Genomic DNA, 288358 nt, shown 5'->3' on the forward strand with positions numbered 1-288358 from the left:
AAATTTTCAGAATGTCAATGAGTTGATAGAAGGAGAAAATGCCTCTTATCTTGATTTCCTACCACTTTCAACCATACTCAAAGTGCAATGTAATGGCACCTCTCAATTCTCTGAATCTTACCTACTCAACAGTTGTATTTCTTTTTATTTGATACTCTACCAAGTATAATTGGTTGCTTAACATATGGTTTTAATAGGATGAATAACATTTCTTAGGCTTAAGTATATCAATAACAAAGAAATAAGTGCTCCAAAATTAAATGAATACACTAATTGTATTTCACCAGTAATGTCCTTGAAAAATATCTTCATAGCATGCATAGAAAAAAAAACCCTAATATAAATCATGAGAGGTTAAAGCCATTAAACCGCATTGTGTGACGAATTTTAAGAGAAGACAGTTTGAATTGATGAGAAATATAGTAATAGATTTTTAAAAACTCCAAAAAATACCATTTTCTATTTTTATTTTACAGAGAATAAGATAGTTCAAAGTGAGGAGGACAGGTCACAGATCAGGGGCTCTTAATGCTTTAGGTGTCATGGATCCCCTTGACATTATAGTTACAGATATAGATTTTTCATATTGGCATTTTTAATGCATGAAATAAAATACTTAATAATATAAAAGGTAATCAATATTTGAAAATAATTTTCTAGATATATTTTAAACATTTATAAACAACAGGTTAGCATCTCTGTTTAGAACTGTACTCAAATACTGAAATATTGATTTCATTTATTTAGAAATTTCTTTAAATTATACAGATAACAACACACCAATGTCTACAGGCATTTGATAACTTCTAATTAATCATTTAAAGAGAGGTATTTTATTACAAATATGCCAAACAGCTGCATTATGGTTTGTCAAAGCTAACAAGTGCTGCAGGAACCATATTAAATACTATTGGGAAATAGTGAACAAAATAAAGAAAATATAATAGAACTTAGTTAATTTTAACATATGATTTTATAATTAAATATAATATTACATAATCTTACATAAGATTTAGTACTCTTGTTTCTATTTAACAACACTGATTTAGCAGTTGGAGAGTCTGACATAGAGAAAAAGAGAGGTGGGGGAGAAAGTGAGACAGAATAGAGGGAGGAGCATGGGATATGTATGTTTGTACACTTTTATTTGGGAAATGAGTCAATTTCTACCACTAATACATAATGATTTGTGGTCACAGATCTCAGTGCCCCAGGTAATTTCATATGACTAAGAGTTATAGCACTATTAATTACCAATCAACACTGGTAGGAATTTCTTCATGAGACATTTGCCTTCATTAATGAAATGATAAATAAATAAAAAATCAATAAAATTAAACTTTAAAAAATCATTGATGATATTTAGAAAATAATGATGAATCCCTCAATAAGTTATAACAAGTTTATTTGATCAAAATAATGATACTGCATTTGTGACCCTTATATTTGACTTGTCATTAATAGTTCCTTTTTTGCCAATTACAGGAGAAAAAAACTGTAAAAAAAAAGAATTGCTTGAGTAAACAAGAGTAAAGAGTTTCATTTTGTTTTAGATGCATAGTTTTATTTCTCGGTGAATTTTTATCCTTTATTAGTTCAAAAATAAACCTGGAGAGCTGTTATATAGAAAGATCATGAATGTAGAGATAGATGGGACCATAGAGGTTATCAAACCATCCATGCTCATTTTACAGAGAAAGAAAAATGAGACCCCCAAACATTAAGATCAGGAAAGTAGTTAGTGTCATAGGTGAGATTTGAATATGGCTTCTGACATTAGAATCAAAGCTTTTCCACTGAACCATGGTGTCTCATAAATAAGCCTATCTAAAAGTTAACTACCATTCTCAGAGGGGACTGCAAACTCATGCCCTTGGATTATTGATGCAAGAGATTTCAATACACAGATGTGCTAAATGTTTTTCTCTTTTTAAATCTTTGTTTTTTTTTTACCTTCAACCCCCACCCCAGATAGATTTTCTGATGGGTTTCCTGAAAAGGAATATTTTCTTTAAAAAATCACACTCATAAGTAGAATTTATTTAAGAAAAAAAATGACATGTATTTCTAAACTTGAGTCTGATTAAGTACTACCATAGATTATTCGTGTTGAAATATGAATTAAAATATGACAACCTCCAATTTTACATGTGTGCAAACATCATATCTCCTGCTCCTGAAGCTAAAGGTGCCTCCTTTTCCATGCTTTAAGTTTTCTTTAAAAATGTTTCTTCCAATCCATAATTAGCATCATTAATAATCATATGTACTTACCTTTTCTATATACACATTTATGAATTTTATCTTTTCCCAAATAAAATTACCTAAAGAAATATGTCTACTTATTATTACTTTAGAAAAAAATGTCCTTTATTTCAACAGAGTTTACTGTAGCTGTACTGTTGAAAACAAGATTATTTGGCCAAGATGGAGAAGGTATAGAGATACATTTGATTTCTACCAAATTACTCACTAAAAAGCAATGATATAATGCCTCAAAATGAATTTTGGAACATCAGAACCCACATAAAAACAAGGTGAAATAACCTTTTCAGCCTCAAATAACTTAGAAGGCAGGCAGGAGAGATCTAGAGCATCAGGCTATAAGGGGAGCTCAAAACTCCAGGGTAGACCTCACCAAGCCAACAGACCTTGGGCACAATTTAAGCAGCAGCAAGTCTTCCAGTGCTCTCAGCAACAGACCATAAGACCAGTTGTTCTGATGAAGATTACAAGGGTCGTTTTGTTGGCTCTGGGAACAAAACTCATTGCATTGTCCATATGCAGAGCTAGGGCATGGTTCTGGGGTGCAGTGCCAGGGAAAGGAGGAGGACCAGTAAGGATTAGCACTTATAGCCACAGGGAAAAGGAGGGAAATCCAGGAGAAATCATTTAGAAATTATTGGACTACCCAAAAGCCATGATCAAAAAAGAGTGTAAACATGATCTTTCAAGAAATCATGAAAGAAAACTGTCCTGATTGTCTATAATCAGAGGACAAAAGAGAAATTGAAAGAACAAGCCAGTCACTTCCTGAGAGATTCCAAAAGGATAACCCCCAGCAATATAATTGCCAAATTACAAAACTCTCGATTCAAAGAGAAAAATGTCATAAGTAACCCTCCTCCCCAAAATTCAAATATCATGAAGTGAGTCAGGATAACAGTAGATTTAATGACTTGTATATTAAAGGATCAGAGGGCATGGAATATGATATTCCAGAGGCCAAAGGAGCTAGGACTTTAATCAAGAATCACTTACCCAGCAAAATTGATCATAAAACTTCAGGGGAAAAATGGGTATTAAGTGAAATAGAGGACTTTCAAACATTCCTGATGGAAAGACCGGAGCTAATGGAAAATTTGACTCTCAAATACACGACTGAAGAGAATCATAAAAAAGGTAAACAAGAAAGAAAATTAAAACATTCAATAAATTTAATTTTATACATCTCTAAATGGCAATGTGATTCCTGTAATTTCAAATAACTTTTTCATAATTAGGAAAGTTAGAGTATACATGGATAAAGAGTGAGGGTGTGAGTTGAATATGATGGGATAACATAAAAAATAAGATAAAATGAGGGCGTGAGGAAAAGGAATGCATTGGTAGGAGGAGGAATAGAGAAATAGAATGTGTTAAATTATTGCACCTAAAATAGGTAAGAAAGAGCTTTTATAGTGGAGGGAAAGATGAGGGAAGTGGGGAGGAGAGCATTTGAACCTTATTCTCATCAGAATTGACTCAATGAGGGAAGAAAATATACAATCTATTTGGTATAGAATGCTATCTGATCTAACAGAAAAATAGGAGGGTAAGGGAATAAAAGGAGGGGTTGGGCTGATAGAAAAGAGGGCAAATTGGGGGAGGTGGAGGCCAGAAACTAAGCTAATTATCTAATTACTCCTAATTAGAAAGGAAAGTAGTAAATAGTAATCATAATGGTGTAAACATTTTTACAAGTATCTCTAATAAAGACCTCATTTCTCAAGTACATAGAGAAATGTGTTGAATTTTGTGAAGAACTTATTACTACAACAGAAAGACTGGCAAACAAGTGCAAGCAACGGAAGCTTGAAGATCTGTAAACCAGGAAGATTCCAAAGGAGAATGTGGCCAGGAGGAAGGCAGTTTGAATAAGCTGGCACAAACTGTTTTACCATGGACTCTGAGGAAGGAGCTATCAGAGAGGTTTACTCTTCCTTTCAGCCTATTGACTTCTCCTTGCAATATTCGTGGCATAGCTCTGAAGATCCTTTCAAGTTACTAACAATATCCCTTAAAGACTATTCAACCTTACTTACTTATATTGAACTTATTCATAGATTAGGGAAACCATCAATTCCCTCTTTCCTATCCCAATTCCCTTACCCTTCCTTCATTTAAAATAAATCACTGTTTTCAGTATTATAGAGATTAGTCTGTTAAGAGCTGCAGTCAATTTACCAAATCTGAATCACTGTTGAAACCAACAGAAGAAAGCAGGAAGTGTGTAGGGTGAGGAGAAGTGAGAACTCAGTCTCTTCTTTAACCTTATTTCTTAGAGTCATTGTTCAAGCTTTTCCCTTTCCCTTAAATACCTTAGTAACTGAGCCTCAAACACACTATATAAGAATACAAGTCATTCTCCAATTTATAGTCAAAGGATATGAACAAGTTGTTCTCAGATAAAGTAATTAAAACTCTCAATAATGATTTTAAAATGCTCTAAATTACTATTATTTAAAGTTCTGAATAATAATATATGTATAACCCAGTGGACTTGCTTGTCAGATTCAGGAATGGGGAGGGAAGAGAGGAGGGAGAGAACATAAATCATGTAACCATGGAAAATATTTAAAATAAATACAATTTAAAAAAAATTTAAAAAATGTTACTGAGCTCACACACACACACACACACACACACACACACACACACACACACACATATATATATATATATATATATATATATATATATATATATATATATATATATATATATATATATATATATATATATATATACTATGATTTAGAGAAATGTGAACTAAAACAACCCTGAGGTACCAGCACACACCTATCAGATTGGCTATTATGACAGAAAATCTAAATTACTAATCTTCTTGAAAGGAAAATGGGCAAGCTGGGACACAAATACATTGTTGAGGGAGTTGTAAACTGATTCAGTCATTTAGGAGAGCAATTTAGGACTATGCCCAAAGGACTATAAAACGCCAAATACCCTTTGACCCAGCAATACCATTACTAGGCTTGTATCCCAAAGAGATAAAAAACCATGAAGGGGAAGGACTTATATGTACAAAAATATTTAAATCAAGTTTTTTTAGGTGGATAAAGATTCGGAAAGTGAGAAGATATTTATCAATTAGTAAAAGCTATGTAAGTTATAGTATACGATTGTAACCGAATATTACTGTGCTTTAAGAAATGATAAGCAGGAGGAGGTCAGAAAAACCTGGATAGTCTTATATGAACTGAAGCAGAGTGAAATAAGTAGAACATTGTACTATGACAGGAATACTTTATAATGGACAACTGTGAATAACAGCTTTTAACAGCAATACAATGATCCAAAAATATCCAAAAGGACTCATGATAAAAAAAAGTCTTATACTTTAAGAGAAACGAACTGAATCTGAATCCAGACCAAAGAAAACTTTTTTTTTTCACTTTTTAATTTTTTTTCTATTTGAGTTTCCACAAAAGAATTAATTTGGAAAAATATTTTACATGATTGTACATGTAAAATCTATAGGAGATTACTTAACATCTTAAGGGGGGTAATGGTTTGGTAGGGAGGGAAGGTGGAAGAGAATTCTAGAGTCAATATTCTTTGAAAAATGTTGGAAATTCTTTTTACATGCAATTGGGGAAAATTAAGTTAAATTTCTTTTAAAAATTCAAAAAATTATTTAAATTATCACATTTTTCACTATTATTTTGCTTTAGAAGTCACTAGCAAATTAAAGATTCATCAAATTACACATTTTTCCATGTATTCTCTGCAAGCTCTTTCCTCCTAGACACCCACAAATGCACACAGACACACATAAACACACAGAGAGAATTTGTTATCATCTATTATTTTTCATAAACAAAAAATTCCATTTGGTGAATCTTTTAAAGGATAAGTATTTTGCCTGAAAAAAGAAAAAGAAAACCTAAATTATTACTTGCTATTTTTTACCATCAAGAATGAGCATCACTGAGGAAAATATATAGAATTTTATATCCTACAAATGGACACGTTTTGAAGAAATTTCACTTCCTAAAGATCCTATTACTTTTTAATTTACTTAGAGTTTGGATTTTGTATTGTGTTCATTCAGATATGGCCATCACAATCTCAAAAAACTTACCTTGAAGAAAAAATGTGTAGAGACAAGCTTTCTCTCTCCTTCCTCACCTCCACTAACAACCTTTTTTTTTTGCCATCTATGATGAAAATAAAACCCTTTAGACTACAATCCCTATAAAAATTAAATAGAAGTCACTTTGAATTCTACTCTCACCTTCAAAAATCTTTTATGGCATGCATTCATTGGTAGATAGTACAATAAGTACATGAAATAGATAATGTTAAATCTTTTGCTTTTAATTTTAGTAGAATTTGTAGAGATTTATCTTACAGTTTAAGAAAATATCGGGCATTTGACAATTCATTATTAACATACTCTGCAGTACAACTATTAATTAGCTACTAAACAGAAAATGTGCAATTTAAATGATTTTTTAATCCAAGAAAACTACCTTATAAAATATTCCAGTTTAGACTCCAGACTGTTTATTGTTGCTTATTGTTATAGATAATTACATCTGCTAGATGTACAATGTTTAATAAGGTAAATAATTATACAAACCAACAACTTAAAATTATAAATTTTAAACCTGGAATCAACCTTAGAAAGACATTTGCTCAGTTTGTTCATATAATAGGTAAGGAAACAAAGTCCCAGAAAAATTAAATAACCTGTCCAGTATTATACAGATGATCAATGGTATAGCCCAGGCTCTTTCCAGCACTTTTTCCACTGAACTTTATTTAGCTTAGTAGTTAAGTGGTTAACTGAAAAAAAGGTAGGCCTGTTTCTGTGCTTCCTCTTTCTCTTATTATCCTATTTGGGTTTTTTTTTCTCAAAATTTAACCAAATATATTGAAATGGTGAAAATAAATTCCCTCAGAAATTTATTTTTTGTTGAATTAGTATAACAATTCTGTTCTAAGTCTCTGTATATGAAGAGACTTTTGGCCCCTCCCCAACTTCACAAAATAAATGGAATCATTGCTGATTTCCTATACACATAAGAATCAAATTTCTTCAGGTACACTTTATGCTTCTTTTGTGCCCACAGTGACATCTGGATACTCATCAGGAGAGTAAAAATTCCAACTGGAAGAAAAGAAATACAACAAAATTTTCACTTAGTTTGTGTGGGTCCTTGAACTCATAACTTTACAAAATAAAAATGATCATTCATAAATCTTAAAGCACATCTCAAATATTGTAAAACATTTCATTTTATCATCTTTCTTAAATAGGCCAGTTTTAAGTGAAAGAATAAAACTAGAAGAAGCTGACATAGGGTAACTGAGCAGGAAAAAAGTCTCTTCTTTCTGGATATATGATGGAAAACTTCTGAATGATAAATTCAGAGAATTTGTTCTTTCAAATTGGATTTTAAGTAAAGACAAAAGGTAGATACACTCTGGGTCACATATTTGGGTAAATTTAGTTAAACTCTCATTTTTATAGAAATTATTTGAAATTTAAAAAATAAAATGGCCTAACTGATAATCTAGAAAGTATGACATAATATGTTTAATAGAATGAAGAATTCCAAACAGTAATTTACTTTTCAATAAATAGTCATATTATTTGTCTAAGGAAAATGGTCATTCAAAAACTCATTTTATGACATCACACACACACACACAAACACACACATACTCACACACCAGCCAAAATAACTGAGCCTCACATTAGAAGCACAATAAACATTAGCATTATTTACTTTGTTTTAGACTCATTAGAAGTAACTTGTTATATATGTTTAGACCACATTCCCACCAAGTGAAACATATGAGTATCACTTCCAAAAAGATACATTCTCTTCCCTAACAGATTGAAAACTGTTTTTAAAACTTGGCAATATGAGTGAGGATATTAATATAAAAATGAAAATGAAAATATAATGACCTTTTCTCTTTTAGTTCACACCAAAGATTATTGTTATAACAGTTACTATTCTAGTTAATACTGACTTATTCTCAAAAATTACTTTTTTGTAATGGTATATTTCCCTTTTTCAGTTGTCAAAGAATATAGTTATCATCTTACCTGGAAGGGTTTGTGTCATAACTGTGAAACTAATCCATGACCCAATCTGTTAAATTAAAAAAGTTATGGACAATATAAAATTGCCTATTGATATTATATTAAATAATATTTTATAAAACAAACAGATGACAATGAAAACCCTTAAAAGATCATTTTAATTGTATAATTAACAAGAAAGCTCAGAAGCCATGGGTGATAGGTTGAATTAAAATAATAATTAAAAATGTTCCTCAAAGACTAAAAGTTTAGTTTGGAAGCAAATTGATTAAATGGTGGCAATCATTTTTAAAAAGTTGTACACCTAAGAAATATGATTAAAATCTTCCCTATAGTACATTACATAAAGTTGTATAAATTATTCATAATTTATAGACAGTTTTTATGTATGAATTAATTTATATACATTTTATTCAGTTTAAGACTATTTAAAGCCAAAGCACTTACAAATAATTTATTACCTGATGAAGACATCAAATCAACCAAACTTGAAAAATATGCCTAACATTTTGCAAAGCAATATATCTTTCTGCATACTGTCATAAATCTATCTCTATATGTATCTAACTAGACACATATATAAATATACATGTAATACACAAATCCAGTTAAAAATGAGAAAGGGATTAGATAACTTACCTCATAGGTATAGTTAGGACAGGAAACCAACATAAACAACCATGTGAAAGGGTTGTAAGTTGGACTTGGGAAACAAGCATTATTTCCTTTGAGAGAGAGAGAAAGAAAATCAGCAGTATTAGTCCCCCCCCCCAATTCTATATATATAAAGCTACTATTATATAGGGCATAAAAATGGATAATGATGACACAAGACTAAAAATTAAAGTTTCTGACACCAATGGATTTATATTCTTTATTGAAATATCTAATTTGGCCATGATATTTTTATTTCTGAATGTCTCCTGAAATTTTTATTTTGTCTCTATATCATACAAGTGACCATCTTATAATTTCTTCTTTCCTTAAGCTTCTTACTTTGGGAAATGGAAGGTTCTACTCTTGTTATGGTAGGGAAGTAATGCAGTGTTTTGGAAAGCTATATTTGTAGGAAACAAGCTTTGATATCCCTTACCAAAATAGTCTTCATGTTGAGACAACTTGTTACATGAGAATCAGACTAGATAATATGGGGGGGGGGGCACTATCACAAAGGTGGCCAAGAAATTGATTCATTGTTTCTGAGCAGAGTAGGTCATGAAGACTGCCTAATTACAGAGAAAACTGTGGGATTAGAAACAGAAGAAAAACATTTACTTGGTCACGTGGTTCAATGGGAATATGATTAGGGAACTAGACTCTAAATGACTACTCTAGTGCAAATATTAATAATATGGAAATAAGTCTTGATCAGTGATACATTTAAAGCCCAGTGGAATTGCTTGTTGGCTATGGGATGGGGAAAGAAAGGGAAATAAAATAAATCATGTGACCATGGAAAAATATTCTGAATAAATGAATTAAATTTTTAAAAAGACTATCTAATTATACATTGGCAGGAGGAGTAAGCCATTATTGATAAGATCATAGATCTCTAGAGAAGTAAAATAAGCTTCATTTATATCCAGTCATTTGTCAAATTAACAAAAATGGATGCAGGTTCATCAGTAAGAATGTCAATAGCAATTATTCTTAGAATCTATCCATTTGATTTCTTTAAGATAAATTTTTAAAGAAAAATGAAGCATTTTGCTGAAGTTTTCTCACTGATATTTAAATGGAGTGGGGGATTTTTTCTTTATAACTAGCATTTTAAAATGTTTCACAAATCAAATATTTAAACTGTAGAATACGTCTCAAGATGTATTTTGGTTACCTTTCCTTGAGAGAAGAATACATTGAAATGATATAGAACAAGTATCTGGAGAGATTTTCTCCTTGCCTATGGGTTAATGTATTTCACTATTTAATAAATCCTTTAGTATAAGGAAATTCTCTTCATTATACATAAATGTAGATTCTTCTGGATTTATTTTATGTTATTTTTTTGTTTTTTTATTCTTTCAATAGACAGTTGATAATCATCTTATTTTGAATTTATCTGAAGGGCCTTCATCACACTTGAATACCATTTTATATAAACTAAAGTAACTAAAAAGAACTTAGTTTTCTTCACTTAATGTAACAAATATTTTTTCTTCCTGGATGTTTTTTTCCTATTTGTTTACATTTTTAAGTTGTACAGATGCCAGATATTTTTAAAATCTGGATGATTACAACATCTTAATATTTTACGAAATGAAATCAACTACAACAAAATAGGAACACTGGAAAATTTCATATATAAACATTCAAAATAAATTATAAAACCTAACTTAGTTTTATGCACCTATTTTACAATAATTACTGATATATTTAACTCCCACATATAACCCCACAGTATTTTTTCATCACAATAATAGCAATACTTTAAAGCAGAAAAAAATGTTATCTATAGCTTTCAAAATACTTAGCAATGTGTCACTCAAGTATTATTAATGATTTCTTCTCTTTTGAAATTTTATCATAACTAGTTTAAACAGTTATCTCTATATAATGATTTCAAGTTAAACTCATTACTATGACATTCATAAATGAAAATATGAATTGCAAAATTACTAATTTTTTGCTTAGTTGAATGATTTAATCACATAAACAGTCGAATTTTTAATTTAGTTAGAGCTCTAAGGTTACCATTAAGTATCAGTATATTAATACCTAAATTATATTCATTATTTAAATAGGAAAGTAAAAAACAAGTTACAACAAATGTCTTTCATTGATTCATTCCCTGCCTAGTATATACATGATCTAATTATTATTTAAGCGCCCTGTTTGCTGAAGGCCATGAAGGTTGCAATAAATAAATAAGTTAATCAAAATATAGTTAGTATCAAAATTATAGATCATTGTAGGGAAATGTTCTTATAAATTTTTCTTGCTGAAAAAAAAGTTCATCTCATTTCAAGATGCAGGAGTTTCCATGAAATACATGAATAAAATGATGAAAGTCTTTTCACAAAGCAAGAAAAATGAATAATCTATGGGGTTATGCTTTGAGATATTTATAATTATTCATCAAGCTTTCTAGGATCTGGATATGACAATATATTTAGGCTATCCAGAGACTTTGGATAGTGCTAAACAAGAAACTGGACATGCATGGATAAGTTGTGATCTACATCATTGCAATTATACAGATGTCAATAAGGTTATCGATCCATTGGCATTGCCAGTGGTTCTGTCAGTGCCATATAATAATATTCAGTCTAAATGTTGACTACGTGTTTTAGTTTGTTATTTCAGTTAGGAAATGATTGATTATGACAGGTCAAAGTATTGATTAACTTCACAGAGTGTGTGCATAAGGGGTAATATATGAACCCCAATCTTGTAACTGAAGAGTCAGTGCTCTTTCTACTGTCTCTCCTTCGGCTTGGGTGATAGATTCATCCAGTGATTCATTAAATGTTTAATGATCAAAGGGGAAATTAATAGTCATTAGTCCCACTACATGTCTCTCACATGGCATATAACTCCTGTATTAGAAGGGAATTTTATTGATGTCACAAAAAGTAAAATTGAGATTTTACCATCAAGTTTGTCACTGATCTAAAATGGATTGCTTATGGTAAATATTTATGTTCAGAGCTTGCTAGTGTACTTATTGTAAAGCTAAGCCATTTAAACTACTTATTCACTAGTACTTGAATAGTCAAGTAAGTGGATCCTTTTGGATTGTCTTTCTAAGAATTTACTAATGAGTTATAGTCCCTTTGTAACATAAGAATTAGTAGACGTTAGACATAGAAATAAAAGAATAGAAGTGGAAGGAAAGTGGCATACTAGAGTTTTCCTGTATAATACTTAGTATGAAGGTGAGGACAATGCATTTTCAGGTAAGAAAGGAGCATAGGCAATATCTTAAGTCATATAAATTCAATAATCAGCGCATTTCACTTCACTATGAAAAAGGGAAAAAATAAAACAAACCTGTGTGATTTGGATGAGCTAATACTACATTGATAAAATGGTTCCCAGCTTCACAAATCTGAAAACATTTTTTAAAATATTGTTATTATTGCTTTGTTATTTTGACAAAAACAATTTCTTATATTTATATAAGAGTTTATATTTATAAACATACACTTAAAAGACTAAGTATATTTTTATACTAAATATAATAGGAAAAAATAATTTCTAACAATTGGGAAAATTTACAAATATAAAACAAAGTGAACATCCTCCTCAAATAACAAATATTGAGCAAATTTTGACAGTTATTGATCATCACTCATAATTTATTTGTAACAACTTGGAGTATTTTGATGTGAATATTGGCTATGTTACATTTCATGATATAGTCACCATTCTTCATGAAAGTCATAGACTAAATTGTTTGGAATAATAAAAAAAATTGTTTATTATTCATACCAAGCATGTATTGACAATTTTCAAAGGATTAGAATAAAATCAAATACACAATAGAAAACCAGAAAGTTTTTATATGAAGGGACTCCCAGTTCTTGTAAAGTTTCAGATGAGAAGTATAAGGTATTAGAGATTTCTAATTGAATAAGTTCCAGATAACATAGATATTATATATTTATGATTTATACATTTTATTTAATTTTTCATAATGTCAGAATGATGTGTAGATTCTACAGTAGTCTAAAGTGCAACCATTGCTTTTGGTCATCTGGTATACCTGTAACAGGATTTACTTTCCCTTCATTACCTAAAAAAAAGTAAATACTAAAGTTTTCTTTCTGAGCTATATTTCTTTGTAAAAACAGATGATAGCATAATTAATATTCTCTCTAACTTTAAAATAATATTTTATTGGATGGTATGGTTCAACTAAAAGATTTCAATGATATGAACATATAAATCCATTCTAGATGCCAACAAATATTTTTCTTCCATTATGTCATCCTCACTATCTGAGTGTATTTATCATTCTTATCTGCAAATGGCAATTGTGGTATAAAAAAGACAATTAGTAGATACTTTTGTAATTGTTTTTACATCTAATTTTCCAGTTTTATATTGTTAAACTTTTAAGTTTCCTCATATTCTTTTGTAACCGGATATTGCATGAATCTATCTAATATAACACCGCAACCCAAAATTCCCTGATTATGTTTTCTTATACAAAACAAACAAAATAGGCATGGGCAGATAGGAAGGACATGGTAAAAACATACTTATACATGCCTATTTTCTGTATATTTGTGGAAAGTATATCTCAAAATTATGGTAGATAAATTATTATTTATCTTATGCCATTGCATTTCTTTCCTTTGAAATAAATGAGTTCTCTGGTTGACTGTTGAAAATAAATATATCAGCAAGAGCTATGGCATCAGTGGATTAGGAACCAAAAAATACCTTAATCTTGGGGCCACATTCCTCATCCTATCATTTGGAGGTTTCTACAAGATTTTATATCTATTAATCTTAAATAAATAAACCAATAAAGAAATTACATTCTAGTAAAAAAGTTGTATAGTTCCTTGATTATATTATTATTAAAATATTATTTAACTCTATACTACCTAATTTGGTGATTGCATCAAATTAATTATCAAATAAATCTATACTCATATTTATCAAATATATCTCTTTAGGCTGGGCTTCTTTGCTCACCTGCAACTGCCTACTAGATCTTTTGAATTAAACTTCCCACAAATAACAAAACACATTTCTAAGATGAACTCATTTCCCTGTTCCCAAAACCATTCATTTTTTCTTCTTGTTATTGCCCAAAGTGCCTAATCAAAAGGCTATTCTTAAATACAAGATAAATGTTTTCTTTAAATGGCATTTTGGTATTTGTAATAGGTTCCAGAAAGGTACAAGTCTTGTTAATAAAATACAATAGCTAATATTTATATAGCTCCTATTATGTACCACTTATATGCTAAGCTGTTTTAAAATATTGTTTCTTTTGATCTTCACAACAACCCTTAGAGTTTGATACTTTTATTATTTCCATGTAATAAATGAGGAAAGTGAGGCAAACAAGGGTTAAGTGACCTGCCCAAGGGCACAGAGCTACTAAGACTCTGAGAAATATTTTAAACTCAGTACTTTCCAACTCCAGGTTCTAATCTCTATCCATTATGTCACCTAACATTTTAAAAAGGCTTAAAAAGCCACATGAGAAAGGCCAAGCATATGAAAAACTCAAACTTCCCAGATTTTGAGAAACAATTGAATACAAAAATCATAAACTTATTCTATTAGTATTTAGGTTTGTGTATAGTGGAGCAATGGCACACATACCCCTACCTGTTGATTTCCTGGACTTAATTCCCTCAATATGGATTAAATGCTTAGATATAGGTATGGTTCAGTGAATTGATATTAATAAACAGACACTTATTAAGTGCTTTCTATATGCCAGGCACTGTGCTAAATGGAATGGAATTCCTTCTAACTAGAGCTTCTTTCTCTGTCACTCCCTCTTTATATATATATATATATATATATATATATATATATATATATTTTACATATATGTTCATAATGCAATATTCAAACCTGCCTATTCTAAAATACCCAGATATTCATGATGTGTGTATTCACATACATGTATACACATCAATGCACACATATATTATATGTATGTATAAAGACTATATCTAGCTACTCAAAAAAGCATAGCCTATGGGCAATGAGTTGTGCCCATAATGAATAAAAGGAGCTTGGGTTACATTGTATTTGAGAAATTATTCTGTACTTCCAATGATCCAAAGATTCTCTGTGACATGAAAGACCACTTTTTTTAACTTAGGTAGTATGGCAAGAGCATAATAAGTCTTTGACCAGAAACAGTTGAATTCAAATCATGCCGAAGCCACTGACTAGCTTTGTGACCCCTAACCACTGCCTGCCTCAGTTTCCTCATCTGAAAAAGTGGAGAAAATGATAGCAACTAATTTGCAGGAATGTGAGGATTCATTGAATTAAGTAAAGCTCTTTTTAAACTCAAAATCTCTATATAAATGCTGACTGAGGAACAGTATTTTTTAGTGTTGGCACATGGTTCTGCTCATGGCACTCAATGATTTCCAAAGAATAAAAATTGTAAGATGATCTAATGGAATGTAGAAAGCATTATAGTGACTGTAATTAATCTGTCTACATATTGTAAGTGATGACTTCCATGGCAGAAGTGGCTTAAACGTCACCCTTGATGTGTATGATCAGAAAAGGAAGCAGATCAGGCATGTTTCAGGATGAAAGAGTAACAAATTAATGGCCTGAATGTCACACTGCTATTCATAAAATATTGAAAAGGCCTTAGAGAAATCCCCCAGAGCATTGCATGAATCAACTATAAAATATTTATGGCAGAACAAGAAGGATCACACAAGATGAGAATACATGGAAGACTTGTGATCACTACTAGCAGAGGAATTGTCTACATCAATATCCTCAATCTGTTGAAGAATTAAAGTCTATCTGTTTAATCAGCCAGATTTAAGCATAGAAGTACTGTCAGGGCTTAGTCCAGGAAAATTTAGGGATCCTTCATTGTGTAAAAGTCATATTAGTGTAAAAATTAAAATTAAATCTCAATAATGAAATATTATATTTTAGGAGATTTATTAATGAACATTAGAAAATAGAGGAATAAAAGGGATACAAAAACAAAAACAAACAAAAAAACACAGGCCCATGGCTGTTCAAAATCCCTGCGCTTACCACCACTATGCTTGCAACATCAAGCCAAAGAGAGGCCAGTACCCTCCAAGACACTGCCTAATATCCCCTGTCTACAGGAAGTACTCAATGACAGGAAGTCTTTGGGCTCCTGGGAAGTGTAGTTCTTTTTTAGGATAACAGATTTTCAATTATACATTAGACAGAGGTTCTTTATCCATAATTCTAATTTTTAAATACCTTCATTTTAAAAGCATTCATGAAGGCAGGAACCCGCCCCCCCCTTTTGTGATAGACTTTAAGTGGCCATCTAGTTTCTAGTTTCTTTTACAAATCTCATCAAGTCTTTCTGAGGTTATATTTGCTTGTTTGAATTCTTGTGTACTTTTAATTATTGAATTGTTATAACCTGTAAGAGCACTGTGGCTCATTTGAGCAGTGTGATTTTCAGTCCCTAAAGTATTAGTGCTTTCGTTTGAATAGAACACAGTATAATAGCTCATAGATGTTTAATTTTTCTATTTTGCTTTCAAGAAGATCTAGATGATTAGCCTTATTGTGAGGTCATTATAAACTAAAGTTCTACAAAATAGTTTATCTACTGGATTAGAGACCCTGAATGATTAATCATGAGTGCTTAATCTTTTCCAGAAGCCCACACAGACATTGAAACTCTTGTTATCTTTTTTCTTTTTCTTTTTTGAACTGAGACTGTTTGTTCTAATAAGGGATGAGTTTAGAACTATTATTATAATTCCAAAGGCATTAAATGTATCCCAGGGGAAACTATAACTTATTTTTGTTGTTTCAGGAGCCCAACATATTTTTATCTGTTACATCTCATTGGATACCTGGAAATGCTTTGTCTGACCCCTAGCAGCTTTCCCTGTGTATTACAGGGATCCCTCAAGATATTTTGTGTATCTGATTTTTATTCATGATCCCAGAGGGGATTTTCTAGTTTAACATAATTTTCTTAATGAAGGATGAGGGGGTGACTTCCTGCTGACCCCAGATTCCTAAATCTAATGTTCTAAGGGAACATTTCTTGTTTTATGCCTACTTACCTTTAAGATCAAACATAAAATCCTTTATTTGCAATATAAAGCTCTTTATAACTTGTCCTCCTTCTATTTTTCCAATATTCTTACATTCCATTGCCTTTTGTATATTCTAAACATACTGCCCTATTTTCTATCCTCATATAATACATTTCATCTCCCAACTCTGGGTGTTTCTTTACTTTTGGGAAATGAGCTTCCTCACTTCTACCTCTTAGAAAGACTAGTTTCCTTCACGTCTCAGTTAAATATAATTTTATACATTAAAATCTTTCCAAACATCTCTAAGGTCTAATGCCTACCACCTTAAATGATATATCTTGAATATAGGCTTATAATTATTTAACATACTTACCTATGTATATGCTATTTCTCCCAAGAAAATATAAGTTTCTTGAGAGAAAGCAATATTTTATTTTGCTTTTTTGTTACCATGACCTAGTATAGTTCCTGGAAGATAGGCATGACAATTTTATTTTTGGTGGGGGAGGATATGTGTTTACAGACTAAGCTCACTAAAATCAAGGACGAGAAACAGAATCTGATATGATGAACAACATTTGCATTTTGTTCATGGGCAGGGTTTCCTCATGTTCTCTGCCTCATCATATGGGACACCACAGTTGTCATTTGACTTGCCATTTATTGCATACTTGGCTTGAGTGATCACTCTTGATGTTGTTTTTCCCTAAGGTAGACTCTTACTATTTGTGAACTTATTTATTTATTCTGTATATAAAGAGAGACTTAATCTCCTCCACTTATATCAGTGATTTTAGTTTCATGAAAGAATTTTTTTAAAAAGCACTTTGGGAGATTTATGGAGGGGAAAAAAATCACTTTATGCCCAGAAGATTTTTTTATCTATATTTATATCAACATCTATGTTAAGGAAATGTATATTGAAGAAAACTGCCTTGGGGATAGCTAGCATTCTAACTTTGCCATTGTAGCCTAGGGAGATTCTGGTTGTTTGGTTTTCTATAAATTACCCATGGGGCTAGGGCCATTAACAAAGGATTCTTGGCAAAGCAAATGATTAGATTCTATTAAAGGGAATGATATTGCTTCCACTCCTTTGAGAGTCATAATGATCTTTTTGCTGTAAGGAATGGAGGCAGAGCCAAATTTGTGCTCAGTGTAAGAGGATCAAAAGAATCCTTTTCCTGTTAATGACCTCTTTTCCCCCATTCAGACTTTTGAGAGTCAAGAGACAAGGATCTCTGAGCTACTGTGCTTGGATAAATTGTGAAAAATTCCATGGAAATGTGAAAATCCTTTGAAATCTCAGATTTTCTGAAGTACACCATCTACTTTGACTCATATTTGTCACCATTGTGGTGAGGCAGGAGGAAGAATTCCTTTAACTTTTGAAGGAGAGGATGAAAGGGAATCTCCTTCACTCAACAGAACATCTGAGAGGAAGAAATTGGGCATGTAGAATGATATAATTATGACTATTAATGCATGGAAATAGGAGAACTTACAGTGTTCCTTTTTCACTAACCTTTATATACATTAAAAACCTTTGTGATTGGGAGAGAAGGAAGGGAATAAACATTTATATTCAGGAACTATGCAAGAGCTTTAAATACAACCTGCATGCATATATGGATATATAATTTGACCCTTTTAACCTTGGGAGACAGGTACTATTATTATTACCATTTTATAGAAGAGAAAACTGAATTAAAATGAGTTTAAGTGACTGAGCAGGGTCACACAGCAAGAAAGTATTTAATTACATTTACATGTCTAAATTACCCTGAAAGGAAAGATGGCCAGAGCCAAGATATAATAGTAAAAGATTTCATATTTTTAATGTCTTATCCCATATTTTGGGAGTCAGAAAAACAGAGGTCTAAATAATTTCTGAGTGGAATGCCAAAGTCATGCCACTCTCTGGCAGGATAAGTTTATGTTTGGGCTCATGCACAAAGATTTAAGTAGTTATCTGCCTGTTCATGTGTATCAAAGGAATGAAAGAAACCTCTTACAATATCTTGAATTCAGAACACCACCTTGAACTCATATATTGCTCTCAGAATCCATTTAAATCTATTGATTAGATTTTTAACAGCAAGAGCAAAGCACAAGTTTTACTCCTGGAAAATAACCTACATATTTATATTTCATGGATCTGCTAATGTACATTGTAAAGGTGACAAGATTTTGACAAGGTGAGAGGAAAAAATATAATATCCTAAAAGGAGAACATAATTTGAGCAAATATTCATAATGACAAAGAAGAAGGTATATTTGTGGTGTGATGAGTATTGTCATCTGATCTGTCAAGAGCAAATGGTACCTCATGGGATGTAGTAGTCAATGAGATTAGAAATAACAGATTGAATTAGATTTTGGAAATTCTTAAATGTCAGGCAAAGGCTTTGAATTTTATTTAAAAAGGCAAAACTGAGTTATTGTTGGCTTTGTAACATAGAATGTGACATGCTTAGCGTATCAGAGTAATAATCTGGCATTAGAATATGTGAATTATTATGAATTATGTATTATATGATGTAATATAGAATAGAAATTATATATGTTTGCCTCTTTGGTCAGTATTCTTAGGTCAGTTGAGAGGCTTTAACCTCCTGTCCTGGGGTAATGAGTGGCAAAAGTCAGAAAGAGATATATTCAAGATAGCAGAGTGAGGGCAGCAGCCCAGGTCTGAGTGCCTGTAGGGAGTTAGAAAGCATAAGGAGAGGGCATCATTTTTCATTTGTTGGCATGGAAAGACACTGGCACTAGAGGCAGCCATGGAGGCCAGTAAAGAGATCAGTGGACCTGGAGACAGATGTACCAGAGTCCAGATATAACCTCAGACACTTGGTATCTGTGTGATCTTTAACAAGTTCTCTGAGTCAGTTTGCTCATCAGTCAGATGAGGAGTAGCACCTAACTTCCTGAGTTGTCATGAGGATGACATGAGATAATATACATATATAACTTTGCAAGGCTGCAAATACATTCATATTAAATATTGTTTTTATACAAAAATACTTTTAATGTTTTACACTCAGATGTGCTAGGATGTCTTTAGAAAAAATAAGGGAATCAGTAAAATAAATTTATTTGAGGGGATGATAAATTCCAGTTTGGGTACTGAGATTAGGTTAAAATTTTTGCAGGGACATCTAGGTAAAATGCTTCTTAATCTTTGGAATTATGGGACTGAAACGTGGGGGAGAGATAATGACAAGATATAAGTCAGAGTTATCAGCAAGACAAAATAAAAGAAATAATAAAGTTAAATGAGAGACAGATAGAGAGAATAGTGTTGAAAATAGCATTAGGGAATAGAAAAATATATATCAGGTAAGGAAGTTAGGTTAATGAGGAAACAGCAGAATGAGAAAACAACATGGCAAGAAAGAAAGATGGGGTTTAAAGGAGAGGAGGGATCAACCATGATGTATAATGCAGAGATAATTGGTGTGTAGAATCAAGAATATATATTCAGTTCAACAGTAATAGGAGAGTCGAAACATAATGGACTAAGTAGCAAATGACTTCTAAGGAAATGGAAGTCACTGGTATGAGGACTGGTAAAATGAAGGAGAGAGAAAACATTCGAATTCGAGGGTGTAAGAAGACTGAGGGAAGATTATTTTAGACTGAGTGAGACCTCAGTATAATTACTGTTGGAAGAAGAAGGATTTAATGGCCAAAGAGAGGTTGAAAAGATTGCAGAGAAATGAATACTTAGTGAAGCTGTTTCCTACCAAGTATTCATAGTGAAAAAAAAAAGAGGAAAGCAGGTGAAAGAAATCAAAACAGGAAACAATCCAAATTATTGCTTGTTATTTTACTTGGCTCCAAGATGTTTATATATATCTGCATATATATATATATATATATGTCGGTCTGTATATACATAGTCAAATTATTTTTTCAATTCTGTTTTGTTTAGGCTAAATCGATTAATATTGCATTTGTATACACAAACACTCTAAAACACATGCATGTATACACATAACTAATAGCAATAGAAAAGTGGCCAAAAACATGTAGAATGCTTGGGTGTGTTTGAGTGACAAAACATCTGGGCCAGGGACACATAGGGCTAATCTGGAAGCTTAACTCAATAACCAGTGGATCAAAAAAAGGAAGTTGTTGGTAGTCGACTCAGAATTATTACATCTGTAATCAAGCCAGTTAAACGAAAGGAGACAAGGGAAGATTAGGGCTGAGTTGGAGCAGAGCTTGAAACATCTGGTAAGAAATTGTTTTCTGAGGTCTCAGGGCTCACTTGTTTTGAACCATGCTTGGTGTGGTTAACCAAGGGTTGACTATACTTTCATGGAAGCAGGAGATTCCTAGTTCAATTTTTTTTCCCCGGGGAAAATTTTTTTTGGTGCTTCTAACCTTCTGTAAGCCAGTCTTAAAGGAGCAACAGTAACAAAAGCAAAAAGTTAAATAAAAAATCTTTACTTCTTTTTGGATTATAATAATGAATAATGACATTCATTTGTTACCAAATTGTATAGTATCAGTGACTGAGAGTTAAGGTTATAGCAGGAGGTTTTTATAGTCATCAAAATTAATTATTAAACATGTTCCTTATTCCTATCATATGACAAAATGGCACCCATTTATTCCTTTAATTATTGCATTTTTATTAATTATTAATTATTGCATAATTATTTAATTATTGCTATTTAAAAATCTGATTTGGGAAATATTTCCTCTCCAAAACTTTTCTTTAACCACAACAACAAAATAGTCTTATAATAAAAATTAAGCCGATCAAATAATTAAAAAAAGAGAGAAAGGATTATGGTTAAGTTAGGGAGGTTAGAATAAAAGTTAAAGCAACTTGCAATGTAATTTATTGTGCCTTTCACAATCTTGCTCTAATTTGTATGAGATATTTTGAAATAGAATTAAATATTCATGGAGAAGTTTGGGGCCATTAAAGAAATTCTATAATTTTCCATAAAAATCAAATTAGGAATTATTCTGACATTTTGCTATTTTTCATTCCTATAATTTTTTATTACATAAAGTTCCTGTTAATTGCTTATATGCTTTGTGTTTTAGTTTTCTTCAAATAAAACAAATTCTTCAAAATTACCAGAACTTAAATAAGTAATATTGAAAAGACATTTGATACATACCAAAAAATTGAGGACAGAAACTGTGATTTGCCTGTTTCCATATGCTAGAAAATGGGAAAAATAGGAAATGTTCATATTTATGTGAACATTAATCAGAGAGGTGGCAGGAGACAGTGGCTAGAAAGTCAGATCTGAGTTCAAATGCCATCTCTGACATGTATTGATTATGTGACCCTAAATAAACTGATTAAATTCCAAGTGTCCCTAGGTTCCTTTCTAAGACTACAAATTGCATATTAATTGTTGCCCAATTGACAGAAGGAATTATACCATTGGTGGGTTTTGATAGCAATGAAAGCATAGATCCAAGAGTTGCCACCACTTTTATCATCATCCCTCTAAAAAAGGAATCTGTGGGTAGCTAGACACTCTATTAGAAGATCAGTACGAATACACAGAAATGTCTCATTTATCTGGCTATCTGATCACCATCACCAACAGGAAGACTGATGGTTTTACCAATGTAGGGATTTTCCAGGATGTCAGCTTCTCCTTGATTGTAACTTGTCTATAATGTGTAGACTTGCAATTGCCTGTTCAAGGTCACATAATATGTCAGAAATGAGAAATCAATACAGTTCTTCCTTCCTGAAATAATAGCATTATGTCACTAGTGTCTTTGTGGTACAAAAAGCTTTTATTTTATTTTATGACTATTTACTGAAGACTAAATTTAAACAATCTTATTTATTTATTTTAAACCCTTACCTTCCATCTTGGAATCAATACTGTGTATTGGCTCCAAGGCAGAAGAGTGGCAAGGGCTAAGCAATGGGGGTCAAGTGACTTCAGTGTCACACAACTGGGAAGTGTCTGAGACCAGATAAACAGTATTATTTAAAAGAATGATGGAGTCTATTTTATTTAAATGCATCTCAAGATCTTTACAAGCATCTGTTTTGTTACAAAGTATTTTCCCATATGCAAGTTTTCATCTATGAATGCACATTTTCTTAAATTTCTTTGTCCTGAAATTCACCATAGATGGTAGGCTCAGGGGAAATACCTCGCCTTTCCTAGATGGGAACTTATCCTTTGAGGTGTGAAGGTTTCCATTTTTAAAATCATATTGTTTTTTTCTTCTATATCAATGAGTGGAGAGAAGAAAAAAGACGTAAAAATAATCAGTATATTACATATATTATATATGTATGTATACCCAAATGCATATATATATATATATATATAATATTCACTCTAGATAATTTTATATGACTCTTTAGGCTTATCTGCATAGGCATATGTATAGGCATGCATATAAGCATATATGCATATGGATATACATACATATCTGTACACGATTATATATTGCATACAAATATACAATGTTTATTAATGTGTGCAACTATTCTCCTGGTGAAAATTCCCTTCACTGATGTAGATTGGCAACTCATATATAACTTTCAAGGGAGAGATTTGTACATTTTCCCCAGATATTTTGTGAGCTTTTCTATGCTTATATAATCATGCATAAGAGAGTGCAGTTGAAACCTGGACTTTCTTTCGCCATGGCTGTCACTGTAAATATCTATATCACAATCTGTCTGTCTGTCTGTCAATCTGTCCATCTATGCATGTGTATAGACATGCATAGACACATACACCATAGAGAAAGAAAGAAGGGAGAAGGAAGGAGTAGTATGGCCTAACTGGGTGAATATTGGGATTAGAATCAGGAAGACTGAGACAATGGTACTAGAGCATAAGCACAGATCTCTGGCTCTCTGATGCTGGGGCAACTCTTTAAGACTGTTGTTTATAGATAGGATGTAATCAGGATCAGTAAAAGGATTTCCCACCTCGGGAGTTCACATTCTGATTAATTCCAAATCCTTTACATATTGACATATTTGTATGCATGGATGTACACATGGTTCTGCCTCTATCACTGTGTCCAAAGATCTTTATTTATATCTATAGCTATCAATCCTTTGAGGATTGCACATGGCGGTGGGCTCCTAGGGTAATTAGTATGATATGCCATTGATAGAAGGCAGTGTGGTATTCAGGTATTTTTCTCTTCATATACTGTGACTTTTGGATATTTTGTCACATTCTATCTCCTTTCTAGTAGTTATAAGAGGAGGAAGAAGAGGGGAAAGAAGGGAATTTTTCACTATTTTTCCTCCTTCACTCTTATTTAATCCCCCATTGTTAGCTGCTCTGGTAAAAACTTTCATTGGTGAAACATGTGGATTGAAATGATTTTTTTGGATTAATCATGAATTTTGTTCACCATTATTACACATAACTGAAAATTAGCTCTACAAGAAATCCCTGATTTTAACTGAATACATACATGGTGGTGTGTACCGAGGGTGATTAATGTAGTATGCAATCCAAGAGGTGAATCCCCAGTAAAAGGCACATCCCTATAATGAAAACACAAATAAATTGGAAATATAATTAAATACAACATTTGAAATTATACTATCATATTATTACTTTCAGACATATAATTGCAAACTTTTCCTGGAGACATGGAGACACAGCTACATTCTTTTGAAAAGTACTATATGTTTACTTGATTGCAAATAGTGATCAGGATTTTAGCTCCCAGGCTTCCAATAAGATACCACAGTGCCATCTATCATGAGACTTTAGAATATTCAGAGAAAAGTCTACCTACTATCTATTGTTATTCCTATTTGTATTAAATCATATTTATAAAGGACATTCAAAAGATGCTTTTTTTTCGCTTATCTGCCCATGTAACTTTATAAATATTGTTTCTCTTTTTTGTTCAGTTTTGTTTTGTTGTGTATTCAGAGATAGAACTTGTCAGTATCTTTCTTTCTTGGAGCCTGTGAACATTGTATAGCTGTCCAAATATATAATGCAAACCTAGAATGATATCTCGTCTAAGTAATGATATATGTTACTCTGCTAGAGATGTGTTAGTAATAAATCTTTTTAGGTTTGTGAATATATCAGTAAAGAGTATCTAGTTTCTAAGGAAAAAAGACAGTTTCTTCCTATTAAATTCTGCAGATATCCTAAAATGCACAGTGTTATTTTTTCTTTTAATAAACAAAAGAAAACAAAAATAAAATTGTGAAGAGTGTTTGTTCCCACCTTTATCAAATTTTTCAGAGGTGTGTGTTCTCCAGAAAGCTTATGAACAAATAATGTTTCTAGAAGATAACGGGCATAGTGTAAACAATGGCAGAAACAGGCCAAGCTGGAAAGAAAATGAGAAAAAAAAATTAAGATGTATGAAGATCTTACTTTCATGCTTCTTTTATATTCTGATTTACTTTGCATATAACACATCTTTTCAGTCCATTACAGTCTCCTGTCATTTGAAAAGCCTTAGTTCTCAGGAACCATAACTTGAAGTATAGTGGCAGTCTTGTTTAACAAGTTATTCTTTCTAAAATTTCCTAGATGAGAAAAACATAATAAATTTTATAGCAGTCATTGCATCTGTTACACTGCAACCTAGTTGATATACCCAGGCATAAATTAGTTAGGACACAGCTGTCTCAGTGCTAGCTATCAATATGAGAACTGCAAATGTGTGTATATCAAAAGGCCTCAAGTTTTGAATAGACAACCTCGATGCCTAAAAAATCTTGAGAACACATTCAGGATGCATTTGACATTTGATAATGTTCAGAATAGCTTCTGAAATGGTTTGTTTGGCCTTTAGCAAGGGCCACTGATGGAGGGAGGAAGAGGAGTTTGCCTTTCATTTCCTATGAAGTCAGTTACCTTTGTTTTGTTCTTTACCTTATTAATTCATTGTGACAGCAGCCAGGATTTTCAGTGGTTCTGTTACACTGGACTAGAGTGACAGTCTCAGTATTTATTAGATTGATTTTCTTGAGGATGGTGGAAATATAATGAGTACTTCTGATTTGCCTCCTAATGAAGAAGAGACTGCCTTTCTCACTGAGGAGGCATTTACTTTGGGGGACGGAATTGAAAAGGTATCTAACCTGTAAAGTTTCTAATACTTTCATCAATATTCTGGCATCAAAGAATAAATACTTAATTCAGTAAGAAAATTATGTAGTAACTTTATTGTATTTAAAAGATGAATCATTTGTCTTCCACTGGGAATTTATTTTATTAAAGGATGCTATTGATTTCTTGTGTAATATTGCTGCTGATTTTATGTAAATATCATCAAGGGAGCAAAATGTTTTCAAGATCATTGGATTTCAGTGTACATCTTCCTATTTGTATGACCCTGAACACAACTTCTCTGCAGTTCAACATTCTTATCTTTAAAATGAGGGACCCACACTAAATGATCTGGAATTCTCTTTTCTCTGCTTATCTTATTTACCCGCTCTTCTCTTCTTCCCATTTCCATTCAAATATATTGGTGTTCTGAATTGTTCTCCAAGTACTTTTTTATCTGTCCTGTAGTTCTTTCCTGTCCTTGTAAGGAGGTATTTATTTTAGTCATTTGATTGATATTGGATGGAATTTTCCTTTCACCAAATTCTAACTGGTCTTTAACTCTGAACTAGGTTCCAGATCATGAAAACACCAACTCTTTGTTTTGTTTCCTGGATCACAGATAGCCTAACAGTAAGCTAGGTAGATGGGTATTTCAAGAATGATTGACTACCTTTAGTGCTATAGTTCCTGCTCCTCTTTTTTTTCTTCTTAGAGGAGATGCCCATATCTAAGAAGACAAATAATTGAGAAAAAAGAAACAAAAAACAAAAATTCAGAAAGCCTATTATTTCTATGAGGGAAAGGGAGGAGAAGAATGAGGATAGAGGACATTTCAGGAAATGTAGATGGGAATAACCAGTATAGATGTAGCAACTATTATTCCCTCAGGTCAAAAATATAAGAATGGAAGTAATATCAGATAAAATTTGAAAGGCACATAGGAATTTAATGGAAGAATGTTAAGACCCAAGCTAAGGAGATTGTATTTTTAATTTTATAGGTAATATGGTGCCCCTGAATATTTCAAGCAGAAACAGGTGGTATGATTGGATATTTGAAAAGATTATTCTAGACACAGTATGATGAGTGGCTCCCTGTAAAGTCCTACTTTATGGAACACAGGTGTCTCAGGGTTCTCAAAGTCTATGCTATTGGAATACCTGTAACATAGTACTTTCTACCACCTTGGAAATCCTGTGAATATGGATTCAGCAATAACATGTCTGCTTTCAAAAGACAAGTCTAACTAACTATAAAGAGAATCATAAGAAGAATGACAAGTGGTACAGTGAAAAGTAAGTTTACAGAAAGCTTGAAGAGCAACATATTTAAGTATTTATATTTTAAGAGAATATTTAAGGATAAAACTAGAAGGATTACAAAAACATGAAAATGGAAATGATCTTTAAAGTGTATTGTAATAAGTTTTTCTTTCCTAACATTCTGAAAGCAGTCACCACTTTTGCTATCTATTTTCAAATCCCTGATGTATGCAGGAGTAAGTTTCTAGAAATGTCACTTAAGAAACTAACATGAGAAAATAATTTGAACTAAATACATTTTAAAAGAGCGTATCTTCATAGCTGCAGTCTTTGTGGTGGCAAAAAAATTGGAAAATGGGGGGATGCCCTTCAGTTGGGGAATGGTTGAACAAATTGTGGTATATGTTGGTGATGGAATGTTATTGTGCCCAAAGAAATAATAAACTGCAGGAGTTCCATAGGAACTGGAACAACCTCCAAGTAATGATGCAAAGTGAGAGGAGCAGAACCAGAACTCTGTACACAGAGACTGATATACTGGCATAATCAAATGTAATGGACTTCTCTACTAGCAGTAATGCAATGATCCAGAACAGATTGAAAGGTCAATGAGAATCCATATTCAGAGGAAAAATTGTGGGAGTAGAAACACAGAAGAAAAACAACTGTTTGTTTACATGGGTCGATGGGGATATGATTGAGGATGTAGACTCATGTTTTGATTAAGGACACATGTAATACCCAGTGGAATTGTGTGTCAGCTATAAGGGGGGGGAAGGAGTGGGAAAGAATATGATTCTTATAACCAAGGGAAAATGTTCTAAATAGACTAATTAAAGTTTTCCCAAAAAAAGAACATATCTATATAAGGGGTAGAAGAAAAGCAATACACTAGTCATTTGTTGAAAATTTATTTGGCCATGTCAACTCAAAAAATAGAGGAAATATAAAATGTTTCTCAGTTTCTTGTGTTCCCATAGGGATTGTACCATAATGGTAGAAAAGGGTACCAATAATTATATAGTGTCTAGATAAATTTATACACATTAACTTAAATATTGATAATCTAAGCCTGAGATTCTTGACTAATGACTGAAAAAGTATCATACTGCAGAAGGTTATGAATTATATCAATCTAGACATGCTTATTAGAAATCAAAGAGAGATTGATTCTAAATGACAGGATGATACAAATGTAATCGGAGAGGAAAATAAAAAGAAGTGAATAAGTTGGTTTTATAATTAGCACAAACACCATTTCGTTGAACAGAAGATGAATTTGTACTCATCAACATAACTTTTAAAAGATAATTATGAAATAATTAGTACTTACATTCCCATGCACCATTAGTTGTCACAAGGGATAAGGATATATTGAATTTCAAAAAAAACATTAAGGAAAAATCATAGGAGAATAAGGTTAAATTGTTTACATTACTATATGGGATGATAATACATGCAATTCCCAAGAAATTTATCATTATTGTGGTGTTTAGAAGGAGTCTACATTGATGAAAAGCATAGTTATGATTGTAAAAGGGAATTCTTAAACCTTTTGTTATAATTTAACTGGGGACCTGGAGGTCCTTTTACCACAGAGATGTGTAGGGGTTAACAACCCACGGTGATAGGAAATAGAAACCATAGAGACAGGAAGGGGGAACTATAGAGACAGGAAGTGAGGTAGGAGGAGGTTATGAAAGGGGCTGAGGGTGGGTTGATTGGCCTGTCAGTTGCTGACAATTATGGGGGTCAGTGGTGGGGGTTGGTGACTAGTTGGTGGTTGAGAGATATGTGTGTGTGTGTGTGTGTGTGTGTGTGTGTGTGTGTGTGTGTGTGTGTGTGTGTATAGTATGCCTGATGAGCTGAGCTGAAGGGTGATCAGCTGGACTTTTTCTAACAGCAGTTATTAGCGGCAGTTATAGGCAGTTATAGATAGATTATAGGCATTTTAAAGTAGTAAATGAAATTAAATGTTAAAAGTTGCTAGAAGTTTTCTATTCTATGGCTTAAAGTGATAATATTAATTTAGAACTCTATTATATTCTCATTAAAACTTAAATTATTAAAAGCTACTCTCTTATTTTGTCAAAATCCCCATTTTAACCATTACATGAGTTAATTATGTTGTTTTATTGTTCAGTCATTTTCAGTTGTGTACAACTTTCCATGAAAACATTAGAAGTTTTCTTGGCAAAGATTTGCCCATTTTTCTCTAGCTTATTTTATAGATGAGTAAACTGAAGCAAACAGGGTTAAATGACTTTCACAGAGGTACAAAACTAGTAAGTCTGAGATCAGTTCTGAAGTCTTCCTTACTATATCACTCTATTCTTTGTGCCACCTAACTCCCCAGGTTATACTGGGATGATCACCCAATAAGAAAAGAAAAATGCAAAACAGGGATTTACTGGGAGAAGAGGGAAAGAGAAGGAAGAATGAGGGAAATTATCTGATAGGGAAAGTGCATACAAGGAAGAATTTTTACATTTGAGAGAAAAATGAGGTTTATTTCTGGAACTTGACTCTGATCTGAATTGGTTTAAAGGGAGAGGAATATATACATATACACAAAATAAGTGAGGAACAGAAATCCATCTTACCCAACTGGGAAGTTAAAGGCGAGGGAGTAAAAGGAGAAAGAAAAGGTAATAAGAAGGAGAGCAGATTATGGGAGGCAAACATGTTTGGGAGCAAAACATGCTTTTGAGAAGGGACAGGGTTTTCTCCTGGGCCTTGATTTCCCTCCTCTGATTCTGTCTCTTTTCTTCATTTTTTATTCCTCCCCCTGACCAGACTCTGTCTCTGTCTCTCTCCTTCTCTCTGTCTCTCTCTGTCTCTCCCTCTCTGTCTCTTTCTCTTAGTATCTTTATCTCTGTCTCTCTGTTTCTGCCTCTATCTCTCTCTGTCTCTATGTGTCTCCATTAAGAATAATAATTCACCTCTTCAGTGCTTTCCTCCTCTCCCCCAATTATCTTCCTCTGAGCTAACATGTATTATGGACACAGACAGGAATTGATTCATATCAATATGGCAAGAGGGTATCTCATTTTTTCCCAAACATTAGTATTCACATCAAGAAGTCCTAGATTCCGATCTTTATCCAACACTGTATACCTATGTGACTGACAAATTATATAAACTCTTTGAGTCTTATTAATTTCTTTATAAAATGAAGGGATATTATTGATGACCACAAAATTTCCTTCATCTTTAAATGTGTGATTTTCTTTGATCATCAGGAATTTTTATCAACTTTATCTGCTTCGTTTCCATATTTTTTATAATTCATGAGCTAGCTTCTTTCCCTCTGCCTACAAATCATTTGCATTACTTCATACTTCAATGTTTAACTTAAACTAAAAAATAAACAAAACAAAACAAAAAACACTTGTTCGCCCACAGAAAACCAAATACTGATAATCTCTCAAGCTAACATTTCCCTCTGCTTTCTTTCATTGTCTTTTTTTTACTGGGGTTGTGTCCTTCAGAGCTTCCATTTCCGTCTTCTTTAATCATATAATATTGTTTTTGCCCCCAGCACCAAAATCTATTAAGTCTATAACCTGAAAGTTGTCAATTACTTGCTAATCTGCAAATTAAATGTCCTTTTCTAACTACACACTTTATTTGAACACTTTCCAGTATTTGACATTGCAACACAGCTTTTTTTTTTTCTTGAAATTCTCTGCTTTATTGATTTGACACAATTTCCTCTTAGTTCTTTTTTACTGTATAAAGGTTCCTTTGGAGATTCTCTTTATTTAGGCAACCCTTAAGATCTGCTCTTTGGCCTTTTTTCATTATAAATTACCTTCTTTGGAAACCTCACTTAATCAAGCTGTCACTTCTATTCAAATAACTTCAAAATCAATATTTTGAATTAGGAACTATATGCTGAGATTCAAATCATGTATTTCCAAAACTCTGCTAGTCAAATACACATGATTATTCTGCTTGTGTCACAAACTCATGTTCAAAACTGCATTCATCATCTTTGCCATCATATGATTCTCCTAATTGCTCAATTTCTCTTTCTGGCATACTGTATGCTTAAAATCTCAAAATAAATGACACCTTCCTCCATTTCCAACAAATCATTGCACACACACACATACATTCTTTTATTTTTATTTTTATTTTTTAATTTTTACACACATACATTCTTAAGTGTAAAATTGTATTTTGTCATGTAATACACCCATTCCTAGTGAAATTTATTCATCATAAAGGGAAGATAAAACTTTAAAATGATGCAAAAAAGCAAAGTATAGATTTCTTCTAATGAACAAGATGCTTTGGAAAAAGGAAATGATTTAGAAATAATAATATAGGTGCCCTAGTTATATATAATATTCTCCATAATAAACTTTCTTTTTGTGCCTAGATGTAGCTAGTGGTTCTCCATCATTGTGGTTAGAATATTGGACCTGGAGTCAAGAAGATGTGAGTTTAGATACAGCCTACGACACTTCTGACATAGGTGGTACCGAATACATGACACAAATATTATTTGCCTCTGTTTCCTCATCTGTAAAAAATGAATAATAATAGCACCTGACTCCCAAAGTTGTTGTGAAGATCAGATGAAATTGTAATTGTAAAATGATTAAAGAGTGGACCCTTAACAAATGCTTTCTTTCCTTTCTTCCTTTTCCCCATTTAGTTCAATTGTTTTCGAAATACTAAATGCTATTTCTGTGCAAGGGACTATGCTAATATTAGTGGTCTCTGAACTCAGAGAGCTTATATTTTTGGAAAGGATAATACATGGACAAAAACAAGTAAATGCATGTAATTTTAGGTGGGTGAATACACTAGCATTTGGAGAGATCTAAAATGGTCTTAGAGTTGAAAAAGGAACTGAATAGTCAGTCGTACATTTATATAATTGTTGATATCATGATATTGCTCACAACCAACCTTTCTTTCCTAATCTCATGTTATCACTTTAGAGAAGTCTCTTATAACTGTCTTCTCTTGAATTAAATGCAATTTTCTAAATGTCTTAGTAAAGGGTTCAGCTAAGTTTAATATATTTGTTAAGATCTCTCTAGAAAGGCACTAAAGTAGATACAGAATAAAATGAAAAAACAACAAAGTCTCTGACCATGAGAAGTTTAGTTGTTTTTCTTAATCCTTCATTCTTATTACATGCTGCTACCATATGATTATTGTTCGAGTGAAGCTCATCTGATATCAATTAAAAAAAAACTTGTATGTGTCTCCAATACTTATGAAGTTACCATTATTAAATTGAGATTGAAGAACCTCCATCATCTGATATCAATTTATATTTCTAGATTATATGAATCTAGTACCCAAAGGCTTCCCACTTACCTCAAGGATAAAACAAATTTAATCTACTACATAAGTCTCTCCATAATACAAAATATATTTTCATGCTTATTTTACATTATTTTAAACACTTTGCCAATTAGTTGCTAATAATTCTTGACTTATTGTAATTGTAATTTTATGTTTCATAAAGTAGAGGAAAGAACAGAAAAATCATTTTCTGTACCTTATACTTACATACAGGGAAGAAAAAGGTGAAAAGATGAAAGACAAGTGAGCATTCCCACTTAAAATTAGTGGAAGAGAAAAAGTGGAATTATTTGGCACAATCTGTTATGCATCACAGGGTTTTGGAAAGGAAAATTTTCACAGAAAAGAGAGTTTCCCTTGAGATTAAAATTTTACAAGTCATCATAGGATGGATGGGAAGGTTTAAAAAATGCAATTATGTCAAAAGCAAGAAAAGCAGTTCAAATAAAGAAGGGGAAAATGCCTAAAAAGACTGATGTATATGCCTGTGAAACTCATTTATGTGATATATGTATATACATATATATATATATATATATATATATATATATATAAGCCTAAATAATATATGACTGCTACAAGTGTGTAGAGGATGTTGATTAAAATGATAAGAGAGAAGGTAAACTTCCCAATTATTATTTTTTAAATTTGATTTTCTGAGAAGAATATGTTGACTTGAATCAACATAACCTTAATGGTTAAAAAGTAAGACAAAACTTAAGTAGGAATACACTGAAATACACTTTGTTTTTCTATCTACCATCCTCTAGGTCAAGATGAATTGTAATCCAGGTTACTAATGAACTATAAAATACGATTGCTGGCCTATTCAGTGGTCACTGAACAGTTGTAGAGAATGGGAAGACTGGAACTTGGCCAATATCCCATCTTCCAAAAGAACTGAGAGAAGAGCAAATATAAACTGTAAAATTAGAGTTTAATTTTGATTCCTAGAAAAATCTAGACTATATTATTAAATTAACGGTTAACAAACATATAAAAAGTGAAACAAAGGTCAAGAGGTGTTTTCCTCAAAAGTAGGACATTCTCTAGTAGCCATATTTCTTCTTCTGATGTACTATTAAACTAGCAGATCAGGAAATAATGTTCATATAATTTTTCTCAATTTCAGCAAAACATTTGATGGAGCCTTTCATAGTATTTTTGTGGATAGGGTGGAGAGATGTGAATTGACTGGTAGTATAGTTAGGAGGATTCACTCTTTGAATGACCAAAATAGCAGTCATTAATGGTTTTATAACAAGTGGGAAGGAATTCAGCAGTGCTTTTTTGATTTTGACATAAAGCTTTTTTCCTCCTTTTTTCCTCAATTACAATAAGAACAGTTTTGAACATTCTTTTTTAAAAATTCAATTTCAAATTCTGCTCTTCCACTTCAAAGCATTCTTTGAGAAGGGAAATGTTATGAAATAGATTACACATGTGCAGTTGTATAATGTATATTTCCATATTAGACAAGCAGTGGAAGAAAAGGCAAAAAAGATAATTCTAAAGTATGTTTTGATCTGCATTCAGAATCTATCATTTCTTTCACTCAAAGTGGATAGCGTCATTTCTCATATATATAGAGAGAACTGAGTCAAATTTATAAGTAGAGACATTCTGAAACTGACAAATGGTCAAAGCATGTGTATATGCAGTTATCAAGAGGAGAAATCAAATATATTTATATTTCTATAGAATGATTTAGTCTCTATTGATTATAGATATGCAAATTAAAATGGCTCTGAGGTACCACTTCATATCTATCAGGTTGGATATTATGACAGAAAAGGAAAATTACAAATATTTAAGTGGAACTGAAAGAACTGCAAATTGTAAATTGGCCCAGCCATTCAGAAGGACAATTTGGAACTATGCCCAAAGGGTAAAACTAAGTAAAATACAAACTATATCATAATATCTGCAATCCTGCAGAGAGAGCATCTTCTTGGAGAGAACACAGAATGCAAAATGTAAGAAAATGATTCCTGAAAATTGTGTCAACATGTAGAATGGGAAATTTTTTTTTTCAAAATGAGCATATCCTTTGAGCCAGCAATACCATCACTATGCCTGTATCTCATAGAGATTTAAGAAAAAGGGAGGAGAAAATATTTATATCAGCTCTTTCTGTGATGGCAAAGAATCTGAAATCAAGGGAATGACCATCAATTAGAAAATGGTGAACAGATTTTGACATAAGATTGTGACATAGAGTGTTGAGTAGATTGGTTGCAGAAAGACCTGAGAATATTTTATTAAATGATAGCGAGTGAAGTGAGAACCAAGAAATCATTGTACATAGCAATAGCAATATTGTAATAATGATCAACTGTGAATGACGTGGGTGTTCTAATCAAGACAATTATCCAAGACAATTGCAGAGGAATTATGGTGAAAAAAATGTTATCCACCTCTAGATGAGAACTGATGAACTCTGAGTACAAATCAAAATATGAATTTTCCATTTAAACTTTTTTTATTACATTTGGGAAATGTGTTTTGCCTGATTTCACATGTTTAAAGGAAAAATTTTCCTTCTCGGTGTGGGAGAAGAATAGAGAGAGGGAAAGAATTTTGAATTAATTTTTTATTGTTAAAAATAAATAATAAATACTATTAAATATTCCATGTTTAATCTCTATGTGCATCATTGCACCTCACCTTGAAGTAAACAAACAATAATCGTCTGCTTTGCTTCCTTCTCCCATTCTTTATGCATAGAATTCTCAATTACATGTCTTCTCATCAGGATATGTATGCCATGAATCACATAGAAAAATGGATGATTTAAAGACTGAACAGGGTAAATGGTCACTACTAGAAAAGCAGCTCTAAGAATATATTTTTCAGTTAATCAGTACTACAGTGCCTTATTCCCAGGTTGAAAAGGTTTTACTCCTTAGTTTATTGACCATATTGAAATTTCCCTTCATGCTGACAAATTTTCCTAATCGCATTTTTCTACATGCACTTCTTTCTGTAAAACTTGACTTACTTAAACTAAGTATAATAAATATTACCTGTTTTATTTTTGCAATGGACTTTTGCCTCCAGAGACCTAAAGATAGGTAACACTGTATTTAAATAAACAACCATCTATCAGTCTAGCTAGCTAGTAGTGGATCAGCACTCTTAATTTTAGGCTTTCCTTGATAAATCACAGCCATTTTAAGATTTTCATTTTAAGAAGAGTATTACATCTATATCAGATAATATAAAGAATGAATTCCCTTTAAAAATGGCTTTAGTTAAGTTATAATTGTTCACGTCAGTCTGTGGATAGATCATGATTTTTTCTTTAAAATTGGAAAGATATATGCAATGTGTTTCACATCATGTAGAAAGAATATTTTAATAAATGCCTGATTCACTGTTCTTCACATTTGGGCATTGAATCAATTCCTATCATTCCCAGCCTCCCTGGTATATCACTTACTGTACCACTGGGTGGCGCAATCTTCTGGTACTCTCCTTTGCATCATAAATATATGTCAGCCGCATGTAAAAGAGAAGGTAGATTAGCAGAGGTCCTGCATATTCAGCCAGAAAAACCTGGAAATTAAAAAAAAAAAAGGATTGTATTTTTTTGTGTTATATTTTTTTAAAGCTCACCTTACATATTGTGTGTGTTTATGTATGTATGTGTAAAAAAATGTGAAATGATACTAAAGAGAGAAATTAATGAGTCAGAAAATATATTGGGATTTTACTCAGAGGAATTTAATTCAAGTCCCGGTTCTAATTTTAATCCTGGACAGACCTAGCCCGAGTCATTTATTCTTACCGGGGACTCGATCTCTTTTATAAAATTAAAGAATTAGAGTAATAAATGGTGTCAAACTCAAAAATGAACCCAAAGTTCAGCTACAAATTAACATCATCAGTGTTGTATTATATTTTTATATTTTTAAAACATTTTCTGAATACATTTTAATCTGTTTGACCTCAGGATATGTTAGGTTACTTCTAGTTTTAATCAATGATCCCATGATTCTATTTCACCTAAACTATATTAATGTTCTATAGAAGTGGGGGTTGGAAACTCTTTGAACCAGTTGCCTATAATTCTCACTATTGTTACAGCAACAAAGTTGTTTGTTTGATTTTTTACTAATTAACTGATTTCCAAAAGTCAGCCTAAAGCAACTGGTATTTACTATGAGATTTTGAAAATACTACACACTTAATAGGTGTCCTTTTTAATTGAATTGAAAGAGTTCAGGGATCTGCTGAGGATAAAATATATAATTCGATTCAAGAACATTTATTGAGAATGCACTATTTACAAAGCACTATGCTATCTTCTCAAGATTCAAAATCTGCTTTCATAATCCTTAGATTTACATAAATTCCTTGCAAAGGTAAAATTTGAGGTGGGAACTTGATGGACTGGAAATTTCACCAACACATAAACTTTTATTAAAATAGATAAAACTTCTTAATGTTTCTTATTATTGGATTATTTTTTCTCCCTTGAAAGTGAAAAACATGTTCTCTATTTCCTATTGATCACTTCTTTTAAATGAGGCTCAAAAAGAAGAGTATTAATTATTCATAGATCACCTAAATATTATTTTATGTTTTCACTGTATTGCATGCAATTAATCTAAATATTATGCAAAGAATATCAGAATTAAAGGAAATTCCTGAAGCTGTATATTTCAACCAATACATTAACAAGTAATCTTTATATATCTATATCTATATTTATATCTATATCTATATATCTATATCTATAATCTTTATATAGTTGAAAAGTGTCCAGCCATCAGTTTCCTGAAGACCATTTCCCTTTTGGAAAGCTCCAATCAATGGAATGTCTTTCCTTATTTTGACTTTTCATCTTCTCTCCACTTTACCCATTTATACCCTTTGGAGAAAAAGAAAATAAATCTCATACGTCTTCCTTTTGTGTAACTTTTACATTTTTTTTTCAATTATGAGCAGAAAAAAATTTTTGTCAATTGTTATCTGATGTTTTGCCAATCAGATTCACTTCCATCTGTCTGTGAATGTGAAATTTCATTCCCCTGATTATTTTGATATTGTATTTTATATATTCTATAATTCTGTCATACTCTATAACTAGTTTGTACTTATATTGCCTTCTCACCCCAACACTAGCTGGCTCATCTTCTCTGATGTGACACTGGGTCAAATACTTCAGTTTCTCCCACATTTCTTTATGCTGACCTCTGCTGAATCATCATGGCATGCAGTACATTTATGCTAAAGGTGGAGGTTATGTCAATGGCATGATTCGCTATTGAAGGGACCAAGACACAGGGATCAAGATATAACACCAAGACACTGAACAATTTACTTGAATTGGATATCCGCTTTATTACTGACGCCACCTCTGTATAGCTAGCCATATAAGGAGGCTACTCACAAGGCTGGTGGCCTTCAGTTGCCAACCAGAGTCTGGCTTTATGGGGAGAGGACCTATTTCTTTTGGGCTTGGAGATTTTGTTTTACTTTTTGGCATCTCTGCTAACAAATTTTTGCCACATGTTTCTCCATGGAGGGAGTCCAATGAATGAAATACATATTTCCATATCCCTAATGTCATGAAAGAAGACAAATGCCAAAAATACAATAAAAAATTAAGGAAATAAAGTGAAGAATATCATGGTTGGATTTGAAATCAGACTCCAGTAGTTAGTTCCTTCTTTGGCTCTGGATAGTATTTTTCATCATGAGTCCCTTTAGAATATTTGGGACCTTAATTTACTGATAATAATTTAATCCTTCACATTTGATCATCATACAACATTTCCAATTCTGTATACAGTATTCTCTTGGTGGAGTGATGTTGTTTGACCAAAGATTATGCATAGTTTTATAGCCCATTGGGTGTGGTTCCATATTCCTCTCCAGAATGTTGTTAAAAGTTCACAGCTCTGCCAACCAGCATTATAAAAATGTCAAAAATTTCCCATATTCTCTCCAATATTAACTATTTTCCTTTTGGCCTTATTAACCAATCTGATAGATATAAGGTAGCATCTCTGAGTTAATTTGTATTTCTCTACTTTCTCTAATCAATAGTGATTTGGAACATTTTTCAAGTAACTACAAATCGTTTTAATTTCTTAATATCCTATCTTCTGGCCATTTATCAATTGGGAAATGATTTGTATTTTTATAAAATTGAGTAAATTCTATATATATTTGAGAAATGAGAACTTTGTCAGAAATACTGGCTATAATTTTTCCAATTTGTTGTTTTGCTTCTAATTTTGGTTGTCCATTTTGATTTTACCTTGGTATATGGAGTGAGGTGTTGGGCTATGGCTAGTTTCTGACATACTATTTTTGAGTTTTCCCAGCACTTCTCTTGAAATAGTAAATGCTTACCATTAAGGCCTGGATCTTTTTCCTTCAATTGGGAGCTGTTTATTAATTCTTTTAAATTTGTCTATAATAGTCCTTAGATGTTTTATTTGAGTCTCTTTTCAGGAGGCGATTGATAGATTTATCAATTTTTATTTTACCCTTGTTCAAGAATATCAGGGAAGTTTCCCTTATAATTTCTTAAAATAGGATCTGCAAGTCTTTTTTTAATCATAGCTTTCATGCATTTTGATGATTCTTAAATTGTCTCTCCTGGATATATTTTCCAGGACAATTTTTCCCCCAGTGAAGTATTTCAGAATTTCCCCTATTTTTTCATTCTTTTAATTTTGTCTCATTGTTTCTTGATTTATGGTCACCCCTTATGTCTAAATTATTACTTCATTTTTGCCTTATTTTGGCATATGGTGTTTGATGTTGGTCTGTACTGAATTTCTGCTGAACTGCTTTCCATTAGTTTTGTTTTCCATATAGTGAGTTCTTGTCCACAAACCTAGGATCTTTGTGTTTATCAAGTGCTAGATCATTATGGTAATTACTCAATGTATACTGTATATCCAATTTATGCTCCTGATAAACACTATTTCTTAACTAGTACCAGCTTGTTTGGATGATTACAATTTGGTAATAGTTTTAAATATTTTAATTTTCAATGTGGTAGGGCTAGGTCATGTTCACATTTTCATTTATTGCCTCATCATTGATCTTCTATGTGTAAACCTTAAAATTTATTAGACTTATAAATGTTGGAAATTTCACTATTGGGAAATTTCAAAGTTGAAAAATTTCCTATTGAGAGTGGGAACTCTATTGGAATGTGAACCCCATTGGCATGGGAGGTTCCTCCTCCTCCCTTCTTAAGATTACTTTAGGACAGAAACCTTTTGCTGAACAATGGAAACGGCTTTGACCTATGCTTAAGCATAGAACAGGAATTTCTTTGAGTCATGATTGATTTTAGAATTGATACAATAGAGATACTTGGAATGACAGAACCAGGTCTTGGAAATTACAATCTCCACCCTATTCAGTCCTAACAGGATTTAGGAAGGGCTGCAGCATAGATCAAAATTTAATTATTCCAATCTCTACCCTACTCAGGGTAACAGGATTTAGGAAGGGCTGTAGCAAAGGATCAAGATTTAATTATTTGAGAATATGACCTTCAACAGACATGTGCAAAGCCACAGACCTCTGGGCGGTCCTGGGTTAAGGTAGAGCCACCATTGGCACAGGGAAGACATGGACAGTGATTGGTAGATGTGAGAACTGAGAGGAGGGAACTTGGATGGTTTCCTTAAAGATAGAGGGGTCTGAGGACTGAAGGGGGTTGGTTGGAGAGTTTTGGCTCTGAGTGGTTGGAGAGGTGCTCTGAGAAGCTTGCTCTGAAGGAAGCTGGAGGTGGAGGCCCCCGAGACTGTTTCTCCAGTTTGGTCATGTGAGTAATAGGGACTGATCTCCTTTCTTTACCCCAGCTATCTAAGGGCTTGGGCCTTTTGGCCCAGCCTAAACAGAAGGGGTATTTAAGCCCTATTCCCTTCTCTCCCCTTTCTCTCTCCCTCTCTCTCTCTATCTCTAATACCTTTCTTCCTCCTGTTCGTAATTAAACTCCATAAAAGGTTGACTGCTGACTTGAGTTTTCATTTAGGAATTACATAGCTGAATTCCTTGGCGACCTTAAATTAATATATATCAGTCTTTTAAAGTGATTTCCTTGTCACATATGAAAAGCTTCTAGCTTATATCTATTACAGATGTTTATTTGTTTGGGTTTTTTTTTCATTTTAAATATAATGATTTTATTGAGAGATAAAATGGGAAGCACTGCCTCAAGTTATTGACCTAAGACAAAATGCACCAATTACTCATGATTCTTAATAAATACTACTTCAATTTTTTAAATTCCATTTATTCCTGTTCTCATATTTTAATAAAAATAAGTTTCACATTTTGTCAAAAGCCTCTTCTGCATCTATTGATTAATCATATTTTTGCTCTTTTGATATTTATATAGTTAATTATGCTGATAGTTTTCCAAATATTGAATCAAATTTGCATTCCTGGCAAAAATGCTACTCTTCATGATGTAGATATTCTTTATGATATATTGTTTGCTGTATAGATATTCATTAAGGAAATGGATCTATACTTTTCTTTCTCTGTTTTTGCTCCTGTTGATTTAGGTACCAGTACCATATTTGTGTCCCAAATGGATTATATAGTAGTATAATAAATTCTTTTCTTCAGTGAATTTTTGTAAATCTTTTTTCTCCATTTTTCTCCTTTACCAAGATCTTGACTTTTTTATGATTCTCTTGTATCTATCACATCAATCTCTTCTTATTTTTTCTTCTACACCTTTCATTTGATTTTTAAAGCCCTTTAAGTCTTCCAGTAATTCATTTTGGTTCTGATACCAATTCATATGTTTTCTTTGATATTTTGAATGTAGATATTTTGACACGATTGTCCCCTTATAGGTTTATATATTGATCTTCCATGTCACCATAATGACATTCTATGGTGAGATTTTTTTATTTGCTTATTTGTTTTATCTCATGTCTCTTTTTTTAACTTTTGTCTTGTGTTAAAGTTCAACTCAGTTTTGGGGTTGGAGGGAGCACTTTTCCAAACTTTAGATTTTTCATTTGTCTATTTTCAGGGCTAATTCTGAGGGCCTATAAGTTTCAGTTTTCAGGATATGATCTAAAAAACATTGTAAGCACTGCTCTTACCACTAATCTATGATTTATGAGTGACCACAAATACACTTTTCCACCCTGGAACTGTTACCAGGGTCTTTGCTAAACTGATGCCACAGGCTTTAGTGTGTTAACACTCCCCCTTGCAGGTGAGGCACAAGAGAGAGGAACTGGGGAAAGTTTCCTACTGTAGGGACATGAAAGAAAAAAAAAACTGTTCAAAATTAGTTCAGTGGGATGAGAAATGAAGAGATGGCTGAAGAGATATCTTCTCTGTTTTCCCCCATAATTCGAGATTGAGGATTTTATAGCTCTACTCTGTAAGCAGAGGGTTAGAGAGTACTGATGAGGTATTAGGACCAAGGCTGATTGGATCTTCCAAGGTGATTGGAATGATGAGTTCATGGTCGACATGGGGGAGAAGTCAAAGATGTCCAAAATGAGTATGACAAGGTGGAATTCAAGTGAGGAGCCCTCACCAAACTTGTTGCAAACACATGCAACACTTTCTTTTATATCTCTCTAGTGAATTATTGCTTTATAGTTTTATGCTTCTGTTTAAAACATATATTATGCTCAAAGTTCTATGGGAACAGAGACAATACCTTACGAAAATGGAATCTGCTAAGCGTTTGATGCACACCCAGCAGAGGATTAATGAATATTTATTGAATAGATAGATAAATGAAATAATCATTAAATTGTCCAGACATATTGTGAAGATATCAATAACCCTATAAAATATCAGAGGTTTCAATGTATACCTCTTTTCTAATCAACTGATTTCTCTCGCCTCAATGAATTAAGTGTGGCATATAGTGAATTTAGACTATAATCACCTAGTATTGTCAGGGGGCTATTTCATGTTTTGGAACCCATGTCATCATGGCTCTTATTACTGAGAGAGTGGGAGAAACAATCAGTGAAATTCTAGTTGGCCTTATTAGTAGAAGCATCTAATGAATTGTCGTCAGAACATTGGCCAACTTTAAAAGATGAAGCAGCCCCTTTTCTCTTATCAGTAGGTTTCACTGCATCTAGAGGGTAATAACAGAGGGATAAGCAGCTCTGCAGGCCATAAAAAGCATAAATATCCTTATGCCATGGCAGCATGTCAGCCACACTCAATCTATTCCTGCTTGATAACATTGGAATGTTGGAACCATTTGACTTCATGAGCTGTAAGGAGGGAAACCAATCATCACCCTGTGCAAAGTTTTGTGTATGCCCTGGGGCACGAAAACTGAAGCATGTATAATTCCAAGTGGTTTGTTGTTTGATCTGGTTGTTTGATTCCAAATAGAATAGAGTATATAGTACCAGTCCTTATTCACCTGACTTTGTGATTGGATCAAATCCTCTGCTTTGGTGGAACCTGTTTATTTTTTTCCTAGGATTCAATTTTATTTTTATAGTTCAATGACCATTTTTTATTTTATATTGTTTGAATTATACTTTTAAAGTTAAATTAATTTTGCTTTAAGGAAGAGGAGGTTGGTAGAGAATTTTTTGGAGAAAAACAAACCAAAGTAAATGACAATTGTTTTGTCTTATAACAAGGAATAAAATTGAGGATGCAAGACTTTCATCTCTCTAACCCCATAAAAACAAGTAACTCCTTCTAAAGGCTTTTAGTTTTGCTGATATTTTTTTTAATGGATGATCAGTGATAAAAGTTAAAATTCTAGGTTATTTAAATTTGCCTGATGGAATAAAATTTCTGCCTTTCAAGAAAAATAAAAACTATTTAAAATGCTATTGATGTGTTCAGAATAATGCTTGGCACATAATATAGTTTAATAAATATTTTTGATCCTTTCTTCCCTCTTTCATTCATTTTTTCCTTCCTTCCTTCCTTCCTTCCTTCCTTCCTTCCTTCCTTCCTTCCTTCCTTCCTTCCTTCCTTCCTTCCTTCCTTCCCTCCCTCCTTTTACTTTTGAAGAAATCTTTTTACCTTAGTAGCAAAAAAATTAACACTGGTTGGTAGAGCAAAGAAAAGAACAGCTGAAAAGTTATGATTCTTTGTTATTCATTAGCCCATGGGTAGTAAGGAAGAGATTCGATTGCTCTCCTAAGTCTGGTGAGAAAGGTTTAAAATGTTAATATACCTGGTATACAAATCATTAACAAGTAGAGGATGTATATGTTTATACAGACATAAACATATAGATATATTCATGCATCTATAACATATATATTTAATAAATAAATATATATGCAAACGTGTGTATGTGAATAAATATATATAGTCAAGTAGGAGCTTATAGGCCTAGTGTGTAGATAGAGTGCTCAGCCTGAAGCCAAGACTGTGCCTCTTCCCAAGTTCAAATCCGGCCTCAGACACATATCAGCTGTGTGACTCTGGGTAAGTCACTTAAATCTATCTGCCTTAGTTTCTTTATCTGTAAAATATGCTGGAAAAAGAATGGTAAACCATTCCAGGATATTTTGCTCCTCAATACAAAATAGGGTAAGGAAGAGTGAGACTCAACAGGAAAATGCCTGAGGAACAACACACACATATGGGTATACACTGATATGAAAATGCTTATTTATACAGGTGCATTTATATATATAAATATGCACATGCATATGGGTGTTTTTGTATGTGAACTCAAGTTTTGTGACAGGTATACCTTTGGAGATACAGGATGAAGGGACTTTGTTTCTACCCCACCACATGCACATGTACACGTTGAAGCAGGCAAATATATCTCCCTTTTTTATGGCTGTGATTACTTTTTAATTCAGTTGCCAACCCTTCACTCTAGATGTTTTTAAGAGCTTAATCCCTCAAGTACACCCATTTATAAGATGTATCGCTGAAGTTCACAGGATCATTTCACCTTCCCTGTCTTCCAGGAGGCTACAAGATAGAAACTCAATATTCTTGGAGGCTAAACTATGCCTGGCACCTGGGATGGGCTTCCTCATCCTGTTTCTGGCTTTCATCCTTTTCTAAGGGCTTTGTGGGAACTTCAACAGGATTGGACCTCACTGTCCCTTCATGAGCATCTGAGCATCAGGCCTTTAGCTACCCAAGGAGTTGTCTTATCAGAGGAATGGCTAACCAAAGAGTTATTTAGAAAGAGAGAAACCTCAGGCAGACACTACTAAAGGAAAAAGGCTACTTGGCATTGTTCTTCCCTTCAGAAAAAAAGTAAAATATAAAATAACGAATAATTGGCTTCTCACAAAGAAGTAAGTTACCTAAAAATGCCTTAATGAGAATTTGGTACATAATCCTCGCAGTTGATTGCAATCATTCTATTTTGTTATTTGTGACTGATTAGTGTTCATTCTCTTATCTCTACCTTTCTCTTTGTTCTGTTTATCCCAGTCTCTCTATCTGTCAGTGTCTGTCTGTCTGTCTCTCTCATAAAAAGAATTTTATTGTTCCACTCTCATTTTTTTCAATCTTTGTATCTTTTTTGCTTCTTCTATACTCCCATCCCTAAAACCATTTTAAAAAGAATGATTCTTTGGGAATTGGAAGCAGGGGTAAAATTGAAGAAAGGCAAGATATAATAGGAGATAGGCAATCCTAGAACTCTAGGCTGAAGTCAAACTTCAAAGGCTAGTAAAGAAAATGGCCACAATATGGTCTCAGTATGAAAGTGGCCAAAGAGCTTATGTGAAAGTCAAATATTAGTAGAAAATGTGAATGCCGAATCCCTTCCTGAATATCCTGATTTTGAAGCCCAGGTATTTCCCCTAGATAATATAACCTTCTCACAGCTTCAGAACTAGTTACGCTAAAAATCAGAATGGTGAGGGCCAATAGTTCAAGAAGGGAAAGAATAGGCAGAATAAAGTGTCTTGATCAAAATGTATTATTCATAATAGTACTATAAAATGTCATCAAGAAATTTATTGAGTTTTTTCTTATTAAATAAATGTAATATTCAATTATATTTCACACAAAAAGAGGGGAAACATCCTAAAATGTCAGCAGAACTTTTAGGAACAGCTTCTTGACATCACATGTTTTATAACAAAAATATTCATAATTCAGAATGAAAAGTAAATGACCCATACAATGAATAGCCATCTATAGCAAATTGGAGGAGGAAGTAGAGAATAAAATTTCAACAGTGCACCATTTTTAATAATAAATTTTCTATCTGGAGGCAAAAAAAGAGAAGCAGGCAAGAAAAATTTCATGAGTATAGTAAAGAATGAATGAAAAGCATAAACAGGGGGCTAGCACAGAAATCTCTTTAAGAAAAGTATTAGAACATGGAACTGTCACATCTGATAAAATGAAACCCTACAAACTTCATGAAGAATATGAGTCCTTTAAAGTTATAGATCCTGGGAGAGTTGAATTTTTAAAATATTTAAGGGCTTCTTATTTTTAAGATGTTTTCCATATTTTTAAAATCTAATTCATTTCCATGATCAGTTTTTATTTATTTAACTCCTTCAAAGGTACTCATCTATAATGTATTAATAGATCACTTAAGTATGAATATAAATATAATGCCTCCACCTTGTAAGCAACATTAAAGTACTTCTCTGATGAAGAAACAATTGAAACCTTCAAATTGGTGAATGAACAAAGTTAAAAGTGGCAGGTGGAAGAACATTAGACTCTTAGAAAATAAAAATGGAAACATGAGCAAAATAATTATAAATTAATTAGGCTTCATGTGCTAATGCATAGCTTCAATGTTCCTTGAAAAGCATCTTTGATTCCCTTATGATGAAGGAAATTGTGTATTTTCTTCTCATGTTTTGCCTAATTGGTCCTGGCTACTGGAAATAAGACCTTCCATTTTTCAATCTGATGTTTGCAATACATTTCCTAAAGGTATGTTTCTGACCCTTTACAAAAAAAGACCAGGATGCTGGTTACATTTAAAATCAGGGTGTCCTCTTCCAAGAACAAAACACTCCATCTCTCAGCTCTGGGTATTTTGTCTGGTTCTCCATCATAGCTGAAATGATCTCCCTCTTCAATATTGGCTAGAGACTTCCCTACCTTTCAGTAAATATAAACTAAGATCTTTTCTTTTACAGGCAGCTTTTTTCAACTTAATTCTAATGTATTCCCTCTGTTCATTATTTCCCATTTATCCTAGATATAGTTTGTTTTGTATATGTTTTCTTTTCATTTGATCTCCTCAATTAGATTCTAACCTGCTTAAAGGAAGGAACTGACTCTCTTTTGTCTTTTTTTTACAGTTTTGCACAGTGTATGCATTTAATAAGTGGATAAATGTTTATTGAGTAATCATGTTAACTGAAATGACCAAAAATCATTTTAATTTTATCTAGTCAATATTTTTTCTTTTGAAACTTCTTCAAAATCACATATGCTAAATATTTCTTCCCCTAGGTAGAGTTTTAAAAGAGGACTCTCTCTAGTTTCCTTAATTGTATTTGCAATGTGACCTTTTACATTTAAGTCTTATATTCATTTGGAACTTATTATGAAATTTGGTGAGAGATTGGTCTAAATCTATTTTACTAATGTACTGTCTACAATTTCACCCTTTCATAGTTGATGCTGTCTACTTCATAGTCTTTTATGACAGTGTGTTAACACATTTCTCTGTTCCTCTATAGTCTTCTCTTATTTAACTTCCGCCTCCAGTTCCTTAAGATTTTCCTATCACCCAAAGTTTCTGTCTTTGCCCCTTTTATATAGCTTCTCAATGTGCCCCCCCAACCCCATGCGGATCTCATTTACTTCTATGGCTTCAATTAGTACCTTTATTTAAATGATTCCAAAATTCCAGATCTTATACTTGGTCTTTCCAAAGAGCGAGTATGCTAGATTTCTTACTTTCCTGATCAATTGCCACCTGGGCTATTTGATTACACCTCCCTCACATTCAAAATGCAATCTTGTTTGAAAAATCTTCCCTTCCCTCTAATTTTTCTATTTCTATTGACAGTGCTTGCATGCTACCCTCACAAACTCATATTCATCATTGATTCTTCCTTTTTCCCTCACATCTCAGAGTCAGCTGAAAAGTCATTTTGATTCAGTATCCGCAATATACTTAAGTCAGTCATCTATCTCCCCTTCCTACTTCCATGCCAGGCTCTCCTCTTTTTCTGGCCTGAGTATTGGTATAGATGCCTAATTGTTAGCTGAAATCTATCACTTGTTTCCTCCAGGTTGTGTAAGCATGCATCTCAATAGACTGTTGCATTCCTACCATCGCCCTATTAACAAGCCTTAAATTGCTCTTTATCACTTAATATTTATAGTTAGAAAAAATTAGGCTTGAGTCTTAACTCCTCCACAGATCTGTGAATGCCAAACCTCTCTTCTTCCCACACAGGAAATTATCTCTATTTACCCTGGTAATCATTTTATATTAAGCTGAAGATTGCAGAAATAATTTACAAATGGACACTTTAAAATAATAGCGATATTTATTCTTCATATTTTGATTTGTGAAACACATTTGCAGACCAATCAGCTAACTCTCCACTTTCTATCAGCAACTCTGCTTTGTTAGGACTCCAAATGAGTTAAGTCACGCAGGTTAAGCTGATCTCTTGAAACCTCATCTTCCTCCTGATAACTCATCTTTGGATACTTAACACTTACTCAACTCCCTTAGCTTCCCCTCCTCTCGAGGAGAGTGGACCACCAAAATCCTCCCAAAGCTTTCCTTCATAATGGGGGACGGGATCTGAAATTTCTAGGCATCTCTCCACTTTGCAGCAGCAAATCTGCTTGGTTTGGTCTCTACAGATCATCATGCCGCCACACTCAGTATTTCCTAATGCCTACTTTCTGCCTACCTGCTTTCTCACTCTCTAGTTTATGCTGTCATCCCTTCTTAGATTGAAAGCTCCTTGAGATCAGGGATTGTCTTTCTTTTTTCTCTTAATGGTAGCCCCAAGTGCTCAGAACAGTATCTAACACATAAAAGTTGCTGAACAAATGTTTATGCAATGGAAATTCATTGAACTTGGAAACTCATTCTGAGGTAGGCCAGTGTTAAAACACTATTCCCTTGGCAAAATTAATAAATATCACTTACTGATAAAGTGGAGAAGTGCCAGAGGGGGAACACAATGAAGCTAAATAGAATAGGAGATTAGTCATTGGAAACAAGGGTCCTAGAAAGAAGTTGTTCTGTTTAGATAGAAATTTCCTGAAGGGATAGTTGTACCATAATCCCATAGAATTGTTCAAATTAATTTTAAAATAATAAATAATAAATTCAGTAATGCATAATAAATAAATTAATTAAATTAACTGTTAGATAAATTCCTCTTCTTGGTCAATAGACCAGAGGCAAGGGATATGGCCACTCAAGACTAAGCTGGTCTTTACAAGATGTTGGTGAAGGTAAACTTCAATAGAAGACATGATTGGAAATATTGATGGGGAAGACCTAGTACCAGCACTGTTTTAAAGCAATGGGAATCCTAAGTACCAAAATCCCAAAATGTTACAGAGATAAAGAGGTCAGGGAGGTGAGTTCATTTGGATGTAATAGGATATACATTCTTATCTAGAATCGAATCACAAGTAATATTTTAAGTCAAAGAGAATGTACAGATCTCAAGGCAGTGGTTGGAAGGACTGGTCTCTCACCACAAGGAGGAAGTAGTGTTACAAAGATGCAAGTCTTATCTAGTTTTATTAACTGGTACACAAATTTATTAATGTGTTTATCCTTCAACGTGAACTCTGGAAAACAAGAATTATTGTTGGGGTTTATTTTCCCAGGCTCCTTTTCTTCTTTGGAGCACCAGTAGTAACATGAAAGTTTCCTATACAGACTATTCCCAGAACAATGTGAAAGACAAGAAGTAGGGATTGGTTAGGGAATCAAGATTCATTCCAGCAACATTGGGCTAAGGGAAAAGGGAAAGAAAAGAGGAAAGAAATATTATGGAGTAGAAAGAAGAAAAGGGAGGTCTTGTGACAATAGGTATAAGTGCCTATTTAAAAAAAATGAATAAGGGATTAATATGTATAAATACTTCACATGTAGTATCTCATTTGCTTATAATAACTGTGAGAAAATAATATATAGAAATAATTATCCTCATTTTATAGATGAAATGAAGTAACTGAACTTTATAGAAAGGAAAGTATTGGTCCATGTTCACAAAACTAATCTGTGAACAGAGGCATAACTTATACCAAGTCTCTCCTGACTGTAAGTCTAGCACTGTCTGCTTTATCACATTGAAACTTTATCAGTGATATTTTAGCTTCTTCCTATATTTCTAGTAAGGTTAAAGGAGTAGTAATCATAAGAAAGGGAATATAATTATGCATCAAGTGAATACCTACAAATGAACATAGCTACTATGTGCCAGGAATTATGTCCAATACTTTTACAAGTATCTCATTTTTTCCTCATAAAAACTCTGGAAGGGAATTACTATTATTACAATTTTACAGTTGAAGGAAATGAGGCTAAACAATTTGCATAGGTCCAGATCACTAATAAGTGCCTATGTTTAGATTCATATCCAGGTCTTCCTGATGCTTCACCCACTCTTCTATCCACTGTGCAATTAAGATACTTCCAAAAGCCTTGATTAAGGCCATGTGTCCATGGGTTAAGAATGCCTTTACTTCATTTTGGCCTTGCGTCTTTACCAGTTTTAAAATGTCTATCTCATAATTCATCAATTGCTCTTAATTCCCATTACCTTCCTTTCATAGCACAAAGACCTTTGCTATCCATCAGGACCCCTGTTTCCTAATAATAAAGATTACAAGTTAGAATATTACAAAGCCAGAAATAGAGTTCATTCCAAAACAGCTACCAATTAAATTGAATTTACAGTGTAAGAAATGAAAAAAAAAACCTTAATTTGGAAAACTTAGGATATCTCAAAGTGAATCTTTCTCAATTTGGCATCAGCATGATTTTTCTTGATTTTTCTTCAGCATATGGAGTTTTTTGGATAGAATGACAAAGTGTGAATCTTAAGTTTCCTTTGATATTCAGAAATGTTGACTTTCAGAATGATAAAGACCTAGAGATCTCAAATCAAATTCTCATTTTATAAATGAAAAAACTGAGGCCAAGTTACACAGAATACTGGGGACAGTTACACCTTTCCTTTTTTATCATATGTTTCTTTCAGGCTGACATGTAGATACAATTTTTATAAATTTTTCAGACCTCTTGCAATCCATGTCTACCTGTTCCTTCCAAGCCTCCCTTCACAGCAAGAGGGCAGGCAATATCACAGAGACACATATAGCTTATACTAGGGAAAAAATCATGAAGGAAATAGAATATTTCAGTCTTCATCAGTTCCTTCTATGGCAGTAAATAGTGTTTGTCATGAAGTTGTCTTGTATCTTTCCATTGTTGGTAATTGTTAATTCACTCATAGATGATGATCCCATATTATTGCAATTACTGTTCACAAAGTTCTCCTGATTTTGCTCATTGAAATTTGCATACGTTTATATGAGTCTTTCCAGGTTTTGTGTGTGTTTGTGATTTTGCTGTCCATCATTTCTTATGGCACAATAGTATTCCAGGACAATCATATATCATAATCTGTTCATCTATTCCCCAAGTGATGGACATACCTTCAGTTTCCAATTCCTTGCCATCACAAAAAACTGCTATAAATATTTTTGTACTAGTAGATTCCTTATAATCTTTGATCTCGTTGAGATACAGATCAAGCAGTGATATGGCTGGGTAAAAGAATATTTGCGGTTTTATACCCCCTTGAGCATGGTTGCAGATTGCTTTTCAGAATGGTTGTTTCATGCCCTTCAACATTTATAATTTGCCTTTTTGTCATATTAGTCAGTCTAATAGGTGTCAGGAATTACCCCAGAGTCTTTTTAATTTGAATTTCTCCAATTAAGTGATTTGCAGCATTTGTTAATATGATTAAAGATAATGTTATTTTTTTCCTTTTGAGAATTGTCTGATAATATTCTCTGATCATTTTTTTTCAATTGGAACATATTTTGTATTATAATAAATTTGACAGTTCTGTATATGTTTGAAAAATGAAACCTTTGTGAGAGTGAGTTGCTATAGATTTTTCCCCAGTTTGTTTTTTTTTCCTTTTTAATCTTTTTTGCATTAGTTTGGTTTGTGCAAAATCTTTTTTTTTTATTTTAATGTAGTCAAAGTTATTTATTTTACATCTTGTAATATTCTCTATGTCTTATTTGGTCATGCCTTCTTTATTTAGAGGTTTGACAGGTAAACAATTTTGTGCTCCTCAAATTTATTATGGTATCCCTCTATAAAATCATATATAATTTTAACTTTATCTTGGCATACGTCAAATTATACATTTTCTAAAGAAGAACCACTTAGAAATTATCTAGTCCCACTGTAGTTTATAGTTAGGAGACTAATGGCCATGGATATTAAATGATTTGATAAAATTCATAAAGGTTAGTGGCAGAATAGAATGACACATACATGCCATGATTCCCAATGCAAAGTTCTTCCTAACAGATGACACCTAACATTAAAAAAAACAAAAAAAACTTTTTTTCTCATTGTATGAGTTGAGGTTTGATGACTTAAAATCAGTTAGATAAGGTTTAAATTCTGTCTTAGTAATGTCTTTTATTTGATCTTGAAGGGCAAATCACATTTTTTTAAAAAATTCAGTTTTCTTTTCTATTAAATCATAACGATAGTATGTTTAGCTCTTACCTTAAAAGGGGTATTATAAAGATTAAATGAAATAATCTCAGTAAAATGCTTTGCAATTTTAAAGCTCTTTATGATGGAATTGTATTATATTAGAAAGGACCTGATGTTAGATTTAGACAACTGTATAAATTCTACTTACTGCACTTGTGTGACAGTAAATTGAGCTGATCACTCTTGATCTCAGTTTGTTCTTTTATAAAATGGACTAAATGTCTTCTAAGATCCCTTTTGTTTCTAAATCAATGATCACTATTCCTATAAAAATGACTATGTAAGAGGACTTGGTAGATTGTCTTGTAATATTTTTAAAAATCTTATTTATTTTTTAAATGGAATTCTCTAATTTGGTAAATTGATGAAATTCCCCAGTTGTTCAGTAACATTTTTATTCTATAAACGCATTTTACAAAGTTTCTCACTATATCTTTGTGGAAAATAGAGGAGTATGTGGCTTGATTGAATGTATAATAAAGTAAATTCTTTGCTTGTTGAATTACTGATCCAGAGATCACTGATTATTGGATTTCTGACAATTTAGAGGAAAGATTTCAGCATTATCTTTCAGGAGACTTCCTATATTTCTTTTCTTCTTCTTCTTCTCCTCCTCTCCACCCCAGCCCCTTTCTGCTATATTTGACCAAATCCACTTATTTGATTCATTGTAAGCACTGCCATTTCACTGTCTATCCCCATATACCTTGAGCTATCTTCTCCCAATCCTTTGCATATTATCTTCTCCATTAAACTGTGAGCATGTATGTGTGCATCTATGTGTGATTCCGTCTGTGTGTTCATCTATGTGACTTTGTAGAGGAGAGAAGTTCACTTTTTGTTTTGTATATCCCACAGTTCAGCACAAATTAGTCCCTTAATAAACACATGCTATTTGTGTTGTTGTTGTTGACTTGAATATCCACCATATTTTTAATTAAGGGCTTTTTACATTCTATCTGCATTTGGTATTAAGGGACATTAGAGAAAAACAAGATTAATTCCTTAAGGATTTTATCACCTTAAAGAAATAACAAATGTATGGGGGGGAAGTATAATAATTGTGGAACATGGAAAATATAAATATTTAGTCTTCCTGTTTGGGAAAAAAATGGGGTAATCAAGGCTAGGTTACAAGGAGGATATAATATTGAAAGTTTGGGCAGTATTTCAGTAGATAGAGAGAAGTTAGAGACAATAAGTTTAGAGGAATAACTAAAATCATCAAAGACAGAAATATGAGCTATAAATTTTTAAAAGGCTAAATTAATTGACCAAATCTAACAAGATATAATGTATTAGAAATAAATGTCAATCATTGAATTTACATTTCTTTTTTTTTTCTTTTCAACTGACTAGCATAAAGAAATCAGGACTAAATGGTAGTTTGCATGATAGAGATTTAGGGACTGTATTAACTGAAATTTCAATACAGTTCAGTAATATAATATGGCTGATAATAAAGCTAATGAATACAATTATAAATTGAGTTAATAGAAAAATGATGTTGCTATTAAGGGAGGTAAGAGTCCCATTATACACTTAGCAGACTATGTCTGAAGCCTTATTTTCACTTTGCGGTACTGTATTTTATTACTGAAAATAGATAGCATAAATATGCCACTTTTACTTTTCTAGTCACTTTACAAATATCTCAGTTGATCCTCACAGAAACTCTGGGAGTGAGAAGCTATTATTATCCCAGTTTTAGAGATAAGGAAACAGAATTAAAGTTTAGGTAACATGTCCAGGTTCACAAAGGCAATAAATTTCTCAGGTCAAATTTCAACTCAAGTTTTCCTGGCTTTAATTCCAGCACTTATTGTGAGATTTATCTGCTTTTTAAGACTGTCAAATTGGAGTTCAATAATAGCTGGAAAAGAAGGACAACACAGGTCCTCAAAAACATGTGATGTTGCCTTATTTAGAGAAGAAATGAAGAAAGGGTCTCATAAATATCTTATATTTGAAGTTTTTTTTAATATGAAAAAATGAACCAGTTTATTGTATTTTCAGTAAATAATTGTGAACAAGTCATAGTTGGGAAAGTAGAGGCATATATATAGCTAGTATGAAGAAAATCTTATTAATATTCCCCATGCAAATGGAAGTGTTTAATAAATCTATAATATAAATATAAACATTATATATAATATATAAAGATTTATTTTTATATTTATTAATATTATTATTAATTATTAATATAATATGGTGACAAAATAAATATATATTTTCTATTTATTAATAAGCATTATTATATAATATATAAATAAACAGAGAAAATGTTTAATGAAGGACCAATGAGTTCTTAAAGATCTCATTGAGCTTTAAGAATCTCAATCCTGGCAACCTCAAATTTAATTTAAAAATTAATTTCATGGTAACTCCAAAGCTGACAAGTATTCTTTCCTCATTCCTCTCTAGGCTTTCCTTTTCTTTGCCACAGCCCTTCACCCTGGATCCTGCATTCCTGCTTATCACACATTGAAAATAACTTTGCCCCAAAGCGTTTTTCTTCTGGTTATATGGCTCCTCTCCAAACCTGCATATAAGATGGGGCCCAGGCCATCCCAGACTCATTCAACTCTAAGAGAGTCAGGATTTCTTTTGCATTTCCTGTTTGTCAGGTAGCTGCCCACCTCTTTCCTACCACCTTTTATTTCTTGTCTTCTCCCATTAAAATGTAAAATCCTTGAGTTTATATTGGCTTTTCCAGCCCTATAGGATCTAATTTGTAAATCAGGTCATTTTTATGACTTCTATGTGTCCATTTCATTTTGTTTAAGTTATGGAATAGTGAAACCAGTAGAGACATTAGGAATCTAGTGGAAAGCATTGATTATACAGATGGGGACACTGAGGCCAAGAGAAAAGAAATGATTTAGCTGTGGTCGTATTGTAAGATGATGGTTATAAAATACCAACTAGAACTCATCTCTTTACTCATTACCCAGTATATTTACATTATGATAATATCACATTTTATAATATTATATGTTTAAAGAAAAAAACTAAAATTAATTATATAAAGAGCAATTGTGTCCTTGTTTTGAAATATGTTTTGAACTTTGCTAATAATTTTGAAGATGTTACAAACTGAAAAATCAAATTGTAGATAAATCTTTTGAGATACCCTACAATAATTGTCATTTCTAGGCAAATTATTTTTCTCCCCCAGGTAAACTAAGTTTTTCATTTAGATAAAAGTTCTTAATAAGTCAATGAAAATATTTTAAAACAGTCAGCATTCTTTTTGTCACCTGGATACTTTCCCTTCAAAATAGCGATTTCCTTATGAGATAGTAAAAGAATTCTTCCTTAGCACTTTTTCTCTTCAGCCTTTGACTGGAGAAATGGCTGATGTTTTCAATAAATTCATAAAGAATACCTGCCTGCACGGAATTTGCAGAACCAGCATGCCCTACACACTCAAAAAAGGGTTCACATAGTCTTTGAATGCTCCAAGCTCATATTTTTTGCTTCCATGACTCTATCTTCCCATCTCATCCTCTACCATCCCCTTTTCTCTGTGCCTTCATTTTTCTGAAACCTGAGACCTTTACAATGAGTTCTGTCTTTTCATTATGTAGCCAAAATACTTAAGCTTCAGCTCCAATATTTTACTTTACTCTAGGGCATTTTAATCTAGGAAGCATTAATTTTAGGAGCTAATAGTGGTGGTTCCACTGCCCTTGATGGGAAAAAAAAAAAGTTTTATATAATGACTTTTTCTATCTTTCAATTTTCTTCTGTTTGGAGTAATCTTTCCATTTTTATCCTTGAATGCCCTTGATTGGATATCTTGCCAAATGTTCAATAATCTGCTTTTACCCTGCCCTGTTTCTCTGTACTATACAGAAGGATAGTACTCTTATTCAGCTACTATCTTTCTTAGTACAAGTTTACAGAGAAGATTACATTTTGCAGTGTATTGCCTTTGGCATCCATCTTTCTCTGTCTGGCAAATAAATCAGTTTCTTGGCTGAAGAGATTAGCAATTAATTTACATTAGTTAAGCTTCCGAAAGTCAAAATGATTATTCTCAATGGAAATATGTTAATGACAAAAACAATAAGGAAATACTGAGGATATTTTAAAATATCCATAAAGGTTTTCCTTACTAGGATAACATATAGTAATGTGGCTACTTGGAATAATAGTTCTTAAAATAAATATATGTAAAATAAATGGAAGACCAAGAATTAATAGTTAATGTTAACCTACAAAAATAATATATGTGTCACTCATAAAATAAAAACTGTAGAAATATAAATTTTATTTTAACTAGTGGTGGAATTTCATTTCTGTAAGAAGGCCTAAGTGTAGAATTACTATCAAGATAATTTACCACTTGCTCTGTCCTTGGAGTCTTAAAGGGAAGAGACACTAAGAGGTTAATGAACTTGCCCAGCATCATTCAACCAATATGATCCAAAGGCAAGAATTAAACCTGCCTATTGAAATTATATTTATGAAAAGAAGAAATAAAATGTTTTTATTTATTACAAAACTATATTAATGCATGATTCTATAAGTTCTAAAAGTTATTTTAGCAATAATGATAATGTAATAAATTATACATTCTCAAAAAAAGCAAAATTATACATTCTCTAAAAAGGGCAAAATCAGAAGAGGATTAATAATAAATTAGTAATAAAAAATAAAATAAATATTTTATTTTTAATTTTTTAGATTTTAATTTTTTAAATTTAAAATAAAATAAATAATAAATTAATGATAAATGATAAATATTAATAAATAAAATGAAAATAGAAAAATAGGAACATTTATTTTAATTGATGAGCAAATTTTCTAAGTTAGAGGAAGAAACTATTCCTTATACTTATATAGGTGTTTCAATCAGATTTATTACCTCCCCAATAGTATAACTACTCAAATAGATACAGCAAACTATGTACTGAACTGCCACAATCCTTTCTTTTTCAATTATTCTGCTCTCCATCTCTTTTTTAACTTCATATTTCACCTATTATTCAAAGTGTCTTCCTGCACATCATCAATCCCAATTAAAACTATGAGGAAAGTGCTATCAGAGCTCCCCAAGACTTGTCTCTGTCTCTCTCTCTGTTCAACCCAGCATATTCTTCCTTCCTTCCTTCCTTGCTTCCTTCCTTCCTTCTTTTCTTCCTTCCTTCCTTTTTCATTCTTTCCAAAATAACTATCAAACATTAAGAAATATTATTCATCCTACAATATATCTATATTATTGATTAACTGACTCAGTAATTCTTCATCACTTTGTAATATATACTTCAGTCCCTTCTAGAGGTACAAAGAACTGAACAGAATACAAGAATTTATGTTAAGATATACTATGTTAAATAATTCAAATTTGTACTTACTGTTGTCCAACTGACTTGTTGTCCTAGATCTGTGAAATATAATGTAACAATGGAAGAAGTTGCAATGCTTTGAATGTTAACATAATCTTTCAGAAAGGGCCCACCTGAAATTTAAAAAAAAAGGAAATGAATCAATTCAACATAAATGTGTAAGAGAAGTAGCCTGATGCAGTGGATCAGTGAAGTCATCTTCAGAGTCCAGCAAGTCAGATTTCAAGTTTCTCTGGCAAATAGTGTGTGAATTTGTGTGAAAAAAATGTCATTCAGTTCTTAGCTTGGCAACTACACTAGGTCTACAAGGGGCAGCCCGCAGAGTGATGGGCAGGGGTTGGTGGCAGTATGAGGGCTGGTTGGCCTCACAGTGGTATGTTCTAGGTCAATGGCTTCCAAGATTCCCATTGGATTCGTTGGTGTGGGCAACGTGGGAAATCCAATGGCCAAAAGCTCATGAAATGTGGATACCCTTTCATTACTTATGATGTATTTCCAGAAGTATGCAAAGATCTCCAACATCGGGGACAGATAATGGCTTCTGCAGCAGATGGAGCAGAGAAAGCAGACAGAGTTATTACTATGCTGCCTACCAGCTTTAATGCAATAGATGTTTACACAGGATCTATTGGCATTCTCAGGAAAGTGAAGAAGGGCTCTTTATTTAAAGAGTCTAGTACAATTGACCCTTCAATGTCAAAGGAGCTGGCAAAGGAAGTTGAAAAGATGGAGCCACTTTTCCTGGATGCCCCTGTTTCTGGTGGGTGTGGGAACCTGGCATTCATGGTAGGAGGATCAGAGCAAGAGTTTGCTGCTTCCCTAGAGATACTAGGATGCATGGGCTCCAACGTAGTGTATTGTGGAGCTGCGGGTACTGGAAAGGCAGCAAAGATATGCAAAAACATGCTCCTGGGCATCATCATGATCCAGACTGCTGAAGCAATGAATCTCATAATCAGGTTGAGTCTCCACCCAAAATCGTTGGCCAAAATTCTCACCATGAGCTCAGGTCGTTGTTGGTCAAGTGATGTTTACAATCCTCTTCCAAGGGTAATGAATGGAGGACCTTTGGCCGACAATTACCAGGGTGCATTTGGAACAATGCTTATGGACAAGGATCTGGGCTTGGCATAAGCCTCGGTTACCAGGACTTCTCCTCTGTCTTCCAGTTTCTCCAGGAGGGTAAAAACTTTTGAGCTGGCTATTCCAGCAGGGCACTGGTAGAAACCAAACACTTTCTGGAAACCTCTTTGAAGCTTACTTCACCAGTAAGTGGGCCTAATCCAAGGATCATCTTTCATAAATCTGTCTGCTTTTGATTGCTAAGTCGTGACGATCTAGGTCTAGGAATTTTTTCACCCATTTTTAAAAAACTGCTTCTTCTTTCTAGTTTACTTAGTGACCAGATTATAATCAAAACCTTTCATAATTTCCAGCCACAATCAGAGGAGCACCGAAGCAATAGCTAACTAAGCTTTAAAAATGTTTTTTAATAATTTTGTCACCACAAAGTATTAACTTTGGGCAAATGCACCAGAATCTTTGCTTACTCCAACTCTTTGACTAGTCACTTTGATCTACAAATAAGTTAGCTCTCCATTAATTTTTGTCAGAATGAGAACTTTCTTGGTGTGGAGGAGGAAGAAGTAGATAAGGGAGGTGAAATAAATCTTACTTTATGTGATGTCTTCCCTTCTGAGATTATCATTAATTTACTCGGTATGTGCTTTTTCAGTACCTAGTTATTTTTATAGTCTCCTTGATTTACTCTAACTTCTTGACAATAAGATAGTATTTTTACTTGTTTAATTTGTACTTTGTTTTTGTAATCCCAACATTTGACAAAATGCTTACTACTTAGTAAGCAAATAATTCTTGTGGACTGACTGACTTGATGAATCTCTTCTAGTCACTAAATAAATCATCTGAAGATAGCTGCCTCAAACTCTTTTAAATTTTGGAGAATTTCTAATATAAATTCAATTTAATAAACATTTATAATATACTTTATGCTAAGCACCTCTTACTCAAGGAAAATTTAGTCTAGGAGTAAGAAAATGCAATTACATAAATGATCATAAAATATAAATCAGATTATAAATGTAACAAAGGTAAGTCATTTGTCAATTTGAATTGCTGAGAAAAGACTCCAAACTGGGGATCCCCGTAGTTAAATCACAGGTCCCGAGCTTTAATGTCTGTCCTCATGAGTAGTATATCATGTAATTTTCATTAGTTAACAATTATTAATAGGCATCTATTTTAAAAGATCTTGTTTTACTTTTTTAAGTTGTTTTACTTGTTTTACATATTTAACATGTTGATTCAACCTCTGGAGTTAGTAAAACTTATTGTAGAGTTAGAAATGACTTAGAAATCAATGTTAGACATCACTCATTACCAAATGGGGAATACAGAAAGATCTTTGGTGTTACATGTTATTGCTCTGTATCTGATTCATACTAGATTTAAGAAATAGGACAAAATTTATTCTTTATTTATGAAAATGACAATAAGTAGAAATTTTAGAAATGCAAATAGATGCTTTTCAGAACTCAAAGGAAGATAATGTTCAGTTGATAATTATAGCTCTGTGAAAGGATTGGAAAAAGAAAAAGAAAAACCTGAAAAGAGTGGTGGCTAGTGTTTGAAGATAGTAATTTCACCAATTCATTTAGAATAGCAAGGAAAATTCAAATGGGCAGAATAATCGGTAGGTATTTTTAATACTTGCTTTTCAGGTGCTTTAGGGGAAAACATTTTAGAGTTTTTAGTACAAAGCCTCTTTTTAATTCATCATTATTCAGAATAATTTGAAGATCAGAGAACTTAAAGAGACCTCAGACAAATTTAGTTAAACTCCCTCTTTTATAGATGAGGAAGAGATGGTTCAGAGAAAAGAAGTTGATTTATTTAATCTCGTTTGCCAAAGAATGGTTATAGAGATGTAAAACTCTTGGAAACATTTTGAGTATAATATAATAGCAGGTGGAACAAGCTCATAAGGATAAGATGAATACTCGCTCCCATTAGGTTATACTGAAAATGACCATTGCCATGGCAGCTCTCCTGAGAGCTCTCTTGCCATTGAGAATATATATGGCAATGAAAAATATAATGAAGATGTGGTTTCTTGTGCTTGTATATTTCTGATGAGTTATCAACATAAAGGATTCTTCTCTGGTTCTATGGCTAAGTGTATATATAAGTTGAATAGCGTTATTTTAATAGTATGAAGAACCAGTATATTGAAAAATATTGTCCCAAATTAGCTTATGTTCTCCTAATTAACTTCACTCTCAACTTCTTTATTAAATAGAATATCCATTATAATTATTAGACCATTTTGAATTGTAATAGGAATAAATTAAGGTTAGAGATACATTATGTTCTATAAACAAAATATTTTCTAATCAGCAGGAATTGTTATTTTATTATTATTCATACTAATAGAGCTTTAGAGAGCCTGTTATTTTTAATTATAAATTCTAGTTTTAAAGGACAGCTTGATATTCTGAGATATTTAATCTTAAGTAATAAAATATAGTTACTAAACAAATGTTACTAATATATGTTATTTATTACCAGTTTTCTCACTTGGCCACCTCTGTTTTTGGAAGTGGAAAAATCAGAAGAGATTAGTAGTGACCAAGGAAGGAAGAATAACCAAATTAATATGTCATTGAATATTGTTGAAAATCAGTAAACAATACTTACCACGTTCAAACTGAAGGCCAACACGAGAAGGGTACCACTGGGGACCTATTTAATATCAAAGAAATATATTCAGTTTTTTTTACAACCATAAGTAATCAAATTAGAATTAGTTGTACTCTATGATTCCAGATATATCTGGAAATTATTCTAAAATAGGACAACCCCGATTATATTTATATTTCCTGTAATAGTGGAATATAAAAAAATCACTATTTTCTCAAACATGAATGAAATGCTATAATTATTTAATAAATGCTACCTGTTGTTATTACTTTTGGTGAGAATTTCTCTGTTGTAATTTCTTGCACATCTTTAACAAAATTAAAATATTCTTACTGATATTGTATATTGTTATTTATTTTATTAGATATATATTTATATAGTTTCCCCCTACTGATACAATGAGCCATCCATTGTAAGAAAGTTTTTTAAAGGAAAATAAATTTTACTGAAACCAACTCACTAACCATATATGCCTACACATATTCCAAACCTATCAACTCCCACATTAGCAGTGTGAAGAAAATTTGTACTTTCAGACAGTTATTTTTTGAACATTCCAGAACTTGTTGCTTCTTAGTATTGTAGGCTTCCAGTATTGCTCCTTGAAAGACTTAGCAAGATTGATTAAACTTCCAACTCTGTGGATAAATTTTAATTAAATATAAACTATTATATAGTCAATAGAATATTACGTAAAACCAGGAAATATCAAATTTGGGTTCTGTCTCAGACTTACAATTCTATGACAAGTCACAAAATGTAACTTTAGTTTCTTTTTCTGTATAATGGGAAGGAAAATTGTATTTACTTCACAGGATTTTTATAAGATTAAATTATGTGCCAATTTAAACCATTTATAAATTTTATGTAACTTGATAAATTTTATATTACTATTAATGCTATAATAATTTAATAGTAATTGTTATTATTATTTATTTATCATCTGAATGATCCAATCAACTACAACACTAATAGATATATTAGTTAGTAAATGACATTTATAGTGTTTCTGATTATGCATTTCAATGCATAATAGAATAGCTAAAATTTCTATCATAAAAGTAATGTTTTTCTACTTTTAACTTTTCTACTTTTAAATGAACAAAAAATGACATTTTCATTATTTTAGACCATTTAATATGATTTAAAAAAACAAGCATTAAATATTTATTGGGTGTTAAACACTGTCCTTGGCACAGGGGGAAAAGAAAACTTGTAGAGAAAGATGTTGCCATCATAAAACATCAATTATAGTCTTTTGACTATTTTCAGACAAATTTATTTCATATGAACTAACACATTTTTAAGGACAGCTAGGCAGCAGAGTGGACAGGGTGATGAGCCTAGAACCAAAGACTCATCTTCTTGAGGTCAAATCTGCCCTCAAACACTTAGTAAAGGTGTGACCCTGAGCAAGTCACTTAAACCTGTTTGCCTCAGTTTTCTCATCTATAAAATGAGTTGGAAAAAGCAAAATAATAAGAAGCAAATCACTTTAGTATCTTTGTGAAGAAAATCCCCAATGGCATCACCAAGAGTTCAGATGTGACTGAAAAAAAATGAATAACAATGGTATGGGTCCTTCTCTCAAATGTATTAATGCTTGCATTGAAACCATTTCAATGGAAGGCAGAATGGTTCAGGGGGAAAAGCAGTAGATTTAGAGTGCTGGGTTCAAATTCTATATCTTATGTTTAATACCTGTGTGACCTTAAACAACTTAGTTATGTTACTTAATTTCCTCATATATGAAATGAAGTTGTTAAATTAGATGACATTTGTCATTCCTTTCTTATCTTAATTTATATCAGGGTCCTATTTACTAACTGTGTACCTTTTGTATATTTACTCATTTTTTCTGGGTCTTAGTTTCCTAATCTATAAAATGTGGAGGCTAACTATTCTAAATTGACATTAAAATAGTCCCTTCCAGCTCTAAGTTCATGAATGTATTAAATATAGATAAATGATACTGTTAAGAATGCCATTAATGCTACATAAACAATTTTTGAGTGAAACAGGCAAATTTCATTAAGTTTACAAATAAATCATCCAGTAATATAATTACCTAGATTAATATTTAAGATCTATATAATACTTTATAATTTATCAAATTTTTCACAGTCATGATGATATCTGATCTCAAATATCACCCAATTATGTGAGGTAGCTATATCGAGCAGACCTTAATGTCTCCATTTTGCACATGAGAAAATTGAGTGATTCATAAAAATAAAAAAGGACAAGTAAAGGAAGTGGTGGAGTTAAAACTAGAACTCTAGTCTTGATTTCTTCTGAAACATTGTATTGGGGGTAAAGGGGGGATTTGGATTTACAGTATGGGACCCCTAATATCCTAATTTTGTTTCTTAGAATAATATTTTTGTTATTTTGGGAAAATCAGTTAGTTTCTCTTGGCCTCAAGTTCTCTTTTTGTAAAACAGAGGGGTTGAGCTAGATAATAGCTAAGTTTCTTTTCCTCAATTAATATTTGATCCATGATTCTAAAAATACCTTTGTTATAGTACAAAAATATAATTATATGTCTCTGCTTCTAAATATATTTAAGTAAAAATTAGGAACAGCAAATTGAAGAGATAAATGTAAAGATTATAAAATTGTATTTTGAACATTTTTGTCTAAAAATAATTTTTTTCCTTTATTCTATATACTGATGTAATGGTATATATTGTGCAAAGTTATGTCAAGCTGCCATGTGCCCAGTTAAAAATACAAATATGATCATTTAGGAAGTATATCTAGTACATGACCAGGAACTTATAAGAAGCACTTAATAAAGTCTGAAGTTGAAAGTGATATTCTTTGAAATAAAGGCCAGTAGTCATCACCTCATAATAAAAAGAGGCAATGTGTCTTTTGTGGGGTGTATGGGGTGCTCAGGGAGGATAGTATCTCTGGTATGGAGGGCTTGTTGTGCCCTCCTAGGGCAGCTCTCCAGCCTCTGACCCCCACCTGACACCCAGCTCTCACTTGTGGCTCCCAGTAGCTGCTAGCATGCGGCAGGACCCTGGGCAACGGCTTCCACAGGCCGGCTAAACTTTGTGAGGGTAGCCATCAGGTCGTAGACCACTGGTGAACCAGGGCTTTGCTCACCCAGCATGTGAAGACTGCTTCGGTGGAACAGATAGAAGAAACCAATAAGAAGGTTCAACGGCTGAGAGGGCGACGCAGCAAAGCACTGTGGAGTGCTTGGGGCGTGTTGGAGCACAAAAGACAACACGGCCATCCAGTGCAGCTGAGGAAGTCTCTAGGTGTAACGACTTTTCGTGCCACTGGACCCAGGCTTCCAACACCGAGAGAGTGGGATTGTCTCTGTGCATCGACTCTTCCACTAAAATCTCCTTCATGCACAAGTGTCTTTGTGCACACTCATCTACATCACAGATGAAAGAGCACAAAGACAAATGTCATCCTTGGTTACTGAGAGACTACTACTAAAACTAAACTAAAACTATTTTCTCACTAGGCAATAACATTTTGGTCATTATGTGAGTAAATACTATATTTAAACAAGAAGGAAATTTTTTTGTTTGTTTTGACACAATTCCATTTTATTAGTGCATATTATGTTAATGCATATGTATGTATTTTACTCACATACATATATACTTTTACCACTTAAAATGGTATTTTACATGACAGACTCCTCAGAAAAAGGAGATAAGAACCCTTATTTAGGAATTTTAAGAAAATTAGATCAAGCCTTAAGCAAGAAGACTGAGCACTTACAGGAAAATCCTTCTTGACAATTATATACCTAAAATGTTAATTACTCCAAGTCCCTCCAGGGCACTTCATTTACTTCCTACTCAGTCAACAAGGCCTTAAACCACTGAAATGATGTAGCCCCTTTCATGGGGAGAAGAATTTATTCATTACCTGTAGCAATTCTTTGGAGTAAATTTTGTCTTCTTGTGTGACAGAGGCTAGCACTAAAGAAAAAGTGCCAGGCTGAAGAGTGTGTGGAACTGATCTCCTCATGGGGGAGGGGTCCCAGGAGATTGGAATCTGAAGGAGCAGAAGATTCTGGCTGGAAAAGCAGTTGGATTACCCACTTTTTTTTTTTCCTACTGGTAATTGGAAATCCTTCCATCCAACATTTCCCAATTGGAAAAAGACTAATTAAAGAGACACCTGAGAAAGGCATTTTGAATCTCTGTCAGACTTTACTTCAGTTCTTGTTGCCCTGGATCTGAACTGTGGCCAAGGGGCCAAACCCAGGGTCAGTCAACCTGACTTTCTATCAGGGGGCTTAGGCTGCCAAAGCCTGAGTTCCTCCTAAACTTGAGGAGGGAGGGGAAAGAGACAGAGACCCCCTTTTCCCACTTTCCTTTCCCATTATTTCCCTGCCAGTAATTCCTTTGTATTACCCTGATTTAATTGACAAATTAAAGTAGTTATCTTTTCCCCAAGCTGTGAATCAAGTGTGAGTGAATAGATCAAGGGGAGAAACATCTTCCTAGGAAGAAATCCTTTGTTCTACAGTAGTGGAGAGGGGACAAGAGGGACAAGAGCAAATCTGGGAGAGCAGTCATAGTTAAGAAGGGAAGGCAAAATGAGAAAAATCTTCAAACCCCCTCTCCTCTCTCTGAGCCAACCCTAAACATCAGCTGTCTCCCCTGAACCCTGCTTTGAAAAGAGAGGTCTCCACTTTTTCTCTCTGTATACTGAAAGATCTACCCTGGATTACAACTACACCATTTCTCGATTACACTTGGCAAATAAAGAAATTCCAACAATTACTTCAGTGAACAGTGCAGAAGGCAATTGTAGTTCCTTAGAGCTAAAAGAATATGAATTACATAGGAATTTTATAAGAATTTGGGGAGAGGATAGAAAATTATTCTGGATGCTGAATACTTTGAAATGAGACAGCTGCTTGGGGGTTCTTTTTAAAATTTCATATTGTCCATGAGCATGCAAATATCTGTTCTTACTCCAGAATAAAAGCCATGCATCATATTTTTTTGTAAGATTCTCATCTTGGGAACCTGAGATGTCCATAATCTAATGATAGCATTATTCATTATTTGTATAACATCTTACTATCATTATCAGCAAAGGCAGCAGTCTAATTTTATTACAATTGAAAAAAATGATAGTATAATCAGAGACACTTCCTGTTGTTTTAATCTGAGCAATGTGATTGAACAAAATCCAAAAAGACTTTTAGAAGATTACAACCCATTTCAATTCTTTCTCCAGATTTTTACTTATATTCATCTTTATCAGAGAAAATATATTGAAAATAAATATCAAATGAAGTGAATTATTTTTAGATCCCTTATGTATATATGAATATGTGTATATAGAGAGGTAAAATAGATAAATGTATACATTATGCAGAGGTAAAGGAAGGGCCTATATACCATTACCAAGGAATCAAGAATTAGAATGTAAAAATTTTTAAGGAATTATTTTAATTTACCTTATTCATGTTGAATTTTATTATAATCTTAAAGAACTTACATTTTGATGTCAAAATAGGAAGCTTAGTATGATGGATAGAAATTAGTTTTCAAAAATAGTCAAACCTGAGTTCATATTCATTTTCTAATATTAGATAATGACTATATACCCATTGGCAATTGTTTTAACACATTTATTCCTCTGGAAACTCTTTTAACTACAAAGAGCCTGTTCATTGGAATTGCCTACATTAAATAAGCCTTATCTATGGTCCCCAAATGGATGTATTGTGTATATATGCATGTGTGTAAAGATATACACACTATGTGCATACATGTACACATACAAACATATATACATATATTGTTCATATGATTAAGCTATAGGTAATTTCAAAAAACAGAATATGTGGCTCTATTTAATTTGATATTTAAAATATTAAAGTCTTCTTTACCTTTTGCCATGATGAATTCAATAAACATTATTGAACAGAACTAAAATAGGAATTTATAAAACATTTTGATAAGACCCTTAAAAATGTCTTTTATCATTTTCAACTTGATAAACATTAACAAACATGAATATGTGCACTTTCAAAGCACAGAAAAAAAGAGGACCATATGTGAAATTGTGAATCTGCATTATAGAGTGACTTTAAAACATATATATTTCAAATTTATCATTTTATGTCCAATACTGCTTTGCTTGTCTGGGTCTCACTCTGGATTTCCTTTTCCTCTCCTATTTGTGTTTTTAAAAGGTTAATCATTTTTCTTTCATTTTTGATATGATTATCATTAACTCTACTTTACTTCCAAACCTTCCAATTCAAAAAGAAACTGATAAACTCATTTTCTATCTTCCATCTGTTCTCACGTCTCGTGAAGCAGGCTTACATATAGGTTGTACATTTGTACATCTATATCATATAATGCATATATTTCTTATTGTATAAATCGAGATTTTGAACCTTTGTGATAAAGGATGAAAAAGTTTGCAATTTGCAAAACTGTTGCAAAAACTGAGAAATGCAAACCTTTGGAATGATTGTCAATAGCATGTGACCAAGGGTCATATGTGACCCTGAGCCTGGAGATCTGGGAAGATTCTGTGCCTAACAGTTTGTCTTCTCAGTGTCTGATCTCCTTGAATGACCTAGTCTGCTCTGGAAGACTTTGAAGAGGAGTTTGCCTGTGACCAACAGAGGAAGGAGGTTTTTTTTTTTGTTTGTTTGTTTTCTGGATCTGGATGCTGGCAGCATCAGTCTGGACTTACTTGGACATCTAACAACAAAAGATCCTGGCTCTATTGGATTTGGACTCTTCCTGTGAGATTGGGATATTTGGAAGGTTAAGGTTTTAGTTTAGTAACATAGTTTATATAGCTTAGTTATACTCTTTTAAATTAAGTTTAATTTTAAACCCTTATTCCTTCCTTTCCTACCCTTCCCAAACAATAAAGCAGAATTTATTTATATGTTTTTCCTCTTGTTTTTCACTTACCCCAAATCCTACCTTAACAGGAAATGGAGATTTTGTGGCTTTGACTTCATTCCCCAGAAGTCCTTAGTATTTCCCAAAATTCCCTATAATCTCTCCTGCGTCTCCACATTGGCAAGATCACGTTATTGGTTTTAAATGGATGTACGCTCCTCCCATGCTCTCTTTGACCTGCAACTGGGCTGAATTCAGGCAGTTCATTTGCTTTAGTTATTATTAATAAAATTTTGTAAAATATAATATTTAGTCATTGTATATTAATTTTAATAATTACACCATCAATCCTGTGTTGAAACAAGAAACATATTGCTTACACTAGAGAAAAAATCAAGTAGGAAAAAAAGTGAAGAATAGTATGTTTCTTTCTGCATTTGGACTCCACTCTGTTTATGGCAGTGGATATTGGTTTTTTGATTCTTTCTCAGTTTCATTTTCTTACTACTCTCTTCTTCATTGATTTGGTATGATTTTCAAATAAGACAAAGAAAACAATTTTATTAATGTTTTTGAAACTTAAAACACTATAAACGATGCTATCTGCTATCATTTCATCTCTCTTCTCAGTCTCTGTCTCTGTCTATTATGTGTATGTATGATTTTTAACTGTAAAGCATCACAAACAACTACCGATGATAATAAAATATGAATATTTTGGTGTGCTACATTTAAAAATATTTGAAGAACTAGAGAAGAAAGTAATTTTATAGTTAGCACAATCTCTCAATTGAGCATTTTAATTAACTGTTCATCATGCCTGGAATTTTTTCCCTCACCTCCTGACTCTACTGGCCTCATGAAAATCCAAGATAAAGTCATAACATCTAAAGGAAGCTGTTGTCAATCCTACTTCATCCTAAAGTTTTACCTTTGAGATTATCTCCAACTTTTTATGTGTATATTCTATTTGTACCTATCTATATGGATGTTGTCTCACTTCTTATTTAGATGGTGAAGTACTTGAGTGCAGGAATAGTCTTTTGCCTTTGTTTACCCAAAATGTAAAAATATTCCTGGAACTGAATGAGAACTTAATAAATACCAATTTGACTGACAGTCTAAAAGGAATTAATGCATTTTAAAATGGTACATTTAAATATGTATTTGTTAACAGTATTAGTGTTTTGTTATTATAACTAGTTTATAGTTTTTTTACAATAAATATTTATTAAAATACATAGCTCATTACTCTCCAGAACTTCTTAGTATAATGAGACCTTACAGACTCCAGAAATCCTTAGTATAATGAGACTTTACAGACATTAAGAGAATTAGCAAAGAAAGTCAACTGTGCTTCCAACTGAATGTAGCTTTTATATTTAGCTTTTCATTTCAGAGGCCATGGTGTTGCTAAAAAAAAAACAAAAAAACAAGGCTATAGTACAATTGTAAAATTAATGTCTTCTTTCTTTTTCCCTCTCTTTCCTGTCTCTTTCTCTTTCTTTTTTCCTTCCTCTCTGTGTACACAAATATACTATATATGACTATCATATATATGTGTTTGTATATATAAAACAATATCAAGTAAAAATCTGAAATCCCATCATTACATTTCTATTCCATTTCACCAATCAATTCTCTCCTAAGTCCCAGAGAGAAACGTGAAAAACTTATCTTTTTAGACAATGAACAATCTAAGAAGGAGATAACAAATTTGATGGCTATTGTTTAGAACAATTAGTAGACTGTCTTTCAATGAACAGTTAAATAAAATTATTATGAGGAAAAATTTTGCCTTGAATGTATTTTTTCTCTCCATGAGTTGTTAATAATAAATAGGTCTAATAATTATGAGCAATGCCTGCTGTGATTTGAATGGAATGATTTGAATAGGCAAATTACTATAATCAATCATCAGCATCATGTATTTTTTTTAATCTTTGAACTGTATCCTATTCTAAAGTAAATATTCAGAGTATGTAAATGTGGCAACAAACTTCCATTATGTATGTAATTCTTTTTAAAAGATATTTTATTTTACCAATTGACATATGAAAAGAGTACCACATGGGTTAAATTTTTAAACTAATATCAAAGAATTTTTCACCTAATACCTTGACAAAAATTATAATTAGTTGCTTAGCAATTGCTGATTATGCAGCAGATGCAGCCATGTAGGTGAAGTCAGTATATTTTCTGAAAGCAACACAGATTTTCTGAAACGAAGCTTGTCAATGTCTTTAGCAAAAGTTGAGCACTAAACAAAATTAGGCGATTCTGACGTGACATGAAAGTATTCAGAGTTAACAAATGCTATTTTCCTTGGTTTGAACTGGACATCTGAAAATCTCAAGGACAATTAAAGGTCATCAGGAAGATACCTAGTTCCTGTCAACATGAAAATCTAAATTTCTGTAGAAGTACAGAAAATACTATCAGTTCATTGGTTGCTCAATGTTTTTAGAAGGTGACTGAGAATCACTGGATGGGAAAGGCTATTTATACTGGAAAGTTAAGTTCCCTATCTCCCAAAACTTCCTGCTAAACCATGGTAATTTGCATGGGATTGAATTTATTTTAAAGTATACTTTCAATCATTCTGAAGTAAGTGAGGATAAAGCACCATCATCCAAGTAGTCAAAAGGAAATAACTATATTTGCTTCAGCCTTTGATGTGATGCTTGCTGAGTAATACAGAGTGGCCATATAATTCCCAAAGGACATTTTTTAAAGAGTGAAGGTCATGAAAACATACCTGAGATAAGTAGAACTTGAGATTGGTGTGATGGGGGAAAAGCACTGGACAGGAATACAGGAAACTCTGTCTACTATCAATGTTATCCTTATTCAACCTTAAACTCTTTCTTTAGCCTTAACTTTTCCTATATAGAATGTTGAGGGAGGAGCTAGATCATATGATCTCTATTATTCTTTCCAGCTCAGACAATTCTATTAGGTTTTTCAATCATTTATTTACAAACTATGAAGGAAAAGAGTAGGGCACACATATTGACTAAATTAAAAATCAGTTTGTCTCTAGTGACATGACAATACAAATGAGTCGTTATATTTTCTGTTACTTCATTTCACAACTTCACTTTTGATCTGGGCCAACTACAGAAACTTGCAAACCTATTACCATCAAAGAATTTGCATTAGTTTTGAGAAGATAAATTTAAATTTTGATCAAGTTTGCCTTAACTTGTTTTCTTTTTTTCTGATGTGTGCATGCACCCATTTGCCATATCCTTTTCCTTCATGGCCACATTTAAAAGGAAACAAGTGTTCTCACAAAGTGCTAACCAGGGACACAGTTTTTTCTGAGCCTAAAAGCATACAACCATTCTACACTAATTCCCTAAATGTCCTACCTGTGCAAAGACCCTAGGATACTGGAGCCATGAAGACACAGATGCAGACGATATCCCTATAGAAATACACAGAACATAGAATCAAAGATAAACTAAAAAAAAATAAATATTTATCTAGGAAGCCTATGTAATCTCAGTCTTCTGATTCTCTACAACAAAGGTTTTAATTTGCTCCTTTCCTTTCTCCCCTTGCAATTTATGTTTCTGTATCTACAATATTATGAGTTAATATTTAATTAATTAATTAATTGTTAATTTTATAATGTTTAATTCTGTTTATATTTATACATTTGTTTATATTAATTATATATTTGTATATTGAATATATTTATATTTATAATTTATTAATATATTATTTATAATTAATTAATATATCAATAACAGTTATATTTTCTTTCTCTGGTTAGATATTCTGGGAAAATGTTGCTCCAACATGAATAGTAGCACTGGTTCATGATCCTTGCACAAAGAGCCACCACCACCCTGTTCTTTTGCCTTCCTATCCTGGCTCTGATGCCTTCCCTGATTTGCTGACACTAGGTGATTGATTCTTTAGAGTTAGACTCTATCTCTGTTACCTTAGGAAACATTGGTATGGTAACTATAAATGTCTTATTGTTTATCATTTGCTCTAAATTAATTTAAATTCCATTCAATTTAGAAACCACTAGCCAAAAATGATGAGGATTCTGTTAGGAGTGACTAAGGAAGAACTTTATTCCCAGAAATCTTGTAGAGGGTGGGATCTTTCTGTACAAACAATTATATCAGAGAATTTCAGAAATCTTTACTACCTGAAGTTTAAGGTCAACATTTAAAAACCTTTATCTTCTGTCTTAGAATTGATACTATCCATTCAAAGGCAGAAAAGCAGTAAGGGCTAGGGAATTGGGGTTGAGTGTGTTCCCCACAGCCATACATATAGGAAGTGCCGGGACCTCCCACCTCTATGCCCAGCTCTCTATCCACTAAGCTTCCCTGATAGGGTCATCTTTTTTTCTGCAAATATTTAAAAGCTTTTAATCTTTCCTTAAAGTCATCTATCTAGAAAATTTGTTTTCTTGGAAGATAATTCTTATAATATAGATTAATTTTTGTTGGGTCACTTTACCAAATGTTATTTTTATATTAAACTGAAATCTCATAACTTCTACCCATTAGTATGATTCCCGCCACTTGGGATCACAAAATTAAGGGTAATACGTCTTCAACATTAATGGCCTTTAAAATTTTAGTTTCCTTATGGACTTACACATTTTTAACCTGATTTAATCCCTTGGTGCTGCTAGATAATCCTTCTACTTATTCATTATTGCTAACAATCTCATTATCCACATCTTCTATACCAAATCTATCATTCCTTCTTCTTTTTAGTCATATTAATCACTATTACATGAGATGACTTAGCATCTTACTTCCGGAAAAAAACTTTTCTGACACCTGGTTTGAGTGTCTTTGTCTTCCTTCTTCCATTTATCACTAATATTACATTCTCTCTTCTCCTTCCCTCTTGTCACATAAAAATAGTTATCTTTATTCTTTCCAAAGTCTAGACATTATTCTTGTGCCCCTGACTCAATCCTTCTACTATATTCAGATCTGTATTCCAGCCCATATTCCCCATCTATCATCCATTTCATCTTTTATCCTCTGGCTCTACCAAGAAATATAGTATCGATTTTAGAATTCTAAAAGCAAAACCAACTAACAAAACCTATAAAATATTTCCTTTCAACTTTATTAGCCCATTATTCAGTTGTTGACTATGCCAGTTCTCTCCTCTCATTCACTGAGAAATTTCTTGAGAACAGTGGAAGTTCTTCATTAACCATCTCCTCTTCTAGTCTTTATAATAGATCTTCCATCTTATTAGTGTATCAAAACTTCTCTTTTTCAGAATTGACCAAATATCTTTCTAATTTCTCAATCCAATGATATCTTTTCCTTCTGCATATACTTTCCATTATGCTGACTACTCTCCATTATTTCATTCCTTGTCTTGAGAAACCATGAACTCTCTTAGTTCTCCTACTTTATTCCTTTGACTATTACTTATCCTCTACCTGAGTTCCTCCTGCAGATGGTCCTTAAAATTTTTATTGGCTCTTTTTTCTTCTTTCTATACTCCATCAGTGTTTTCAGTTGTGTTATATCAGTGGCTCCTCAATATATACTACTACTGTAGACATTACTTTATAGTTCCAGGACTGAATCTCTCTCTATGGAATTTATTTCAATTCCATATTGAAATATCTAGAACTGAAAAACAAACTGACCAACTTACCTTTTCCACTAAGTCTAATCTTTTTTCATGATTTTACCATTCATATCAATAATACTACTTCAAACTTTTCCACTCTCTCATATTCCATATACTATGAAGTATTTGGTCTATAGATTGAATTCCTTCTCACTTTATCTGTATCTATCCCTTCCTCATTTTTCATATTATCATTACTCTGGGATAAGCCTCATCACTACCCACAGTACTGTCACAATAACCTCCTAACAGATTTTCCCATCTCCTCTTTTTCACTGCAATTCATCTGCCATCACCATTTTTACATAGAATTTTGTTCATGTGAGTCTTCTATTCTAAAATATGTCATAACTCCCTTTTGCCTATTAGATAAGGTCAACTAACTCTGCCTAGCATTCAGAGCCCTGTACAATGTCATCACTCCATTGACACAATCTAACCACATGTTTCTCCTCTTCACACGTGCTTTACTCCAGTGATATTGGGCTACTACTTTCCATCCCATCACCATCATAATATATATATATATATATATGTATATATATATATATATATATTCTTCTACCTCTGTAACACTGCTCAGGCTCTTTCCTACTATGAGATTGCTTTGCTTCTTTCAACCTAACATCATTTTAAGCTCAATGCAAATATAATTTTCCTTCTAAGACTTGCTTCATCCTTTCTTCTCCATCCACATATATGTTAATGGAGATCAGAAACAATTTTACTTTCATATATTATAGCATTTTCTTTTGCAACTTCATATATTTCTATCCTATAATATTTTAGATATTCAAATATAGCACCATAATGTAATGGCTAAGGAAATAATCTGAGGTAAAAAATTTCTTCCACATTTTAATGTGACTCCATTTAAGTCAATACTATTTCATTGCCCCCAAACAAAACTGTTTATAAATATAGAATACTGACATTTAATGGAGGAACTTTCCTTATTATTATAACAACAAAGTTATATATTCAATCAAAACTATATTATACATTATATTTTTCCATATTTCTTCCATTCTATTTTCACTTGTATAGAAACATTCCATTTTATCAATTTTACTCTTAAAATATAGCTCTTAGAATAGGACTTTTTACCACATCAATTTTGACCATTGTAGAAAACAGAGGAACTATTAACAAAAAGTTTTCTGAACATTAAGGTTCTATCAATGAAAGTTCTGGACAACTGTTGTTGGGAGCTATATTTACTTGTGGATTGCTATTCAATTCCATATCAACTCAAATTTCTAGTTCTTTTTGCTAAAAGGATGTCTTTAATATAGTCCTCCCAATATTGTACTTGAATTTTGAACATATAACTTAAACTCTGTTCATTTTGTTCACTTAAAAGATGAGGAATTTGACTATTAATTAAGGTTCCTGAGAAGCAGCATACGGTGTACTAGAAAGAATGCTCAAAAGTAAACTCAAAGAAATCTGTTCCATCATGTATTTACCAAGTTTGTGGCCCAGGACAAGCTTCTTAATTACTTCAACCCTCAATTTTTTCATCTGTAAAATAAGGGACTGAACTCAATGTACTCTAAGGTTGCCCCTAGTTCTAAATATTTGATTATCTAATCCCTTTTAGCTTTCAGTGCTTTGATTTTATGATTTTCTAAATCTCAATTTAGAACTTTATATTCATGTTTAACATATTTAATTTGTTTGTCAGGCTAGAAAGTTAGTCTGAACAAGTTTACCATTAGACCTTGTTATGAATACATTTGATTTCAAGTCTAAGAAATCTCAAATTTATCCTAAAATTATGTGTAATTATAGACTTTTATACACAGACATAGAATATCATGAAGAAATTAGCATTTTAAACTATGAAAAACCTGAGAGACATGTGTTCCAATGGAAAAATACAAACTATTTGACAAAATAATCAGAGAAGGAATCTTATCCAAATTATTTTCATGATACAAATATGATATTGATATCTAAGCCAGGAAGACCAAAAAACAGAAAGAAAATTATTGATCAATCTCCTTAATGATAATAGATGCCAAAATCTTAAATAAAATATGAGTACAGAGACTATAGTAATATATCACAAGGATTATTCAAGATGACCAGTTATTTATACCAGAAATGAAAGGCTGATTTAATATTAAGAAAACCATCCGCATAATTGATCATATCAATGACCAAACTAACAGAAATAACATGATTATCTCAATACATGCTGTAAAAACCTTTGACAAAATACAATTCCTATTGAAAACACTAGAAAGCATAGGAATAAAGTGGTCTTTCCTCAAATTAATAAGTAATACTTATTTAAAATCATCAGCAAGTATCAACTGAAATGGGAATATGTTAGAAGCCTTCCCAGTGAAATCAGGAATGAAGCAAGGAAGCATTATCACTATTTTAAATATTATACCAGAAATGCTAACTGTAGCAATTAGAGAAGAAAAAAATTAAATGAATTAATGTAGGCAATGAGGAAACTAAAGTATCACTCTTTGCAGATGATATGATGGTATACTTAGAGAATCCTAGAAAAATCAAGTAAAAATGTTAGTGGAAATAACAACTTTGGCAAAGTCACAGGATACAAAATAAATTCACATAAATCATCAGCATGTCTATATATTTCCAACAAAATTCAGCAGCAAGAGTTAGAAAAAGAAACTCCATTTAAAATCACTGGACAATAGAAGATACTTTGGAATTGATTTACAAAGACAAATGCAGGAATTATATGGAAATTCCAAAATGCTTTTCATAACAATAAAGTTAGATCTAAACAATTGGAAAAAGCATTAATTACTCATGCTTAAAGGGCTGAGCTAATATAATAAAAATGGCAATCTTATGTAAATTAATTTACTTATCGAGTGTCTTACTAATAACACTACCAAAAAATCCTTTTATAGGACTAGAAAAAATAATAATTAAATTTATCTGAAAAGATGAAAGAACTAATTAAAAAAACAATATCAATGATAGAATGATAGTGGCCCAGTGGTACCAAATCTTAAACTGTACAATAAATTGTTAATCATCCAAACAATATGGTACTGGCTTAGAAATAGAAATTGATCCATTGATAAATGGAATAGTTTAGGGCTAAATGTCCTTAGCAGTCTAGTGTTTGCAAAACCCAAAGACAGTAGCTTTGGGGATAAGACTCACTATTTCACAAAAACTGCTGAAAAAATTGGAAAAATTTAGGCTTATTTTATAGCCCTTTGTACATAGTTGTAAATTTCTCTGCACTATGGTAGGATCACTTCATGACTCCACCCATAATGCATTACTGCCTCAAATTTCCTGTATCCCCTCCAAAATTTCTCACTTTCCTTTACTGTCATATTGAACAATCTGAAAGGTGTGAGGAGGTACTTCAGAGTTGTTTCAATGTGCATTTCTCTAATCAAGAGTGATTTAGAACATTTTTTTCATAAGGTAATTGATAGCTTTGATTTATTCATTTGAAAACAGCTTCTTTTGATAATTTTTGTACTGGAGAATGGTTTATATTCTTAAAAAATTGACTTCATTCTCTTTATATTTGAGAAATAAAACCTTTATGAAACAAATTTCTTATAAATTGTTTTCCCCACTTTGCTATTTCCCTTCTAATCATTTTTGCATTGGTTTTGTTTGTGTAAAATATTTTTACTTTAATATAATCAATATCATACATCTTACATTTTATAATGTTCTCTATCTTTTTTGTGGTCATAATATTTTTCCTTTCTCCAAAGATCTGACAGATAAACTATTCCATGTTCCCTTAATTTACTTATGTTGTTAAGCTTCATGTCTAAGTCATATACCCATTTTGAACTTATCTTGGTATATATGGTGTGAAATATTGGTCTTTAAGTAATTTTTGCCATATTGTTTTCCAGTTGTCCCAGTAATATTTTTTTTATCAGATAGTGAGTTCTTATCCCCAAAACTGGGAAATCACTAAAATATCTTTAACATTTCTCTTTGTAGTGTCAAAAAATTGAAAGTGAGGGGTTATCCACAAACTGGGGAATAGTTGAACAAGTTATTATATGGTTGTAATGATATACTATTGTGCCATATGAAATGTTACACAGAGAGTAGAACAAACAGAAAAATAAAACACAGAAAATCCCTTAAAGACTTACATGAACTGATGCAAAGTGAATTGAGCTGAAATGGAATCTCATTCCAGATCAAAGTATGCCATCTTTCACTTTATGTCTTTCATGATTTTTATAAAAAAGAAAAATAAATAATACAAAACAAAACAATGCACTAGACAAGTATGGTAGGGAAATAGGTTAAAAGTAACTTCTTCAGAAGTCTGAAATACAGGAAAAATGATAACATCAATAGGATTTTAATTTTTTTCTATCTCAATAGACATAAAAATATTTATTTGTCAGTAACCAATTACTCAACTCAAATGAAGGTTTACTCTTATGGGCTACAATGCAACTTGATTGAATTCTACAATATTTCATAACTAGATGTTAATTGCATTCCATTTGTCTTATATTAATATAATTCATATTTTATCTCATTACTTTGCTTTCATTGCTTTCATTCAAAATAGATACTTCATCTCCTGACTGAGCATTTTCACTGGCTATCTACCATAGCTGGATCTTTCTGCGTCTCTGGCTTCCTTTAAGTCCAAGTTAAATTCCCTCCTTTGGAAAAAAGCCTTTCCTAGTCCTCCCTAATCTTGTGCCTTCTTTCTTACATAATTCCCATTCTATATATTTATCTATATGTATAAAAACACACATGTGCAAACACATAGATACTCTAACTCCTGATGTGTATAAATGGTATGTATACATATATATTTATACTGATATACATGCATTCATATATATATATATATATATATATATATATATATATATATATATACACACACACACATATATATACATACAGTTTGGGGCCCATAGTAGAAGCTTGAAAAAGGATGGCTGACTGACATTTCATTAGCTATCCTAGGTGATTTAATTGCTGTTCACAAAAGTAATAAAATATCTCATTTTTTAAGAAATTATAATGTATGCTGAAGGTTCCTTAGAATATTTACCTATGACTACTTGTTTCTGGGTCAATATGTTTTTTTTTTCATCGTTTTGCTTTGTTTCAGATAGTTAAGAAATGAAAATTTCAAATTCTGAAAATCCCTCACTACAGGAAGCAATGCATTCTACAGTTAATTTTCCTTAAAAAAAATGCCCCCTCTACTATTTCACCCCTCTGAGTCTTTAGCACAGCTGTGTGAAACTACCAATTTTCACTTTGAGAATCTATGAGAAAGTGACAAGTTGAGTAGGAGAAAATGCTTACGCCCCTTTCTTACACTTTACCTGTTCATTACTTAACTTTAAAAGAATACCTTCTCCTATTTCCTGCACATACAGACCTTGATATTTTCTTAATGCTTTAAATTGATAAATAAAAAGTTCTATATCAACAATTCTTCCCAGTGGTGAACATCGATAGCTAAAACTATCATTTAGATATTTGAGAAATCATTAGTATCACTAAACAGGGTCTTGTGGCCTTTATGGAAGACAAAGAACTTTTATAAACACAGAAGTGTAGAATGTGGAGGAGCTAAGTCTCAATCAGGGCTATGATATAGAGGAAATGAAAATTTTTCCATTTTTCAAGGAGGAAAATAATGTTGTGGAAGCTCTGGATCTTTCTTGATTGCCATTCTTTGTATTTATTGGATTGCAAGCTGGTAATGTTTGTTGACTGATGTTTACCCATCTTAATACCTACTTCAATAAAAGGTCTTGTATATATGTGTTAAGGAGGTTATCTTACCTTTTTAGGAGGGAAGAACTCAGACTCAATTATGTTGAACCAACTACTTTTCAGTATTTTTTTAAAAATATATTTTATTAAATGGGAAATTAGGTAGGAAAATTAGTCAAGTTATAAGATTTTGCACAAGGGCAGATTTCAAGAAAAACATCTTTTCTGTGTCTTTAGGAATATTGACATAGATTCTAGTGACTTGAATTGTAAACCACATTTGATGACAGTTCTGTAGCAAACAGCCATTGTTCTGTGGGATATAGCTACATGAGGGATTCTGTGAGAGCCATACGTCTCTTCCACTTCTCTCTCCTACTTAAAAACAATTTTGTTGAAATTATATAATCCAGTTCAGTTTTATTGGCCCATTCCAAACTTTATTTGGACTGTGATTAAAAAAATGATATTTATGTGAGTTATCTCATTCAGGTTCTTATGTCCCATAGGACTTTGACCCTTCATATTCTATCGGTTGGCTCATTCAAACCCATTATAGTGTTTCCTGTGTGTCATCTCTCTAGAGGAATGATAAATTGTGGGTTTAGAGGAAGCATGTTGGATGGACACCTATAAATCTATGGATAGAAGGAAGAAAGGACATTTTCTATTTTTGTCTCATTTTAAGCTAATTGGGTTACAATAAGTGAAGGACTGCTAAAGAACTAAGGTCTAGATTAGTCTGAATATACTTATTATAAGAGTAAGGCTATGACTTCCGGTCAAGATAGCAGCTTAGAGAAAGCTAAAGTTCAGAGCTCCAGAAACCCTTCCTTACTGATCTCAAACTGAATGCTCTTAGGGCACCGGAATTCAAAACAAACAACAGAATAGACCCTGGGAACACTCCACCTGGACCTGGATCAAAAGGTACGGCCCCCCAAAAGTCAGAACCCGAGATCACTCGGATCTAAGGGGTAGGCAGAAGGAAGGTCACAGGACCCATCCCCCCCCAACCCAGAGTGTTGAATCCAAGGCAGAAGCAGAAACCTCAGGGCAGGCAAAAGGGCCTCGGGAGCCGGCTATTCTGAAGGCCTCACCCTGAAAACAACCTGAGCCAGTCACGGGGGCACCCAGACAGCAGGGAAACAGAGAGAGAAAGGGGGAGCCTATAGCCCCCTGACCAGATCCTTCCATCTGAGTCTCACTGAAGGTCCCTGCCTCAGGGCATACTCAGTCAGAGGTTAATCCTATCACCAGCCCTTGGAGCTCCCAGAAGCCACAGCCCCTCCCCCTCAGAGTGCAGGCTTCTCTGGCCATCAAAAGCATTGAACTACTCTTGAGAGTGTCAAGCCAGGCGCAGAGCATAGAAGTACTTAGCAACAGAGAAGCATCGGGAGGGAACTGAGGAGGGTAGTAACACCAAAACACCAAAACACCAGCAATTCCGGGCTTCCTGGGGAAGACAGACAATTTTCCTGGGGCTAAAGCCACTGAACACCAAACAGATAACAGAAGAGACAGCCCTCCTCACTCAGATAGAGATGGCAAACAGCACAGAAGCAAAAAAAGCCTCAAAACAACAGGAAAAACAAGAAGGGGGCAACTTTGGACACATTTTATGGAGCAAAAATACAAAATACAGAGGAGATAGAAGAGGAAACACAAGAAAATGAGCCGAAACCTTACAAAGGAAATGAAAACTCTCCACAAACTATTGAAGAATTTGAATCGATAATGATCAAAAAGATGGAAGCCTTCTGGCAGGAAAAGTGGGAATTAATGCAAAAGAATTTCACGCAACTACAAAACCTGTTTGACCAAACTGAAAAGGAAAACCAGGCTTTAAAGGTCAGAATTAGGCAACTGGAAGACAACGAGCAGGTAAAAGAGCAAGAATCAATAAAGCAAAGCCAAAAGATCAAGAAATTAAAAGAAAACATAAAATATCTCACTGACAAGATGACAGACATGGAAAATAGAGAAAGAAGAGATAATTTAAGAATGGACTACAAGAAAATCCAGAAATAAACAGCAAACTCAACATCGTAATACAAGATATAATCAAAGAAAATTGCCCAGAGATTCTACAACAAGGGGGCAATACAGCCACTGAATGAACTCACAGAACACCCTCTACACTAAATCCCCAAAAGACAACTCCCAGGAATGTAATTGCTAAATTCCAAAGGTTTCAAGCAAAAGAAAAAATCCTACAAGAAGCCAAAAAAAGACAATTTAGATATAAAGGAATGCCAATCAGGGTCATGCAAGACCTTGCAAGTTTCACTCTGAATGATCGTAAGGCATGGAACATGATCTTCAGAAAGGCAAGAGAGCTGGGTCTTCAACCAAGAATCAGCTATCCAGCAAAACTGACTCTATACTTCCAAGGGAAATTATGGGCATTCAACAAAATAGAAGATTTCCAACTTTTTGCAAAGAAAAGACCAGAGCTCTGTGGAAAATTCGATATCGAAAAACAAAGAGCATGGAATACCTGAAAAGGTAAATATAATGGAAAGGGGAAAGGAGAAAATTGTTATCTTTTCATTTATTCAAAATCTCTTCTATATGGTCTACATTTATGTCAATCTATATATATTAATATATGGAAAATGTAATGTGTAAATAGGGGGGAAAGACAAATCAAATAGAATAATCTTTCTCACACAAAGATTCACACAGGAAAGGGAAGGGAAGAAAACTCTTATAAGAAGGAGAGGAAGAGAGTTTTTACTTAAACCTTACACTCAGGGAAATCAACTCTGAGAGGGAAAAACATCCAGATCCATTGGGATCTTGAATTCTATCTTACCCAACAAGGGTAGGGAGAAGGGAAAACCAAAGGGGGAAGGGGGAGAAGGGGGAGGGAAAACAAAAGGGGAGGGAAGAAGATGGGGGAGGGGGAAGGAACAAAAATGTAGGAGCTAGAAAGGGAAACATATCAAAGGAGGGGACAAGGGGGACTGATTTAAAGTAAATCACTGGATTAAAAGGTTAGAGCTAAAGAAGAAAGATTAGAATTAGGGAAGGATATCAAAACGCCAGAGATTTCGAAAGTCACAATCATAACTTTGAACGTGAATGGGATGAACCAAAACCCTACCATATGTTGTCTTCAGGAAACACACATGTGGCAGGTAGACACCCAAAAGGTCATATAGATGTAAAATATAGATGCAAAAATCTTAAATAGGACACTAGCAAAAAGACTCCAGCAAGTGATCAGAAGGGTCATCCACCATGATCAAGTACAATTTATACCAGGGATGCAGGGCTGGTTCAATATTAGGAAAACCATCCACATAATCGACCATATCAACTAGCAAACCAACAAAAATCACATGATTATCTCAATAGTCGAAGAAAAAGCCTTTGATAAAATACAACATCCATTCCTATTAAAAACACTAGAAAGCATAGGAATAGGAGGGTCGTTCCTAAAAATAATAAACAGTATATATCTAAAACCATAAGCCAATATCATCTGTAATGGAGATAAACTAAATGCATTCCCAATAAGATCAGGAGTGAAACAAGGATGCCCATTATCACCTCTACTATTTAACATTGTACTAGAAACACTAGCAGTAGCAATTAGAGAAGAAAAAGAAATTGAAGGCATCAGAATAGTCAAGGAGGAGATGCAATTATTGCTCTTTGCAGATGACATGATGGTCTACTTAAAGAATCCTAGAGATTCAACCAAAAAGCTAATCGAAATAATCAACAACTTTTGCAAAGTTGCAGGATACAAAATAAACCCTCATAAGTCATCAGCATTTCTATACATCTCCAACACAGCTCAGCAGCAAAAACTAGAAAGAGAAATCCCATTCAAAAACACCTTAGACAAAATAAAATACTTAGGAATCTATCTCCCGAGACAAACACAGGAACTATATGAACAAAACTACAAAACACTCTCCACACAACTAAAACTAGACTTGAGCAGTTGGAAAAACATTAACTGCTCATGGGTAGGATGAGCCAATATTGTAAAAATGACCATCCTACCCAACCTTATCTATCTATTTAGTGCCATACCCAAAGAACTTCCAAAAAATTTCTTTACTGATTTAGAAAAAATCATAACATAGTTCATTTGGAATAACAAAGGATCAAGGATATCCAGGGAAATAATGAAAAAAAAAATACAAAGGAAGGGGGTCTTGCAGTCCCAGATCTCAAACTATATTACAAAGCAGCGTTCATCAAAACAATTTGGTACTGGCTAAGAGACAGAAATGAGAATCAGTGGAATAGACTTGGGGCAAGTGAAGTAAGCAAGACAATATATGATAAACCCAAAGATCCCAGCTTTTGCGTCAAAAATCCACTATTCGATAAAAACTGCTGGGAAAACTGGAAGACAGTGTGAGAGAGATTAGGATTAGATCAACACCTCACACCCTACACCAAGATAAATTCAAAATGGTGACTTACATGAACATAAAGAAGGAAAGTATAAGTAAATTGGGTAAACACAGAATAGTATACATGTCAGACCTTTGGGAAGGGAAAGACTTTAAAACCAAGCAAGACATAGAAAGAGTCACAAAATGTAAAATAAATAATTTCGACTACATCAAATTAAAAAGCTTTTGTACAAACAAAACCAATATAACTAAAATCAGAAGGAAAACAACAAATTGGGAAGCAATCTTCATAGAAACCTCTGACAAAGGTTTAATTACCCAAATTTATAAAGAGCGAAATCAATTGTACAAAAAAATCAAGCCATTCTCCAATTGAAAAATGGACAAGGGACATGAACAGGCAGTTCTCAGCCAAAGAAATCAAAACTATTAATAAGCACATGAAAAAGTGCTCTATATCTCTTATAATCAGAGAGATGCAAATCAAAACAACTGTGAGGTATCACCTCACACCTAGCAGACTGGCTAACAAGACAGCTATGAAAAGTAATGAATGCTGGAGGGGATGTGGCAAAGTAGGGACATTAATTCATTGCTGGTGGAGTTGTGAACTGATCCAACTATTCTGGAGGGCAATTTGGAACTATGCCCAAAGGGCGATAAAAGACTGTCTGCCCTTTGATCCAGCCATAGCACTGCTGGGTTTGTACCTGTGACATTTAAAATGGTTGAGGTCTTAAACTGTAATGATTAAAATAGTGGAAGATAGAAATTGTGATAGATATAAGAGAGGGTGAGTAAATTTGACCACAGAAATATGTTTCACTACAGTGTCTTGGGTTTTAAAATCAAATATAAGGTGGTCGCCAGGGAAATAGTCCCAATTTTCAAATACCCAAGTCAACTGGGTTTTATAGAGATTTTAATTAACAATACAATGAGTAATTAAAGAAAGAGAGAGAGAGAGAGTAAGAAAGGAATAAGTATGAAGGGCCTCAAGCCAATATGGCCTAGACCTGAGCCTTAAGAGAGAAATCAGTCAGTTTTTTAACACTCACCACAAGGTCTGACTAAACAAGGATTTTAGTGACACCAGGCCAGTGTCCTTCCTCAAAGAGTCTTCCAGCCAGAGATTGCTTTAAAGGGCCTCTCTCAAGAGCCTCCAGAGCTCCTACCCCAGAGGGACAGAGTTCCTCAGAGAAGCTCCTCAAGGACCTCTCCTCCAGAATGAGAATCAGAAATCGAGATCCTCAGAATGAGTCTTCTCAAAATGAGCTCCCTCAGAATCAGCCCCAGCTCTTCTCTGAGCTCTTATTTTTAAGGGCAAAAATCTCCTATGTCACCTCCCCTAAGTCCTTACATCTACCAATCACTGTAGATGTTTCTAAAGGACCACCCATTTTGAATTCACAGCTGAGTAGTTTTAATCTCTTTAGTAAGTCAGAAAAAAAAATGCTGCTGTGTTGACAAATTTCATTAAGAAAAAACCTCTGAATAATTTATCACCCTTTTAGGTTTAATTAGTTTACAAGTTGCCCCACCTTTATAGGTACTTAGTATCCCATTGTATCATTTCTAAAACAGTCATGACTCAAAGAACTTCCTGTCCCTTCCATAAGCATGAATCAAAGTACTTCCATTGTTCTTAAGGAGCTCTCTGTCCTAAAGCAGCCCCAAGTAGGGTGGAGTAGGAATATTCCCAAGGCAAGGAGCCCCCACACTCAAGTAGAGTTCTCACCATCTGCTAGGGAATTTTTTTAAGTAGAAGATTCCCCAATGGGGGAAACCCCTAACATTCATAAGTCTGAGAAAATTTGAGGTTTACATACCCCAAAGAGATAATAAGGAAAAAGACTTGTACAAGAATATTCATAGCTGCCCTCTTTGTGGTGGCCAGAAATTGGAAAATGAGGGGATGCCCTTTAATTTGGGAATGGCTGAACAAATTGTGGTATATGTTGATGATGGAATACTATTGTGCTAAAAGGAATAATTAAGTGGAGGAATTCCACGGAGACTGGAACAACCTCCAGGAAGTGATGCAGAGCGAAAGGAGCAGAACCAGGAAAACATCGTACACAGAGACTGATACACTGTGGTATAATCAAAGGTAATGGACTCCTCCACTAGGGACAATGCAATGTCTCTGAACAATCTGCAGGGATCTAAAAAACACTATCCACAAGCAGAGGATAAACTATGGGAGTAAAAACACTGATGAAAAGCAACTGCTTGACTACAGGGGCTGAGAGGAAATCACTGAGGAGAGACTGTAAATGAACACTCTAGTGCAAATACCAACAACATGGAAATGGGTTCGAACCAAGAACACATGTGAAACCCAGTGGAATTGTGCACTGGCTATGGGAGAAGTGGTGGGAGGGGGAAGGGGGTTGGAAAAGATAATGTTCATTGTTTCCAATGAATAATGTTTGTAAAAACAAGAGTAAGGCTATGAGCACTGTCTGGTCTTGGACTGCTGGTCAGAACTATCTGGAAAAAAAATGAGAATTTCAAATCAGGAGGTTTATCACATTTTATTGAATTGTTACAGGCAGGATACATAGGAGATAGGAGTATATGAATGTAGAAAGAAAATTCTAAAAAGGATGGATGATATCATGATATCTATTTTTTAAACTTAGAAGTATTTCATCCTGTTTTCAGAACTGAAAATCCATAAGTAATTTGTTGAATTCTGTGTGTATTAAGAAGAGGCCAAGAATAGAATTTGACATTACTTACTTGTGGTCCACTGTTCCATCAGATCAATGTGTTTATGTCTTTTTTTCAATGTTTTTCTTAGGTTAAAAAAATCAACAGGACCATAAAATGTGCTTTTTATTAAAAAAATAATTGTTCCTGACATATTTCTTTTTTAGGGGCTTTCCCCAAATATAGTAACATAGTAAAAAAATCAATAAAGAATATTCTTTTTATTTTTTTCTTTGAGAGAATTCACATTTCCACCCCTCAAATTAGCTCACTTGACTTTCAGCAACAAAATTGTTTTTAGTTCCTTCACCATGATATTGAAAATGTTTAGTTTAGAGAAAAGAATACTTGCAGAAGTGACATGATCATCATTTTAAATATTTGAAGAGCTGTCATATTCAAGTAAGTCTAAGCTCATCTTGCTGAGTCCTGGAGAGCAAAACCTTAGAGCAACCAGTTGTGTTACAGGGGAAAAGGCTTGGTTCAATATAAGGAAGAATTGAAATAAAAGGAGTGGGTTGTTTATGTAGTGTGAAGTTAAAAGATAATATATTTAGACTTGGAAGGGAATTTAAGATCTATTAATCTTAAAGTTCTCATTCTATATATAATATAGCACAGGCCCAGATAAGTTGTGACCCGTTCAGAGTCAAACAATTAATAAATAAAGTTGTTAATGGAGTTTTTCAAGCAGAGTTAAATGACCGGCCACGGATCAGGAATAGTCATGGGCTTTCTCAAATGAACAAGAGATTTTATTATATAGTTTCAAAGTTTCCTTCCAATTCTAGAATTCTATGAGTATATTATTCCACAGTTTTGTAAATCATATTCAAAAGAGTTCACTAACTAATTTAATATGACCTTATTTATCAAGTGAAAAAAAGTGTTTGCTCTTTTGGCGTAAAGGTGACTTTTAAATCCAGCACAAAGATAAGGAAAAAAAATACAAAAAATGCAGTCCAGGGTATGAAATTTCCTTTCCCTAATTAAGCATTTAATAGAATCATGAGTTTGGCTTTTTTTACTGTTTACACAGAATGTCAACATGATACACTGCTGAGGTTCTGCATATCCTTTGAGGAGCTAAATCCCAGGTTGCTGAGAGAGCCAGTTCTGCTACAAGCATTATCTTAATACATTTGCTTCTTTTTATTATTATTATATTGGTCATCATAAATGATATCTGTGATCCTACTGATGAAATGAAATTGTATCAGAAGGAGCAGCTGCCAAAAAGGGAAATAATTTGCATTTCCATTAATGTTTTAGAGACAATCTTGACTTTCTTAGCAGAGCTTTAAGTGTTCCTGAGTTTCTCTGATTCCTTAATTTTATGTGCATTTATTTTCCAGAGTGAAATATCCAGTCCTTCTCCATTTCCCTTTGAGGTTTAAATGTCACACACTGTCACATATTCAAATTCAAATCAGAAGTGAGACTTTTTTTCGCTATTAATAGTCTACCTCTGGTAGAATTTGGTACATTTTTAATGGTGGTGATTATTTAAACTTGAATGAATTGCTTAGCCATTCTGTCCTTTGGTTTGGTGGATTATAAACCAGATTGACTTGGTAAGACAAGCTTTGTAAAATATTAGCATGGCTTAGGGTTGCATTCCACCCTAAATAAAAATATGTCAAAATAGTCTGACATTGCAAAGCGATGTGCAGGTTATACTACAAAGCAGTCACGGAAAAGAAAAACTAAAATTAAAAAAAAAAAGCCCTGCAGCAATAGCTCCAATTATATGTTCCTTCAGAACTGATCATAACAATGGAATTCACATCTATGCCTCTTGATTGGTAAAATGTCTGTCCATTTCCAGTTTTCCTTCTGAACAATAAGATATACAGAAAAAATGTTTAACACGTGGTCCTCAACATCTGTACATGAACATAGACTAAAGTGCCTATAAATTCCTTGACAAACATTTTGAATATCTTACTACCAATGCACTCCGGGCTGTTTTATAAAACACAACCAAATAAATCCCAGGACTATACCATGTATCCAGTAAGCACTGAATAATTAGCAACAAATGGACAATGACTGACTGGGCACAACCAAGGAAGAACTTTTGTTTTCCTAATTTTCAATATACTCCAATTTTCACTTGGGACTTTTTGCAGCATATTTTCTGGAAATGTCACTGTAACAAGCACCTTTAAATGAAATATGGCCAAAATGACTAGGAGATACACATTCATATTGTGCTATATATTATTAGATAAATTCCACAGTGGGGAACCAAAAGAGGAATAATGAAACAGAGAGCCTGAACACTATAATCTCAACCTTTTATGATTAATGGTAACATTCTGTGCAAGATAATAGGCTAGACGTAAAATATTGTTCACTGAAAGAATTACATTACTTCCTCAAAATGTGCTCGGTTCCTGGGGTTATGCTACCAATTGGTTCACTTAAAGGACTCTTTCATTTGTTTGTTTGGTTTGACTTGGATTTTTCTCTCCTTCTTCCTCGGGGTAGATATTCCTTACCAGTTTCATGAGAAGTTGAAGGTAATATAGACTGCTTTTTTGAAATTTATCATTCTGTAGATGACAAGGTTAACTATCAGAATTTAATAGTTGATGTACTGTTAAGGAGAAGTCTGTTTATCCAAATTTTCTTTTCTTTGAGAGTCAAGAGAACCTCATTTATCTTTGATAGAGAGTGGAATTTGGGCTATGATTTCATAAACATAAGGAATTCCTGGGCAAGGAAATTTCTGCTAATATAGGTTAGCACATTCTCTGCAACTTAGTGTCTTAAAGCATTACTTATGAGTCTGGGACCTTAAGTCATTTTGCAAAGGAGTCCCTAATCAATAGGTATCAGAGGCAGAACTTGAACCCAGATCTTCTTGGCTTCAAGACTAGCTCCCCATTCATGATCCCAAAGTCCTTCTCATTAGAGATCCACAGAAGTTGATATTGAAAATTAAAGGGACTTCTGAAAAATAAAATAATAGGATTTTAAGTTTTGAAAGACCTCTTTGTGTATCTAATCCAAAATATAACTGAATATGAATCCTTTCTAAAATTCTTTAAAAGAGATCACTCACACATTAAGATATTTAATGATAAAGAATGCATTACACATAGAGAGAAACCTATTGCATTTTGGAGTAGATATCTTCATTATGGAATTTTACCTTACATCATATCTGAATTATTTTCTGCAACTTCTACCCCTCTCTTCCAGTTCTTCCTTCTAGGAAAAAAGCAAAATTTTCACTTTGAAGATGGAGGATAATCTTTACTTCATAACCCTCCAACTCTAAAATAAATATTCTTCAGTTTTTGTTTGTAATATTTATTTCACTGGGTGAATTCACTTTCTAGTTTAATGTAGTTGCAAGTAGAATTGTAATACAAACCATTGATGAGTTTTTAGTTTTAATTGAAGGGGAAAGAGATTGTAGATAGAAGGTCATTATCATGACAAATTAAATAAGCCATTGTTGTAAACTTCATCATTTTGTAGAGTATCATATATAATGATTATATATAATAATTATATTTTAGGGTATTACAAAATTAAAATATTTGACCTTCAAAATTTGTGAAAGAAAATTTAGAGAATGAGGCACAAGGAGTTGTGAAGTACAATGCTTAGGAATTTAATTTAGATCATAATGGTAATGATGAAAACTCTAGGGACCTTGCATTATGAATTATAAGTGGGAAGCAATTAAATGAAGACACTGAGTGGGGATAAAGAGCTCTCCCCCTCCTTTTCAGGTGATTTTTTAGAAAAGAGTATGATTGATTTCTTTTTAATGCAAGTTGAGAATATTTTCACTCTTCAAGTTCAAACACAGGGAGACTCTCACTAATTGACTGACATGTCTGGTCTGTGAAGCCCAGTTCTGGGGCACACATGCTATAATTCTACCTCAGAGTCCCCAGCATGTGCATTTGTGGAAAACTCTGATGTTGTAGGCATTCACTGACAGATTCTATTAACTTTCCTCCACTCTGAAATTGCAATATACAAAGGGAGAAATTCAATGCTTTCCTCCCTGCTAGTGAAAGCATCTTATTGGACTTTGCTATTTAAAGTTCCCAGAAGAGGAGTTGGCCTCTCATTTCCACAAGTTTCACAAAGCTTGGGGATACTTGTTTTGAAAGAACAAATAACCTGTCAACAAGCCTTGTATCATATAGCTCACTCCTATCATGAACAGATTCTAGCAAGATCATATCCCCTTTCCCAAGGGAGTTGACTATGTGGCATGGGATATTCTTAAGCTTAAAGATTTGTCTTTTTCAATGAAATGCTCTCTAGCTAACCTGACTCCACCCTCCAAGATGTCCTGCCATGACAGCAACTCTTTTGGTTAAAATATCAAGGCAGCCAACAGCCCTAGATAGGAGCATCCCTCAAGGGAACCTGCAGAGCACTAACTCTACCTTACCCCATGCTATAAATCCTGCAGCTCTGCTATCTCAGCCTTGAGTTGTTTTTCTTGGGCATTATAGAGTTTAGCCTCACGGTAAAGATTTAGATGTATGAAACCTGCCACAATAAATTATAAAACTCTTACTTGGCCCCAAGGGCTATTGGTCTCTTCCTACCATTGGCCTCTAAAGAGTTAGTAGGCAATAATCTACTCCATCACTACAGGGACAAGTAGTTTAACAGATTAAAACCATAACTGCCTTTTTTTAAGTCTATGTCCATTGATGGGGGAGGGAGGAAAAGAAGTCATAAATATAAAGATTTTGGTTTTTTTCTTCTGCTTCAGTCAGTTTTACTTATCCACAGTATCAGAAAACAAATGATCCTCAAGGTGCATGTCAATTATTAGCCATTCACTCCCTTTGAATACTACCTTTTCTTCAGTCTATTTAAGAAGAATCTTAGGCATTAGCATTTTTTCTTCTTGCTTGTACTCTTCCTTAATATTTATGGAGGTTGGTATTTTGTTTCTTCTACAACTTTATAGTCAGGCATGGGGCCTGATGGAATTTTGGAAATCACTAAATATCTATTTTAATTATAATGTTTAATGACTATTACATATGAAGATTTTTTAATAATTCACTATTTGTTTAAACTATTCTACTTGAGCATTAGGACTTCTGCATCTCCATTTAAAACAAAAGTAGTGTAATAAATTGTACAATCCCCATAATGAGCTTTCAATCTAACCTGCCTGAAACATCTACAGAAGATGAATTAACTGCCAAGAAGTATGACATTGGTTCTGACTGTAATAGGAGATCAGATGAGAGAGAATTTATTGGGAAATATTGCTTGGCAGAATTGTTATGGGTTTATTTCATTTGGTTGCATTTGGATTTTTTTGTATTATGTGAGATTTTATTAGGTGGGAAAGAAGCTTTTTTTTTCAGCAAAAGTACAACAGAAGTAAAAAATCATGTCATTTATGCAAGAAAGTCTGATAGTAGAGGTACAAACATTGTTAATTAGTGGAAAATAAATTTAAATAAATTGTAGCTACAGTTTCTGGTAGGTATATATATATATATATATATATATATTGATGAGGTATAATAATGTGGAAATAGTAATTAAGAAAGATAACCTTAGTAGTAGCATGCATCAAGAATTAATAAAGGAAAAGTCGGAAAATAAGGATGAGAAAAAGGGAAATGATTACTACAATGTAAGTCAAAAGTGATGATGTTTGGACTATGTAGCAATGGGAATACAGAAAAAATGCAAAAAGTTTTGAGAGACATGTAAAAGGTAAGATGCCAAGGTGCCATTACAGATTGGATATAGAGGTTCACTTTTTTCCCATTGTGTCACATCTTTCAATACTACCAGGTCTTGAAAGACTCTTTAATCACCAATGACTTCATATTCTGTACCATTTAGCTGCTTCTCTCTATCTGAATACAAAGCTTATAGGTTACAACAAGCTACTAAATAACATTAATTTTGGGGGGAAAATGAATCCTATAATGATTTTTTTCTTTCACCACAAAGGGACAGTTTAGACTTGGATAGTGCAGATTTGGGGGCAAGTGGATAGCTAACTATGCAATTCCCAAGCTATTCCATCCATGTCAGAAAACTCCAAGAAGCTCTTTACTTTCTTAAGTAGATGAGGGTGTGGAGCCCTAAAGGAGGGAAATCTGGTTATAAATTTATGAAATCAGAGAATGACCCACCCCCTCCAAACTACTACAGATTGTTCAAATGAGTGGGAATCCCCATGTTAGAATATTTTCTACATTCTGTGGCTCCATCCTTCCCACCCAACTGCATATGACCCTCCTCCCCAATTCTAGTTCATCTTAAATCATCTCATATTTCACTGGCCTGGCCTTTCCCCAATATTCAGTAAAGTTCCTTATAGCTGGAAGGAAGATTTGAACCCATCGAATCCAAACCCTTCATTTTAGCAGTGAGAAATTGAGCCTCAGAGGACCAGGCTTTGCCCGAGTTCACACAGACAGCCCTTCTCCTTATTTCAGTTCACATGGATCAGTCCAAGTCCTCTGCTTCTTCTCCAACCATTGCCCTTATAAAAGAGCCCCTAAAGGAGCTCCTCTCCTCAAAGACCTGCTAGATATTTATCTCCCTACCCACAGTTCTGGAATGTCTGCTTATTACTTAGGAGCCTCAATCTCCCCATCCTCTGGCGAGCAGCAGCTATCACAGGAGGAGCAAGAGGAAGGGAGGCAGTTCAGAAGGGAGCTGGCAAGCCTTTGGTGTTGCATGCCTGGGCTTTGTCATTCTGTGCAGGCTGAGAATAAACCATGGATAGAGTTTGGATGAGGAAATTTGGAAGAGCAACTTGAGGGAGTGGATAATGAAGGGTTTCCACAAGGATTTGGGGATTTAGGTGGAATAAAAGGTAGAGAGAGCAGATGCTGGGAAAGGAGGATCCTGGCAAGCCTCTGCTGTTCGCTTTGGGAAGAGGGACTGTGTAACGGAGTCTGCATTTTATTGTCCCTCTTACCTACCTGCCATGCTGATATGGGATGGGGAACAGGGCTTGAATTTTTTAAAAAAATCAAACCTGATTTTTTATACTTGTTTGTCAAATTTCTGCCAAGCATGAAAGTATTGACATTCAGCCTCTGGACAAAAGCTGGAGACAGAGTGGCCTGGCAACAAAATAATTAAAAATAAACTGAAAGAAATCAGCATCATGAGTGAGTCAGTGAGAAATAACAATACATACCACCTCTGCCTCCAATTTGGGACGTATCGGGTGAGCTGAGAGAGGCCGTTGCTTCTACAAAGCTAAGTCTGAATGGAATTTTATAACTTCATTTGGACCAAGAGTGGGGCATGAGTGCAAAGCCTCCTTTCAGATGCAGTGGGAACACCTAGAGAGGACATGCTGGCTCTGGAATACTCCTGTCACTTCCATCTGGGTCATTTCATCTGGGAGGATGCTTGAGAGCCATTTTCAGGGACCATGTTATCTATAATATAGACAATAGCTAATCTTTCCCCTGTTGGAAATAATGAATTCATAAATTCAGTGATTCTGGATGCAGGGCTCTTCAAATTCTCTAAAAAGTTTCCTCTAGGATCTTCTCTTAGAGGAAGTTAGAATAAAAGATAAACCATTTATTATTATTATTATTATTATTATTATTATTATTATTATTATATATTATTATCTGAGGCAGAAATACTTGTGTTTGAACCCTAACTCTGAACCTTACTCTCTGTTCTTTCCTGAGCAAGTTATTTAACTTTATTCAATGTTAATTTTGTCATGTGTGAAATATAATAATAATAATAAAATAGTCCATAAGGTTGTTATAAAGAGCAGTGAGATCACATATGCAAATCATGTGAAATACTTTAAAACTTTATATAAATGGAAACTAATAAATTAATAACTACAACTGATAAGAAAGAATGGAAGTAAAGTATATATTCTTGACTAGCTAAAAAGAAGCCTTATGATTTGGATATTCATACAAGCATCTTTGATAGAATCCTACTCAGTATTGGTGTATTTTTAAGATGAAAATGAGTGGTTTGATACTTTTGAGTACTGTTTATTTTTCACTCTCTAGTCTTCTTCATGCTGATGTACTTTTGGAATCCAGCCTTTATCTCCAAGGGGGCACCCTAAGCGACTCTGGGCTTCTAACTAAAAAGTATTTGCCATGTCTAACCTAAACTCATACCTACCATACTACTCACCAGCCACATTCAGGTTATGCTTCTTTGCATGAACCCTCATCTTCTTTTAATACTCTAGCTCTGAAAACATGAATCAAACCAAGACCTCCAAAAAACTTCACCACCACCCTTTTATAAGATAGTTAAATATAGACAGATAGATGAAAAATAGACAGAACAGAATATTCATCAATTACATATATGTACCAGGAACTCTCTTAACTCCTTGGAAGAAAAGAAAAACCAAAATAATACCAAATAAAACATGCAAGACAGTTCCTATGCTAAAAGACCAGATTGTCTAATGGGAAGACAAAATCTGAAGGAAAACGAGAAAGACACAAAGAATTTACCATCTACTAAAATAAGGTTAAGTGAATTAGAAGCTTGGCAAGATTAAGTGAAAATTTTACTTATGGTTCTCAGGGGTAGAGTCCAAGTTTCTGATGTTGTGATGTACAGTGAAGAAACACTGGTTTAAAGATGGTGGCTTTGTGCCTTTTCTTTATTTTTGTAAAATAAACTTAATGAGGAGGACTCTTTGCTCATATTTGTCTCTCCAGCAGTGGAATATGGTAATAATGTCATTCTTTTCCATTTTATAACTGATTCACTTCAACTGCTACGAAATTTTCTGAATTCAGGCAAAAAATGAACTTGAATCACTCTGTCATATGTTGACATGTCTTTAATGTGTAGTAAACTTTATTTGTTAATAACCAATTTTAACATGGTAAATTCTCCTGGAGACCATATTACATAGTGGATAGAGTTCGTCCCAGAGTTCAGAAGATATGACTTCAAATCCATTTCAACACATATGACCAAATCCCTTAACACTATTATAAAGAAATTGCTATCCAGGTCAAAAAAAAGGGGGGGGGACCTTTAAGTGTAGGTTCAATGTCTGTTCTTTGAATTCTGAAATAAACTATTAGAACATGATAAATATTCAAGGTACACAATTATGCCATGAGGTTCTTTCTCATTCTTCATGTACCATTTATTCTCAAATATAATTGATTCTTCTTTCTAAAAATTATTAAAACTATAATATCAATCTTAACTAAAATATGAGGATATCTACATTCTAAGTTTAAGAAAACATTTTTAAAAGTTTTGAAGAAAAAATATTTACAGTAAGATACAATTGCATAATATTCAATGTTGCAACTATACCTAATTAATAACAATCTAAATTAGTTGAATTTTTGTTTTACTTTTGGTTCCTTATACATATATTATCAAAATAGAAAGGCTGCTCTGATCCTAGTCTGAACAAAATAAAAAAAAAAAAAACTAGTATCCCACATTGGAGTTTTAGTGGATCTCTTAGAGACCTTCTACATTTGTCTTTAAATCATCAGACCTAGGTGCAACAGATTTTCTTTATTGAGAGCTACAGAACCTTTAATTTCTGTATGTTTTTTGGCTTTCACTAGTGGCCTGGCCTTTGAGATGCTCTCCTTTCTGTCTTCATTGTTTTGCCTGATTAAAACTTTCAGGATCATAAGATTTATATAACCAGAACAGTGTCTTTGACAATAACTTTTTTTAGTAAGGACAGAAAAAATTAATCTTCTACTATAAGATTCTAATGTATCCAAACTATTTTCTATTCATTAGACCAGTTAAAATTTTATCAGATATTTTCAGGTTTTTGTTTTCCTTTAAATTTAACTGAACTCTCAAAGGGGGGAAGCCATTTGCCCTTTCAGAAGGAAAAGCAGTGTCCTTAAAAGACATTACAACTTTTCTTGATCTCAGAAGTTAAATTAAATTTTGGATTGTATTTCCAAAAGTTTTCTTTAAATCTCTATAATTCCACAATCCTCTGTTTTTAAAGAAACTGTTAAAATAGTTTTAAATATTCATGCAATAGTCTTCCCAGGTAAAAATACTATTTTATTATTTCTACGAACCTTTTGATTATTCTTTAATTGAATCCATACATGACTGTGGATCTTAGAATTTATTTCTTAGTGAATAGACTGAACAAACAGTTACTTGATCATATCCTGAGATTTTTTTATTCCCTCAGATGAAAAATATAATTAAAATTCTAAAAATCCCAGTAGCTTAAAACTCTAGAAAGCAAAACTACCAAACTAAATAAATTTGTAAATAAAGGAAAATTTAAAGTAGTTGTGAGACTTAACAGAAAAACATTGTTAGCCTAGAATAAATAATACCAACTTTTAGATTTGAGAACCTTTTGAGACTCCAGGGAAATATCAAGCAATTTAATAGTTGTGATACCTGGTTTCATTTCATTCTTTTATTCTTTCAGTATTCACCTGTCAGATTGGAAAATGATGCTTCTTTCTTTGATGAAATCTCACGAGATAGAAAGAAAGAAGGCAGCATATGGAAATGGAGAGATGCCAGTAATGTCAGTTCTGTACAAAGATTCCCTCACCAGGGCTCTTCAGGAAGCCAGACAGAATCCAGGCATAGGAGAAAGACTAATGATAAGAGTGTTCAAAGAAGTGTATGGAGACAAGCAAGACAAAGTGTCCGCATGGGGCACAAAGATATAATAATGGGAAGATTCCATTTCAAATGTCTTAAATGAAGGAAAAATGAAGAAAAATAAGAAAGAAAAATGTTATTTTTTAAAATGTTCTATTAAATAAGAAACTTTAGGATTTTAATGAATGTGTTCTAGGCAGTTGGAAGAGTAGGGTAAAGAAATCTCTCCTGTAATCCAAATGTTAGTAAAAAAAATCCACTTAAGAGAATATTGTTAAAAAAAAAAACTGTCAGTTGTGTGTGTGTGTGTGTGCATATACACCCTTGTGTTGAGTTCCCCACCCCTTCAATACTTTTTGTTTACACATAAAAGTATCTGAATTGAGAGCAATGTGTTGGTAAAACAGTAAAATTGTTGTTATGCATAGGAGAAAAAAAGATATGGAACTGATCTGAAAGAGTAGAGAGAAAAGTGTAAACTAACTCAATGAACCATAGAAATAAAAGTATAAATGAATATCAGTAGCCACAAATGACAAAAGATAAAAAATAGATAAGATTTTCAGGAAAATAAATATTTTAAAATATTTATTGTATTTTCCAATTATATGTAAAAAACAATTAACATTTAAAAATAAATTTGAATTCCTTACTCCCTCTCCTCCTCCATTGAGAAGGAAAGCAATTTGATGGATGTTATATGTGTGCAGTCATGGAAAGCTTGTTTCCATATTTGTCACATCATGAAAAAAAATACAGATCCCATTCCCCCAAAAAACAAAAAGAAAAATAAAAGTATGTTTGATTCTGGTAACTTGCTTTTAGACTTCATCGGTTCTCTGAATATGGATGACATTTTTCATAAGTCCTTTGAAATGTCTTGATCATTATATTGCCGAGAACAGCCAAGTCATTCACAGCTGATGATTGTACAATATTACAGTTAATATGCACAATGTCCTCTTGATCTGCTCATTTCAATTTGTTTTAGTTCATTTAAGTATTTCCATGTATTTTTCTTGAGTCATCCTGCTCATTATTTTTTATATGATCGCAGTAATCATCGCAATCATATACCACAACTTGGCTAACCATTCTCTAATTGATGACTGTAGCCTTTCTTTGCCAGAATCTCCTTATTAACTGTTCACTCCCATTTTCTAGAACATCTATTTAATTTAGACACCATAGTTTATACATAGCAATACATTGAACTTTTAATATCTTAACATGCAATTAAATTAGTTAATGCCTGTCTCCTAGCATATTATAGTGGTCAAAGTACTACAATTGAAGTCAGAAGACCTATCTTTAATTTTATTTCTTAATAGTTATTTTTCAATAACTTCCTTGCAAGCCTGTGTGAATATGAACAAATCTCTCAGAGGCTCTGAACTCTAAGAAGATGCTAATTCTTGCAATTACTACCTAATAAAGCTATTGTGATGAAATTACCTTGTGAATTTTCAAAAAGGAGCTAAAATTGAGTTGTTATTCCTTATAATTTTCCTCAATTCCATCCTTTCATTTTCCTCTCATACAGAAAACTATATTTAAAGTGAAAAAAATTGTGAATATTGTTTTGTCCTCTGGACCATGGTGATTTAGGGACAAAAGTCTTATTTTGTTTTAATTTTCAAATTTACATGCAGATGACCAGTTATAAAATTGTGAATTATTAGAAAAACCATAAAAAATTTAAAAGAGGATATTTTTCAGGTTTTAAACATTTCTTTTCAGGATGAAGAAAGACAGCAATCTAATTTTTATGATCATATATGATGCTCTTTTGAATATGCATGCATACATTTATATTATAAAATATGTACTTCTTTGATTTTAAAGCCTTCATATGTGTGTATATGTGTTTGTGAAATATACATGGGATATAGATAGGGAATAGTGGAAAGAGAAAAACAGAATAGACATTGTGTGTACATATACATGCATGTGTACACGTGTATACGTATACTTGCTCAAGCAGTACATTTTAAAAGTTACAACTGACTTAAATTTTAAGTGTCACTCCCCACAGGTGTGCTACTTGTCTACTTACACCTTGCGTCAATGTCATAGCAATTGCTTTCTTAAATTCTAGACCTTAGTATTATGACAATCCTTTCTTCCCACGCTCTCTAAGTTACATTTAATTTTTCATACAGGTTGAAAAAGGTGGAAATATTACACTATTCTTTGTATGATATCTGTGGTATTTGGTGTTGAATATATTTCCATGGTAGATAATCTTTCTAATTAATATGTTTTATATATATATATATATATATATATATATATAATCTAGTCAAATTATATTAGCAAAATTGGAGTCTTGTGTTTGTCCACATAAAGGACACTGTCTAATAAAGGGGACTATCATTTCTGGAATGAGACCTATATATTATATATGCTACAAGGTAAGCACACATCTAATTTAATGCTAAGCCTAATAGAGGGGATAATCAAATGATTAATTTTTATTAATTAATTATTTTTCACATTTCATTCATTCCAATTTCAGTCCCCATCATCCCCTTTTCTTTTGTATGGAATTCAGACTAAGATGGAATTGTTTCTAGTTGAACTGTTCCTAAAACACCAAAAGAGTTACATTGCACATTATTTCCTTGTTTTCTTTTTTTAAAGAAAGCAAAAATTTTAATATTTTTATCTCCAGTTAAAACCAAACATGTCAAAAACTGAAGTAAAATGACATCCAAAATTTCTGTTTATGAAAATATCTTGAATATGTCCCCAGTTCAGCATAGATAAATGACTCCTCCCTCTGCTTTGCATCCCCCTCAAAACCCAAGAATTCACCATCACCACCACCACCCATTTCACCCCATCTCAATCCAATGAGTGATTCTTTGTTCATAACTCTTGGATTTCATCAAGTCTGTATTAAAACTCTTGCCTTCAGTCTCAGAATTAATGCTTTGTGATGGTCTCAGGTTTGAAGAGTGGTAAAGGATCTGCAATGGGAGTTAAAGTGACTTGCCGAGGGTTACACAGATAGGAAGTGTCTTTGACCAGGTTTGAATCCAAGATCTCTCCTTTCTGCACCTATCTTTCAATACACTGAGTAACCTATCTGCCCACTTACCAAGTCTTAAATCCATTAGTCATTTGGCATGGGACAAAGCCCTAATGCCTTATATTATATTATATTATATTATATTATATTATATTATATTATATTATATTATATTATATTATATTATATTATATTATATTATATTATATTATATTATATTATATTATATTATGTCATGTTATGTCACGTTATGTCATGTTATGTCATATCATACCATATCATACCATATCATATCATATCATATAGAACCTGAACTGACAGTCACATAGTTGGCATGCTTCCATGGCTCCCTATTGCTTGAAATATAAAATACAAACTCCTGCTTTGGATTTTAAGACCCGTCCCACTGTCTCTAACCTTCCTTTTGGGGCTATTTTATATCATCTGATCTCTGATACAATACATTGTACCCAAACTGACCTGCCTCTTCTTTCCTGTAGGTCCTATGTCTTTTTCCTGTCTGTGCCTGGAATACTGTCCCTTCCTTCCTCTGCCTTTTGGAACCCCTAGATCCCTTTGCAGTTAAACTCAATGGCCACTTCCTTCAAGGAACCTATCCTTATTTTCTCACTTATTTAGTACCTGTCCCATTCATTTAATATTCATTTTGCATCTCTTCTGTATTTACTTCTCTCCAAACATGTTCACAATAAAATAAAATTTCTTTGGGGTCTTGACTGTCTCCCTTTAATATTGATATCTCCTGCACTGATGAATAAATAAATGCTTACATCATGTTTGTTAGTTATTTCTCTGCCTATGGTACACCCCCTTTATTATTATTATCATTATTATTATTATTATTATTATTATATGCTTTTGTACACATTATCAGTCCTATTTATATTTTTTTTTTGCTACTTGACTAATATTCCTAAAATGTTCTCATTATATGATCACCTATGTTGTAATATGAAGTAGCTCAGTAATATTAGTGATAAAATGAAAATTTCTCATTCTAGCATTCAGTCTTCCATCTTCTGCTCCCAACACACCTGCACGACTTCACTTTTCACTACAATGAACTAAACCAATATATAATACTCAACTTGGAGGAATAAAATTTTCTGTCATTTCTCTCATCCCTATTTTTTCAGGCCTTTCTCTTTCTTCTTTCTGTCTTTGTCATCAGTGCCATTATATTCACCCCCACGGTTTCCTGAAACCTATGATGGACTCCATCTTAATTGATCAGCTACAACCCAGTTCTCCTTTTCTTCTAAGTGGTCCCTTTCTACCCCCTCATTGAAAGAGCTAAGAAGAGTTGGGGTGAGGGAATCATCTGATAAATTACAAACTCTATCCTGAGAATATTTGGATTTTAAAAAATAGAAGTTGGTAGAGAGCATTATTTTAATATAAAGTTGATATCTAATGACAGAAGATCATGTGCTTCAAAAAAATGTTCTTTTTAGACTTTCAAAAGAAGTTTAAGCATGTCGTGTACATTTTGAATTCTTTTGAAAGACTGAAATAAACTTCTCCTTAGTTCCTTAAATTTACACATGAATATATTATATGAATTTACATATACATGTATACCTCTCATATGTGTGTTTGCATATACCCATCATTAATGATATCTTCTATTATGGCACATATAAATAGAAGAAATAAGTATTAATTAAATAAATTAAATATCATGAAACTTTTTGAGTGAGTGCAAAATGTTGAATTCAAGTTCATAATAGCATAGACTGAGATTTGAAAAAGGCTTTTGAGGCTAGCTAGCTTCTCCTACTTACTTATTTTATAATGAGAAAAATGAAGATGAAAGAGGTTAAATTACTTGCACAATGTTAAAACTAGTAGTGACTGAACCAGATTTATTATCTCAGATCATCTATAATAAATCTGTGCCTCTTTCCATTGTGCTGAAATGCCCCACCTTAGAGTTGTCTAAGGTCATGTGCATAATTGGGGTCATAGTATAGTATTATATTTGTTCTACTTTTCTCTGTTCTTCTTAACCCTGGTATTTTCTCCATCATCTCCGCTAATAAATATTTCCTTTAAAATCCAAACTCTCTAATCAGCCCTAAAAAAATGTTACTTATGGATAATTTCACTGCATATTCTTCTCATTTTCTCAGTATCCAAGAACATAGTCTCTACCATATTGTCATATACCTGCTTATATCTTGCCATTAATTTTTCTGTAATATGTGTATATATGTATATGTATATGTATAAAGTCACAATACATATATATATGCAAATGTATATTTTCCCTTATCTCCCTTTTTAGAATATATATTGCTTCAGGGAAGAAAGTGAACTAATTCATTACAATTCGACAAATCCCCACTATGTACAAGGCATTCACCATCAGACTTTTGAGTTCAGAGTTTAGTGGAAAAATGAAGCCTTCAATACATGAAAAGGTATGTGAAATGTGGAAAAGATGATAATCTTATAATCTAGAGCACTCTCAAGTTGCTTAAAGATTGATTGTAATTTGCAAGAATATATTTCCTATCAGTATCACTCAACAAAAACTGTGCGATAAAAAACAGAAATAGTAGATTTCCTTTCATTGTGCTTAAATAATTGAGAAATGAAAAATTATTACAGTAGGAGAAAAATTCAGGCTAAGTATACTTAAAGGTAATATACTCAAGTGAGTCTCAGACTATATCTGGAATTGAACTTGGATCTTAATTCCAGTGGACCTCACCACTTGTGTACTTTGGAAATCATATGGTCCTTGGGGCTATTGCCAGCAATATTTGTCTAAAGAATTAAAGGATTTTTGTGCTTTGTGCTTATGAAAAAATATGTTCATTGGCCACAGAGGAGGAGCTTTTGCTGAACAAGTAGAAGTATGAAAAAAAATCACTCTGTCCTTGGCTCTCTTTTCCTTCTACTCTACTATGTGGCAAATAACTCTCAGTGCATTTCTTATGGAGGGGTGCTAAAAGAATGGTAGCTTTTCTGATACCTAAGAGATTAGCTACTGACTAGGAGACTTTACAAAGGGTTCAACAAGGTAAGCTTGAATCTGGGTCTTGAGACAAAATCCCTCTCAAAATCAATGAGTCCAGCATTGGAAGCATTTTTTCCCCAAAATTACTGGCATTTTATTTGCCTGTCTTATTGCTTGAAATGGATTGTCTTCTTTTACTAAAATGTAATCTTGAATCTGCATCCCCAGGGCCTAGTACAGTGCTTGGTACATAGTAAACACTTAATAAATGTGTGCTCATTCTTTCTCTCTCTCTCTCTCTCTCTCTCTCTCTCTCTCTCTCTCTCTCTCTCTCTCTCTCTCTCTCTCTCTCTCTCTCTCTCTCTCTCTCCTCTCTCTCTCTGTATTTGTCTCTCTCCTTGTCTCTCTCTCTCTCTTTTCTTTTTGCACAAAGACATTGTGCAAAGAAAGCAACGATTAAGTACACTTTGGGGAAAAAGGTGATAATCCACATTGTTATAGAAGATCAGTTTGTTAAAAGATGCCATCTATTTCACTATATAGATTGCAATATTCAATAGCATTTTCAGCCAAACTTTTTAAAACCAAGAGCCAAGAAAAGAAGCAAAGTTTACAGTTGACATAAATTTGATACAATTCAAAAAGCATTTTTTTCAGAAATTATTGAGCACAAAGTGGAAAAATGTATATGAGGTCAGTATGAAACCTGACTATTGTATATTTATCAGCTATTAAATAGAGCTGCATATGTATCACTGTGTAAAAAAATAATACAGAATGAATAAAAATCATTAAAATTGCCTGATGAGAAATAAAAGAACCTTTGGCCTTTAATGACTACTCCTGATTATCACTGCTACAAAGGACACATTTTTCATCTTTCTAATGCTACATTAAAGCATCTTATCATTCGATAAAATCGAGCACATCCAAACCATTATGAGATTAAACCTAAACCATAGAAATATACTGTTACTTCACATATTTTCCAACAAAATCTTATTTTTTATTCAATCTTAGAGTCCCATTTGGTCACAATATTTTATAAATTGTTGCATTTTTAAAATTTTCATGTTTTACACCATGATATCAGATGTTTGTCTGGCACTGTCCCAAAGCTAGCAGCCCTAAATTCTGCAGGTCCTGGGACAATTGTATGGAGCTGATGGGTATTGAGGGAAGACTATCCTAAGGTGAAGACAATCACCAACCAAAAGAAAAGCCAAATCCCTGGACTGACTAGACAGGATATTTTCTTTAGGAGGAGATTTGGGGCTAAGGTAAAAGAGAATTGGGACTATTCAGCAATCCTGCAGGTTGCTTCATGTTCTAAAATAATTTAAGTATGAACGTCTCAGGAAAATTTAATAATAGCTATAGATTATTACTAAATCCTATTTTAAAGTTGCTTTGCTTTCTTCTATGCATTTTTGAGTCTGTTTTATTGGAATTTATTTTCTTCATAGAAAAAAAGAACATTTGATTTATATTGCATATTATGAAACTTTCTACTTCTTCCTTTTTTGTTGAGGTTTTAGTCCTACCCCAAATTTTACATAAATAATACTTATAGTAGTCTTATTAAAGGTAGAAATTTAGGGAAAGTCCAACACCTTTCATCAGACCAGATTCCTACTATAATGAACCTTTTTCATAGTCCTTGCCAAAACCAGAGGGAAATAATCCCTCAAAGATTGAGAATGAGGGCGAAGTGATTCATTCAAAAGCTAGGGCATCACAACAGTTATATTTGTTAGATATTAAAAATATATAATTGTATATCATGTCAAGAAACATTTTATACATAGTGTAAAATCTTTTGGGGTTAAATATAAATTTAGAATACCTATTTATAAGGTCAGGAAGAATAATCCATCAAAATATATATTTTACAGCTCATGCAGATTCCATTAAAATTGTTAAGCTAGCAAGGATAGAAATGGAAATAATTATTATAAAATTAATAAATATAACAAAATTATTAAACAATTATCTATCAGGATAAAAGAGATAATTTGCTTTCCAAATAACTAAACACTCAAACAAAAACTTACATGCTTTATGAAATTTATGTTTAACGTCACGGAGTGTAGATGTTGGAGTCACCTAAAAGTTTGGAAAAAGAGGAAAAATAATTTTAGTAAATTGTTTTGCCATTTGGTGGCTTGTACATGAATGACTGTTATTTTAGTGACTTCAAAACTAGGACAACATTAGTGTTTCATAGTTTTTGTTTTGGTCTGCTTGCAGGGATATAGGCAGAGACATGCTAAAACAACCACTTCCCTCTAATTCAAGACCATATTAGATCAAAGCATACTGCCTTCTTTAGAACGTGGCATCTCTCAATCTCACTATTATTTAGTATAAACTGCTTACTATAGTATGACCTCTAGAAGTCATTTTATATATTTCATCTACACACAAAGTTGCAATAATGGCTTATTTTCAAGATGTGCAAGACAAAAGGCAGATCTGAATCTTAGCTAATGCTACAAAAAAACTGATTGTGCAGAAGTATAGTGACTATGGATGAATAGGATGTATATTTCCATAAATTGCTGTGTGATTAGGAACAAGTTATCCAGATAATTATATTTTCCTTTCTATTCTATACGGTGTGCATAATGATCATCCAGTAGATACATCCAAAAGGAAATATCTATTACTAGTATAATGTTGGATTTTGGTTCCTTGGAAGAAGGATGATTCAATCAATCATTATTAGAGAGCCTAGCTATTTTCAATATCATTTCTCTTGAGCCTTAGATGAAGATGATTTGTTTGTTTACCACAGCCCTTCAATTAATAGAAAATGAATAAGAGAACAAATTTGATACAACATAAAATAGGCTACATGTTTGAGTTTTAACCTACTTTAACTTTTACCAACATTTTAAAAAATAGATTACATCATAATCTTTTATTTCTACAGAATAATTTGGATGAAGGAAATATATTTCATTCAGCAACTTTTACCTAGTTTCTCTGGGATATATAGATTAGCTGATGAATGGTTAATGAGAATAATTTGAAGTGATGAATTAGGTGAAAACAATATGAAACTCCTATTAGTATATTTTTCTAGAAATGTCACATTGAATCAATAACTCATAAATCTTTGACCATTCAAATTGTTCTAAAACTGAATACTATTTTTCCTATGAAAATAAAGTTGGGTTAAAATGAGTATATTCTTGTGGAACTTTAATGTGTTTAAAGTAACTAATATAATTGTAAATATCAAATCGTAGCAGTTTAAGTATATTAGTTACTTAAAACACTGCCAACAGACTACACTATTTATTTAACTTATATTTTTTTAAGAAATGTAAACTATATACTATAGAGTGGAATTTTTAACTATTTCTGATTTTTTCCTCTATTGTTAGCAAGGACTTGAATTGAAATCTAAAAATCTTATCAAGTAGGGAGAAATGAGATATTCACCTAATATTTAAGTCTTCTAAGAGAAAAAGTACTAAGAATTATTTCTAAGGATGGTATTTATTCATAAACCTATGTCCAGCAGATTTAAAATAATTAGTGTATAAACTGAACTATTTGGGGCATTTCACTTAAGATTTCCATTTTAAAGTCACCTCACCAATAAATAACTATCCTTTATTCTTTCTGAATAGTTTTGATAATCTGAAGGGAAGTCCTAAGTGCCTGGTGTCTAAATCTGAAAATTTCCCCCAGAAACTTACAACTTCCCAGATTATCAGAATAGAATGATTTGACAGTTTCTCAATTGAACTGGTAACACATACCCCCCCCACACACACACATACACATACACACATCTATACATACATAAAACTACATCCTTCTGATTTTATAGAATTTATTGCTTCTTTTAAACAGTGGATACAGTAAGATTAAAAATTATTATCCAAATACTCTAAGTATTATATTTTATAAAGTTTAATAGGGAAAGGGATGCTGGGAGATGAAGTCCAAGGATACAAAATTTCTATTTACACAATACTAATCCTAGAAAATCTAGGATGTCTTTGATTTTTCAATCTTATTTTCCTTAAAACTACTTGATGTCCATTATTTTTACTCTTTTATATATTTTATACATTTTTGAATTGTTAGAGATGATTTGAAAGATGAACTTGGATAAACAAAAACATTTTTACATTGTTCAATTAGTATTTCTAAACATTACTCTACTCCCACCCAGCTCCATACACAAATCATAAAACTAAAAAATTATGGAAATGAGAGGAAACATGGAGTCCAGTCCATTTAAGCCATCTAATTTAAAATATCTATATATGTGTGTGTTTGTGATATGTAGGGAAAGTATGGCACAGCAAAATTGAAATCACTTCTAATTTGAGTAGCTAATCTCATGTTAATAGAGGATGTGTTGAATTGTCAAAATAAGTAGGTCATCAACACTTTGGAAGGAGAGGTCATACTGAAGCCATTAGAGAGTTGTGGTAAAAATGTAGAATATGACTCAACTGAAATAAACTAAAGGCTACGTTATTCTCAAAGCCATTTTTGTTTTTCCAAAAGGGAGTCTTTTAAGGAGGTAGCATGGTACAGGGGGACAGAATTCCTCTTGGGGAGTCAAAAAACTTGTGTTCCAATCATGAACCTGCCAGTTATGACTTTGTGACCTTGAGCGAGTCATTCTAATGGGGTCAGGGCTTGTGTAAATGAGCTGGAAGTCTAGCTTATAGGAAAATAGGACAAAAACTCTGAAAAGAGTGTGGATTGGTTCCAATGTCAGACTTCCTTGGGTCCACAGGAGATGATGGTGGAGGAAGCATGATTTGAAATTGATGGCAGGTCTAGTTCAAATGCCTCCTATTTCATGAAGCATTCTCTAATTCCTCCAGGATAAAGTGATTGCTCTCGATTTTCAGGATAAAGTGATTACTCTCCATTTTCATTCATGTAAGATTTTACCAATGACATGTCTGATCTTTGTCAGACCCTACTTTGTACTGCCAATATAGGTGTCTCCTTCCCTTCTCTCTTCTTGGAGTCTAAACTCACAAAGGACATTGCCCCTGCCCCATCATCACCATCACGTGTTTGTTGACTTACTGACAGAGCATTGACGAGATCCTGGAACTTGGACCATCCTTGTCCCCCACCCAGACACTTAAAACGTTTGACATTTCAACATTCTCCCGGCACCTCTTCCTAATGCTTGCTTTGTGTCAGAGCGTGTCGCCTCACGGAAGCCAGAGGGTGTCATTCCTTTTAGCCCTGGCTGTCAGCTCTAGGGAATGCTTGACATTTACAGCTGTGGATCAGAAGTGCAGAGCAAGTTTTCACCTCCAAAGGAGAGCGCTGTCACCTAGATCGGATTGGACTTGGTCCACTCTCAACTGAGCAGTCACTCCTGGGCTTCCTATCAAGTCATTCTGTTTTTAGTGCGGGACATCTTTCGGTCTCTTATTCATCTGTGCCTAATGAAGCTTGATCCTGTCACACAATTATAAAGATCTACACTATAATCCAGGAAGGTTTAGCAGAGTTAATTAACAAGTATACATGTGTAACAGATATCTCTATTTACATATAGATGTGTGTATACATATATATGTATATGAATGTGTGTCTAGCTACACTTTTTAAAGCATATATTTATTTTATATCCAATATAATATGGAACATATTATATATTATTTGTTAGAATAACAAATAATAAATTATAATAAATAAGCTTATCCAGGAGAAACAAAATCTCACATTAGTTATGATATACTGGCAAAAATAGAGAAGTTAGGAAGAAGAGAAGGCTTAAGGTGAAAGATAGTTTTGTTTTATTTATGGCTATTTTGATATCACTGAAGGCTATTCTGCTAAATATATCAGTCTATAAGGAATTATGTAACAAAATCTATATTTTAAGTGAGTAATGACAAAAATTAAGGAGAAATGAATATCTGCTGGTAGTATAATGACTTGGGAAACCAAAAAATAATATTGTCTACATTGTGTTGTATTTTAATTTATTTGGTTAAACATTTCAAAATTCCTTAAAAAAAAAAAACCTTACCTTCCATCTTGGAATCAGTTCTAAGTACTTGTTCCAAGGCAGTAGAATGGTAAGGGCTAGGAAGTTGGGGTAAAGTGATTTGACCCAGGGTCACACAGTTAAAACTTGTCTGAGGCCAATTTTGAGCCAAGGACTTCCCATCCTATGCTTGATTCTCTGTCCATGGAGGCAACTAGCTGCCCCCACAATTATATTTTAATCTTGTTCCAGTCACAATGGGGAGTTTTTACTGTGTAATGATGTATTTGACACCTATGGAGCAATTAGGAATATTTATCTTAGAGAAGAAAAAGAAATGAGAGTTGGAATCAAATATTTTAAGGGCTACCCTATGGAAGACATATTGCATTGATATGCTTTGTTAATCTTTAAGGGTAATGACCGATGGTTAAAAGTTGCAGAGAGGCAAATTTAGGTTTGTTCTAAGGGAAACTCCATAAAATTAGAAATGTACAAAAGAAAAATGTGTTTTTCTTATGACTGATTTTCTTTGATTTCCTTCATGGGAGGTCTTCAGCAAAAGCTAGATTGTTTCTTTTGTTTGTGGTAGAAGACATTCTTGTTCAGAGCTAAATAGTACAATGAATTTTACGAATGAATTAAATGTTTTTGTGGATCTTTTTAACTCCAAAACTCTCTATACTTTTGAAAAAAAGTGACTTTTCCTCTTTTATTATAAAAAAATTAATATGCTTGGCTCTAAAACTACAATCATCTCTTTCTGTCTCTGTCCCTCCCTCTCCATTCATTACTAAATAGTTTGGTTTTTTTTTCTCTACTCAAAATCCACTCACAATTTGGTCTGTAAGATGATCAGGGATTGTGCCATAAGAACAAAGCTCTATACTTTGAACACAAGAGGAACAGGTAAGAAAAAAAAAACATACACACACACAACTTGCTATGGACTGAACTGAGCTAGCCTGCATGCCGGGAAAGAGTCTGGCCCAGAGCAAATCTTGTTTACTTGGAGCAGGAGACAGTTGTAGGCCTTTTCATTCACAGCCTTTCTCATGTGCTTAGAATTGGTCACTACCACCTGAAAAACCTACTTTTAGGGAAGGATTTTCAAGCTTCTGAATCATCCTTTTCAAAGGGTTCTTCAGTCAATGCCAATATATAATCCTTGATGCAGGTCTAATGTAGGTCTGGGGAGTGTTATGGAAGATTAGTAGCTTTGATGTGAGGGCTTGAGGAACCCTAATCAGAGCTTTTGTATCTAGCTGCCACCCAGATCTCACACGTGGCTCCAAGAAACTGGATGGGGGGACAAACCAGGCTGAGCACACCCAACAGTCCTTGATCCCATCAGAGAAGTAGGGAAGTCTCTACCCCAGGCTTTCTCTGGCCAGAAGGACAGGTGAGAACCATTTGTTCCAGCAGCCATGAGGATGAAGGAAGCAGGTGTTGTGGAGTGCTAAGAATGTAGTGAAACATTAAAGAAGCATCTGAGCCACAAACAGTTGTCTTGACTTTTGTCTTGGCACTGAAATTGAATGACTCTTTTAGAGAGAGTGGGGGTGATGACGTTGTCCCACTCTGCCTCAATTAAATCTAACTTATGCACAAGTCAAAAGACATCACCCAGGGATGCCATTTTAGTCCTCTTGGGATACAAAGGACAAAAACCAACACAGATCCTCAAGGGCAATGAGTATGATGGTGTCTGCTGTGTGTGAAGATTAAATTAACTCCCCTGCCCATTTTTAGATTTAATCACCAAAAGTGTAAAAACCCTACTTAAAGTTGGGTGGAGAGAGCTGCCCTTTTTTAAATTCAATCACCAAAAGTGTAAACATCCCACTTAATCTTCTGTAATTTATAGATGTAAAAGTGGAGGAAGGCACAGGAAGTGACACAAAAGAAAGTGTATTTGAAAAGGAGTTACAACTTCCTGTGGACACTTCTGGGAAGTCTTGAGTTCTTTGTGCTTGGGACTTCTAACTGCTCTCTTCTGCTGTTCTGAGTTCATGTTGGAGGCTGGTAAAGATTGTGCTGACTGGACCTGAGATCTGTACTTGGTGAGACTATTCTTGAATCTCTCCCTTTGGACTGACATGTGATGAGTGAAAGAGCTGACTCCTTTCCTGGATTTTATGAAGAGATTAGCCTCAGGAGACACCTATCCTCTTGAGAGAGGCTCCCTACATCCCCAGGTCCTCCGCTACAAGGACTGAGGCCACTCTGGCTAAGGATTAAACTCCCCCTGCCTATTTTTGAGCCAGTGGTCAAAGCAAAAATACTTAGTGCATAAACTAGATAACTTACCCTATCCTCTCTCTGATTTCTTACTTTCCTCTTTCTATATTTTGTAAATAAATTGTAAAATAAATCTGTTTGGAATTAATTACATTCCTGGTGAGCCTGTTCTTAAATAATCCAGACCAACCCTTTATAAAAACACCTTCTCCCCCTTACATGTGGTTGTTAGGACATTTTTAAGTCCAAGCCATATTTCCCTAATCAGATGAATTCCAACACAATAGCATCCAGGCCAGTTACAACCATATCAGTATAGTGAGTCTTAACAATATTATTCTTTAGAAACTTCAGAACTTCTTTATTCTAAGAAATATTATAATCAAAGACATTATCATCCTTTACTTCAGCTTCATCCTATTCATATTTCTGCTTGATAATGATCTTCAGGTTGGGGTAGAATAACTTAAATGTGCATGACATAGTTGAAGTATAAGGTTACAGCAAGGAGGATCATGAAATATTACATTGAGTGTAATAAGAAATCTTGTAACCCTGGACTATATTTCCCAGCATTCCTCTTTCACCCCACATTGCATCCTTACACTGTATGTATTGATAAAATTGTGTGTAACCCCGCCTTCTCTCTCTTCTTTCCTCTCTCTCCTCTCTCTCTCTCTTTCCTCCCACTTTTCACAGTCCAGGCAGCTTCTTTTTTCTCAGGCTATCATTTCCTTTACTTCAAGTTATTATTAATAAATCTTATAAAAATATAATAATTAATTTTAAGCTGACATTTCTGGCAAACACAAAGGAATAATGTGTAATTAGAAATCTTATACCCTTGAACTACATTTCCAAGCATTACTCTTTTGTCCCCATGTTGTGTCCTTATGCTGTATTGATAAAGTTGTGTGTAACCCCACCTTCTTTCTCTTCTTCCCATTCTCCTCCTTGCTCTCTCCCCCGTGCCCCCAATCTAGGATCCTCCTCTTTGCTCAGGCTATCACTATCCTTTTTCTTCAAATTATTATGAATAATATTTTTATAAAATATAATACTTTAAGTATTGGATATTAATTTGAATCTTACAATTGCCAACTTCTTATCAGCATGGAAGCCACTGTTGATCACATTGAAAGATATCTATTTCTTTAATTTTACCATAATTTTTTCTTTATTGTTTTCTGAAATATCAGCAATGTGGAATTGGGGGGGCATGTTTTCAGAAGTTTCGAACTTATAAAATGTCTCAGACATTCCAAATATGGCCTTTGCAAACATCCCAGGGTCATCTGTGTCGAACATCAATTTGTCAATCTTCCCCTCCTTCAAACACTCTTTCTTACTCATCAGGGCTGGGAAAATAGTTTTATTGATGTGTACAACAGCTTTTGGGACACTTTTCCTCATGTAGATTATCATATTTTTGTCTTGAAGCTCCAAGGTACATAGATGCCCTTAGAAGCATCACTGAGCACAACTTCTCATTAGAAAACTTTTGCAAGTGTAGAGATAACTTCAATTATGAGGTTTCCATGAAAATTTTGAAAAAGAACATGCTGAGTTTTTGATAGGGGCTTTCTGCTAAGGACTCAGAGAAAAGAGTCTAAAGAGGTTGCCTTTACTAAGAGTATTAAATCCTCTATAATTCTACACTTATTTAGGAGTTCAGCTTTTGATGAAGAGGTAGTCGTGGAAGGTTACTTCAGTGTGTGTAATTAGATTTCTAGATATTAACTTACCATATTTGGATTTTGACCCTTTTAGGTGATATTTAAAGCATGATTACATTGGTCAGAAGTAAATGTGACAGTAGGAAAGAATTGCTTTTCCTAGCTAGCTAGGAGCTTTAAACCTAAATCATGGTATATTACCTCCATTCTGCACTAATAAGAAAATATATTTCAAAATAGTCTTGCTTCTGTGACATTGCTCTATTCATTTAAAGCAGTATTTTCAGCTATTTCCCCAGGACCTCCTTCAAAATTAACAGATGTCTTGAGAATGCTGTTTATCCTGCTCACAGAAATTACAATTATGGAGTAAGGAAGAACAATAAGCACTTGAAAAGCATTTGACAAAGAAATTGCAAGATACAAACCAGTAATTATCAGTAAACTTCCTGAAGATGTATTTGTGTACCAGGAAGGAGACAGAGAAAGAGAAAAAATGAGAGGAAATAGACATAAAATGATGTCAAAATCTCAAGGATCAGAAAGGGGTGGCTATAAACAGTGCTGGGTCCTAGGTAATTTGCACATCTATCTTCAGAGAATCAGAAGTATTAGCTCTGACAATACTGCAGCAATACAAGAGTTTCATTCCCTAGGAAAACAAAAACTATTCATGGTGAACTAATTTTTTTCCATGTTGGTCAGGGAATGGAGTGTGCTCATTCATCAAATATTCTGTTAATAAAAATGGCATTCAATTTTCATATAACCTTACTTTGAGAACTAAAGGCTTTCATGAAAATAAACATCACCATAATTATATCTAGTACAAAAACTGCAGCAGACATAACTTTTAAAGATTTTTTTATAATTCAAAATGCCCTTGAAGTTCTGGTTATCATTACTAACAGTGATTTGTATTGCACCAAAGATTTGCAGCCTATTGTTTCTCATATATATTTATATTACATTGAATTCTACAAATAAATACAAGAGAGGCACTTTGTAAAATATACAATTAAATATGACAATAACAAAAGTATAACTGATCCTTAAATAGTTTATAATTGATTAGGGAATAAAATCATGTATACAGATAATTGTAAAAGAGAAATAATAAGTGTAAACAACATCTACTGTGACATGAAAAATTTAGAGAAACAGATTAGGTTTCTCTGAAGGCATCATGGAAAACATCACAACCAACTTGTTACTAGAGGAAGACCTTGAATAATTTCAATTAGCAGATACAGTGCTGGTAAGGGAGAAATATAAATTTATTGTTTGTTTTGCATATTATTATTTAGATTAGTAAAGCATTTTGGGTAATTTTATTTTTAAAAGTCGAGGTGAAAAAAGTTACTAAACTCAGCAGTTATAGCTTATTATCTTAACAATTAACAAAGAAAAAATGTGCTTCTTATGTACACATGTAAACTACTGGTGTAATTATGTGTTTATAAGTAAAATTTCTCTGGTAAATCTCAGAATCATGATTCTTATATCTAATACATTTTCTTTCCTTTCTATTTTATAAACATGCTTTGTATTGGGGAACTAAAAGGGAAAGAATACTTATTAATTTTCTAATTTGATAGTTAAGAATTTGGAAGTTTAGAGTGGACAAATGATTTTGTTTGTTGCATTTCTGGATGCTAATACTTATTAATCAATAAATCACTTTCTTGAATAATTTCATTCCTTAAAATTAAACATATTATACTCATTTCCCAAATGCAGATCACTTTTTGTCCATGTATTAATAAATGGTATTCATTGGGTTTTGTGGTCGAAAATTTCATCAGTTGCTGGCTGTACTTTTAGTGATAAGACTTTGTCTTTAGCTAGATTGGTGATAAGACTTTACACCCAGCTGAGTGGTGACAGATGTATAATCTGTAATTAGGCCCACATTTAAAACCTTTATAGCTTGGTAGATCTCCCAGAATTTGTGCTACACCTGTTACAGCCTTTGTGACCCCCTAGACCTCTTGATGCCTTAATAAAGCACCAGATTAAGACTTGAGTAGATGGTACATAAATCCTATACAGGAATAAGCATAATGTAAAAGAACCAAAATATACATGAGATCATCATTTAATTTCTTTTTTTAGTATATATGTCAAGGTATTTATTATTTACTGAAAACACAGATAATTTAGTGTCCTAAAGTTTAATGATGAATTCAGCATATATGTTTATATTTGTGTATATATATATATATATCTGTATATATATATATATCACTAAAATGTTTTTATTATATTTAATTAAATAATGTTCTTGACACATATCTTTCTGATTCCAAATCTAAAACCCTATTTTCTTTGCAACAAATTGCCAATGAATTAATGAAAACATGGAGATATATTCATGAAATAGCCTTCATATGTGTCAAAAAATTTTTCTGGGTATTATGATCACTCAAGTCTGAGAAAATCATATGTTATTTGCTGATAGTTTTATGTCTTATTATGTTGGTGAAGCAAGTTAAAATGAACACAAAGAATTATTTAGAAGAGAAGAAAATTTTATGTTGGAATACATTAGTAGCTCTGTTTATGCCATCAAAGTGTATACCCTAGGCAATGATAAAGATACCAATCCAAACTGTCTTTCATTATATTTCATTCTTTTCCATATCATTTTGCTCAGGTTTAACTTTCCTTGGGAACCAGTGTAACACTGGAGCTATCCATCTATCTTTCTTTAAAGATAAGTGATTAACTTCCTTTAGAAGTCATGCATTTCATTGATGATATTCTTTACCCCCAGTTCCTGAAAGTAATGACAGAAGAACATATGATCTAGCAAATGTTTCTATTATATTAGAAATGTAATATCTGATTTTGGAGATACAGTCATTAAAATAAGCGGGTTTGACTACATGATCTTTGAAATCCTTTCTAGTTCTATATCTGCTATCCAATGAAGAACATAGAGAAGTTTAACAAGTAGGCTTTCCACTAGAGGATGAGTACTTTTATTTGTTTTATTTTATCTTTGCATTGTATGACATTAGGAAAAACTACAATTGCCCCCATTTCTATGGTGCTTCCTTATGCAGTGGAAATAGCAGAAAAAATGGTGGAGAGGAGCTGAAGTTGGTAATGCTAACACTATTTTTAGACCAACAACTATTGTTATTCAGCATGTGAAATCCATTTTCAAGGGCCAATGGATTTACAAGAACTGAATAATCAGTTTTGAAATTCTAAGTCTACTTTTTTTTTAACAAAAAAAAAAGCAAATTGAGCTTGTTCTTTAATAAAAGGATTTTTAAAAAAAAGAGAATAGAACATGATCAAGTAATCTTCAAAGCTATGTTTAGCATATTATTATAATTAAAAAAAATTTAAAACCTTTATCTTCTGCCTTGGAATCCATACAAAATATTGGTTTCGAGGCAGAAGAGTGGTAGAGACTAGGCAATTGGAGTTAAGTGACATGTCCCAAGTCACACAGCTAGGACATGTCTGAGGACTGATTCAAATCAAGGAATTCCCATTTCCAAATGAAAGAGAGATGGTTAAAGTGTAAAGTAGCTAATTTTGAGTATATGAATTTTAAAAGTTTTTCATGAATGTGGCCATGATGAGAAGGTTAAATGAGTTGGAGTGGGGGGTTATCATTTCTTACTATCAAATTTCTCTTAAAAGGTACTGATATCAAATTTCTCTAAGGATCTAACAAAAATTATAATATTAAACATTCCTTTATAGAAAAATTATCAAAGTATATGAACAAATGGATCTCAAAAGAACAATTTCATGCTATGACAACCACCTGAAAGAATGCTCACATTTACTAAAAAAAAAAAAAAAAGAATTGTTAATCCAGAGAACTTTGAGATTTCACCTCCTAACCCACAAATACACAAAAATAATAAAATATTATAATAAACAATTCTGGATGAACTGTTGAAAAATAAGTACACTATTTTTAGAGCTCTGAATTGATTCAAACATTATGAATTCCAAACATCTTTGAATTATTAATGAAAGTTACTTTGGTTAAGAGATTTTCCTAAAGGGCATAAGTCCCAATGTCATTAATAATTAGGATCCATACACACCAAAATAATTGTAACAATTTTTTTTTTTGTAGGGAAAAAACTAGGAATAAAGTAAGTGCCCTTCAGCTGGGGAAAGGCTAAACAATTTGTGATACATTAATGTGATACAACATTAATGTGCTTTAGGAAATATTGAATATTACAAATTACTAAATATATTATATGCATATATACATACACATATATTTGTGTGACATGCATATATATATATATATATAATTGTAAGAGTTTAGAAAACTCAAAACCAAGAAGTAAAACAACATTTTTGTTTACATATGATTTAATTTTACAACTCTTTAATGTAGTGTCTTTCTTTCATTTATCATTATATTTTGAAAAATAATTAATTTCTATATTAAGGAATTTTAGTTAATTATTTTGAACACAGAGTTGATTGATTCTTAATTCCCCCTTGTGACAATAGCTAGCATTTGTATAACATCCATGAAAGTGAATAATTTTTTCAAATTGCTACTCTCCTTTTTGTACAGGCCATTTAGTCCATATTCAATTTGGGTTATTTTTTAAACAGGCAATTAAATTTATAATAGAAAAAAATTCTACCCAGAAAACTGTTGAAAAATTTCTTAATGAAATTAGTGATTTAAAAATAATTCTTAGCATAATTTTCCCGAGAGTAAAAATAGAAAATAAATCAATTGTAGAAAAAAAAATTTAAAGGTACCATAAGATATCATTTCCTACTATCTGAACCTTGTTCTTATAACTTGACCTATTTATCTTTAACACGGCCTAGAAATAGACTCAGAAGAAAAAGAAGAGTTCAGTAAAAATAATAATAGGGATAACAAACTTCATGTTCCAAGCTAAGGTGAATAAAGAGGAAGATAATAAAAAAATCACATTTATTTTTTCTGTGTTGGGGAACTGAAGACAAAACTCAGGTACCAAAACAATAATAATTTCATGGATAGCTAAATTGGGGGTTTTCTTGTTAAAGATTCTGGAGTACCTTTTAACTACCCTATATATGAAGATGAACAAACTGAGCTCATCAAAGACCAAGATGATAGTAAATGCAAAAGTACAGATTTGAGGTCGTAGGATTGTCAGTGGCAGAAAAGAGTTTAGTTCATATTTCATTACCAGATATTGTCCTTTAGAGAAGAGAAAGCTAATTATCTTATGTTAACTTACTGGTACAGTGGTTACCTTTCACAGAAGCTGTTTGAACATTTTATGGAAATGTCATTTAATCAACTTACTTTGCTTTTTAGATCTCCATAATATTTTTAAACAATAAAAGTTTTAATAGTTGGTAGTAAACTGCTAATCATACTATAATACTTTTATTAATGGACAGCATTCTAAGCTTTGTTAAATGCTTTTTAAATTCTCTATAAACATATGATTAATTTTTCCAAATTAAGATTTTTTAATTTGGGGATATAACTAAGACCTATTGTTGCCAATAAACAGCCACTAAAATAATGGAGCCTTCAAAGAATTTAAAATAGATTCCTTCTAAGGAAGGCATTTCATAGAAGATAATAAACAATAAGGCAATTGCTATAAGTGAAACTTCTTTTGTTTTTTTCTTTAACAGTTTAATGATATTTGCCGTTTATTTTTCTCATTATTAGATATCATTATAGATAGATAGATAGATAGATAGATAGATAGATAGATAGATAGATAGATAGATAGATAGATGGTTAGATATAAGGAACAGCATATAGGATGTAAATTGGATAGCAAAAGGGAGAGTAAATTATCAGAACTTGACTATTTGTCAAACACTTAACATATGTGCCTGGTAAATGGAAAATAATTTATTGGTATATCCTAAGATAATGTAATATATAACTTGTATTCTATGAGTTGAAAGGGATAAAATAGGGAAAATACCCTCAAATGTGACCATTAAATTCCAGTTTTCATTTAATTAGCTTCAATTATTTATTAACTTAAAAATAATAAATCAATGATCCTTCAGAGTTGAAACCATGTGACAAGTTCATATTATAAGAGTAATCAGATTTATAGTCATAAAAGAGGAAAGCAAGTTTGGTTGAAAAAATATACAATAAATCTCATCCCTTCTCTATTATCTGTGTGTTAGATACCTGTGGCTCACTTTTTTCACTTTTAAAAAAATAAAATCACACTTTGAAGATTTTATAATCACCAATGTCATGGAATATTCTTTGAGTTCTTTAGGGAGGAAAAGATTACATACCTATTAATATAATTATATATAACCTTTAAGAAATAAAAATGTACACTTTAACCTATACTTTAGTTGTCATCTTTCTAGTTAATTTGTCTATAAAAGAATGAGCTTCCTTTCCATTTTCTAATGTAGACTTATTTAAGGTAAATGTAAATTATCTTTATCTTTATAGTTTAACATGGGCAAATTATGAAAATCTATAGTTCCTATTGGGGCCATATTAACAGTTTATTGCTGATGATTATTCCTTTTCAATCTCCTAATAAAACTGACCTGTCACTAAAACATCATGTGCATTTCAACAAACACAAATGTGCTTAATTTTTAAGAGGGGTACAGGGAACAAAGAAATTTACCTTTAATGGGAAAATGATGTCTTTCTTAGCCACACTTTAAATACAAATAGAATACCTGGAAGAAATTTGGAAAGCAAGTAGGCAAGGATCCTGTTAAATATTGCCAAAATCTGAATAAGTGGAACAAACAGTCATTCTGAATTTGAGAGGCCACTATTTTTTACTGAACTAATTTGGGTGGAAATTCTTACAAAATTTATCACTTATATTCTGTCCTTCAACAGTAAATATCACATATCATCAGCCATTTATTGGATGAAGTCACGTAAATATCAATAGTTTCTCTCATTTGAATAGAACTTTATTTAGTTCACGTGTTTAAGGCTACTTTTTATTTTTCTGTTTTGTTTCTTTGCTTGTTTTTAGTCTGACTCTCCAACTGTTACTCGTTACAGATTACCAATGTCCTTGACTTGTATGACAACTTGGAAGCAACCTCACAGCTCATCACGTTCAATAATTTTTAGATCTAATGTTTTAATATACTGTGACCTTGGAAAACAGTTACCAATTAGGTATGAAATAAGACTAGTGACTCCCTGACTGAAATCTTTAGGGACTTTTCTGTGAATGATGTGTCTGAACATTAATATATGAACTTTGCCTCAACTACTTTGGTTGATGAAATGTGTACATTTTGTTTATGGCATTGTCCTTTTTTGTGATTCTGAATAGGAGAAGTTCCAAGCTAGTTATTTCCTTTATAATTAAGGAATAAATTTAACTATAATAACCTTTGATAGGGTATCAATGAAGACAAACGAATATTGGGTGCCATTACAGATTATTGGGTAGTGTAGTGGTGTTATCTTCACTGAATTTTATCTGAAAGTCATTTCTTCATATCCTGTCTAAGGTGATCCACTGGCAATACAATGCATACGGGAAGAAGTCAAAAGGGTATAGGGACAAAAGATAACATTGGAAAGAAAGTTCATCTTGGTAATGAATGGCTATGGCATCAGATTCAAGAGCTGAAGACTACCATTAGACCTGGGACCATTCAATCACTGCATTCATAAATGATCCCACATTTGCTAGGGATAACTGATGTTGCATTGAAATTTAACATTGTTTATGAAAGAATTCTCTTCACAAAGATAGACAAGATCGAGTTTTATTTTCAGGGCAATGCAACCCCTTTTATTTTTCCCATTCTAACTTTTCCCTAGAATTCCAGGAGATTCTAATTATCTGATATCTTTATCTTGATTGCTCACAAGGAGCCCTTGCAGATGGGCATATGTTCTTAAATAAACTTTGAGTGAGTCATAAAGACTTTCCATCTTCAGAGTAAAATCTCATGGCAATGACTTGCCCCATTAATCTTAGCATTCACAAGTGGAATTTTACTCTATCTCTGTTTCCTTAGTGGAATAAAAGCAAACAAATGACAGCTTTGTGTGAGCTGTCTTTTGTAATGTATCAGGTATAATAAGGAGTAATGGGTACAAAGAGCATTCAAATGGGAATCAAATAACTTAATATCCTGCCACTAGCTAGCTATGACATTGTAAATCCCTTTAACTCTCTGGTTCTCCTTTGCATTATCTGTAAATGAAGAGCCTAGTAAAGTTGATGTCTAAGCATTCTTCTAATGCTCAAATTATATAGTTTCTATGTTCTCTGTCTCAGAAAAACTCTTGAATACAGTACACAGGCAAAATAAAAAAACAATAAAATAGTAATTAATCAAGTCAAGCTGGTAAAGACTTGTATGTGATGGCAGTATTTGTGAAAGAGCATTACTTGGAATTAGGAATATCTAATTTGATAAGGGATGACACAGGACTGAGTATTACATGATAAAGATAATTTCCTAAATGTATTTGTGACAACATACACACACACAATGAAATGGAATTTGTAAGGAAAGTAAATACATTTTATATAGGTATATCATATTTTCAAATATATTTAAGCTTTTAAGGGGCCTTATAACATGACACCTACCTGATTTTGATCATAGTTTGCATTTGATGTCCATATTTCTTAATCATTTCCTTTCTTTTAGTATCTTGTGACCTGAAATTTACAGGTATAACTGACTTGCCAACTTATTTCTTAAAATAAACACAATCTCACAAAACTCCATTTCCTGTGTGATGGCAGCATTATGTGGATTTGTCTCTAGCTCTCATATGTTTGTTGAGAAGATAAACAAAAAAATCACATAAATTAAGAACTTTAAATATATATATATATATATATATATATATATATATAAAATATGTCTTTACAGGAAAAATCAGAGGATTTTTTCTTCTTCTTTTTTCTTTCCTGCAGAATAAGAAGACTTTCTTGGATCAAGGGCATTATAAAATCATTGTCATTCCTTTAGCAAATCAAATGGGATTGGATCCAGAGATAATGTACCTAAGGAAGAGGCCAGGTATCTCATCATATTACTTGAACATTTTCCCTAGGATTGTTGAAAATCTGCATGAAGAAATATTTGGTTTATAGAAGGCAAGATTTCCATTTTAAGGATTTGGCAGAATGCAAATTGAAGTTGCTGCATAAAATAATGTCTAAGATTTGATTTCAGTAAGTCTGTACATAGAGTTAGATGTTAAGGCCATAAAAACATTGCTGGGAAGCTTCTGAAGACAATTTCATTCTTGTCCTCTGGAGAACTCCTGTGTATTTATATTACTTGAGAAAAGGAAGACAAATTCACATTCCAATGCTGCATCACATGGTTTGTGTTCCTTTTTCTTTTTTTTTTTGTCTCTAAGAAATGATGCTATACTAATGCATGATAGTCTATTCCCAATTGGGAAGAAATGCCATTTGAAACTGGCAAAAAGTACTATGACATGGAAACATACTTTCACCATTTGGGAAAATTTTTAAAGTTGACCCACTCCAAATATTATCATATTGCAAAATAACTGAGGTTCTCTGTTATTGTGCAAAAATATAGTCTACCTGAAAGTGGAAATTATTTCCATGCTATGCATCCTCTTTCTAAGATTATCTTGCTGGTTAATTCTGATTTTTGAACCCTTTTTTAATTCTCTTTTTTAACCCTACAATGTCTACTAATTATTTTTCTCTCAACTATATTCTCTTTCCATAACTGTATTCACACTTAGATAAAGAAATAGCATAACAAAAAACAGAATGTTATAAACCAATGGAATCACAGATTCAGACCACTCAATTCCTTGCCTTCAAAATTTGTACCTAAAAATTTTAGATTGGACTATCCCTGCTTTGCTAAGTTGTTTAATATCTGTATTTGTGTTTTTGGAGATCAACAGTCCACCAACTCCCCTTCCTTTTGACTCCTTGCTGCTAACAATGTCCTTCATTATCTGAGACAACAGAGACCCATCAATAAATTAACAATCAAGTGTTGTGAGCTTACCATGTACTAGCCACTAGAGATATAACAACATACCTCCTTCATACATTCTAACTTTATGATGGTGACAGGAAAGCAATTAATTTAACTTCACTAGCAATTAGCCTCCTCATCTAAAAAAGTAGAAGTAATAGATGCAAATATCAATAAAATCAATAATGCTCTTTAAAAATCTCAATCTCTAGGCAGTCATGAGGTTTAAAAGTTAAACTTTATTGCATGATCTTAAAAATAATTATTATGATGGAAATAATTTGTATGATGAAACATATGTAATATATATCAAATTGCTTACTTTCTCAGCAATGTGAAATGAGGAGGGAAAGGGGAGAAAAGAATTTGGAACTCAAGCATTTTTTAATTGCTAAAATTGCTTTAACATGTAATTAGAAAAAATAAAATATTAAATAAAAACAAAATATTATATTCTGGGTTATTACTTCTTTTAAAATATCTTATTTTAAAATATTTGTTTTAAATATATTTTGAAACAATTAGTCCTCTCTAAAATAATAAATCCAGAAATACTAAGATTAAAAAGGCAAGCGAAAAAGATATTTGTAAATAGAATTACATTTCATTTTGGTGAGAGCATGACTGGTTGAAATATTGAATACCTAAATTAAGGAAAAAAGATTACTCATAAAACTCTTTAATATCTTGACAAAACTATATAGTCTCATAAACTCATCAATAGGTTTCTCCATTGTAAGCCTAAAATATATAGGCATAGATATGTTTTCTACTGATTATAAAGTAGCAATGGCTCAACAAGTGAAAAAGGATCAGTGAGTTAAAAGAAGCTTTGTCCAAATTATCCCCACCTTCTAGTTCAGCTGGTTTTTCCTGCAAAGCATTGATTTTTCTCCCTCCCATTCAATTGGGCGGCTGTTGTGATGTTATATGGTTTTAGTCACACTGTTACAAGAATAAAGTAGCAGAGAAGGTGAAGTAAAGACGGATGCTCAGAAATAGGAGCGAGGATTCTGAAATGATAGACTTTAACTAGTCCTTCTATCAATAAAATAGGATTAATGATTCCAGTGCATTATTGCCTGGGGATTCTGAGTTGAAAGGCACAATTTAATAAACACCAAGTTATTATTGAGGGAAGTGTGTGAGAAGCAAACTACAAATCTATGCTCAATGGCATCAAGACCAGTATTGACAAATAAAGAACTATATATTAGACAGCCAGTAATTTATCATATCCTTTCCTATGAGAAAGCACTAATCATACTTTTGAGGAGAAAAATGAAATCTACCACCAACCTCAGAGTAACAAGTAATTGAAAAGACAAAAATTCCTCAACATGAAACATTAGTAAATGATAATTTTGAAGGAATGAGAATATGGTAAGGGGGAGGGAAGCAAAAATCAATAATGACAAGTACCAATTAATTTGCTTTTTCATAAAAAAGGTGCTCGAAAAATGTATTTTTTAAAAGGTGCGGGCACAGCAATTCTCAATTTAAAGGAACATAAAGGAACAATCAATCCACCAGAACATGGAATGCTAGCTAGCAGGAATGTGTACAGAATGAATGTGAATTGAAATCCCTCATCCCTTAGGGAAATAAAGAAATGTTACTTTCACTAACTTCACTGGTGATAAAATGGTTGTCTCAGTTTGCTGATCCGATTCTCGCCAGATCAACAGGGATTGAAATCTACCTGAAGAACTGCCGGAGAATAATCTGAATATAGGCAATGCTTTGTTGAGACAGACAAACTGAATTAGGTTAGCACGTTCAGAAGTTTCTAGGAATGCAATGTGGTTTTCTGCCATATGGTGCAAAGTAATGGTGCCAAGAGATCCAGAAGGGATCTGATATCAATTATTTCCATACGAATGTATCCTTGGCGGCAGCAAGTATCTACCATCAAATTCATCAGAGGATTGTTGCTGTTTTCCATTTCCAGAGATGATTCAACAATGCACAGGAAAGGCTTCTTTTTCAGTGGTCTCCAAATTGAGGTATATACATGTCAGGGGGTTCATTGGATGATACAGCTAAGGTTCATAGAGAAAATGTTGGAATTGTTCTTTATATTTGTTTCAATATAAACATAATGAGAAAAAATTTAAACTTTATTCATATCAATCTTCCATCCATGACCTGTATAATGAACTTTGTGTATATATTATATATATATATATATATGTGCATATATATATATGCTTTCCTCCCATATTTCCTTTCTCTTCATCCCCATTGTTAATAAATATTTTGGAATACCTACTGTTTACTTGGCACTTTGATAAATATTGAGGACAAAAAGGGGAAGAGACAACCTTTGATCTTATGGAACTAATATGAGAGGCAAAATGCAAATTATATAAAATTATGAAAAAATATATTAAATTATATTAAAAAACCAAGACATCTGCAGACAAATTCGAGAAAATCCAGTGAGGAAAGGCAATAAAATTGAGATAGAAGAAGGTTTCTTATAGAAGGTGGGACTTTAGCTGAGACTGAAGGAAATCAATGAAGCAAGAAGACCGAGGGGAAGAAGAGAGTTACAGACAAGATGGTACAGCAAGTGAAAATTTCTGAAGATTGGACATGGAGTGTCTAGTGTCAGGATCAAAAAGGAAACAAGAGTCACTGGTTCAAATTAAAAAGAAAGCAAAAAGGAATGTGAGTTGTAAGAAAACTAGAAAAGTAGAGAGGTATCGATTTATAAGAAGTAAAAAACCAGACACAGGATTTTATATTTGATCATAGAGAAGAAACAAGGGACAACTGAAGTTGATTATGAATGGGGTATAGTGTGACATAGTCAGATTTCATTTGGATTGCTAGCTGACCAATTTGGCAGCTGAGCAGGGCATGAGATAAGGGGACACTTGGGGCAGGGAGAACAACTAGTAGATTGTTACAATAGTCCAAGTATAAGGGGAGGGGAGCCTGTGGTAGAGTAGAGGCAATAGAATAGGAGAGAAGGGGACACAAAGAAAAGATGTTTTGAAGGTACTAAAGACAGTTCTTGGCACCTGATCAGATATAGGGAGAGAGAAAAATGAGAAATTAAAGATGATACCAAAGCTAGAGATGGAAGTTGTTGGTATTCTCCACAATAATGGGGAAGTTAGGAAGAGAAGATTGTTTAGGGACAGTCTCTGACAATAAGCACTTATTTAACAGGTGTCTCTTCAGTGTTTAATATGCATATGCCACTGAAGTCCTCCATCCACCATTTGTTATGTAGTTACATGTCCCATATAGTGAAAAAAAGGTACTCCCCTGGAAGAATGGGATTTCCAGTGAATGTGTGTATATATATGTAAGAGTTTTCTTGGGTGAAAGTGACATTTGTTCTCTCACTTGGTCATTCACATTGAGCAAATTATGACATATTGCAGTTTAGGTGTCTGGGTAAGTGGATTTATAAATGATATCATATATTTTAACTACTCTTAAAACAAAAAAAAATGGACAAGTGGCTTAAAAAAGAATCCTACAAGAATCCCATAGTTAGAAAATAATACTAATAATAAGGGCAGAAATAAAAGAAAATACCAAAAGATAATGTGTTTTTGTGTCCATAATATGATATCTGCTTCAGCCATACTACAAGGCAAAAAAAAATGACCCTCTAGCAAGATAGTTGATAAGAATTTAACCTTGCCTAAACCCCATCACCATCCAAATTGGAATTATGAAGATTCTCAGAGGACAAGGAAGATATGATCATTGTCCAGGAAGATATAATCATTTCATTTATTATGATGTTTGGCATTGACCATAAATCTGTTGATTTCAAAAGGATGTTTATAATATACTGACATGAGACTCCTCAATAAGCTAAAAGTCTGCTTTTTTTTCTTTTCTTTATACTGAACCATATTTTCTATCACAGTTTTCATTAGTTCACTCTGTGCCCACCTTAACATTGAATTTACTGAATATCAACCTACATGGTGAATTAATTTGTATGATCCTGACCTGTCCTTCACAGAGTATCTTCACCTATAAGTGTTGGTACACAAGATTCAATTATCTCCACATATTCTGCATCTAAGCACCCTTCATGAGTTCTCTAAATCAAAAGGATTAAATGGGATTTCTTAGTTCCTTTGGAAACCCAATGAAACAAACTTCCCACTGTTTTATTCTCCTCTCCAAAGGGAAGCAATGTTACATTTAGCAGAATTGTTTTTAGTTTTTCTGGTTAACTTTATATGTGGGAACTCAACATGGGCATTAAAACAGTTCCTCACTGGTTTATTAAATTCCTTTTTTTCCTTTTTTTTCCAAAAAAAGTTATTTTTTAACATTATTTTCTTTTTAAATATTGAATTCAGGGGAAGCTAGGTGACTCAGTGTTAAGGAACCAGCCCTGGATAAGGGAGGTCCTGGGTTCAAATGTGACCTTAGACACTTACTAGCTTTGTGACCCTGGGCAAGTTACTTAACCCCCATTGACTAGTTCTTATTACTCTTCTGCCTTGGAACCTCTTTGGTAGATAGATTGCATTTTTTCATCCTGAGTACTTTGGAAATATCTTAAATTACAATATTGTTCAAAGTAGCCAAATTTTTCAGTTGATCATCATTATAATATTTCTATTACTGTCCACAATACTGTCATAGTTTTTCTCATTTTACTTTACATCAGTGCATATAGGTATTGGAATGGTTTTATGTGAAATCACCCCCTTCATCAACTCTTATGCTACAATACTGCATCACAATCATATGCCACAACTTGTTCACCCATTCTACAAATGGTGAGAATCCCCTTAATATCCAATTCTTTGCTGACTCAAGAAAAAGAGTTGCCAGAAAAATATTTTTTTTTACTGAATAAGTCCTTTTTCTTTTTCTTTGATCTCTTTAGGATTGAGATCTGTTAATAGTATTTTGGGGTCAAATTGTACACATGATTTTATAGCCCTAATAACTATAGTTCCAAATTGTTTTTCATTAGTGTACCTATTTTTCCTTTTCCACTTAAAGAAATATCATTTATGATAGTTATGATGTGGTTCCTCAGAGTTTTAATATGTCTTTCTCTAATAAATTGTAAATTAGAGCACATTTTTACATGATTGTAGATAGCATTGATTTCTTCTTCTGAAAATTCCATGTTTGTATCTTTTGGCAAGTTATCAAATGGGGAATAATTGTTATTTTTATTAAATTGACTTGATTCAATATACAGCATTTTTAGAGAAATTAAATCTATCAGAGCCAGGCTATAAATTATTGTTATATTTCTTCATTGTCTATGGTATCATTTAACAATGTACAGATAATTAGGTCTATTTTTGTTTTTGCTTTGTATGAAATAATGCAAATGTGAGATCCCATCCCCCCGATTCTGTAATAATTTTGTAATATTTTATATTTATTCTGTTCTGTTATTACCCCATTCATTTAACATTTTGACCTTATTCTTATTAATCTGACTAAGCTGTACATCCTTCTCTGTTATGGATCTCTGCTTTTTGAGACAGGCCAAGATACACATCTTGTACTCTGGACCCTGGGCCAAGTTGAACACTGTGAATTACCCTGGGCCAACCCTGGGCCAAAGAACTTCAGCACTTCTGCAAACTGTGTTATATTAGGGTGCCATTCACAAGGCTTGAGGTCTTCGTTTGCTAATTGGGATCCAGCTTTATTTTAAGACCAACCCTTTCTCAATAAGCCTATTTCTTTTTGGTGTGGAGACTTGGTTTTTATTTTTTGTGTCTCACCTAATAAATTTTCACCACAATCATGATCACTATCCCTGTATTTTTACATTAGCCAAAGAATATTGCATTCTGCTCCAGATCCTTATTTTAATTTTATATTTCCTTCTCTTTCAAATGTGTCTCATATAAAAACAAATGTATTATTGGATAGTGGTTTCTAATAAAGTCAGCTATATTCTTCCATTTAATGGGGGAGCTCATCTCATTCATATTAGCAGTGTGATCATTGTGGATTTTTTCTTGATCTCATTACTTTTTTCTGTCTATTTTTCCCTATGCTTCCTCAAAAATCTATTTAATTTCTAATAACTGCCTCCTTTAATGTCATATTTCTATACACAATTGATTATATATATTCTTCCTTCTTTGAACAAAGAGAGTGAGGTTTGAGGATTGCCTCTGACAACCACTTTGCCCCCTCAATTGTAAATAGTTTTCCTTATGTACCTCTTTTGTATGAGAAAAGTTTCTCCCTTCTGCCTATCTCTTTTTCTTTTTCAGACTACATCCCATCTTTATCCTCTCTTAATATATTTTTAAATCATCCAAAAATTAGATTATACAATGAGTACATTGTCTAGGTAAATTCCTTTTAATTTCCCTTAAAATAATAAAGTCCTTAGGAGGTACAGGTATTATTTTCCCACGTGGTCATGTAAACAGTTTAATATTATTGAGTCCCTTATGATTACTCTTTCACGTTTATCTTTTTTATGCTCTTTTTGAGTCCTATGTTTGAATGTCAAATTTTCTATTTGGTTTTACACTTTCCATCAGGAATACTTGAAAATCCTCTGATTTATTAAATATCCACCCAACTATCACTACCACCACCTCCAATGAAGAATTATGCTGTTTTGCTGGATAGATGATTATTGGTTGTAATCCTAAATCTTTTGTCTTCTCCATATCATATTTTATGCTCTGCATTCCTTTAATCTGGAAGCTGGTATATTGTATCTTGTTTAATATTAATGCTGGATCCATTATATTAGAATAATTTCTTCCTGACTGCTTGATATCTTTCCTCTTTGACCTGGGAGCACGGGATTTATCTATAATATCATTGAGACTTTTCATTTTGAAATCTTTCTCAGAAAGTGATTCTTGAATTTTATTTTACCCTCAATATTTCAGATATTAGGGGAGTTTTCATGTTGAAATAGAATGGCTAGACTTTTTCTTTTTTATGGCTTTTATATAGTCCAATAATTCTTAAATTATCTCTCCTTGACAGATTTTCTATGTCAGTTATTTTTTCCAGTGAACTATTTCTCATTTTCTTCATTTTTTTTTCATTATTTTGACTTTGTTTTACTGTTTCTTGATGCTTTGTGGAGTCATTAACTTCAACTTGACCAATTGTAATTTTTAAGAAATTATTTGCTTCAAGGAGATTTTGTACCTCTTTTTCAATTTGGCCAATTTTGCTTCATAAGGGGTTCTTTTTATCAATTAATTTTTATACCTCATATCATCAAGTTCATTTTATTTTGTTTTAAATTGATATTTTCTTCAGTATTTTTGAGCATCTTTTACAAAGCTATAATGCTTTTTCATAATTTTCTTGCTTCACTCATTTCTTAATTTTTATTCTAAAATCCTATCCTTATCCCTTTTTTACTCAGGAATTCTTGGGTTTTTGGATCCTCTTAATGTTTTTCTTTGAGTGGTTGCTTGTATTTATTTTTCAAATTGTTGCCTTCTGAATTTATGTCTTAGACTTCCCTACCAACATTGTAATTTTTATGGCTAAATTTTTCTCCCGTTTGCTTTTTATTTTGGTCTCTTTCTTGACTTTTAACTTTATGTTAAAGTTGGGCTTTGCTCATTTGGCACTAGAAAGTTACTTTCCAAACATTCAAGTTTTTTTGTGCTAATGTTTTCAGAGTTAATTCTGGGAATATATGTGATTAGTGCTTCCAATAAGGTATGATCCTAAAAGCGGTATCATTGCTATTCTCTTGGTCTGTGCTCTGGTCTTTATTCAGGAAGAATTTCTGGATACCTAGAGCCATAAGGACAAAAACTCCTGTCTGCTTTGGTACTTTGACCCAGGTCTGTGATCCCTTGGGGCCAACTACAAGTGTTTCTCTCTACCCTTGATTTTTGGTGCGAAACTAGGTATAGGCAATAGTATTGCCAATAAGCACCAGCTATACCCAGTGCCAGCAAAAAATCCCCTCAGATCTTTTTCTCACCAGTTATCTGAATGCCATACCATCTATAACCTGAGATCCCACCCTTAAGTGCTACAGATGATGTGGTCACTATTGCCTTTGCTATTATATGAAGACTCAGAATGGACCTCTACCAGACAATCCACCTTGATGTTATAGACTTCTTTTAAGTTTTCTTAGCCCCAAAATATATCTCACCCTGTTTGTTTGTTTGTTTGTTTTTGTTATGCCACTCCAAAATTTGATATAAGGTTTTATTTTAAAGTTGCTTGGAGACTTGAGAGAGTTTAGCTGGATGGCTGTTTATAATCCTTCATCTTAGTTTGTCCTGAGCTATATTAATTACTTATTAGTTTGTCAATGACATATTATAAAAATATTAATTAAATTGATGTTTTGAGAGAGTCAATGAATATATGATCCTTAGAACCCTCATTCTCCTTTTACACTATTCCTCTAAAGCTGATGAAATATAAAGGACTTTAGAGGTTTGGCAGCTATTGTTTATACTTTCATCTGCCTTTCTGCTTGGCAAAATTGGATATTAATCATAATGTGAATCATTAGAAACTTCACTTTCTTCACATATAAAAATAGTAAGGAATGATGTGGAACTAAAAGACATCTAAGTTCCCTTTAAACTTCCTAAGATTCTATGATGTCTTTGGCTACTTTCGCAATATATAATGGTTACTCTTTGGCTAAATAAATATGTAGTTATCCTCAATATTTTTGTAACTGACTGCTATGACATAATCTTACTTTTATAGTCTATAGACCCAGTCTTTTTGACATTATCTTTTCCTGTATCTGTCCTTCATATCTAGTGAGAAATGTTAGATTAGGTTCAGTGCTATTAACTACCATATCAGGAATGCCTTTGAAATCCTGAGGGAAGTCAGGAACCCAATTATTCCTCAGAGTATTAACTACTCTATAAAATTTAAATTAAATCTATTGGTATTATCACATTCCTGAGGCATGCAGTATCTGCTATTAAATTTAATGGGAGTTGTGTTCTCATTAAATGATTAGTACAGATTGATGAGGGGCAGGGTGAAATGTTTGATACATCACATGGAGGTTAATCAGTTTTCACATACTCAATCTACATTTCCTCTACTGGGAAAGGATAAAATTTATCATCACGATTAAGTTTTGTTCAAAGGTTTTCTTGTTTGTTTCTTTGTTTTGGTTGAATTAAAGCTGTTCATATATAGTCACTAAATAGTATAGATTGGTTAACAAATTGAAAGGAGAAAAGGAGAAATATTCAAAGTTATGTGATTGCAAAAGATTAAGCTAGTTTTTATATGATGCTTATACAAATACAATTATCTTTCTTTACAACTTTATTAGTTACAGGAATTGAATTTTATAGCAGCCTCTTATGATAGCTACTTTCCAAAATGTAGGGATAAACCTTTGTTTAATTAGTTAATTTATAAAAAAATGACAAAAGTAATGACTAATTCCATTAGCTGCATATAATAATAACTCACAAATTTATATCAAAGCCAAGAGTTATGTTTTATTAAAAATTCTTATGGAAGGAGGAGCTAGAAATTGATCAACAAAGCAACAGAGGAATTGATGACAAAGTTCTGAGAAAGTTTAAGTAGAGATTAAAAAGAAGGAAGGAAGTGGAAATTAGGTCAGATTGGGTGTTGGAGTTTCTTTATTAAGTATAGGAATTTGGAAAACATTTTGGAAAAATTTGCATAAGATGGAACTCTAATAGCAAAACTAATTCTGGGCATGGAATTTGGATGACAAAGTTATTATTCACAACTATATAAATGCCATGCTGTACTCTATATGTGATGTTATTTTATTCTAGAATATATTAAAATATGTCCTATTCCTCTTTCAAAGTTAAGGCTATTTCCATAATTCTGTTCTTCACTTCCCTATAGCCCTTGCCTTTATCTAGAGATTCATCTTTGCTTAACACATAATATCTATTCATTTTTGGAGAAGGAATTCTCTTTAATTCTTCTCATTAATTTATAATTTTTTCACTGAAAAATATTTTCTATAGAATTTTCTTTTTTATCTCTCTGTTGTTTCTTTTCTTTCCTTTAATATAATATGGATTAAGATAATACAGGGGACTATGACAAAAATTTATTAGCTGAGGCACCAAAAAATAAAGCAAAATCTTCAAGTCAAAAAGAAATAGATTTATTGAGAGAGGGATCCAATCTCACAATAAAACTAGACTCTGGTCAAGACCAAGAGACCTCAAGCCATTTGAGTGACTTACTTATATACCCCAAAACTTTGTAGTAAAAATACACTTTCTCACCTTCCTCCCAAGCATCAGGTGCTAAACATCAATTATGGCTAAGTATCAAGTATGCCTAAGGATCAGGTACAGTCAGCAAAAATCAAACAAAAAGGAGAAGTGAAGTAAATAAATATATGGGCATGTTTAAATAATAATTTTATATACTATATCATTGAATGGAGAAATGTCAGAAAACTTCATTCCAGCTGTGCAATTTCTTTTTTTTAAAAATGACTAATTTTAGAAAGTTTAGAAAGTTTATATTTAGATAACTAACTATCTTTAGATAACTAACTTTAGAAAGTTTAGAAAGTATATCATTAATGACTAAATCATAAAAGGTAGAGGATTTCACGTCCACAGGACCATGGCCATTTAAACCTATATGATCTCTCATTTTTCCTTTAAACATTTCCTAAGATTCTCTTTTATTATATTTATTTATTTATATATATATTTATATATATTATGTATTTATTATATTTATTATAAATTTACAACATTTACCCACAATATTTTCTCCATTCTATATATTTACATTCTGTCAACATAAAGCCAAGTTAATTTCAGATGTGTCCCAGAACTAAGATGATCATATAATTTTGTATATATATATAAATATAAATATAAATAAAATATATATTTTATTTATATTTATATTTATATATAAATATATATATTTATAATATAATAATAAAAATAAATATACACATAAGTTTGTATGGTTAATAAATGCTTTATAAATGAATATATATATATGTATATGTGTGTATACATATATATGCATGAGAAAAGACATGTATTAATGCAGATATACATATATGTGTATGCATGTAGATGTGTATCACACAATTTTATATGTGTACATACACACATCTATACATACAGACATTATTTTTCCCTCTCTGAACTCCTGAACTTTTTCCACAACTCATATTTGGTATACAGTAGAGCAGCTATCCATAAGTTTAGTTCTAAGGGTATATACTCTTAAGATTTTATAGGTCAATATATAGGGAGCTGAATCACATTTGTAAAAATAATAGCCATTCCTTGCTTGACAAATGGTCAAAGGGTGTGAACAGGACATTTTCAGAAGAAGAAATCAAAGCTATCTTAAGTTATATAAAATTATTAATCCAAAATGATTATTTATTAGAGAACAGAAAATTAAAGCAATTCGCAGGTACCATCTTATACATATCGGATTTGCTAACATTATAGAAAAGAAAGACAAATGCTGAAAGGGATATAGAAAAACAAGGATATCCATGCACCCCAAAAATAAAGGGAAAAAAACTATAGATCATAACCTCCACTATTTCTTTCCATCAAGTCAGCCAGAAGAGAGAATTAACATTAATTAACTAAATTAGAAGGTATTTACTAAGATAGCATAGTACAAACAATGGTAATATCACCTCCTCTCACCCACCCACTTTCCTACAATTAAAACAAAATTGTGGAAAGTTTACACAATCACATAAATATACCAGTAGTTAAGTATAAGTCAATTTATACTTTAAGCCCTCCATGGTGTAAACCTTAAAATTTCTTAGACTTGTGAATGTTGGAAATTTCACCATTAGAATGTGAACCCCATTGGCAAGGGAGGTTCCTCCTCCTCCCTTCTTAAGATTACTTTAGGACAGAAACCTTTTGCTGGACAATGGAAAGGGCTGCAGCATAGATCAAAATTTAATTATTCCAATCTCCACCCTACTCAGGGTAACAGGATTTAGGAAGGGCTGCAGCAAAGGATCAAGATTTAATTATTTGAGAATATGACCTTCAACAGACATGTACAAAGCCACAGACCTCTGGGCGGTCCTGGGTTAAGCTAGAGCCACCATTGGCACAGGGAAGACATGGACAGTGATTGGTAGATGTGAGAACTGAGGGGAGGGAACTTGGATGGTTTCCTTAAAGATAGCAGGGTCTGAGGACTAGGGGTTGTTGGTTGGAGAGGTTTTGGCTCTGAGAGGTGGTGCTCTGAGAAGCTTGCTCTGAAGGAAGCTGGAGGTGAAGGCCCCTGAGACTGTTTCTCCATTTTGGTCACATGAGTGATAGGGACTGATCTCTTTTCTTTGCCTCAGCTATCTAAGGGTTAGGGCCTATTGGCCTAGCCTAAACAGAGGGGGTATTTAAGCCCTATTCCCTTCTCTTTCCTTTCTCTCTCTCTCTCTCTCTCTCTCTCTCTCTCTCTCTCTCTCTCTCTCTCTCTCTCTCTCTCTAATACCTTTCTTCCTCCTGTTTGTAATTAAACTCCATAAAAGGTTGACTGCTGACTTGAGTTTTCATTAAGGAATTACATAGCTAAATTCCTTGGCGACCTTAAATTAATATATATCAGTCTTTTAAAGTGATTTCCTTGTCACAATGGACTGAACTTCCTTTATTTCTTATGGTATCCTCATGCTGTTTCCCCCTTGTCACACAATCTCTTTTGGGGAAGTTGTTCAGCTGGATTCCCTGGACCTATTTCTTTCAACAGCCCAGGGAAAAAGACCTAAGTGTATTTCTCTTCCAATAGCCCGAATAGTCTTTCTTCTTGACTAATATATTTCAGAATTTGACAGTATTGACTGTTCATTAGAGAATATGGCTCACTTTTTTTAAAGGCAACTAGAGACATGGAATATTATTACATGGTCAATAAAAGGCCTGTTGCAGTCTAATTTCATCAAGATTGACTGAAGAAATTCTTCAAATCTCATTAAGAAATTAAGGATTGAAAACAAATTCCCCACTTTGTAAAGCCAGTACAATTTTGTTGCCTCTGTTACCTGCCAATTATTTCTTTTATAATTTTATCAACTGGCCTGCTAAAAAAGGATTTAGTTAATGAGAAACCTGTAATCAACTCCCTTCACTACCCACAACAAAAAATTCTTTACTTTTTTAAAAGAAAAATAGTATCTATTTCTTTTTACAGCAAAGCAATGAAAAAGTTAAAAGCATCAAATTTTGGTTCACAGTGGAAATAAACTAAGATTCTGAGATTAAGAACCTTGTACATAGTTACTTGTCTGTGGAAGAGATAAGATACAGACTTTTTTTTTCTTATCACACTAAAGATAGCTCTTCATCAAAAGTTTATAAAGAAGATCCTTGTAATTCAACATATAAAAATCATAAAATTCTAAGTGATCTTTTTCAATATCTATCACATAACAGAGTTTAATTGCATTGCCATATTCCATGATTTGGAAAGAAATTTTCATCTGAAATTCCCCCAAAAGTCAATTATTAGAAAGTTAAATTATGAAATTCATTTTAAAAACTTACTGTACATTTAATTAAGACAAATACTCAGATGAACATTGTTAATTATGCTCTTTTTACTGCCACATATCTGAGGAGTGTTTCCTTTCCTAAGAGATTATTAGAGAAAAATACGATTGATCACTTCTAAGGTATGTTATACCAGATTCTCTTTTCTTGTATAGGTTGGAGTAGTTGCCTGCTGAGTTTCCTTGCAACTATTAAATTTCATGATTTTGTGAAATATGTTTTGTAGACTCTAATAAGCAGTCTTTGGAACTTTATAACTAAATCATTGGAATCTTAAAAGCCATTAGGCTTTGGCACTTTTCTGTTCATTAGCTCTGCAAAAGGTGAGCAAACATTATAGCAAATTTTGCATCCTTTATATTTATCATACTTATATCAAAAAGGTTTTCAAATGCAGAATTATATTTTAAAACAATTTTATTTTTTGTATGGCATTTAAATGTATAGGAATATTTTAAAACATTATTTATATCAATTATTTTAATAACAATGTTATTTATGGCTGACTCAACCTCACAAACCTAGAAGTTTATAATTATGCACATCTTCATTAAAGGATTAGAAGGGTCTAATAAATGTGGCCAATGACATTAGAGAAATGTATTGGGTATTTATAAGTTATTAAGGGATCTTTGAACACTGCAAAGGCAAATAAAACAAGAATTATTAAAGAATTCTTCAGTTTCTTGAGACAAAAAGTTAAGAAATGGACCTATGATAATTTTTAACCTAGAAAATAAAATATATTCACAGCCCAGGAAGGAGAAAAAGTCCACTAAATGATACCCTAATATTTTTCTAGGAAATTAAAGTATTAAGCATAAGTGAAACAATCCAATTATTTGAAGGATTAATTCAATCAACTGTTTATTTTTTTCTGTTTGAATTTTCTCTCTTTTAAATTTTGTATAAAAATTTTAGAAAATAATGGCAATGATTTCAATATGTTAAGAGGAAAAAACAAAAAATAATAAAAGACAAATATTAAGAAATTACCAAATTTGGGTCACAAAAGTACCCTACTTTGTAACAAAATTAGGGTAAATGGAGGAGAAACATAGTACATGACACAGTTTTTCCAGTTGTTGCTTGATTTTCCCTTCCTCCCCCTTTTTCCTCTGAAGGAATTCTCCATTGTGATTGGTGACTCCCTGGAAGGCAGTAGAGGGCAAAATATAGGGGGAAAGGTACATGATGTAAAAACAAAAGATATGAGTGGAATGTTCTAAAAGAGTTAATATTGATAGTTATATAAAGCTGCCTATGAAACAAATAAGGATGTAGTGAGAGATTCTAGTCAAATACATGGATATTTTTTTAAGGATTTCTGAATAACATAAGCAAAAATTACCCAGGACAAAGAGGTATAAAACACCCCATACTAAAGCAGGGAATGCCCATTTATATTGATCTATCAATGTAATATAACATAATATTAAAAAGTAAATTTAAAATATCCACATATTTCCCAAATTTACTATTTGACATATTATGTTACTTGAGTATATCTGTAAGGGCTTTTTTTAATATCAGAAAGATCTTTAGAGCTTATTAGAGATGAAATGAAGAGATAAAAGAAGAAGAATTACTGGGAACTATCATCTGTATGAAAGTAAAATTTGATATTGAGTCTCTACTCTTAATTAACTGTATATAGAATGCATATGGATACACTATCTCCTCTAATTCAAATCTGATATCTTCACATAAGTCTAAGATAGTGTTTTTGTCCTGTTTATATTTTCATATTTATCTTGAGTCTTGTGTCTGAGAGTCAAATTTTTCATTCATCACTGATCTTTCCTTCAGGAATGTTTGAAAGTCCTCTGTTTCATTAAATCTCTGTTTGTTTGTTTGTTTGTTTTTTAATTTTATCCTGAAGGAGTATGCTTAGTTTTCCTGGGAAAGTAATTCTTGGTTGAAGTTCTAGCTCTTTTGCACTCTGGAATATATTTCAGTCCTTCTGATACTTTTAATGTAGAACCTCCTAGATCACATTTTTACCCTAACTGTGATTCCACAATATTTGAATTTTCTTTTTTGGCCATTTACAATATTTTCTACTTTATCTTAAATTTCTGGAATTTACTTATAATCTTCTTGGAAGTTATCCTTTTGGGATCTCTTTCAGGAGGTGATTGGTGGTTTCTTTCTATTTAGCCTCTGGTTCTAGAAAACGAGGTTAGTTTTCTTTGATGATGTATCAAAACTTTTTTTTCCCATCATAGTTTTCAGCTAATCCTTAAATTATCTTTCCTGGATTCATTTTCCTAGTCAGTTGTTTTCCCCATGAGATATTCCACATTTCTTTTTCATTCTTCTGACTTTTATTGTTTCTCAATACCTCATGGGTCATTAACTTTCACTTGACCAATTCTAATTTTAAGTAATGATTTTCTTGAATAAGATTTTGAACCTTCTTTTTTCCATTTGGCCAATTCTACTTTGGAAAGAGTTCTTTTCCTTACTGAAATTTTGAACTTGTTTTTTCCCCCATAAGTACAATTCTGCCTTTTGCAACATCCTTCCTTTTAGCACATTTTTGTAATATCTTTATACATTTGGCCAATACAGTTTTATAAGGAGTTCTTCATTGGATTTTTGTCCCTCTTGTCAATTGGCCAATTATTTTTAAGAGAATGATTTCTTCAATCTTTTTGTGTTTCCTTTATGAAAATGTTGAATCTTTTATGATTATTTCACTGTATTGCTCTTACTCCTTTTACCAATTTTTTCTACCTCTCATTTTATTTGTAACACCCTTTTTTGAGATTCTCCATGAATTCCTTTTAGGCTTGAAATCAACTTATAGTTTTCTTGAAGACTTTGGATGCTATAATATTGATTTTCTTTTTATCTAAGCCTGTATTTTGGTCTTCACTGTCACCAAAAGAATTATCTATTGTTATTATCTATTGTGTCTCTTTATTGTTTTCTCATTTTCCAGTATTTTTTTTCTTTTCCTCTAATGTTTAAAAAAATCACGGTTGTTCTCTGAGGCAAAGGGAGCACTGAAGTTTCCTTGTGTAGCTGCATTCAGAGGTGGCTGTGGGGATGTATATGCTTTCAATTTTTCTAAGATTATGTAATGTAAGAAGCATGTTTGATACTTTATCTGTGGAGATAACATGGCTGCAAAATCTATTGGGTTTCAAAAGCCAAAGTAAAAATATATCTGAGTAAAAGAGATAGGAAAGGTAATTACATCCTGATAAAAGGCAGTATAGACAATGAGGAAATATCAATACTCAACATATATACACCAAATGCTATAGCATACAAATTTCTAATGAAGAAACTAGTAAGTTAAAGGAGGAAATAATAAAAGTATACTGGAGGGAAACCTGAAGCTTCCTCTATCAGATATAGATGAATCAAACCAAAAAATAAATAAGAAAGAGGTAAGAGATGTGAATGAAATCTTAGAAAAATTAGAGTTAATAGATGTGTGGAGAAAAATAAATCAGGACAAAAAGGAATACACCTTCTTTTCAGCAGCACATGATACATTCACAAAGACTGACCACATGCTCGGACATAAAAACATGTCAAACAAGTGCAAAAGATCAGAAATAATAAATATAACCTTTTCAGATCATAATGCAATAAAAATAATAATTAATAATGGTACATGAAGAGAAAAATCAAAAATTAATTGGAAATTAAATAATATGATTCTCCAGAACTGGTTGGTTAAAGAACAAATCATAGAAACAATTAACAATTTCATTGAAGATAATGACAATGATGAGACATCCTTTCAAAATCTATGGAATGCAGCAAAAGCAGCACTCAGGGGAAAATGTATATCCTTGAGTTCATATGTTAACAAATTAGGAAGTTCAGAGGTTAATGAATTGGGCATGCAAATTAAAAAATCTTGAAAGTGAACAAATTAAAAATCCCCATATTAAAACAAAATTAGAGATCCTAAAATTTAAAGGAGAAATTAGTAAGATCAAAAGTAAAAAAAATAAAACTATTGAATTAATAAATAAGACTAGAAGCTGGTACTTTGAAAAAAAAAACAAATAGAATAGACAAAGTACTGGCCAATCTAATAAAAAAGGAAAGAAGAAAATCAAAATAACAGTATCCAAAATGAAAAGGGAAACCTCACCTCTAATGAAGAGGAATTAAGGAAATCATTAAAAACTATTTTGCCCTATTATATGACAATGAATATGGCAATCTAGGTGATATGGATGAATATTTCCAAAAATATAAATTGCCTAGATTAACAGAAAACAAAATAGAATATTTAAATATTCCCATATCAGAAAAAATAAATTGAACAAGCCATCAAAGAACTCCCTAAAAGAAAAAAATCCCGAGGGTCTGTCTGATAGATTCACAAGTGAATTCTATCAAACATTCAAAGAACAACTAATCTCAATACTATCCAAACTATTTGACAGAATAAGCAAAGAAGTAGTTCTACCAAATTCCTTTTATGACACTGTTAATTTTATGGTTGAATTGAATATTTAATTGGTCACCAGGGATTTAATTTCTAAATCCCAAAAATCAATTGCTAAAGTCAAATGGAATTTATGGTAGTTTGTTTTGCAATAGAGGGAAGATTTTAAGGAAGAGAGAAAAAGAAGGAAAAGGAGAGAGAGAGATGGAGGGAGAAAGAGAAAGAGAGAGACAGAGACAGAGACAGAGTGAGACAGAGAGACAGAGACAGAGAAAGAAACAGAGAGAGAGAGAGATCTAACATGGAAAGATCTTCCCATTGAATTTCAAGTGCTGTGCTTACATTTTGGGGGATTAAATCAACAAATAGAGAGGGGATTACAATTTAATATTCACAATCAAGAGCTAAGTATACTCATTGTTACAATTGGGGAGGGGGGGCAAATCTAGTCTTCACTAGGGTACTGAATCCAAAGACAGGCAGGAAATAAAAACAAAGAAAGAAAACTGTAGACAAATCTCCTTAATGACCATAGATATAAAAATATTAAATAAAATACTAGCAAAAAGACTCCAGCAAGTGATCATGAGGGTTATTCATTATGATCAGGTAGGATTAATACCGGGAATGCAAGGATGGTTCAATATTAGGAAACTTCACATAGTTGACCATATCAACAAGCAAACCAACAAAAAAACACATGATTATCTCAATAGATGCAGAAAAATCCTTTGACAAAATACAACATTCATTCCAATTGAAAACATTAGAAAGTATAGGAAAAGAAGAGCCTTTCCTGAGAATAATACACAGCATGTATCTAAAACCATCAGCAAGTATCATCTACAATGGGGATAAACTAGAAGCCTTTCCAAGAAGATCAGGAGTGAAACAAGGATGCCCAATATCACCTCTATTATTTAACATTGTACTAGAAACACTAGCAGTAGCAATTAGAGAAGGAAAAGAAATTGAAAGATATTAAAAGAGGCAGTGAGGAGACCAAGCTATCACTCTTTGCAGATGATATGATGATCTACTTAAAGAATCCCAGAGAATCAACTAAAAAGCTAGTGGAAATTATCAACAACGTTAGCAAAGTTACAGGATACAAAATAAACCCACATAAGTCATCAGCATTTCTAAATATTTCCAACACATCTCAGTAGCAAGAGTTAGAAAGAGAAATTCCATTTAAAACCACCATAGGCAATATAAAATACTTAGGAATCCAGCTGCCAAGACAAACATGGGAAATATGTGAACACGACTACAAAACACTTTCCACACAATTAAAATAAGATCTAAATAATTGAAAAAGCATTAATTGCTCATGAGTAGGAAGAGCTAACATAATAAAAATGGCATTCCTACCCAAACAAATTTACTTATTTAGTGCCATACCCATCACACTACTAAAAAACTTTTTTACTAAATTAGAAAAAAAAAAACATAATGAAGTTCATTTGGAAGAACAAAACATCAAGAATATCCAGGGAAATAATGAAAAAAATGTAAAGGAAGGAGGCCTAGCAGTACCAGATCTCAAAATTTACTTAAAAGCAGTGGTCATCAAAACAATATGGTACTGGCTAAGAGACAGGATGGAGGATCAGTGAAATAGAATTAGCATAAGTGACCTCAGCAAGACAGTCTATAATAAACCCAAAGATCCCAGCTTTTGGAACAAAAATCCACTATTTGACAAAAATAGCTGGGAAAATTGGAAAAAAAGTATGGGAGAGATTATGTTTAGATCAGCATCTCATACCTTACACCAAGATAAACTCAGGATGGGGAATGAATTGAATATAAAGAAGGAAACTATAAGTAAATTAGGTGAACACAGAATACTATACTTGTAAGATCTTTGGGAAAGGAATGATTTTAAGATCAAGCAAGAGTTAGAAAAAATTACAAAATGTAAAAAAAAATTATTACATCAAATTAAAAAGATTTTGTACAAACAAAACCAATGCAATCACACTTAGAAGTGAAGCAACAAATTAAAAAAAATCTTTATAACAAAAACCTCTGACAAAGGTCTAATTACTCAAATTTATAAGGAGCTTAATCAATTGTACAAAAAATCAAGCCATTCCCCAATTGATAACTGGGCAAGGGACAGGAATAGGCAATTTTCACATAACAAAATCAAAACTACTAATAAACATATGAAAAAGTTTTCTAAATCTCTTATAATCAGAGAAATGCAAATCAAAACAATTTGAGGTATCACCTCACACCTAGCAGATTGGCTAACATGATAGCAAAGGAAAGTAATAAATGTTGGAGGGAATGTGGTAAAATTGGTACATTAATGCATTGCTTATAGAGTTGTGAATTGATCCAACCATTCTGGAGGGCAATTTGGAACTATGCCCAAAGGGTGCTAAATGACTGTCTGCCCTTTGATCCAGCCATAGCACTGCTGGGCTAGTACCCCAAAGAGATAATAAGAAAAGAGACCTTTACATGAATATCCATAGCTGAGCTTTTTGTGGTAACAAAAAATTGGAAAATGAGGGGATGCTGTCCAATTGGAAAATGGCTGAACAAATTGTGGTATATGTTGGTGATGGAATACTATTGTGCTGAGAGGAATAATGAACTGGAGAAATTCCATATGAACTGCAATGACCTCCAGAAATTGATACAAAGTGAAAGGAGCAGAACCAGGAGAAAATTGTACACAGAGACTGATAGACTATGGTACAATCAAACATGAGCAATGCAATGATCCAGAACAATTTGAAGGGATTTATGAGAAAGAATGCTATTCACATTTAGAAGAAGAACTGTGGGAGTAGAAATACAGAAGAAAACCAATTGCTTGATCACATGAGTCAATGGGGATATGATTTGGGATGTAGACTTTAAATGATCACTCTAGTGCAAATATCAATAATATTGAAATAGCTTGTTATCAAAGACACATATAAAACCCAGTGGAATTGCATGTCAGCTATGAGAGGGGGGTTGGGAAAGGGCAGAGAAAGAACATAAATCTTGTAACCGTGCAAAAATATTCTAAATCAACTAATTAAATAAAATTAAAAAAAAATACTTTGTGTTCCAGTGTGAAGGTAACCATAAGCAACTCTCACCTTGTAACTATGACTAAGGTCTCCTGTGGCCACAAGCCCTTGTATATCCTGGTACTTCTCTTCCAGCAGAGATCACAGCCCAGGATTTCTTCCTGGATCTGTGTCTGGGTAGTTCAATAAGAGTCTATCACCAAGAACCACAAAGGGACCTCTATAATACCTCCATGAGAAGTTGTCTGATTTCCACTTACCATCTTGGCTGAGAACTCTGGAAACCTTTGATGGTGCTTCAGATGTGCCATCATCTGTTGCCTAAGTGGGGCCAGCCTTGACAGCTTCATTTACTTTCCATCCAACCCAGGCTACTTTTGCCAGCCTTCTAAGTTATTTGGGGCTGAAACATTACTTCACCTCACCTTTTGTTGTGGGTTATATTGCTTCAGAATTTATTCTAAGGCATCATAACATAGTTTTTTGAATGGCGTTTGGTAGAGATGAGATGGATTCATGTACCATCTCTGTCATCTTGACTCTGTCTTCCATTAGGAAGTTTTAAAATGTATGTTGGAAACCAACTTTTGATTTACTAATGCCAAACAACTGATTCAGAAATTAAAGTAGTTTTTAATGCATATAATTCATTTTTATCACATGTATATATTCACATATTATTTCCCTGATTGTTAAAAATTTAATTGTTTTTTGAGTTATAAATTTCATAGTAAAAATATGTGAAATAAAAGCAACTACCAAGGACATTTTATGTAGTTTCCCAAAATGTCTTCTTTCTTAGAGTGTATTAATTACTTTTTAAAAGATAATTTACCTCTCTCTATAATATATGGACTTCTTTGGATTTTACACTGTGTATTTAGTGTAGCCACCAGATGGTGCACCCGCAAAGCCTGTTGTTAGGGATTTATGTCCTATATTTTTAGTGCTAGACTTACTGGTTAGCCAAAATTGACAACAACCCAATATGGTATGATTTGGGAATGAAAGCCCTGGGATGATTCCATAATCATAAATTTTTCTCATCTTGATGAAAAATATTAAAGAACTGGTCTACTTACTTAATACTTTCATCCAGATGTTACTCCAATTATTCTGAGCAAATTTTTTTAAGTTGTATAAGCACATAAGTACACACATGAGCATGTATACACATATGCCTTTATATATATATATATATATATATATATATATATATATATATATGCACATGTGTGCATATACACAGGTATATATGCCTTTATATATGCATATATGCATAAACATACATATATGCACATATATATAAAGGCAGTATGTGTACACATTGTTTATATAGTAGCAAGTAACTGGAAGAAAATATATATTGGTGAATGACTGAATAAAGTGAATCATAGTTTATAAATATAATTGAATGATATTAGCCTATAATATATTAAAATTATTGATTTTAAAGGTAAATTTTGGAAGCCTTATAGGAACAGATGCTGAAATGAAGTAAGTTGAACCTGGAGAATCTTATCCAAAATGATCACAATAACATAAAGAAAAGTAATATTGAAATACTTCAGATTCCTGATCATTATGTCTAATTATAATCTAAGAGGAGTGACAGTGAAGTATGACCCCTTTCTATTAGGTTAAAGGTTAAACATTTAATATATGATTTTTTCTTAAATTTACTAATTAGTTATATGGAAGTATTCTATAAGAGAAAGGGAGGAGATATTGGAAAGTGACAAAGATATAATTCCATAGAAATACATAATACTTAGAGAAATATAACATATTATTCTATTACTATAAACTGTTTTATAAATCTGTCATCTTAGAAGTAGGATTTTGATTTGGTACTAAAAGGAGAACTCAAAAGAATTGCTTGCCTGAGAGGAGAAAAGGAGGTGTTATTATCAATATGATTAAAATGCAAAAATTGATTTATTTATATTATGTTTTTATATTTATTTATAAATGCATATGGAATCTTTGTCACAATTTTTCAAGGGTTGGCTATAGCTCTTATCTATGCAGTTTTCTCAAAGAGTTGGATATCTTAAAAACCTTTGTTTACTCAATTAAAAAAAAGTTGACCTAAAGTATATAATTAGTTTATTTTGAGACATTAAATGGCCATCTATAAATAATTATGTTAATAAATTATGTAGATAATTATGCATATATGTGTAACCATCTATACACACATATGATTTATTCTACATCTCATTTATAATTTAACCAGTAAAAGAGTGCTGAATAGACTAACTATAATGAAATATTAATTTGGTCAAACTCTCCTACAATAGTAGACCCTACAGTGGTTTCTTATAAAGACACACATATATGCCTGTGAACAGATAAACATAATGAAATGCTTTTATTATGATCTCCCTTTGTCCAGAAATAAAATATAATTCACTATTAAACTATTGATGATAAAAATCCATTTGTTCTAACCTCCTCACATTCCCCTAAATCCTTCCCCATTCTTTAGGTCTTAATATATTTAGCTGTCTTTCCCAATTCCTCTTCTGTTTCAGAAAGATTGGTGTCACAGTCCTTTCTCAATAATCCCATTTTGACGATTTTGTTGTTGTTCCCTCCACTTCTAAATCACAGCCTACCTAAAAAACAAGCATACAAACAAAAAACCCATCTCATTCTCCAAGGTCAACCATGCCTTAAAACTCTTTTGTAGTGTTTCATAATTGATGGCAATAAGTAATAAGGAACAGACAGTTAAGTTCCAAATGTATGAAATCTCAAATAACAAAATGGCATCCATAAATACTAAGATGTAGAGGCATTTTGGCCCAATTGATAAGCAAGGGACTTGTTTTGAAGGCCATAAACTTGATTCAGAGTCTTAATCTTTCTACCATTTCACATGTAAGTGACACTAATACTTCTTGAAAAGTACAAATGTCTTAGCACTTAAAAAAACAAAACAAAACTATTGCAAAGTTTAGTTTTGGCTTCTTCCAGTCAGTCTTTAAGGTCCTTTTCATACCTGAAGCAATGATGATAATATAATATATATTTTTCTTATTTTTGAATTTATTGAATTGAAAGAGACATTTCAGTCAGTAATGAAAATGTTACTAAATCTCTGAGCATGAAGGACCTTGCTATAGTAGAAAGAACATTAGACTTAGAATCAGAATATATTTGTTTCTGTCCACCATTTAATCCTTGGCATTTGTCATTAACTTCAACTTTTCATTCCACTTTCCCTTTTCTTTCATTTTTTAAGTTACAGTTTTATTTGGAGAAAAAAATTTAACTGAAAAATTATATATATATGTATATATTTATGTAAAATCTAAGTAATTTTAATACTTATAATTTAAATAATAAAATATACTTTAAATTATTTAGTGCCATTTTGAGGAGTAAAAATTAAAGCAATCTTAAATTGTCTCCATTCTTTTAGGTGTCAGGAGATAATTTAGACAAAATATTTCTTTTCCAGGGAAACAAATGGATCAAATAGAATATTGAAAGACAACAAGGTTTTTATCACAAAACACTGTTCTGCAACAATGAAAATAGAAAATGTTCAACTAATTCCCAGTCTGATTGTGTGAATTCCTCTACTTCAAAACTATCACTCAAATATGATGCTGTTGCCCTGGTTATAAGTAATATCATCGGAGAGAATTTCAGAGGATATTAAAAAAGATTATATACCCATTTAAACTGTGAAAATTCGTGATACTTAGCATATATATGTTTAATGCCCCAAAACTTGAATCCTCACAATTAAGTTTAATTATAATGTGTACATAGTAATACATTTGTAGAGCTATATGTATATGTTCATATATACATAGTTATCAAAGTTAAAGAAGACGTTAGAACAACTTCCACCTCTGAAACTAAATGAGTCACTAGTTGGTTTCCTTAGACTTGGCTGACAAGTAAAAATGGATCTATATTGGTGGAAAAGCATACCATAATTGAAGATTATCAATTCTTGCATTCACATGTATAAGATAAATCTGAGAAGAAAATAATCATTCTCATTCTGATTCTAATAATACAGGGTTTTCTAATCAATAGCCTATAATAATGATTAGGCTATTTCTGCAAATTATCAGGATAATGGGATTGTTCTTTTATAATTTTAAAGAGCATATTTATTTGATTTTGATAAAGAGATTATTTTGTTCAATTCTACCATTTAAAATCTTATTCAAACTTTTAAAATTATTTTTAAAGTTAAAAACGAATATTCTTTATGTAATTAGAAAGGAGGAGTTGAAAAGTGAGACTAAAAGTCATTTCACAAATTGTCTTTTTAAAAATATTGGATTTCCCCCCCTTCTTATTCACTAGCTGTAGGTCATTGTAAAAGATGTCATCTCTCAATCTATATAAACCTTCAAAATTCTATTTTAATGCCAGGATAAAATAGATATAAATATCACAAAATGTAAAAAGTAAATTTCTAATGCAAATAATATTTTAGCCATCTTTCACAAACTGTCCAATAGTATCTTATTTAGTCAGTTATCTAAAACATTATACAGGATCATGAAGGTGATTTTGCCTTGAAAGAAGAAAAGTTGTTCCTTATATCTTATAGGAGTCAAACATTCAATCATGAAGTTTTATAACTGAAATCTTCTAGGTTTTGTCTCAAAGACTTCCCATGCTTCACTTTTATTATTTTAAAAGAAACTGAGAATGTTTGAAATGCTTTAACCACTTTATAATAGTATATAAGCGACTAAGAAATATTGTTCTATTATATTCACATCATTATTTCTTTGGAAACACAAGAGTTACAATAACATGGAAACTGATAAGGGGTAATAAGTGCAAAAGTGCACTTTATGAATCTCTGCACAGGATATTAGAATTAGATAGATCCATCTTTCCTTCCTTAATAACCATCTGAATTCTTAATTGCTGAAGGAATTCCACCAGAAATGACTATCATTTGCATTATTGTTTGCCCTAATATGTTTAGTGATTGAAGGAATATTTTGACTTATTTTTCTTTCAGTCATATCCTTAAATTTTCAAAATTCAATTTTATTTTTCATATATTCTTTTTCAAAGCTGAAATGGAGTTTATGCTTTCGTAATAAAACACCTTTTAAGCTGAATATGTTGAAACATTTAGAAATGTTCTGCATTATATAGATTAAAACCACACCATTACCTTTTGCACTGTGACTTTGAAGTAGATGTGGAATGTAATAGTGGAAGGTAGTGGGTATTCCCTCTTAACCAACTTACCCATTCCCACACAGAAAATGTCAAAAAGCACCCTTTGCCAAGTTGTAGTGGTAGAATCCAAATAACATTGTGGTTCAATTTTTTAAATAATAAGAGTATCTTAAAGCAACAAGCATTAGTGAATGGTAGGGAGGCTCATTGGATTGAACTATGCAATGCTGGGTAATTATTTTTTAAAAGATATGAATTTGGAAAAGAACCTTGATGTACAGAAAAGTATAGAAATGTTATTAATTTCAGAAATTTTGCCTGTGGCTAATAATCAGTCATATCTCAAATCATATAAATCAGGACCAAATTATTAGATAATATTTAAAAATAAATGTATATTTATATCATGAATCACTGTTACTTTCTTTATAAATAATAAAACTTGGGTTCCACTTAATGTAAAAATAAAACAGAATTTAAACTATTTTTAGAGAAGGACACTACTCTTTTAACTGAGAAATCAAATAGCCCTAATGAGAATTAAAAAAAAAAAAACAAAACTCACCTTGTCCACAATACATATCTGCTTTCTGTTTTGGGCATCAAGGATTTCTATCTCAAAGTAAGTCGTTTTAGAATGTTTGACTGCTGGAGTTGGTTTCAGTGCACCAGCAGAGAGAACAAGTTGTGACAAGGAATGAAAATTCTTCATGTCATTCTTCAGCATAGGCTGGGTAGTTCCATGGGTAAATAGCTCCTTCTTTCTCTCGGTAGCAGAAGGCTTGCTCCTTTTGAGCATTGTGAAAGCTAGCAGGCGAGTCTGCCCTGTCAACACGGGACACTTCCAAATGTGTTCCCTTTGCAACAGTTAAATAGAGCTGATGAAACCCCCAAAGGTCAAGTGGCATGCCATTTCAAGAGGCTAGTTTTATTTAGCAGACCTGAAAACAATGACTGATCTATTTCTATATATAACATGGTGTTATGAATTGCTCCGATGTTATAAAGGTTTCTTTACCAGCATTGAAACAACCCTTTTTGCTTTGATCTTTTATCTTAGTTCCTTAAAATTTGACAGCTCATTACTGAACTTCTGGGGCACGAACAGTATTAAAAACAGTGAATGCATGCCATTTCTAATTTGAGGGTGCTTAAGTGGTTCTAACATGTCCGTGTGCAGGAGATTATCAGTATCATCCTCATCTATGATTTCAATCATGTGTGGAATTTCTAATGTCAAAATTTAAATGACCAAAAAACGATCTGTGTGTAATGTATATAGGCTTAGAGTTATCTGAGCAGACTGAAATGTAAAGTGATTTGCCAGTGATTAGATGGACAATGTTAGAGAGGCAGAACTTCAACTCATTTTTTCCTCTATAAAGATCTACTTTGCTGCCTATAATATTATTTTGCCATGTTATTCTATTCATTCTTGTCAGAAGAATATAGTTTTAAAATAACATTTCTGCAAATCTTTGTTTATCCTATTCCTTTCTTATATTTATTTCTCCATAAGATTTAAATATATATATATTTTTGTTTTTATTATTTCTTCTATAAATGTATCATAATCCTATAATAAAGTAACATAATATAACATAGTAGTGGAAAGAACTTTAGGAAAAAAATCAGAGAAACTAAATCTTAGATTTAAAAAGAATTTTCATAGTTTTCAGAAAAAGATTGTACTTTTCTTTTTTCTTTTATTTTTTGAAGGGAATAATTTCTATGTCTAAGAAGGGAATAATTTCTATGTCTTCCTTCATCCTTGTATGTTGTCAGACCTTGGGTTTCCAGGGGCTTCGAGAGAGACAGAACTCGTAGGAGACTGAAGCCATGTCTGAAAGAGAAAACTTAGGCGACCCGAGTGCTTTCTGGACTTCCCTCGCCTTCAGCTTAGTGTACCCCACCCCACCCCTGCTTCCACGGTTCCCAAATAGCCATCTGGCCCCTGGTTGCCTCCTTGCTGGCTTCTCCCTGGGAAAGTAGGTTGAAAATCCTTTTTTTTCCCCCCTCCTTTCTCTTGTATCAGGTGTCATGGCTCCTAAAGCATCCGATTCGGGTGCTTGAATTTTCAGTTTTTACATTTTTTTCTAAGTGTCATTTGTATAACTTAAATCACAAATAGCTTCAACTGGAAAATAAAAAGTAAAAAAAAGCACCAAAAAATAAATAAAATAAAATAAAATAAAAACCTCCAACCCACTTTTTGAGCAACTATCTTTAATTCAAAGCCATGGTTCCAAACATTGTGTTGTATAGAAAATTAAAATTATATAGGAAAAAAAAATCAGTCAAGAAGGGTACCATCTTAGCTACCCTAAGAACCTTTATAACAAAGCTATTGGTGATCAAATATAACAGTGCACATTAGACATTTTCCAAACTTTAAAACATAAAACAATATAATTTGAGAAGAATCTTAGCCAAAGGAAATATTGCAGCCTTTGGAATTGTTTAATAAGTCTGTACCCTCCATTTTGGTGAATTATGAATTACTTTATTTTCCATTAACTATGGAATGTATTTCTGTGACAATTAGGCTGACAGTGGGAATTTAGAATTTTGTTCCCATTATTGAACTGGATGAAAAGTTGCCAAAAATGAAATGATATTCAAATATATAGATAATAAAATTGATGATATAAGAAAATGAATGAGATGAAATGTCACATTGCTCCTCCATTCTGATTATGTGACAGACTTGGAAAATGAAATAGAAAGTATAATGGCAAAACATTTTTGCCTTCATAATTTCAGATTCCAATCAAAAGTTAAGAACTTGAACTGGGTCTAGATGAAAGCAGTAAAAAATTATTAAAAAGTTATACAAAAACATCAAAGGTTCTGGGAACATTTAGTCTACTGAAGAAAAAGAAAGGTGAGAAAACCAATTATCATGTCTCTCTCTCTCTCTCTCTCTCTCTCTCTCTCTCTCTATATATATATATATATATATATATATATATACATACATATATATATAATATATTACCAGGAACCAGACACATTCTATATTTAAATGTAAAATAAATAGTAAGATTGTCTTAAATTATAGGAGATATTTTAGTAAATTCATAAAACCAAAAATAATCAGAAAGACAAATACTTTCCCTTGTACATTGTTGGGGAGAGGGAGTGTGGTTTGAACATTATAATTTATTCACTCCAGATATTAGTCCAGTGTCTGATACTTGGTAGGCACTTAATAAATACTAGTTGATGGAATAAATACTAGTTGACTAACTGGCCTCCAAACATTTGTGAGTTAATACTATTGATCATGATTTTTAAAGTCTTTGAAATAGACACTGGTGCCTTATGAAGAAATATAATGTAAGGTAGGTACACTTAAGTACTATATATGGAAATAGAAAGACAGAGAAAGAAAGAGACATTTTCCCCTAATGTCACATGTATCCTCCCTCACTTCTTTGACTAGGTCATTGCTTATGACCTCTCTCTAGCTGTTATCTTCCACTACCTCATTCCAAATGTAAGCATACTTTTCTTTCATGACTATATGCATAGACAATATTAAGTATACAAACATATTTTTGTTTGTTTTCACTATCATAAACACATCATTCTAAAATCCCTGTTTACTGTCACAGAATCACAAAATTGCAGAGTAAAAGACCTTGATAGGTGTTTGGTCCAATATTTTCATTCATTTCATTCATTCATTACTAATTCCATTAAGCAAATAGTGTTTACCACTCCACTCAATGTATATGAAATCTACCATGGGCAGTTTACTTTGGTCAATTATTTTTAGAAGATAATTGAAATAAGACATGTTATTGAATAAATTCCTCCCTGCCTTTTCAAAGGAGTTTTTTAATTAAGTTTTGAAGGAGATGAAAGAAGGGTTAAAAGAAAAAAGACCTTCATTGTTCAAACAACCAGATATTAAAAGCAGCAAAATAATTTTAAATCAAAGGCTTTAGATGCAATCAAGTCTACTCTCCTCGTTTTACAGGTGAAGTACTGAGTTCCAGAAAATTTCAATGATTTGGGCAAAGTTACAATTAATAAATAGTAGATCTAGGATTCAACCTCAGGTACTCGGACTTCAAACAGTGCTCTCATTCTGCACTACCACACTGACTATATTTTATGTATGTGAATGGTCTTCAACAATTGTCATCATGGATATATTTCAAAAGCATTACTATTTTCATTTTTAGAGACTTAGTCTTTATATTCTTAAAGTGCATCAAACAAGAAAATATTTTTCTTTTCAATAACATTTGCATTTTTTTCTTAAAGGATTTCTTGAATAATATTATTGTCAAGGTCATGAAAATGAAAAATATGCTTTCCATTAATGTTTGTATTAAATGTATATTTAATAACACTATCAAAATGGTTGGTAATTTTTAAATTTTTGTTCATTTTAAATGATTATTACAGAGAATAAACAAAAGAATATGAATATGAATGTGCTCAATTGCAGGCTTTATGCTTAAAATGCTTGACTAATACAATGAAACCTGAAAATAGTTGGTCATGGGGTGTGTACTGTACATGTTCAATTGCCATTACTGGTGACACATTTCATTTACTAGGTAGAAAGTCCTTTGATATTTATCATCCTTTAAACTGACACTTCTGCCTTTATGTTATATTATAAAATTTGTTCTGGGCCTTCTTCTTAACTAGAGACTATAAAAAAGCTTTCTAAGTTCTAGGGAAATGAAAGCCAGTTTGGGGAATACTTCTACACATAAGCAGAGCACATTCCCCAAATTCCGGATTTCTCAGGACAAAAATCCTCTCCCCATGTCCTGAAAATAGTGAAAATACTCTACTTTGTCTCATCAACCATAGACTAAATAATTTTATCTATTTCTAGAATAGTTCAGTTCTACATACATTAAATTCCTTCTTTGGTGGAATAATCAAAGAACTCTACAGGTTGTAAAAAATGCATTTCTGACCATAACTACAGTATGCATGTAAATAAAAATTGTCTAGTGCAACATATAATAGAAAATATTATTTTCATTTGACTAATGTTTGTACTTCAATTGTAGGCTTTCACACTGGGTTTGTACTCTTTCAAAAGTATGGCTCATCTGTTGTATGTTCACAAAATGAAGTCTGATTTCAATATTGCATTAAAAGTCATTTGAATATATTTGACTATGATTTCCTTGGAATGGGTGCTCTTTATACTTGTGCATACAGTATCTTCTCTAAATTTTTATCCAAATATCCCCCTTAAGGATCCAGATAGCAACTAAATAAGCTCTAAATTCCTTATTTCAAGCTCTAAGTTTTGTATTTATAGTTAATCGATGACCTGGAAAAGATTCAGAACATTAAACCTAAATTATTTCAGAAATTGGTCATTCAATCACAATTCCATATTAAAATTTTAATTGCCAAAAATTATTTTTCCTTCTATTATAGCCACCATTTTTCCTATTGTTGTGGGTCTATAATACAGAGTGAAATACATTTTAGCAATGGTTATGAATAATGGTTCTAACATTCCATAAGAACTCAGTATTCATGTAATAAGTTATTTGTATCATTGAATATCCTTCCTATTTCCACCAACTCTCTATTGAAGGAGCCTGTATATCATCATCTTGCATTATGCTAATTCCCTTCAATTGTTGTCTTTAAAAAAAACCTTTTGTATTTAAAATAATATTTCATTCTGAAACTATTCTCATTTTTCTCTTCTTTGCCCCTTCAGAGTTAGTTTGAGTTCAACTCCACCTCTTTATTTTCTGAGTTATAGACTCTTCTTTTATTAGGGTCATTGACTCACTTCTCTCTCATGTACTTTCAGTGTGGGAAAGTTTCCAAATCATTTTGGCTCCCATGCCCACAGTATAAGAACTGTTGGATCACAGTTGTTCTCTATCAGTGTTTGGCACATTCAGTCATTCATTTTGGCAGCTGTTGTCACTCCTATTTTTTCCCTGTTGCTTTCAGGGATTTTTCCCCCATAAATGGCCAGAGTGAAGTTTAGAACATTTGTTTAATTTCAGAATAAGGATGATTTTTAAAGATTATTTGTCATTGAAGGTCTGAAACCTCAAAAAATTGCTTAAATATATCCTTTTGACTGGAGCTCACTTTAGGTTTTTTTCATTTTATATTGGTAAAAATTTAGGAATTCATTTTAATAACATTTTAAGAGCTAGAAGGTTATTTTGTTATTTAATTTAACTTTAACTTTTATTTCAAATAAAGGAAAATAAAAGAACTTTCAAAATCAATAGAAACCATAAGATTGTGCATTTCTTCTTCTTTGACATTATCTTCCCTCAAGAAAATCTAAGATGGCAGATTAGAATGGGATAGTATAAATAACTTCCAGTTATATTATTATAAAATTTTGTAGGGAATGTTGATATATTTAGTGTTTGCTTATGAAGATTATGGTTTAGCCATCTCTGAATGATACTTTGCATAATGATTGACCTGAAAGTATTAGATAAGGAGTAGGAGAACCACAATCTTAATGTTAGCCCAGAACTTATTATCTGTGTTACAATGAGAAAATAATTTAATCTCTCTAATTCACAGTGTTCAGTTTCACTTTAAAAAATGACAAAGTTGAACTAGATGATCTCTGACCTTACCATAGAGTTAAATAACTGAGATGGGAACTGAGAGAGATCATCTAGCCTTTGTAGTAGCAATATTTCAAAATTTTAACATTTTAACACCTTGACACTATCCCAAATATATGGTGTGTGTATGTGTGGGTATGAGCTAACAGTGTATTTTTCAGGGAACCTAAATGCCAGAAGAACACTATGAAAATCATTGCCAACATAATAATGGTGATCTCTCACCTTTACCTTCAAGAAACTATTTGCAAAAGATCACCATTCACTTAGCTCAGAAACAATATGTACTTAGTTCTATTTTTATACACAAAAGCCTTCATTGATACACATTCCATAGGTTAGTGGTAAAATGTAGTTATCTTTGGCCCCTTGATAGATTCTTTTTTAAATTTTCCATCACACAAATTTCCAGGACCTTTTGAGTCAGGTATCTGATTCAAAGCACCAAATATTGATGAAAGACAATATTTGTTTTTCTCTTTTCTTATGTATTCTTTACTGAGGTTCTCAGCTTCCAGGTATATTTTGAATTCTTGGTTCCTGATTTGACAGAGAGCTATGACAGAATTTTCTTTCCTGTTTTGGGATCTTCATTTTAAAGTCTTTCGGATCATTTTATTTGTTAAGCTTTGCCTTAGGAATGGTTTTTGGCCATAAATTCTAGGTTTCCATGGATTTTGCACAATTAGCACTTTTGGTCATCATAAATATTTCCAAAAAGAACACTTTTTAATGTATTTTATTAGATATGTTTCAACTATATATGCACAAATTTCTTTTACAGAGCCAAGGTAGGTTGTGGAGACATCTCCCAAATAAAGATTTTGCCTCTGTAGTTATACAAATTATTATAAAGTTTCCTTAAAATGTAGGATATAATAGGATACGGATAGTTTTATAAGAAACTTCAAAGTGCTTTCGTAGGTAAGACTTCATCTTGTACTCTAGAAAGTTTTAGCTTATTTCCTTCCATCAATCCATTTATTATATTTCAAAAGGAAATTATATGCTAGAATAACAGGAGAAAAATATTCAGGAGGCAAAAACTTAAATACATATTTTTAATTAGCCATTTTTTTTAAATTAGCCAATTTTTCAACTTTTAAAAATCTATCCAAAAAGTAAAAATGAATTAACATAAAACATAAACTAGAAAATTTAGGGAGGAAATAAAATATTTTTTGCATTGAAGTCATTTTGAACAACTACAGTAATAATGTAGGGATTCTGCTTAAAAGAAGCAAACAGGAAGATAAAAATAAAATAAAAATCCCCAAATTATAAAAACAAAATGTGTAGAATGACCCCCTATTTCTATCCAATAGCTTTCCAATTTTATAATGAAAATAAATGGAATACATAATAATTAAAATGTTACATGTAATATTTAGAAATTTTTAAAAATATTAGTAATTTTTTTTGTAATTGCCATTTATAAAATGAATTCTTAAGTCACAAGGATGATAGTAGTTTTTAACAATTTAATTCAATATAAATATAGTAGAAGAAAGAAATAAGAAAGGAAGGAAGAAGAAAATTTATTTCCTAGTCTATCACTCTAAAGTCTGGTCCGTAGAATTTCAGATCAGTCCCAACAAGGTTCTGATCTCCACATGGAAGTCTGAGTAGTCTGTTCAGAGAGTCTTACCAGCCCATGAGGGAGGGTGTCTTCTGCCTGAGCCATCAACACCAAATGGAGTAGAAGAATCAATCCAAGAAAACTCATGCCAAGGACCACAATCTCCTCTATGGACTCATCTTTTTTTCTATTTTTTTTTATCCCTTTTTTCCATGTCCTTTCCATTCTCTCTCTGAGCTATTAGTCTATCACATCTTAGGAACCAAAGTCTCCCTCACCCTGAGCCATAATCCTTAGTTCTGGCTCATGTTCCTAGGGCTCTTGAGCTGTGTCCTCTGTTTGGAGTATTCCAGTCATGCTAATGGAATGGGTCAGACTAGAAGAAAGTTCACAACCCTGGGAGGATCCAGGCTTTCTGTACCTCCTTATAGCTTCTGCGGTGATATTTCCAAAATGTTCTTCTGACTGAGTTACTCTATTACTGCTCAAGCTTCTTCAGTGATTTACCATTCTCTTTAGCATATGATACAGACTCTTCTTTTTGTCATCTGAAGCATTCCATAATCTAAATACAGGTTATCTTCCCAGGCTAAATCCCTGTGACTTGCTCAGAGAAAGAATATTCTAGTCATAAGGGAAAACCTCTGCAAAGATATATATGTGGAATATGAAGAATAATTGAGTTTGGTTAGGACATAGAATATGTGGTGTAATGGGGGAAATTTTAGGCCTCTGTGAGAGGGTTATAATATTGTAATGGCTAAAATGTGGCTACAAGATTTCTGTAATATTGAACAATGGCCGCCAAGGAATTTACTTATGAAATTCCTAAAATGAACACTCAAGTCAGAATGGAGTTTATGGAGGTTTAATCACAACGGGAGTAGGGAAAAGGAGAGGGAGAGAAGGGGAGAAGAGAAAAGGGAAAAGGGGCTACTCAACCTCTGACCAAGGCAGAGGGAGTTTAGGCCTAAAGGCCCAGGTGGAAAGAATCAGTCCTTAACTCACGTGACCGATCTGAAGGAAAGCTGTCTGCGGGCGTCCTCTCTCTCCAAGCTCCTAACACCCACTCCCCTCTAGCTCTCTCCACAGGAAGTCAGCGAATTCCAGAGGCTGATCCCTACCTCACTTCCTGTGTCTCACAAATCCAATGGTTGGCTCTAGCTTGGCTTAGGACAGCCCAGGTGGGCAGTTAGTTATTTCTGATTTGTCATTGACTAGCACATGCCCGTGTAGTGTGGGTGTGCACAATTTTTGGGTGCTAGACCAAGATGGAGACTTTTAAAATTCACAATCCCCCCTGATGATGATTGGGAGACTAGTCTCCCCAATTGATCACTAAACATAAGCATACTGCACCCCAAAAATTTCTAACTATAAGTGTATACAAAAATTTTTTTTACCCACTAAGAGGAAAATTGTAATAGTTGTAAATATGGGGAAATAGAGGAGAGAGAAAGACAGCAAACCAATGTTTTGCTGGGCGCATTGACAAAAGCCAATTAGGGGGCAGTCCCCTTTGGCATAAGAGTGTACATTCAAAAATGTTCAATCAACCACACCCCAAGGTTCATTCTGGATCTTCCTGTAGTGAAAAGGTTTAGATATCTTTCTGCAAACAGTTCATTCTCTGGATTCAGTTAGTTAGCAAGCTTCTTCTCTGAAGATTTATCTCGAACAAAATTTAAATTTTGGATTTGATGAAATACAATCCCCCCTGAAGAAAGTGTTGAAAAAACACTGAGTCCAGCTGAGGATTCAAGTTTTAGTTGTGGGGGTGTGTGAGTTAATTCAAAAGAAAAACAAAACAAAATGAAAATAAAATAAAAATTCAAAATCAAAAGAAGAAAAAGGAAAAAATTAAGGGAAAAAAATATAAACCCTTTATATATGCATATTTATATTAGAGAAGAATTCAAAATCAGTATCAAAATTCAAAAAAATCTATGTATACAAAATTTAAGAAAGCAAGAATAAAAAAAAAATTTTTTTTTTACAGGCCCCTGTATTAGGGTCCAGTTAAGTAATTTCTAATCCCACAAGTCTGTAGGACAGAATGCAGCATATTTTACTTCCCCATTTGCAGCCAAGGCTACAGGAAGTTGCCATACTATAGGAGAGAAAAAAGAGGACCAGATTTCTTTATTTTATATCTAGGGAAGTGTCATCCCCTCGTCTGATTTTACCTTCATTCTCAGGAATGGATGGAGCCAGGATGGTAGCCAACCTTAGGTACTTGTCTGTAGGTATTTTCACGAAGAGTGTGGATACAGGGAAGGCCTACATCTTAACGTCTGTCAAGTGTCGCAACCCCGAGTCTCACACTAGGTTCAAGTCCTTAGTATTGGCTTAGAAATGCATTAATCCTACCTGGATTGGTCTTTTGATTTTTAGACCTGTGAGCTCTTTTGGCATTATCCAGGTTTTCTCTGTGCTCCTTTTTTTTGATCTTGTTCCTAGAGTCAGACACAAACATTAATCATAGTCCCACAACAATTATCAATAAATGGCAGGTTCCCATAGTCTAAAGCTGTTTGGGTGCGTATTAATAATAACAGCAAGTATATATATTTAAACTAATATTGTAGAATAAAATTTTAATATTGATCATATGTACCTTAAGTACATAGAAATGAGAAAAAGGGAAAAAAATAAAATAATGTAAAAATAATAATAATAATAAAATAAGGAAAAGAGAAAAAAAAGGAAAAATTAAATTTAGGAATTCAATGTGTCAAAAGCAGAATAAAGCAGTTCCACTTGTCAATGGGTAGTTATCTCCAATGTATATATAGGATACAGTCAATCAGTCTCAACAGAAGATGCTCTCTTTACATGAGAACAGTGAATCCAAGAGTCCTTTTCTCCAACCTTTATAGATGTTGGAATAGTTAACAATATTTGGAATGGTCCTTCCCATGAAGGTTCAGTTGCTCCAGTACGCTTGAAATTCTTAATATACACGTTGTCTCCTGGGTTCAGGTCGTGAAGTGAAAAGTCTAGTGGTCCAGCTTGTACTGCAGCTCCGGATTCATGTAGCTCACGTAGTTTGTGCTGTAATTCCTGTATATAGGAAGCAATAGTAGTATCTCCCCCTAATAGCGATGTATAAGCCGGGGAGAAAGGCTTAGCCTGTATAGGCGGATGTCCAAAAAGCATCTCAAATGGTGAAATATGTAAGTCTCCTCTAGGCCTGCTTCTAAGATAAAATAGGGCCAAAGGGAGAATTTCAGGCCATTTTAAATGGGTCTCAGTGCATAATTTTCCAATCATAGTTTTAAGTTCTTTGTTCATCCTCTCAACGTGGCCTGAACTCTGGGGATGATATGGAACATGGAATTTTGGAGTTATCCCCAAGCAAGAATATATTTGATTTAAGACAGAATCGGTAAAATGACTCCCTCTATCGGAGTCAATACGTGCTGGTAGGCCAAAGCGAGGAATAATTTCTTTTAAAAGCACCTTAGCAACAAAAGCTGCTGTGGCTCGGGTCGTAGGAAATGCTTCTGGCCATCTGGTCAGTTGGTCTACTATGACCAAACAAAATTTATATTGTCCAGCCTTTGGCATTGTTATAAAATCTATCTGCAGGTGCTCAAAAGGTGTGTAAGCCAGAGGACGTCCACCAAAGGCTTTACCATGAAAGGCATGTTGTTTATATGCCTGGCAGGTAGGGCAGGCTGAACATACTTTAGAGGCTACAGTAGTTATACCAGGGGCTATCCATACTCTCTTGACAGAGTCCACGATGCCCTGGGTGCCAAAATGGCCATTATTATGAACAGATTGGCAAATTTGGTTATAGAAACTTCTAGGGAGCAGGGGTTTTCCTTCAGATGACACCCATACTCCATTAATTTGTTTTGCTTTAAATTTTTGTTTCCATTTTTCCACTTCCTTTTCATTATAGGAGAGTGATAAATTTAAATTATCTGTGGTTGTTAATGTTAAAATTAATCCAGGTCCTTCTATGGCTGCTAGTTTTGCAGCGGCATCTGCTTGGTCATTTCCTCTAGAGACAGGGTCAGAGCCACCTGTATGGGCAGAGCAATGAACTACAGCTAGGGCTTTAGGCAGTTTGAGAGCAGAAAGAACTTCATTAATAATTTCTGCATTAGCTATGGATTTTCCAGCTGAAGTTAAAAATCCTCTCTGGATCCATAGCATCCCGACTGAGTGACAAATGCCAAAAGCATATCTAGAATCTGTATAAATTGTTGCCTTTTTATCCTTGGCAATTATACAGGCATGTTTCAGAGCTATGAGTTCTGCTCCTTGAGCGCTAATGTTAGAAGGTAGTGAAGCTGACCATTCAGTGGCAAATTCTGAGACTACGGCAGCTCCAGTGTAACGTATGCCATCCCTCATAAAAGAGGAACCATCGGTAAATAAAATCAGATCTGCATTGTCTAAGGGAGTGTCCAAGAGATTATCTCGAGGCTTTTCTGCCATGGACACTAATGTTTCACAGTTATGTAATGGTTCTCCTGAAGTGGGTAAATCTGGAAGCAAGGTGGCAGGGTTAAGAGTTGAACAGCGTTTCAAGGTAATATTTTCACTATTTAATAAGGTTATTTCATACCTTGTAATTCTCTGATCCGAGAATGCCTGTGTTCTATGTTTTACCAATAATGCTTCAATCTCATGTGGGCACATTATTGTTAATGGACATCCCAATACTAAATCAACGGTTTTTGTTACTAGTAAGGCTGTAGCAGCTACTCCTCTAAGGCATGGTGGTGCTCCTGCTGCTACTGGGTCTAGTTGGGCAGAATAATAAGCAATTGGGCGCTGAGAAGGTCCCAAAGTCTGAGTTAAAACACCAGAGGCTACTCCTCTTCGTTCATGTACATACAAAGTAAATGGCTTGTTGTAATTTGGGATGCCTAGAGCAGGGGCAGATAAGATAGCCTTTTTTAGCTCTGATAGAGCTGACAGGTGTTCAGGCTCTAATTTGAGGGGTTCAGGGACTACATCCCTTGTTAGTGCTATAAGAGGTTTAGTAATTTCCCCATAGCAAGGAATCCATTGTCTACAAAACCCTGTTGCTCCCAGAATTGCTCTTAACTGTTTTTTAGTGGTAGGAGCACTCAATTTTTGAATATTCTCAATTCGCTTGGGAGAAATAGAGCGGGCACCAGCTGTCAGAATGAACCCCAAATATTCTACTTTGGGGAGACACCACTGAACTTTGTCCTTCGAGATCTTATGACCTCTTTTGTGCAATTCCAAAAGAAGGTGTTTGCTATCTTCTTGACATGTTTTTGCATCTGTTGAAGCCAAGAGTAGATCATCTACATATTTGATTAATTTGCTATTTTTAAATGTTATATTGTCTGTGTCTTGGCTCAAAATTTGCTCAAATAAGCTCGGACTTTCGACATAACCCTGTGGCAGCCGACACCAGGTATATTGTGAGCCCTTCCAGGTGAAATCAAAAATATGCCTGGAGTTTTCATGTATTGGTATGGAAAAGAAAGCTGAACACAAGTCTACTACTGTAAAGTATGTAGCTGTGCTAGGAATAGATGAAATAATAGTATGTATGTTAGAAACTTCGGAGTGTCTCTTTATAACGTGATTATTCACTGCCCTTAGATCCTGTATAAATCTATAGATGTGCTTGCCATCGGGCCCTTTTTTTGGTTTTTTAATTGGCAGGATGGGCGTGTTGTATTCAGATTTGCAAGGGATTATTATTCCCTGTTTTATTAATGAGTTAATAACTGGTGTAATACCCTCAATTGCCTCCTTTGAGAGGGGATACTGAGGGATAGAAGGAGGTGGGCTAGATTTAGTTTTTATCTGCACAGGAACAGCAGATTTAAGTAAGCCTACATCAGAAGAAGATGTGGCCCAAAGAGACTCCGGTATATCTTTAGGTATTTCGAAAATGGAAAGCTCTTTTGCCTCCTGGTTTTCCGAGAGAAGTACAGGGAGTAATTTTAAAGATTCCTCTGGTACTTCTAATGATAATGAGCCATCTGGGGAGCAGGTTATTGTGGCTCTGAGTTTGCATAGAAGGTCCCTCCCCAGCAAATTTAAAGGGGAGTCAGGCATCAAAAGGAAGGAGTGTTGTACCTCTAGGGGTCCTACAGACACCATTCTAGGAGGAAGTCTTTTAACTCTTTGGGTTATTCCTGATACTCCCATTACATTCTCTGAGCCAATAGAATAACATTGTAAATCAGGTTTTCTCTTTAATACAGACCAGGAAGCTCCGGTGTCTAATAGACAATCATAATAGGTGTTACCCACCTTTAAGGTAACATGGGGTTCATTAGTATGGGGAGGGCAGTGGATAGGGACAACGGGTAGTAGGACATCAGGGTCCAGGAAATCAAAGGTTGTATCCTCTGATTCCTGTGCCCTAGCCCCCCTCGGGCACCATCATTGTGTTTGGGATATTCCTTGGGCACCCCCCTGAAGGGCACCTCTCGGAGGGTCATTAGTACCTCAAGTAATTTTTGGACGAGCGCCATTTCTCATATATTGTTGAGTATTATCATTAGAATTTTCTTCAATTTGAGCATTGTCATTAATTTCCCAATTCCTATTTCTATAATTCTGGTTTCTAAAGTTCTTATTTCTATATTCATTATAGTTATTATTTCTAAAACTATTATTAAACTGTGTATTCCTTCCAAACATCTTAAGAAAGGTTCTACATTCCATCATTTTGTGGCCCTTCTTCTCACAGAAGTGGCAAGTAATGGATTGATAATTGGATTTCTGGAGAGGGGCAATTGTCGTTGGTTCATTATCATGCCCACTTTCTAATTTAGTTATCCTATCTATTAAATATTTCATTTTTTTCTTCATTTCCTCCATGTCATCATTATTTTCTATCTCCTTTTCTTCGTTTCCCTTTAAAACATATATAGCTGTTTTTCGCAATTCTTCAAGGTCCATATCTGACCATCTTGGGCATTGTGTTTTGAAATAATTTTTAATTGCTTTGCAAGAATTGTTTACAAAGATTCTTCTAACTTGTCTTAAACTACTCTCTTTAGTTAAGTCCCAATCTAAGTATCTGTCCCCAAACTCGATAATTCTGTCCATAAATCTGGAGGGTGTTTCTTCGGCCTTTTGCTTAATTTTTTCCAGTTCCATCCACTTATCTGTATTGTCTGCACATTCCTTCATGGACGTGAGGATGGCCTCTCTACAACGGTATAGTTGTAGATAATCATCAGGATTGTTATAGTCCCATTCGGGATCCTGAGATGGCCAATGTGCTGCATTACGCCCCCTGGTTTTGTTGACATGAGCAATTATTTTATTTTTTTCACGTTCACTTAAAAAAGCCTGTAGTAAGCTCTCAACGTCCTTGTAAGACGGATTATACTGAAAAAATATGTCTCCCATCTTTTTTGTTACTAGAAAAGGATCTTGTTCATATGTGGGGATATTTCGTGTAAATTCATTTATTTCTTGGGGAGTAAACAGTATCCTATGTCTTAAAGTCACCACATCCCCATTTCGTCCTATTTCAGGTACTTAGAGGAAACAGGCCTCTAGTTGAATTTTGCACCTGTGGGTCAGTTTGACAAGAACAAGTTTTTCTAGGAGGACAAGATTTCTCTTGCATTGGAATTTGGTTTTCTGTAGGAGAAGGAACATGAGAAGCTGGGATTGCAGGGGAAGGGTTTTGGGGATTAAATTCAGACAAGATTTGCACTACACGAGAGAAGCAGTCTGTTAACTGGGCTATAGGGAAGGTGTTTTCCATCTCTATTTCAGGGAAGGAAATTTCCTCATTCAAAGGTTCAGAAACAGGTCTGTTTCTGGTAGAGTGGTTGTTTGTCAATTGATCCTGTAAGAGACTTTTTAGATCTTCTAATTGGGCTTGCATTTTATCCTCAATTTTTCTTATTTTTTCATCTCTAAATATAGTATTGAGGATTACAAAAATGACAGTACCTATTAATATAAAAATTTGGAGGTATCCTTCATTCCTCAATGCCCCTACTTCAGCTGCCGTATAATTGTCAAAGAATATAGTACTCATTTTTATATGTATATTTTGTAATTTCACAAAGCATGTGGGGAGCAGGGCAAAGCAACAAACTTTCCACAGGCTTTTTTTTTACAGTAGGTGGCTTCCTAGTCTACAACCCTATACAGGCTAAGGGCCTATTGTATTGTAAATTCTCCTTCTTTACAAAGTGTATGTGGGTGGGTCCCAGCAATCTTCTTTGGCCCTCAGGCTAAAACAGCTAGGACCATGTGCTATCTTCCTTGAGCAAAGCCCACTTAAATTTTTAAGACTAGAAAGGCCAGGAAACAGAAAAAAAAATGGGTTTTAAGTTAGCTCCCTAGCTGTATTCAGCTGTTTTTTGCGGGCTAGGAGCTCCTAAGAGCTCCTTCTCCTGAGGTTCCTCGTTGCTAATCAGTTGATTAGGTAAGCCTGGCCTGCCTCTCAATCTACTGAGCCACCTCCTTAAAGTAAAAGGAGACGGAAATGAGAGACAAAGAGGAGAAGGAAAAAAAATCCTGTTGACCCCAATTTAACTTAAGGGGTAAAGGGAAAAGAGAAAAGGTGTTTTATACTCACCTGTTCTGGCAGCTGTGTCTTTAAGCCAAGGTATTTGGTAAAAGGACTGACGGAGTGAGCAATAAGTAGGGTGAAAAGGCAAGAAAATTCAGGAAATTTATTGAGGTTCTAGAAACCTTCCAAGCACTAAGGCAGGGCCAAGAGCCAGAGGGGGTAGCCGGGGTGGGACTTCTCCCCGGTGATTAGTAAGGAGATCAGAAGACTGATATAGGTCTTTTTCCCGTAGTAGTTCGCCAAAACTGTAATGGGGGAAATTTTAGGCCTCTGTGAGAGGGTTATAATATTGTAATGGCTAAAATGTGGCTACAAGATTTCTGTAATATTGAACAATGGCCGCCAAGGAATTTACTTATGAAATTCCTAAAATGAACACTCAAGTCAGAATGGAGTTTATGGAGGTTTAATCACAACGGGAGTAGGGAAAAGGAGAGGGAGAGAAGGGGAGAAGAGAAAAGGGAAAAGGGGCTACTCAACCTCTGACCAAGGCAGAGGGAGTTTAGGCCTAAAGGCCCAGGTGGAAAGAATCAGTCCTTAACTCACGTGACCGATCTGAAGGAAAGCTGTCTGCGGGCGTCCTCTCTCTCCAAGCTCCTAACACCCACTCCCCTCTCGCTCTCTCCACAGGAAGTCAGCGAATTCCAGAGGCTGATCCCTACCTCACTTCCTGTGTCTCACAAATCCAATGGTTGGCTCTAGCTTGGCTTAGGACAGCCCAGGTGGGCAGTTAGTTATTTCTGATTTGTCATTGACTAGCACATGCCCGTGTAGTGTGGGTGTGCACAATTTTTGGGTGCTAGACCAAGATGGAGACTTTTAAAATTCACAGTGGTGAGGACCAATATATAATCAACCTGAAGTTAGAATCTATCTTCAAATTAAAACATTCTCTAAATACCAAAAAGAGGAATTTGTATTATGTACTAAAGAGGATGGGAAATTTCAGAAGATCACTGAGCAGTAGAATATCAGCTGTTGACTCAGTAGATAGAACCTTGGATTTCAAAAAGACTTAATTTCAAATCTTGCCTCAGATACTTGCTATTTGTGTGACGCTGGACAAATCAATTAACATCTGAATGCCTCAGTTTCCTCAACTGTAAAATACATTCACAATATCACTTGTTATGAGGATCAGATGAGATAATAGCTGTAAAGGTATTTGGCACAATGCCTGGAACATAGTAAGCACTTAATAAATGCCCATTTTGGGGAAGCATCTTTTGGGGTGATTCAAGGGAATCTGGAGGCACTGTCCTCAGAGCCCCAGAGTTTTGGCTCTGTGTGGTGTCTGGTGCTTGGCTCTGTATGGCGGCCAATGGTCAAGGATCTGTCTCTTTCCTGATTATGGGTTTGGTTTTGTGACTGTTTTGCTCGTTCTGCGTTTTTCCAAGTTGACATAAATGGAGGTCCCACCGAGATTCAAAGTTATGGCTGCCTAAGCCATCTGCTAGCTGACACCAGATGTGCAACGCCAACAGGTATCCATGGAGCCCTGGTCCTGATTCAGGTTAGCAAGTGGGCTGGGTAAATGAAAACTCTCAAACAACAAACTCTGGTCTCATGTATGTGGGAATCTCAAAACTCTCTAATGTCGGGGTTAAATGGGCAAATATGATTTTGTGTGGGCCCCAGCAGGACCCCAAATGGGGCTGCTGCTGAGTACCAGGTTATTGGGGAGCTATAGATGTGCACATGATTAGCAAGAGTTGCCTAACTCTGACCCTAACCATTTTTTTCTTTTTATCCAAAATGGGGTTCAGATCTACCTGTCTGAATCCTCTATACTCAGATATGTTTTTGGTCTTGGAGTCAAGGTTATTCAGTCCAAGGATTAAATCTAAGTTTTAGGTAACTGCTTTGATTCAATTTAAATTGATAAAAGTTCCTCATGGCATAAAATGGTATAGCTTAAGGTTTTTAAATGGTTGTGAATTTTTTATGAAAAACTTTCTCATAGAAACTTGATAACTTAAGTTCTGGAGTTCTTCTGAGTTTTGTCTATATTTTATTTTTTAATATATTCCTTAGCTCAAGGTTTCTCTAATAAGAACCTCAAAAGCTTGCCATTTAAATGTTAGCTGATAATGTCTGAAGCTGTATTAACTCTTGATTTCTCCCAAAAGATGAAATTTCAGGAACTTGTGATCTGAATGTCAGAATCTCTATCAGGAGACAAAAGAGGATTCAGGATTTGTAACTTTAAATTTTAGTCTTTTCCTTTAAAGTTTCAGGTGGATGTGGAGAATATTGCATATCAACAACAGTTAATTTTATGTTGCTAGTAATGTGATATATCTTTATTCAAGGCATTAACTTTTTATTTGAATGCTATAATTTCACATTTTTGTTAAGCTATTACTTATTACATCTAGAGGCCATGGCTTTTCTAATGAATGTGTATGTGTTCTGGAGTATAAGAAAATTAATTGGAGTTTGATAAACTGAAGACCTGACTAGTTGGACAAGAAATGTTTAGGAAATGCTTTGGGTTTAGTGGCAAAAGACCTTGAGCATTTTAATTGAGCATATTTGGTTTGGTATTGACTTGGGGGGCACAGAACCACTGGAGTGTTCATGGGACCAGGTCCTTGATCAGGAAAGAGGCAGATCATTGGTGATCAGCTGCCACACAGGACCAGGTGCTGGATACTTCCCAGAGTCAGGACTCTGGGCCTCTGGGGTCTCTAGGAGGGTCACCACCAAAGATGATTCTCTCCAAAATAATAGAACATCCCTTTTGGGGAACTAAAGACAGGGAAGTATGATTGGTTGGCTCTATCATGGCTACAAGGAAATGAGAAGTCCAAGACAGGATTATCTGGGAGAGGCTGATGCTTTACAATGGACACTAAAGAGGGAGTCCAGCCAAAGACTGGGTTACATGGGAGAGAAGTTTGGTACAACCAGAGAAACCTCTAAGACAAAAAGGCTGCAGAGAAAGTGGCAGTTGCAGAGCCCACAGACCCTGGAGACTGACTTGGGAAATACTGAAGAGACCAAGCCAAGATGACAGAGTAAACACCCAAAGCCCACCAACTCCACTCCAAGTGACCACAAAAGAGCAAAACACCTCAAAATGAATCAGCAGAACCAATAGAAGAAAAGGGAAGCAGGGCTCTGGCCAAGGACCATGTGGAGAGACAGCAAGAAGGTCTCATATCACTGGCATAAGAAAAGAAAGCACTAACCAAGCCTCAGCAGAACTCAGATGTGGTATACCACAAGCTGCAGGGGAAAGAGCACAGCCAGCTAGGTCTAGCCTCAGCAGGGTGAGAACAGCAACCAACACAATATAGAACAAGAAGCAATGGGAGGAAAGTGGCCCTGCAGAATACAGCCCAAGCAGATATGGGGCACACGCCAGCCCAGGTGATATTAGAAGGAACTCAGCCCAGCAAGGTCCAGTAGTGGCAGGACTTGGCAGAACCCAACTCCAATCAGCTGAACTGAAGCACTGCAAACTTACCCAAAGGAGGCCAACCAGGATGCCTCTGTAGAATGCTCAGTCTGAGACCAGACACTTGAGCCAAAATCAGGCACGGGGAAATTGCTGGAGAATTCTCCCTTTAACACAGGAATGGAGGTAAGCTTCGGTGTTGTGGAAGAGAGAGATATTGGAAAGGCCTGCAGCAAGACAAGAAGCAGTGGCTGAGTGGTGACCTCACTGTCAATCAAATGAAGATTCTGATTTGGAGTGTTACCAGGAAAGGCAGTTTGGAGCCAGACCAACTGCTGGCTGTATTCTGGGGACTTGGCTGAGGCTGGTGGCCTTTGAATCAGGGACCTGATTGATTTCCTGGTTGCCTCTGAATCAGGGAAGGAAGAAGCTGGTTTATCTCTCCAACTTGCTCTGTTTTATGATAGTGACTGACTGCCAGACCTATCAATCATTCCTCTCAAGTTGAACTCCATCCCAATATCCTCAAACTTGAGGCCAACCTGTAGTCTAGGGAAATCCTCATCCCTCTTACCTCCAGTCTCTATCTTTTCCTGTCTTCCCTTTACTTAGATAAAGAAGAGAGAAAGTATCTTCATTTGAGACAACACAAATTCACCCTGAGTGATTGAGAAAGAAGAAAGAAGTAAAGGGGGAGGAGAGAAGAGGGAGGCTGGAAGGGGGAGGAAGGGAGGAATAGAGGGAGGAGGGTAGGCAAAAGAAGATAGCTGCCTGATTTATTAGTTATCATTTACCCATCAAATATACCCTCCAATATTATCTATTACATTTTGGCACCCCTGACTGACTGAACTTTACAATCCCTAAAACAACAGCAAGATGCTTAAACAAGTGCTCTGTGGATTAGTTGTGTTGGCAGCTATTACTGGTTATTGGATCTACAACATCCTATACAGTAAAATGACCACCATGATTATAGATTCGGTGGAATACCTCGCAACACCATGATGTTCATACTACAGTGGCCATTCCAAAAAGAAACTATTATCTGGCAGATTATGACAGTGGTTTATATCATTCCCATGACACTGACCTATCTGAAGAACATCTACAGATTTGTGATCCCCAAACAGACAGCAAAGATAATGGTGGTGGATACCAACTTGGAAACCTTAGTAAAGGATATGTTTGAAGAATTTATGAAGGCAAACGGGCTAGACCAGATTAATGGCAAGGAAAATGGCCAGGCAGATAGTGCACCCAACAAGAAAGACAGAAAGGCAAAGAAATCAAAGGCTATTGTACAGGGAAATGGCAGTGACAAGGACACTAAGTCAACTAGTGAACCTGAGAAAATTTTTCCAACAAAAGATGTTACCAAGTTATCAAGTACAGCTGGTGTGTTACATTCAAAGGTACATAGACAGTTTACAACCCAGGAGTTAGATCCCCTGAAGAAACGGATTCCAAAATGTATCCACCAGCCCTATAAAGACTCCGAAAGAATTCAAACGTGCTTTCTGAATTTTTGATCCATATTTCCAATATTATCTATTACAGTATATAAATAAAATCAAGGGGGGAGTAGCCTATAAGTGACCAAAAGACATGGAAAAAAAAGTATTTCAACAAGAGTTGACTAAAATACAAGCTCAGAAGAGAACGGCAATACAAAAATTTTTTTAAATGTGAAAGCATCAAAACAAAAATAAAAAAAAATGATGCCAGGACCAAAAGGAACTCCTGGAAATACTCCAGAAAAGGATAGAAAGTCAAATCATTAAGTGGGGAATTGAGGAAGGAGCATATACTGTTGAGACTGTCTGCTAAAGGACTGGATCCCCATCAGCTGTTAGTTTGGTAACTTCCAGGAGAGTCCTTGGTTGCTGCCAAAGGGAGAGATGAACTGACTACTTGCACTACAGTGGCAAAACTGTCTTTGGGCTCTGGTCAGAACACATAAGGTCAATCATGGACTGGGACTTGAGCAGGAGACTGTTATGGGGCAATTTGCAATTCCATAAGTGCATGTTCAGACTAACATTAGATGAGTGTAAATTTTCAATGCTCTCTTCCCACGGAGCACTTCAGGGTATCAATAATCTTTTCACATGCATAATAGCAACTTACTTCTTAGTAGTGTTATGTATAACAGAGTGCCATAAGAATAACAAAGTTCCTGACACATAGTAGGCTCCTAAGAAAGGCTTCTTGGATTTATGCTCAAAGCTTTCAGTCATAGTCTTTTTTGTGGGGCACTGAGAATTTTGCATTTTAAAAGTCAAAATAATTTTTATGATTATTATGTACTTAATAATATTAATATTAATAACTAATAAAATTAATATTAATACCTTAATATGTTTTAAATGGATACATGTAAATCAATGCCATCTATGTATATCAAGTGATTAATAAATTATTTGGATTCACCTACTTTAACTTTGAGGCCATGATGTTTCTATTTAGGAGAGATCAGTGTTTAAGGCTAGGCAGAAACATAAAGAGATTAAAATATTCATCTAAAAGCTGACATATTTCATATCCTTTTTGTGTCTTCTTGAAAGTATTCTGTTGGTCATATGTTTCAACAGGAATAATTTTCCAAATAAATAGCACAATTTAATTTTCTAATTGTGGATGTATATTTTACATATTTGAAATATACTAATAAGCTATGAATATGAACTGAAAAAATACTCATTTTCCCCTTCATTTGAATGTTTTTTCATTGTTTCTTTTTTTCATTTGATAATAATTACAAAATTCTTTTTAGTAATGTCAAACTCACTCTAATAGAAAGGCTCACTTTTTTTAAGTGCCAAAAATCTGAGTATTGTTTTCCAGGTTGAAGTCACAGAACACTTCATTCATTGAAGAATTTAAAATGACTATCACTCAGAGGGCAATGGAGAAGTGCTCTGTAGCTTTGAGCAAGCTACAAAACATAATAAAGAGATTCTATAAAAAGCAAGTGGCTAAAATGCTTTGTATTAAGCTTATATTTAGGATGTGCAAGTCATTTTATTTTAACACTTGGTATAAGCTTAAAATCAAGACATTGACTGCTCTCAACGAACTCACATTCTAATAGAAGTTAGCACATAAAAGAAATTTCAGTGAAAAGTCAAATAGAAATATCCATTAACGTTCAGCATCAAAGCAAGTGGAAAAGCACATTTATTAACAACATTTCTATTGGCAAAATTATTCCCATTTCTGATGTTGAACTACTTGATCGGTCCAAGTATTTTGGTGGTGAGAACTTTCTGTTAGGTCTTTATCTTGCAGCAAAGCATAAGCAGAGACAATTAACAAAATTCATTTCCACAAAGGTTGTTTTCCTGGACATGTAAAATGGAGATTTGAACCCTAGACTTCAATCCCCAGAAGTCATTGGCATTTCCCAGAATTCCCTATAATCTCACCTGAGTCTCCACTTGGGCGAGATCACAATTAGCATTTAAACTGGCAGCAATGCCTACCTCGCCCTCTTCTATGCTTTTCTATGCTCTTCTATGCTTGGCTCTCCATTGCAATGATGTAAGTAAGCTTTTGAATGGGCTTATCAGTCCTAGGTACGTGGTTTTTCTTATTTGTATTTCTTTATTCCTTGATTTCTAATAATCTTTAATAAACCTCAAAAATATAATACTTTTATTAGAGACTAATTTAATGTTTACAGACAATAGTATCAAATGCTAGGTTGCAAACAAGACGGGTAGCCTAGTGGGAGGATTAGGAGGAACTGATGTTCTTAGAATTCTTAAATTCAGAGTCCTGGACTATCTCCACTAAGGAATTAAGAAAGATGGCAGTGAAAGTGCTGTAGATGCTGGTAGTTTATCCTATCTGGCACTTGCTGTCCCATTTCTCCCCTAAGGTACTTTGCTGACTTAGCAATACTGGCTTACCTTCTGTGTCTGTGAGAACTCTCAGTAGGGGTGGTGATAAGGATGGTCTGTACCTTCTCTACAATGATTGTTTCAGTTAACAATGACTATGAAACCCTTTTAGGAAGCTTGGTGATGTAGAAAACAGTGTGCCATCAAAGAGAGGTAAAATTTTAAGTAAAAAGTAAAATAAAAGAGAAAGAGACAGAGACAGAAGGGGGGGGGTGGAGAGACAGACAGACAAACACAGAGACAGAGACAGAGAATATGAACATATAACCTGAGTATTCCAGTTACTCTACCTCTATCCTTGAAATGTCAGGTGTCAATGAGGGAGACCAAAGCAGTCTGGGTTGACACATTTTGTACTGTGATTCTTTGGGACCTTTGTGGTTACCTTATGAGAGGACATGGAAAACAATTGCATAGCATCAGTAGGCAAAGATGGGCTTTAATTTGCAATACTGGAGGGTCTTCTTGTCTCCAGAAGCCTCTCCCACTGTATCACATCCTCCTTTTAAGGATCAAACTCAGGATTTTCAGATTACAAGACTGACATACTGCCTATTGCACTAAAGAGTCACTTGGCTTGGGCTTGGCCCTACTTGACAGAGATTGTCTTTACCTTAGGGTGCATTATTCAGTCTAAAACTGCTAGCCTGAGATTACCTTCAGGGTGGATTCTCACAGGAACAGGGAACAAGAACAGGTTTTGGGGTCTCCAACTTACAAGCTAGTCCTAAAACTTGGGGTGCATTAGATTTTACTAGGCTATAAGTTTGGGGCTTCTAGATTCCATGTAGATATAGCTAACAAATATCAGAGACCATATTGGAACTCAAGAAGTTGAATTTACCTGAATCCAGATCCATTGGCATTCTACATACTCTACCACCTAGCTGCTCCAGGGAACATTTGATTACATATTAATTATGACTTCACTATGAACATTAGAAATCCATAATCATTTCTTCCCATTTATTTAAATGTGTAACAAATATGTGAGAACTTTCTAGGACCCAGATATATTTTCCACATCTCTTCTGGCAGTATCATATGAATCATTCTTAAATGAATTAGTAGAACTAGATAGGATTTATCTATTTGATATTGCAACAGATCCTCTGCCTTATTCTCAATCTAAGATCCAAGAAAGTAGCACTCTCTTCCTTTTTGGAAAATACATATTAATAGTGTTAGTGTAATTGCGAATTAAATAGGAAAATAACAGGATATTTGTCATCAGATGAAATTCAAAATACATAAAGATCTCCTTGATAATGAACAGCATTCCCCATAATCAATGCCCTAAACTTTTAAAATAAAAACATTTTTTTGAGAAAATTATTTATTAGCCTTATAATTCCCCTTATTGTGTGATCTGTGCTCCCTTCTCACCTCATTGAAAGTGACTTTCTCTTCATATCTTCCAATTTTTCTATTGCAGGAAAATTTTCTTATGCCTTTCCTTTGTTGGTTCTGCCACTCTAGTGTTCATTTTGAAGGTTTTCAGAGATTCCAGCTCTCTCGCCTCTAGTCCACCATCTTGACACCGCCTTTCATAGTCCTAGACCATAATTCTCTCAAATTATTTTATTTTCTTCTTACTTCTTTTAATCCAATTTTGACTTCCACAAATGTTGCCATGATGTTTACATGGGAAGGATCTACTGTAAATATCCCTAGTAAGAGAGAAGCCAGAATACTGAATGGGTAAGTTTTACCCTCAAAGGTTATTTGCAATTTCTCAATGTTGCTAAACTCTGCATCTTTTTCTTCTCTTCTTGACCAAGCCCAAACCAGAATCCTGCATAGTAGAGATATTTTGATAATAAGTATCTGTCAAGGAAATCTCATAATATCCTAGACATTCGACAATCTTTTACTAGTGTAAGAGTTAAATTGTAATGATTTTACTGAAATATATGCTCAAAGACAAAAAAAAAAACTTTAATAGCTTTTATTTACAAAGAGGTGGAAAGAGTGAAAGTAGAGAAATGCAAAAGGGTAGAGAAGACATTAATAAACCTATCTAACTAAATAGTGTTCCAGTGCTTGACTCAGCCAAGACTTATCAACCTTCAACTGTAATTAAACTATCTCCAGAAGACAGGAAGAGAAAACCAGCTATCCACTCACCCAAGTTCCATCCAAGAGGCAAGCCAAGACAATGATTGGAGCTGAAGGTGATTCCTGAGGCTGACTATCTTCTTTGAGCCTACCTTCTTCTTGAAGCTGACTTCCTTCTTGGAGAGACTCTCTTCTTGGAGTCCACTCTCTCTAGTCTCAGAAATTCAGGGCCTTTTATAGTGGCTTCTTGTCTCTTTCCCTCTTCACAGGGGTCAATCACAGTTTCTAAATTGTCTAAGACTGAAACTAGTTTGTACCTTCTGGACAGGTGAACACTCATCAAAAGGGTTCACAGTTTCTGAGGACATGAACTCTTAATACAAGTTTCTGACTGTGTGAGTTAGTGTATAAATGGAAATTTTGAACCTTTGACTTCATTCCCCAGAAGTCCTTAGTATTTCTCAAAATTCCCTATAATCTCTCCTTCGTCTCCACGTTGGCAAGGTCACGTTATTGGTATTTAACCTGGCAATAACTCCTCCCACATCCTCTTTGGCTCGCAGCCAGCAGTGATGGTGGTAAGGTGGGGATTTTAAAAATGGCTAACCAGTCATGGTCATGTGGTTTTTATTTTGTATCTTCTTTATTCCTTGATTTCTAATGACCATCTAATAAACCTCCTAAAATATAATATTTTATTATTAGAGATTAAATTTTATTTTTTTACATTTGATAAAAAAGGTGGAGCTCTCCAAGTATCTTTCTGGCTTCTCACCTATGACTAGGTGGTTTGTGAATTCACTAAGTGGTTTGAGAGCTCTTCCACCTAGTTCAAGCCTGTGTTGATTCAAAGTTATTGTTAACCAAAGTGTTAAGTCCATGTAGGCAAAGAAAATAAAGGATTTCCTTTCCACAAATGTAAACTCAGAGAATAAAGAATTCCCTTCTACACTTGATTTATCTTGATAACTTTTCTTTCCTGATAATCTTCAGAGTACACAGTTTTAATTTAGTGACATTCACATAGTCTTTTTTTTAAGTAGTCCTATACACTCAATAAATTATAAAAATTAATAAGGGTCATAAAACACAATAACCCCAATCTCTTAATACCAGAATCTGAGAAAATAAAGGATTTTTTATGATTTACATTTAGCAATAAAAATAGTGGACAAAAATTATTTTAAGACAACAATCTTTGTTCCATATATTGTACTAGTTAGTTGTTTAAAAATAAATTTCAATGTTTATTCTTTTGTCTTGATGGACACATCCCTGCAAGACAGAGCTCTCTAGAGTTCCTAACTAGAAAGCCTGAGGAAGGAGCAGAAACAAGTGATGCCTTTACTATCAGAAGCAACAAGTGTCTTTACTATAGAAAGTATTTTAGGATGTATCTTTTAAGTTTGTCCTTTAAAAAATGTTCAAAACTGTAGTCTAGTGATTTAGGAATAAGTTTTATGACCCTTAAGCTAGGCTAATGGCCTCTTTGACTATTCCAGGATTTCTTTCACAAGGAAACATTGGGGTGCTTTAATTTGCATTCTTAAGCCCCTGACTCATTCTGTTTAATTTGCATTCAAAGGAGTCCCTGCCTGAGGAAGAAAGGTGGGCTAGAAGCTTTGGAAGTTATCAATCTCCCAATCAGCTCTGCATGCAGACTAAAACCTCATTTCAACTCTTGATCTTTCTCTTAAAAAGGTTAATTTGGAGGATACCAGCTTCAGGAAGGCTGGACTGTGATGGGGTGAATGTGTCAGGATGATGTCATTTAACCTGAGGGTTATATTTTCCTATAAATAAGGGGTTTTCTAGTAAGCTGGAGCCTTTCTGCTTTTTTTGTTTTTCTGGACACCTTTTTCTCTATTTCTCAATAAACTTTTGCATTTGAAATGGCTTCTGGTTCCTTGAATAGTGGCTAAAGAGGGTATACTTTGAAATTTTCAAGATCCCCTCCATTTCCACTTTGGAGAGGAACTAGGTTTGAGGGGATCATAGTTCACATAACTAGAGGGGAGCAGAGTAGAGTGCTTGTGTCCCTCATCCCTCACCTGTCCCTCTCCCCAAGTGTGACTATATCACCCACCCACCCTTGCCCAATAGTCCCCTGGGAATGCTTCCTCCCTCCTTTGGGTGGAGTAAGGAGGGGAAGCAGGGTGTGCCTAGCAATCAGTGGGGAGAGGGCCACAGAATGTGGTCTACAGGAGGGGGGATGAGGGAGAAGGGGGTGGCGTGGGCACACCACTGGACTTGGGGTTGGGGCAGGGATGCTGGTACAACATCTTCAAATGGTTGCCCATCTCTGATTTAGGAAATGAGATGCTAAAACTCTGAGGATTCTAAATTATAACGATGAATCTCTAACCCTTTACAAATTCTTTTAGATTATTTTAATGAGTTCCTAATGAGTAGAATTTTCTGTGGACCACAGAAAAATTTAGATGTCATTTCCATCAAGTAAAAATTTAAATGAAAAATTGCAGGAGGACATACAATGATGTCTTTGGGAAAAGAATTAAGTATGTTCCATAGCCATTTTACCACTTCCTAGAGGAGTGTGTAAGGAATTCAGGGATGACTAGTACTTATATGAAGGTTTGCTGAGTAATTTTGTAGGGTTGCTTATTCTTTAGTTTCTGCCTTTCACTCGATTCTCACCTGTGCCAACAGGAGTAAGGTGGCTATACACTGGTAAAACTGTCTGGATAGCAGGGCTAAAAGAGAATAATCAACAGGCCTTAAACCAATCAATGAATTATGGGGATATCTACATCAAACGTGTAAAGATTCCCTTCAGCAGAAGGAGAGGATAAGAACAATTTGTTCCAAAGACCACAATGGCAGCTAAAGCATATTGTGTGTCACAATTAGAATTTGGTCAGACATTGAAGATGCCAAGACGTCCCAACTTTTGTCTTATCGTTGGACTGTAATGACTGGAAGATTGTGCAACTACTTTGTGCAACTCTGCCTAATTTAAATCTAATTCATGTGTGTCGAGACATCACTTTGTGATACCATTGTTCCTCTTAAAAACAAAGGACAAGCAACAGGACCACTTAGATGAAACTCAATTCACTTATAGTTCTTGAAATGCAGAGTAACAACAATGTATTATCCATGCAGTAACCTGTAAACCCATAGATCCATCATCTCATCAATATGCCTCATCTCTCCATCAGAACAGATTATAAACCATCCATCCCTACTTTTTTGGTGCTTATGCTTCCAATGGTCCTCCAACCAGTGGATGTTTTCCTCTTGGTCTTTTAATATTTCCTACAATAATATTGACTATTGGTGATGTAGAGATAGGTTGTGGAAACAAGAATCTCTGGAGATCTGAAACTGAGTTTCAGACACAAAGCAATAGAGAAATTCATGTTGGGATTGAACAGGGCTGTAACACAGCAAACTGGTCACTTTGATGAACGAGGGTAACAGGTGTCAACAAAGATATGTATGTTTGAAAAAGCATCTCTACTGGTTATATTGCAAGAATGAGAGAGACAATGGTGAGACCAACTTTTCAACTGCTGTGTTCAGATGTCAGGACAAAGGGACGAGCCTTACAGAAAGCTGCATATTTCTCCTCTCACTCTTTAGGTTGGGGAAATTGTCCTTTGCTATTTATTTCATCCATCATTCCAAACCCTTTTTCTGTGATTTTGCTTATTTATCTGTTACCAGAGCCTTCTCTCCACTTTCCTATCCCTCCTAGAGTCCATCATTTCCTATAAAGGAGAAGTATTAATAATAATAGTTATTATCATAATTAGCATTTATTTAGTGTTTATTCCTTAATAGGTGCTGTACTAAGTAAGCCCTCTGCAAATATTATCTCATTTGAACTTCAAAATACCTAGGGTGTGCAGGGGTTATTATTACCCTCTTTTACAGGTGAGGAAACTGCCAGGTTATTGTGAATTGAAGTCTAGCATTCTATCCACTGTGCCATCTCACTGCCACCTCCCCTATGAGGCACCTACTGCATTCCTGCACACATTGGCATATTACATTGTATTTATTTGGTCTATATTTTATATGAGTGTATAGGAAATGTTTGAGATATAGGAAAACATGGTTTTAAAACTCTGAGGTATCACCTCACACCTAGAAGATTGGCTAAAATGACAGCAATGGAAAGTAATGAATGCTGGAGAGGATGTGGCAAAGTAGAGACATTAATACATTACTGGTGGAGTTGTGAATTGATCCAACCCTTCTGGAGGGCAATTTGGAACTATGCCCAAAGGGCACCAGAAGACTATCAGCCCTTTGATCCAGCCATAGCACTGCTGGATTTGTACCCTAAAGAGATAATAAGGGAAAAGACATGTACAGGAATATTCATAGCTGCGCTCTTTGTGGTGGCCAAAAATTGGAAAATGAGGGGATGCCCATCAATTGGGGAATGGCTGAGCAAATTGTGGTATATGTTGGTGATGGAATACTATTGTGCTGAAAGGAATAATGAACTGGAGGAACTCCATGTGGACTGGAACAACCTCCAGGAAGTGATGCAGAATGAAAGGAGCAGAACCAGGAGAATATTGTACACAGAGACTGATACACTGTGGCACAAACAAACACAATGGACTTCTCTAGTAGTAACAATGCAATGATCCAGGACAATTTGGAGGGACTTAAAAGAAAGAACAATATCCACATTCAGAGAAAGAATTGTGGGAAAAAGAGACACAGAAGAAAAACAATTGCTTGATCACATGAATTGATGGGGATATGATTGGGGATGTAGACTCTAAACAATCACCATAGTGCAGTTATCAATAATGTGGAAATAGGTCTTAATCACTGACACATGTAAAAAGCAGTGGAATTGGAGGAGGGAAAGAACATGAATCATGTAGCCATGTGAAAATATTCTAAATTAATTAATTAAATAAAATTATCTCAAGATAAAAACAAAACAAAACAAAACAAAAACAGACAAACAAACATAGGTTTAAGAACTACTTCTTATATATACTGACAGTGAGCCTGAGCACATCCAGTCAACTCAAGGTGCCCCAGCCAGATCTGTAGTGCAACTGAATTTATAAACACTATCTCCTTAGCAGGAATTCTCAATATCAGTGAAATAATAGTTTTGGTTTGGTTTGTTTTTTGCAGAAGAAAAAAATTGTATGTATGTACATGTAAATTTACATATGAAAATATGCTTTCTGTACATTGGATTTAAGCCTTTGAGGACAAGGACTATTTCTTTTTTGTCATCATGTCCTCAATTTCTAGCACATAGTAAGCCTTTAATAATGCTGGTTGATTGACTGATTATAGTTTTAACTTCAAGGAACCAGCTGCTGCCACTGAATTCTTCAAAAGTGCCAAGAAACTCACTATCCCTTTAACACTTCTCTAGTCTAAAGTTGTCAGACTCAAATAGAAATGATGCATGCTGTGTATTGACTTAAAAACCCCATAAAATATAGTTACTTTTACTTTGTATTTTTTATATTTTATAATTATTTATATTATATTTATTTTATTTATATTTTATATTATTGTCTTAAAATATATGTTATATTTAATTTATTTTTTAAAACATTTCCCAATAGCATTTAAATCTGGTTCAGAGGTTCTTGGAAGCTTTGCAGCATGTGTGGCCTCCAAGTCCCAACCTAGACCAATGTGTACAGACTATGTCTAACTCTGAAATGAGCTCCTGAATTGAAATTCCATCCTGTTGCCTTTGGGGACATTAAAAAAATGCCATTTTCATGAAGTTAAATTCAAAAGTCCAAATCCTCCTGTGATTCCCAACTCAGACATCAGACTCAGAGGCTGACCTTTGAGGTTTTCCCTACAGATTTATCAAAGCAATCAAGATCCAGTTAAACAGTTGCTCCAAGTAGAGCATGCCTTAAGGGATCTCTAGGGAAGTGCCATGTGATTTGGTAGTCATTCTCCTTCTTGCTAAAAGTAAGACTGGCCTTTGCCTTGTGCTCATCAAACCGTACCCAGCACATCCATCAAGGTGCTTTCTTTTGAACATATCAAATATAATGAATTGTCATTCCCCAACTTGATATAAGCTCAGCTTATCATAATCATAGTATACCAGGATCACAGGTAGGTGCTTCAATGGATAGAGGCCAAGCCAGTCACAGACACTTTGTACCTGTGATCTCTGGGCAAGTCACTTCATGCCTGCCTCAGTTTCCTTATCTATAAGATGGTGATAATAATATCACCTATCACAGAGCTATTGTAAGTAGCAAAAGAGAAAACTCTGTAAAGCATAATTTAAAATAATTTCTTGCTCTCAGTAAGCACTAATTAAATGTTAGTTTTTGTTAATAATAATCATATTTAACATTTAAAGACTAGAGGACCATAGAGGCTGTCTCATATAATATTCTCCTGTTGAAGCTATGGAAATGAAGAATAGAAAGTTTAAGTGACTTTTCCAAAGTCAGAGTCAATGGGTTTGAGATATAATGGAGATGATAAAGTTTATTACCTACAGAAGGTTCATAAGGGCTTTTTATTCCTTGTTTAGATCATATATATGAGAACTTGAATTTATTTGGTTCAGTAGAATGTGTTTCATTCATTATTTTGTTTTTAAAATAATATTCAAATTAAAATTATTATTTTAAATTCAGATTTTTAAAATACCTTTCCAACCATCTTAGAATCATTATTGATTCTAAGACAGAAGAGTGGTAAGGGGTAGGCAATGGAAATTAAGTGACCTGCACGGGGACTACACAGCTAGATAGTGTCACAGGCCAAATTTGAAACCAGAATCTCTTCTCTCTGGGCCTGGCTCTCTATCCACTGAACCACCTAGCTGCCTCTAAGATTCTTATGTAAAGGTTGTCACCCAATCCAGAATAAGATGTATGATATGGTCAAAAGAGCAACTCTCTCCTCGTACTCTAGACGCCAATATTATCATTTCTAAGTAGTTTTGTCATCTTGGGCAAGTCTCAAAATTTGGGGTCTTTGCAAAATACAGACAACTAGGATAAAATATTTTTTTCTGAATCTGCAGTTTCGTTTCTCTCAGAAACTCTTCTTCAGGAAACTTCTTCCACCAAGGTTGATGAACAATTTAAGAGTTTTCTTAGATAATAAGGGACTTACCCACAATAACTGAAGATAAAGCATTCTAATTCCAAGATTAGTTTACTAAAAATGACAATATTCAACATTGTAATTTTTTTCTGGCCATCATTTAATGTGATTAATTGAGTTGAACAATTGAGCATTTAGCCTTGCCATGATGGGGAATCATAGATTGCTTGTACCTTACAACTGGAAGGAAGTTGAAAGAGTAGATGAAGGAACTGTGCTCAGAAGAGTGATTTCTTAGTTAATAGTCATAACTGGTTCATAGGAGAACCTAGACCAGAAGCCAACTCTCTTACCCTACATTTCAGCACTCTTAATTCTACTATGTTCCAATATAAACATTTCTAATAGCCCTATATAGCCCTATATCATATTAGTTGCAACACAATTGTAAATATTTTATATCCCGCCTCACAGTTCAGCACTCTTAATTCTAATGTCCCAATATAAACATTTCTAATAATGTTATAACATATTAGTGGCAACATAATTGTAAATATTTTATAAAGATTTCTATACCAAATAATCGGCTAATGTCATTGTCAATGGCTAGAAATAAGTCATGCTGAGGTTTTAGAACAAAAGCTCCAGTGACTGTCCCTTCTAATCTTTATACAGATTCTATGACATGGTATGAAAATGGATATGATAATATGAATAATCAGCTGAGAATCATGCTTTTCATATAAAGTATCCCCATTAGCATCACATGGATGCTACTTAATATTCATAATCATCATCACTTCATTGATTACCACTATCATAACGAGGACTCACTTCAGAAGCACTTAATGTCCCTCAGTGTCAGTCATAATAGAAATAATTGGGTTTGGAGAGGTTGCAAAACCCTATCCCCTTTAATAACCCAGGTCCAAATTCCATGCCCAATCATAGACAAGGGAATTCTACTTCAGAAGTGTCTGCTTACACTGGCTTAGGGGCATATGGCACTGTGCTGCTGCAGCTGTTCCATAGCACAGGCACAGATGTCAGATTTGTTATCACATTTACTCTCCTCTTTCTGCTCCCATTTTTATTATAGGAAGAAGATAGTCATGAGGTTTAATCTAAGATGGTTCCTCTGGTTGAATTAAGGCTAACATGACTGCTTCAGCCTTCCAGGAAAGTAACAGTGAGAGGAAGTCAGGCACACAAAGGAGATTCTTGTGCAAACTACTAACATCTTATTAAATTAACTTATAAAAATTAGGATAAGCTTAAAAGTAACCTCTCAGATGGCCCTTGCTTCCAGTTCCTCTATGAGAGCACAAGTCAAATCTCCATTCTTCCCTGTGTCCTAGACACAGTGGTGAATCAATCATTTGATAAACATTTATTAAGCACCTACTCAGCAAGAGACAATATGCTAAGCACTAGGAACTCTACTCTCAAGAAGCTTACATTCTAATGGGGGAAATGACATAGATCTGGGAAATTGTACACAGTATGAACTATAAACAATCATTAGAAGAAAGGGATTAGAATTAATGGGGGTTGAAAAAGGTTTCCTAGAGGATAATATTTTAGTGTAACTTAAAGTCAGGGAAGACAGGAGAGGGAGATAAGGAGATAAAGAGGGAGGAAGTCTATGAAAATGTCTTGATCTGGGAGATGGAATTTCTTGTTTGAGGAACAGAAATAAAACTAGTGTCAGATCTCAGATTATGGCAGGACAAGGATGTTATCCTTTAAAGAATTATCTAGGAAAGCAATCTCAATTTAATCACTTTCCTTTTCAGTATAGAAGGTACCAAGCAACATGTCCTTCCAGGAGATGAAGTCTCAGCACAACTCAGTCCATGCTACCTGCTTGCTTATTTTAATCTCTGCCCCTCGCACACTTGACTTTATTGAGAATTGGATATTTTCTGTGCCACACTAGTTCTTGCTACTATTCTTCCTTTTTATCTCTTTATTCATTATACTCATGCCATCAAGAAATAATAATTCAATATTTTATCACCTGACAAAAGTATTTTACTTTATAGTTATTTTCAGATTTTTTCAAATTATCAGAATTCCTGATTTTTTAATATTTTTATCATTAAAATATTATTTTGAATGAGGGGGAGAGAGAGAAAGAAAAAGAAAGAAATGGAGAGAGAGAGACAGAGAGTGAGACTGAGAAAAGTTAGAATTATGTAACAGAAGACATAAATAAAAACTTATTTAAAATAATGTATAGAGGAAAGAGAATATATTCTCTTAGAGTTCCTTCTTCTCCCAATCCTTTATATCTCACAACACTCAGCTATCCTTCCCAATTATCTCTTCCTTCAAATTCATCTCATATGAAGAGATGTTCCTTCTTCTTGCCAAGAAAAGAACCATTTAGCTACATTCTTTATCTCTCCTCTCCTGCATTCTCCTAGGTTGTCTCCACTTTCATTATCATCTTAGTTCTTGAGGCTTCATTCCATCTTTGTCCACAGGTTCCTTTCCTGATGTCTCCAAATATGTTAACATCTCACTGATTTAAAAAAATATATATACTTTGACTAGTCTAAGTAGCTGTTGTACTATTATTTTTCAACTATTTCTCTCTCCTCAGTTAAATTCAGCAAGAAAGCAATTTCATAGTTGATTCTATTTCTCATTTCTGTTATTTCTAAATCCACTGAATTTTGGCCTCTTACTTCATAATTCAACTGAAATTATCAGAGAACTTTGGGACAATATGAATTTTAATGACAAAGTTTATATATATATATATATATATATATATATATCCCTCTCTCCTTCCCCACTCAACAAGCCAAACCTTATATTAATGAATATAGAAGCAAAGTAAATAAAAAAGACAATTGACCACCACAATGACTGAGCCTTTTGTATATACAATATGCCATCACCACCTCACCTTTGCTAAGAAGGGAAAAAGGAAAGAGAATAAACATTTACATATCATCCACTACATCCTAGGTACTGTCCTTACAAATGTCCATTTTACCCTCATAATGACCCTGTGAGATAGGTCTTTTTTATCATTCTTTTACAGCTGAAGAAAATGAGGCAGAGGTTAAGCAACCTGTAGTGTCACATAGCTAGAAAATATTTTAATCAAATTTGAATTCAGGTATTACTGACTCTGATGGGAGACGTAGTATTTTATCTATTGTATTCACAAATGCCTGGTGGATATACAACTTTCTCAATTCTTCTGAATGCTAGAATCTTAGTCATGATTACATAATGTCTTTTTCTTTGCTGTTATTACTTCCATTTATTTTATATTCATCATATATATTGGTTTATTTTACTTCTTTGTATCAGTTCATACACATTTTCCATGCCTCTCTGAATTATTTACATTTATTTGTTTTACCAAAATTAAATGACATTATATTAATGAAGTACCATTTATTTAATCATCTTCCAACTAATTGGCAACTATTTTGTACTGAGATTCTTGAAATTGTGAAAAATAAATAATGCTATGAATGTTTTGAAATATATAGGAGATGTCTTTGGCATGCTTGTGGAATATACTTAGGGATTTGAGTCAAAGGCTATAAATAATTTAATCAGATTTTTTGCATAATTCCAAATAATTTTCCTAAGTATAATGAGTCTATTTTTTTAAACTGAATATAGAGAAGGCCCTCATAATATTGAAATCAGAAGTCTGTTTCTACTTCTACACATAAGATCACTTGATATGTTTAAAGGGATTTTTAAAGTTTGTATCCACACATACGTGTATAAGTTATGGCACTGAATTCAGAGTCACTTGACCTCTGTTTGCCTCAGTTTCTTCATACTGACAATATTGATTTTAAAAAATGGCACCTATCTGTGCGTTAGATTCTTTCTCTATCAATACAAGTTTTCACCTTTGCTCTAATTTATAATTTTAGAGTTGCCCAGAGCACCAAGAGGTCTAGTAACTTGCCCAGAATAATACAGACAAGTGACAAATACAGCTTCTCATCATCCACTACTGCCAAGATACTTAGATAATTTAGATATCTAGATGCCTCTAGATATTTAGATAATTATGATAATTTTAGATCCTAAGGATACTATTCCTCTCCAGGAAATTTGTGCAAGTCTCGGGCCAAAATCAACCAAATTGGTTTTGACTTGATTTCCACAAATCCAAGGAGACAGAATTTTTTGTTTTGGTGATATTAGATTGAAAGTTCCTTGAGAGCTGGGGCTATTTTGCCTAATATCTAATGTCCTTGTGACTATTAATCAGCTAGATACTTGAACAGGGTATATTTCAAAAATGTATACATGACATATGTTTTAACTTCAATTTGTATTTTTAACTTTTCTCCATCACTTTCTCATACTGACATAATAAAAATGAAAAATAAAGCCCTAACTTGTAGTGTATGATGAGTTTTAACTTCTCAGTTCTCTGTGATTCAAGCTGGCTGACACAGATGACTAGAATCAAATGGTTCAATTTTCAGAGAAGGGACTTGATAATTCCTATAATACCCATCAGAGACTTAGTAATCATTTACTAAGTACCTAAAATTGGCCAGGCACTATATGGAAAAACTGTTGATAGGCATACTATATTACCTGCCCTACAACTTGATCAAAGAATGCAATAGCTAAAAAAGAAGCTGAAGGTGAGAAGGTATATCCAAAGCAGGACATGATAACGATACAAGGAAGAATGAGTTATTGAATTGATTTCATCTTGTAAGATGATGATTCTAGAGATCATGGAATGCAGAACAATACCTAATGGAAAATGGTGAGGTGAGCATTTTGAGATTTCTCTGTTAATAGAATTTTGTACCCTTGAACTTCATTTCCCAGCATCCCTTTCCTGATGTACACAAGTTGCATCTTTACATTCTATTGGATAAAAATTTGCTGTAACCCTGCCTTTTTTTTCCTTCCCATGCGTTCTCTGTCTGTCTGTTTCTCTCTCTCTCTCTCTCTCTCTCTCTCTCTCTGTCTCTCTCTCTCTCTCTGTCTCTCTCTCTCTCTCTCTCTCTCTCTCTCTCTCTCTCTGTCTCTCTCTGTCTCTCTCTCTGTCTCTCTCTGTCTCTCTCTCTCTCTCTGTCTCTCTCTCTCTCTCTCGTTGTGTGGTCTGGCTAAACTTGCTCTTACTCAGACTTTATCCATTTTCCTCTAATTCAAGTTATTATTAATAAATCTTATAAAATATATAACACTTGGAGTAGTGGATATTAATTTTTAATCTTACATTTCTGACCAATTACTTTGGGAAATTAATTCTCAAAATTTTTACTCATATAGCCTTGCTTAAAAAGACAATAAGTTTGCCTGGTGGTGGAGAGTCCACCCATCATGAAATCTAGAGACTAACTGTGTGCCTGGCACTTTCCAGGCCCCTCACCTGGCCCCGCACCTGCTCCTGCTACTCCTGCTGCTTCTGGTGACCCACTGCTTTTACTGCTCTGGCGGTTGCATTCCTGCTGCTGCTGATGCTGCCTCCCAGGTTTGACCAGACACTGCCTGGTTGTTCCTTGATGTTTCTGCTGTCTGTGAACTACTGCAGTCTGTGCCCAATTGTTGGAGAGTTTGAAAGCTGTTTAGAAGCACTTTTGTTTTTTCTGCATTGAGGGTGAAGTATGCCCTTTCCCCACCCCCACCCCAATGTGGGATTCAAGCTTGCCCTAGCTGCTTTTCATCAGGGGAACACAGTGTGGTGCAGCCCAATCCATGCTATCCAGCCCACCCCCAACCCTGTCTAGCTTCCCAGCCTGGCTAACCTAGGAGGACTTTTAAGCTCCTAGATGTGTGGGTGGGGATTCAGGTATCACAGGACCACTGGTTTTACCCCTTTGTGGAAGAAGGGAGGGAACTTTTCTCCCAAACATTCTTGTGAGTATTTTACTCCTAGGCAGTACATACTAGTACATACCTACTGATAGAAAGTAGAGATTACAAAGCATGGTCCAGTTTCCGGCCTATCTCAAACAGCTTCCATTTCCAGAGAGCCTTAACAGCTCATGCAGCTTAAAGCATTAGGATGTCTTTTCTTACTTCTGTTCCTGGGAGGTTTTGTATTTAGTGGATACATTGAAGTTTATAGCTTGCATATTCTGTGATTCACAGGGGAGATCCACCTTGTTATACCCCCTTGTCATTTTGACCTGCTTAGTTTCTGCAACACAATATGAGATTTGTTCACACTATGCCTAGTGCCTATATGGGAATCTCCAGAAGTATGACCAAAGGAATCTAAATGGATGATGCTACAGGGAATGGGAAGTAACCTTAAAAATAGTCTAGAGGTGATTTGTCAAACCTTTTCAGACTCCATTGTTTTATTGATATTAACTCTTTCAGTTTTGTTCCCTCCTAAATAGCAAAGAAGTCTATTGGAATTGGAGATGAGGACTTTTGAATTCAGTGCCTATATCCCATCATGTTTATTTTATTAGCTAATTATTTGCTTTAAGGTTTAATTTTTTTAATTCACATATTAATCTAATATCTTCTGTTATACAGAATCATTTTAAGCTACTGTGTTTTGGCTATTAACTATATGTTCTCTTATATTGTATTTATTTATACCTTTCCCCTGTGACTATACTGAAGATAATATCATTGTCAATGTCCACAAACAACTTGCACAAACCCTTTTCATTGGCAAAACTATAGGTCCTTATGGATGCTAGATTTGTCATCAGATCCACTGAGATCGTGTATTGCCTTAACAGCCTTTTGTTCCTTTTTGCCTTTGTTAATTGTCACACAGATGATGGATGGACTCCATCAACCTGGTTACAACCTATATACAACTTTTGGAGAATTTAATGAGCTAAATATCTCAGTTAATTTTAAGGGATCTTCAGAAGTGATATTTAGATATTTAATAGCATCTCTACCTCTGACTGATCATTTGCCTGCCTCTGAGTTATTTGTAACAAGATGTAAGGGTCTATTTGTGGTTGAAGTGGCGTGAATTAACATTGTTGTATTTTTCCAACACTGCATTTATTAAAAATGTAATGGATTAGACATCAGGAAGTGATTTTCACTATTAAGTCCTCAGCTCCTGACATGGGAAAGACAGGCATTTTACACTGTTACAGTCTCATACCAGAGGGAGGGAGGTTCCTAAAAATTTGGGTGTGGTTACTATGTAATGGGTTATTATCTCATCTGGGAGGTGGGAAGAATTTTCCTGGGAAGCCTCGTAGTTTCTGAATTTTTTTTTAATATTTGTAATTCTTCAGTTTACTCTACCCTTCCACCAGAATGATCAAAATTCTTAGTAATATTTTAGACCCAAAAGATTTTCATCAGTATTACAGATGTTTCTGTTTTTCTTGGACTCCTCTGCCACATTTTGGAAGTAATAGACTTTGTTAGAAATATCTCAGTCAAGGTTGAAAGACTGGCTAGATCTGAAGAACTTGTGACAAGTATCCATGACTTCAAAGGTTTTAAATGTCACATAGCAACTCATGTGAATCTTATTGATAGTGGATTTGTTTGTTATTGTCATTAACTGGGATATTATGATTTTGAGGATTTTGATATTTCTTTGAATGTGCATTATCTGCTGTACTACTGTTTTATAAAGATATTGCTTGGTGAAAATCATTTGCACTCACACTGTAAATCATGGCCAAGTTAAAAAGGAAATAGATTTCATTTTGGGCTGAGAAAACTTTGAATTCTACCTCTCCTTGACTTACTCAGTGTGTCACTGATTGTAAGCTATATATTTTTGATTTTTAAAATATTTTTATTATTGTTTTCCCTTGTATGTGCAATATAGTATTTGCATTTTCTTTTTTCTCTCATTTTTTGAACTCAAAGTACATGTTACCAGTATTAAAGTTTTTTTTTTTTGTTGATTTTGCAATAGGTTAAGTTTAAAATGTCCATTAGTCCTAATGTCAATTCATACCCTAAAGCTTTACACTATTGAAACAGTGCCATTGTTTGCTCTAAAATTATGGGACTTTATTACTGATTGTGTCTGATTCCAGAAGAAGGGAACACAAAAAGAGCCATTTCACAGTGCCAAGGAAGCACAAACAGAACCCGAATAAGGCCAATCGAGCACACAGTCAATGAGACCAATCAATGTCAGTGGGGTTGATGAGATTCTGAACCAAGACAAGAGAACTTGAACATACTTAAGGTTTGAGGTTACAGTTGTTTGACATATTAGATAGAGGACTTCCCTGAGCCACATTTTACCAAGTACCAAACTTTGGCTGCCATCCTGCTTGCTCTATCCCTGAGAGAAAAGGTAAAATCAGACCAGTGAATGCTAAAATCTAGTCCCTTTTCTGTCTTTCATAGTATGCCAAATTTTCTGTAGTCCTAGCTGCTGATTGGGTAAGTGCATGATTGCTCATACAAGCTTAAGGGACATAAATCACTTTAATTGGGCTCTGATTCAAGGACCTGTCATATGTTTAATTTTCCTTACTTAGAATTTTATATATAAAACTTTGATATTTTAGATTTCATTCAGAAGTTATAATTTTCTCTTTTATTTGGATTTTTTTGATGCTTTGGATTTTCTTTTGACAATTGATTTATATACCTTATAACTCAGCCATGTTTGTCTGTATTTATCAATATCCTTCTCAGGGGGATGTATTATTATCCTATAATGCAAAGTTTAAATTCCTTTGAGAGTAATTTTAGTATGATAAATTTGCTACCTCCCCAAATCCAGAAAGTGAACTCTTTGAAGGCGCCATGAAGATGTCTTCAGAAACCACACACTGCACCAGAAGATCCAGAGTAAACCTTTGAATGTGGTGAATTGAACTGTGTGGAATTGAATGCATTTATTTTAAATGTACACTCTTATACTAAAGGGGACTGCCCCCAAATTGTTTTTTTTTGTCAATGTAGCAATCATCGGTTTTGTTCTTTTTCTCTTTTATTTCCCTCTTATCCCCAAATTATTATAATTTCCCATTAGAAACTGCTATATTGTATATGCCTTTAGTTAAAAATCTTTAGAGTTATAAGATTTAAAATGATTCCTTGGGGCAACTAGTCTCCCAAAGGATCACAAAGGGGAATGTGTACATAGAATATTGTATCCTTGGACTTCACTTCAGCATCATTTCCTGTTGTCCCCATGTTGCATCCTTATATTCTATTGGATAAAAGTTTGCTGCAACCTCACCTTTTGTTTTTTCTTCCCATGCTCTCTCCTCTTCCCCCTGACTTTGGTAAGGTGCTCTCTCTCTGCTCCTCTGCTCTTGCTCTCTCTCTCTCTCTCTCTCTCTCTCTCTCTCTCTCTCTCTCTCTCTCTCTCTCGCTCTTTCCCTTGCTTTTTGTGGTTCAAGCAGCTACTCTTTACTCAGGCTATCACTTTCCTTTATTTCAAGTTATTATTAATAAATCTTATAAAATATACTTGGATTTTTAATTTTTCATCTTATATCTCCTTAAATCATGGAGGATCTGAGTATAGTTCTCCAATGTTCACTCTTCATCATCTGGAAATAGAGTGAGGAAGGACCCATAGGGGCGTGGGTTGCTGAGGAGGTAGAAGTCTTAGATTTAAAGTTCATCTTGAAGAATTTTGACTTTTTAGAAAGCCTGACACATGAGGAAAACAAGCATGAAATGATGTGCTCAGTTTCAGAGACTAAATAATGTAAAATATTAAACTACCAGAGTACCTTCTAAGTTACCATAATTGGCATGAGAGTATTTAAATTCATTGATGAGGATCCATTGGTGGGTAAGTCAGGTGCCACTGTTGCCTATACTGCCTAGTTCAATGATGAATATATCAAGGTTTCTGTTGTTAAGAATTTAATAGATGAATCTGGATATGGAGAAACAACCTCTTGAACCAGTTCCTTCTTCTCCTACAATATAGCTAGATTCTCTAGATCAAGCTTCACTGGGGGCATAAAGAATGTATTTAGGGAGAAAAAAAAAACATTATTGAGTATGGTACCTGCTGGTACCTAAATGATCCAACTATAAATAAAAGACAGTTCTATTTTCAGAACAGAGATGGTGGGCAAGAGAGGGTAGCACCTAATTATGGGGGACAGCCAATTCCTATTTTGTCCTCCAGAGGAGAAATTCTTGGCTCTGTGGAAGGACATTAGAGCTAAAGAGCTTTACCAAGAATGTAGGTTTGGACTTCACATTCTGGCTCTAACCCTTGCTAGCTATGTGACCTTGAGCAAAATACTTGAGACTTATTTTTCTCAGTTTTAAAATGGGGATTCTAATAGTTACTTCACAGGGCTATGAGGTTGAAATGAAAAGATAGTGTATGTCAATTTAAAAACTTGTTGTACCTATATAATTATCAGTTGTTATAGGCAAATTTTGAAACCAATAAGTTAAAACAATTGCAACAATCTCATCCAAGGATTTTCTCTTTTAATAAAAAATAAATTTGTTGTTTCTAAATGAAAACAGAAAAAATAAGACTGTCATGAAATAATGAAATTCTGAAATCACTGGGTCCTCAAAACATTGCTTTAAACAATGGAGATGACATAGCATATATTTCATCATTCTATAAAAATAGAAGATAAAAGGGAATAGACAAAATGAAATAATCTCTGAACCGATGAAATACATTTTATTGATAATAAAAGAATGAGGTATTTTGGTAATTTTGTACTTTTTTTTGTACTTTTGTACAAATTTTGTACAAATTTTTTTGTACTTTGTACAAAATTTGGTAATTTTGGTAAAGTTGTACTCACCCATAAGAGTTAATTAAAAATCATTAAAAATGCATTCACATATATTTATATGTGTATATATATATATATATATATATATATATATATATATATATATATATATATATATATATATATATATATGTTTCATACACAAATAAAATTCCAGAATATTAGATTGGGAAAAACAATCCAAAATATCAGTTTGAGTTATTTGGATTAGCTTAGGAGGTAGTTTTTAAAATCATCTGGTAAAGGCCTACAAGTGCCCTTTCCTTTGACAACCTATCTTTTGGTGATCATTAATCTAGTAATAGTTTTATATTAGGTGTATATTCAATTACAGTAAAACTACTATTTTTTTATAACCCTCACCTCCTGTCTTGGAATCAATACTGTGTATTGGTTCCAAGGCAGAAGAGTGGTAAGGGCTAGGCAATGGGGATCAAGTGACTTGCCCAGAGTCACACAGCTGGGAAGTGTCTGAGGCCAGATTTGAACTTGGGACCTCCCGTCTCTAGGCCTGACTCTCAATCCACTGAGCTACCCAGCTGCCCCCTAAAACTATTCTTGGAAATTTTTAGAAAAGATTTGTCGGTGTTCAAATAGAAAAAAATTTATATTGGCTCAGAGCTTTTAGAATAGTTATTTTACATTGAGATCAACTTCATTAGTTAAAGAAAACAGTAAAATTAGTCATTGAGTTTTTTCATTCAACTAAAATTGTTTTCAAGTTGAAAAATAAGAAACAATCTGTTATAACCCAGATAGCAGAGTTCAACACCGCTTTGATTATCCAGTTTTTATTAAAGCAACATTTTGAGGACCGATTCAATCATTTCAGAAGTTCAATCTCCAGCGGTTTAAGGTTGCATTTATTTGTTGTTTTCCCTTTGTGTTTTTGAAAAGGTAATTTACTACAAACTATCCTAGAGTGAGTTAATAAAAACCTTGGACATTATACGGAGTAAAGTAAATGCTGACAGAACTGCACATCACCAGAACCAGTAGTGTTTGTCTCTTCTAAATGAGTAACCTTACAGTTGAAGGGGAAAACATGTCTTAGGTTTCTCTTTGTTGCCAGATAATTATACTTGCTGCTTATTTGAGCACATCTGCTTCTAAGAGTTTGAGACACAAAAGGGAAATGTCGCAAGAATCTTGTGATATGCAACTTACTCAGCAGGGAAAACTAAAACCTCCTGCAAGAGTCAGCAGGGCCTTTTTTGTCACAATACCTCCAGGCAAACAGAGAGGAAGGACCCAGGATCGGCATTAGTCACTGTATGACTGCTCCGTGGCAAGAATTTTGGCACCAAAGAAACCCAAAGCAATAACAGACGGTTGCCATAATATACCCTCAGATCTTGACAGGACTGATATATAGGCTGAAGCTGCCAACAGAAGAACTTGTCACTTACCAAGGGGGAAAGGTAGCATGTCAATCACTGCCCCCTGTCTGGAGGTTTTAAATCTAACAGCTTCAAGTCAGGCAGGAGCTAAATTGCATTGAATTTCAAAGTGACAACAGCCAGACCTTTAACATAAGCTGAAAAGGAAAGAAAGGAATGTGGTAACTCCCCATCCCCTTCCTTTATTTTAAAATTTATAAAAAAGTTTATGATTAATCTTGGAATAATGATATACTGGGATTTTAAAAATTCATTCTCTCAGGCCCGGGTTTGAGGTCCTGCAGCTATAAATCTTGAATTTAAGTTTCTTTGGGTGTATTGTTAGAAGGAAGAACCTTTCCCTTCTCTCTCCACATTGTGCATTTTCTGAACCCTGACCCATGATGGTAGAATTTTTCTGTTAATAGTATTCCACACAGACTTGTAGGATTATATGATCATGGGGTCGCTCATATTTCAGCAAAAGTATTCAAAACCTTCCTTTTTTTTTCCTTAAAAAACACTATAACAGAAATGTTATGGTAAGGTATTAAGGTCTTTAAAAATATTGGCTGTTCATCATATGAACAGTTTATTGCCAAAATGCAGAGAAAGGGGACTTTTACATATATAAGAAAAAAGTCAACTAATAAATCAAATTATGTTCCTTTTTTTGGTAAACAGTGTTTTAGTTGAAAGGGGCAGGAAAATAACTCTCATTTAATTAAAACTAAAAATATGTGCAAAAAAAAGTTTTCAGACAAGCTGTTAGCAGTTTGACTGCCAAAAGGTATAGAATTTCATTTGTGGCATAAATAATTTAAAAAACAACAACAACAACAACCTTAACTCCCATAATAAAGGATCTAAGGTTTTGCCTCTATAGGTTATGAACAGTTTGGAGTTAAGAAGGAATAAAAAAAAATGTGACCTAAAAACATAAGTTGCAGTTAAGATAAAACAGATAAGAGACAGTGTTGAAGGGAATCATTTTAAATATCGTGGAATGATTGAAACAACAAGTGGATTGGTACCCTTAATCTCATTTGGTGTAACTATTTCAGCCTTGAGGTGTTAATATTCACAGCATAGTATATCAAAAGACTGTTCAGAGAACATAAAATGATCAAATAAATATGACCAGTTTCACAAGGAAGATTTCATGAATTTTTTTCTTCTTGAGGGAAAAATGAGTTATTGTCCAACAGGGGGTTCTGATTTGAATCACGTAAAGTACGTGACACACTGAATTTGAGTACAGCAAGAGAGTGAAGAATCAGCACAAGGTAGAAAAGCCAGCTTTGTAGAGTTATGTAAATCAGCTGTTGCAGTCAGCTGACAAGAAGATTTCTACTGCTAGATACCTGATGGGAAGGAAATTGGTTTGAGCTCATTGGGAGATAAATTTCACCTAGTCACCTCCAGCAGAGTCCGGAGTTTGAGAATAGTGACGACCCTTAGATGTGTCTTTTGTTCTCTATGGAAAGACAAATTTTAAAGATGCTTTGCCATGTCAGAGATGGAGGATCTAAGTGGATAACAAAGAACTATGGAAATTAGGAGCTGTCTTCTTGCCTGATTTGTCCAGAGAAGGTCACTTAAGGAATTTTGCTGTGGGATTTGCTGTTTTCTATAAGTTGATCAATTGGTACAAACTCTTAGTGAAGAACTCATTAGACTTGTCAGCCTCACCTAGAGAGAGCCAGACTAATATAATTTCCTGGCTTACATGGAAGTTTTAGCGAAGTCAATAGCTTAACTGTAGGGAACCCTTTTAAAAGTGATTTTTGACTTAAATGAGGCATAACTGCTTCCTCAATTTGAGACTAGAAGATGATCTGTTCAGCAGGAGAGTGGTAAGGACAAAAGCAGTTAACAGAAAAGCAGGTTTTTGTGCTCTAAAATGGACCAATGATGTCTAGACATACAGTCTAGAATTGGGAGTTATCTTGAGCATGTGTATTTTTTCCACTAATGTACTTTCTTGCTAGGTTTTTGTAAGTATGCACTCTCTTCCCTGCAGGTGGGAAACGTAATGCAGAGGTTGCATTAGTTTGACCCAGGTTTATGTGGGTACTTCAGTATATTGATAGGAAAATAAGGCTCTCTGACTATAATAATGAAGGGACTCCTTATCACGTGGGCACAGGTGTCAGACTCAAAAGTCCTCTCTCTGCCCCTGGTCAGTAGGGAAGGTGCAATGGCTCAGGCTCAGCTTTTTGTCCATCTAGCTAGTCTACTCAGATTCTAATGGGAAGGACTAACTCCAAGTTGTTGCTGAAGTAACTAGTGATATGCTGTATTTACAACTAAGAGAAGGTAACTACAGTCTTGAGGCCAGTCATCCCTGCAGCAAAATCTAAGGTAATAGCAAATGCAAGAGAGCAGAGATGTTGGGGTACCACTTAAGGTATTGGGCAGCTTCTGTAGGAATCAAGAACTGATCTCCAGGGGATCAACAAAGGGTGGGGGCCAACCATGCTCTGAAGAGACAGGAAATAATTGATCACCTGATTAGGAGTTTGTGTGTGAGGTGTTACAGGATTCCTAAAGAGTTTCACCTTCCCCCCTGCCATCTGCATGGTGGAGAAGTCTATATCCCACTGCAGGGTAAATAAAGACCTGTCCAATAGTCTGACCCTGGCCACTCAACTATAATGGCCTCATGCCAAACAAACAAACAAACAGGCTAGGAGGTCGTTATTATCAGGATGCCTAATTAAGCAAAAGCAAAGCTGGAGAGAAGATGGTCAGCAAGACATCTAGTAAGTTTCCACAGCAAATTAAAAATGTGTCTCTATTCAGTTAGAAGATGGGCCCCAGGTGACCAAAATGGAATATAAGAAGTATCAGAAGATTAAACAGCAATGCATATTCTTTTGCATTCAATGACCTATTATTTATGCATCTGCCTTATAATTGTGATTTTATTATTGTCACTTTGTCCTAGTATTAAAAAAACGATTGTGTTTAAGTGCCAATCGTGATTTCATTCTGGTCTCCAGTTTGCATAAATGGATAAGTCCTTCTAAGGCTCAAGAGATATTTGTGAGTAGAGAGATGTATTTCCCTGTAATAAATCACTCAAAAGCACTCATTTAGAGTTTGAGGATAGCTTCAGGGTAATTGTCCTCTGTGAACCTAAACCTTGTCCTGTAAAGGTAGGAAGAAGAGGTCAGACTAGAGAAGACCAAGCAAGAAAGATGGGAAGAACTAGAGAGTGAGTGTGAGAGTACTTACTAGCAGATGTTAATCTACCTTAAAGATAATATTGTTTTAATAGCAACATTAATAGTTATCAATAAACATGCAGCTTCCAATATACAAAGAACATGAAATTTTAGATGAAAAACTATTTCTGCTAAAATTCACTTACTAAGTGCCTGTGATAGTAGCCTTGGAAACTTCAAATTAAGGAAAAGATACAGTTTCTGCCCTCACAAAATGTATAGTCTGGTAGCATGATAAGACAAGTTTGACAGTGATGACTTTAGCACAAGCCAGAATTGTGCCGAATCCCAGGCGAAAAACAGAGAATGTTATGGAAGACGAGAGGAAGAGAGATCATTGTCCAGTGAGCTCATCTGGAAGAGGGAAGCATTTCAACTGAACCTATGATGGATATAGACAGCTGGATGTGGGCTGATTGGTAGAAGCACATGTGTGAAGATGACAAATGTTCAGACAAAAAAAAAGATTCCCTTTTGACTAGAACATAGAATAACTTGTTCTTTATAGCATTTATTAGGTTGGGAATGGTAGTCTAGGGAAGGGATATTTAGGTGGCAATACTGGATAAAGAGTCAGACTTGGAATCAAGATGATTTGTGTTCCAATTCTGCCTCACATCCTTACCAGGTGTGTGATGATGGGCTAATCACTGAACTTTTCTTTGTCTCTGTTTCCCATATAAAATGAGAGTAATAATTATTCAATTATGCATGATTGATGGGAGGATCTAAATGTTAAAGCTCTTACCTGTATGCTTGCTATTATAATTATTACCATTTTACAAAAGAAAAAATAGGTTGAGTTTAGTTTTTTTGAGAACTTTGATCTCTTTGTCTCATCTCTTCCCATTCTAACTCATACTTCAAATTAGCTTTCAAGTTCATTTTCCTGAAGTGCATGTTTGACTATGTCCTGCATCCACCCACATCAATAAACCACAATGACTTCTTATTGCCTTGAGTATCAAATATGGATACTTCTTCTTGGCATTTATGTCCTTTCATAACCCAGGCCCAATATTACTTCTCTACACACATAAATCTAACAAGATTGTCCTTCTTCTTATACAATGTCTTATTTCCCTATTTCTGTACCTCTGCGCTGGCTTCCAGCTATTTTTTTGGACAAAAGTTGTTCTCCTCTGACACATATTAGGGAAATAGTATTTTAGATCGAATGATAAGAATCCTTAGTTTTCTTAAAATGTAGTGTAGACATGACCTTCATGAAACTATTCTGGCCTCCTCTGATCCCCTGTTGCTAAGGTTCTCTCTCTGCCAAATTACTATGTATTAAAATAAATACAAAATAGTGTGTGCTTATATAAACTGATATTTACCCTCATATAGAGTATAAGGATATTAAAAGCAAGAATTGCTTCATTTTTCTTTGGATAGCCTTTGACCAGGATAATGACTGGCACAAAAAAGGTACTTTGTCAATGTTTGATAAAGGATCAATTTGATTTAATAGGCAACATGGAAGCTATGGATATTTTTGAGAACTTTTTGAGAACTCTAAATCTATGATGTCATGATTCTAAAAGCTCAATTGTAGGGCCAACTTAGGGGTGAGCAAAGAAGAGAAGCAAAGGAAACAGACAAGGAAAAATCAGAGATTTGAGGAGGGGCAGGATAACAGTGCTATAAAAGCCAAGCAACCTGCTTTATGGTTTCCTGGGCGCTTTTAGACCCACTATCTCAGTTAACCAACATTCTGATCCACTGAAATATGCAGATAGGTATAATTGCACCTTACACATATGTGGAACCTGATGCTTTCATAGTCACATCACTAGCAAATAGCTGGACCTTGGGTTCATAATTATGCTCTCAAAGAATAATATTCTATCATTAACATTGCCTTCATTAGTTGAGTAGATATTTATCAAAATCTCCTTGAATTTAATTCAACAGAGAAAATAAATTGTATAGAATATAGAATTCAGAATTTCTCATCTTAATTCTAAGTCAGAGAATAACACTTTCATAAAGAAATGACATGAAATACCATATAGAAAATTGTATAAACATAATCTAACATGAACTTAGTTATATAAAAATAGTAGGTATTTTTGAAATATGTATCTCAACATGTATATTTAAATTTTTTCACATAGTAACCTATTTTAGAATACTATTAAAATGATAAAAATCTGAATGACATGGGATATTTCACTATAAAAGAAACTAAATTATTTAAATGCTAATATAATATCATTATGATAATATAGACATTTATTCTAAGTGAAATATGAGGTAATATGTCTAGTCATTATGATTTGTATTAAAAAATTTTCCTTGCATTTAGGTCTTATGTAAGAATACTTATATGAAATGATGCATGAGCTTTTTTATCTTCGTGGTTATATTATTAACCTTATATGGTTATTTTGGTAACCTAAATTAATAATAGACAAATTTATAGATTTAAAATGTACAGTATAAATGTTCACCAATAAATCCTCATGTCTTAAATGTTTATATTTCCTAATTAATCATATGCATCTAAAAATAAGAGAGCTAATAAGGCATTATATAAATTAAAAACTCTGAATACTTAGACACATATACTCTCTAACCCAATACATTTTTAAAAATAATATTTCTAGGTCACCAAGTTGGTTCGTTTATTTGTTTTGGCACATTTTCAAAACCTGGTTGGAGGAAGAAAAGGAGAACTTAAAAAGGAAACAAACCAGCAGGCCATCACAACTCTGCCCCCATTAAGTCAGTTTAAAAGGAGAATTTTCAGAATACACTATGAGAAATAGCGCTCAACAAACTTGATATAAATATACCATCTGCTGTAGTGATAAGCAAGGTAATGTTTCCCAATATGATAACTGACACTTGGCTTTGGCACTTTGCTCTGACACTCATAAGTAGTGAGATTTTCTGCCTAGCTTTTGGGAAAAAATTACAAAAAGAAAAATCTACTACACGTATTTTTATTTTATTTCCTACTGTGAGTTACTTAAGATAAAATGTTGAATGTTGTAGACATCCATAAGTTAAATGTAAGCCATACTTCCTTATTAGCATTTTTTTCCTAAAGAGATGACCTAATTAATTTAAGGATTCACTTTCATGGGAACATCATGCTTAAACTATAGAGAAACAATATGCATAATGTTCCCATGGAAGTGATTCATTGAATTTGGTCAAATTTTCTAGGAAAAAGGAATGCTATTGTACAAGAAAAGCTTCTAAATTAGTTATATCTTTTGATTCAAATATATTACTACTCTCACTATATTACTCAGAAAAATATTACTACATCATAAGATATGATAAATATGAAGAATTCAAGGAAACGTGAGAAGGTATATAAAAAGTGAAGCAGAGTGAAAAAAGTAAAGCCAAAATAAAAATGCACAAAACAATTTCAACAATGTAGTAGATCCATCAAGAAGTGGTAACAACACTAATTATTTTAAATGATCAATTTCCGCATAATTTTGACAAGTCATATCAATAAGTATTTATTAAGCACCTTCCATGGACCAGAACAGGTCCTGACAAAACTAAGAAGGGTAAAAAATAGTGTACAACAAACCCCCGAAGGACTTTGCATTCTAAGAGAGGAGATAACATGTAAACATATACATGATATACAAACAAAATATATTCAAAGTAAATTGGGATTTGGTGAACCTCTATGAACTCTATGAAAAAAATTTTCCTAGAGTGCTGTCAATATTAAAAGGCAAACAATTCATTTTTATTTATAATAGATGAACAGAGTGTGGGAAAAATTATCCACAAAAAGTTTGAGAGCTTCTGGGATATAACTTCTGCATTGAACAACTGTATAGGCACATTAAAATAATAATACTAATAATAATAATAATAATAAATCATGAATTGGCATGACTGGAAAATGATGATGCTATTTAGAAATGGAATTTTTAAAAAATCATCTTATTGAAAATGAAGGTGTACAATAAGGAATAGTTTTCCCTAGTGAGACACAATTGAAAAAAAGTGGTATAAGGAAAAGAAAATGTCATTCCAGAAAAGTTTTATCTTTTTGTTTCAATAAATGCTTAGTAACTACCAAATAAAATTAAAGCAACAACTTCATATATTGGAAAACCCAGTCTCAAAGCCAGGAAGATCTTAGTTCAAGTCCCATTTCTGACACATACTGATTGTGTGGCACTAGGAAATTCATTTAATTTCTTAACTAATATCAATCTCTTAGTTATAAGTACAGTCTCACTCCAAAAGAATTTGTCACTTGAATTCTGCTCATAGAAGGCAAAACTTTTATTCGGGTTATTGGGGAGAAGTGGCTGAGGGTGGTAGTAGTAGAACTTCTGTTGCTTTTTGGGAAGAGAACCTCCTTCCCCTGAAGGAGTGGAAGATAGATAGTTTATAGAGAAAAAGTTAGTCTTTCTGCCCCCTCTCCTAGGCTAGGCTTGAGGAGGTGGATCAATGTCCTGAGGTAGGTCTACACAGCCAAGGACTAATGGAAATTCCCCTGAAGCCCTTTACTTTGATACTTTATAACTATGATTTGTAATAAGAATATAGTCCCAGACAAGAGTCTGTCTATGTAACCAGATTAAGAATGTATGCCTGAGTTAAAATTTCAAAGGTGTACATGGTTTAATCAATTTTAAATGGTATCATATTAATCATATGCAAGTTCTTATGTTGATCCTAAGGGTATAAACTTGTTTTATAATGTAATTTATATCAGAATAATTTGTATAAGAGGCTAGAGGGAACAGAAAACCACCCAAAGGTCACAAAGGACAGGAGCCCCTAGTGGTCTGGACCCTTAGAGGTCAGGGAACCTCAGAAGGTTTGTGGAGGTTGGGATGTGTAAAAGTTAAAATTAAATCTCAATAATAATATTATATTTAAGAGATTTATTAATGATGATTAGAAATCAAGGAATAAAGAAGATACAAAATAAAGACAATGTGACATGGCTGGTTAGCCATTTTTAGCCAACCTCACTCATCACCATCACAGCTGATGCTCCATCAGAGAGGAGGAGCCTCTAAAACACACACCCTTTATCCTCTGTCTATAGGAAGTATGTAATGACAGGAAGTCAATAGGCTCTTGGGATATGTAGTTCTTTTTTAGGTTAACAGATTTTCAAACATATAGGTGTACTATATCAAGAATGACCTAGAAAGAAGCCCAGGTCAAAGTGTTCTGATCTGTCCATGACCTATAAGTCACAATTACTAACTTCAAGAGTGAACCCTGTAAGTCTTCACATTCCTCATTCTATAAGTTCCTCTTTTTGCCTTTAAAAATTTTAAAACATCAATAGTCAGTGTCCCAGTTTTTGAACATTTTATTTTTATGCCATAATGGGTTAATAAATTAGAAAGTAACACCTTTTAGACCAGTTGTGAGATTATTTATCTTTGCTCCCTATGCTATTTTTTATAGGATCCCACCAAATATTGCTTGAGTCTTTGTTTAAATTCCACATCAACATCTAGCAAGTTTACATTGATTTTTCTTTTTTTCTTGAAAGTCTGTTCTGTTTGTATAATATCAACATATTTCCATCAAAAATGAAATGCCTTCAACCATTGTTGCTTTGTGTGCTTAGGAAGCCCTGTATCTGTGACAATTTTTTTTTTACTTTCTTAGTCCCTCGTTGTGAAATTTGCAATTATGTGAAGCAAATTATTCACAGATATGTTATTGATAAATATTATGAAATAGAGAAAAATGTGAAATAGACATTCATAAAGAGGGAAATAATATAGACATTAAAACTAAAAAATAGATACTTTAAGCAAAACAAATATACTTTTAAGTCTTATATAAAATTAGAGATATGTAATCACAGACATATTTATTGTACAAAATAAGGTTGCTATCACGGCTAAGAATGGATAATAACCAGAGTTCCTAGTCAATCTATAATTATGCATTTTTCTTTTAAATTGATCTCATTTCAGAGGCAAAGATTATATTCAGGAGATCTTATAGTCAAATCAATTGTAATCACCTGACATTCATAATTGTAAATAATCTTTACACAGGTGGTAATGATTTTTCACAAACATAACATTAGTATTCACACATAAATGGATTCATTATAACATCATTCATGTTATAGTGTCATCTTATAACACAGTAATATGCTCACAATTTACGTATATTAAAAATAAATTCCTAGCTTTTAAACAGGACATATTTTGAATAATAAATGAGGCTTATATTTGGATATATCTGGCTCACAGATGTATACTTCTAACTCAGTCTTCTAAACTTTAATATACCTCAAGTGAATAAAGATCATCCAGTCTTCTCCCCTCATCCTAGACATGAAAAAACTAAGACACGGAGAAGTAAAATTGCACATCTAGTCAATTGTCCACTCCTGACAGAGGCATTTCTTACTCTCATTCCATCATTTGGAATGCCACACAATGCCAATTTCTAATCTCCTTGTCACAGAAATGAACCATGAAAATATTACCTTTTCCCCTGTCACTCTTCCTTCAGTTTATATGAACCCAAGAGCAAATTTTCATATGAGAAATGTCCAACGAAGTTTGTAAGATTTCCAAATTTTCCAAAAGTCAGCTTCATTGATAGCTCATCTGCAATATAATATTTTATAGTCTCTAAAGTGTTTTCTTCATAAAATTTTATAAATTTGAAAGAAAAAAATATATTATTAGTTCTATTTTACAAGTAAGGAAACAGAAGTGCAGAAAAGTTAAGTAACTGTCTTGTGGTTACATAACTAATAAATAGACATTCAAACCAGATATTGCCTACTTCTCAAGAAAATGTAGTGATTGGGAAAATAAGATTGAATGTGACTTACTGGCTTTTTAAAACAAAAGTAAATGTTATGATAATGTATATTATAGATTTCTATTAAAATAGAATAGATGAAATTAAGGTATAGAAAAAGCAAAAAGAGAAAATGTCCTAATAGTGAGAGATGTTCAGATTTATAGTTGATCAATAACAGATATTTGTTTCTTTTTGCTGGATATCTTTAAATACAGTATTAGGGGGCAGCTCAGTGGACTGAGAGCCAGGCCTAGAGATGGGAAGTCCTAGGTGCAAATCTGGCCTCAGTCACTTCCCAGCTGTGTGACCCTGGGCAAGTCACTTAACCCCCATTGCCTAGTCCTTACCACTCTTCTGCTTTGGAACCAATACACAGTATTGATTTCAAGATGGAAGGTAAGGGTTTTAAATGAATAAATAAATAAATAAACTAACTAACTAACAAACAAATAAATAAACAAATGAATGAATGAATGAATAAATAAATAAATGGATGAATGGATGAATGAATGAATGAACAAATAAATAAATAAGTAAATGAATGAATAAATGAGTGAATGAATAAATAAATAAATAGATGAATGAATAAATAAATTAACAAATAAATAAACAAATAAATACATGAATAAATGAATGAATGAATAAACAAATAAATAAATAAATAAATAAATATAGTATTGGTTCTCATTTATCTATCTTAAATGTAGCACTTTTTTGAGGACTCCTTCTAGATAGCTTCTCAGAAATCATTCCAGTTTGTTATTAATATAAATAATGATAGTAATGTTAATAAAATATTGTGGTTATGTAGCAACAAATGAACGCCCTATGTTTAGAGTCAAATATACTAAATAGGCACAAAATTTATTAACAATGCATCTTAACACTTATATGCATATATAATTACATTTATATATATGTGTGTGTGTGTGTGTGTGTGTGTGTACACACACACACACACACACACACATACACACACTTAGAGTTTTTGTGTGGCTAACTGGTACAATGGAAAGTGCTGGCCATGGAGTCAGGTAGACCTAAGTTTAAATCTGGCCTCAGACATTAGTTGTGTGATCTTCATCAACTCACTTGACCTCTTTCTGTCGCAGTTTCACCAACTATAAAATGGACATAATAATAGCACCTACCTTTCAAGATTATTGTGAGGCTCCAATGAGATAATAATTTTGAAATATTTAGCACAGAGCTTATTGCATAGTAATTGTTTAATAAATGCTTACTCCTTCACTTCACCAATACTATATATGTATTTTTTTAAGACGTCATGGAGTAGGGAAGTTGAGCTTAGAAACCAACATATATATTATCTATATTTCTTGAGATCATGGATTCAAAATCCAATCAACTCAGGCCATGCCTTCACAATTATTTTCACACTTTATTCATTCTTCAGACCCATGAGACTTTGAGTTTGCTCTGAAGACTATTATGGTTTAAGTGAAGGAAGTACACACTTTGGATATATCTATCACTTAGTACTTGTATAGTGTTTAGAAATGTGGTTGTGTCTCAATGTGATAATTACTTAGCTCTAAAGACACTCTGACTCTAGAGTGACAAAAGTATCTCTGAGAGGATGAAAAGTATTTTTTTGCCATTTATATTTTGTTAACAGGCACTTACAGGCACTCATGCTTTGTAGTGTTTTCCTGGAACTCATTTAAATAAATTGGCATCACACCTGGAGGGGAAAAAAAAAAACAAATAAAATAAATGTCTTTGCAATGCAGCTTAAAATAGCTATCAAAAACATTCATCATGATTATATAAATTATATTTAATAATTCATCATTAATTCTTCCTCTTTTATCACTGAATATAAGACCCTTTTGAAATATACTTATTTTTGCAGGTATGCACATATACTTAGCAAATTGGTTTAATTCTATTCATGAGATGTAAATATACATCCAAAAATCAAACAGATTTATTTCATCATGTTTATTTTATTTACTAATAAGCAGTTTTACTCCACATACCCTCATTTAAATTATATGTATGCATATATCAATATATATATTTTAATAATCAAAAATAGTTCACAGTTATATAGGCCTAATCAATTTTTTTTAAATAAAAACATTAAAATCAAATAAGCCATCAAATACATTGACTTCTAGAATTAAAAGATCTTATATTAAGAGCAAGAAGGGGCTCTCATATCATAAATGACAACTCTGAGGTGGTCAATGAAGCTTAACAGAATTGTTGAGTTCACAAAGCGAATAAGTATCAGAGATGGGATTCAAATCTCAGTCTTTTTACTCCAAAACTAGCAATCTGTCTTTTTCTAGATTTTATGTTGATAACAGTGTTTCTTAATATTAATTTTCTGACATTTTGGGATACATGTTCTTCCCTTCCTTCCCAATCCTCTTTTGTCCCAAGAAAGTAGGCAATATGATCTAGGTTGTATTTGTGTACATAATACATATTTCCATGATCATGATACTGTGCAATAAGTCACATATTACTTACACAAGAGAAAAATATACAGAAGAAATAAAATGAAGAATAGTATGCTTCAATCTGCATTCAGAGTCTACCAGCTCCTTCTATTCCAGTGTTTAGTCTGAAGAATCATGAGACTTTTGGAAATATCCTCAATTGTCACGTTGCAGACAATAATTCATTCATTCATTCACAGTTGATCATCGTACATCATTACTCTTACTGTATATGATGTTCTCCTGATTTTGCTCTCTTATTTTGCATTACTTCATATCAGTCATTCAATGTTTTTTTGGGGATCATCTTGTTCACCATTTCTTATGGTACAATATTATTCCATTACAAACATATACCACAATTTGGTTAGCTATACCCCACTTAGTTGACATCCATTCAGTTTCCAATTCTTTGCTATCACAAAAAGAGCTACTATAAATATTTTTGTACAAGTAGGATTTTTTCAACTATCTTTGATTTCTTTGGGATGCAGAGCTAGTAGTGATATTTCTGGGTTGAAAGGTACAGTTCTTGCAATCTTTCTATTATATCTTTGGTTGTCTTAAAGTAAAAAGAGCCCATGTAAACTCATTATCAACTCATTATCTGTCTGTCTGTCTGTCTCTCTTCCCTCCTTTCCCCTCTTACTTATAGATATAGAGGTATACATGAAAAGAAAGTGAGTGGATATATATAAATATTGATATTTTATATTTATAGAAGCTTTTATATAAGTGCATATGTAAACATACATATGAATGAAATAAATTGGGCAAATATGCTTGTATTGCACAATTTATAAGATAATAGGATAAAAGCACATATATGTGAAAGGACTATTCATTTGTTTATTCATTTTTTTACTTTTCATGAATACATTTTTTTTATATTTTAGCATTTTTCATTCATTCATTCGTTCATTATTTGTGTATTTACTTACTTATTTAGACTAAAACCTCTGATTTCAATGGTAAGAAGAACCTCTTTCTGGAAACTCCCCATACTCACAAATGGCAGTAAAAGTCAATTGTCAATCATAGTCCTAAATGTGAAACTTAGCACTAAGAGATTAAGTGTTTGCTCATAATCATAAAGTCAATATACATTAGTCAGAACATGAACCTAACTCTTCCTGAATCCCTTATGCAATATACCACTTTTTAAATTTATGACCAAGTTCAAAAATAGAACTGATATTTTCATTGAGATTTTAACTAGGAAACTAGACAAAAATGTAAATAGACACCAAAACTAAAATATCTTTTGAAGTTATCTTCATTTTATGTTAAAGAATTATTCTCCAAAGTTTTCTGCTCAATATTTTTCCATTTATTTTGTTTTCTATATAATACATGAATGTAAAAATAATATGTGATTTCTTAAAAATATATAAAAATTATAATAAATATGTTTATTTCACATTAGTATGTCAAAAATCTATGTCCCATTTTCCCCCTTCCCTCCCACCCTACTTGCCTTCTGCAAAAGGCAGATAATATGATATAGGTTGCATTTATATATCAAATAATGCATATTTCCCTGTTCTTCATGTTGTGAAACAAAGAAACTAAAGAAAAAATCATGGAGGAAATAAAGTCACATATGAAGTGATGTGCAGTGAAATGAGTAGAATCAGAACATCACGCACAGTAAAAGCAATAATGTTCCATGATCAACTGTGAATGACCTATTATGAAAAAGGCAAGGATTCAGCACAACTCCATGGACTTGTGATTAAAAAGGATATCCACCAACAGATGAAATACAAATGCAAATTGAAGCATACTATTCTTCACTTTATTTCCTCCATGATTTTTTCTCTTGTAAGCAGTATGTTTCATTTCCAAACATGATGAACATGGACGTATGTATTTCATAATATCATATGAACAACCTATATTACCTGATCTCTTGGGGAAGGGGGAGGGTTCAGGGAAGGGAGACAACATGGTTTATAAATATGGAAAAATAAGGATTATTAATTGTATTGACATAATCTAGAAAAAAATAAAAGGAATTTTTAAAAAGTGTTGGTGACTGTCAGGAGAAGTGAGATAATAGAGTTTCAGTGAAACTCCATCTCACTTAATCTGCATGTAAAACAGCAACATTTTCTGATAAAAACAGGCCTTTATAAAATGCAGCTTACTGTGAGAAAATATTTAAAATGAATATGGGTCACCACTGGTGGCACAACCACTCCTGTTTTTAAAACCCACTAAATGAATTCAGCTGACAATATTGGAATGACCATAATTTTTCATTAGAAAATTCAGAGATGATTTTAATAATGTTGGTTATTTATACCTCAAAAAAAGATGCTATATAATTAAAGCAGCAATTCACCTTAATTGCAAGAAGAGGATAATTACTTGAAAATGAGCCACACAGTTTAATTGGAAAAAGTAAAACCATATAGATCATAAACAAAAAAAAATTTTTTTCTTTCTTTTTGGGGGACATTCTATTACATTTTATTATAACTTTGCTTCTATATAGTTAGGCTCTTGTCTGAAGGAATTCAAATATATTAATTATTTTTTGAGAAACACCTCTATAAGGTTGTTTTCCTGTTATAATGGAAATTGGGGTTATGCTATCTCCATTAACTTGGCACCAAGAAGTACTTATATAACTAGAAATGCATTAGTTTAGCATAAAGGATTTATACAAAGGAAAGCTAAAATGCAATTCTTGGATTGCTAATTATTTTAGAACTTATTGAATTTAAATCACCCAGCTTGCTATAAAAAGAAAAAAAATACTTTGAGCAAACACAGGAATCCAAGATGTGTATATAGTACCAGGAAAGAAATAAGAGAAAAGCTCATACAACTTGCCATGATAATAATGAAAAATTGGTGAAAAAATTTAAATGTAATTGAACTATTCACTGTGATCATCGTGTTCTGTGGAAGCCATGAATGACAACATGAATGGTATCCACATCTATTACAACCAGCCAACAGTTAGGTTTAACCTCTGAAGTTGGTAATCAGTTCAGAGCTGTGCATGTCAACTTTGAAGAAATTAAGTCACTACTCTAAATAAGAAAAATACTAACATTTCCCAAAAAGCACACCTTTAAAAAAAAAAATAAAACAGCCCATGGATATATGTGGGGGGAGGGAGATGTAGATAGGTGAGTGTGTTAGATGTATGGGTATAATTCAACTTTAATTCCATTCCTATGACCTCCAGTTTCAAATACTTTCAATAAGAACCATCTTAGTGAGCCAGGCATGATGGTTCTGCTGTGGACAGTATAGGTATAAAATATATTAAGCAATAAAACAATAATAAACAGGTTTCTCAATTCCACCCATCCCCTCCCCAATTCCATTCCCAAAGTAAGACTGTTTCCTTTATTTTCATAACCAAATGCTTTAGGCACTTCTCCCAGAGGATCACTTGAGATTTAGTACATCTATCTTGAAAGTTGAGAGATCACCTATCTGCAACAGTATGTGCTGTAAAATGTACCTTTAATAGCCAATAAATGTGGCAAGAGTCATTGCTTGCTACCTGATAGCTAGTAGGCTTTCAAATTATAGAATTCATTTGTCACAGTCCACTTAGCATATCTATAACACTGCAACAAGTGATGCCATCTTCAAGTAGCTATTTTAATGGATAAAAGTGTAAAATGCTAAACTAAGAGGTAATAGGATGGAAAAAGAAATGAATTATGTTAAGACTTTCTTTGGATGGTTGGTAGGCAAAGATGAGCAAGGAGGAAGAGTATCATCTTAAGTAGGCAACAGAGACTTATTTTTCTTACCAGACTTTGATTATAAAATAATTACAGATACATAAACCACATAAAAAGTAATGTGAGATAAAATGGTAACTTAGAACATATTTCACACTTAAGTCTTTTCCCATTATAGAAGATAGCTTTATTAGTTTTCTGAATTTGGAATTGAGGAGAACAGGATATGGATTGATTAGAATCTTTCATTACACCTCTACAAATCTCAAGTAATGTGAAAAACACAGACATTGTCAGTTCAAGTAAATCAGATATTAAAATTATGTTATGTGTAATTTTGCTGCCATTGGGTCATCATGTAGTCATTGAAAGTAATTTATTGAGACTGAGTATATGTCTCTAAATGTGTAGGTCATATGTGACTATAATGATACATACTGGGTTTCCATATTATGATGTCTTCCCTTAAAGAGTGTATATCTATATATTTGGACCCAAAAATAAGATTTTTGACTTTTGGCTATGGAGAATGTTAAAAATAAATCTTCCAGTTCCAAATGGGATTATTTTATCTAGATTTGAGAAGGGCACAAATGCAACATGCCAGAAACACCTCAAAATTTTCAGTCATAATGTCTAAAAAGAGAGAAGGAATGGAGTCTTTTTTCCCCCTCACTACTTTAAATCTTGGCATAGTGTTGAGAATTAATCTTTCTAAGTAGTCGCTGATCTATAAAAGAGGAGCAGGAAGGTAATATTGTCCCAGTCTATTAGTTTAAGCATCTCAGCCTCCTGTGGCTAATTTTAGGAAGTTATTTCCACTTATGTGATAGAAAAATGCAGAAAATTTCCCAGAAGTAATGTGGGCATGAACAGCAAAGCTCTCAATAAATAAATAAAAAATGAAAAACTTCCTAAAAATCAGTAGATGAAAAGTTGAATGAGTTGTCTTAGGAGTCAGAAGTCTCTTTCTCCATGACATATCCTAGTAAAACTAAATTCTTACTAGGGATTTTATATAGGAGGTTTCCATTCACTTTGGACTAAATGACTTCTGAGATCTTGTTAAGTAAGATACATATTTCTGTTTCTCTACTAAACATTTGTCAAATTATTAAATGCATTTTATATATTGTGAACATTAAAGTATATTAAAATTTGTTTAGTAAATATTTTTGTCTTCTCCCTAAACCTATTATCTTTCTTTTCTGTCATTTTAAAGTATATCCTATGAACAGCTTTAAATCTATATCCAGGGAAATTCTTATCCATAGGCAGAAAAGATAATTACCATACATGGCATGGCTCTCCAAAGGCTTCAGGAAGATGTTCTGCTACTTCTCTGTAAGATACCCCTCTATGCCCTCAATTCCTTTAGCAGGAGATAAAGGCTTTCATTCTACAATTAGACGTAAAGCTTAACATTCAAGGAATCCTGAAAAAGATAATAATGTTTATTTCACTTTCAGTAAGGTGACAATGATTGGTACCAGATCCTTTACTGAGACTTGGTTCATGAAAGAAGTTCTGGCTATTTAAAAAGACGGAGTATATAGGTGCTGCAGAAACTGGACATTTAGAATTGAGGAATTTGGTCTATTTTGTATGGTTGTGTAAGGCTTGTACTACCTATCCCTATCCAGTTGGGTCAATCGAACCATGAGTTTGTGCCTCAACTACAAAATCTAACTTCACAATCTCCTCTCTTCACAATGCATTCATGTGATTATTTCAAATGTCTGTTTCTAATGCTGTTTTTAAAAATTTATATTGCCTTTGTTTTTTCAAGTAATTACCACTGTCATCTATTCATATAAACATTTTCCTCACACATTATTATATTTATCACCTAAAATATTTAATCTTGAAAACCGAATTCATTACCCAGAAAATATGAATATTAAAATTATTTTTCCAGTTCCACAAGCTATCTTCTTTATCCATCATTATTTTCCTCTTAAATTTCTATTCTATCTTGTGATTTTTTATATCTATGGAGGTAACTCCACTTACTAATTATAGATGTGCTGAACTTACTAATTTTTCATTACTCTTAATTGTGAAAAAATAGCTTTTTTATTTCCTTTTTCTTAAGACTTCTGGATCTGTCTTAACAAATCTGTGAGGGCTGAGTCTAATGAACCAACCAAAAGAGGAAAGTGTTGGAATTGTTTTCATGAGTAATTGTCTAATCTGCTAATACTCAAAATACAACTATTTCTGTTCTTGTAACTTGTGGTCATACATTGATAATTGTGGACATGCCTTTATTATAGATATGTCCTTTGTTTTTCAGTATATTTTAGGCTAGTACTGCCAAATTAGCTTGAGAGACAGATGAAATAAATACATAGTATTTCCAGAGTTTCATGTAACCCATCCCAATCAAAGTCATACATTGATCTCAACATCCAAATACTAAAATGAAAACAACACAAAATTCAAAGTTAATCCTACTTAGCTTGTGGAAACAGAAATTAGAGTTACTTTTTTTCTGGAGTGCAACAAACAAACACATCAATTGTTTTAAATGAAATTAAATATACAATTTCAATTTTTAGTAATTTATAAATTCCAATGGATTACCAAATATTGTCTTTTCTCAGAAATAAATTAGGCGACATTGGAATTCACACAGGTCAAATGCATAATGACAAATTTTTTAAATTATAATTTTATATGTTCTATTTTAAAAAAATAATAAGGAATTAAATTTTGTGTGTATGTGTTTCTTTAGAATGATGAACTTAAGACAAAATGTGCTACAATGGATGGAGAGTCAGCATCAAAGTCAAGATGATTTGGATTCAGGTAATGTCTCCTAAATATCTGAATCATGATCCTGTGCTATTTACAGCCCTCATGCCACTTCAACCACAATAAACAATTTCAGTGCTATAGAGAATATTTTAGGACAATAACTTTCAGAAAAGGTATTGATAAATGCTGTTTCCTCTTCTTAAAGTTCCTTATACTAATGAAATGAAAGATTCACTTCCTATTTTTTATTGTGTTTTGTGCCCTAAGATCACTTGAAGAATCATCCTCTCCTAGAAGTAGCCAGTGGCACATTTAACATGGCCCTAGGGCTATAGAGCACTTCATTTAAAAATCTGTCCTCAAGCACTTATTAGTTGTAGGACCCTGGGTAAGTCATTTATCCTCAGCCTGCCCTTGTCTTCTCAGTTGTAAACTAGAAAAAAAAAAATAATAGCATCCACATCTCAGAAAAACCCTTATAACAGTGCCTGGATCATAGCAGGTATATAAAGTTTCTTTATTTTTTTCTTTCCTACCTCCTTCCTATCTTCCTATCCACCTTTCCTTCTTTCCTTAGTCCCACATGGTTGTAAAATTTGCTTCTAAGATGTATTCCACAAGGTATTATTTTCCTTGTATGAGTATTGCTATTTTATGTGAATTTATTTTTCCCTCCCATAGTGATTAAGCACCACTTTGATGATGTTCCATGAGGGAAAGATGCTTTAGAAAATGATTTTATGACTAGTAAAAGAAAGATTACAACAGCCTTAATTGGTTGAACAATTGATTGAACAAAACAAAAATTTCTTTCAACCAATGAACCCATTAAAGAAAATAATCTGACAAACTATTCAAACATAATGTTTATAATCAAACAGTATTTTGGCATCCGCTATCTAGAGATGATATGAAAAATATTGGGAGGAGTTAAAAGTTAATTAAAAGTCAGGACATTCTATTGGTAAATGACTAAGAATTGGCTCTTCAAAAACTGTTAGGATTTACTCAATCACTTTCTTAAGTCTAGACAATCACCCTAGCAATAGATCAAGTTCTGATTTATAGAGTAATATATAAGATATAAATGCTGACTTTTTAATAATTAGTTCCCCTGAGTCTACATGTGTGAAATCCAGCATACCCTAGTTTACAAGACACAAGATCCTCCTCAAAGGGACTTAGTATATTTTTTACTAATGAATAACAAATTAATCTATTAAAGACAACAGTAACATATATCAATCCATTCATTTCCCCGTGTATCTATACATGTTTACATACATACTTACATATATATATGTATATGTCCATACACTCATATTCTAGTTCTTCCTACTTGGAACACATTGCTAAAATTTATTTCAATAAAAATACAGAAAATATAAAAGAAAATAGGCAAATCATTCACTATTAGTATCATTTTAATGACAACAATATCACTAAAATAAACAGCTGACATTCATATTTTTAAAGCAGTTTCCTCATAACATACCTGCTATGTGAAGGTAAGGCAAACATTGTTGCCATGGTTTTACCGATGAGAAAACAAATTTAGAGAAATGAAGTGACTTGATTAAGATTGTGCTGATATTAAGTAGCACACTTCAAATTAACTCCAGTTCTTCTGCCTCCTAGTACTCATTGTACTTCACCAGCTAATCTTTTTTTCTAATTTGAGAGTGATCTCTAAATTTAAATGCAATGACTGCTATTTCTATGTTTAGTTCCTTCAAATAAGTTATGCAAGCAAAATATTAATGCTATCATCCATCCTGAAAATATAGGACTATTTAATTAATTGCAAACATCTGTCCTATACTTCAAAAGACATAAGGGCAGAAGAGTTACTGTACAGAGTTATGCCCACACAATATCATATTTTAATGATGCATTTTAATATCCACATCTTCCTGTGGTATGCAGAGATGATATTTTTAAAGGGGAAAGATAATAATGTTTCGATACTAAAATCTGGACACAGAATGTATTGGGTAAGGGTTATTACATATCATAAATTTTGTTGTTTTGAGGTCCATGAGGAGACAAATTAATTAAAAATTCATAATTGTGGAGGTTCCCTTGCAAATGTTTTAAGTACTTTTTATTCTACTTAATGAATAAACTTCTTAGATCACTATAACCTGAGTAAAGCAAAAATAAAGTTACCCATCTTAAGTATTTACTAATACTTTTTGAAGTACAGCAGTTGGCACAGTGGAAAAGAATGGCAGGCCCATAATCTGGAAGATTCAAGTTCAAATTTAGCCTAAAATATTCACTAGCTCTGTGATCCTGGACAATTCACTTAACCCTGCTTGTCTCTGTCTCCTCAGTTGTCAAATGAGCTGGAGAAAGGGTATCTTTTTTTAACAACTTTTTAAAATTTCATTAACAAATTTCCACATAAGTTTTCCAAAGTTATAAAATCCAAATTGCCTCCTTTCTTTCTTCTCCCTCCTTTCCTAGAGCTGACAAGGAATTCAATTTCAGTGACACATGTATTATCACACAAAATATATCTCCATATTATTCACCTTTCTAAGTGAATAATATTATAAACCAAAACTCCAAAACATATACCCAAATGAACAAGTCTGCATTTCTACTCCAACTATTCTTTCTCTGGAGGTGGATAGCATTCTTTGTCATAAGTCCCTCAGAATTATATTAGTAGCAAAGTCTGTCACATTTGATCATTGCACAATATTGCTTTTACTGCATATAAAGTTTTCCTGGTTCTGCTTATTTTACTCTGCATCAGTTCATGTTGATTTTTCCAGCTCTTTCTGAAATCATCTTGTTCATCATTCCTTACAACTCAATAGTATTCTATCACCATCATATACCACAATTTGTTCAATCATTCCTCAATCAAGGGACATTCTTTTAGTTTCCAATACTTAACCACCAGAAAAAAACACAGGTATGAATATTTTTTTAACAAACAAGTCCTTTTCCATATTTTTTTTAATTTGGGGGATATAGACATAGTAGTGGTATTACTGGATCAAAAGGTATGCATTGTTATACAAGTTTTTGGGCATAGTTCCAAATTGCCTTCCAGAACAATTGGATCAATTCACAACTCCACCAGCAATGCATTAATGTCTCAATTTTGCCACATTCCCTCCAATATTTATCATTTTCCTTTACTGTCATGTTGACCAATGTGATAGCTGTGACGTGGTAACTCAGAGTTGTTTCAATTTGGATTTATCTAATCAAGAGAGGTTTAGGATCTTTTAATATGATTTTAATAGTTTTGATTTCTTCATCTGACAACTATTTATTCTTACACTTTGACTATTTATCAATTGTGTAATGGCTTGGGTTCTCATAAATTTGACTTATTTATATATTTGAGAAATGAGTCATTTATCAAAGAAATTTATTATGAAATGTTTTACCTGTTGTTTCCCTTCTAATCTTGGTTACATTAGTTTTGTTTGTACAACCCCTTTTTAATTTAATATAATAAAAATTATTTCCTTTATATCTTGTAATGTTCTCTAATTTTTGGTAATAAGTTGGTCATAAAAATGAAAAAGAAGGGATATTTTTGCCAAGAAAACCCTAATTGTGGCCACAAATAAATAGAATGAAAAACAAACAACTAATGACATTTCCAGGAAGATACAGGGAGACAGATATGAATTTGATGTAAAGAAAAATTTCCTAAAATTCAAAGCTAACCCAAAGTAGAATGAGTTCTCTCAAGATCTCATGCTTTATCCTTTACTAATTTACTATTTTACTTAGCATAAAAGCTGGTTGACAAATTTCAAAGTACAGAAAAATTTGTAAAGGAAATTCTTCTTCAGAGGCAGTTATGTGGGCACAATGAGAGCTTGGCTTGGAATCAGGAAGAACTGAATTCAAATCTGACCTCAATCATTTAGTAGCTATGTGACCATGAGCAAATCACTTAACCCCTATCCTTTTCTGTTTATTCAGCTGTAACAAGAGTTCAATAATAGTACAGTACTTCAAAGGGATATTGTGAGTCTAAAATGAGATAATGCTTTTAGAGTGCTTTTCATAGTTCTTGGTACATATTAGATACTTAAAAAGTGTTTATTTCCTTCCTTTTGATGCAGTATGGAATAGGAGAGTAGAGCCAAGATGACAACTTAGTACTTGCAAAAGGTAAAACCTCTCTGATGATCCTTCCAAACCAAGCTTTAAAAGGCACCTCAGAACAATAGGATTCAAAAATCAACAGCAAGATGGAGTAAGAGGATTCTCCCACTGAACACAACTTGAAAGGTAGGCAGAGAGAGAGAGAGAGAGAGAGAGAGAGAGAGAGAGAGAGAGAGAGAGAGAGAGAGAGAGAGAGAGAGACAGAGAGAGAGAGAGACAGAGAGAGAGAGAGAGACAGAGAGAGAGAGAGACAGAGGCAGAGACAGAGAGAGAGAGAGAGACAGAGACAGAGAGAAAGAGAGAGAGAGAGACAGAAAGACAGAGAGACAAAGAGAGAGAGAGAGAAAGAGAGGGGGGGAGAGAGAGAGACAGAGAGAGAGAGAGAGACAGAGACAGAGAGACAGAGAGACAAAGAGAGAGGGGGGGGAGAGAGAGACAGAGAGAGAGAGAGAGAGAGACAGAGACAGAGAGAGAGAGAGAGAGAGAGAGAGAGAGGTCAGTTTTCATAGGATTTTCATGGAATAATGAAGAACTAAAAGCAAAATTGCACATAGAGGAGCTCTGGTTGACCAGCCCCACCTCTCCCCACCTACTGCTCAAGATTACAAGACTGGATGTAGGCCAGCTTCAGGATTCTGGGACCCTGGATACATCAACAACAGAGCACCCCAGACCCTAAATGCATACTTTGATGTTCCAGGCCCTGGCACCAGGGAGGCCTGGAAGTCCATAGTGTTTGGCCTTTTCAAGCCTGTGCTTTGGTAAAGGCCTAGACTCGTATCAAATCATTTCCCAGTGCTGAGACCTGCAAGCCATCAGCAAAGGAAACAAAACCATCAGCTTTCAGAATTCCCAGTCTATAAGCCAAAAAAAAAAGTTGGGAAAAAGAGCAGACATAATTTAGAATGAATAGTCTCTGGTGGCCCTCCTAACTCTTAAGTGATAGAATCCCAGCTAATGTCTCTGAGATCCATTACAGTTTTATCTCTAAGATCTGAGCTTTGAAATTCTGACCTCTGAACACAATCTCTTACATTCTATTTCTCCCACTCTTTCAATTGTACTAAACATTTTTATTGACATTATGACCCATGATCCCCATTCTTCTATAGCCCTTATTCCTCACCTAAAATCAGTTACATGATCCAACACATTAATGATTTACTAATGACCACCAAAACTACCTAGCTCGAACCCACTTTGATTATCTCCTGTTCTACACTTTTGAATCTTCCTCCTTAGTTACAATTGCCTTCTTTTTACTTTCTCTTGTTCTATGGCTGTTTTCACTGCACAAAGAGGTACATTAATGATACATAGTCTTAATTTGGCCCCAGATGATTCTTGATGTTTTTTTTTTCTTTTTTCTTTTTTATACCTGGTTCATTCTTTTATTTAATTTATTAACTTAATGCAGAATCCAGGTAAGCTTCACTAATCCATAAATGAGGAAATAGAGTCCAGGAAAAAGAAGGGTTCCTTTTTACCCTCAAAGGACAAATAATGGCATTCAAGCCTAGAGTTTAGGTCTTTTGGCTCTCATTCAGTATTCTGCAAGTATGCAATTAGGTTAGGCCACCCAGCAAAAATCTTTCCTGGGCCAAGAAAAAGATAGTTAGAATGTTGTTGATGAAGATGATGTTGCTGATGTTGATGTTGCTGTTGTTGCTGATATTGTTGTTGATGATGATGTTTTTGATGATGATGATGATTGAATTTGGAGTTGGAGGTTTTCCTTCCATTTGAACCTTTCTCACCCTTCCTACTATAATGATTAAAATTTTCTTGGAGACTGTCTCCAACCTGTTTCGCCCTTCCATTTTATTGATCTTCTCTCCCCCTCCCCCATTTTCTTCTTTATGAAATATAAACTTATCATATTTTATTTATTTTTCCCATTTCCCTTAATATTGTCCTCTTTTTTAACCCTAGTTTATATGTATACATATATATGTAAATTTGACATCTCATCATATACAGTTTGTCATGTTCCCTCTATGTATACTTCTTCTAGCTACCCTGATGATAATAACAATTTTTAAGAGTTACCTACATCATATTTTCTTATAAGAATACAAATCATTTTAACTTACTGGGTCCCTTAAAAGATGGGCTTTTTATATTTGTTTTGTTTTTTCCACTTCTTAATTACCTTTTGGTGATTCTCTTGAGTTCTATGTTTCAGCATCAAATTTTCTGTTTAAGTCAGATCTTTCCGTAGGAATGCTTGGGAGTCTTCTATTTTGTTAAATGACCATACTTTTCCCTGCAAGAATACAGTCAGTTTTGGTGAGTAATTGATTATTGGTTGTAGACCCAGTTCTTTGCTTTCCAGAGTATCAAATCCCATGCCTTCTGGTCCTTCAGTGTGGATGCACAGCCAGGTCCTTTGTTATCCTAACTGTAGTTCCATGATATCTGAATGGTTTCTGCTTGGTAGTTGGTAGTATCTTTTCCTTAGTCTGATAGTTCTTGAATTTGGCTATAACATTCCTCTGCATTGTCAACTGGGCATTAAATTCACGAGGTAATCTGTGGATTCTTTCAATCTCCACTTTTCTCTCTTGTTTAAAAGTGTTGGGGAAGTTTTCTTCCCATTTGACTTGCACCTGAAATCTTCCATGTGTGTTGTTTCCAGAATTAGAATTACAATTTCTTGAGAACAAGAAATGTCTTACTCTCTGTTTGCATACCGAGTTAGTACAGATTTTTGTACATATCTGTGCTAAATTAATGCTTTATTCATTCATTTAAAGATAATTTTCATGACCCTGGATATATTATGAACATCACTAAGAAAGAGATGACTGCCAAAATGTGCAATCTCCAAAAGTTAATGGGCTTACATCAAGGTTCACAATTATCTTACTTAGTCTGTAACCTATCCATAGCATTGGGGAAAAGGAATACATACATCCGAATCATACTTTTGTGTGCATGGGTGTGCTTAGAAATTTTCTAAATCAGTAAGGTAGAAAAAGCTGAAACAATTCTCCAGGTGATGGAATATATATGTAGATGTACATCTATAAATATATATATGTGTGTGAATATGGCATGTATATTTTATCTATATCAAACATTTATATTTATATAAATAAATGTTTTTTTCTTAACGATTTGGATGGTTCAGAGAGAAGCAATCATGTTAATTATCCTGATAATTGCCTCTGCTATTTCCCTTTGTATGTATTGACAGACACAAAAATTCCCTGTAGACTTTCATGAGAATTTAACAAAAATTAAAAAGGTTGAGTCAGAAATTAGATGTGTTACCTACTTAGATAAACTTCTTTATTAGCACTTTCTGAAGTCTTTCAGACTCTGACTGAGTATGTGGGCATTTCAACATTTTTTTTTCACTTTAACTTTTTCATGGCTAGATTAAATTTAATTAATATTTATCTTAGAATTTTAAATGTGAAGTTTAATTTACTCCATGAAAAAGATATTATCATTACACTATTCAATCAATCACTATTTATTGATTATCTTTAGGGTAAATGAATGAGATAAATTACAGAAAGAATGGAATTGGATTTATAATTGTGAACATTTTTCTTATTTTCTCTTTTGACAAGGGAAGATAACGGAATACTTTGAAGGAAAGAAAGTGATTGTGTAGCAGCATTGCAATAGTATCTGGAAAACACAAATAGAAATGCCAATCAAAATATTGTTCAGTGTGCTTTCTCTTTAACTACAGAATCTGCTCAAGAAGTCAAAAGTTATGTCGCTGACATCAGTCTTTCGGGGAGGTAGCCATCCATAGCCTCCTCATATCTCAGGATAGACTTATACTGATTTGCTACTCAATATAAAAGAAATTAGTTACCCCACTGGAAATAACATGCATAATCATATATAGATTTGTATTTATGTGTATGTGTATATTATATTTTTTTCTCAGTTCATTTGACAGTTTCATTCCCATAGTCTGCTGCTAAAGCTAATTCCTCTATTTTCTCACTAATCAAAATAAGAGATTGAAAGAAAATCAAGAATGGAAAAGGGTCAGTCAAATGGTGTAAAAAATGAGTTTTTCTTTAATTTCATCAAAATAGGCATGACCTGAACTTATGGAGAACATAAGTTTTGAGGCCAAATAGGGTAATTTTACCATAAACATGTCTTATTTTTTGTTAAAAGATCCTTTCCTAATATAACAAGCTGACTAAGCAATAACAATTTACTTAAAACATACTTTGGGCTAGTTTCTTCCTTCTTCAAATCAAACATTCGCATAATTGTTGAACTAATATTTCTAGAGCACAGGATTGGCTATACTCTTTCTCAAGAAATTTATAATCATTCTTTGCCCTTATATAAATTACTAATAAAATTTTCTTACCCAACAGGGACATTCAACCCAACAGCACTCCCCTACAGAACTATCTCTACTATAACATCAGTTTAAAAGCATAGATTTTCATTCTAGTCATTCAAATTTAAATTTATAAATTAAATACATTTAATTTATTAAAATGATCCAATTGTGTGGAAATAATTTGAAATTCAAAATTTTTTAAAATAAAAAATATTTAAAATAAATAATAAACTTGTATTTATTTTTGTCTGTTTAAGATTAAGGGATTATCGATGTATGACCAAAGTCCCACATTGGTAACCTCATGATTTTGGAAGACATAGAAGTCTTTCAGTATGCTGAGCAAAACCTTGTTGGTAAACTTTTAAGAGGCTATAGAAGAAAGTCACATTGTACACATGGGAATGGATAGGTTCAATTGTACAACACTGAAAGGAACTCTTGAGTTTTTGAAATTTTGAGAATGTATGTTCAAGTATATAACAGGTATTTAGGTATATATCTACATATATGCATATATGAACATGTGCATATATTAATGATTGCACCATGGTAGGGAATCTCAACTGATAAATAAAATATATAATGCCATCAAGAAAACAGATTATATTAAATGTTTATCTAAACCTTAAATTGTATTGATATGAGTAATAATCAATATTTTAAAATTTCAGGTATGCCAGTTTAAGAATCTGTATTTAGTGAGTTTCAAATCAGATCTTCCTGACTCTAGAGCATTTTTCTACCTATTCTACTACAACTATTATGAGCTACTATAGGCAACATTTTGTGTTAAAACATTATATTTATAAATCAAAGTTTTATTGGGAAAGAGGAGGGTTGGGAGAGAGAAAGATACAGAGAGAGAGAGAGAGAGAGAGAGAGAGAGAGAGAGAGAGAGAGAGAGAGAGAGAGAGAGAGAGGGAGGGAGAGGGAGAGAGAGAGAGAGAAGAAAACAAACTGAATTGAAAAATTCAATTTGAATCTGTTTTTCATATTTTAGTTTCAAATAAGACTCAGATAATTATTTTCATCGATTATCTTTTATAATATCCCTTTTCCTAATACTCTAGAGAAAAATGTTTTCATGTTTTCTCTTCCTTATTGCTCACATAACATATATAAAACACCTATTTTAAAAATTCAGTGTAAATATGAATAGTAATGATACCAAAGATAGTGTATACACATACAACTACATATGAATTATAAGGCATAATTTGTTTTTTTTTTACTTTTTTCAAGTTAGCAAGAATTTATTTCGTCTACTTTAATTGTTGTTTGTCCTTCATTTTCTTTTTTCTAAAATTATATTCTCTTTCCCCAACTTATCCTGTTTTTGCTTCAATTTCTCAAGTGTAAAATAAGGAGAATAATGGTAGCACTATCTACTTCATAGGATTTTGATGAAGTAAGCACTTCACAATCTTGCAGCCATATTAAAATGGTAATCTATTATTCTTATTGACTGAGCTAAAAGTACAGCCACATTACCTCTATTATTTTCCATTTTCTGAGATGAAGCTGCCAATATTTCCTTTTTTTCTTCAGTTGTTTCAGTTTTATGTAACTTTTTTGGGACCTCATGTGATGTTTTCATAGCAAGTATGCTAGTGTGGTTTGCCTTTTCCATCTCTAGATCATTTCATAGATGAGTAAACTGAAGCAAACAGGGTTAAGTGAATCGACCAGGTTCACATCATTGGTAAGTGTCTGAACTTGGATTTGAACTCAGGTCTTCCTGATAATAGGCCTAATGCTCTGTGCACTATGAGGCCTAATTATTCTAATATATCCTTTAGCCAGGTCAAATACCCTGGTTGTCATTTCAAGTTTCAAGGACTGGATGCTACAGAAATTGACTTCTAGATTGTTCTGAGCTCATAAATGATGAGTATCACTTTCATATTAGCAGTGCTTTTGTTTCCACAAAATTTTTACATTTCTCCTTTCAGTTATCTAAAACAAAATACAATTGCTTGAAAGGATGAGAGTCTGAGCAGCAAACAAATAATGTATTGTTGGGATGTTTAAAGGTAATGTTGTACAAATATCAAAACCTAATTAAAGAAAACAGGTGATATTTAATTGACCTGGAAACTGAACAAAGAAAAAAATCCATTTTTGTCTCTTTGGATTAAATTACTTTTCAGGTTGATTGACATGAGGGGCTTTTGTTACTAATCATGCAGACTAGGTAAATATGTTTGCTGTTATTTATTCATGAAGCCTCACTTACCACTTAACTTTTCATGGAATGCTATTTTAACATTTTGTTATTGAATAAATATTTTGACAGGTGATGATATTTTGGAAGACAAATGGAAATATATATCAAATAACAGTTTGATTCAGAATTAGAGAATCAGGAGCAGGAACACTGGGCTGATCCACAGGTCCATTATTGACTCACTGACTGATCTTGACAAGTCACTTTAACCCATACATTCCATCCCTAGTTTATTGATTAGTAAATTCAATGAAGCTTAATTAAGCAAACCAGAGTCGATTGATGTTCTTTGGTCATTAGCAGTCTTAAAGATTGAATTAAAAGTCATGGATGAATGAAAAGTAAAGTTAGTGCTTGTTCATATTGCTGGGGAGAGTCTTCATTTTGTAGGGTTACAATGAATGACACATATTTAATTTCAAAGTAGTATACTACTGCCATTTAAGTCTAATTAGTAGTGCCTCCCTCCAAAATTATCTAATACATTCACATGAGTAAATACTAATATTATCATAGGTAAATATGGTTAGGATAATACATCTGCAGCTGGAGATATATGAAGTATAGAGGAGTCACAATTCATCTTCTAGGTTAGGAAGGTTTCATTAAATAGGACTGAAATTCTTCAGCTGGGATAGGAGGAAAGTGAGAACTGAAGATCATGCTACTAATTTGCTTTGACTGTTCTACTCAACAAATACTTATTGCATAGCTACTTGGGCAAGAGGTTCTTGAGAAGTGAAATAATCTCTATCTTTTGGGGGCATCAATTCTAATGAAAGATACGGTATGCCCATTGTACAGAAAAAAAAAGAAAAAAAAAACTCCTGTCATTTCTATTATGAAGAAGCTTTGAAATATGGTGCAATAGTCTGAGTTTGTTTTCACTGATCAGACTAACTATGAAGAAAGTCTCATTATAAAATAATGAAAATGGGAAATAAATGTTTATAATGCAATACAAATTAATTCAAAGGAGAAGAAAATATTAACACTGTGGGGACTGGGGAGATATTGAAATGCCTCATGTTGGAAGTAGGTGTGCTCCATTCTCGTCATTCTTCAAAATCATTACAGCACAAAATACAGAACCAATATAATTATTAGTTTCGAGGAAAACATAACTTGTCATTTATCACCTAAGGGAAAATGAAAATAGAGGAGTGAGGTGCTGGTTGGAATTTTTCCCATTAGATCTCTAATTTGATCTTTCTTAAAAAAAAAACAACCCAAGTCCTTTATTTCAACTGCCTATATGATTTAAACCATCATCAGATATTTGAAATTTTTTTTACCAAATGTGTATTACTGTAAAAGGGAAATTCATGCCTGCATTTCTAATCTCACTGTACTAAATGAATATCCTCCATAAAATTATTCATTTATAATTAGAATCTTTTTTAGTTGTCCTCACATACCATACTTTCTAAATAAAATGTATCACACGATTGTGTCTTCCAATTACCTTAAAATTCTTCTCTTCATGTAGGAATAATGAGAGCTAAAGAATAAACATAACTAGATTGTAAAAGTAGTAATTTATCTTTTTGCTCTTCAGGAAATAAGGACAATTTTTAAAAGGCATCCCTACCCTTTTCTATTCTTCTCTTGGAGTAAAGGGGTAGATAACTTGGTGAGAGAATCTTCCCTCTCCCAATAGGGCTTCATAGGAGCATAGCTCTGGGACATATTCGAGGTGAGGTCTGGTTATATATGTGACCATGGGTATAGCATATATGCTTATTAAGGATTCCTGAAGGTCTAGAGTCTAAAAGAGCCAAACAATCCTTTTCACATCCAGTGATTTATATAGGAAATGTAGCATTTGGTTAGGTTCATTGTTTAACTATGTTTTGAGGATCTTTTATGTCCTTTAATAATTTTTATACCATCAATTAGAGGATAGAAATATAAAATCAAACTATCAAATGCAATTAATTCATAGAAATTAGATAAACATAATGAAGCACAACCAAAATGTTTAAGTTCAAATAAATATTCCTATCTCCACTGACTGACAGAGGACATGATACTGCCATTATCAGCATCACTATGAATATGATTGTTAATATAATTGATGTAGAAGAAAATTAAAAGAAGAAAGAGAAGGAATAAAAGATTATAGCTTTTTATTAATGAGCAGAGAAGATAGCAGAATTTGGTGACATGAAACATTTCTTTCAGTAAAAGGAATAAGCACATCATACTGATTTTTTGATTGAGCCATTTGACAGATTAGATGGCAGGTCACAGCTGAAATGCCAGCTGGTGCTATGCATTACCCATCACTCATATGACAAAAAAATGCTGCAAACTTAACTCTGTATTCTTCAAACACATGTTGCCTGGATTCGGGATCTAGCATTACATCAGAAAATAGAGCAAAGCAATTGCTTAGAATAAAACAGAGTCCTTACATGTCATATACTATCTGCTGTGGATGAAGGTGTCATAATCAGAATGAAGTATTTTCCTGGAAACTTGATCAATATACGCAGTCACCTATGTACTTAAGAGACTAAGGGCAGATTAAGATGATGTTTGGGTAGAAGCAGTAAATTTTCCCACCTAACTTATTAACTTAACAAAGTAGTTCTAATATTACATTGCTTTTTATGTAAAGATATATATTATAGATCCAAAAGTGGGGAAAAATTGTATATAACCAAAAGCTTTGTACTTTTAAAGGCATGAATGATTACCACATACCAAGAAAAATAATTTTAAAAAATTATTAAGTGCCTATAATGTGTCAGGCGATGTGCTAAGTGCTTGAACATAATATGTACAAACATAATATAATATGATATATTGTCATGAAATAAAACATAAAGAAACATAGTTTAAATCATAATTCAATAATGTTATATATAATCAATAAAATAACTTTGATGTCTTAGTTTATAATATTTTTCTCAAATCTGAATTCCCAAATGAGTCCCAAGTAGGGATATTTAACAAAAAACCAATTAATTAAACAAATATTCACATATGATGCATTTATTACTTATTATAACTATTAAGATATGATAGTAGCAGACATATCTTAATATTCTTTGCCATAGTTTTCTGTATTATGGATTGTTTAAATGATATGAGGAGCCAAACTAAGGCAACGCAAATACAGGTACTCTAAAGGGTAATTTGCTCAGAAGAAAATAAATATTTCATGATTCCAAGTGTCTAAGACTTTTTAAGTTGTAATTTTAAAATTTTGTAAATTGCATTCTAGAACTTATATATGTTACTTCTAGTTTTTTTTTCTCTTTTAATAATCCACCACTGGGGGTGGGAGGCAGAGCTCAGATGTCCACAGAGTAGCAGGAACTTTATGAATCTCCTTCCAACCTAACAATACAAAGCTTCTCAATAGGACAGAAATCAAAATCAGATGAGTGATGGGACTCTCTTACAGGATGCAGCCTTAAAGGTAGGCAGTGTTTGGGGATTTCAAAGCGTGAGCTGATCATACCACCCCCATACCATCTACTGTGCCAGAGACAGAGTGAGAGCTGAGCAATCTCTATATTCTCCAAGGCTGAGTGAAACTTAGCCCTAAGGGCAGTGCAAGGCCTTGACAGCAAGACTTGGGACCTGAGGCTGAAGAGCATAAAGCCTGGGCAGCAAAGGGAGGAGATTGGGCAGAAACAAGGCTGACCACAGCAGAGGCAGCAGGGACTAAAAAAATAGCCTCAAGTCAAAAAGCTTTAAAATACTCTACATAAAGAACTGCTTGGAAGATACTACCAAGGCAAAGCCCTGTGAGGCAGAAGCTAAGAAAGCAATGCTCACCAATATACAGGAACCACAATCCACAAGTAGCAAAAGAAATAAACAGCAGCAGAAAAAGCTTTGGAACCTGTATAATTTCTATGGAGAAAAAGAGCAAAATACAGAAACAACAGCAGAGAGTGTCACATGAGCAAACACATCCATACTTTCAAAAAAATGGAATTTGTCACAAGCTCTCAAGGAACTCAAAAAGGAGATCAAGAACCAAGTAAGAAAGATAGAAAAAAATGGAGGAAAAATGGGATAAAGAAATGAAAGTAATTAAAAAAGAAAATAACAGCTTAAAAGACAAAATTTTCCACATGGAATAAAAGGCACAAAAATCAAATAAAATAATAAGCAAATTGGAGATCAGAATTGATTTTCTGGAAGCCATGAAAAGCAGAATAGACCAAAATGAAAAGGAAAATCACAATATCAGGCTGAAAACCAGTCTTTAAAGACTAAAATTGGGCAAGTAGGAGTTAATGATCTCACCAGACAGCAAGAATTAATAAAGCAAAGTCAAAAGAATGACAAAATAGAAAGAAACATGAACTATCTCATTGAAAAGGTAACAACCCTAGAGAGCAGATCCAGGGAAGAGAATTTGAGAATTATTGGTCTACCTTAAAGCCTGGAAAAAATAAAATCCTTGACATCATATTACAAGAAATTATCCAAGAAAACTTGCCTTGATATTCTTGAATAAGAGGGCAAAATAGACATTGAAAAAATCCACAGATCACCCCCTACATTAAATCTCCAAAAAACAACTCCCAGGAATGTTATGGCCAAATTAAAGAGCTTCCAGATCAAGGAGAAAATATTTCAAACAGTCAGAAAGAGACAATTTAGATATCAAGGAGCACCAATCAGGATTATACAGGATCTGGCAGTCTCTACACTAAAGGACCACAAGACTTGGAATATGACATTTAAGAAGGCAAGAGAATTGGGTCTACAGACAAGAATCACCTGTCCATCAAAATTGACTATATACGTTCATGAGAAACTATGGGAATTTAAGAAAACAGAAGACTTCCAAGGATTCCTGAAGAAAATTATCAGAACTAATGGAAAATTTGATGTCCAAATACAAAATTCAAGAGAACCATAAAAAAATGTAAACAAGAAAGAGGGACAAAAAGTTTAAGGGCTTCAGTAAGGTTAAATTAATTATATTTTATATGGAAAAATTATATCTGTAACTCAGAAATTGTTTTCATTATCGTAGCAGATAAAATTTTTCATAGGCAGAGATTGTGGTATTAAGGTTTTTAAGATGACATGTAAAAGAAAGGGGAGGGGGAATAGAGGATGGTACTTAGAGAAACTTGAAGGAAGAAGAAAAATAGGATAAATTATACCATACAAAGAGGCACATGATGGAGGGGTAGAAGAATACTATTAGGAGAAAAGAGAAAGATGTGGTAATACATAAACCTTACTCTTGGTGGAATCAGTTCTGAGAGGGAAGAGCAGCCAGATATTTTGGGGTATAGAATTCTATCTTAATCTACAGGGAAACTGAGAGGGAAAAAGAAGGGAATGAGTGGGAAAGAGAGTATTAAAAGGAAGGAAAAGGTAGGGCAATTAATAGACATTAAAGAAAAATAATAGGGGAATAAGATGGTATCAGGTGGGAAGGAAAGTAAAATAAGGGTAGGGAAAAGGAAGACCAATTAAAAGCAAAACACTGGTGTAGAAGGAAATAGCAAAAGAAGAAAAGGGTAGGACTAAAAGAGGAAATCAAAATAATGGGGAATACAAGGATGTAATCATAACTGAATAATGAACTCACTCATAAAATGGAAGTAGTTAGCAGAGTAGATTAGAAAACAAAATCCTACCATATGTTGTCTACAAGAAACATACATGAGGCAAGGGAGATGCACAAAGGGTAAAGGTAAGAGGTTGGAGCTAAATTTATTTTCCATCAAATGAGAAAAAGAAGACATGAATCTCAATCATGATATATGACAAGTCAAAGTAAAAATAGATCTGATTAAAAGAGGTAGGGAAGATAATTGCAACCTGATAAAAGCCAGTATAAACAATGAAGATATATCAGTACTCAACATGTATGTAACAAATGGTATAACATCCAGTTTTTTAAAGGAAAAACTATTGGAGCTTAAGGAGGAAATATATAGTAAAACTACTAGTGGGAGACCTAAACCTTCCTCTATTAGATATAGATGAATAAAACCAAAAAATAAATAAGAAAAAGAAATGTGAATGAAATCTTAGAAAAATTAGAGTTAATAGATAAATGGAGAAAAATAAATAGGGACAAAAAGGAATATACCTTCTTTTCAGCAACACATGGGACATTCAAAAAGATTGACCATGTACTAAAGCATAAAAACATTGCAAAAAAAAACAAATGCAAAAAAGCAGAAATAATAAATGCCACGTTTTAAGATCATAATGTAATAAAACTAATAATTTGTAAGGGTACATGGAGGAACAAATCAAAAATTATTTGGATATTAAATAATCTGATTCTCCAAAATTGGTTGGCTAAAGAATAAATCATAGAAACAATGATTTCATTAAAGAGAATGACAATGAGCAGTACTCAAGGGAAAATTTATATCACTGAGTGTGTGTATATGTGTGTGTGTGTGTGTGTGTGTGTGTGTGTGTGTATAAGAGAGGAGAGAGGTCAATGAATTACACATGCAAATTAAAAAACTAGAAAAAGAACAAACTAAACATCCCTAAATAAAAACCAAATTGAGAATCCAAAAAATCAAAGGAGAAATTAATAAAATTGAAAGGAAAAGAACTATGAATTAATAAAAAAGACTAGGGGTACCACCTAACACAATTCTGAGGGACTCATGAGAAAGAACACTATCCACATTCAGAAAAAGAACTGTGGGAGTAGAAACACAGAAGAAAAACAACTGCTTGATCACATGGGCTGATGGGGATATGATTAGGGATATAGACTCTAAATGATCACCCTAGTGAAAATATCAATAATATGGAAATAGGTCTTGATCCATGACACAGGCAAAACCTAGCGGAATTGTACATCGATTATGGGAGGGGAGGGAAAGAGCATGAATCATGTAACCATGTAAAATTCCAAGGGGTAGTGATGAATCTCACCAGCCATGTTATTTAGCACAGTGGTCTGCATATATTAGGCAATTAAATATTTGTGGAATTACTATTTTCAAGCAAAATATTTACAGAGAAAGCCTACAAAGAATGAGATAATATTCCTTTCAACTCAAATTCACCGTACATTGATTAGTACCAATAAATTAGAAATATCCAAGAGGTTATTTATAAGGGTTAGATTTGGAAATTGAGTTTGAGTCCTCTCACTTTTTAGCATATATAAGTTAAAGTAAATCATTAATCTCTGTGGGGCTGTATTTAAAAGAAAAAAGGTAGTATAGTGGAATGAACATTGGATTTTGAATCACAAGAGGTGAATTCTAGGGCCAACTCTCTACTTATTAGTTGTATAAGGTAACCAGATACCATCAGCCTCAGTTTCCTTGCTTCTAAAATATGAAAGATGTACTAGAGTATCACCAAGTTTAAGTATACCTCTAATATTCTTCAATCTCTATGATGGAGATAATAATAATACTCTTACTCCTCTCTAATGTATACTATAATACTATAATATAGTATTTAAGAAAGCACTTCATAAACCATAAAACATTCAATGTATGTTTTTATTATTATTACTTGATAGCCTGATGCTTTCTCATCTTCTACATGTTGGATATAATTGTTATAGTATATGTTGACAGGTGTTATTCATTGCTTTTACACAGTGCCTAATAGCTGGGGTGAGTTGTAATTCTTCTGTAGCAGTTGGGCCTATTTAAAATTTGAAAGAGGTAGATTTTGCTTCAGGTTATAATAAACTTATTTATTTATTTAATAAAAGGATGAAAGAAGGGAAGTGTAGGATAAATATAGGATTGAGGATAGGTACCCTAAAATCTAATAACTAATTAGATTCCCAAACCCCAAATCTAAAACTCCACAAGGAGCATCTTCTGCCTGAACCAGGTCTTTGTAAGATTAAAAATTGATATCCAATACTCCAAGTATTATATTTTATAAGATTTATTAATAATCACTTGAAGTAGAGGAAAGAAAAAAAAACCTTCAGCAAAGAGAGGTTTACTGACATCACACACGTAGGAGAAGAGAGAGAGGATGGGGAAAACATCCAACTATATACAAAACGTGATCACATGGCATGGTGGAGAGAGAGCAAAGGAATTCCGGGGAATGTAGTCCTGGGGTACAATATTCTAACTACACACCTCCTCTGAACTACTTAATCTATAACTAATTTCCCAAATACTATTCTTACTAAACTATTCTAATTATATATATATATATATATGTATATATATATATATATATTTAAAATTTACAATCTCCTTTTCCTCCTCCTTTAGGTAGAATTCAATTCAGTTGTTCTCTCTCACTGTTCAAACTGTCAGCTCTCTTCAGGGCCTGAAATGGGCCTGAGCTCCGCCTGAGTTCAGCCTACTTCTCTTTGGTGTCACAGAGAGAAAAACAGTTTGTTTCTTTGTAGTTGATCTTTTTCCACAGCCTTCTTCTAAATCTCCAAAGCCCTCCACACCAACTGTCACTAGTATTGCAAGGTTTTCCCAGAGCACAGATCTTCCAGCCACCTCCCAAAGTCAACAAAAACTCCAAGAGTGGATGGATACTTATGATCCTAACAGCTCTTTAGGCCCTGACCATTCTCTTAAAGATTTTCCTCAGGATCCCAACTTGTTCCTAAAGGTAACCCTACACTATTCTTGCCCTATTCCTATTTATTCAGATTCTAATGAGTCCCAATACTTAATTTACTCCAATAATCAGCATCATAAAATTAGATCCCAATTATAAGAAGAAAGTAAGAAATATATAGCAAAACATTAAATATTATATATTAATCATTTGTAAATGAAGCAATTGATGGTAAGTTGTAAGGCAAATGTCTTACTGTTGCCTTTCACTGAAATATCAGAGAAATATTCTCACAGATAAATTTCAGCTCAATTTGTAATAAATTTTTTTCCTGAGAATCTAAACGTTTATGTCAAAGAGCATTCTGATTTTATTGAAGACTGTGAACATTTAATTTATAGGTATTTCCTCTGAAAGCAGTTAGTTAAATGGGCATATCAAAATTATTTTGACACCCTCATTAAATATGTACTTAAGCAATTTTTCCTGGAAAAGGTCAAAATATTATATAGCATATTACTTCCCCATATCATACTGTACCTATTACTCTGTCATAGATGATTAAATTAATGTCACAGAACTTATCTTTATGAAGCCATGATGGATATGATACAATGCACCTATTCTTATTCAAGGAACTTTGAAATTGCTTTGGGAAGATTTTTTTTCCCTCTAGCACTTTCCCAAGTAATGACATGAAGATAAATCATTCTTTCAATTAATCTGATATGACTTTCCATAATGAAGGGAACAAATCCCAAATTCCTTCCAAGATATGTGAGATAGAACCAGGGTTTAGACCTCTGATTTTATTGGTACAGGCATCTTCCAGATGTAGAAATACCCTCTAACAAGTGAGTATCTTCTCTACAATTTAAGTCTTATAGATGTATCCAAAGCCCTGAAATTAAGTGCCTAATCTAATAACTAACTTTGTATGTTAAAATATCAAGGAACACTGACTCCAAATTAGCTAATCTTATCTGATTATGCATCATAAATTATAAGGCTACAATATCTCTGAGATTTCCACCCTTGCTTTATTGCCCTAAAATAAGTGCCAGGAAAGAAAAAAAAAATCTTGGCAAATTGCACTATTTTAGCTTTCTGTATTAAAATTTTAAAAATGTTTACATACTTTGCTAAAAAATCAGATTAATTCCAATGAACCATGAATGGAAATCTAAATCATATTTCAATGACTGTGTTTTGTCATATTCATGAGATAGGATGAAGAGCTGAAAAAAAAAAACTTGAAACATTTTCTTAATGAGGAAAATCTTCTATGAGAAAAGACTGGGCAGACATTTCTAATAAATCTATAGAATATAATTAGTTCTTTGAAATGGAATTTGCAAGTGATCATAATAGACAAATACATAGCAAAGAATAGTATTAGAATAGATATCATACCTTTTTATAAGAGGAAAGTTGTCTCGATAAGCAGAAAGCCATATTTGCCACCATGAAAGCCTCAATATCCTACCATTAAGTCTTACTAGTTATGGGACCGTGTGGAAGTCACTTAATCTCACTTTTCTTCATCTGTAAAATAGGTATAATATATCCAGAGTTCTTATACCACAATATTATTATGAAATTTCAAAAATATATCTATAAAGTGCTTTGTAAGCTTTACATTAATTTATGAGTAAAATTTTTTCACCTGCTTATAAGGAGTAGGATTGGATCTATGATTTCCTTAGTATAGGGACATCCTGGAAAAGTATCCTTTGAAAAATTATAGTTTATATAATTGTCTATCACACTGAGAGGAAAAGGGACATGTCTAAGGTCACATAGAAGGTATACATAATATTTGGGATACCTCTGATCATAATATCCCTAAATTATGCATGCTTAATTGATGCCCAGAAGGCAAAAGTCAACCCCTCCCCTAGAAGTTCATCATCTAATTGAAAAAGCATAAAAACAACTATATAATAACAAATTATGAACAACATGAATAGAAATAACAGAGAAGTCTATAATTAAGAGTGATTAGAAAAAAAATTTTTTTTCTGTAAATGGCAGGATTTTAGTTAGAACTTGAAGGAAGCCATTAGGAGAGTTGGACAAAGAAAACATTCCATGGATAGGGGAAAGCCAGTGAAAAGGTCCAGTAAAGAAAGACATGGAATGTCCCTTTCAAGAAACACAAGGAGGCCCCTGTGATTGAATTAGTGGGAAATATATGTGTTAAGAACATGTGGTACCTTGTGAATATTCCAAGAGAATGAACTGAGAAGTGGAAATATAAAAGATATAATCTATACATTTTGCTAGATGATACCTTCTCTGATTTGGAGAGGAAAGAGATGGCCTGAATTTAAAAAAAAAAAAAAGGCATGTGGGAGGAATATATATAATCAGTAACAATACTGAAAAAATAGTGATGAAGGGCAAGATTATATAAGTTTTTGAGGACCAAACAGATCCTTTTATATTTGATCTTGAAAGTGAGTCATTGGTGTTTATTCAATATGGTAGTGACATGGTTGGACTAGGGCTTTAGAAAATTCAGAAAAATCACCAGATCACTCTGGTGGTTGAATAGAGGATGGACTGAAGTATAGACTCCTGTGACAGAAAAAACCAACCACTATCAAGTTATTACAATCTTTCTAGTGTGAAGAAATGGAAGTATGTGCCAAATTGGTGGCAGCATCAGAGGAAAAAATAAGACATATTCAAGAGTTTTTACAAAGGTAAAATCAATAGACTTTTGCAGCAATTTGAACATGTAAAGAGAGGAAAAGAAGAGTCAAGTCTGATACATAGGTTGTCTAGAGCTTGAAAGAATTCAAGCCGTCTACATTATTAAGGAATTTTGAAAAATGGGGAGAGGGTTTGGGGAAACTTGAGTTCAGTTTTTAGTGCATTGAGTTTAAGATGTCTAAGGACATCCAGTTCCAGTTGGAAGTATGAGATTAGAGTTCATTGGAGAAGTTAGGGCTGGATTAAGCAGATTTGGGAATTAACATTATACAGATGTTTATTTCATCCAGGGATGCCGGATGAAAGAGGAGAGAGAGAGAGAAGAAAAGAGTGACCAGAGTCATGTGATATATTCATGGTTAACAGGCATGACATGAATTAAGTCTGGCAAAGGAACTGAGGAGTGGTCATATAAATAGGAGAGAATCATGAGAAAGTATTGTTGTGAAAAAATAAAAAGAAACTATCAAGAAGAGAGTAATCAACCATGTCAAAAAATGGAGAGAAATATTGAGGAATACAGATTGAGAAAAATGTCATTAAATTTAATAATTAGGAGATAATTAGTGGCTTTGGAGAGAACAACTTCAATTGAATGAAGTTGGAAATGAAACTATAGAAATTTAAGAAACAGTGAGTGGAAAAGAAGTACAGACACATATTGTAGACAGCTTTCTCAAGGACTTTAGCCACAAAATGGAAGAGAAATTTAGGAATTACAGTTAGTAGATATAGATGGATTTTGTAAGGATTTTTTGAAGATATGGTAGACATTGGAATTTTTGTAGTCATTATTGTAAAAAGAAAGCAGATAAACAGAGAGACAAGATATTTGAAAGGATAGGATTGATAGAGGGAGAACTCTGCTGGAAAAGATGGTATGGAATGAAATCACTTGTGCAAGTCAATGAACTTGCCTTGAAAAGAACAGTTATCTCTTCAAGTGGAAACAAGGGTGAAGGACAATGGCAGAAATATGAGCTGTGTGAGGATGACAGGGAGAAGAGCTTACAGTGAATGGCCTCAATTTTTAGTAAAATATAAGATAATGTCAGCTGAGAATGTAAAATGTGTGAAAAATCAGGAGAGATGTGGGTTAAGGTTACACTTTCAGATCCACCTCTTAGGAATGTTCATAGTGATTAATAAAATCTTAATCTTTAAAAAATTGCTCCACTCGAGTCCATAAAAAATTATTGGCATTTGATAAAAGCCAATAAATTGGGAAATTAGATCATAAGTTATATGTTATTAAAATAGATTTTTTGGATCATGAATTTTCTTCATTTAGAAAATTAAAACTGGTATTCATTAAGTATTTTGTGCTCCTAAAATCATTTTGTCTATATTTTCCTCAGATCTATTTATAAGCACACTTCTAATGATTTTAGTTATCTTCAATTACATTCTAAATAATGAATTGCTAATGATATGATCTAAAATAATTATATTTTACCAGATTTGATAAGATAAATAATGAATAAATGTCACTTACTGTAGTACAAAAAGGTCATTTAGTGAAAATTAAAGTTTATATAGAAGGTTGTATGAGTTAATTGACACTACATCTTTCCTTCCATAAACATTTTATGTGAACCCCTTTTCTATGAATCTATTCCTTCAAGTCACTATCAGATGATTTCTAGACAAAAACTCTTTAAATATGTCTTGATTAACAATGATAGATGCCAAGACAATAATATGCATAAGGTCAATGATCTTTGTGAGAGCTTCTATATTTCAATTCAATTTACCAAACATTTAATAAGGACTTGCTAAGTACAGAGAATTGTGTTAAGTTCTATGAGAGATAAAAGCCTGTCCCAGTGCCTTTGCTCAGATTTTATGTCTTCAGACCATGAGGATTTAGGAAATTATTCAAGGAAGAAAATAAACCAAAATATAGTAGTCTACCAGATTCTGAAAGTTCTACTAGACTTGATAGTTTTACTATATTATTTAAAAGAGATCATATTGAACCAGATTTGTCCCAAATTTCCAAGAATTGTGAAGCAGAACAAAGAAAACATTCTGGGTATTTGTACAACTTCTTGATAACTCTTCCTCCTATGGACTTCCAGAAAAGAAAATGAAACAGCCAGAGTCACAAGGAATTACGTGGAGATGTGTGGACTATGGCCAGTACCTCCAAAAGTAGCCAATAGTAGCTGCTACAAGTCCTAAATGCCTTCAGGCAGGTGACCTGTAAGAAACATTACCTTTCCTTCTTACTTTTCATTCCTTGTTTACTCCCCCACATAACCTTCAGACAAGTAATGAACATCTATACTTTCATTCTTTCTTTCTCTGAGATTGCTATGTGTTCAGTTGGGATCTCCCATCTGAGCCTAGAAGTAAGAGAGAAACGTAGGAGAACTAGTAGGCAAAAATAGTTAGTGATGACTTTCTATGAATGGTAGAATTTGATATAGTTTCTACTTCACTTCATCTAAATGAAATAAAATTTAATATCTCAATATCTCAATCACAATGTCTATGCATTTGGAAGAAATCTTAAAGATTGGAGGACACTATATCAGATTCAGAGCAGATCTGACATTTTAAATTCAGAAAAATCATCTAATTTCCTTTCCGTTATTAAATAGAAGACAATGAGACTTATGGAAGGTAAGGGTTTTTAGAAAGAAACGATAGAGAAAGAGAGAGAGAGAGAGAGAGAGAGAGGAGAGAGAGAGAGAGAGAGAGAGAGAGAGAGAGAGAGAGAGAGAGAGAGAGAGAGAGAAGAAAAGAAGGAAGGAAGGAAAGAAGGAAGGAAGGAAGGAAGGAAGGAAGGAAGGAAGGAAGGAAGGAAGGAAGGAAGGAAGGAAGGAAGGAAGGAAGGAAGGAAGGAAGGAAGGAAGGAAGGAAGGAAGGAAGGAAGGAAGGAAGGAAGGAAGGAAGGAAGGAAGGAAGGAAGGAAGGAAAGTAAACAAATTCCTAATCTATTAGGATACGCATAGCTGTGGTACAAAGGAAAAGGCATTGTATTTGCTCTCAGAACACCTGGGTATAAATTACAATCTTGCAATTAATTTCTATTTTACCTTGGTATTTCTCTTCAAAAGTACTCCTAGTTTCACCAGCATTCCTCAGAAAACTCTTCATCTGGGAAGATCACTCTAACCCTGTTTTTCACAACCCAAAAGTATCAACAGTCCCACTGGCAGCTCCTTCTGACTGGATGGACTCTCTAATTAAGTACATTTACATGAGGTTTACAGCCCATGTATTCATTTCTTACCAGGTTGCACTATGGAGAATTCTATCATGCCTCTGGGCTAATAACTTCCAGCCCACAACCTTTCAGATATATTTTTTTGTTATTGTTTTACTCCCTGGATAGTCTTTGTTTTGTCTGCTTCAATTTGTATTCACAGAACTCAGCACTGTCTCTTAATTTAGTGAGGGCTAGAAAAATGTTTGTTGGCTAGATATTGACTGATTGGCTGACTAAAGCTAGTAATCTGTCTAGTCCTCTGTTTCCTTATCTACAGAATTAAGGATTTGTACTGGATAAGCTCTCCATTTCCTTGCATATTTCAATCCAGGTACTTATTTGGAATAAGGATAGGGAGGCAACTTGTTATTTCATTATTTTAGGGAACTTTCAGATGAGAAAACTATCTTTGCCAATGTGAATCAGTACTTCTCTACTGTTTATAGTCTTACAAAGTTGCATAGACATCTGAAATTTTAGCTGAATAATAGCAGTAAGCAAAGAGGTTGAAAAGATGTCAGAATTTGACTCTTGGAATAAATGATATCATAACAATAAAAGGAAATCTGAAAATTATTCATAAGGTGGATCAGAATAACTAAAATTAATTTTAAAATATAAAACAGGAATTTATACATATTTTAATTTTGTCAAGATTATATTTTCTATAGAAATAATAAAAAACTTTTTTTTTCACTTTTCAACATGATACCAATGGGAATAGTATGACAAAATTTCTAATTTAATCTAAAATTTCCAATTTAATTTACAAATACCATTAGACTCACGAGAACTCAGCATTTTATGTTGCTTAACTCCATTTCCTCCTATATAGTTGACTGATAACTATAAAAAGTTTAAATGACTTCAGTAAGATTGTATTTATCATTCATTAATACAGGAATTATACTAGGAAAATAGACTTGATGCTTTTTTTTAAAACACCAAGTTTCTCTGTCATTCTTTAGGTAGAAAAGCTAGGGAGGCATGCCCTTAAATTCTTATAGTTTAATTACATGGAATTACAGAGGATGGTGAGACTAATCACTACAAATTCATAAACATATGTCTAGCTTTGAAATGCTCTTTAATAATCAGTGTCAAAAGAAAATTGGTGTCAAGTGTAAACACCTTCGATTTTGCATCAGAAACAAAATAATTAACCTTTGTCACCAGTACATCTATATCATCATGAATCATAAAATTCAGAAAATAAGTAAAAAGCAATTTGGGCTTGAAAATATCTGTGTTAAATAAAGTGATTGATCAATAAGATCAAGCCCATTTTGAATAGAAAATGTGTGTTAGGGGACAATGTCAAGTCTAAAAACAAGTACTTTAAATGTACCAGTACAAAATAAACTTTTAAATAATTATAAAATTTCAAATATGAAAGCTCAGCTAAAACAACTTGTAAATCTACTCAACTTAAATAGGTTTAATAAATGTATCTTTCATAGTGTTTTGGTTAAGACCTGGTTTATGAATTTCTCTTTAAACTCTATGAAATGAACAGAATAAGAGTAGAAGAAAATTCCACTTCTTGAGTAGATGAGAAAAATGTAGAATCATCATGGTACATGGCCATAGCATATAAGAATGCCAAATTTGGAATGATGACAATGGTGTATATTCAAGTTCCTCTTATGACACAGAGTAGGTAACTGTTTCTCAATGTTTTAACTCAAACTTTAGTGGAATAAATTGGATGATTCTTGCAGATAATAATTTGTTTCTGATAATGTCATATACAACACAGAAAAGAGACCTGTGAACTAAAAACATGATGGGACAGTATAATAAAAGTTCATTATTGGTACTCTTCTGATTAAAGATGCATTCTATTATAACTGCTCTGGTATTTCTGTGTATTTTCAGGTTGACAGTATCTATAATAAAAAGAGACCATATGAAATGGATAGGAAAAAATGGATGGGGGGCACTTGAGTAAAGGAATTCCTTTTTTACTGGAAACCCAGAAAGATCAGAAAAGGTATCATGGAAGAAATGAAATATCAGTGTTAAAGGAGAAGGATTTCTACTTGGAGGTATGTGTGTGTGAAAGGTATATGTTTTGGCTATAGGGAATGATCTTTCAAATACACACTGGTAGAATGAGGTCAGGTAACATAATAGCTTCATTTACTTGAATATAGAGTGCCTGAAAGGCAATAAAATAAATAAGGTTGCAAAGTAGCCTGAAACTAGACTATGTTGGATCTGAGAATTCAGCTTAAAAAGTGCTTTCATTTTTTCAGAGAGACAGAATAGAGACCCAAAGTTTCTGCCCTTTACCAAAATCTGGAAGCTAAAAAAAAAAAAAATTATAACTACAGTTTAAGAAAAAGACAATGAGTACCTGAACTGTGAATGGAGATATTTCTTATGTACAATTGTTAGATGATGGCAACTGACTGAATGAGTAGGGCAAGACTCTCAGGAAAGATGTCTAAAACATACTTAATCCCTTATCCCCTGTATCATATAAAAATACCAAGAATTATTCTAAATAAAAATGAATTACAACCAGAAGAATCATAAGAAAAAGAACTAGTCACAAATGAAATCATATAAAAAAGAACAAAAGTGAAAAATGGAAAAAATAATCCCCAAGAAAATTAATACATTTCATGAGATAATAGAAAATGACTTAAAAACTCCACAGAAAAGTAAAAATGATACTTTATCAATTAAAACCAAATACTACTACTAATAATAATAATAATTACTTGACAATAGCAAGTACCTCTCTAGTACTCTGGAAATTCAATAAAAAGAGTTTGAGGAAAAAAATGAGATTTCAAATAAAAGTTCTGAAAGAAGATTTTTAAAAATGATTTACAAAAACAATAGGGACTCTGGATATAAATTAGATAAATAAAGCATAAGAAAATGGAAGAATAAACATCTGATTAAAAGCAAAAGATTACAAAATTAGAGAAACATAAAAGACTCAAAAATTCACCGTGAAAACAGAATTTGGAAACAATCTGTGAATTATTAGTTTTCAAGAAAACAATCATGAAATGAAACACATGAATATCGCATTTCAGGATAATAAAAGAAAATGATGAGGATTTTTTCTTTAAAATGCACATAGAAAGAATACATATGAAATGTGCAGATATTAAATGATATTCAGTTCACACTGAAAATATAGTTTACAAATTCAAGAGCTTTAAACTTAAACAATAATTGCAACTGGACAGGAAAACATTCATCATATGGCAAGAAAAACTTCCTAAATCATTTTAACTATAACTACAATAAATCAAAGAAATAACTATAGTATTATATTTTAAAAAAGAAAGAGAGATTGGCTTACATTTTCAAATGACATATGCTGCATCAATTTTTTAAAACTGCATTTTCAGAAGAGGCTATCAAACTGAATCATTTATTCAAGAAACCATTCTACTTGTAATGTAAGAGATTCCAATAATGATCATTTAGTTCTCTTCTGAATCTCAAATTATGGAATTCTGTAAAACCAGGAGGGATTAGGAAATGTCATGCAAATAAAAAAAATAAAATAATTTTAAAGATAAATAAGTATATTAAGAATGAAAAGATCAATTAGCTGAATGGTCCAGTAGATAACATGCTGGACCTGGAGTCAGAAAGATAGCTTCATATTGTCTTTGCTGCTTACTATATCAACCAGGGCAAATTACTTAACTTTGGTTTACCTCAGTTTCCTCATTTTTAAAATTTGTATGATAGAAACATTCTACTTCCCAAAATTGTTGTCAGGATAAAGTTTGATAATTTTTATAAAGGATTTTGCAATCTTTAAAGCACTATTTAAATGTAAATGAGACTAACAGTCTTTTTGAATTCTTGCTTTTCAGTGAGAGAATATTTGTAGGTGAAAACTATACACAGGGATCATATAAACCATATAAAATTTTTGGGAGAGAGGGAAAAACAAAGATATACCATCAAGTATATAGAATAAAACAGATAAAGGTAAATAAAGAGCTGAAGACATGGGTAGATAATATATGAAATCCTAGATTATACTGAGATTTGGACTAATCAAGAAGGAGGATACAAATGCCCTTTAGAAGTCTCAGCTACTTAATAAGAGGGATTTTTTAAAAGAACATTTATGTATGAAATGCAGAAAGGGAAAATTATAATTATATAGTTAGAAAATCATAGGGAAATAAAGAAACTTAGAATCATATGCTAGGAGAGTAATTCATTTAATAAGCCATAAAACCAATAAATAATTATAAAGAGGTTGAGTGATAATATATATGTAGATGTAGTTAAGTCAAACTTTTAAAGAAAAATATGTAAATATATATTAACAAAGGTAACAAAGAGGCTAACAGAATGAAAATGCACTGAAAACAAGAAAATGTTTCATTAAAAAAAACAGAAACATGAAAAGAAAAAAGAAAACTCGAGAAAAAAATTGATAACTTGTAAGAGTAAAATTCTCTGGAGTTCTTAATTTATAGTTTATTAAATAAATTTAAAGAGCAGGATGGAGAAAGAAAAGGTACCAGCCACATGCAGCCAGCTGTTCCCTTTACAAGCTTCCTCCTCTAGTCTGCTGAGCCAGCTTCATAGCCAAACCTGAGGTGCACAAGGGCTCCCCTAGTCAGTGCTCACAGCTGGTGCTTTCCTAGTGATTCCTCTCATTTCCACAAAAAAGGCTTCCTTTCTTTCCTGACTCAAAACTTCCAACTTTCTGTGATGTCTACATGAGTCATTTTAGCAAGAGACTCTTTCTGAGTGCAAGGGCGCCATGAAGCTTTTGGCATCCTCCCAGTGCGTTCACACATTTCCCCCGATACAATTAAGCCCCAGACCTTGTTCTTAATTCAGTCAAGGGGTGGGGTTAAATAGCAACCTCAAAAGAATAGGGGTTCAGTCTAGTGTTAAATTGTTATATACATATAATAAATAATATATAATATATACATAAATAAAATAAAAATAACATGTTAAATAAATATAAGAAAAATATATAGTGAACCAATAAGTAAAATAAAATGGAAGTTTTAAAGCAACCAATATGATTAATAAACCATTGGCTAACTTGATTTTTTTAAAGAGAGCAGAAGAATATTTTGCTCAAATTTTTAAAAAATGAGAATGGGGAAAACAAGAAAAATTGAAAATAAATATAGCACAAAGACTAAACCCTAATTATGTGCCGAAAAGCTCATAATATAAAGAAAATTCATAAAATTACTAAATTAACAGAACAGGAAATAAACATAATAAACAATTTCTTTCAGACAGTAATATTGTACAAGTGACTAATGTACACCTGTGCAATTGGCATTATTAATGGAAATATAATAAAACTTTCAAAAATTTAAAGTAAATTATTTTTACTTTAAATAAATTGCTTTCAAAAAATAAAGAAATAAATCCTCAATTTTAACATATCATCCAAAAAAGAGGAAGAACAAAAGATAAATATTACCAAAAATAAATAATAAATATTGAAGTCATTTTAAAATAAAATCTTAGTTGAAACGATATAAATTTGCAGACAAATTGGTTTCATGATAAGAATGAATAAATGTTAACAAAATAGTATGTAGTCATAGAACTAATGAAATTAATAAAACATAATTATAAGCCTTTAATAGTATACAGTCTTCATGTTGTCTTATTAAAGAATATTAGTCTTTTCTTAATATTATATAATGAAAGGAATGTATCTAAAAACATTACTCATAATAAGTTAAAACCTGGGACCTTAACGTTTATGATAATGGTAAGACAAAAAAAGACCATAGTCTTCTTCACTATTATGTCACTGAAAACTATAAGTGTAATGAGAAAAAGAAAATAAACTGAGAGAATATGAATGGCTGAAGATGAGAAAAATTATTCCTATTTGTAGACTATAAGATGATTTATTTGGAAAACTGTAGAGAATCAATGAAAAGCCTAATTGGTGCAATTAATATTTGAGTAAAAAATTTGAAAGATGAAATAATTACTCCAAATTTATCAGCATTTCTGTATATCATTAAAAAAAAATCCAGAAACAAAAGACAAGAAAAAATCCATTCATTAACTCATCAAGATATACAAAGTGCTTGAATAAATATAACTCTAAAACAAGTTTATTAAAATAACGTGACCTATTTAATTGAAATGATATTCACTATTCACACATACTAGCCTAACCTTGAATATCCTGGTCCCCACCGCCTGAAAATGATGTGTGTAACATTTCACTCTCTTGCCCAAGGGTTCTCTGGTACCAGTAAGGGAGCATGGATGTGACCAGTTTCTTTGCTGTTTGCTTACCCCCCCCCAATTCTGTTCTTTCCATTTTGAGGGTACCTTAAAGTCTTCTCTCTAAATCACCGATGGATTAGCTCAACCTGGTTTATCCCATCTGCTGAGTCAATTTTGCAGACTATGGCCCTTAGGCATGCTACAGGTTCCCAGAGCCACAGGTGAAAATTGAGTGAACCATGGACAGCAACGTCCTCCTGAAAAGGGCTCAGCAAGACTGCACACCAGAGGTGCTAGTTCTCTCTGAACACCCCACCCCAAATATCCAAAGGAACTTACAATATAGTGGAGAAAAGACTATTAAAAAAGAAGATAGCAATAAGCAAGGTGTAAAGGGAGGAATGGGTGCCATCAAGAAGTACCTGAGACAGGACCACGTTCCCTGAAGAGGAAGTCAAGAAGAATAGTGGATGGCATAGAAAGTTTTATTAGTCTATTAAAGAAAACTTTGGAAGGAGTTTAGTTGGCAACCTTCCAATTGGAGGGGAGAGGCCACTGATGTGAGGTGAGTTGTACAAGTGTAAATTATCAACACCTGAATTATTCTATATAGGAATGTGAGTCCAGGTGACTAGCTTATTCTGGATGGGAAGGCATTCTTGCATCTTTATTTTGATTTTCTAATTTTTGGAGATATTCTTATAGCTTATCAATTTGTCATTTTTATCACAAATTTTCTCAAAATGGGACTTCAATCTAAAATTCTGCTTAGAGCATAAAACTGAGGAAATATGAAATAATGTGAAAAAGGAAATTAGTTTATCAATATTTCTTTTACCTTTAAGAAAGCATTATGACTTGCCCAATTCTCTTACTTAGAAGGAAAATAAGGAAAGCAATCCTGAGGAATCCTTTATCTTACTTAGCACTACAGAAAGAATTGGAGTGGCTGAAAAATCAGGTGGTGTTAGTGGTGAGAAGTAATGTTGGTTTTGCTCTTACTACTAGTTACTTCTGTTGTTGTCCCTCTTGTTTGTTGTTTTGGAGAGATAACATTGTGTGGCATAAATTGTGATTGAAAAACTTGGATTCAAATCCCTTCATTTAATATTGCCCTCACAATTAAAGTTTTTGAAAGGAAGAAATGAAGTAATATATGTTTAACAAAATAGATAAACTCTAATGTCATTTTTAGCTAAATCTATGATTCCAAAAGCTTTAGAGAGTCATGTCATCTTATAAAAACATAGTTTTACAACTCTGAGGTACCACATTACACCTAGCAGATTGGCTAACATGACAGCAAAGGAAGATAATAAATGTTGGAGGGACATTAACGCGTTACTGATGGAGATGTGAATTGATCCAAACACTCTGGAGGGCAATTTGGAACTATGCCCAAAGGGCACTAAAAGATTGCCTTCCCTTTGATCCAGCCATAGCACTGCAGGTTTGTACCCTAAAGAGGTAATAAGGAAAAAGACTTGTACAAGAATATTCATAGCTGCACTCTTTGTGGTGGCAAAAAAAATGGAAAATGAGGGACTGCCCTTCAATTGGGGAATGGCTGAACAAATTGTGGCATCTGTTGGTGATGGAATAGTCTTGTGCCCAAAGGAATAATAAAGTGGAGGAATTCCATGGGAACTGGAACAACCTCTAGGAATGCAAAGTGGAAGGAGCAGAACCAGGAGAACATTGTACACAGAGATTGATACACTATGGTACAATTGAATGTAATGGACTTCTCCACTAGGAGCAATGCAATGATCCAGGACAATTCTGAGGGACTAATGAGAAAGAACACTATCCACATCAAGAGAAACAATTGTGAGAGCAGAAACACAGAAGAGAAACAACTACTTGATCACATGGTTAGATGGGGATATGATTGGGGATATGAACTATAAATGATCACCCTAGTGCAAATATTAAGAATATAGAAATAGGTTTTGATCAATGACACATGTAAAACCCAGTGAAATTGAGCATTGGCTACGGGAAGGGGGTGGGAATAGGGGAGGAAACATGAATTATGTAACCATGGAAAATTTTCTTAATCAATTACATAAGATTAAAAAATAAAAAGATAAAGTTTTTATTTATCAGTTGTGATTTTTATACCATAATTTTCTAAAGTATCTGTTCCCCTTACCAAAGAGTCATCTCTTGTTAATATTTTTCAAGGGAGAAAAGAGCAAAACTATTCAACAAAACAACAATATATTAGTTTTTTTTAATATATTCAGCATACCATAATCATAAATCTCCCATCTTTGCAAAGTTGTGTAGGAATAACAATAATAAGACATCTACATTTTCCGTTGATGTCCTTGAGATATTATATTCCTATTTTGAAAGACATGTCATCCAAAAAAATTCTCAATCCATAATCTTCCCCTTATGCTAGTTGTATTGACTGTTATTTTATCATAGCTTTGTTTAGGTAATGAATTATTTTTTTTTAAACCCTTACCTTCCATCTTGGAGTTAATACTGTGTATTGGCTCCAAGGCAGAAGAGTGGTAAGGGCTAGGCAATGGAGGTCAAGTGACTTTCCCAGGGTCACACAGCTGGGAAGTGTCTGAGACCAGATTTGAATGTAGGACCTCCCATCTCTAGGCCTGACTCTCCACTTAGCCACCCAGCTGCCCCCTAGGAAATGAATTCTTAACCAAAACAAGAGCTAGATATAATTACAAAAAATAAAATAACTAACTTCAATGACACGGGCCTGAAAAATTTCTTTCTGCACAATAAAAATAAGTACATATAGGTTAAGAAGTGACATGATCAAGAGCAAAAAAAAAATTGTGTAAAATTTACCTGCTTTATATTTTAGATTAATAGAAATATTTATATATGTGAAGTTTATATATATATATATATATATATATATAATAGTCATCAATTGATAGATGGTCAAAGGCTATGGACAAAGAGACATTGGCAGCAGCAGGGTGTCTTAGTGGATAGAGATCCAGGCCAAAAGATGTGAGGTTCTAGGTTCAAATTTGGCCTCAGACACTTCCCAGCTGTGTGACCCTGGGCAAGTCACTTAATCCCCATTGCCTAGCCCTTACCACTGTTCTCCCTTGAAACCAATAATGAAGTATTGATTGTAAGACAGAAGGTAAGAGTTAAAACAATAACAAAAAAGCAACAAAGAGATCTCAAAAGAATTGCAAATTATTCAGAACTACCTACCTGTGAGAAATCTTTGACCCCTACCACATTTTAGGAGACTCATGCCCATCTTAAATCAATAATTTTCATCCCTATGATTAGTTTTAATCAGTGCTATCTAGTTGATTTGATTCATAGGGATATTGATTACTTATTGTTAACAAACAATAATCAGAAGCAACTAGTGATAGTTCATAATTGAATAGTTTCCTAAAGTTTTTTCCTGTCATAGAACTTTATGTTAAACTCTATATTGACAGCACAGTTTAAAGGGACCACCCACCCATATCTCACAAGCCTCAGTGGAAAGGCCTGTGGCATATCAAAAATAGAAAAACAAACAAATAAACAAACAAAAACAACCTTCTACAGAGTATTGCTTCCCTTGTGGCCCTTTTTTAGCAAGATCAACTATCTAAATAAGAAACTAAAGTGGGTCTGTTAATGAGACTGTTATATGTCCACCTTCTGTTGGGTGGCAACATGACCAGGGTGACATATCAACAATTTGGAGTCCACCCATGAGATCACTCACTGGTGCCTGAACTGACCAGGCACCTAAGGACAGGGCTGAACCCTAAAGGGAATAAAAACTGTACTCTAGGGAAGGAAGGGGACTCAGACCATGAAGAAAGCTTGGAATCCAATCTGTTATAGAGGGCCAGCTCCCTTTAACAAATAGTTATTGGCTCAGAACTCTGTCTCAGTTGTTTTATCACAGATTGGACAAATTTCTGGTGTCACACATCCCCCAAAATGCTCCAAATCTCTGCACAAATCCAAACAATTGTGAAGTTTTATCTCATACATTCCAATGGAAAAAATGATAAAAATTGTAATACTCAACGTTGAAGTCATTATGGAATGATTGATACACTAATGAATACATTTTTGGTAGAACTATGAAATAATGTAACTATTCCAGAAAGCAATTTGTCATGATGCAAATAAAGTGACTAAGATGCACCAGACTCTCCATGACTGAGCTTATACGTCAAGAAAACTGTTGATATGAACCAAGCTTCCATATACAGTATATCAAAATATTTATGACAACATTTTTTTGTGTTAGGAACTGAAAATGAAGTAAGATTCCCATTAATTGAGAAATGACTAAAAGAATTGTGGCACATAAATGTAACAATATATTACTGTGCTATGAGGAATGATGTATATGATGAATACTGAGAAGTGGAGAAATGTCTAAATGAATTGATGTAAAGTAAAATAAGCAGAGACACAAAAATAACATACATGCTGACTACAAGAATGTAAAGGGAAAGAATAATGCACCAAAATGAAAAGTGAATTAACAAGGTTATAAAGATGAAGCATGACTTAAATGAAGAGATATGGAAAGACATCCTCCTCAACCCACTTCTTTGTGAAAGTGAGACCTTCACCTTTATTCCACATTGTATATGCTTTCAAATTTTTCAATAAATCTGTCTGCTGGGATAATTTTTATTCTCTTTCTCTCCATATATGTATATAAAATGCACATTATATATACTTTTTATATTAGATGGACTTTCTGAGAGGAAAGAGGATAATGGGGAGAACTATAATGTTTTAAAAAACAAAAGATTTCATTAAAAGCTTATTTTTTTTAAGTTGCTCAATAACAGAATATTGACAGATTATTTATTTCCCTTTTGGCAGCATAGAGACCATTTTTTTATTTTAATCTGAAAGCTCCATTACCAATACTAGAGAAAGCTAAGTATCTAGATGCATTTTATGTGAAATGGTTTGCAACAGAAATAGCAAAGCAGTCTAGTGCAAAATGCATTTGGGTCTTTTGGGGAGTTCTACCATTCACCACTTTGGGGCAAGAATGTTGAGGTAATTTCACTATTGTCAATGGAGACACTCCTTAGCTTCACTTCCCTTTTAGCCCTCCACAAAATTGGAAAGTAAGAGCAATTTCTATTTTTGTACCATTTAACTTTTCATTTAATTCTGCCTGTGAATGACCCAACTTTCCCAGCATTCATTCTCCCTTGTCCCTCTTATCAGGATCAGGAAGAAATGGAATCTTCTCAAATCCAAAGGCAACAACTTAAAAACAATGCTTTACACTTTTCTACTATGTGTTTAACAACGGCATTTCAGGGGCAGAGAAATGCTTGAAACTGGGATGAACAAGGATGATGCAAGAACTGATACCAGGAAAATGAGGTGTGGAAATGGAATTCTTTGTGCTGAACATCTTCTTAAAAACACACCACTGGGTGACTACCTCCTGAACTGAGCATTCATATATTAAGTAGATATACATTCAGAATAATTGAAATAAGTGAACATGATTAAAACAAAAAATTTGGAAGGGAGAGAAATAGATTTTCCTCCCTTTGTTGAGTGTATTACTGTTCCCTGAAGATCAAAAGGGAGAATTGACTAGCTAAAAACATTCTATTTTGCATAATTACTCCACCATTATTTACAGACTTATGGGATCATAGATTTAGGGCTAGAAAGGAAGTTATAATTAATCATTTATCCAAGAAGAAATTTTTTGAGCACCTAATATGTGTCAAGTACTATGCTTAATATTTAGACTATAAAGAGACTAAAATGGAGACCTCTCAGTTCTCTAAGATCTTACATTATAATGTCTAACTCCTTAATGATATAGCTGGGGAAACAGAGACTCCAAAGGAGTCTTAAACAAGGTCACACATTAGCAGAGACTAACACATTAACAATGAATCTCTTTTAAAGCAATAAAATTCTTAATATAATAATAATATAGTATGTATAATATACTTATAAATATTCAATAGCATATCATATATAACATAATAAACATCATGTTTAATATGAATTTACTCTTTAGTATTCCACTCAAAATTCATACATCAAGTAACTCAATATTTTGTAAGAAACAAGAATATAATTATATTCTATAAAGACAAATGAGAACATTAGCTATTTTGCCAATTGGAGAGAAATGACATAATATACCACCATGTTACTTCCTCTTTAAACCAGTACCCCAGGAAAGACAAGTTTTAAAGTGATTATGTGGCAAATACACTTATCTACTTTGTAATGAAGTACAACAATGACTATATTTATGTTTTTTTAAAAAAGATAAGAAGCCAAAAGGAAGAACTGCAACCAAAATCAAATAGAAAATAATTTTATAATTACTAAAGACTTTAAAAGGAACAATTGCAATTTATAGAGATCAGTTCTGTCAAGTGCTAATTTGTACAAATAATTTGGAGTTGCTCTATTAAAACAAATTTCAGAATACTTCATATTTTTTATTTAACCTTCAATATTTTTTTAAATTAACATAGTAATTAGAGATATTATCATTATTTATATTTTAAGGATATAGAAATTTAGAATTAAGGTAATGAAATTACCCATGGTCAAATTATTTGTGTAGAGGCAGGTCTTCTTGAACCAAATTTTAGAATTCTATAGATTGTTTTATTGTTCCTCTCTTAAAAAAGCAATCATGTATTGAAATACAAAAAAGGCTTTCTCAAACCTATACATCTGTATTTTGAAAGAATATGGGTTGTTCATGTAGTTCTGTAGGTAAACCAGGTCTTTTTCTTTGATTTGACTGCTTTAGGGGCTTGGAGTTTATACCAACTATGATTTCATGGATAGAAGAAACTCTAAATCAAGAATTATAAATGCCAATGGAGTTTGACATCATCCCTGCAAATTACATTATTAAAGAGTTCCATGTACATTGAATATTTAAAAAACTTGCCCAGGACACTTATATAGAATATGTCAATGATTGTATTTCTACTGAGGTCTTCTCAAAGTCATACAAAGACATTAACATAGCTTTGAAGATTTAATGTAAATAATTTAAAATTGAAATGGAAGGAAGAAAACTGTATCCATCAATATTATGTAATAATGAACATTTTTCCTTATCATTACATTATAAGATCTTATCATTTACTCCATAATTGATTAAAATATTGGCTTAAATTGGAGCTTGATTGGAATATATCATCTAGGATACAATTCTTTTGAACGTGTGTATTTCAGACAATTTACTCCATTTTTATGCTCTCTATTTCTTTAAAAAACTTAAGACCACATTGATACATTTACTTTGATTAGTCAACCAAAGGACATAATTAGTTTGAATTAAAGATATTTAATTTTAAAAATAGTAATAGAATATTCCCCTAATAAATCTGAGGCTCTTTGTTCCAGAAATAAATACACTTTTAATTGGATGTTAAGACCCATCTAGGAGACTCATTTTGAATGGTGTACAAATAAGCAACATATGTGACCAGATCACATAGGGATGGTTAAATCTTAACTTCAGTGCATCAGGGCCACCAGTGCCTTCTGATGATACCATACTTCCATGTCTGTTGGACATTGCTCCCTTCCAGTCTTAAAAGATTATTGTTATATGTTTGTCTTTCTGGTAATCTTTTGGTCATGTTCCCATTGATATTTTTATCATCAAGCTTCTTCAACTGCCTATTCCTGAATTTCACCTCTTCAGAAAATCTGCTGGTCCTCTTGACTCTTGTCTGCTGGGATCTATGAGATAGAAAGCAGGCCGTCAACACTTTAGACATAGGTAGAACTATCAGTCATTAAGAGCCAAAAACCAAGCAGAATGATCTGGCTCATTTTTTTATAATAAGACTTAATTCTTCCTACTAGAAGGATGCAGCTTTTGTCTCAGGCTTTTCTGTTATTTAGGTTCATATTACCCTTATAATTCTTGTCTAAATTCTGATTGTCAAACTGAATAATTTCAGAAACATTTCAAGTTCTACCATTAAAACAAACAAACAAACAAACAATGGAGGACAGTCCAAGTTTCATTTGGTCTTTAATAAAAATTAAAGTGAAGGAAAAAGGAAGGGGAAAAAAAAGTCTCCACGATGCCTATCGGTGTAATTTTCATTTAACTCATTTTTTTGTTACAAATTTCAATATTAAATATATGCATTTAGGCAGGAAAAAATTTCCTGACTTTGAGCCATCCAATAGATAATTTCCATTATAAGGAGTAAAGAATTCTCTAGTCTATATTTCTGAGCTGAAGATCCAAAATTTAACTATGTTAAATTAAAGCTGGAGGTCTCACCATATCCAGCCTGTGGTAAAGACTTCACAATTATTTTTATAGGCTTTTGACAGTTGATACAAATCATTGATAAAGAAAAACCTACATACTCAAAGTATGTTTGCTAATAGTTGATGAATTTTATTACAAGGTCTAAGCATTTTATTGATCCTGTCACTAATATTCTCAGATAGTATTTAGGAAGAGACTTTTTGAACTCATAACAAACAATAACTCACAAGAAGAGACTTAAAGATTCTTCTTGTTGAGCCATAAAATCTGAGGACCATAGTATTAACAAACATTCCTAAAAAAGCAAATATTAGTAATAAATTCTTACTTCTACAACTGACTATATGATTGATTCTATTGTCTTTATCAGGAATCAGGAAATAGTAAAGATGTTAACTTAAGAAGATTTATAACAGGAGCTCCTAAGGTAATTCGCCTTATCTATCACAGTTAGTTAACAACTGGACTTAGCCTAACATTCTAGTTACATATACTACTTAAAGTAATATATAAAGATGAATTAGTTTTATACTAAATGATATAAAAATAAATTAATTTAAATTAATGCAAGTTAAGCTATTTGCCATCAAAATAACTTCTGGATATATAACAGGAGATAAATATTGTGCTAAAAAAGTTAATTCTCAAATGAAAATTATGTCTGACTGCCAGTCGTAAATGAGGGTACATCCATCAAAACTAAGAAAAATGATTTTTGAAAGTGGCATCTAAAATGTCTTTTAATTAACACTCAAAAAGAATTAGAAAATAGAAATTATAGGATGAATTATTGTTCTTTATTGTATTTCAAGTTACATATTTTTTCTCCTCCTTTGAATCCTTTGTATAGCTTTTTAAAAGGTTTCTGAATATTGTTCAAAGACAGTAATGGGAATGATTTATTTCAAAGACTGCTAACCTCTACTCATGTGGCCTGAAGTGTAGAGGTCTTGCATTCAAGTAAACCAAGTAAATCAAATGTTTTGTGATTTATCAGATTCAATGGCTTGTAAATAAATGTCTTCTCCCAAAGGGAAAGTATGGGAGGGGAGGTAGCAAAAGTAGGAGAGGGATAGTTGCAAAACAAATACCTTCCCTGAAACCCATGAGTATTAAAGATCAAGAAGTTGACTGATAACAAAGCTGACAGAGCTAAAAAAAAAAAAAAGAGTATCTGTCTGATAATGTGACCTTTTTTGTCTACTTGATGCAAGAATTGGAATTTTGTTTTATAAATTTTATTGTCATTCCACTATAACATCATTTAGTAATATTATCAACTTTAATTTTTCTGGTATGATATAAACTATTTATATCTAAATATGATACAACTTCCATCCCAATGACAAATCTTATATAATTCATTGTAATATTAATGACTATTTTTTTCCATTTAAAAATTTTTAACACTTTCTAATTGTCACATGAATAAGTATTTAAGTGTTTGTGTTACATGGAAGTATTTCTTCAATTTTTTCTTATTTCTGAAGAAATTTATATCCCTAGACTCCTTTATTTAATGTTGATATTGTCCAGCATATTTTGTTTTTTCAAGCTTTGTGTGTAGATGTTTGTTCACTCATTCTTTCCACAAATATTTACAGAGTGCCTCTGCTCAAGGTACTGTGCTAGAAATTATATTTATGATTTAAAACTACATATATAGTATCTCAACATAATTTTATAAATGTGTATGTATAAATATATTTAAATATATTGATACATCATGCTCCTTTATTTCACAAATATCTAATGTTTATGACTTAAAATCTTTGAACAGTATTAATTTCTTCTTCTGTAAAATTAGAAGTTAGAATCGATTACCTCCAGGATCTGGTCAGCTTTAATTCTCTGATCTGATGATATTCTAATCAGAACATCACTAAGAATCTTTTCAACATTGGAGTTTTATGTTAGCATATAGGGTAGAGTGAAAAGAAATTGGGTTTGTAGTTAAGGAACCTGGGTTCAAACTTTGGTACCTCCATGAATTTGAGAGTCCTAATATCAAATGTTTGTGCTTTTACAATTTTGAAATGCTGCATTACAGAACGTTTATATATACCTTATTTTTTCCACTATTAAGAAATCACTAATCCACTTCAAAAAATTAACCTAAAAATGCATATAACTTTACTGAATGGTATTGTCTCATATGCAAAAGATATGCATTTAAACAAATAAACAAAATATTACTTGAGGGATATGACCAGTTGATCTTTAAAGTATACCTCTTAGCAGAAGCTCCTTTTGAAAAACTTTTGAATTTTTATAACTACTATTGAGTTTTTGGAAGGAAGTTTATATTACCATTCTGTTCAAAATAATATGACAATTTCTTAAGGGAAATCATTTAGGAAAATTTTATAATAGAATTTATCTCTCTGGGTATGAGCTTTCTTGCCAACAAAATGATGGGATTGGAATAGAAAATGATCTTTTCCAACTTCATGTTTTTAATCCAGAAATCAATTCTGACTTTGTACTCATTCCATTGTTCTTCATTCTGCTTTAACATGAACTCTTTTCTTGATGATGACATCAGCTCAACTAATTTTCACTTTCTTTGTTCGTGGAAATTCAATCGAATGTTAGTAAATGGAGCATTGTGATTATGGAAAAGATTTATTTGTTTGATTTTATTCCTGTGAGCCATAGAGTTAGTACAATATTTAAAGAGAAGAAGAAAGAGGATGAGAGAAAATGGAAAAGATGAGAAAAACGCATCAGTGATTGACTCATCAAGACATACAGATATTTAGTCTCTGAAACAGGCTTTGAACTTGAGATTTCCTGACTTCAAGTACAACAATCTTTTCTATTGGTCACCTAGCTGAATTAACAAAAATAAATGAACTAAAAACTTAAATAAATAGCAGCCAAAGCACAAAAAATGTCTACATTCTTTATGGATGTTATTTTAAAATACTTAATAATGTTTGTAGGAGCCCTGAATATGTATAGGTTTTTACATTTCTCTTGGGTTCTACATTGTCCAAACAATTCCTCTGACTCTATGCCTGCTGATAAATCAAGCCAGACCTTGGAATCATCTGTTTTTGGGTGGTCATTTTCTTTTCTAAGAAATGTTATCATGGATGTAGGAATGATATGCCCCACACAGACTCAGAAAACAGAATCTCCAAAACCCTTGAAATCATGAGACTTTCTCTAAACCTAGACATGTTTGTGGACATCTCAGGATCAATATATAGTCACCAGTGCTAAGGGAAGGAACCCAAAATGGAACATGGTATCTAGTCAGTCAACATGTATTTGTTACGTATCTACTGATTATTAAGATTCAGGACACGAAGAAATGTAAAAGACAATCCCTACTCTAAATAAGCTTACAGTCTAATATGGAAGGAAGAAAGGAAAGGAGGAAGAAAAAAATGAAGGAAAAGTAGGAGAAAGGAAGAAAGGGAGGGAGGAAAGACTTATTAAGTGCCTACTCTTGGCCAGGTTCTATGCTAAGCATTTTACAAACATTATCTAATTTGATATTTGCAGCAAAAATGGTAGGTGAGTACCATAATTACTCCCAATTTATAGTTGAGGAAGCTGAGGCAAACAGGAGTAGAGTGATTTGCCTTAGGTGTATAATTAGAATTCCGTTACCCTAAAAACTACGTTTCCCAGGAGCCCACTGACTACCTGTCATTAGGTACTTCCTGTAGACAGGGGATATTATGCAGTGGGATTGCTGGTCCCCACCTCTTTTCTTCCTATTGGTGACTGTGGTGGTAAGTGAGGATTTTGGAAAGGCTGATTAGCAATGAGCAAGTGTTTTTTTTTTAATTTTTTAAAATTTTGTTACCTTTTTATTCCTTTATTTCTAATAATCATGAATAAATCTCAAAATATAATATTTTTGTTATTGAGATTAAATTAATTTTTACATGAGTCACAGAATATCAGGCTCAAGTAGGCTGGACATGTTTTAGCTACTAAGGGTTTGTAGTGTACATGCAACTAAAACAGCATTGGAAGTCAGATCCTTTGACTCCTGTCAATGTTCTTTTCATTCAATTCTGGTTTGTATTTGGGAGCATTCATTTAGGCTTTATATACTTGTATTTGGAACCCTTAGTTCTGAAAAATAAATAATATGCTTCTAGTTTTCAAAAATAATGTTCATTTAAAATATTGGAAAAATTCCTTAATCTATGAAATACTTTAGAAAAAGGATGAATAACTTTTTTTGAATTTTTAATTATACATTTTATAGAAGACAGAATAATAGAAACAAAATGTCCCTTTTTGTTACTGACATTTTCTATCACTATTACTTTGTTGAGAGTAAATTACTGCAACAGGATAGTGAATGAGGCATTATCATCTTTTTTCCAAAGAAGTAGCTTAAAAAGTACTATAGGGGAAATTGCATCTATTAAGTGTCCAATATTGAATAAAATATACAAAAAAACACTTCCTTCAACAAAGGTGGACTGTTCTAAAACTTACAAGACAGGTTGCTATATAGGAGCACATACAAATTAGACATCTGCTCTACTGGAAAGAAAAAGAAAATAATTTTTTTTTTCTTGGTGTACAAAGAGGTAGGTCTAAACATGACATATATATAGCATATTATATGTACATTTTCTAATAATTCAAATATATGTATGCTCATATGAATATAAGTAATATGTGTCTATATAATAGATTATGTATAAATATGCATATATACACATATATCACATATACCCAAAAAGGAGATTGAATGGATACACACATATCTATTACACATAAATCTATAGTTAAATTATAAACATTTACAGTCATACATATATGTATATGTGTATGTTATCATGTGTATCTAAGTTTATATGTAATAAAATAATGTAATAATTATTCTATTATTAAATATGTAAATAATAATATCATATATTATCTACAAATCTTCCACCATTGTCCCAGTACTATCACTGTCTCCTTTTAGAGTATGAGGACCCCGTCACAGGAGGATTATGCAGCATTTGTAATGTTTCTCATTATTCCACGTACCTGTCCCAGTCATCTGAGCTCTCTCTCTTAGTATTGCTTTCCCTGTCCTTCCCCATTAGCATTGAGACTAGTATTACCTTCAGTTACAAAAATAAAAACAAACACAAGGAATTCTGCATCTTTCCCAGGAATGTTTGGCACCTAAAATCTATTGCTAATTCATTTCTCTTTTTAACCACTAGAAAAGGGAAATATCAGATCCTGAAATGTCACCAAACAGACAGATACTCTTCAAAGCCAGGGAAGTAAATAAATGAAAAAAAAAATGAAAAGGGACAAATAAATCTTTGGTGTGTCTATAGACCCCAGCTGAGCTCTTCCACAGTTCCCACTGACTTCAGCATCACAGAAACTTACAGCCACTTGGAGAGCTTTCAATCCATACTGGGCAGGGCTTCAATCATGTGGGATCTCAAAGGATTTCAGATCAGTTCTATTTTTTGTTTCTTGACTGTGTTGGTGGCTGAGGAAAAGAGACCTTAGAAAATGTGTCCATAGCTTATAGAGCAAAGGAGGGAGGGAAGAAGAGTCAGTGTTCATTATCAAACCTTTAAGGGCCTGATGTTTAGAGCCATAAACCTCTGAAAATATTTGAAAAACTGAGTACTATGGAGCATGAGGGAAAGAACTGACTACTGGCCTGGGAAGGAATTGTTTGAAAAGACTTCACTTGTAGGGCAATTTGCAAATGTCACCACTCTGAGTACCCTTCTTGCTCCAGTTTACCACTGGGCTGTTGTTATTAGTGGATTGTATTTCTTTTTATCAATTAAACAGGTAAATTTCTGTCTGGGGAGCTCCCATTAAAGTGGTACAAGTGTAGATGGCATTTTCCCAGCTTATTTATTCTGATCAAAAGAGCCACAGGGACTAGAACAAGGCTGCCACCAAGTGGGCCAGGCTCGACAAAGGGAGGAGATGCTGAACTGAGAAAGGAACTGAACCACAAGCCTGTTTTCATAGTGGCTCAAATTGTTACTGATTTATAGCGAAAGAACAAAGGCCCAGCAAGTGGCCTGAGAGTGTATTAACACATGAGAAGGTCTACAGAAGCAGAAAGTGAAATGGGAGCCTGTGTGCCAAGTGTACCCAAAAGCAAGGCTTCAAACAAGCAGGCTTTTCAAATTACCCTTTTTTTGGTGAAGATTATGGAGTTTTAAACTCATCCAGACAGGGGGAATATGAAATCATTGTTTTTATTTTAATACTTACAGCTTAGTCCTGTGGGATGAATGGTTTCATTAAAAAAAACTCTGAGAGAATTCTCAGGTGAAGACTCTGACTTGAGAAAAGGAGAGTAGTGACAATGTTGGGAGGGAAGATTCCAAATTAGGAAAAGTTAATATTAATTTGTTACCTCTTTTTGGCCTCCAAAACAAACTTTTTATTTTAAAGAAAAAAAAAGTTTGCTCTTAAGACTGAATTTATGAACTGGCTTCCTCACCCCCAACACTTCCCACCCGCACCCCAGGTAAGTTTTTTGTTGCTTCTTATCCTAATTGAGGTCCGAGTCCTCCAATCAAAAAGACTCAGGAAGGAAATATCTTGAAGAGGTAAAATTAATGGAAGGGACAGGAAGTTGCTCTTTTTTCCTGGAACCAGGGACTCAAGCACAGTCTGACTTCAGGATGGTTCACCCTGCTTGGGGAGGAGGCTGGCTCATGCTTTTCTCCCTCTTTTACTAGTCCAGTTTTTGTGATTTAATAAATAATTACAAAATCAAGATATGGTCTCCAGAGAATTTTAATCATAATAAAATCACTCTTCAATCACCACAAATTTCTTCTCCCCTGTTCAAAGTGACATGAACACTGTACCCCAGAAACTCAGGGGAACTATTATCAGAGAAACTCCCTTGCCTTTGCATCCTTGTGACTCTTAACCTAGAAACACTCAAGGACCCTACCTAGGGTCCTGAGATGTTTACCTTCTTTTGTCCTCTAGATTTAAGATGGACAAAGAGATGAATCTTTATGCCCCCAGGCAAACCCCAGTCAGATGAGGACCTCACCCCACCAAATGCCTGAGGGCCTAACACTCTAGGTCAGGTGCACACCAGGACATAGCATCTAAAGAGTATAAAATCCCCAGAACTGATGTCGTCTGAGGGACAGCCTTTCCATCCATGTTGTCCTCATGGAGGAACAGCCTTTCCTTTCATGCTGTCCTCCCAGGAACTGCTCCCCATCTTGCTGTCCCACTTTGCTATCCTCCTAGCCATTCTCAACATTACTTTCTAAATTAATAAATTTCTCATTTTGTCTTTAAGCTAAGTTTTGGAGTCTTGCATTCTTGCAAAAGGTATCCTTCCCGAACCCCAAAGGTATCCTTCCTGCCCATAACATTTTGGCACCCAGAAGAAAGAGGGAAACCCCAGGGGAACACATCAACCCCCAAAACATTTTGACGCCCAACGTTTTTGGCTCTCCTGAAAGCTATTCCTGTACTCTGGATCATCCACGAGGACACAGCTTCTCAGGTAGGAAGGAGCCTTTTCTTTGACTCCTGAAACCCCCATCTTTTGGGTGATATCTTTGTGGAACTCTTTCATGCTCTCCCTCCCATCAGCCCCAGATCAGTCTGGCCGCTGGAGTTTGGGGTCTATCTGTTGGCTCCCCCTTATACTGGAAGACCTTTTAGTTGTGTGGGAAGCCTTGCCGCCTCAGTGTTCAACTGATTGCTCACTGCAGTGTTAAAACTGAGTGCTCTTGGTTGGGCAACCTCTGTGGACACACAGTTGTTGACTCTTCTGTGTGGAATTGACCATTCTGCATCTAAATGGGACAGAGACAGAGCGTACCCTGAGATTCCCCTTTGGGGTGTATACTTAAAAATTGGAAAAAAATTGGCATTAAACAGCTTAAAGAAAAAAGCAACCAATTTCTTTTTGTAATGTTGACTGGCCATGATACATCTTTGATGAGCAAGAGGTATGGCCTATCCATGGCACCCTAAAATTGAAATTTTTTTTCAGCCTGAAGTCAAGCCAGATAGGGACTAGCCAACCCAATTAAGACAAAGGTAGAAGCATGCTTGCAGGCCTCTCATGTTGGGAAGAGATCAAGTCTAATCAGCCTGAGAGAAAATTCAGTTGGATTTTTTGTTTGTTTGTTTTCTCTCATGTTAAATAGCTGAGCACTATCAAAAAAAATGATGAGGAAATTGGCTTTTTGTTACCTTAAATTCTAACACCAGGTGGCAATTAGACATATTTTATGGACAGAAGTTCCTTACCTTTTAGAATTATTCCCTCACCAGGCTCCCAGTTCTCCAAAACTCTACTCTTTACTTGGATTTTAAGGCAAGGGCCCGCCGAGAAATCCAGGTGGAGACGGGAAAGTTATCAGTTCACTGATCAGATCTACCTTCTCTACTACAGAGAGGAAGGGGGTTGATTCTGAACAGAGAAATAGCTGGTGAGAAAGCCCTATTTTGGGGATTTCTAAATGTCTTACACTTTTAAAACTAAGGTTTTTTCCAACTTGTAGAACAACCTATTAATTATCTTCTGTTTTGAGGTAAACAGGGAGAGATAAGAAGATCTGATAAATCTCCTTTCCCTGTCTGCTAGCCAGAAGGAAGTAATGCTTAATATCTGTCTATTAGAGGTATTTATTGGTATTTTATTTCTAAATTGTGATCATGTATTTATATGGGTTTAGAAAATAACACCCCAATTTTAATTTTGTCAGACAGTGAAATTTCAGTTTGTATAGAAAAGCCACAGATCAGTTTTATAAAACAGGTTTTGGCAGTGTTTAAACTTACAAAAAATGGGCCTTTGTTTAAGATTATCAAATGGTTTTCATCTCAATGATTTTCATCCCAGTGTATCAAAGTTGTACTAACTTTATTATTACATTTAACTTCTTGGTCTTGAAAATAGATAATCAGCCTGCTTGTCAAAAGGCTTGCTTTAAGGTTTATGGTCCTTAAAAGGTTTCAAATCTCTAAATTTAAAATAGATCCTGTAATACTAAATGCTTTATGAAATTTTTTTGAAATGTTATGTGTGTTGCTGTTGAAATATGTATTTTAAGTATTGTTTGAATGTAAAAAAGCTCATTGTAAACCTGACCCTACCATAGATTTTGTTCAATACTCAGTGGTTACCTCAGTTTACCAATTTGTTCTATGAACTGAAATTTATAATGGATGAGCCCTTATGCTAAAGATGGTTCAATGATGTAATCCTTTAAATCAGAATTCTTCTGGGTTACCAATTAGCAATTGAAGTAATACCAAGGGAATGATTGTTTGACTTATGATGGTAAAAGCAAGTCAAAGAGAAAGTAGAGAGGGTATGTTGGGTTTGAGTTCAGAAGAAAGAGGTACTTTGATCTACTAAAGTCCATAAAGCTTGAGTATGCAGATGTGTGAAGGAAGAATGGAAGTTGTGTTCTGCTTTTTAAGCAGAGGGATTTGAAGGAAAAGAGAGAGAGAGAGAGAGAGAGAAGGTGAAAGAGAACAGATAGATGTTCTGCTCTCATAATTGGATCTTTAACTTAGGGATAATTTCTAGAATTGATGTATGTAGTTTTGGAAAATCACAAATAATTCTGGAATTTCTCTGAAAATTCCTTAGAGAGATTCCTGACTGGCCTTGTATTACTTCCTTCAGATGGCCTAAGGTCAGGATTTGATCTAGCTTTGATTTGTATTTACTATAGAGCTAATGAATTCAACATTCCTGTTCAGGTTTTATGACTAAATTATGATAAATTAATTATTGCCAAAATATGTAAGAATAATTGCTATAATATAGACTCATAGACTTTAAGGAATCCTTAGAGAGGGCAAATGGTCAGAAAAGCTTGTTTGAGGGTATGGAAATTTGTTTTTGGACTGCTGATAAGCAGAATTTCTCCGAGCTGTAACGGGTGAGACTTGTCCTTTAAGGAAAAAGAAGGCTTCTGGGATCCAGTGGCAAGTGCTCTAAGGAGAGAGAAAGCCCTAGGATGGTTATAGAGAAGGCAGCCCAAGGCTCTCTTTGGACTGAATTTTCTTGACCATCTAGGCTGCTAATCCTTGAGTGAAACAATAATGGCAGTGACAGCCTTGCTTGGTACACAACGCCACTCACTGTGTCCTTTATGACTTGGAGATATTTTCCCTTTCTGGACCTTCTTCCTTCGTGACATTCCCATAATCAGCACATAATACAAATTGGAAAATTAAAGTTTCCATTTCTCCAAACAACCTATTAGGTTAATAATTGAACATTTTCAAATTGTTTGGGATTATACTTTTAGATGTAGGTGAAGTTTATTAATTGATGGCTTGTATTTGCAGCCTTAATTGAAGTTTGGATCTTGAGCTTGGAATAGCCCTGATGCTCTGGAAATGGCCTACAGTCAATACCTCTCTCTCCTAATGTTAGGAAGGGACATCTCTACGCCCATTCTCAGCTGTAAAGAAGTTACAGAATACAGAGACCACCATCCCTTTTCCCTTACATATTAGGAGAGGGGGGAGATGTCATTGGCACTGTACCCCAGAAACCCAGGAGAACTATTACCAGGGAAACTCCCTTGTCTTTGCATCCTTGTGACTCTTAACCTAGAAACACCCAAGGACCCCACCTAGGGTCCTGAGATGTTTACCTTCTTTTGTCCTCTAGATTTAAGATGGACAAAGAGATGAATCTTTATGCCTCCAGGCAGACCCCAGTCAGACCCCAGGCAGACCACCTCACCCCACCAAATGCCTGAGGGACTAACACTCTAGGTCAGGCCCACACCAGAACATAGCATCTAAAGTGTATATAATCCCCAGAACTGATGTCGTCTTGTTATGGGCAGGAAGAATATACTTGGAGTTCGGGAAGGATACCTTTTGCAAGCATGAAAGACTCTAAAACTTAGCTTAAAAACAAAAAAGAGACTTATTAATGTAGAAAGTAATATTGAGAGTGGCCAGGAGGATAGCAAGGTAGAACAGCAAGATGGGGAGCAGTTCTTTGGGAGGACAGTATGAAAGGAAAGGCTGTTCCCCAAGATGACATCAGTTCTGGGGATTTTATACTTTTTAAAATAGAGTTAGTCACTCAGGCATGAGGTGGGGTGATCATACTGGGGTCTGCCTGGGGACATAAAGATTCCTTAGTTTTAGGGAACAAACAAATGTCTGATAGGATCTAGGTGTGGCCTGAAGGTGCATCTTTCTGTCCACTTAGAGGATGATCAAAGGAAGATAGTCATCTCAGTGCCCTAGAGGGGTCATTGGGTATTTTTAGGCTCTGAGTCAGGAGGAGGCAAAACAAGGGAGTTTCCATGATAATAGTTCACCTGGGTTTCTGGGGTACAGGGCCCATGTCAGTCTGGAGGATAGCCTTTGCATCCATGCTGTCCCCATGAAGAAACAGCCTTTCCTTTCATGCTGTCCTTCCAAGGAACTGCTGCCCATCTTGCTGTCCCACCTTGCTAAAGTCCTGGCCATTCTCAACATTACTTTCTAAATTAATAAATTTCTCTTTTTGTTTTTAAGCTAAGTTTTGGAGTCTTGCATTCTTGCAAAAGGTATCCTTCCCGAACCCCAAAGGTATCCTTCCCACCCATAACAAAAGTGTGTTAGCTTTAACTACAACTGCCTATGTTATGTTTATGATATAGCTAATAATAAATTATTCTCTTAAGTATTTTGTGCAATAAGATGATATCCAAAAGTAGAACAATTTTCCAGGCTCAATAATGTTATAAATGAATTGTTAATATATGTTTGATACATATAGTATGATATATACACATATATTACTATATGTCATATGTAATAATACATTTCTAAATTGCATTTATATAATTTAAAATATATAATCAAATATAAGGTAATATATAAATTGTGGGGTCCAGAGGTGAACCCCTGGGGTTTGGGAAGGATATTTTTTTGCAAAAATGCAAGACTTCAAAACCTAGCTTAAACATAAAAAGAGAAATTTATTAATTTGGAAAGTAATGTTGAATCTGACCAGGAGGGCAGCATAGATGGAAGCCTGCTTCTGAGTTGTGATGGAAAACCTGTCCCCCAGAGGACATCAATTCTGGGGACTTTATACTCTTTACAACAGTGAGGACATGACTCTGGAGCAAGGGGTTGGGGGAAAGTTTGCCAGAGGGCATGAGGGCTGGTTTGAAGGACAGATGAATGAAGTGTGTCTCTTTGTCCATCTTAAATCCATGGGACAATCAAAGGGCAATTCTCAATGTCAGATGTTTTGGGTTGGGAGTCAGGGTGTAAGGGAACAAAGGCATTTCCCTGATAATAGTTTGCCAGAGTTTCTAGGGGTACAATGCCCATGCCATAAATTATAGATATTATATATATATATATATATATATATATATATATTTAATGATCAATTCTCTTTAGATCAGTAAAAATATCTTTGCTTTATAAGTACCTTGAAAAAAAGTAAAATTAAACACTGAAAGTCTCAACTGCCAAATGTACTGCTTACTTTACTGGGCATAGCCAAAGAAATCAATAAAATGTTAACAAAAGAATCAACTTTCTTAAAACTAGTTTATAAGATCTTATTCTCTACGTTATAACCTACTCAAGTATTAGTTTAAAAAAAAACACTGAAATGTAGGAAAATATTAGAAATTGCTACATAAGGATTCAGGAACTGGGAGAATTTCTTAACTAGGAGGAAAATGTTATATTTTATAGTGCCTGTGTGGTCTTGCCACCTAAGATTAATACTTTTAGACACCTAAGATCTGGCATCCAAAAAAATGATGTAGGTATTTATTTTATTTTTGTGAAATTTAAGACAAATGGACCATAACAACTGGTTGGCTGTTCTGGGGATAGTGATTTTATCCAGATGGAGAATTCCTACTGTGGATTAGCAGATAGCAATTTGTTAGGTAATTTATTATTGCAGAAAGTTGCCCAATATAAAATTATCCCAAACAGCACTTTTTTAAATCAAACCTCTAGTTAAACAATTAACTTGAACAATTTCCTTTGGTAATATGAAGATGGAAGTGTTCATCTTAAGGAATATAGATTTAGAGGTGTAAAGAATCCCCAAAATATTCTATTCCAAACTTTTCATTTTACAGATGAGGAAACTGTCAACATTGAAGCTAGAAACCCCAAATTTGTAGCCTAGTAAGATCTGATGAACCCCAAGTTTTAGGACTAGCTTGTAAGTTGGAGACCCCAAAGCTGAGTGACTCTTCTTGTCTACAGAAGCCTCTCCCAGTATATCACACCCTTCCTCAGAGGATCAAACTCCACACCTTCAGTTTAGGAGACTGACTCTGCCTACTGAACTAAAGAGTCACTGGGCTTGGGTTTAGCCTCCACCTCAAGTGGATTATCTTTACCCTGGGTCCATTATTCAGTCTGAAACTGCTAGTCTGGGATTCTCCTCGGGGTGGATTCTCTTGGGAACAGGGAACAAGTAACAAACTTTGGGGTCTCCAATTTACAAGCTAGTCCTAAAACTTGAGGTTCATCAGATCTTTCTAGACTTCAAGTTTGAAGTTTCTAGATTCCATGTCGACATGAGGCACCAAAGAAGTTGAATAACTTACTGAAAAACACTCAGGCAGTATTTAGCCATCATATTTCCAACTCCAAATCCCAATTTCTTTCCCAAAACCCACATCATCTCTACTGTATTTTGTCAAATACATCTGTTTATTTGTTTGAAGGGTTGCCTCTGATCAACTTGGAAAAATACAAAACTACTAAAGTAGTCAAAAATCCAAGCCCTTCATCAGGAAAGAGATTGGTGGCTACACAGAGCCAGGAACCAAAATACTAGTCAGGACCCTGGGACTCTGGGGACAGTATCTCTGAGAGGATCAAAGCATGAGATGCTTCTCCAAAGAATAATAGAACTTGCAGAATTTATTTATCTTTGGGGGAATTAAGGACAGGGAAGTCTGACTGATTGACTTTATCATGGCTACAGGGAAATTTGAAATTCAAGACAGGATTATCAGAAAGAGGCTGCTGCTTTAAAATGTATGCAAAAGGGAAGGGTCCAGCCAAGGGCTACCTGGGAAAGAACTTTGATACAATGGGAGAAACTACTAAGACAAAAAGATACTTAATATTTGTTTAGGTCTACCAATCCTACCTAAACTGGAACCATTAAGTACTTTAAGGTCTATTATTCAGTCTGAAATGGGTGACTCTGGGACTTCTCTTTCTGAGAGTTCTCAGGGCTTAGGGGCAAACTTGGGGAACCCAAAAAATCCACTTTACACGCTAGTCTTTTGACTACCAGCCCCCAAATACCCAGTGTTATATTTCTATTTTTTTCTTTTTCTTGGGGCTACTAAATTGTCAAAATCTGTCTTCAGAATAATGAGAAAAAAATTTTAAAGATGTCTCTCAGTGCCCATTCAATAGATTATTCATTCTGAAAATAGTATATCTATTTGTATATTTCTTGATGCTTAAAACAAATTCACATTTTCATATCCCTTTCCTTTCCCTTAACCTCCAGGTTGTCCTTCAGGATTATCAAAGTATATTTAATAATAGTCTCTAATCAAGATAAAAAAAAATTAATCTGGGAAGCCTCAAAGAACTTTAGTCCTGGGACTTCCACTGAACTAGAGAAGGCAGTGTGCTTATATAGATTTTGGAGAAAGAGAAGGGCTGCTGCTCTGTGACTCACTTGAGATTTGCACTAGGCACATTGAATGGGAGAAGCCTAGATGCAATAGCCAAAGGCAGGGTACCTGGGAGTAGCCTAGATACAAAAAAGAGAAACTAAGAAAACAAAAAGGGTACTGGAGATTTGATTATATCTGCTAACCCTATCTAAAGTAATCAAGGGGCACCTGAAGATTTCCTGTTCAGTTTGGGACAAGGGCCAGCAAAGTGATTTCTTGAACATAGAGTGTCAGGGACAAGAGTCAATTTGGAATTTCATAAAACCAAGTTATTAGTAACAAAGGTCAAAAAAGAAAGGAGAAAAAGCATCCCCCAGAATAACCAACATATTAATCATGTCTAAAAGAATATGCAATATTCTATACTATTAGTCCTGCAATGAAAAGAAGGTGTATTTTCTCAGTTTTTCTCCATAGCCAAGCTGGGATTGACATGGGCACTGTACCCCCAGAAACTCAAGCAAATTATTATCAGGGAAACTCCCTTGCTCCCTTATATCCTCCTGACTCTGAGCCTAAAAACATCCAATGACCCCTCTAGGGTCCTGAGATGATCCTCCTCCTTTAATGGATCCTATCAGGCTACATCTCAGATATCTATTTGTTTCCTAAAACTAAGGAATCTTTATGCCTCCTGGCAGACCCCAGTCAGATGACCACCCCACCCCACCAAATGCCTGAGGGTTTACCACTGTAAGTCACATCCACACCAGGGCATAGCATCTGTTGTAAAGAGAATAAAATCCCCAGAACTGATGTCATCTGGGGGACAGCTTTTCCCTCCCTGCTGTCCTCCCAGGAACTGCTCCCCATCTTGCTGTTCCACCTTGCTATCCTCCTGGCCATTCTCAACATTAATTTCTAAACTAATAAATTTCTCTTTTTGTTTTTAAGCTAAGTTTTGGAGTCTTGCATTCTTGCAAAAGGTATCCTTCCCGTACCCCAGGGGTATACCTTATCAACCCCAAAACAGTATTAAAACATTATTTAGATTTTTTATTGTTGTTCTTTTACTGGTATTATTGTAGTCAATGTATATATAATTTTCCTGATGCTGTTTACTTCTATATACTTATATATTAAGAAATATTTGGCTTCTAGTATTGTCTACATGATTAGAGAATGTTTAAATATTATAATATATTTAATAGTAGCTGAGCATATTCTCTATTGGTGCAGCAGTAATTACAACCCACAGCCATAAGAAGAAACACAATTTTGTTGCAGGCTTAACTTCAGATAACAAATCCACTCACACAGGTCTCTAGTCACACCAGTGGATTAGGAAACAAAGAAGAAAGTGAATTCTCTAGAGGTGTCTGCCATATGGTGTATTCCTGAAAAGAAAGAAAATTGATGCTCTTGCATGAAATTGCCCATTCTTCAAATCAAATGAATAACCAATTGGGGTTTGAGTCATGCAAGTCAAGCAGAAGACTTCCTCCCCAAATCCTGACAGCAATATAAATATATTTTAACCAGAGAGTCCAGAACTCAGAAGCAGGAAATCAGTGAACTCGGATGAGAAGCAGGGAAGAGAAAATTACTAGGTATATTTTAGCAGTAGAATGACTGCCTATTGTCTAAGGAGTCCTCAATGGAAGTTTATGGTATTTTATTCTTCTTTCATTAAAAGACTATAAACATTGGAATCAGCTCAATAAGTAAATGATTTTAGGGAGTAAAGCAACCTCGTGATTAACTGATTCACATATCAATTATTTGATTTTCAAGTCAAAGGTCATCACTATCCTCAGAGCTTAGTATGAACCCTACTAGAGCATTTAGTATTGCTCTACAAGGAGACATTCAATAAATATTAACTAATTGAAACACAAGATGGTACCATGATATCCCTTTATCCAATGACACATTGGAGAGGTGAGTTAGTCTTTTATTTTGATCCAAATTTGTTTTATTCTATAAGAAAGAAATAAAATAGTTCTTCATTTTCATGGATTTTCTTTTCCCCTTTAATTTTTAACACAATTGAATGTGTACTTTGTAAGTAGCCACCACTTAAACTTCTGGTATCTGGGCCAAGCATGCCATCTAAAAACTTCCTATTTTTTAACTAATTTCTTGCTAACTAGGTATTAAACAGTGTTGTTAGGAATCAATGAAGGAGAATTAGTGTTATCAGCATTCTCTAAATATTTATGCCAAAAGGCAGAGTCATGGTTATCCTGCCTTGGGTTTTGGTTCTGGCAATCAGCTAATGCAACTCAATAAACAAATACTTATAATCACCTATTGTGTATCAGACACTGTACTAGGAATGACATATTTAGATAAAAATGAAATTTTGCCTGAAAACTGAGAATTTTCATAGTCTCTGCCTTCAAGGGACTTATAGTCTATGGAGAAGAGAGAATATGTACAAAAACAAGTAAATGTGCACAATGGATACAAAATTAATAATTTTGATATATATATATATATATATATATATATAAATTATTGAAAAGATCAGGAAAGACTTCAGATATGTGCTATCCCTTGAGCAGTGCTAAGAAAATAAAAAATTCTGGAATGAAGAGATAAGGTGGTCATTCATTTAAAGAATGATGGTTTTCTAGTTGTGTGACCCTGGACAAGTCACTTAATACCCATTGCCTAGCCCTTATCAGTCAAAATCATTTAAGAAAGAAAGAAAGATTTTATGATGATTTCAGGAATAAAAAAGGGAAAGAATTAGAAATTAGCATTCTTTACCCTAGGAAACTGGTGAAATGCAGGATGAGAGAATTAGAGTATCAAGGGGGAAAAAAATATGCCTACCGAGGAGATCAAGCCCAGAAGTTGCATGTCTGTGTGTGTGTGTATGTGAAAATAGGATCCTTGTACTATAGTTGATCTAGGGAACTACAATTACTCTTTTGAGACCAAGTTGACTATATCCTCCCCCCACAAATGATCAAATTGAGATAGTTTTGATTGCTTTTAGTTTTGTGAAGTCAAGGCAAGTCAACTACAAATCAATTTAAAGGCAACTCAGACACATAATTGGCAGGATGTGAAAAGTTTAAGAAATAGTCCCAGAACACTTTAATAAGGTAATATCATAGTAAAGGAGGAAAATAATTTTCTAACAATCATCATTGTGATGAGACAGTCAAAAACAGTTGATGCACACTTGGGTGGAATAATAGGAGAAAGGAAGCTGAAAATTCCACTGTTCTCTGTTCTACTGAGAATTTATCTGGAATACTCTATTCAGTTCATTTTAGAAAGACTATGGATTAGCTGCAGAATTACCCAAAGAAGAACTAAGATGACAAAGGACCTTGAATCTGTGTCACATGAGGATCAGTTGAAGGAACTGGGTTTATTTCACTTGGAGAAAAGAACTCTCATGGGGGGCACTTCATAGTTTGTTTTAAGTATTTGAAGGACTGTCATGTGGAGAAAAGAGGAGAGTTGTCCTATTTGGCACAATAGAACCAGCAGTGACAAGTGGAAGTTACAAAGAGGCAAAGTAAGACTTCCTGACAGGAGAATAATAAATAATTAGAGGGATTCCAAAATGGAATGTCCAAATTTTATGGGTGAATGGATGACATTGCTTAGAGGACTTTCAGATAATCCTGGACTACCCTCTGTTAAGATGTAGAGCAGAATGTCAAAATCAGATTAAAACAGTCCCTGATGGCTAAAATAATAATCTTAGTGAACCACAAATTGACATTGCCTCTTTTGTATCTATCTATCTATCTATCTATCTATCTATCTATCTATCTATTTCTTTTGTTAAACATTTCCAAATTATATTTTAATCTGATTTCAGATCACATTCTGGAATTTTTCACGGTGCTTATGGCTGGGAGGTGATGAGTTTGACTCCTAGTAGATGCTATTACAAATTCCAAATTTCCACCTTTTCTTTAAACTTTCAGATTCTATGATTTTCTAAAATTTTAATCCCCTATTGTAAATTCCAATTTTTTTGTCCAATGTATTATCCCTTTAGTATCATAGATTTAGGGATAGATCTAAAGAACATATAATCCAGTTTCATTAATAATATAGTTAAAAAAACTGAAACCCAGAAAGGAAAATTGATTTATATGAGGCTGCACAGGTAATGTCTTAGAGTCAGAATTTTAATAAGAATTTACTGACTCAAAATTCAGTATTTTTTTCACTACATCATAGCTGACTGCAGGGTTCCCTTTATCTCTGGGGGTCTTTGAGGCCCCTAGCAAGATAGGTTTGTTAAGTCATTAAAAGATGATTGAGGGAAGTTGCTAATAAATACTTCAGTAAAGGTACTTTGCAATCACAAAAATCTCTAGTGATTCCAATTCCCCAGCCATATTTTGATCATACCAATTTTGGTCCATATGTTCATTTGAGCAAAATGAAAATCACTGAGGGCATGGATGAAATGAAAATCAGTCAATAAGTATTTACTAAGTACTGTGTGCAGAGTTAAGGAAGATAAAAAAGAGATAAAAGACCTAAAGCCTTCCTTTAAGGGGTTTTCCATCTTGTTGATGAATAAATCTCTGAATGTCACTGCCACAGAGCTGTACTGCTATCTTTTAATAGAGTAACACTAAGAAAATGTATATTCTTGAGAGTTTCTAATGTAACAAGGGCCTTCTAGTTTGTTCCACATGGACTTCTTCAGTACAATTTAATTTACTCTGGATGAAGAGATTACATCAGATCATCAGGTGGTATAACTTTGGAAAACAAGAATGGAAGCAAGCAGATGGAGAATTGAATGGAAATGTGAGTACAATTAATGCCATATCAATTTCAACAAAGATCCCTATGAAGAGCCTCGATTTTCTCATTCAATTATGTTGTAAACTTTGCTGAAATGCAACAAGCTTCTTTGTTGATATCCACCTATGATGGATAAAATGATAAAACTTTGTAAACTTTAGAAGTCCAGTAAGTAATGTAGGAACCCTAAACATTTTTTGCCTGACTCTTGTCATATACTTTAAAGAACTCTTCTGAAGTTCAGATGGGTTAGAGGGAAATTAAACCATGAACAATCCTAAACTGAATTTTTCACATAGCAGGCTGAATTTTCAAATGTCAATTTATATCAAGAGAATGAATGTTATGTTCTATGGGCTTTCTTGTTAAGTTCAGTAGTACATTTTGCCAATTTCATTTCAATTTTATTTTATTTTTTAAATTTAGTCACAAAATCTACACATTTTTATCCTTTTTTGTTTTTTACTTCAGTATCCTGTAGAACTTGTGGTGAAGGCGGTACGTGAGATGATGTTTTGGCATACAAGTTGGGGTCCAGAACTCATAACACATCTTTTGCTAAATTACCAACCTTCTTCCCAAATTGGGTCTCATGGGTGACAGAATTACTGAGAGTCCACTGATTAAAATAACATCCCTCTAGGCCAATCTGACTCCATTTCTGCTGAACAGTTCATCAGAGCCAGCTGGATAGGTTCCATATATGGTCATTTCTACTTCCCTCTGTTTTGGCTTAAGAGAGAGAGGAAACAAAGACTTGGCATATCATTTTGGAAAGGTTGATAAATCCTGATCTCATTTTTGGGAGAACTAAAAATTAAAAATTTTGACATTAAAAAAATTCTGTACATTACACAAAAGTTACATTTTACCAAATCTATAACATCAGAGAATACAAGAGTTTTAGTCCACTTTCATGTTAAAATAGGGTAGAAACATTTAGTTCACCAGTCACTTGGGAGTTCCACATTCTTTAAAAGCAAGTGTACTTTGGGATAGCTAAGTGGCTCAATGGATTGAGAGCCAGGCCTAGAGACAAGAGGTTCTGTGTTCAAATTTGACCCCAGACACTTCCTAACTGTGTGACCCAAGAGAAGTCACTTAACCCTCATTGTCTAGTCCTTACCACTTTTCTGCCTTGGAAGCAATACACAGTATGAATGCTAAGACAGAAAAGAAAGTGTTTATTTTTGAAGCAAGTGAACTTATATAAAATATAAAAGTATAAAGTGTTTGGTTAATTGTATTATTTGTCTTAAATGTTCCAGGTGTTCTCTCCATTTAGTTTATTCAACATCAAGAAGAAAGATAACATAAATTCAACTGCTTATTATAGAAACAAAAATTAAGCAATAATCATTGACATTTCAAGATTGCCCTCCCCCTCATCAATTTTAATCTGGCAAATTCATTTTACTACTTAAGTACACTTAAATAACACATAATAAAAGTAAATACTAAACAGGAATGTGCACATGTTAGGAGAAATGAATCATCATGCATTCCAATATTAACTCAAATGAATTTTTGATTGTGTACTGTTTTGAGTTTTTGATTGTGTACTGTTTTGATAATTGACCTTTATTTAGAGGAATGGACAACTGAAAATCGGAGTTGGGTTACAGCTTAATTTCATTATGTCCAGTTGGGTCTGGTAGGTAAACTGAAGAATGAATGGGTACAGACTATTTCCCACACAGTTGCATTTCTCTTCATGCAGAAATGTAGAAATCTGGCACTATTACTGAGTAAAAATTATAAATTAACTACCTTTTAAAATTAGTTTTAATGGCCATCAAAAGTTTGGTTTATTATATGTCTGCTGCCTGTTTCAGAATAAAAATGCAGCCAGCTGTTGAAGTCACATACCTAATTTTCCCTCATTTCTTTGAGAGAGAAACACAATCTTCTGACATCAAGGTATAGGACAGATTTTAGGAGATATGAGGTAAAAGGAATGGCTCTGTGCCTCTTAGATGGGCAAAAGGTGTTCAATTACAAACCTCAGTTAGGGAAATGGAAGGAAAGATCAATTGAGTATCTATTTCTTTTTAAATTTTTTATTCACTTCCATACTTTCCCTTACTGCTTTTATTTTATTTTTTTCAATTTTCTATTATGTTTCAATATATTATCTTTTAATGCTTCTTCACCATTCACTGCCAGTTAAACCTATACTATCTCTCGTAGCTCACTTCTTCAGATGGTAACATTGTATCTGCTCAGTTGCTGTGATTTGGTCATAAAAATCAATGGATTTATTATCAGAAATAATATTATAAATTAAGCATTAACCACTGAAATTAGAAATCAAGTTGCTCAGTGATGAAATTGAACCAACTATTAGTACTGCATTTGCCCTTATCTTCTCTTGTCTGGTCTGAAATAATGAACTCAGTACTGGGAAATGACTTTAATTATTACTTTATTTGTTATTGTTTCCTCATCTAAAAAAACATCTGTCTATAATAAAAGCATTACGGTGATAAAGGTTTTATATACATACATATTCTTTCATGTCAACACATGCTTTTCTTGAGTTGGCAGATAAGGGTATTTTTGGTATCCATTTTATAACATGAAAATCTTCATTATTAATATGTGAAGGATATTTCACCATTTTCAAGGGACATGCAATGCCATCAGTGTAGGAACTCTCATTAATGGAGTAGAGTCCAACTCGCACTTGCCCTTTCAAACTCTTGTCCATGTATTCCCATAAATACTCTACCCAGAATGCTGGAAAGCTATCCTATATCCTTTGATGTTGTGTGTTTACTAATGGACCATATTGTGATTCATTGGTTATCTTTCTTACCACGTAATTGGCCTCTTTTACAATGTTGACATTCTTTATACTGATTTTTTTTTTTTTGCTTAATTATTAGGATTGAGTTCAAGTTCAATCAAGCTTATGATGGGTCTCTACATTGTGCTTTGGTTGATCATCAGTTTTAAAATTTTGAATAATATAATATCATTGCACAGTGTATAATCAAACAGCCTTATTGGAAAAATAATGTGCAAAAACTCATCATTTGACTTGATCAGACACTTTGAATCATTAAAACCATTGCACATATTCCTGAAAGAAATTCATCCTGTACTACATTTAGAGCATAATTCTTAGCTCATGTCACTGTCCTAGTGTAGTCAGTGCCTGTCAAAGATATGTGTTTCCTGATGGAATATTTCTATGAGTTGAGCTTTAGCCATTAGAATTTTACTCTGGTCATGCACCCATCTTATTTTTATTTATTTTTTTACCAATTACACATAACACATGTCCACACAAGTTTTCCCAAATTATATAATAGAACTTAGAATAGAATCTCCTTCCTTCCCTTCCTTCCCTTTTCAGGTGCTGGCAGGTGATTTGATTTGGGTAATACATGAATTATCATGCAAAACATACTTCCAAATTGCTCATTTTTGTAAGTGAGTAATCTTATGAAACCAAAAACCTAAAACATAATCCCAAATAAACAAATGAAAAATCATATGCTTCCATCTACATTCTTACTCCAGCAGTTCTTTCTCTGGAGAGGGATAGCATTCTTTGTCATAAGCACCTCAGTTGCACCCATCTTAACACTGCACAAGTCTTCCCCACATAAGTGATGCTGGCTCTGAGTGGCCAAATCTATATGTGTGTATGAATGTACATGTGTGTTTATGTGTGTGTGTGTGTATTTGTGTTTCCCCGTGGATAGAGAGGCAGAATTATTAAGAGGGATTATGGATCTCCTTCAGGAAGGTCTCCAGAGATTTCAGGCTTAATGTAATCCATACATTATCCACAAGAGTAAGCAAATGCAAGACCTTATTCTTTAGAGCAAATTGTATTAGCTAAGGGTCCTTGGATAGATTTCAGAGTGTCCATTACCTGGAAGATAAAATTTATAACTTCATTTCAATATAATTTGTTTCTAATGCAATGGATTTTATGCACTTATTTTTCCCTACTTGAGGAGAGGGTTTGTTGAGGGAAGTTCATCCCCTCCTCCTCCTGGTTTGCTGAACTGATATGTCAACATTTTTTACATGCTGGGGTTGCATTTGTGAATGTCTGTGAACATCCTGTATGTCAATATAAGAAAGTGGGTGGAATATACCTGGGCTTTTGGGGGACAGACTCTGAGAGAGAGCACAGGTGAGGGAGAGAATAGATGCCAGTAGAATAGAGACACGTGGTCTGAGAACTTAGAGCAAGAAATTTAACTCTGTGCTTATCTACCTTTTCTATTAATAAACTTTATGAAAAATAATAACTGGTAGATATAGTAATTTCAATTATAACAAGGGCTACCAGAAAGTTACAATGGAAAAAAGGTAATGATACATCATTGAATAACAAGAAATTATACCTGGACAGGCAATTAACAATAATCTGTATCAGCCTCACTCCATCTTTCATTTAACAGATGATAAAAAGGAAGATAGTTCAAAGAAAATGACATTCAAGTTCAAATAGTAAGTAAATGACAAAAATTAAACTTGAAATCATGTATTTAGACTCCATGACTCTCCTACTTTACAGTTGAGCTCTCACTTGCTATTACTATTGAAATGAAAACACCCCCCAAAATTTAACAGCACACCCTCTTTAGCAGAATGAATAGATTTATAAACCCAAGAGTCTAAAATTATTTTTTTTAAACTATGACTTGGGCTCTGACTTCTGGTACATTTACATAAAACATAATTTTGCATCTTTTATGAATTCTTTGTAATCCTATACCAACACTCCTCAACATAAGTCTCTTTTGTAACAAACAAACAAAAAAGTGAAGAAAAACAGGATCATGGTCTTTGGTACAATGTAACTGATTTTGCAGCCATAATCCACAACAGAGAGAAGATAGACACATAGCTGTTTCACCATCTTCTAAAATCAAGATTGGTCTTTGAACTTTATCCAAATTCCATTTTTATTAGTTTCAACATAAAGTTTTTGGGTGATTGCTTTTTTGTATATGATATAATTCATATATGTTGTCCCGTGTTTTGTCTTCTGAATTCCTCACATTTACTTCTTACAACATATTTTATTAAAATAACTTACTAGAATTCCTTCAACCATTCCTCACATGATTTCTATATATGCCAAATGAATAAATAACCCATCAGTTTAGCAAAAAACTGAAACATAATTATGTTCAATTAATACTAAAGGTACAGTGAACACTTTCATTTTTCTTCAATTATTAAGAAAGCACCTCTGGGTCATGTAAAGTCTCAAGGACATCATTATGAACACTATCATCATCATCATTATTATAGCATTGAAATGGAGGAGAATAATAGAGATTATCAGGTAACAAAATAAAAATAATACATTTATGAAGCACATCATCTTTAGCAAAGCACTTTCCATGGACCAATCTTGTGAATAAGGCAAAGCTTAAAATAATAACTTACATTTATATGTATTTTAAATTTCTCAAAATGCATGTTTCATGTTATTTTTGTATTATTTCATTTGAATATTAAAATAGAGTTAGTATTATTATGATAATTTTGAATATGTGATACTTAACCTTAAAATGTCACATAGCTTCAGGCCACATTGTTAATAAGAGTTTGAGGCAATATTTAAACTCATATCTTCCTGACTCCAAGTATTGTATTCTATCCATTCATATTCTTATTTTTTTCCTCTTCTTCCCATTCTCCTTCCCTTTCTTTCTCTTCTTTCTGCTCTTCCTCCTCATTCTTCTTCCAAAAAGAAAAAGAAAAAGAAAAACCAGCCTCTGATTGGTTAAAAGCTCTTTTAGTAGATAAATTATCAGAACAAGATTTTGGGACCACATTGAAATTTGTTCTGCCTTCAAATCTAATTATTTTCCTACCACATAAGGCTGATTTAGAATGTTACATGAACAAACTTTCACTGTTACTGTAATGTATGGTCTGAAAGGGAACACACAGGGGAAATGGAAGGAAAGAGGGAAAGAGCTGAGAGAATAGAAAGGCGGAAGAGATTGAATTTCCTCTTTCTTCCTTTTGGGGGAAGGTAACCTAGTGTTGTCTCCCTGAGGGAAGGAGTATGTCTCCTCAGAGAATGGTTTTGGGAGATGGAGGATAAGAACTGGAGGGAAAAGCTTTCGTAAGATGACACACTGCCCCACTTTTTGTCCCAGCTATTCTTGAGAGGCAGGATGGACTCTTCTGCCTCTGGATCTTTCAGGTACACCAACTGCCATTCTCCCCCCCCCCCAAAAAAAAATCCCTAGATTACTCCATAGCCCAGGAGAGATGCTTGCTTCTTGGGTCTGGTTGTTTGGATACCTGGGATCCTGGACTAACTTGCCTTTTTAGGGAGAGGTATCTTCAGCCCCCTTTCCTAGTGTCAGAAACTAGCAACATTTAATTCTTAGACAATTCATTTGGGTTCACACAGGGAAGGAGAGGTAAGGATGTCAGGTAAGGGAAGTGGGTGAGCAGGAAACCCTATTGACTTGTCCCCTCTGGCAGATTGCCCCCTCCCCAAGGTCTCTGGGTTCAAGGTTCTCAGCCTTGATCCCTCTTCTGTCCAGCTACTGGTTTGGTACTCATGAGCTAACTAGCTTGAATACTAGAGTTCAGGAAGCACTTTGGGAGAGAGGTGGAGAATGAGATCCTTGAAAAGGGGATCTCAGTGGATGGCTTTTTTCAAGCCCCCTCCACAATATTCACTGGTGGCTCTGTGCTGTTGTTGAGAGCTGAGTGAGAGGTATCCAGGGGTTCACAGGGAAACAATTGATCTCCAGAGAGACCCAAGCTTCTTCCTAGCCTGAGAGACCTGCTTCTTCTCCCTGGCTCCTAGCTGGAAGTGAGGGGTGATCAGTTGAAGTTCTCTTTGCTTCAAATTACCTCCTGGAATCTTCAGGTTTTTTTTTTCTTCTTATACCTCCCTACTCTCTCTCTGCATCTAATTTCTGTCAGAGATTGCTCCTTGCACAAATTGGACTTCTCCTCTCTTATATTACTGAAATTTATATCAACACAGAGCAAATGTCAAAGAAAATTCCTTTGTGTTTTGAAGTTTAAATTCTATATTTCTCTGGTACAGTGGATAGCTTGCTAGGTCTAGAGTTAGGAAGACTCCAGCCATTGAGAAACTACATGAGTAAATAACTAAACTTCTTAGCCTCAGTTTCCATATATATATGCCTATCTCCTACTATTCTTTTAGGGATAAAATGAAATATTTGTAAAGAGTTTTGAAAACCTTAAAAAGATAGATAAATACTTGTTACTAACACTATGAAGCATAAAATAAATAAAACACTAATGATATTTGCCTACATTTAGATAAACATAGTAAACTAATCATAATGTGGTTTAAAGGAAAGACTATCAATTTTGGAGGTAAATAAACTGAGTTAAAATCTTAGGTCTGCCATATTCTGTCCATGAATCCTTAGCTATATTATTTCACCTACCTGAACTTTAGTTTCCTCACCTGTAAAACCATTGCCTCTCAGGTTGTTGCCAGTTCTGAATCTAGGATTTAAAAAAAAAATCTCTTCAGGTTACTAAAAATGTCATGAGGATTTATTGTATAAAAGAATGTTGGGGGTAATAATGCCTAGAATTTTAAATAATAAACAAAATGAGGCTATTTCTCCAGAATATAGAATTATTTATTAAAAGTAGTGCTAGCTACCTATTAATAAAGCATATTTCAATCACTCATACTTCTGTGCAGAAAGACACCAAATGGTATTCTTATACCATATTTTATGCCAAGGGTGTATCTTCTTTCTCATTGGCCTGGCAGTTCTTCCTTTAGACCTCCCCTGGTAGTTCCAATTGACCAATATTTTAAAAGAGGAGATAGTCTTAGAGGTCTCAGGGACTGCCCCATTATTTCTTCATTAGAGGGAGCAAAAGATAACTTTTTGTTTGGGTGAGTCCTGACAGCTTCAATATGCTAGGGAGGGAAATAAGACCAAACAGCCCTTTAGGATGCCAACTTCCTTCTAGCAGTCTTTTACTAGAAAAAGATAAGTTGTCTTAATCATGTTTTCCGTGGCTCTTTTCCCCATTGTAGACTTGCTCCCCCCACATCTAGAAGGACAAAGGGACTTGTGTTTTCAAATGCATTAGGGAGGGTATACTTGTTTATAGGTAGTTCTCTAACAAAAGACATAAGTTCCAGCCCAGTTAGATGCCTTGCATCATGGGATCAGTTCCATTAGCTTAAGAATTGAATTCCATGACCTTCAGGGGTTCAGATTTGAGAAAATTAAAGGATTCACATAGAAATATTTCTAATAAATCACACAATTCAACATTTATTTAACACAGGGTACTGTAATCATCATCAATGTAAGAATTCCGACTGAGCTCTTACTACGTGCCAGGTACACTCTTAAGAGCTGGTGATATGAAGAAAATCAAAACAACAGCAAGGACCCACTTTCCAAAACAGTTACTTTTCTTAAGTCAGAGCCAGTCATTGGCCAAGAAACATTTATAATGTGTGTGCTAAATATTGTTCTAAATACTAGGGCACTAGGGATGCAAAAAAGGCAAATCAAAACAAAACCAAAAAACTTCCTGATGTCAAGGAGCTCACTTCTAGTGGGGGAGACAATATGGAAACAAATATGTAGGAACAAGATATAGATGGGATAAACTGGAGATAATCTCAGAGGAAAGGCACTAGCATTAATGGGTGATCAGGAAAAGCTTCTTTTAGGTGGCAGGATTATAATTGGAACTTAAATGAGGCTAGGTAGGACAGTAGACTGTTGTGTTGACAGTTCATAGCATAAGAAAGATAAACTGCTAAATTCAACAGATAAGTTATAGTGAAGTGTTTGCTCAAATAGCTATTGATTTTATTCCTAAAATTTTTTTTTGCTGGTATGTAGAACTCTCTCTCAGCTCCTAATCCAATGCCAGATCCCTAAAAATGGTAAAAATGACTAAAAATGAATTAAAAAATGAAAACACTTGCATCACTGGTTCCACTGAATGAAATTTAGCTTCCATGTTGAAAGAGCAAATTTAATACACAACATTTCAAAGTGTGTTTAATGGAAAGTAACTAAGTGTACCACCTCACTTCCTCCTCCTCATCCCATTTTGAAAGAAAAAAGATATCCTTGAAACCTTTTTTCCTTCTGGTCATTGACCAAAACCATTCGATAATTAGGCACTTCTAAATTCTGGAATCAGAGTAGACAAAATAATAAAAGCTACTGTAAATAAATTTATCTAGCAGAGCAGAGGGTGAACAAATTCTCTAATCCCTTCAAATGGCTTAATTAAACTTAAAACATTTTTAAATGGTCCTTAAAGCTCAGAACCATATCATCACTGAGGTTATAAAGGTTAAGGCTAAAGGATGCTTAGTAGCTGATATGTATTCACTGAAGAAATGGGAAGCACTATTTCTGAGTAGTAAGTGATGATTTTTATTTAAAATATGATTTCCCAAGTTTATGAGGCACCATGTATGATTCGCAAATAATTTGTAGCCTAGGAAAATTGGAAAGACAAGCAAGAAGGCTTTCATTATGTGTATCATAAAACGAATAATAAAATAAATTACACAGTGGTAAATGGATTGTTAACTACTGCAGAAATGTGAGTAACAAAAAAGTTAATCAAGGCACTGGATAAAAGCAAAAGGAGATTAAGCAGAAGATCAGTGCAATTATTAAAGGATAGCAAGAGGTAAAAAAACACTCTTGGAGCCAGGACTACAGAGTTATTTCCTATTAGAACTGTAATGGAAGAAATATTCAGGGAAACAATAAGAATATCTTATATTATTTCACAGCACATTACAACATTTAACACAATAAGCACAGTGCCTATTAACACACCAAGAATTTAATAAATGGTTGTTGATTTGACTTGATAAGAATTATTTAGAAATAATCAATTTAGAAGTAAATCAAATGTGGCTAAATAAACTACATTATTTCTAAATGCCCAAATCCAATTTATTGTAATTCAATAAACATTTAAGTATAATAAAAGCGTTTTACCTGCAACCAGGGAATAGAAAGACTAAAATGAAGATAAAGGCAACAGCAACAACCACATATTCCTTAAGGGAACTTAATGCTTAGGGAATCCAAATAATCATTTAAATATATATAAAACTATAGAAGTAAAAAGAGAAAACTAACAACTATGCAAATCAGGGCAAACTACCCTTAGTTATTGGTCAAAAGTTAAATATTACAGAGAGATAGAAATTTTAAGAGTTGAGGAGGTAAGGCATTCTAGTTGTAAAGAAGATTTTTCAAAGAAATTGAAGTAGAAGATAGAATGCTTACTAGGGGTGAGGTGGGATGAATAGCAAGTAGGCCAATTTAGTTCTAAGGTAGAATGAATGGAGAGGGGTAATATGAAATAAACCAAAAAAAGTAGGAGAGCCTGAAATGCTCATTCCCACACACTGGTATCTCCCTCGACACATGACAAACATTAAAGAACTTTGTCTCATATAGATTTATAAGTTTAGAGCTGAAAGGGACATTAATGATATATATTACATATACATATAGATAGACAGTAAATATACTTGTGTGATTTATGTATAATTCCCATTTTCTTGTATTTTATATACTAAGGATGATTAAGTATGTTGACCCTATTGGCAATGATTTTTCATTCTAATTATTTCATTCTACCACAAAAGACAATTTTTATGTACCTATTGTGACAAATCCCCTACTCCCATTTATTATGGCTAGATTTTAAATATTAGCAGTAGTATTGAATTAATCATAATTGTAATTCTGAGATAGTTAAACAATGTTAGCATAAGTGATGATTTTAGTAGCCTTTTTGTAATTATTTTAGTATATGAAAGGGAATTTTTAACTCCCATTGTTTATCTTAAATTAATTAAACCAAGTACTTGGAGTGTTCACCCATTTTCACTTAATCAGTCAGACACTTAAAGATTCTTTTACTAAAAAAAGTTCACATCCTCAGAAAAAAAGAAGTTCACACTGTCAAGAGACAAGAAGTGGATACAGGCACTGCCCCCTGAGTAGTGTTAGACAAATTAAGGAACTTTGATTGGTTCCTCAGTTGTGACATGGGAGAACTGTTGGGTGGAGAAAAGTGCTTATAAGGTGAGACAATACAACAGTTAGAAGCAAGCAACTTCACAAGGCAGCATGAAACTATAAAACAGAATAAAAAGAATGAAAAAATTGAGGAAAATATGAAATACCTCATTCACAAAACAGAAGATTTAGAAAATCATTCCAGGAGAGACAACATACAAATCATGGGTCTACCTGAAGACCATGACAAAAGAAAAAGCCTGGACATCATCCTACAGGAAATTATCCAAGAAAACTACCCCAACATTCTGGGAAAAGAGGGAAAAGTGGGGATTGAAAGAATCCACAGATCATCTCCTGTACTTAATCCCCAACTGACAACACCCAGGAATGTTACAGCCAAATTCAAGAACTATCAGGCAAAGGAAAAAATATTATAAGCTGTTAAGAAGAAATCATTCAGATACCATGGAACTATAATGAGGATAACATAGGACCTGGTGCATCTACACTGAAGGACCAAAAGGCATGGAATATGATATTCTGGAAAGCAAGGAAACTAAGTCTACAACAAAGAATCAACTACCCAGCAAAATTGACTATCTTCTTACAGGGGAAAGTATGGTCATTTAACAAAATAGAAGAATTCCAAGCATTTGTAAAGAAAAGACCAGACCTGAACAGAAAATTTGATGCCTAAACAAGAACCCAAGAGAATCATCAAAAGGTAATTAAGAAAGGGGGGAGAAAAGAAAAACAACAAAAACCCAACTTTTTTTGAGGGATCCAATCAGTTAAAATGATATGTATCCCTATAAGAAAAGAGAATATTGGTAACTCTTATAAACTGTTATTATCACCTGGGTAGCTAGAAGAATTATACTTAGAGGGAACAGTGACAAACTGTATAGGATGAAATGCCAAGACATAACTATGTATATAGATATATGTATGCACAAATTTATATATATATATATATAATTAGAGTTAAAAAAGAGGTTAATACTAAAAGAAATGGGAAAAGAAACAAAATAGGGTAAATTAATAAGTCACAAAGAAGTGCATGGTGGAAGAGGGGGAAGAACATCAATACACTGGAAGGATAAAGAGATTGGAGATAGGAAATACTCAATTCTTACGTGCATTGAAATTGACTCAAAGAGGGAAGAACAATCAAATACATTGGGGCAGAGAAATGATTTGCACCCTATAGGGAAGTAGAAAGGTAACAAATGAACTGGTGGGGAGGTGTAAACCCAGTACATTAAATGTTTCAGTGTAACAGAATAGTATTGAATACTATTTAATATATATTAATATATGAAATTAAACCCAACAAAATTAAATCTTAAAACATTCAGCAAAATGCAATAAAATACAGATATTTTTATAAAACATTGGAGTCTGAAAAGCCTTAAAAATATAACCTCCAGTCTCTTCTTTTTTTTTTTTAAATCCATTGTCAGTACTGTGGAATATCCCACAGCAAGGGTAAACATGGGTTTTAGGAATCTCTAATTGGGCACGCCCAAATGGGAAAGAGTTGCAGGGAGATGAATTTCTCCCCCGAAAGTCAGGTAACATAAGTAAAAGGATCAGTGCACTCAAAAAATATCCTTTAAAATAGGAAATGCACTGTTCTCTCATATAATATGCCATACTTGTAACTTCCTGTTTGGAAAAGTCTCTTCCTTCTCCTCATGCCCCGCCCCCCATTACCCTGCCATGTGGAGGCTAATTGTTGCCTAAGGAAAGAACACCCCAGTTTTTACCAGCTGGCTTGTGATTACAAAGACACAGGGGCAGCTACCAGCAGCCTGGGGTCTGGGGCAGGCCTGGGGTGATCTGGCTCAGAGGCTGGAGATCAACTAGGGCTGGGGCTGGGGCCAGGGCTGGAGTGGGACTGGGGCAGGAGAGTGATCTGGATCAAGCAGGTCAAGTGGATGGCTGGAGGCTATCACAGAGAGCAGGAAGAGGGAGCAGGCAGCAGGAGAAAGTTGAATCAAGAAAGCCTTGGCAGGAGAAATGTGGCATAAAAAAATATTATCTAGGCTATCTTTGAAAAAAAATTGAGAAGTTCTCATCTAATCTTGTGGTTGCCAAAAACTGTAAAATTAAATTATTTCTCTAATAATAAAAATTATATTTTATGATTTTTATTAAGGATTATTAGAAATCAAGGATAAAAAAATTAAAAAAAAAGCACGTGCCCATGACTGATTCGCCAATTCAGAATCCTCACACTTAGCTTACTACTAATTTCCTACATCATTGCAATGGCAGAGAAGAGTGTGGTAGGCATTACTGCCAGTTAAATTCCAATTGTTATCTCACCTATGTGGAGACTCAGGTGAGATTATAGGGAATTCTGGGAAATACCAAGGACTTCTGGGGATTGAAGACTAGGGTTCAAAATCTCCATTTATACAGAGGAAACCAATACAAGTGAGGGAGAAGGTGGTGGGGTAGTTTAAAAAGAATGTTAAGAAAATAAGGTGAAATAAGAAGGGAGGGGGTAGAAAGGAAGGTAAAATAAGGACGAAAATTAGGATGACTGATTAAAAACAAAACACTGATGTAGAAAGAAATAATGAAAGAAGAAGGCAGTACTAGGAGTGGAAATCAAAATGCTGGGAAATACACAGCTGATAATCATAACTCTGAACAAGAATGGAATGAACTCACCCATAAAACACAAGTGAATAGCAGAGTATATTAGAAACCAGAACCCAATGATATGCTATTTATAAGAAACACAAATGAAGAAGGAAGACACACATAGGATAAAAGTAAGAGGATGGAGCCAAATCTATTGGGCATCAACTGATAAAAAGAAGGCAGGAGTCACAATCATGATATCTGACAATGTCAAAGTAAAAATAGATCTAGTCAAAGAAGATAGTGAAAATAATTACATCCTGATAAAAGGCAGTATAGACAATGAGGAAATATCAGTACTCAACATGTATAAACCAAATGGCATAGCATCCAAATTTATAAAGGAGAAGCTAGTGGAGCTCAAGGATAAAATAGATAGAAAAACTCTACTAGTGGGAGACCTACACCTTCCTCTATCTGAACTAGATAATCAAACCAAAAAAAAAAAAAGAAAGAAAGAAAGAGGTAAGAGAAGTTAATGAAATCTTAGAAAAATTAGAGTTAGTAGATATGTGGAGAAAAATAAAAATAAATAGGGACAAAATGGAATACACCTTCTTTTCGCAGCACATGGTACATTCACAAAGATTGACCATGTACTAGGGCATAAAAACATGGCAAAAAAGTACAAAAGAGTAGAAATAATAAATGCAACCTTATCAGAACACAATGCAATGAAAATAATAATTAGTAAGGGTACATGGTGAGGCAAATAAAAAATTATAGAAATTAAACAATATGATTCTCCAAAATTGGTTAAAGAACAAATCATAGAAATAATAGTTTCATTGAAGAAAATTACGATGATGAGACATCCTTTCAAAATCTATGGTATGCAGCCAAAGCAGTACTCAAGGGGAAATTTATACACTTTAGTTCATATATTAAGGGGATGCCAGAAGTCAATGAATTGTGCATGCAAATTAAAAAACTAGAAAGGGAACAAATTAAAAATCCTCAGATGAAGACTAAATTAAAGATCCTGAAAATCAAAGGAAAAATTTTAAAAATTGAAAGTCAAAGAACTATTGATTTAATAAATAAGATCAGAAGGTGGTACTTTGAAAAAAAGAAAATAAAGTAGACAAGGTACCGGTCAATCTAATTTAAAAAAGGAAAGAAGAAAACCAAATTGACAGTATCTAAGATGAAAAGGGAGACCTCACCACTAATGAAGAGGAAATTAAGGCAATGATTAAAAATTATTATGCCCAATTATATGGCAATAAATATGGCAATCTAGGTGACATGAATGAATATTTACAAAAATATAAATTGTTTAGACTAACAGAGGAAGAAATAGATTACTTAAACCACCCCATATCAGAAAAATAAATTGAACAAGCCATCAAAGGATTCCCTAAGAAAATATCCCCAGGACCTGATGGATTTGCAAATGAATTCTATCAAACATTCAAAGAACAAAGAATCCCAATATTATACAAACTATTTGACAGAATAAGCAAAGATGGAGTTCTACAAAATTCCTTTTATGACACAAATATGGTACTGATTCCAAAGCCAGGCAGGTCAAAAACAGAGAAAGAAAACTACAGACCAATCTCCTTAATGAGCATAGATGCAAAAATCTTAAATAAGATGCTAGCAAAAACATTCTACATAAAGAATCGTAGAGAATCAACTAAAAGGCTAGTAAAAATAATCAACTTTAGCAAAGTTACAGAATACAAAATAAACCCACATGAATCATCAGAATTTCGATATATTTCCAACATATCTCAGCAGCAAGAATTAGAAAGAGAAATGCCATTTAAAATCACCCTAGACTATATAAAATACTTAGGAATCTATTTGCCAAGACAGAAACAGGAACCAAATGAACACAAATACAAAACACTCCCCACACAACTAAACCTAGAGTTGAGCAATTGGAAAAACATTAACTGCTCATGGGTAGGATGAGCTAAAATAATAAAAATGACAATCCTACCCGAACTTATTTGCTTATTTCGTGCCAAACCCATTGAACTACCAAAAACCTTTTTTACTGAATTACAAAAAAAAAAAAAACATAAC

General features: G+C 33.5%; 1 protein-coding gene and 1 long non-coding RNA gene across 3 annotated transcripts; both read right to left on the bottom strand.

Moving 5' to 3' along the window:
- Window positions 1-6579: 6579 nt before the first annotated feature.
- Window positions 6580-150288, bottom strand: TECRL (trans-2,3-enoyl-CoA reductase like). 2 transcript variants are annotated; one of them, XM_001368254.5, is made up of 12 exons: window positions 149996-150288; window positions 105475-105526; window positions 61460-61504; window positions 57752-57855; window positions 36138-36253; window positions 25269-25374; window positions 24493-24565; window positions 22194-22237; window positions 12332-12389; window positions 8981-9066; window positions 8345-8390; window positions 6580-7396 (listed from the first exon to the last, which is right to left on the bottom strand). In XM_001368254.5, exons 1-12 carry the CDS (start codon window positions 150227-150229, stop codon window positions 7269-7271), a joined length of 1092 nt encoding a protein of 363 aa, XP_001368291.2. In that variant the 5' UTR covers window positions 150230-150288; the 3' UTR covers window positions 6580-7268. The 2 variants fall into 2 exon arrangements, with proteins under 2 accessions (XP_001368291.2, XP_056658657.1); XM_056802679.1 differs by lacking the exons at window positions 105475-105526; window positions 149996-150288 and adding an exon at window positions 64577-64856.
- Window positions 150289-166996: 16708 nt separating this feature from the next.
- On the bottom strand, window positions 166997-215238 carry LOC103100911 (uncharacterized). The gene is made up of 5 exons (XR_008912881.1): window positions 215110-215238; window positions 206318-206375; window positions 204345-204468; window positions 174854-175137; window positions 166997-169789 (listed from the first exon to the last, which is right to left on the bottom strand). It is a non-coding gene; the product is annotated as an uncharacterized LOC103100911 (long non-coding RNA).
- Between the last annotated feature and the right edge of the window lie 73120 nt (window positions 215239-288358).

This window comes from Monodelphis domestica, chromosome 6 (genome assembly GCF_027887165.1).
Source record: "Monodelphis domestica isolate mMonDom1 chromosome 6, mMonDom1.pri, whole genome shotgun sequence".
In the NCBI taxonomy this organism is placed as follows: domain Eukaryota; kingdom Metazoa; phylum Chordata; class Mammalia; order Didelphimorphia; family Didelphidae; genus Monodelphis; species Monodelphis domestica.

What these genes read in the sequence shown, in the direction of transcription:
- TECRL (XM_001368254.5), bottom strand. Translation starts at nt 150,229, where the DNA reads ATGCTCAAAAGGAGCAAGCCTTCTGCTACCGAGAGAAAGAAGGAGCTA. An exon ending in AACAAGTCAGTTGGACAACA is followed by an intron (nt 36,254 to 57,751) that starts GTAAGTACAAAT and finishes TTTAATTTCCAG; the next exon opens with GTTTTTCTGGCTGAATATGC. An exon ending in GTCCTAACTATACCTATGAG is followed by an intron (nt 8,391 to 8,980) that starts GTAAGTTATCTA and finishes TTAATTTAACAG; the next exon opens with ATTGGGTCATGGATTAGTTT.